At 36.3% G+C, this 288,358-nt stretch overlaps 5 protein-coding genes across 10 annotated transcripts; 2 read left to right on the plus strand and 3 right to left on the minus strand.

Annotated features, from left to right (window-relative positions):
• Positions 1-2,327: 2,327 nt before the first annotated feature.
• Positions 2,328-52,107, minus strand: UCHL5 (ubiquitin C-terminal hydrolase L5). Of its 4 annotated transcripts, none has more exons than XM_044266855.1 (11): positions 51,657-52,107; positions 43,485-43,548; positions 41,989-42,094; positions 27,343-27,468; positions 27,199-27,260; positions 26,981-27,111; positions 24,657-24,720; positions 19,666-19,768; positions 18,078-18,188; positions 8,001-8,099; positions 2,328-2,581 (listed from the first exon to the last, which is right to left on the minus strand). In XM_044266855.1, the coding sequence occupies exons 1-11, from the start codon at positions 51,985-51,987 to the stop codon at positions 2,537-2,539; spliced, it is 1,242 nt and encodes a 413-aa protein (XP_044122790.1). In that variant the 5' UTR covers positions 51,988-52,107; the 3' UTR covers positions 2,328-2,536. The 4 variants fall into 4 exon arrangements, with proteins under 4 accessions (XP_044122790.1, XP_044122789.1, XP_044122792.1 ...); XM_044266854.1 differs by having other exon boundaries at positions 18,078-18,191; XM_044266857.1 differs by lacking the exon at positions 51,657-52,107 and adding an exon at positions 51,215-51,397.
• On the plus strand, positions 51,713-80,834 carry RO60 (Ro60, Y RNA binding protein). The gene is made up of 9 exons (XM_044266853.1): positions 51,713-51,790; positions 61,605-62,200; positions 66,190-66,410; positions 67,102-67,248; positions 67,919-68,056; positions 71,056-71,172; positions 72,572-72,685; positions 72,953-73,099; positions 74,482-80,834. The coding sequence occupies exons 2-9, from the start codon at positions 61,621-61,623 to the stop codon at positions 74,632-74,634; spliced, it is 1,617 nt and encodes a 538-aa protein (XP_044122788.1). The 5' UTR covers positions 51,713-51,790; positions 61,605-61,620; the 3' UTR covers positions 74,635-80,834.
• A 3,479-nt stretch (positions 80,835-84,313) lies between these two features.
• GLRX2 (glutaredoxin 2) lies at positions 84,314-93,119 on the minus strand. Of its 3 annotated transcripts, none has more exons than XM_044266859.1 (4): positions 92,726-93,119; positions 88,746-88,809; positions 85,444-85,620; positions 84,314-84,595 (listed from the first exon to the last, which is right to left on the minus strand). In XM_044266859.1, the coding sequence occupies exons 2-4, from the start codon at positions 88,806-88,808 to the stop codon at positions 84,464-84,466; spliced, it is 372 nt and encodes a 123-aa protein (XP_044122794.1). In that variant the 5' UTR covers position 88,809; positions 92,726-93,119; the 3' UTR covers positions 84,314-84,463. The 3 variants fall into 3 exon arrangements, with proteins under 3 accessions (XP_044122794.1, XP_044122793.1, XP_044122795.1); XM_044266858.1 differs by lacking the exon at positions 92,726-93,119 and adding an exon at positions 92,336-92,495; XM_044266860.1 differs by lacking the exon at positions 92,726-93,119 and adding an exon at positions 92,359-92,375.
• Positions 93,120-118,298: 25,179 nt separating this feature from the next.
• Positions 118,299-235,678, plus strand: CDC73 (cell division cycle 73). The gene is made up of 17 exons (XM_044266861.1): positions 118,299-118,456; positions 121,111-121,216; positions 123,734-123,803; positions 128,281-128,343; positions 128,426-128,478; positions 131,450-131,538; positions 142,054-142,270; positions 145,026-145,124; positions 147,832-147,910; positions 150,029-150,093; positions 199,626-199,683; positions 206,591-206,626; positions 207,415-207,502; positions 219,772-219,933; positions 223,066-223,166; positions 228,639-228,780; positions 229,708-235,678. Exons 1-17 carry the CDS (start codon positions 118,326-118,328, stop codon positions 229,742-229,744), a joined length of 1,596 nt encoding a protein of 531 aa, XP_044122796.1. The 5' UTR covers positions 118,299-118,325; the 3' UTR covers positions 229,745-235,678.
• B3GALT2 (beta-1,3-galactosyltransferase 2) lies at positions 178,214-186,012 on the minus strand. The gene is made up of 2 exons (XM_044266863.1): positions 185,393-186,012; positions 178,214-180,869 (listed from the first exon to the last, which is right to left on the minus strand). Exon 2 carries the CDS (start codon positions 180,740-180,742, stop codon positions 179,474-179,476), a length of 1,269 nt encoding a protein of 422 aa, XP_044122798.1. The 5' UTR covers positions 180,743-180,869; positions 185,393-186,012; the 3' UTR covers positions 178,214-179,473.
• Positions 235,679-288,358: the final 52,680 nt, after the last annotated feature.

Here is a 288,358-nt window from a genome sequence, read left to right on the forward strand (position 1 = left end):
CACAAAACAGAATGGAAATGCCTTCACCTATCCAAGCATTAAATGAGATTTCAGAAAATAAAGGGCAAAAGTGAAAAGAACAAAGGAGACTTTCTTTTAAATACTCCTGTCAATACATCTTTTTTAAAAAAGAAAAAAACTTCCCACATAACTGACATTTATACATTTCTGGATTGCTCTTCATTCATCCATTTTCTCTACTCACCAGCTTCATGACTTAAGACCCAGACAAAGACAAATTGTATTTCTTTATTCACTGGCAGACATTATCATGAAGGATCACAATGCATTTACATTTATCAAAGAAGAAGCAGATAAAAGAAACCGTTATTAAGCTATGGAAATTCCTATCAAAGAATTCTATTAGAATTAGATTAGTAAGAAAATATCCTTACACCTATTAACAGTTTTATAAAGCTATTTTTTAATGTCATTTGATACTGGTTACTCTTGTTAAAAAGATCTTTCAACAACAAGTTTTTAATTTTTATAAAGAAATTTTGGATCTTTTATGGTTATTGCTTTCTGTGACCCAAGAAACCTTTGGCTACCCTCAAGTCACAAAGATCACCTACGTTTTCCTCTAAAAACCTTTGTACTTTAGCTATTAAAAAAAGGTCAATGATCCACCTCAAATTCTTTCTGTGAGGAAGGGGGTCTTGGTTCATTTTCTTTCCACATGGAGGGTTAGTTGTTCTGGCCTCATTGAAAAGACTTTCCTTCTCTGTTGGATTGCTTTGCAACCTTTGTCAAAAATCAGGTAACCATATAAAGGTGGATTTGTTTATAGGCTCTCTTCTGATTCCACTGATTGACTTTGTTGTTGATCCTTACGCTAGCATCACACTGTCTTGATGACTGGATACTATTGACTATAATATTCCTTGTACTGCTTTACAAAATCTAAGCCTCTATAAAATAGGGTATATAAGGGTACCTGGCTGGCTCATTCAGTAGAGCATGCAACTTTTGATCTCAGGATAGTGGTTCAAGCCCCATGCTGGCTGTAGAGATCACTCCAAACTAAAAAATCTTAACAAAAACAAAAACAGGGTATATAAATTAAGTTGAAAATAATTGGGATCAAGAGAAGCCTAAAATAATCCTTAATAAATCACTTTCTAAAATTTTATCATGGGTTTAAAAACACTCCATAATTACTATTGTATCCAGAGCAAAATATATTTACCCACAAACAAATGAAAAACTACAAATTCCTCTTTATTATTTTCAACTGAAATTATGTGTGAAAAATATTTTATTAATTTTTCTACTCAATTCCCACCAGATTTTTTCACATTAGTTACTTAGTAATACCACAGTGTAGTAAGTTTTAAAATAATCCTTAAAAAAAAATTCATGTGTTTGAAGCCAGAGGATGAATACACAGTCCCCCTTCATGTTTAAACTTTTCCATAATAAACTGTTAAAAGGTCATACATCAATTTCAGAAATTTATCTAGTTTAAAAAAAAAAAGTAGATAATTTCCTTTCTAAAGAGAAGTTCCATAAAATCCCCTTTAAAGTTTAACTATGAAAAGATTAAGAGCAAGAGTACAATTTTTCCATAAAATAAAAAAAAGCAAATCCAAAAAGTAATTTTTAAAAATCCATTGTGAGCAGACTGTACATGGTTCTTGAAACTATTGGGCTGTACCAATTTCATTCAAACTGGCAAAGAAGGATCTTCTACCACCATATCCTATTTTTTTTAAAAAGCAGATAGCCTAAACTGTCAAACCTCTGATTTTTTTATATACAGCTTAGCAGCCAGAAAATGCTGCCAGACTGAGAATAACACCAAAAATCTTTTAAGATTTATCATTTATTCTTAACCTGAAATTCTACTTTGAAGCATAATACTTATACCTTCCTAAAATTATTCTAATAATACATAAATAAATAACCCCAAACACTTAAAAATTCTGCTAAAATAAATTGAATTTTTATTACTTTTTCTTCTGGCAGCAATGAAAATCACTAGAATCTATACTTTTGTCTTTTCCAAATGATCTGCATTAAAACCATACTTTCTCAAGACAAAATTCAGTTTTAAAATCCTCAAAATGTTTAGATATAATAGACAAATACTGATTTTTTTCACTAATGATGAGAAACAAGAGATCTAATTTAATCAAGATCTGACATTCATAAATTTTAAACATGTAACTGAGCTAAAAGATCGAGATATTGATTATAATAATTACAGGTAGAGAATATCATTTATGCAATTTCTAGGTTCATCATGATAGTATATATCCAGAGAACTTCTCTTATATATAAGAGAAGGTCTTGAATCCAATGTCAAATAATGGAATTTGGGCAAGCACTCTTAATATCACTTTTATTTAATATGCACTACATGCACATGATGCAGGCTAGGAAGGAATCCATGCATTAAAGACAAGACAGACTGGTACTATTGCCAAACGTGCATTGAATCAATTAGAATGTTGCTCAAAGTTCTTTATACTTAATGGTTTCCATGAAAATAAGTGCAGAAGCAGAAATATGTATGCATCCCAAAGCGTCGTCTTCATTTGGTTTCCTGTGCTTTCTTTGCATTCTGTTTTTCTTTTGCCTAGAAGTTAAAGATAGTATTCTATAAAATCTTAAAAGTCCATTTTAGATCATGTTAAAATGTGTGGACATGGGCATACTTAAGCTGAAAGACTTGAAATTCATTGTTTTTAAGATTTCTAGAGCATTCACTTTCATAACTCAAGACTTGCAACATACCACTGCTGGACAAATTATAGTTATGCTCTGCCCCTCAGTAAAAAAGGATCATGTGTGGTTTACAGTTCTTTCTTATCTGCAACTGAAATGTATTATAATTGTAATCATTTCAATATACATAATTACTCATTCCACAAAGTCATACTCATTCATAAATGCTTCAAAACAATATATTTACCTACGTGCCCATTTCTCATTCAAACTGAGTATAAGAAAAATTACTAGTTTCTGCATAGTTGGGATTAACAGAATATCACTGAAGGATCACATATCTGTAGTATTAATAAAATTTACTTATAGAACCTAAGAAAAATGCTCTCATACCTTATTTCATTTGATCTTCATAACAATTATATAGCTTGAACCCAGTAACTCTATTTTATTTTTCAGCAGATGAAGACAGAGCTTATTGATTTCACACTTGAAAAAAGCCACACCGCTAGTATAAAATAAAACCGCAAGAGGTCAAAAGACACCTGTTCTATAGTGGTGCTTTTCAATGTGCATACCAAAGACCTGGGTACCCTGTTATAATCCTGTTCAATAAAATGCCTGAGATTCTAAATTTCTAATAAATTTTTAGGGGATACCAATTCTGCTGGTCTTCAGATGACACTTTGAGAAATAAGATTTTAGAGAACTACAATATAATGTTCTTTCCACTATTCCACTTGAATCAGTAGGAATAGAGTTTTGCTATTATGCAACTAAGAAAAAAAACTTCCTTGGACGGAAAAAAATAGGGTAATTAGAACTACAATATTTTTATAATGTATTAGGTAGTAAAATTATCATACAGCTATACAATAAAATAGTGTTATTCCTTAGAATATATTAAAAGGAAATATACGTACTATATCAAACTGCTTACATAAACATTTTTAGTTAACATAATTTATAATTTGATATGCATATAATTTTTATTTTTAAGATTTTATTTATTTATTTGACGGAGAGAGATCACAAGTAGGCAGAGAGGCAGAGAGAGAGAGAGGAAGAAGCAGGCTCCCTGCTGAGCAGAGAGCCCAATATGGGGCTCGATCCCCAAACCCTGAGATCACGACCTGAGCTGAAGGCAGAGGCTTAACCCACTGAGCCACCAAGGTGCCTTGATATGTATATAATTTTTAACAAAGAAGCTCTGTTTCTAAATAATAAAAATAAAATTTAATTTCAGATATAATTTGAAATAAAAATATGTATTTTTCCCATACTGATCTCTGAATATACTCTGAACATACAGAATGTTTAGTAGGATTAACAAAAATAAACTTACTGGTTTATAACGTAAACTTTACAACATAATTAAATGAGCAGACATATAATGCAGAATGTGCATACATTTATTAAACTATATAATTCAGATAAAAATAAGTGAAATAAGTTAAAAATAATTATTACCATTTATTGAGGACTTATTTATATACTTTATAGATCTGATCTCATTTAATCCTCAAGAATGTGAAGTAGGTATGATTCCTAATTTATAGATGAAGAAATGGAAACTATAATAACTTGCCTAAAAGCACCAGCTAATAACATATCTTCAATTTAAAACCCAAAGCCTATATACTAAACCGAAAGCTCAGACTGTTAAAAATAAAAAACAATATTACATTTCTAAATAGTATGAAAAAAAGGTACACTGTTATGTTCTATACAGTATGCCAATGAAATATCAAAATACACTGACCCAAGTGGGTAATTCTGTAACCGTAGATATCAATGCAGATATCACTGGGAATACCAACTGTTCTTCTATCTTATTTCTATTAAGGAATAGAAGAAGTAAGTTCTAAAGATTATTATCAATTGAATCGTAATGTTTTAGTAAAATGGGGACAAAATTCAACCTTGTGAAGGTGCTTTGAATCCCCCCAGGGCAATGGAATCTATGATTTTACATTATGGTAGGTTATGGGTGATTGTTAAAAACCTGGAATAGACAATGATCCAGAATTACTAGGTTAAGATAAAAATATTAAAAGAATTATAAGTATATCTGAACTCAGTAAAAGTTTCACAAATGAAATTTTCATTTCTGATTTTATATTTTAAGAAATAGATTTGGTATATGGCACAAGAAGTTTTATAACTATGTATTTTTAGGTTATTTCCTGAGCAGTTCTTATGTAATGCATATTTAATGCCTCAGAAGATTAGAAGCCTCATGTAACAAAAATACTTATAAGGCTAGACCTTAACCTAATTCATTATAGCCATATGGCTCCAGGAGAATCAAAGTCTTGATCTTTTCTTTATTATTCTATAAAATAAAAAGATTTTCAAACATAAATGATTTTCAAACGCAAGCACAGGCTCTAAGCAACTATCTCAGTTACTCAGGGATCTGATCTTGGACAGGTTTGGCCATTTACCTCACTACCAAGAGTAGCCAAATTTTTCCTCTTTGGTTCCCTCTCCCTCTTTTATGCTTTATTCTTTTATTATTTTCCCTTGGCATAGGGGCTGAGGGGTAGGGGAGGAACAGTTAAACTAACTAATTCTGAGTAATTTCAACTTACCCATTTCTGTATTCTGCATGTTATTTTTCTTAGAAGTAGTACTATTAAGCAATTACCACTGTTAAAGATTTTGTATTATATATAATTACAAAATCTCATCTTTTTTTTTATTTATAACATTTGTGTTTATCTGCAGAAAGTGATATTCAGTATGATACAATGATTTTTTTTTTTTCAAAATGAGATGAATGCATTTGTGGTTAAGGAAGCTGATTTATTGGTAGAGAATATTGATTCTAACCATGGATTTAAAATTTTGTGGCTGTGAAACTTCAAGTGGCATAAAGCTATTTAAGAGCTACTCTGTGCTCCCCCAGGATCTTCAGCATGAACTGATTCTGGCACCTACCAGAACAATCCTATTCAGCACAGTACTATAATTGTTTATTCCTTTCTTCAACTGTATCATGAACTGCTTAAGAGAGAAGAACCTGTCTTAATTATATGTACATCTACAGACTTTAAGAAGTTCTGGAATATAGTTAAAGCTAGATAAATGTTTGACGAATAACTTTAAAATTTCAAAAACTTTAATCAAATAATCCATCTGAATTTCTTTAGATTCCTTAGGAAACATTCCTTAGGGTATAACAGACTGATTCCTTTAAAGGAATTCCTTAGGGGCTAACAGATACTGCATATACACAAGGAATAAACATAATTTCAGTATTGCTTATCCAATATTATTAATCAAAGAATAGTCTGAAGAAATAGGCAAAACATAGATGAGTAACTATCCCTTCAAAAAAAGATGCAAACACAAGAACACATAGAGCTGGTGTCCCACTAACACAAGGCATTCATACACTGCCACCCTGTGTCCAAAATGTGAAGCAAGAAATTACGGTTCCAATGCTTGTTCTCCCTACTATGCTTTCAAAAAAATCTGGGGATATAGTCATTAAAAAACAAAAATGGTTGCTTTCCTAATTTGCATCAAAAAGTTTATCCACAGGCCAATTTTAAAGCAAAATACACACATTTTAAATTTCTCTAATAACATTTGTCTGGCCTTTAGTAATATTTTTTTTTCCTCCAATTTATTTATTTTCAGAAAAACAGTATTCAGAAAAACATATTTTTTCACCACACCCAGTGCTCCATGCAATCCGTGCCCTCCACAATACCCACCACCTGGTACCCCAACCTCCCACCCCCCCGCCACTTCAAACCCCCCAGATTGTTTTTCAGAGTCCATAGTCCCTCATGGTTCACCTCCCCTTCCAATTTACCCAAAAGCACATACCCTCCCCTTTAGTAATATTTATCTACAGTTAGAATCTGATGCAACAGATCATATGATTTAACACAATGCTATTTTATTATTATTTTAATATTTTTAATAGAGAAATATTTCATACTGTTTCCTACAAAGAACACAGTATCTAGGAACTTCTGAGAATCATAGAACCCTAATTGTTTAATTTAAAACTTTTAAAATCAGTTTCCCATCTTAGAATTTTATAACTTTAACACCCTGGGATACATGAACAGAAAATCCGTATGGAAAACAGTAGACTTAGCAGTTTTCTGCAATAATTTGTGCACTAAGTGCAAAAGCAGAACACACATGTTTCATGATTCAGGTAATAAGGTATACACAAAAAAACGGTCTCATTTCCTTTTGTTTATGATGATATTAAAAAAGCTGGGTTGAAATGTATCTTTGCTTCAGAAAGTTTAAAATGAATGAGAAACATACCAACCATGTACTCTGCTCTTAAGTTAATGGTCCAAAATTTTATTTGCCTAGTAGTGTCTTTTCAAAGTGTTTCTCAAAATGTAGTACACAAACCAGCTGCATTAGAGTCACTTGGGATAACTTACTAAAGATTCCTTCCCCTATCTGAGAAGAACTGAGGAGGGGCCAGGTAACATGTATTTTAAGAGTATCCAGCAATGGTCACTTTCGGAAACACTGACTTACAGTATAAACTTAAAAACAATTTAATTGCATCGCAACTATGCAATTATTTTATTTAAGAGCCTTATGCTAAGGAAAAAATCTTAGAAATCAGCATTTTTCACAAACGTATGTGAACTTTCTTTCGGGGGAAGAAATACTAGCTTAGGAACGAATTAAAAAAGAAAACATTTCTTAGTCTAAGCTATAGTTATTTTTCCCCCTTCAGTGTCCATTCTAGTTTTAAATTACATGATAATCCAAATTTTTCCTAATATAAATAACAAGAAATCTACTGTTTCAGTCCTTAACATTAAAAATTTGCTTTCCACTAACTTAAGGGCACCTGAGTGGCTCAGTCAGTTAAGTGTCCGACTCTTATTTTGGTTCAGGTCACAATCTCAGGGTCATGAGATCAAGCCCCATGCATCAGGCTCTACATTCCGGGTGGAGTCCGCCTGAGATTCTCTCTCCCTCTCCCTCTGCCCCTCCCCACTACTCCCTAATAAATAAATAAAATCTTTAAAAAATATTTTTTTGCTTTCAGCTTACAGACAGGAAAATTTTAAAATTTTATTCTAATATTAGGTACAACCTAAGTTCTTAACACTAAGGATTCAGGATGGCTAAAGCAGTGGGGCAATTCCTTATTTTTATTTTACAGTATCGGGTTGAACTAATTCTCATCTAGAATATAAAACAATAACTAAAAGCAAAAAAAAAAATTAAAATGGGAATGCTTCAACAAATTTCACCTCTACTCAAGCCAAGATGTTTATCTTGTTTTGGGGGAATCTAAATCTAATTTAAGTATTCATCAGTAAAATACTTACCTTTTCTACTAGTGGTATTAACTGTTGGTGTTCTGCTAAAGTCTTTAATAATTCCATAATGAAAGGCAGGTAATTATGCTTCCTTCTGATGTTTTCAATCTGAAAATAAAACAAATATCAAACCACACTAAGTTTCTGACATTTTGATCTTTGCATCCAACTCAAAACAGAAATGGGAGTAAATCTTCCATTCTCACAAGAAAAAATATTAGAAACAATGAGATTTCATCTCCATGAGAAAAAAGACTAATACAACAAAACATGTGACTTTCTTGGGTGTGGCTTCCTACTCTTGGCCTAACAAATAACACTTTTAAAAGTCTAAAATTATTTATGAAAACTTAAGAGGAAAGTAAATTTAAGAAGCCCACATGATAAATTAACACTCTTACTACTACAACTATACAAATAATCAGGCCATACCTAAAGAAACCAGCTTTACTTTGTGATCAAGAACAATCTTTTTTTCAATTACTTTTAATCAAGAAGACAGACTGTAGGGACAGACCTGTACTTCAAGTGAAAACCATGCATTGACTCCTGGGTATTTACCCCAAAGATACAGATGTAGTGAAAAGAAGGGCCATCTGTACCCCAATGTTTATAGCAGCAATGGCCACAGTCGCCAAACTATGGAAAGAACCAAGATGCCCTTCAACAGACGAATGGATAAGGAAGATGTGGTCCATATACACTATGGAGTATTATGCCTCCATCAGAAAGGATGAATACCCAACTTTTGTAGCAACATGGATGGGACTGGAAGAGATTAGGCTGAGTGAAATAAGTCAAGCAGAGAGAGTCAATTATCATATGGTTTCACTTCTTTGTGGAGCGTAACAAATAGCATGGTGGACATGGGGAGTTAGAGAGGAGAAGGGAGTTGGGGGAAATTGGAAGGGGAGGTGAATCATGAGAGACTATGGACTCTGAAAAACAATCTGAGGGGTTTGAAGTGGCAGGGGGGTGGCAGGTTGGGGTACCAGGTGGTGGGTATTATAGAGGGCACGGATGGCATGGAGCACTGGGTGTGGTGAAAAAATAATGAATACTGTTATGCTGAAAAGAAATAAATTTAGTTTAAAAAAAAAAAGAAAGAAAACCATGCATTGTCTAGAGCACCCCTCCCAAGTTATGTGATTCTAGTTTGTTACTGCCCTTTCAGCTATTAAATATTCTGTCTGGCAGAGGTTCAATTTACTTTCCTTTTCTCATAGGAAAAAAAGACAGTTTACATTTTTAGTAAATTCAACATTCCTTTACTTCATATAAATTTGAGCTGCTTTAACTTCTTATTTTAACTATTTGTGATATCTTACAGGTTCCTTCAATTAATTAATCAATTAAATAAAATCTTAACACATGTTCATATTATAGCAGTAAGAGAATCATTTTACCTTTCTGAAAGGACATTTTCAAGCAATGTAGCAGGTAAAGATTCTGAAGACTTAATCTGTATTTTATCTTAGGCTAATATTAAAACTTAGTGATGAAATAACCCTGCATTAAGAATATGTAAGTGTTGGGACGCCTGGGTGGCTCAGTTGGTTAAGCAGCTGCCTTCGGCTCAGGTCATGATCCCAGTGTCCTGGGATCGAGTCCCACATCGGGCTCCTTGCTCGGCGGGGAGCCTGCTTCTCCCTCTGCCTCTGCCTCTGCCTGCCACTCTGTCTGCCTGTGCTCGCTCTCTCCCTCTCTCTCTCTGATAAATAAATAAAATCTTAAAAAAAAAAATATGTAAGCGTTGGGTACTTATTTTTATATACCACATAAAATGGAAGATAAGTATCTAAACTTTCATCCCTTACTTTCCTATCTTCCATGAACTTGGAATTCTCTGGAACCAGCCCCTACTACTTTCAACTGAAGAAATCCTACAATCCAAGGTTCATTTATTTAATTTAACAGTCATTTATTGGCTGGTAAGTATGATGCGAAACACCATGCTAACGCTTTGGTGAGCAATAAAAAAGAATAAAGGACAATTCTTGCCTTCAACTGAGCTTCAAATGAGTAACAATGATTTTGATACACATGAGAAATAACATAACTACCATTTCCAAACTTATGCAAAATTCAAAGCTCCTTCTACTCTTCACTCTCTCTGAAAAAAGCTTACCAGATTGCAAGTGAACGAGAATGACAGTCTTAAAGGCAGACTTGCTTTAGACTTGACTCTGAATTATACAAATGTTTGCCATAATTAAAATTAAAAGTTTTTTAAAAACCCTAAATAACTGGAAAGGAAAATAAAACAAATGAATCCAATTATGCATTGGTGATATAACCACACCAAGAGAAAACTGGTGACAGAACCACATCAAGAAAAAATTTTTTCAAGTGAATTTAAAAATAGTAATTTAACTGTATAACCAAAATGGGGTATACCTTAAGGAAAAAAATAAACTTCAGAAAAAACTGTGTTGTTATTAACACTAGTATTGCTACTCTGAACCTTTCTATATATATCCATAGGTTTTATATATATATAAAATATATATATATTATATTATAAAGAAAACAAGTCATTACGTTAATATTGTTAGGAATCAAGACTTTCAGCTTAAAACAAGAAATGCAAATGGTTAATTTCAAGTATAAAGCCCTTTAACTCATTTTTTTTTCCTTTTAAAGTAGGCTCCACATCCAACATGGGATGGATCTTGAATTCAAGACTCTCATGCTCTAACAACTGAGCCAGTAAGGTGCCCTAAGCCCTTTATTTCTAAATTTATTTCTAAATTTTTACTCTAAATTGAAGAGTAAATTCACATTGTACAAATTCACATTGTTTTCTCTTCAAAACTAAAATAAGAAGCAAATAAAAATGTATTCCTTAGCTTTGAAAAGGCCTAGAAATAATGACTAATCAGGATCACTGAGTACCCAAATAGTGGTTTCTAAATAATATTTCCCACCAAAAGAACCCAAGGCTTCTTTAAAAAAATGGCTAATCCAAGTATGAAGTAGGAAATGTACAAGAGGAGTCTGAAACATCTTGTCATACTAGAAATCAAGGAAGCTATCAAAGATGAAGAGAATCATATCAAAAGGACTTAGGACTTGAATTGGATCCTAATAGCCAAAGATAAGACAATCTGATCATTTATTGCAGTGAACTGAAGCATCAAATAGGTTAAAAATTTGTTCATAACGATATTTCAAAAAAAAAAAAAAATCAAAAGAAAGAAACCTCACTAGTTACACCTTTGTGGGGTGCTAAGGAACCAAGGAACCAAGTCATTATTCTGAAAACTAGTAAATGATGGGTAAAACAATCACGTATTCAACATATCTTCATGTCAAAATATACTACTCTATATTAAAACAAAGGAACATTAAAAGTATATATTGCTCTAGGCAGTATAGACATTTTAACAATGTTTATTCTTCCGATCCAAGAGCATGGAATGGTCTTCCATCTTTTTGTGTCTTCTTCAATTTCTTCCATGAGTGTTCTGTAGTTCCACGAGTACAGATCCTTTACCTCTTTGGTTAGGTTTATTCCCAGGTATCTTATGGTTCTTGGAGCTATAGTAAATGGAATCGATTCTATAATTTCCCTTTCTGTATTTTCATTGTTAGTGTATAAGAAAGCCACTGATTTCTGCACATTGACTTTGTATCCTGCCACGTTGCTGAATTGCTGTATGAGTTCTAGTAGTTTGGGGGTGGAGTCTTTTGGGTTTTCCATATAAAGAATCACGTCATCTGCAAAGAGAGAGAGTTTGACTTCTTCATTACCAATTTGGATACCTTTTATTTCTCTTTGTTGTCTGATTGCTGTTGCTAGGACTTCTAATACTATGTTGAACAAGAGTGGTTAAAGTGGGCGTCCTTGTCTTGTTCCTGATCTCAACAGGAAGGCTGCAAGCTTTTTCTCATTGAGGATGATATTTGCTGTGGGTCTTTCATAGATAGATTTGATGAGGTTCAGGAATGTTCCCTCTGTCCCTATACTTTGAAGCGTTTTGATCAGGAACGGATGCTGGATTTTGTCAAATGCTTTTTCTGCATCAATTGAAATGACCATGTGGTTCTTCTCTCTTCTCATATTAATTTGTTGTATCATATTGATTGATTTGCGAATGTTGAACAATCCTTGTAGCCCAGGGATGAATCCCACCTGATCATGGTGGATAATCTTTTTAATGTGCTGTTGGATCCTGTTGGCTAGGATCTTGTTGAGAATCTTAGCATCCATATTCATCAGTGATATTGGTCTAAAATTCTCCTTTTTGGTAGGGTCTTTGCCTGGTTTGGGGATCAGGGTAATGCTGGCTTCATAGAAAGAGTCTGGAAGTTTTCCTTCTGCTTCAATTTTTTGAAACAGCTTCAGGAGAATAGGTGTTATTTCCTCTTTGAAGGTTTGGTAGAATTCCCCAGGGAATCCGTCAGGTCCTGAGCTCTTGTTTTTTGGGAGGTTTTTGATCACTGCTTCAATCTCATTATTAGATATCGGTCTATTCAGGTTGTCGATTTCTTCCTGGTTCAATTTTGGTAGTTTATATTTTTCCAGGAATGCATCCATTTCATCTAGGTTGCTTAGCTTATTGGCATATAACTGTTGATAATAACTTCTGATGATTGTTTATACTTCCTTGGTGTTAGTTGTGATCTCTCCCTTTTCATTCATAATTTTATGAACTTGGGCTTTCGCTCTTTTCTTTTGGATTAGTGTGGCCAATTCTTCAAAGAGCTGGAGCAAATAATCCTAAAATTTGTATGCAGTCAGAAGAGACCCCAAATCGCTAAGGAAATGTTGAAAAACAAAAATAAAGCTGGGGGCCAGGGTCTTTAACTTGGAACCTGCACTGCCAGCATCCAAGGGGGAATTTATTCAGCTTCTGCACCCAGACTGAGGCTTCTGAGACGGAGATCAGGAAGTGTTCCAGGGTGCACCTTGACTGCACCAGAGTTGATACATCCAGCTACATCTGTTCAGTCTTCTCCCACCAAAATGACTAGGAGGAGGAATGCCCAACAGAAGAAAAATACAGAGGATGGACCTTCCGCAACAGAGCTAACGGCTATCAACATAGACAATATGTCGGAAAGAGAATTCAGGCTAACAATTATCCAGGCAATAGCTAGGTTGGAGAAAGCCATGGATGACCAAACAGAATTGATTAGAGCCGAACTGAAAGCGACCAGACAGGATGTTCACAATGTTAGGGCGGAGCTTAAAGCTACCAGGGAGGAGGTCCACAATGCTCTCAATGAGTTCCAATCCAATCTAAACTCTCTCAAAGCTAGGGTAACTGAGACAGAAGATAGAATTAGTGATCTGGAAGACAAACAGATAGAGAGAAAGGATCAGGAGGAAGCCTGGAACAAACAGCTTAGATCCCACGAAAGCAGAATTAGGGAAATGAGTGATGCCATGAAGCGTTCCAACGTCAGAATTATTGGAATTCCTGAAGGGGAGGAGAAAGAAAGAAGTCTAGAAGATGTCGTGGAACAAGTCCTTCATGAAAACTTTCCGAATCTCGCGAATGAAACCAGCGTTCATGTACTAGAGGCTGAACGGTCTCCACCCAAGATTATACACTCCAAAAAAACATCACGACACCTGATAGTCAAATTGAGAAATTATAATTGTAGGTATAATCTCTTGAAAGCTGCCAGGGCAAAGAGGCTCCTTACTTACAGAGGGAAGCCCATCAGAATAACGTCAGACCTGTCCACAGAGACCTGGCAAGCCAGAAGAGGCTGGCAAGATATATTCAGGGCACTAAATGAGAAGAACATGCAGCCAAGAATACTTTATCCAGCAAGACTGACATTCAAAATGGATGGAGAGATAAAGAGTTTCCAAGACCGGCAAGACTTAAAAGACTATGCAACCACCAAGCCGATACTGCAGGAAATATTAAGGGGGGTTCTATAAAAGAGGAAAAATCCCAAGAATAGCATTGAACAGAAATATAGAGACAGTCTACAGAAAGAAAGACTTCAAAGGTAACTCGATGTCAATAAAAACGTATCTATCAATAATCACTCTCAATGTGAATGGCCTCAATGCACCCATAAAACGGCACAGGGTTGCAGATTGGATAAAACGACAGGACCCATCCATATGCTGTCTACAAGAGACCCATTTTGAACCTAAAGATACACGCAGACTGAAAGTGAAGGGGTGGAGAAGCATCTTTCATGCCAATGGGACTCAAAAGAAGGCTGGGGTAGCGATTCTCATATCAGATAAATTAGACTTCAAACTAAAGACTGTAGTCAGAGATACAGAAGGACACTACATAATCCTTAAAGGGACTATCCACCAAGATGATCTAACAATTGTAAATATCTATGCTCCCAATATGGGAGCAGCCAATTACTTAAGAAAACTGTTAATCAAGATAAAGAGTCATATTGATATGAATACACTAATCGTAGGTGATCTTAACACGCCTCTTTCAGAATTAGACAGATCATCGAAGCAGAAAATCAATAAAGAAACAAGAGCATTGAACGACACATTGGACCAGATGGACCTCATAGATATATACAGAACATTCCACCCTAAAACAGCAGAATACTCATTCTTCTCAAGTGCACACGGAACCTTCTCCAGAATAGACCACATACTGGGTCACAAATCAGGACTCAGCCGATACCAAAAGACTGAGATTATTCCCTGCATATTCTCAGATCACAATGCTTTGAAACTGGAGCTCAATCACAAGGAAAAGTTCCGAAGGAACTCAAACACCTGGAAGCTAAAGACCACCTTGCTTAAGAATGCTTGGATCAACCAGGAGATCAAAGAAGAACTGAAACAATTCATGGAAACCAATGAGAATGAAGACACTTCGGTCCAAAACCTATGGGATACAGCAAAGGCGGTCCTAAGGGGAAAATATATAGCCATCCAAGCCTTGCTCAAAAAAATTGAAAAATCCAGAACACACCAGCTGTCTCTACACCTTAAAGAACTGGAGGATCAACAACAAATCAAACCAACTCCACACATAAGAAGGGAAATCATCAAGATTAGAGCTGAGATCAATGAGGGAGAAACCAGAGATACAGTAGAACGTATCAATGAAACTAGAAGCTGGTTTTTTGAAAGAATCAATAAGATCGATAAGCCACTGGCTACACTAATCCAAAAGAAAAGAGAGAAATCCCAAATTCATAAAATTATGAATGAAAGGGGAGAGATCACAACTAACACCAAGGAAGTAGAAACAATCATCAGAAGTTACTACGAACAGTTATATGCCAATAAGCTTAGCAACCTTGATGAAATGGATGCATTCCTGGAAAAATATAAACTACCAAAATTGAACCAGGAAGAAATCGACAACCTGAATAGACCGATATCTAATAACGAGATTGAAGCAGTGATCAAAAATCTCCCAAAAAACAAGAGCCCAGGACCTGACGGATTCCCTGGGGAATTCTACCAAACCTTCCAAGAAGAAATAACACCTATTCTCCTGAAGCTGTTTCAAAAAATTGAAGCAGAAGGAAAACTTCCAGACTCTTTCTATGAAGCCAGCATTACCCTGATCCCCAAACCAGGCAAGGACCATACCAAAAAGGAGAATTTCAGACCAATATCACTGATGAATATGGATGCTAAGATTCTCAACAAGATCCTAGCCAACAGGATCCAACAACACATTAAAAAGATTATCCACCATGATCAGGTGGGATTCATCCCTGGGCTACAAGGATGGTTCAACATTCGTAAATCAATCAATGTGATACAACAAATTAATAGGAGAAGAGAGAAGAACCACATGGTCCTCTCAATTGATGCAGAAAAAGCATTTGACAAAATCCAACATCCGTTCCTGATTAAAACGCTTCAAAGTATAGGGATAGAGGGAACATTCCTGAACCTCATCAAATCTATCTATGAAAGACCCACAGCAAATATCATCCTCAATGGGAAAAAGCTTGCAGCCTTCCCGTTGAGATCAGGAACAAGACAAGGATGCCCACTTTCACCACTCTTGTTCAACATAGTATTAGAAGTCCTAGCAACAGCAATCAGACAACAGAGAGAAATAAAAGGTATCCAAATTGGTAATGAAGAAGTCAAACTCTCTCTCTTCGCAGATGACATGATTCTTTATATGGAAAACCCAAAAGACTCCACCCCCAAACTACTAGAACTCATACAGCAATTCAGCAGCGTGGCAGGATACAAAGTCAATGTGCAGAAATCAGTGGCTTTCTTATACACTAACAAGGAAAATACAGAAAGGGAAATTAGAGAATCGATTCCATTTACTATAGCACCAAGAACCATAAGATAGCTGGGAATAAACCTAACTAAAGAGGTAAAGGATCTATACTTGAGGAACTATAGAACACTCATGAAAGAAATTGAAGAAGACACAAAAAGATGGAAGACCATTCCATGCTCTTGGATCGGAAGAATAAACATCGTTAAAATGTCTATACTGCCTAGACCAATCTATACTTTTAATGCCATTCCGATCAAAATTCCACCGGCATTCTTCAAAGAGCTGGAGCAAATAATCCAAAAATTTGTATGGAATCAGAAGAGACCCCGAATCGCTAAGGAAACGTTGAAAAACAAAAATAAAGCTGGCGGCATCACCTTACCTGATTTCAAGCTTTATTACAAAGCTGTGATCACCAAGACAGCATGGTACTGGCATAAAAACAGACACATAGACCAGTGGAACAGAGTAGAGAGCCCTGATATGGACCCTCAACTCTATGGTCAATTAATCTTCGACAAAACAGGAAAAAATATACAGTGGAAAAAAGACAGTCTCTTCAATAAATGGTGCTGGGAAAACTGGACAGCTATATGTAGAAGAATGAAACTCGACCATTCTCTTACACCGTACACAAAGATCAACTCAAAATGGATAAAAGACCTCAACGTGAGACAGGAATCTATCAGAATCTTAGAGGAGAACATAGGCAGTAATCTCTTCGATATCAGCCACAGCAACTTCTTTCAAGATACGTCTCCAAAGGCAAAGGAAACAAAAGCGAAAATAGACTTCTGGGACTTCATCAAAATCAAAAGCTTCTGCACAGCAAAGGAAACAGTCAAAAAAACAAAGAGGCAACCCACGGAATGGGAGAAGATATTTGCAAATGACAGTACAGACAAAAGGTTGATATCCAGGATCTATAATGAACTCCTCAAACTCAACCCACACGAAACAGACAAACACATCAAAAAATGGGCAGAAGATATGAACAGACACTTCTCCAATCAAGAAATACAAATGGCTATCAGACACATGAAAAAATGCTCATCATCATTAGCCCTCAGGGAGATCCAAATTAAAACCACATTGAGATATCACCTTACACCAGTTAGAATGGCCAAAATTAACAAAACAGGAAACAACATGTGTTGGAGAGGATGTGGAGAAAGGGGAACCCTCTTACACTGTTGGTGGCAATGCAAGTTGGTACAGCCTCTTTGGAGAACAGTGTGGAGATTCCTCAAGAAATTAAAAATAGAACTTCCCTATGACCCTGCAATTGCACTCCTGGGTATTTATCCCAAAGATACAGATGTCGTGAAAAGAAGGGCCATCTGTACCCCAATGTTTATAGCAGCAATGGCCACGGTTGCCTAACTATGGAAAGAACCAAGATGCCCTTCAACGGACGAATGGATAAGGAAGATGTGGTCCATATACACTATGGAGTATTATGCCTCCATCAGAAAGGATGAATACCCAACTTTTGTAGCAACATGGACGGGACTGGAAGAGATTATGCTGAGTGAAATAAGTCAAGCAGATAGAGTCAATTATCATATGGTTTCACTTATTTGTGGAGCGTAACAAATATCATGGAGGACAAGGGGTGTTAGAGAGGAGAAGGGAGTTGGGATAAATTGGAAGGGGAGGTGAATCATGAGAGACTATGGACTCTGAAAAACAATCTGAGGGGACTGAAGTGGCGGGGGTGTGGGAGGTTGGGGTACCAGGTGGTGGGTATTATAAAGGGCACGGATTGCATGGAGCACTGGGTGTGGTGAAAAAATGAATACTGTTTTTCTGAAAATAAATAAATTGAAAAAAAAAATAAAATAAAACAAAGGAGCAAATAAAATAGAAAACATACCTTATATCTTTTTAGTTTCTGTACTTCTTCTTCAATAAGCATCTGGTTTTTGGCAACCTCTGACTGAATAGCACTTAACATATTACTACCCTGGTCTGTATCCATGGGTTCCTCCTTAGGGTAAAGAAAAAAAAAGAAAACAGCATACCCTAATGATTGAGGCTTGAATCCAAACTATTTTAAAATGATAACACAGTACAATTATTTTCAAATTTTACTTTTTTTCCTTCTTTCTCTATAAAGATTTTATTTATTTATTTGAGAGAGAGAGAGAGAGTAAGAGGAGACATGTTAGCGGAGAAGCAGATTCCCCACTGAGCAGGAAGCCCCACGGAGAGTAAGAGGAGACATGTTAGCGGAGAAGCAGATTCCCCACTGAGCAGGAAGCCCCACGCCGGACTTAATCGTGGGACCCCAGAATCACAACTCGAGCTGAAGGCAGACGTCCAACCAACTGAGCCACCCAGGCGCCCCTCAAATTTTACTCTTGATACTGGTGACAGAATACCAGTCTAATTGCAATGTTAAAGGACAAAAGCCCTAAGAAGTACTTCCCATATTTCTGTGTTCTATGATAACACATACGAATTTTTACCTAAAAAAAAATCTATACTGCAATATACTATAATGCTATAATCTTTTATTCAGCCACAAAATGCTTGAATATGCTATTAAGAAAATGTCACCTAAAGAATGTAATGAAGATATTATTACCAATTATCTTCTCCAATCGTAATTACAACAAAAAAACAATTACATAGACTAGTAAAGATTATACGTAAATCTAAATGTACCCAATTAATTCTGTGAGAAATATATTCTAACTTGCTCAATTTCATAATGAAATTAAATAGTTAATTACTAATACTTACTTAGCATGTAATGTTTGTCAGTCTGTTTTAGGTTGTTTACATGTATTATCTCAGTTAATCCTCACAAACAGCCTTCTAAGGTAAATACAATTCACTTCATTTTAATTTAAGAAATTGAAGCACAGGGGCTCCTGGGTGGTTCAGTCAGTTAAACCACTGACTCTTGATTTAGGCTCGGGTCATGATCTCAGGGTCATGAGATGAAGCCCTTCATGGGCTCCATGTAGGGCACGGAACTTAAGATTTTCTCTCCCTCTCCCTGGCCCCCTACCACTCATGTGCACGTGCTCTCAGTCTCTCTCAAAAAAGAAAGAGAGAGAGAGAGAGAGGGAGGGAAGGAGGGAGGAAGGGAGAAGGAAAGTGAAGCACAAAGAAGTATATTCCAATTCATACATCCACTAAGTGGCAAAGCCAGGAGCTAAATCAAGGCAGCCTGACTCGAGTGTGTTCTCTTCATCACCACTCAGGACGCTTGATTAAATCAAGAAGGAAGAGAGAGAAAGAGAAAGAAAGAAAGAAAGAAAGAAAGAAAGGAAGAAAGAAAGAAAGAAAGAAAGGAAGGAAGGAAGGAAGGAAGGAAGGGAAAAAGAAAGAACAGAGAAAGAAAAAAACAATGAGATTGGATAAAGAAAGAGAAAGAACAAAGAGAGAGAGAGAGAATACCTTTCCTGAGACAACTGAACTAGAACTTTGCACTTAAAAATGTGGTCACAAACCTCAGCAAGTTGTCTTTGTAACTCTGCTATCTTCTGTTCGTATATCATTTTTCTGTCAGACACAATGGCCATTAAGTTAAATCGAATTTCGCCTTCACTGTACCTAAAAAGAGTTAAAGTTTATAATGTAATAAAGAATCGTAACACAATTACAATTAAGATCTATTGTGACTACCCCATGGCTCTTTAGGATAAACACAAATACTATCAATTGGCTACAGTGAAAATTGACATTTAAAAAAAGCTTTCATATATGAAAGGCTATAACTGCAGGAAAAAAAACTAGCTAAATTTAATCACAAATATTTTTAAATGTTCTAAAATAAAATTATATCACTAAACATTTGAAATAAAAATATTTCGTTTTCCTACTTTTATAAGAAATATGACAACCATCATTTACTTCAGATCTCATAAAAAAATAACTAAACCAAAACCTCACAGTTGTTGGATTAATTATTATGGCATTTTGGTGGTAATTAACTGTATTCCTAACTACATACTTTTTTCCAAGTCATGATGTAGCTGCCATTTTTAGTCCATATATTTTTATATTTCACTTATACTTTACATTTAATTATAAACTATAAAATATTGTATAATATTTTACTAATATAATGTGGTTATATCCTGTTGCAAAACTTCTGAACGCTGTTTTATTTTCACTACTCTGATACCAGAGTATCACAATGAGACATCTCACAGTATAAGTTTATTTATGGTAACGATTGACATTAGAATTACTGGTAAGATGTGTAAGTGGTGCTTAATCAAGATGAAAATATATAGAAAATCTAAGCCTGTTTTTGCATTATATACTTAACGACAATTTCGCATAGTTCTATTCACTGAAAGAGTATAGAGCACTATAACTACAGTGCTTTAAACCATGTAAAAATGTTTTTAAAACTCTGCTGTGGATAATTATCATATGATCTCACTGATATGTGGAATTTAAGAAACAAGACGACAGAGGATCATAGGGGAAGAGAGGAGAAAATCAAACAAGACGAAACCAGAGAGAGAGATAGACCATGAGAGACTTAATCTCAGGGAACAAACTGAGGGTTGCTGGAGGGGAATGGGTTGGGAGGGATGGGGTGGTTGGGTGATGAACACTGGGGTGGGTTTGTATTGTAATGAGCACTAGATATGACATAAGATGGATGAATCACAGACCTGTACCCCTGAAACAATATATTATATGTTAATTAACTGAATTTAAATTTAAAAAATAAAACTCTGCTGTGGAACTTCCATTTCCTCATTTCTCTCACTAAGAAAATACCAAAATAAAAACACCAGACATAATATGCATTTTTAAAAAGAAAACGAAAGCATAAATTGAACATTCTGAAAGGTGGAGAGAAGGCAGAGAAGATAGGGAAGCAGGATCCAAAAATAACACAGTGATGAACTCTGTGAGTTATCTTATATGCCTTCAAATAGCCTAGACTTGGAGTTAAAGAAGCCAGCAGCTAAGAAATACCAACAGGCACAGACAAAAAATGGACGAGAAAAAGTCTATTCCTTCTATCCAAACAGGAAAGGAACAACTCACGAGACAGAAAACTTTTAGATAATAACCACTCTACCATAGCTAGACACAACCCAAAAAAAAAATGTACCCCAACTCTACCTACCAGTAAAGACCGAATAGGGATATAAGACCTTCATCCCTGTGGGCAATACTGACACCTATTTGCACCTATTTGCAGTTATCTAGAAGAAACTAAAAGGGAAGCCAAGTGGGAAGTCACTACCATACAGTGGTAAAGAAGTCTCTCCCACTCCAGTGACAGTGAAGCCATGTAGTAAGCAGTAACAAGGCATTCCTACTCCTTCCAGCAAGGGTAGTATCAAGTGGACACTCTTTTGGGGGCCAGAACTCCCCCCAGCCCAGTAATAACAAGGAACCTCTTCCCACCTCAGGTATCGGTGGAAGCAGAGTGGAAACCTGAACATCTACTCCCACCTGGCAGTAATGAGGTAATATCCTGATTTACTCGGCCAGAGCAGTGCCCATATAAACCAGCTTAACAGAAATTCCATTTAAAAAATCCAGAGTCTTGGGACACCTGGGTGGCTCAGTGGGTTAAGTGGCTGCCTTCGGCTCAGGTCCTTGGGATCGAGTCCCACATTGGGCTCCTTGCTTGGCGGGGAGCCTGCTTCTCCCTCTGCTTCTGCCTGCCACTCTGCCTGCCTGTGCTCTCTTTCTCTCTCTCTCTCTCTCTCTCTCTGACAAATATATAAAACATCTTAAAAAAAAAAATCCAGAATCTTTTTATATAAAATCACAAATGTCTAGGTCTCAACCTGTAATCATTTGTCATATTAAAAATGATGAAGATCTCAACTCAAATGAAAACACTAATCAAAAGAAAACAGGGCTGCCTATATCACTATGAAATAAAGTAAATTTCAAAACAAAGAAAATTTACTAGAGAGGGACATTACCTAATGATAAAAAGATCAATCCACTAAGAAGAAATAATGATAAATGTTTAGTTTACACACCAAACAACAGACCTGCAAAATACATAAAGTAAAAACTGATTAAAACTGAAATGAGAAGTAGACAAATCCAAAACTATCCCAATCTGCAAATGACATGATTATGAAGAAAATGCCAAGAAACTCACAAAGAACTTCTAAAGCTGGTGCATGAGTTCAACATCAAAGTATGCAAGAAAGAAAATAATCAGCTGTGTTTCTACATACTAACAATAATCAAAGAAATCAAATATGAAAATAAAGTATCATTTGTAATCACTCAAAAGACTCAAGTACTTGGGTACTTTATTATCTGACAAAACATGTACCGGACCTGTATGCTAAAAAGTACAAAATGCTGAAGAAAGAAATTAGAGAAGATCAAAGTAAATAGTGAGACAATACCATGTTCATGGACAGGAAGACTCATCATAGTAAAGATGCCAATTCTCCCCAAATGGATAGAAATGTTTCACACAATTCCTATCAAAATGCCAGCAAGAATTTTTGTAGATATGCACAAGATTATACTAAAACTTATCTGGGAAGACAGAGGAACTATAACAGCTAAAACAATTTTGAAGAAAAAGAATAAAGTTAAAAAAAAAAAAAAAAGAATAAAGTTGTAGGTATCAGTTTATCTGATTTCAAAACTTACAATACAGCTATAGTAATCAAGACTGTGTAGGACTGTCAGAGAGCAAACAGGTCAATACAACAGAGAAGTGAACCCAGAAGCAGACACATAAATACACCCAGCTGTTATTATAATTCTACCAAATTGTTAGAGGAAGGATAACAACAAATGGTGCTAGAGTAAACGGACAGGCACAGGCAACAAAATGAACTTTGACTAACTTCACAACATGTACAAAAATCAATTCAAAATGGATCACAGACTTAAATGTAAAATGTTAAAACATAAATTATTTAGGAAAAAAAAGACAAAATCTTCAGGATCTCAGGCTAGACAAAGAATTCTTAGATTTGACAACAAAAAAACAATTCATAGTAGAAGAGAGTGATAAATTAGACTTCATTGGGATTAAGAGGTTTTGCTATGTGACTGTATTGGGAGAATTAGGGGATAGGCTACAGACTGGGAGATAATATCTGCAGGCAACATGTCTGATGAAGAACTAGTACTATCTGTATAAAGAAACTCAAGGCTCAACAGTCAAAAATAATCTAATCACAAAATAGGCAAAAGGCATGAAAAGATTTTCAACATCATCAGTCATCAGGGAAATGCAGATTAAAACTATCATGAAATATCACTACCACCTACTATAATGGCTAAAATAAAAAATTTTGACAAAACCAAATGCTAGTAAGGATATGGAAAAACTGGATCACTCACCCACTGTTGGTAGGAATGAAAAATGATACACTCTGGAAGAGTCTGGCAGTTTCTTAGAAAATTAAACATGCATTTACAACTCAGCAATGGCACTTCTGGGCATTTATCTCAGAGAAATGAATACTTATGTTCACACAAAAAATGTGTACACAAATGTCTACTGCTGCTTTATTCATCATGGCCAAAAACTAGAAGCACTCCACATATCCTTCAATGGGTAAATGAGGGGGGGAAAGAAAAAAAAAGGTCCTACCCATACCATAGACTACAACCCACCATTAAGAAAAGAAGTAAAACTTATTTACTTAACAACCTGGATAAATCTCCAGAAAATTATTCTGAGTGAAAGAAGCCAATCCAAAAAGTTAAATATTGTATGATTCCATTTATATAACATTCTTTAACTGAAAAAAATGATAAAACTAGGGATTAAAGATGGGAGGGGAGAGTGGCAACAGAGGAAGTGGTTGTGGCTCTAAAACTGTGACATGAGAAATCCTTGTGCTCATGAAATCATTTTGTACTTTGACTGCATCAGTATCAACATCCTGGCTGTTGACACTGTACTCTAGTTTGATAAGATGTTACCACTGCTGGGTAAAAGGTACATGGGATCTCTCCATATTATTTCTGTAACTGAATGTGAATATATAATTATCTCAAAACAAGGGTTTTAATTTAAAAATATGCTTAAAAACAACTCCACAGGGCGCCTGGGTGGCTCAGTGGGTTAAAGCTGCTGCCTTCGGCTCAGGTCATGATCTCAGGGTCCTGGGATCAAGCCCCACATCGGGCTCTCTGCTCAGCAGGGATCCTGCTTCCCTTCCTCTCTCTCTGCCTGCCTCTCTGCCTACTTGTGATCTCTGCCTGTCAAATAAATAAATAAAATCTTTAAAAAAAAAAAACAACTCCACAAAACAACCATACAAAATATCTAATGGAGATCTGCATGTTTAACCTTTATAAAGAGGAAACATTACCATGTAGAATTTAAATATTTCTGAAATAGATTTCCTGAACATATTAATCCAATCAAAAGTAGATGTTCAAGCACTGCTAAAATAATAAAAAAATACAAGATGAAAGAAAATGTTTAAAAACTAGAATACTATGCCAGTGAGATTAGCTGAGCATTTACTTTTGTATCCTTTTTTCTATGACTGGCCTCACTGCGCTGATCCAGTCATCTTGATTGCATGCACCTAGAAAGAAATTTGAAAGCAATTAAAATCAAATAAAATCAACATTAAAATTATTTCAAAAGTTAGTCTAAAACATCTTTTTATAAATATTTTGGAAAATTCAGGATGGTAAAAATCCTTTTAGCATAACAATGTTAAGCTTCAATTTAAAGATAAAGGCAAAGAAAGCACAAGTATAATTTGCATTACTACATTATTACATCACTTAGCAGGTGCTCAACAAATGTATGGAAAAGTAATTCATTAAGGAGTTATCCCATTAAAATCCACAACTCTGTGAAATAAGAATACCATTTTACAGTAGTAAAACCGAGGGCTAAGAAAAATAGCACACACGTTAGTAGCAAATAAGGATTCAGTCCTTATCAGCCTGACTCCCCACCATAACTATAAAATAAAAAACTGAAATCTATACATAATGCAAAACTAATTCTACCCCGTTGTATTAATCCTCTTTTTCATCATAATTTTTAGCATAGCCACCAGATGTATAGCAAAACTGGCTGTTCTACTTTATCCTTTACTTCCTTTGTATTTGATGGTTCTAATAAATACAGAGTAAGTGACCAGATAGAAGCCAACAGAGAAAATACAGAGATCAGCTTAACCACCAAACAACAAAAAACTTCAAAAGAATTTTTAAAAATTCTATTTTTCTGTGACATAAAAAAATAAGTATTTTTAAATATAGAGGTAACATGTAAATCTGCATAGATGAATTACTGATTCTTGCAGGGGACATGGTCAAAAAGTATAAACAAAATGAACCTAGGTTCATTTTTTAATCTAATAGAACTACAAAGCTTTATGAACAGCAGATAACATTAGGTTTATTAAGAACAGGTTTTGTTGAAATTAAAATGAACCTAATTTTTTAAAAAAAGAACCTAATTTTTTAATAAGAACAGGTTTTGTTGAAATTAAAATGAACCTAATTTTTTAAAAAGGGAAACTTAATGAGCTAAAAATAAAGAGTTAAAATTCTTTGTGAGCATGTGATTTTATACAATATCAGAACTACCAATTTTACCCTTACCTTGCTAACCACTTATCATTTTTGCTTAAGGTTAGAGATGGGTAGAATTGGGACAGATCTACCCTCTGGTCCAAAGAACAGCATATTATTGCACTACTTAAACAGAAACTTCAGGGGCGCCTGGGTGGCTCAGTGGGTTAAAGCCTTTGCCTTTGGCTCAGGTCATGATCCCAGGGTCCTAGGATTGAGCCCTGCATGGGGCTCTCGCTCATCGGGGAGCCTGCTCCTCCTCTCTCTCTCTGCCTGCCTCTCTGTCTACTTGTGATCTCTGTCAAATAAATAAACAGAATCTTTTAAAAAATAAAAAATAAACAGAAACTTCAAAGAAAAACACTTTTGTAGATTGTTAAACCCTGAATTAAAGTGATTCTGAATGATCCAATTCTTTTTTTTTTTTTTTTAAGATTTTATTTACTTATCAGAGAGAGAGAGGGGGAGAGAGCAAGTGCAGGCAGACAGAATGGCAGGCAGAGGCAGAGGGAGAAGCAGGCTCCCTGCTGAGCAAGAAGCCCAATGTGGGACTCGATCCCAGGACGCTGGGATCATGACCTGAGCCGAAGGCAGCTGCTTAACCAACTGAGCCACCCAGGCGTCCCTGAATGATCCAATTCTAAGTGAAAATATTTTAATGCAAAATGGTAAGAAATGCTTACTATCTGTTATCAGTAGGTTAAAAATGACAAAAATAACTTAATGTTCACTAAAAGTTGCAGCTTTTTAAAGTTACCTGGAAAATTAAAAAAAATAAATTACATAATCTATCCATGGGTTAAAGAAATTTTCTCTTAGAAAAAAAAATAAAGATCCCAGGTGAACCATAGTATCAATATGTCCTTCCTGTTATTTAACCTCACAAAGAAATGAAAAGCTTATGACTTTCATGACATTATACTACCTTACAGTCACCTTCCCCTTAAAATCTAAGCAGAGGGGCGCTTGGGTGGCTCAGTCATTAAGCGTCTATCTTCTGCTCAGGTCATGATCCCAGAGTCTTGGAATCGAGCCCCGCATTGGGCTTCCTGCTCCAAGGGAAGCCTGCTTCTCCCTCTCCCACTCCCCCTGCTTGTGCTCCCTCTCTCGCTGTGTCTCTGTCAAATAAATAAATAAAATCTTTTAAACAAATAAACAAAATAAAATCTAAGCAGCATTGTGGCAAAAACAAAGGAGAATACCCTATTTTTTTCCTTGTCAAAAGTGCAATACTTAGAACAGGAACCAGATTACCTAAATCAATTGGTCCTTCTCTTAATCCATCTAATTCATACAATCTTCCATTTACAGGAACATAACTGACAAAATGAAAAGCATCTTCTTCTTTTGCTGATGTCTTTGCATCAAATTCAAACATTTGCTGTCTTCAGTGAAGAAGAAGGAAAAAAAAAATAGTGAGAGACAAACAAGCAAAAAAGAACAAGTGTTTATTTAATAAAAAGTCTCTTTACCTGGCAAAACTGTTGTGTACTTGTCGGATCACGTCTGAATTGCTCAGTGCCAAACCTTTCATCTAAAATAAATTGTTAAAATAGCCTATTAAAAGGAGAACTATTACAAATAGGACATTTTAGGAATAATAAGAGTATACTCACAGCTGCATCAAAACTTTGTGAAAATTCTTTAAATTCTGATAATGTCTCTCCCAAATGGACATCTTGATGGGTACAGTTCAATAACACACTTACTATAGCTTGGGTAGCACAAGCATTGTTAATTACCTATAAAACATAAAAGCAAAAATATTATCAATTTATTTTTTAAAAAGCAGCTTTTTTTTTAAAAAAAGCAGCTTTTAACTAATGACAATGCCCTCTAAAATATGAATAACGCTAATAGTTTTCAAAATGTATTTCATATAGTCTTAACATAAACATAATAAACATGTTTAATTCCATTCTATTTTTTTTAAAGATTTTTTTTATTCTATTCTATTCTAATGTATTTTCAGGAATTTGCTGCAATTCTGGAGTTGAGGATTCTAGGAAACCAAATAAATTAAATAAACTCCTAACATCAGTGAAACCAACCAGTTAGGGTAATAAGACAAATCTTTCCTAATCATAAACCCTGATTAAGCCAAAATAACTTGTCCTCCCTCCTATTCATACTTCTTCCTAAATTCGTTTCTGCCTCTCCAAATTTAACCCATATTTCCGTATTCAGCATAAGCTCCAACTCACCTAGGTGGCTTTTAGAGAAATTATCCAACAACAATTGCTATTAGTTTCTACCTTCGAGCTCCTAGAGAGGATACATTTTGTCCACACATTTTTGTCAGCTCAGGCCTATACAGTCTTTACAGAGCTGTCATCTAGTTGTTAACAATTTATTTAGCAGATTATGTGGACCTTACATTTTAGTAAGAGTGAAAAAACATGTAGATAGCACGTACTATGTGCCAGGTACTTTTCTAGGCACTTCATGTGTATTAATTCTTTTAATTCTCTCAACAATCTATGAAGACGTAGTAATATTATTATCCCCATTTTACATTAGTGGAAGCTAAGGCACAGAGAAGTTAAGTAACTTGCCCCAAGGGCACAAAGCTAAGTAAGAGGCAGATAGTCCCAGTTCTAGAATTTGTGCAGTCAGCCACTATGTTAGGCTGGCTCTGTACATTTATGTGGTCTCTCTAACGAGATTATAACCTACTGTGGTCAAGGGCTTCTTCCATATTTCCTGTAACCCCTACACAGTGTTGAGATTATAGAGCTAGAAAGACCCTCAGATGATCAGTGTGAATACCACCAAGGTTAATTACAAAGTTGAACTAAATTTGGTGAATGACCTTTAAAAATACAGTTTAGTACTATTGCTGTTTATTTTGTTACTACATCATAATTAAATACTATTTTCTAGAGTCTTTCCAAAATGCTAACTCACTTATGCGTTTACAATTTAGCAAGCGATTTATATCCTGCCATATTTCAGAAGAAAAACTTTCAATTATTTTCTGTATTTAATTCTCATAGTCCTCTACTTATTACGTTGCCAGAGGCTTTTGAGGTCTTGTGAAATCCACCAGTTCTTACATCATTTGCAGCAGATGTTTGAAAAATTCCTCAATGAGACTGCTTTCTCTACTAGGAAACATTCTCTTCTACCCAGTTCTCAAACAAATACAACAATACCACCACATTTCTGATATCCTCTCTGATAATATCTTGTACTCAGAACTATATTATAACTGAAAAATTAGAGAAAAGTAACAGGAAATCTAGAATCCAATTAATAGTGCTGATTTCTTTTAATATGTATTTTTCTCTGAATCACAATTCTTTAGTTAATTTGGAGAAGAAATTTCAATGAATAAAGGAGACTACATAAAGGTTTGGTTTACTAAAACTTAGTAAGACTCAGTGTCCCCTTACCTTGGACCAAATTTATCTGGGAATGGGTTGGTAGGAGCAAAGTTAAGAAGAAGTTAAAATTTATACTCATTCAAACATTCTTTCAAATTCTCACATTAAGGACTACTATGTACCCAGTGCCAGGTTAGATGCTGAGGCTATGGCAGAGAATACTCTCAAAAATTCCTATAATCTAAGGACTTCAAATCTGTAATCCATCACTTTAGAAAACTTTTTTAAAGAATTGGGGAAAGGGGCACCTGGGTGGCTCAGTGGGTTACGCTGCTGCCTTCGGCTCAGGTCGTGATCCCAGGCTCCTGGGATCGAGTCCCGCATCGGGCTCTCTGCTCAGCAGGGAGCCTGCTTCCTCCTCTCTCTCTCTGCCTGCCTCTCTGCCTGCTTGTGATCTCTCTCTGTCAAATAAATAAATAAAATCTTTAAAAAAAAAAAAAAAAAAGAATTGGGGAAAAAAGCTCCTTCCAAAGTAATCAAGTTACATATGTTAAACATGCATTTTTCTTATAATCAATTTCAATATATTTTTTAAAAATCCAGTGGTTAATACTTCCCCTTCAATATTAATAATGATACACACTGTCTATGATTTACTACAGCTTATTTTGTATATGAAGAATGGTAATCATGGTGTGCCTGGGTATAAAAATAGCTTTCCAGATTTAAAAATGAGTCTAGCGCCACCAAGTGGTTATGCTATATATAGCATAGAACTGCCAAAAGAAAGACCTTAGAAAGGGTACCTCCATACAGTCATTCATGTATTCACTAAGCACCTACAATGTAGGTGTGCCAGACATTGTGGTGTGTGGGATGCACAGTGAATGAGAGAGAGGTCTTTCACCCAATGAAACTCACATAAGAATCATCTTACATCCATCTATTTGGAAAGACTTTTAGTTCCTGTTACAAAAAATTCACTGCAGCATAAATTATTTTATAGTTCCCAACTTTTTAAATCTCTAATTTATCCTGAGTATTCTACTATATGCTCTGGCATGTAACACATTTTCAAACACAGTAGTACAGTTCAAAAGTAAAAAAAAAAAAAGGCTAGAGTAAGAGGTCACAAGTAGGGCTGGCCCAGAAAGAACCTTAAGAATTTGGCTTGAATTCCTTTGGGAGAACATATATTCTTTGGTTCATCCAGGCTCTCCCACTCCCTATTTCTTACAGACAGCTCAGTTCACGCATGCATGTTGCCAACCTGATACTACAGCCATTTGATTAGCAACCCCTGGACTACAGAATAACTTTTCTCATAGTTTATACAAAAGAATATAGTGGGTGCTCAGAAGAATGCTCCTAAAATAGTTTTAAGTACTGCATTATAAATCACAGTCAATTTTCACTAAGTTGTAGTTATAAAATAAAAAAGTTTTCAGTATTTGTTTATAGTCAAGGGGAAAAAAAGGTTAAGAATGAAATTGTGGGGTCCTAAAGGGAAGGTGACTCTAAAATAAACACAAAATCGAAAAAGTATATATGCCCTGCCTATGAAAAATTTAGAAAAAAGTCCATACATGAAAAAGAGATGAACAGAAAACCAAAATGATGAAGGAAGAAATCATCTTTAACTGAAGTATCATAGCTTTCTTAATGAATGTAAAATTTTAACAGAGCTTTGAAAGCTTGACAGGACCTAGAGAGAAGAGAAGGAAATTCATTTAGGGAAGCAAGAGGGTCTGAACAAAGGACAAATTCACGTGGTATGTTCAAGAGACAATAAGCGTATTGGTTTGTATTAGAATGGTTGTGGTCAGGGAATGGCATCATTTGTTACCTTGAAAATCACTGGCCTTGAGCGATTAGTAGTTTGCCCTAGGAGCAGACGATTTTTAATAGGAAAATAACATAACAAAAATAGGGTTTTTATTATGAAAGATTCAGATGACAATTTACAGCAAGGACTGAAGATGGCTGAGAACAGAAACAAGATCAGCTAGATTACCCTATGAAACAGATATGAAACAATAAAAGGTGAGATTAATGGCTTTTTAAAACCTGTATCACACAAATATGTTAAGTCAAAATTCTAAGAGTCAGGAATACAACAACAACAACAAATGCTGGGTGTCTGGGTGGCTAGTGGGTTAAGCATGTGCCTTTGCTCAGGTCAGGATCCTGGAATCCTAGGATGGAGCCCCGCATTGGCTCCCTGCTCCAAAGGGAGTCTGCTTCTAGAACCCTCTGTCCCTCTCCTTGCTCAAGCTTTCTCTCAAATAAATAAATAAAATCTTAAAAAATAAAATAAGGTTAAAAAGAGTAAGGGCATACTAATATCCATATGAAACAATTTTGCTTTATATGGATATTAGTATCCATATGAAAGATTTTTATAAAATGGAGAAATTTTTAAAAAATCTTAGCAAAACCAAATCAAGAAGAAAGAAGTGTCTTAAATGGTCTTTTTTTTTTTTTTTAAGATTTTATTTATTTGACAGAGAGAGAGAAATCACAAGTAGGCAGAGAGAGAGAAAGGAGAAAGCAGGTTCCCCGCGGAGCAGAGAGCCCGACGCGGGGCTCGATCCCAGAACCCTGGGATCATGACCTGAGCCGAAGGCAGAGGCTTTAACCCACTGAGCCACCCAGGCGCCCCTTTAAATGGTCTTTTAACTATTAAATTGAACCAACAGTTTAATATATATACTCACAAAGAAAATACCAGGCCCAGAATTGACTGTACAGGCCAATTCTAATAAAATCTGAAAAAAAGATAATCTGAACTTTATATAAATTCTTTGGAACAATAAAAGAAAGAGGAAATTCCAATTCATTCCATGAAGCTACCAAACCCGTAATACTAAAACTAATCAAAGCCATTAGGAGAAAAGAAAATTAAGGTCCATTTTATTTATAAATACAAATGCAAAACACTAAATAAATAATACTGAATTAAATCTGACAGTACATAAAGAGAGAATATATCATGACCAACTGGGCTTATCCCAAATATGAAGGATGATATAATATTTAGAAAAATCATTAACACAGCTGACTGCATTCATCTATTAAAAGAGAAAAATAAACACGACTATTACAGTATGTGCAGAAAAATCACTTGAAAAATTTTCACAATAAAGACATTCACTAAATTAATAACAGAATGCCCTTACTTAAAAAACAACATTTAGAAAAATAAAAATAAAAACCAGAGTAATCATCAACCAAAACAAGAAAATGGTAAAAGCATTCCCTTTAAAATCATGATTATTTTATTGAAGGTCTTGGGCACTAAGAAAAATAAATTAGGGGGCGCCTGGGTGGCTCCGTCATTAAGCGTCTGCCTTTGGCTCAGGTCGTGATCCCAGGGTCCTGGGATAGAGCCCCACATTGGGCTCTCTGCTTGGTGGGAAACCTGCTTCTCCCTCTCCCACTCCCCCTGCTTGTGTTCCCTCTCTAGCTGTGTTTCTGTCAACTAAATAAATAAAATCTTAAAAAAAAAATTTAAAAAAATCCTTAAAAAAAAAAAAGAAAGAAAAATGAATCAGAGGTGTAAGGATTTGAAAGGAGGAAATAGAGTAATTTAGATAGAACCCCCTCAAAAACACCAACAAACAAATATTAGAGATAAAAGAAGAGTTTAGCAAGATAGCTAAATATTCAAACATAAAAGTGAACTGCATTTTTTTGCCAGCATCGAACAACCTAGAAAATTGAAAAGAAGATAGGACTTATAATTATAACAGAAATATCAAGGAGTTAGGAGAAATCTAACAGAAGAGGAAATTACCTCTACAGAGAAAATTACACATGTTAAAGATAATAAAGATCTAGATACATACTATGTTCATGACTTAGTATGAAGATATAAATTCACCCCAAAGTGATACTTATAGTCAATGCTATTCCATTCAAAATTCCAACAAAATTTTTCATACAACTTGGTTAGATGACTCTGAAATTTAACTGAAGAGCATTGGGCCAAGAATAGAAGGATATTTCTAAAAAAGAGCAGGGATGGAAGACATGACCTATTAAATAGCAGACCTTATGAAGAAGTGAAAGCAATTAGGACAGTGATACTGGCACAGGGACAATCTGATGAGTGGAACAGAATCCAGAAAACACACAAACTCTGATATACAACAGAGGCAGAATGTTAGTTAAGTAAGGAAAACAACAGATGTTTAATAAATGAGGTTAAAAAAAAAAATGATGATCCATATGGAAAAAGATAAAACTGAACTCCTACTTCACATGCTATACCAAAACCCAACTCCTAAGGAATTACGGATATACATGTCGAAAATTAAAATTGAGGGGCACCTGGGTGGCCCAGTGGGTTAAGCCTCTGCCTTCAGCTCAGGTCATGATCTCAGGGTCCTGGGATTGAGCCCCGCACCGAGCTCTCTGCTCAGCAGGGATCCTGCTTCCCCCTCTCTCTCTCTGCCTGCCTCTCTGCCTACTTGTGATCTCTCTCTCTCTCTGTGTCAAATAAATAAATAAAATATTTTTTTTTTTTAAAAAAAGAAAATTAAAATCGAAATACACAGGTAAATATCTTTTACAACTTCAGATAGATAACAATTTCTTAAACAAGATACAGAAAGCACTGGCTCTAAAATATAAAATTCTACTCCTCAAAAGACACCCAGAAGGGGCACCTGGCTCAGCGGCTTAAGCCTCTGCCTTCAGCTCAGGTCATGATCCCAGGGTTCTGGGATCGAGCCTGCCTACTTGTGATCTCTCTCCTGTCAAATAAATAAATAGGGACGCCTGGGTGGCGCTGTTGGTTGGACAACTGCCTTCGGCTCAGGGCGTGATCCTGGAGTCCCGGGATCGAGTCCCACATCAGGCTCCCAGCTCCATGGGGAGTCTGCTTCGCTCTCTGACCTTCTCCTCGCTCATGCTCTCTCTCACTGTCTCTCTCAAATAAATAAATAAAAATCTTAAAAAAAAAATAAATAAATAAATAAATAAATAAATAAAATCTTAAAAAAAAAAAAAAAAGACACCCAGAAAATGTATGCCAACTTGGAGAAGCAGTATCAAGAACTCATAAACAACTCCTACAAATCAAGAAGAAAAGCACAGTTCACCCCATAGAAAAATAAAAACAAACAGAAATTTCACAGAAGAAACACATATGCCACTTTCAAAATGTAAAAGGAGATGTAAACCAAGACCATGATGAAGTACCATTTTGAAACAAGCTGGCTGGCAAAAATTTTAAAAGCCTGACAATACCACATTGGAGCATGCTGCTACATAGTTACTCAGATAATGCTAATGGGAGTGTTACAGGAGTATCTACTTCATAAAACATTTTGATACATTTATGTATCATATTAAGTAGTCAATTCTACTTCTAGGTATACACCAGAGAAATCTGCATATATACAGCAGCAGACATGTAGAAAAATGTTTCTAGTCACACAATTCATAGTAACTCAGATGCAAAACTCAAATGTCAATCTAGGAAGAGTAAGTAAACAAACCTATCATGTTCAGGCAATTGATCCTATACAGCATGCAAAATAAAGGAACTATGAAGATAAACAATTTATAGAAGAATCTTAATGATATATATTAAGACAAAAAGTAAGTCCCCCAAAATCACAAAGAGGATGTGAGAGAGGAAATGAAATGAAGCATTTATGTCAAGAAGTTTTAAAGAGGAGCCAGCCGGGACGCCTGGGTGGCTCGGTCGGTTAAGCATCTGCCTCCAACCCAGGCTCCTTGTTCTGCGGGGTACCTGCTTCTCCCTCTGCCTGCCACTCCCCTGCTTGTGCTCCCTCTCTCTCTCTCTCTGACAAATAAATAAAACCTTAAAATTAAAATAAAATAAAATGGAGCCAGGAAGCCAATAAGGAAATGGCCTTATGCACATCCTCACAGGACAAAAACCATGAACTCTGAATTGGGAAAAAGGGAAAAAATTCCAAGGACTCTGCCAACAACCTGCAACTTGCAGTAAGACTCTGCTTAGTGAATGCCGTAACAACCAAACTATATTCAGTCAAGACTAGTCTTTTCTGAGCCAACATCAATCAAAATTCTTTGTAAACAAAACACACAAACATTCCTTTTGTCTTAAGACCCTTGATTTTTACTACCTAGGGAACGTAATTTGGGTTGCTACCCAAATCTGTGCTCCCCAATTTAAATTTTGAGACCCCATATAAGTGCTTTTATTTCAGCACTGCCTGTTTTCTCAATTGGTAAGCATAATACTTTCTATCTAGTCAAAATTTTATATATACACCCCTTTTTAGGATTACAAAAAATATAAAAGAGAAAGCAAAAGGGGATGCCTGGGCTGGCTGATTCAGTAAAGCGGGTGACTCTTGGTTTTGGCTCAGGTCATGATCTCGAGAGGAGCCCAAAGCCCGGCTGTGTGCTCAGTGTTGAGTTTGCTTCAGATTCTCTCTCCTTCTCCCCTCCTGCTCAAGCTCTCTCTTTCTCAAACAAACTCTATTAAAAAAAAAATTAAAAAAAGAAAGAAAGAAAAAGAAAAGAAAGCAAGGAAATAATATACCAAATTCAACATGAGGATTACAAGGGATGGAGGGAGGGAGGATGAGAGTTATGCTGAACAATGGTGAGAGAGAAGCAAAAACAGATGAAGTTTACTTGCGTAGTGAGTTCTTAGGTGCTTACTGTATTACTTAAAATAACTAAATAAATAGGAGTCACGAGTATGTGTCATCAATCAAGGATTATCATAAGCCTATTTCATGTACCTAAAGATGAATTTTTTTAAAAAAGGAAAAATGAAGAACACAGGCATCATCACTGATTGCTATGTCTTCCTCCTTCATCCCCACATCCAATCCATTACCCATTAAGAGTGCTAAGTATTATTCAAATCTGTTCATAGTCATCTCTACCACCAGTCTTTCACCTATTTTTGCATGTACTTCTGCAAAAGCCTCCTGATAACTAGCCTTATATTCTATACCAGCATCTCCTCCTCACATGCATTCTCCACACTATAGCCAAAGAGATCTCTTCTAAATAAAAATCTGATCATGTCATACTACCTTAAATAAACACTTCAATAACCTTCTATTACTCTTAAGATACCAAAAAGGAAAAAAAAAAAAAAGTACGAAGTCTCAGTCATGGCCTAAAATACCATATATGATCTGACCTCTGACAACATGTTTGCCAGAAGGCTGATATTGTCTAATAACCATCTTCTTCTTCTTCCATATGAATAAAGTACCCAAATTTTATCAAGGTCCATGACCCTGGAAGGAAGACAACTTTCCCACTCCCCTTTGCTGCTAAGTACAGCAATATGACTAAGGTCTGGCCAGAAAGAAGTAAACATGTAACATAGGTAAATTCTAAAAAAATGTCCATAAAAGGAGAGAAGTGTGCTGTCCCCTTTCTGCTTTCTAGGAAGTCCAATTAAGACAGAATGGCTAAAACTCCAAAGTAATCTTTAGAATAGAATCCACACACAAAGGAACACAACAAAAGAGCCTGTAATTCTGACAGTTCTTGGAAGTGAAAGAGAAAAACTTCTATTTCTTATAAACCAGTGTGTCCCCACATCTAACTGTACCTAATTCTGATTCACACGCTGCCTGTTCATCTTGTGCCATCTTCCCCTCGCTCTCTATATGCCAGCTACACTGGCCCTCTTTCAGTACATTTTACTAGTCTTATTCCCTTTTACTATAAAGCTGCTATTAATCTGGATGATCCTCAACCTCTTTACCCCAGTTAATACCTACTTAACCTTTAGACTTCAGTTGAACTGTCGATTATTCAGAACTTTCTCAGATCTCCCTAAAGGGGTCAAGTCCCATTTTCATATACATAATAAAAAAATTAACCTTGTCCAAAAAGAGGACTTGCCCTTGCCCTTGGCTTCTGGGAGGTAAACTAGAAGCTCCTGAAAAGCCAGGCCTCATAAGAGCATCTTTGTTTACCTGGGGCATTTGGTCCACAAAAGTAGTCACTGTGACTTCGGGGAGAATTTGGTGACTAGAGACTGAGGTCAGCCATGGTGGGTGGTCAGCAAGGTCTATGAGACTGAAGCCAAGAATTCTTGGATACCAAGAATTGGTTGAGGGGCGCCTGGGTGGCTCAGTGGGTTAAAGCCTCTGCTTTCAGCTCAGGTCATGATCTCAGGGTTCTGGGATCGAGCCCCACATCGGGCTCTCTGCTCAGCAGGGAGCCTGCTTCCTCCTCTCTCTCTGCCTGCCTCTCTGCCTACTTGTGACCTCTGTCAAATAAATAAATAAATAATCTTTAAAAAAAAAAAAAAGAATTGGTTGAGATTCCCTGGATGACAATCCTCTGTATATACTGTCACATATGGTTGCCAGGAAAGTTAGTGCCATCTGTGACTCTTGGGAGAAGACAATGGGAAGCTCTGAGCAAGGAACCTTCCCATACTCTGTCCCATCCATCTCTTCCCTTGGCTGAATTTAATCTGTATCTTTCACTGTAATAAACCATAACCGTAACTCTAACAGCTTTCAATAAAGTCTGAGTTTTTCTAGCAAATTATAGAAACTGAGGGTGGTCTTGGGGACCGCCCCCAAACTTTCATTTGTCAGAAGTGAGGGCGGCTTGGTGACCATGAACTCTGTAGTTGGTATTCAAAGTGAGGACAGTCTCACAGATTGTTTTCAAACTTCCGCAGTATAATACAGTTGTCATTTCACTCCATGCAGTACTTTATCACCACCAAAAATTTTGCATTTTACTGATTAAAACTGATCACTCCCACTAAACTCTAAGCATCTTGTGGGCAGGGATTATGACTATTTATCATTCTCCAAGCACCTAGCACAGTATCTGGCACATTGTAGGCAATCATGCTTTCCTGGAAGACTGACTAGATAATCAGACAAACCCAGTACAATCTTACCAAGTATCATTCAAACAAATAAATTGGTGAAAAGTGAAAACAAGACAATGACATTTAACAGCGAAGTACTACCAAATGTCATTCTTTTTAAAGATTTTATTTATTTATTTGACAGAGCGAGAGACACAAGCAGGTAGAGCAGCAGAGGGAGAGGGAGAAGAAGGCTCCCTACTGAGCAGGGAGCCTGATGCGGGGCTCGGTCCCAGGACTCTGGGATCATGACCCGAGCTGAAGGCAGTCGCTTAACCAACAGGGCCACATAGGCACCCCCCAAATGTCATTTCTTACACACAAATTACTAGATTCTTTTCTCAGTACTTCTTAATCAGTGATCCACACACATGCAGTTCCACAATTAGGGTGTATGATCAGCTTAAGACAGCCAGTATTACTATTACCTCTCTAAACTGATGTAATTCCACCCATAAATACCAAAAATATTTAGTTAATATGTATAACCTTATCATAAATATAATTTAATTACATTAAATTATAAATATATAATATTTTAATTATATAAATATATAAATATTTTATATAAATATAATTTTAATTACATTTTTAAATTTTCTGAAAATAGGAGACTCCTGGATAAAATCATTATTAGTTACTGAAGCCTAGAATTAAGGATTATGTATTTATGTAATACAAAGTTTCTGGCATAGGCTCAAAGGAGGCATACATTAAAAAGACTAAAAGATATTATTGGGAAATACTGATTCAGTTCAATACGAACTGCTGGGATAATACAGTATAAAAAATACCCAGTATTATTGGAAAATCACAAATCCTTGACATTAATAAATATGGCAGGAATAATATAATGCAAATAAAACATTAAATTTTAGTTAAGACAGAAATACAGACCTAGAAAAGTATTACAAATTCAAACCCTAGAACATTTTTCTTTAGAGTACTTTCTTTTACCTTAAAAATACTTAGACCTCTATAAATCATTAATGTCATAGTGTTAGTTAATACTAGTGTTAACTGTAATATTGTTAGAGATAAAGATTTCAGTCTACATTTATTGGATATCTACTATGTGCTAGGGACTGTACATAAAAACAAAACCCCAGACTCTCAGGTTCACAATTTAGTGTGAAAGACATACAGTGTGGAAGAAATTAAATGCACACATACACACAGAGAAAATGTTCAAGAATATAAATAATTTCTGTGGTTATCTCTGAAGGAGGGATTATAAGGGACTTTTATAGTTACAATGCTTAAATTTTGTAAAATGAGCATATATATTTATGTACCTTAAAATATAAAAAAAATCTTTCTTTACAAGGAGAAAATTATCTGTCTCTGGGCTGCCTGGGTGGCTCAATGGGTTAAGCCTCTGCCTTTGGATCAGGTCATGATCTCAGGGTCCTGGGATAAAGCCCCCCATGTGGCTCTCTGCTCAGCAGGGAGCCTGCTTCTCTCTCTCTCTCTCTCTCTCTCTCTCTCTCCCTGTCTGCCTCTCTGCCTACTTGTAATCTCTCTCTCTGTCAAATAAATAAATAAAATCTTTTTTAAAAAAATTATCTGTCTCCTACTTTTTCTCTACTATCTAGATCCTGAAAATCACAGCCTGCAATTTTGAAATTAGAATTACTGTTGTAGGGGCATGGTGGCTCAGTGGGTTAAGGCTCTGCCTTCAGCTCAGGTCATGATCTCAGGGTGCTGGGATCGAGCCCCACATCAGGCTCTCCGATAAGCGGCGAGCCTACTTCTCCCTCTCTCTCTGCCTGCTGCTCTGTCTACTTCTGCCTACTTGCGATTTCTCTGTCAAATAAATAAATAAATCTTAAAAAAAAAAAAAAAAGAATCACTGTTGTACAATAATACATAAGTACAAGTATTATAATACATAAACAAATTACTTGCGTTAGAGAAATAAACAGAAACTCAAAATGTTGATCATTAAGAGATTAGTTAAATAAATTGTAGGACATTTACACCAATAAATTATAGGACATTGTCTTTTAAAAAGCCTATGTCGTGATGTGGTCAAGAGCATAAACTTCAGAGCTACAGTGCCTGAGTTTGCACCCCAGCTCTGTCAATGCCTAGCTGCATAACTTGGGCAAGTTGCATAACCTCTCTGGGATTCAGTTTCCACATCTGTGAAATAATAAGGAATGTATAAAACCACATAGTGTTGTTGTGAGTATTGGCTACTACAAATAAATTAATACATAAAAATAATACATATGGAAGTACCTAATGAACCTTCAGAAAATGTTAGCTAATACTGAAATGTGTATGGAAATGGAGCAAAGTCAAACTTTTATCATTAAGTGAAAAAAGATGTAAAATATTCTGCATAACAATCCAACTTTAGTAAGAAAATTATAATGAGAATATGTTAGCATAATAACTCAAAGATAGTTTTTGACTTCTACCCTGCTTTCACATTTGCACTGATAGTATAACAGAAATAGATATAGACATAGTATCTATAGCAGTATAGAATAGCAACAGATAACACTGCTGGTATTTTAAAACCAAATCTGGGCAATGGCATTAAACTGTTACATCTACATAGATAGCTTAAAAAAAAGAAAAAGAGAAAGAAAGAAAAAGAAAAAAAAACAGTTTTACTGAAGACTGTCTTTAATGAAGCAGTAAATTTTTACTAAAATCTGACTTTGAAGTACAAGTCTGTAATATTCTACCAAATGAAATAGCACAAATAAAGCACTTCTGCTGCAAACCAAAATATGCTAGTCATTTCAACAAAAGGCAGTAGTACGACTCTTTGAGTTGTGAGCTAAGTTGGCTACTTTTAACGAGGAACATCTTTTTCATTTGAAAACACAAATGGCAGACAAATACGGCTGTTCAACAGGGTTTGCGGCAGGTATTTTTCTTTGAACTGAGTGAAATGAGCCTGTTACTTGAAGGAAAATCCCTGACAGTATTTGGTTTTATTGATAAAATTTGAACTTTCAAGTGAAAATTAGAATTTGGTAAGATTAAGATATTCCACTACTAGTTTAAAAGTTTCATGATACTTAACGACTTCAGATGATACACATGTGACTTATTGATAATGTATGTAATCAAACGTGTCAACATTTAGAAGATCTGTTTAAGTCCGTGATCTTTCAAAATGACCAACACACAATGTTATCAAATGTTACACGAGTAAAAGACCCATTTGCACAGCAAGATAAACCAAAGTTTGTAATATAATAAGGAGTAAAGTTCAATGATAGGGTTTCAGATGTCCCTTGCAACTAACCTTTAAGAAAGCAACATTTTTGGAGTTTTGATATCAAAGAATATCCATAATTCTCTGAAAAAGACATTAAAATACTCCTCCCTTTCCAAGTACACATATGTGTGAAATCGAATTTTCTTCATATATTTCAACCAAAAACAAAACAAAACAAAAATACTGTAACAGATTGAATAAAGAAGCAGAAAGGAGAATCTAGCTGTGAGCTATTAAGCCAGACATTAGATCTGCAAAAATGTAAAACAATGTAAAATGTAAATGTAAAGCTTCTTGCTATTTTTTTTTGTTTGGTTAAGTGTGATTATATTTCACTAAAAAATGTGTTACTTATTTTAACATATAATGCATTTATTGTTTTTTAAAATCAATGAATGCTCTCAAAATGAGGGCACCTGGGTGGCTCAGTGGGTTAAGCCTCTGCCTTAGGCCCAGGTCATGATCTCAGGGTCCTGGGATAGAGTCCCGCATTGGGCGCTCTGCTCAGCAGGGAGCCTGCTTCTGCCTCTCTCTCCCTGCCTGCCTCTCTGCCTACTTGTGATCTCTCTCTTTCTCTCTCTCTCTGTCAAATAAATAAATAAAATCTTTAAAACTTATCTCAAAATGTCTGTCTTAATGTCTAATATAATAAATATTTAATAAATATAATCCATATAAACAGAAGAGCTCTTTGGTGATCTCAACAATTTTTAAGAATGTAAAGGGGTCTTAAGACAAAAAAGCTTGAGGACTGCAACACCGAAGACACAAAAGTGAAATAGACTTGTTTATAAAACTCTCAAGACTTCAGAGTACCCAAGAAGCATACCTGCTTTGCAAAAAATATTGTGTCAAGTCTGGAGTCCTGAACTACAGAGCCTGCTGGTTCTTCTCCTGGCTGCCACTTGAAAAGAAAAATTAACCCATGAACTGGCCTACAAAATAAAATACAAATTAGTGACACCAAAACCTGTTTCTTTTTTAACATGCTATCAATACATTACATTTTAATCAGCTACTTAACAAATACATTGCAAACAAAGTAAGTTTGGGAAAATTTTTTAAGATTTCTATTGTCATTGAATCACTAGAATGTTGCCTAGAACATGGTTAATAAACCTTAAAATTACATTAGATAAAACAGAATTAAAAGGTTTATTCTCAAATCTGGATTATGCACTTCTACCTTGTACCACTTCACTAAAACCTAAAAATAAGAACATCACAAGACTAAAAGAAGCTGTTAATCACAGACTGAATTTTAATCTATATGAATAAAATTCACATGGGATATTAAGAGATAAATGGCTGATAGCATATATATTATGAAATATATTAAGTCACCTTTATATAATTGTTGGATTCATGAAAAATTGTCAAACTGCAGTATGAATTGGATGCTATCTTATACATAATTAAGTCATCCACTTCCCTAAAGGAACCCTTGTTGCCCATGAAACATTAAATCACCACTTTAGGATTCTCTCCAGTCTCTTATAACTGTCTTCCATGCAACAAAACCCTTTCTTAGCCTTTAAAGACAGTTCAAATGACACATTTTTAATTAACCTTTCCTGACCACTCAGCCAGAATTGATCCCTTAATTCATCTCAAGTCCCTGTTCTTTCTATGGGGAAAGGGAAAGTAGGGAGAGAAGCAAATGATCTCTTTACTATTAAAAAGGGTAGCTATATCCCAACAGTCCCGTTTCCCCTCTAGAAGCCTACTCCTTGTCACATTCCAAGAATCCAAGAATTCTTCCCCCAATGAAAATTCCTCTAGCCCTCTATTCACAATACAGGGTCAATGCTTGCGGGCATGGAGATTGACCTTAGGGGAGTCTTAAAGAGGTGATTTGAGTCATAAAGATGGGGAAAAGGAAGGTACTTCCTGGAATCTGAACTGGAACCTCCCCAAAAAGCAATGTGATAATGTATAGACAAGTTCTGAATTACTATTAATATAGGTTATCTACTAAATATGCTTTTGTAGATTAACTTATTACTCACATTTTTAATGTTAAAATGTGTCCTGTGTTCTAACCCCATTGATCTACAAGTGAATATTGTAAAAAAATCAACCAGTCAACCAATTCTGACATGGAATTACAGAGGCTTACTTTTTAAAATCGCTTAAAAGTTACTTATATGAGTCTCAGGTCTGGATTATAAAATGAGAGTAAATAGTACCTATCTCACAAGATCAAAGAAAGACTTAAAGGAGATGATGTAATCATTCTAAAGCAAGCCAAGTAAAATAAACAGAAAACAGTCTGCTTAAAGTACGGACATATTATTTTTAACACAACTTTAAGATCATACTTACTTTAATTTTTCAAAATTCTCAGGCTCTAAACTCCATATTTCTTCTACTTGGGCTCCTCGGCAACCTAATATAAGAAATTATTTCTTTAGAAAACAAAGTAGCTCATTTTTTTTCCTTCATCATTAAATAAAATGCTAACTGGAAAAAAAATGCACAGTTAGGGACAATGAGATAAGATAAAATGAAACGGTAAAACTGATGAAGTTCACAGCCAAATCCTTTTACTTCTTTTACTACTTCCTAGTTATTTATCATGGGAGTATATTAATTTTATAATTTAAAGAATTTTCAGGAGTTTTTCACTGAAATGCCACCCCAGACTTCTCAGTCTCTCTCAATCTCTCCCTCTTCTGCATCTGCTCTTTTCATTCAACTGCCATTTGCCTAGTTCTTCCCTTGGCCCTCTTCTTTTTTTTCCTATATACTTTTTTTTTAAGTCATAATAAATAACTACCATTTAACACTGACTTTCACATCACATGTATAGTTCTGACCCTTTTCCTAAATTCCAATTCTATATTGTCTTTAATATAATTTTATTTTCAACTATCTCAGAATCCCCCAAACATACCTTTCCTTAGGATAGTATTTCTCAGTCAGGTGATGTTTTCTGTCCCCCACTCTCTGCCCCTCCTCCCCCCGCTGCCTGGGAAAGATTTTATAATGTCTGGAGATATTTTTATTGTTACTATTGTCATCAGTGGGAAGGCCTTGGCATCTAATGGATAGAGGCCAGAAATGCTAAACATCCTACAGTGCAAAGGACAGCTACCAACAGTAAAGAATCATTTGGCCCAAAAAGTCAACATTGCCAAGGTCGAGAAACGCTGTCCTAGTGGTATGTATCATAGTAACAGTGTACTGGTTAAGAGGCAGGCTTCAAAAATACCAGGGTTTGAATCCCGGGTCCTCCATTTACTAGCTATATGACCATTTAACCTCTCTGTCCCCCAAACTCATGGAGTTGTTATGAGGAATCAATGAGAAAATTTAGTATGCATGAGATACATTTAATACAGTGCCTAGCACACTGTAAGGATTTACTATTAACTAATATTACCTCAATACAAAAAACAGCCATATTTACAGTGTCTTCTATCTGTAAAGTGCTTTAAATGCATTTTCCCTAATCACTGCAAGGCAAGTATTATACAGAAGTTTAGGGATCTTAAGTGTCTTGCCTAAATTCATTACATTTAGTATATGCCAAGAAACTAATAAAACCGACATCTGGATCCAAAGTCTGGACATATTATTCCAGATTATTTTCAAGTAAAAGCTAGAGAAGCCTTTTATCTACCTGGAAAAAAAAAGTTGGGTCGACCAACTACATGACTTTGGGCATTCATACCATCTCAGACTCCATTTGTTCTATTCAGCAAATATCTATTAAGTATCCTCTCTCTTTTTTTTTTTTTTTTACTTGTCAGCGAGAAAGAGAGTGAGCACAAGGAACAGCAGTAGGAGGAGGTAGAACAGCAGGCAGAGGCAGAAGCAGGCTCCCTGCTGAGCAAGAAGCCCTATGTGGTACTCAATCCCAGAACCCTGGGATCCGTGACCTGAGGCAAAGGCAGACGCTTATTGCCTACTGAGCCACCCAGGCATCCCTAAGTACCTGCTCTGCATGAAAAGATATATGTACAAGGGAGAGTTACTAGATTGTAGTAGAAAACATTTTGCTAGACATTCACATATAGGAAGTTAGAGGAAAAAGGCTTTTAAGTGTGACCTGTATTTTTGAGTGTCAAAAAGGGCACGGAAGGACACTAAGGCAATTGCTAACACTGGTTACTGCTATTAGAAATCAACTATAAAAAGGCCAAACATCAAAACATTGTACATATCATGCTAAAACAACAAAAATACACCGAATAAAAGTGTCCCAAAATCCTCTGCACAGGGTGAATTTCAAGTGGTGACACCTGTTTAAACCTTAGGCTAAACACACAGTCTCTTTATATGAAGAAAACAGAATATTCAACTCTTAGTACCTATCGTCTTATACACATTCAATATCTAATAGCCCCCTTATATACACTCGATTTCAAATAATGTATGGTACAGGAAAGAGAAAGAAGCAGTGATTCAGGAGAGCTGGATTCCAATCCCAGCACTACCTTAAAATTCTTAACCTTGAGCAAGAACACAATGTCTTTGAGCCTCACTTTCCTTGTGTATAAAATAAGGTTACTCCTCTGCTTCATCCAATCCACACAGTTCTTGTAAGGTATACATTATTAAACACTAAATATAAAGAATCCCCTAATGCAGACTTCCTGACATATGTTAAGTAAAAAGATGGGGGCAGGGTGGGGAAAGCTTTAAAAAATTAACAAAATGCTGGTATTTCACAAATACCTTTTATGTACCAAGCATGGTACTACGTCTTAATACTATCACAACTAGGGGGGCCCCTAGGGGCTCGAGCAGTCAATAGATCCTCTGACTCTTTATGTCAGAGTCCTAAATTTCAGTCCCACACTGGGGGTAAATGAAAGAAAGGAAGACAGGCAGTAAAGAAGAGAGGGAGGAAAGGAGGAAGGATTTCATCACTAGTAAAAAACAAGTATATACAATTCAAAGACAATGCAGCGAATTTACATATGAAAGAATTTACATATCAAAGTTAAGAGGTAGGAGAGACCCCAGCTGTCTTTGCTGATCAGAGACACTTTCCATGGATAATTGAACTGGGTCGTAAACAGGCTGGCCATAGAATCTGTCATCCAAACCACAACACACTGCTCCAAAGTGAAAGGAAGTACTAAAATTAAAATATGTTTGAAATATTTATGTATTGACAAACACATTTGCATTATGATACTGGTGGCTTCATAAAACAGTTCTATTCAAAAACTAATTTCAAGAAATAGCTCTCTTAAAAATATCCTGGCACATTTCTCCCCAAGAAAAATATCATGGTAGGGTCCTCCCTCTCGCCAGTGCCTTAAATTTAAATTTAATGCTATCCTCCAACAGTTTTCACAATCTATCATACCCCCAACCTAACCAAGTCTACCAGAAGTAAAGGCATGGCCCCCGCTTCTGTACCTCCTACCAAAAAACAGCACCAGGTATCTTCACTAATCATGTTATTCCATGTTGTTTAATTAGTGATGTGACCAAATAGGAAAAACTGGATTGTGGGCACTCAAGCAAGCACTTCAAAAACAAGGACTAGACTCAACTATTTGGGAACCTCAAGTTGGAAAGCTGTTGACTTGTATTCCTAACGAGAGGGTTCTATTTTGGGGGGCCCAACAATTATAAGCAATACTTGTTTCTAGGGGTACCAGGTGCACTCTCATAAGTATACCTTTACTTTTTGTGTGAAACCAGTCATTAACTTGCCTCTCTCCTCAAAACAAGGTAACATGTACCTCAAGAGAAATCATAAAGACCTTGGCAAGGCAACTCTATATTGGCCCCCAAAGTCATTCAGATTTGTCTCAACTCCTGCGTCAGAGTTGCGAATGATGGAATTCTGCAAGACTTCTTCCTTGCAAGTCCAGGAGGAGTCCATGCAATCACTAAAATCACTATATACCTAAGTTCATGCCTTAAGACAAGACGAAAAGTCAATACAAAAATTTAAGGAGAAAGCCACCTGCTTTCTAATGTAAACACTACAAGAGATAAACAGACTTCGTATCTATGGGTCAGGTCCGATTAATCAGAGCAGCTGAGGGAAAGGCAAGTTTGATATAGAAAACAAGAATGGATTTTGTTGGGAGACAACTTTCAATGAGTTTCTCCTGTTTCTGCTTGTCTTCTGAAAGTCCTGGACTATCTTTTCAAGGATATTATTTTGATAAACAGACACAAGACAGAAACAGTATCTCCCCCTGCTGCAGAGATAAGACGTCTTTTCTGTCCATAGAATATTCCTAACGGTAAAGGTTGATTAGGTTTGTTAGCAACCTCTTTAATTGGAAGTCCCCTAAGCTCAGGGTTCCTTAACTATCACATAGATCCATGTGTGCAACATCCACCTGGATCCATCCTGACTCCCATGGACCTGTAGGACAAGGGAACCAATGCAACCATGAATCTCCAGCTGCTTACTGTGCCAACAGTAATACAATTCTTTTTTTTCTTTATCAATATACCAATACAATCTTTTATAAAACAGAGCCAGACTAACTCATTGGCTGGCAAATGATAAAATATAATAGCATATATTTCTTAACAGACATTAGATTTTATCAAATGCTTTTTGTGTCTACTGAGATAATCATATAGTTTTTATTTTAGCTTGTTAATATGGTAAATCACACTGAATCTCAAATGTTAAACCAACACTGAATTCCCAGGATAAATCCCAGTCAGGCATGATTTACTGTCCACTTAATATATTATTAGATTTAATTTCCTAATATTTTGTTCAGAATTTTTGCATTTATGTTGATGATGGAGTTAGGTCTATAGTTTACTTTCCTTATAATGTCTTTGGATTGGGAGTTAGGGTAATGATGGCCCTCAATGAATGAGATGGGAAATATTCCTCTCCGTTTTTTTGGGAAAAAGTTTGTGTAGAATTGGTATTACTTAATCCTGAAGTATTTGAAATAATTTATCAGCAAAGAAATTTTGGCTATAGTTTTCATTGTGGCAAGATTTTAAGTTACAATTTTAATTTATTTAGTAAATATAAGGCTATACTGGTTATTCTTGTTTGAGCTTTGGTAACTTTTGTCTTTAAAGAAATTTATACATTTCATCCAAGTTGTCAAATTATTGGCATAATGATGTTTAGAATACTCCATTATCTTTTTAATCTATAAAATCTATAGCAGTATCCTCTCTCTTACTCCTAATATTGGTCATTTGTGTCTCCTCTACTTTTTTTTTTCTTTTAAAGATTTTATTTCTAAACAGTCTCTATACCCCACACGAGGGTCAAACTTACAAAGCCAAGATCAAGAGTCACATGCTCTACCAACGGAGCCAGCCAAGAGCCCCCTGCTCTTCTTTTTCTGATCAGGCTGACTAGAGGTTTATCCATGTCATTGATCTTTGAGAAACCAGCTTTTAGTTTCATTGATTTCCTCCACCATTTTTCTTTTTTGTTTCACTAATTTCAACTCTGATCTGTATTATTTCCTTTCATCTGCTTACCTCAGGTTTCATTTGCTCTTCATTTTCTAGGTTCTTGAAATGGAAGTTGGGGTCATTAATTTGTTGTAGGAAAAGTAAATGCAGTCCCTGTTATTCCATTTTGGCTGGAAATGGAAGTTTACAGCTTCTGTTTTTAATCAGTAGACCATCACTACTATTCTGGTGCATTTATGAATTATGTATGTACTGCACCAATTAAAACTGTAAATTCTGCTTGTACTCCATCAGTTTCTTAATAAGAACTTTGTTTTTCGGAGTGATTGGGTGGCTCAGCTGGTTAAGTGGCTCACTCTTGGTTTTGGCTCAGGTCAGTATCTTGTGCTTGTGAGATTGAGCCCTGCATCTGTATGGGGTTCTGTGCTCAGTGAGGAGTCGGCTTGAGGATTCTTTCTCTCCTGCCCCTCCCTTCCCATACCTGCACACATGCTGGAGAACTCTCTCAAAGAAACAAATTAAAAAAAAAAAAAAGAAAGAAAGAAAGAAAGAAAAAAGAATATTGTTTTACCATGATGTTATATTCCACTAAAATTTGTATTTATATATTCACTGACTCCACAATTTTTCCAGTGAAGAAACTTTCAAAATAAACTGACAATAGCTTTCATAACACAGTAAGATTATCTTTTTAAAAAATAAACTTCAAAAAGCTTTTTAAATCTATGAGTTAGATAAGAGAAAAAAAAGGAAATGATTGGAATAAACTGATTTTCTCTGAGGTATCTGATGATGATATACAATTTGCATCATTTAATTTTTTGCAAACTTTTCCTGCTAATGTAGCCAATCTATTAATAGCAGTTTCTTCACTTTTCATATGTGCCAGTACAGAAGGTACATTTACATATCACTCTAATGCATGACTTTTAGTCATTTTCAATTGTAAGTTTTCTATACATACGGGACTGAAGCAATAGCTGTTAATGGAATGGATTTAAAAACAAACTTGCTTAGTACACTATTTCTTAAAGTTAACTTAAAATGTCGTAATAGTTAAGTTTTTGAAGGTAAACCTGCAGACATCTCAAACTCATTATTCAAAAATGAATTCATTTTCTTGTCCATTAAGCTTGTTCATCAAGCTTCATCAGCCACTCAAGCTAGAACCCATGGAGTCATTTTCACCCTTTCCTTTACATCCGGTCAGTAGTCCTGTTGATTTAAATGGAGCAAAATTACTGCAACTGCCTCCTCCTCTTGACCTGGTAACTTTAGGTCAAGCTGATCACCTGACTCCAACCATTTTATGAAACTGCTAGCTTCTCTCCCTTCATACCACTCCACCCTGCACACAACACCTAGTAAACCTTTTTTAATTACAAAAATGTCATTTCGGCATTCAAGTATCTTTGGCAGTTTAGTCCCCAGTGAGTACAGGGCAATCCAAACTATACAACTCAGCATACAATCTGGCCTCAGTTTACTTTTCAGCTTCAGATACAGTTCTCTTAACTGTTATATTATTTGTTTTGTTTTTTGTCGCTTTGCTAGCTGTTTCCTGTGGCATATACTTTAACATTACTACAGTTTATGTTTTTTCTTTGCTCTTCCATGACCTGTGTTCCCGTAACATTTTGTATATGCTCTAACATAGGAATTAAAAATATTAGTTTGAGGGTCAGATCTTTCTAAGAGCAGTCATGGTTTATTCACACTGAACATTCCCCAACCATACCAGTGTGCCTGAGATACAGTAGGTAAACAACACATCTGATGAATTATATTCGAAATATTCATCTATGTACAAGAGACAGTATCTATATCAAAGTTTAGTTTTCATCCCGAGTACAAGTTTTAACATAATAGCTAGAATTAATAATCTTGAAGAAATGTAGCAATTAAATAAAGCTACTGCCCAAAGAAAAGAATGGGAAGATGGACACAAAAGGGTAAAAAGTCAAATATGCTGACGATTTAGGATGTAAGACAAGAAACATGGTCAGGGGGGAAAAAAAAAAAAAAAAAGGCCCTGAGGAAAGCATGTGGCCTCTAGCCTAGAGCACTAGCTCAAGAAACCACACTTTACCGGAAGCCAAAAAACGAGCCGGGAGAAGAACTAGCCAAGTGGCTTGTCAGTCCCATGCAGTCGGCGTGTGTGAACGTCCGCGGAGCTACTCACACACTCAAGGTGTTCTGCTCTGAGTAACCAGAATCTCGGGCTCCTGCAAGGCTTGGGCCATACACACCCCACCGTCGAGGAGGTACACCCTAGCTTCTCCTGCAAGACTGATGGCCTGAGAACGTGCACCCAGGCACACCTTGCCGGGTCAAGGGAGCGCTCCCCGGGGCAGCGACCGTGGAGAGGGAAAGATACGTGCGTTAAGGGCGGGGGCGAGGAGCGCTCAAGTCAATTAACAAGTCATTGAGTGCCGAGTCCTGAGGATACGACAGTGCACAAGACAGACAGGATCCCTGCCCTCGTGATGAAGCTCTCAAATTTAGGGCGGAAACGCGACTGCCCAAGACTGAGGAGGGGACGAGAGACCTCCGCGATGCAGGCTTCTGGAGTCTCCTCCCTTCGGACGCAAGGCGGCGGTGGCCGCAGAGAACCACTCCATGCCCAGCTTGGGCCTCCTCCCGTGACCCCCGGCCCAGGACGGTCCCTTGTCTCTCACCGAATCCTTTAATGAGCTCGGTGAAGACCCCGGGGTCGCTTTCCATGAGGCACCACTCCCCAGCATTGCCCGTCATGGCCCCGGCCACACACCGCCCCGCTCCACCTCAGGATCCGGCCGCCCCCCGCACCAGCTGCAGTCAGCCACTGATCTCGGCAAACCCGCCGCTGAGCTCGTCAACCCCACGTCACCCCGCCTACTTCCCGACAGCCTCCGGGCTCCGTCACCTGCAGCGCGACAGAGCGCGGGAGGACGCTCTAGCCACCCAGGAGACAGCGAAACTCTTCCTAGGCCGTGCAGGACCCGTAGCGGATTCGGAAGGGGCCGGGGCTTAAGAAGACAGGGCGGGGATTCAGCGCGCCGTAGGAGGCCACATCCGGGATCCTCGCCAGTCGGGGGCGGGGCCAAAAGAGAGGGGCGGGGCTCTTCCCCGGAGCCTAACCTGGAGTCCCCGGCGGCGGTGGAGTTGGAGCAGTTAGCGCCCGTGGGGCTGTAGCATCTTCTTGTCGTCTCTCTTGAAGCGCAGGGCTTCTCCCGGTGGCGCTGTGGGTTCGGAGGGTCGGCCGCCAAGCACAGGTGAGGAAACTGCGGGAGGCCGGCTGGGGCCCTTTGTGCGGTCTGGGCAGAGCCGGGGACGCGCAGGGTTTGGCTGGTCCTCCATGTCCGTCATCCAGCATCCCAGAGGCTGAGGCCGGAGCCAACGCTTGGCAAAACCCTCGTTCTCCCCTGCCCTGCCTCTGAGTCCTGCCGTTGCTGGATAGCAGACCCAGCATCTCTGCGGGCACAACCTCGGTTGGCCCAGCTGGGACGCTTCCGAGGGTGGGCCCTTCCCAAACCCCGGAGCGCTCCGTCTTGTGCTTCCATAGCGCTCCACAGGCCAGCGTCCGGAGGGCCTGCTTTAGCTTTACTCCTCCTCTTCCTCCTCCTCCTCCTCCCGCGGCTTCTGCGCGGAGAGGCGTTGCCCGGGATGTGGGGCTTGGAAAGAGGGATCTTTGTGGGAAGGCAGAAGGCGAATTTATCCTCGAGGGAATGACAAGAGGAGAAATTCTGTAGTTCGTGGGGATGATGGACAAGCGTAAGGGGATGCGATGCCTCAAAGAAAAGGAGGTTGAAAAACCTCGTGTTTTATTCTAAAAGCATTTGTAATGTTTCTGAGATGAAATGAGTTAACCCAAAAATGCCTGTTTTCGCTAAACCGTGAAATTGCCCTCATTCAGCAGGCTTTCGCAGAATACTGGTTTTAAGATTAAAATCTTCAGGAGTACGTTTATTTATGCATCCCTCGTTAAAGCTCTGAATTCCAAGAGAGGCCTTTGGATTCCAGAGAAAAATACTTTAGCAGACAAAACTGATTCCTTGCTCCTCAAACAGGTGACCTGTACCTCGGAGTTAGCGAGCACTGTGTTGTGGACGCTGTGAAGCCACAAAATAAGCATGACAAATATTACTGAGAGAAACAACAGGACAGTTTGTATATTAAAACAAGCGTGGCTATGGGGCGGCTGCCTGGCTCAGTCGGTAAAGCATGCAACTCTTGATTTCTGAATTGTAGGTTTCAGCCCCACATTGGGCGAAGGGATTACTTTAAAAAGGAAAAAAAAAAAAAAAAGGCATGACTGTATTATGGAGTAGAAATGAAAGTTTGCATCAAGTGTTTGATTTTTTTTTTTTTTTAATTTATACTGTCTTGAAGTTTCGAAATAAAAAGAGGAGACTGGTTGGGGGGCATGGATTTCTGTTCATTATCTGTTCCATTAAGTATACTAAATAGAAAAGTTTGTGAGGCGCAAGAATCTAGCTTTGTTTCCTTAATAAACCATTCCTAGAATGAGTGTCACTGGAGCCCAAAGCTGTTTGTGATAATTTGTGGTATATTTTAACTTATAGTACTACTGTGAACTTGAAAGTGCTTTCTGTGTGGAATAAGTACTCCTAACTAACATTTGATACCCAGCTCAATATGGTGCCCGTTGTAGAAAGACCAAACTGAAAATTTAGCCCTTGACATAACCTAGAAGTAACCGGAAAGGAGGGTGAAAATTTCTTCAGTTGTGTTAACATTTAATCCCAACTTCACATGAAAATCCAGATTTCTGGGTCTTTGAGAAAAATGAGAAGATTAGGTAATAAAAGGTCCCTACTACATAGCAGCCAGTTGGCTGAAAGTGTGTGGCTTCAGAATGGCATGCTGTCAAGTTTGCCACAGTTCCTCACTTTTTATTGCATCATTTGACTTGATCAGCTCAGGTACACTACCAGTCTGAATAATGTATTTATTTTAATTTGTGGCCCCAGTTTTTGCAGGATGGCTTCTTTTAAATCTTCTTGCACACTCATAGATGTATATCAGTTTTGACTTCATTTAGAAAGGATTAAGCTGCAAAACCTGTTTGACCTCTTGGGATAAAAGCATTTTCCAAATAACAAATAACAAATGATCAAGAGACTTTGGAAAGATACTCAGATGTGTACATTCAAGAAAAACAGGAACCCGAAAAAGAGTGTTAGTACTCTTAAAAGATAACTATAAATGTTCTAATGAACACAAAGCAGAAAGAAGTGCTATTACATATTGTGTATTAATTACTGGCATTCACTGGTTTTTGCAATCAGTATTAAGAGAGAAGTGGGCATTGTATAAAATGGCCACAACCAATTTCACATCGTGGCCATACCTTTAAAAATTCTGTCATCTATTTAATTCTTCCCTAAATTTTAATTTACTGAAGTTTAAAACAACTTTAGCTCTATTAAAGTCTTTGGTGTATTGTGCTTTAAGAGCACTGGATAGGACAGGCCGACCCAAAGAATTAACTATCTTTTTTTGTAGTTGCTGTTAATCTGGATTTACAACACCTGATTATTCAGGAGTGGATTAATTGATGACCAGGCTCTGACCTCATTCACTGCCAAAACTGCCTTCTAAATCACTCATAGTGGAGCTTGAGCTTTGAAGAGGGAGATGATAGGAGCTGGGAAAAGGGGAAATTAAGGTCCTGTATGTGTCTGTGTGTATCTCAAGTTGCTTTCTAAAGATAAATATAAAAATACAGGGTTAAGGGGCACGGGTGGCTCAGTCGTTTGGGTGACTACCTTCAGCTCGGTCATGATCCTGAGGTCCTGGGATTGAGCCCGGCATCAGGCTCCCTGCTCAGTGGGAAACTTGCTTCTCCCTCTCCCACTCCCCTGCTTGTGTTTCCTCTCTCACGTCTCCCTCTGTCAATTAAATATATAAACTATTAAAAAAAAAAAAGTACAGGGTTAAATATCATTTGAATGTCTATTTATTTATGTAACTTCCCAGGTATATTTAATATAGTCAATTTTTAGTTTTCATTATTTTTAATGACAGATTTTTGAGATAGAATTCCTATGTCATGAAATTTGCTATTTTAAAGTATGCCCTGCAGTGACTTTTAGTACACTCAAGACTTGTGTTGATGTAGGCAGACTGGGTCCATGGATCTAGAAGGAGTCCTGCAGGACCAGCCAAGAGGGTCTTTGGCTTTAAAAAAGGATAGAAATCAAACACCACCTGAGAGGAAGTGAGAGTAGAGTTTATTGAAGATATATAGAGAGGACAGATAGAGACATAGTATCTGAGAGACTTCAAAAGGAAAGGAGAGTGAGTCCCTTTTGCTTGGACTGTGGGGTTTTTATTGAGGATTGCGATCTGGTGTGCATGTCGTCTTAGGCATCCAGAAACTGGTCAAAACAAGGACGAGGACTCAGGTGTCCTCCTTAAGTCACTTACGCCAGAAGGCTTGGTGTCAGGGTATCTACAGTCTGGTCTGCAAAATGTACATGACAAGCTTGCCCTGTCACTCCTATCAATTGTGCTGGAGTACTCCAAAGAAATCATTAACTCCTGGACCCTTACAAGAAGGGGAGTATAAGGCACACATGTGTAATGTCGAGGTACAGGTTCTGGCAAGATTAGAAGCCAGAAAAGGAACAAAAAAGCAGTCTTTCGTGGAGTCCCTTCAGTTTCCCTATCTCAGTGTAACCATCTCGGCTGTCTAATTTCAGAACATCTTCACCACCCCCAAAAAGAAACCCCTTACCACTTTGGAGAAGAGTCTAGTAGTTCTTCAAAAGGTCAAATGTAAAGTTACCATGTGATCCATCATTTTACATTACCACTAGCAATGTATGAGGGTTCTAATCTCTCTAGATCCTTACCTAACACTTAGTATTGTCATTTTCATTGTAGCCATCCTAGCGATTGTTAGGTGGTATCTTATTTCCGTTTTGATTTGCATTTCCCTGATGAGTGATGTGAACCTTTGGGGTTCAGGAGCAGTTAAGAAAAAATTCTTGAGATGTCTTCAATGCAGAAAGGGTAGTTTTATTAAACTATAGGAACAAGACCCGTTGGCTGAAAGGACTGCTCTAGAGTTTTGAGGAGTGGCTGATTATATACTTTCAAATTGGGAAGGTGTTAGGGATCGCTTAAGTCTCCAAGGAATTTGAAAGCAAAGGTTCCAGGACTTCGAGGGGCTAGCTGTTAGGAAAAGGTCATTTACTACTGTCTAATAAAACCTTAGTTATGAGACTCAGAAGTATATCAGGAGATCCTATGCTTGGGGATGATTGCTAACATATATTTGGGGGTAGAGGGATAGAGAAAGGAAATTTTCCAAAGGATTGTGATAGGATCCTGGAGGTTGGGCTAGGTATTAACATTGAGGCAGCTACCTATGCTCCTTGATAAAGTTCACTCTGCCTGTCTCAAGTACTTGTCAATGGGCTGCCAAGGAAATGTAGTTTTTTCTCTATTTCTTTCTCCTTTATTCTCCACCTCAGTGAGTACTGACTTTCAGCATCTTTTTATATATTTACTGGCCATTTGTATATCTTTGAAGAAGTGCCTGCTCAGATGCTTTGTCTATTTTTTAATTGGGTTATTATCTTATTATTAAGTTATGAGTTTTTTATATATTCTAGGTGTAAATTCCTTATGGTATGATTTGCAAGTATTTTCTCCCATTTCATGGGATCTCTTTTCACATTCTTGGTGGTATCCTTTGAAACACAAGCTTTAAATTTTGATGACGTTCAGTTTATCTTTTTTTTTTTTCTTTTGTCACTTTTGCCTTTGCTGTCTCTTTGAGATCAGTTCTGTGACCCAAACTCTGTCCTGAAGTTCGGTTCAGTTCCACAGTTAGCTTCAGATCCCACAAGTTAAAGGGCAAGATCTCCAACAAGACTACCCTTACCTCGGGCACCAGTACAAGTAGGTCTCCAGTCTCTGCAACCAACTACAAATTCAGGTCTTCCCGCAAGCCCTCAGGGTCAATAATTCACTGGAATGACTCACATAACTCACTAAAAGCAGTACCCTTATGATTATGGTTTTAATATAAAGGATATGACTTAGGAACAGCCAAACAAAGTCAAATATAGTGCAAAGTGTAGAGGCAGGAGAGGGAATACCCTTCGTGTGGAATCCTGGCAGTTCATACTCCCAGGACATCAATTTGTTAACCATTTAGGAAGTGCTACTGAACTTTGATGTTCAGAGTTTGTATAAGGGATTTTATTACGAGGCATGATTATGACTGGTTGACTTTGTGGTTGAGCCCAATCTTGGGCCCTAACACCCCTCCTGGGAGTTTGACCTGGCCCAAAATTTCAACTCTTTAATCAAATGAGGAGTCTTTCCGGTGACCAGCCCCCATCCTGGATCCCAGAGTGAATCACCATATTAGCATAACAAAGACTCCTATCAATCTGGAAATTCCAAGGATTTTTGAAGCCCTGCCAAGAAACCGGCACAAAAACTAGATACTCTTTTATTATAACACTGTCTTATCACCCAGCCAATTTTAAAGTTAATTTATATATCAGCACTGAGGGACAAGGAGAGTAGTTTAGAACAGCTGCCATTCTGCTTTTCATATTTCACTTTACAAATTTGAATCTGATAAATTTGCACAAACAAGTAAAGGGGCCATTCATGTGATCTGTCCCACTGTTTTAAGTTGCATCCTGGAAAGAATAGTCACAGAAGCATGTGAATAGCTGAGAATTTTTTTCCTGCAAAAATGCTGAAAGGGTAGGTCTTAGTGGTTGTCATTAACATATGCAAGGGTAAGTAAGATTCCTTTGATTAGGCGCTGAGTAAGTATCTACATTTCTTACAACAGAGATTACAAGGATTACCTTTAGGGATATCTCTTAAGCATCTACCCTTGATTTAAAAGTTCATTTTTCTTCTTGCTCAACAAAAGATAGCTTGAATACCTAATATTATATATATTAGAAAAACTTACAAAGAGATACTGTTCTGCTCAGAAGACGTTTTTACTCTGGACTCTAACTTTTTCATGTTTTATTTTTCTTGATTGTATATCCACTACCTGCATATAGTACATTTTTTCCTGATTACAGAATTTATCTTAAAGGCTTGAATTACATTATGAATTCCATACATTGAGCCTTATTTTTTCTTAATATTTTATTTATGTATTTGATAGAGATCACAAGTAGGCAGAGAGGCAGGCAGAGAGAGAGGAGGAAGCAGGCTCCCCGTGGAGCAGAGAGCCCAATGCGGGGGCTTGATCCAAGGACCCTGGGATCATGACCTGAGCTGAAGGCAGAGCTTTAACCCACTGAGCTATCCGGGCGCCCCGAGTCTTATTTTCAAAATAAATGTGTTACAAGGAAGAAAAACCAATCATACATGATTCTTAGATGGTTCAGAAAATCACTTTAATACTGCTTAGTTATCCTCAAGTATGTATTACTGATGTGGTGTGCTAGGTTAAGGATACAAAACTAAACCAGATACCTGCTCTTAAGGGAACTAATATTAGCTAGACATACTCACAAAAAATAAAAACATGGGAAAGAATTTGGAGGGGAGGGAATTTTGAGATTTGGATTGGGATATTTAAATCACACCTCTGGGGTTTTGGTCAGGAAAACTGTTGTATTAGCATAACCTGATAATTAAGTATCATTTCAGTATTATTCTTCTAACAAATATAACTAATAAGCAGGAATAGCCAGGTTAAAGTACCACCTAAGGGTATTTTTGTAAAAGCTTAGAGATGAAGCTAGCAATCCCAAATGCAGTAAAAAGGTCAAAATAATAGAAAATTTTCTACTGGAATTAGCAATTAAGTAGTCCGTTTTTGAGAAGCGTGTTGTTCTCAAAGGTTTTTTTTTTGTTTTGTTTTGTTTTTAATTAAAAGGCAGATAAAAAAACATATTGAAAAGGGTAAGAATAAATAGCGGAAGCATCATCTGTTGCACGAGGACTTTCTGCCTATACTGCACTGGGTAGCTATAAATCAGTCCCTAATGACTAATATAATATGATCATTACACTTTAACACCTGAGGTCTAGGCCAGCTCTAACATTGACTAATTTACACCAGAGCTTTATTTGAACTATGATGCTGATTATTTCCAACCCAATTCAAATCATCCCTCCCCTCCCCAGTCACATTCAAAATGTGAGGCTCTCCATTCTCCCATGCATTTATACCCACACCATTCTCATTCTGAGACCCAGCCTCATTGTTCCTTTGCATACCAGACTACCCACATTAGGAACTTCCTTAATTTCCTTACTCTTCTCTCTTTTCTCTAACCCCTCTTCACCCTTACTGAAGGAGGGATCTCTTTTGCTGTCAATAGGCCATTCTCAACCTGGATGCTCTAAAGCTCATTCTGTTCCACCTTTAGTGATCAGTTATATCCTTTCTCTGCTGCCTTCCACTCTCCAGTTTGAATCATTCCACCTCAGCCTCAGTGTCCTCTCATCTAGAAGGATAAAAAGATTTTTCTTTGTGTTCTCATCTTCTCTGTTGTCATCCCTTTCTGCAAAAGAGTAGTCCACCTGTGAAGTCTCCCTCATTGCATACTCCTAATCTCACCGTAATCAGGCTCTTTCTTGCAGAACTCTACTACAGTTGCCCTTCCTCATCACTCCTGTTTGCTAAATCCAGTGGTCATTTTCCCAAATTATTTTACTTAATTTCTGAGCATTTGACATTGCCAGCCCTGACTCCTTGAAATCCTCTTCCCTATGGTCCATGATACTGCTGTTCGGCTATGGACCCCTCTTTCTCTCTCTTCTTTGAAAGGCCAAGGGCCTCTTCTCTCTAGCTCTTTTTTTTTTTTTTTTTCCCTTAAGATTTTATTTCTTTATTTTTAAGAAAGAGGGAGAGAACAGGAGCAGCAGGGAAGGAGAAGCAGACTCTGCTGAGCAGGGAGCAGGATGTGGTGCTCCATCCCAGGACCCTGAGATCATGACCTGAGCTGAGGGCAGACATCAACCAACTGAGCCACCCAGGCACCCCTTTCCCTAACTCTTAATTATTAATATTCACCAGGATTCCATCTTAAGGCTTACCCACAATATATAAATATGTTCAAACTTGTATCATCCTCAAAACAAAATTTCTTTTACCTTGTGTTGCTCTTTAAGCTATTGCCTTATCTGTCATTTCTTTACAGCTATGCCAGTATACTTAGTTCTTTTTCTAAAATGTAAAGACAGCAAGATTTCAGAAATCCCTTTCTGGAACACATTCCCCCAAGGTTAATATACCAGTTTCTCAGTTTGCCTTCTCTGCACAAGTCTTCTTCTATTATTGAGACAGCATTTTATTCTCCTCTGCTGACTCACAGTACTTTTTCTTTCTTTCTTTCTTTCTTTTTTTTTTTTTTTTTTTAAGAATTTATTTATTTGACTGAGATCACAACCAGGCAGAGGCAGGGAGAGAGAGGAAGGGAAGCAGGCTCCCTACTGAGCAGAGAGCCCGCAGACCTGGGCTCAATTCTAGGACCCTGAGGTCATAATCATGACATCATGACCTGAGCCAAAGGCAGATGCTTTAACCCACTGAGCCATCTAAAACCATATTCTAGATGAAAAACCAGAATATGGTTTTTCTAAGGGCAAGAAGAAATGGGGGGGGTACTTTAAAAAAATCATTTTAATTGAACAGGAATCTCTTTAATGTTTTACACATAATATGCAGTAAATGCTGGTTAAGTTTTTGTTGTTGTTTGTATTGTTTTGTTTGTCATGGGGAGAAGCCTAGTGCAGTGCACTTTAATGGTATAGCCACTAGACTTGGGGCACCTAGATAAGCAGCTCTACTGTGGTAAGAGTAGCAGGGGGCTGATCAAGTAATGGACAGTTGTGGTTGCTCCATTAGGAGGATAAAAAGGGACATTGCTGTCATACAGCTAGTTCTAGTAGCTTTAGCAATAATGGAAGGAAGAAAGTACAGGTAATTACAAATCACATAAGCTATAAATGAGCATAGTTGATAGGATTTTAATCAGTTATGATGCTCTCAACCATGCTCTCAAAATTTATAAAAGGCTTAAACAATAATTAGGATACATTTGTGATACATTATGAAATTTGTAACTGAGGCACTGCCAGGTAGCAGAATCCTCCAGAATCTGGAGACCCAGATTCTTTTCTAAATTTTTTTTCATTTCTACCATCCTTATAAATTAGTGTGTTTTCTTAAACTGACTTTCCCATTGCTCTAGTCCACCACTCCAAGCATCACTTATAAATGAGTGTCTGAAGGTAGAAAGGGAGCATTCCTTTTTAAGAGCCTAAGCCCACTTTTAAGAGTAAAGAAAACCTCAGAAGTATTCTCTGTAGACTTGATCATGTCACAGTAGCCAGTTTTATGCCCTTACCTGTACGTGTCACATGGCCAGACACATTCATCCCTTAGGACTGGAGAAATGGCTAGCCTCCCCTGAAGGAGTTTATTGCCTGGGAAAAGGGGGAGGGAAGGAATGGATGTTGCATACATTAACCAACATTGTACACAATTATTTTGAGAGTAAAGGTAGAAAGATCTTTTTAGCCTCAGCTACCACAGCTGCCCTCCCTACCCCATTTATTCTCTTTCTAAGGCCTCCAGACCTCAAGCCGAGCTGCCTGCTTAGTCTTTGAAGCAAGGAACTATACCTCAAAAATGTAACCTAGTTGTTGCTTCTGGTTATCATGCTACCACTTAATGAGTTTAAAAAATACTCTTTAAGTTAAAGGGTTGTGTAACAGGGGCACCTGGGTGTTTCAGTCCATTAGGCATCTGACTTCAGCTCAGACTCTGAGTCCTGAGATCCAGCCCTGAGCAGCAGGCTCCCACTCAGTGGGAAGACTTCCTCTTCCTCTGTCCCTCTGCCCCTCTCCCCTGTGAGTGCAAGGGGGTGGGGAGGGCGCTAGTTCTCTTTCTCTCTCAATTACATAAATAAATAAAGGAATCTTTCTTAAAAATCAAAAGTTTTGTAGCAGATTTCAAAAAGCATAGATTAATGTTTTCAGAAATAAAAATATCTTCCTTTTTATAATTTTACTGTTCTTTCTAGCTATAATAACATTTTGCTTTTTTGCTTTCTATAGGTTTCCTAAAAGAAAAATGGAGGAATCAGTCAACCAAATGCAACCACTGAATGAGAAACAGATAACCAATTCTGAAGATGGATATGTATGGCAAGTTACTGATATGAATCGACTACACCGGTTCTTATGTTTTGGTTCTGAAGGTGGGACTTACTATATCAAAGAACAGAAGTTGGGCCTTGAAAATGCTGAAGCTTTAATTAGATTGATTGAAGATGGAAGAGGATGTGAAGTGATCCAGGAGATAAAGTCATTTAGTCAAGAAGGCAGAACCGCAAAGCAAGAGCCTATGCTCTTTGCACTTGCCATTTGTTCTCAGTGTTCCGACATAAGCACAAAACAAGCAGCATTTAAAGCTGTTTCTGAAGTTTGTCGCATTCCTACACATCTCTTTACTTTTATCCAGTTTAAGAAAGATCTGAAGGAAAGCATGAAATGTGGCATGTGGGGTCGTGCCCTCCGGAAGGCTATAGCAGACTGGTACAATGAAAAGGGGGGCATGGCCCTTGCTCTGGCAGTTACAAAGTATAAACAAAGAAATGGCTGGTCTCACAAAGATCTGTTAAGACTGTCACATCTTAAACCGTCCAGTGAAGGTAAGTAAGTATAAGATCTTTGGGTCGGGGGAGGTTGCAGATACCTGGTAAACAACAAATTTTTATTTGACATAAGATAATTGTGTAATATCTTCTAGAAATAGCCATTCAGTCTCAAAACACATTGGTTGACTAATTCAGATGCTTAATGCCAACCTGGAATTAAAACCCTACCACAGACAATCCAGAAATTACTATTCAAGAATCAAATGACAGATTTACAGATTTAATATTCTAAATCTCAAAATGTCACTGTGCTAACTAGAATGTTGACTCAAGTAAATATGGCTTATGAAAGCAGTATGGACATGGTTAAAGTGGTAGTAAGCAAAACAGCTCCTAGCCAGTAGGTGGCAGATAGACAGACAGGCTACAGTGTTGTAGTCCCTTACGATTTTTTTCCCTCCCTGTCTTCCTAGGATATATGTTCCATGGAACCTAAAGGCTACCTGAAATAGTGCTGAACTTAACAATTCAGGATGTTAATTGTCTCCAAGCAGTCAGCCAGGCCAGGGAACATGGTAACTTGGGGCAGTTTTTCTGTGTCTGCGGGAAGATTTCTGAGAAGTTAGTTGGATGTATGATAATTACTCAGTCCTTCTTAGAAGGGAAATAAGAAAAACATTTGGGCAAGAATAATGTAAAGTATGAACTTCCACAACATTTCCAAAATTTGCTCTTTTTTAATATCAGAAGTGAAACTTGAAAAGACAGCTCCTCATTAATTTCTAATTTATCCATTTTATTATGAATGGACTTTTTAAAATGAAATTTAAATAGTGAATTATTGCAAATATTTATATAAGCCCATTTGTATTTTGTTTTTTTTATTAGAAATTATGTTTGTTTTAAAATGGCTGGATAATACATAAAAATATAATGCAGAAAATAGGAGTCCTGCCCTTCAAAAGAAATCACTGTATGTGTTGTGTATTACTCCTAAACATACACTGTGTTGTTTTTGTTTTAAGATTTTATTTATTTGATAGAGACACAGGGAGAAAGGGAGTACAAGCAGAGGGAGTGGGAGAGGGAGAAGCACGCTCCCCACTGATCAGGGAGCCCAATGCAGGGCTCGATCCCAGGATGCTGGGATCATGACCTGAGCCAAAGGCAGATGCTTAACAACTGAGCCACCCAGGCGCCCCCATACACTGTTTTATTCACCATTGTATAAATATGCTATAATTTATTTAGCTAGTCTCTTACTGATGACAGTAAAATAGTTTCTGGTTTCTTAACCTATTATAAAAATATCACAGTGAAAAAACTTGCATAATATAAATATTTATCTAATGGGTAAACCCACAAACAGTATTTAGAAGTGGCTGGTTTCCCCACATTAAACAATGACCGTTACTAGTGGGTTTTTTTTTTTTTAAATCTCTGCCAATAGGATAGGTGAAAAATTATCTTACTGAGTTTGTGGGCAAAAGTTCATCTTCTCATATACTGCTGATTATTTTTAATTTTTTTGTGGTGTATATTATATCTTTGTCCTTTTTTCCATTGAGTTGCTATTCTTAATATTGATTGTCACCATTCATTCATTCAGCAAATATTTATTGAGCACCAAATAGATGGGCACTGTTCTAAGAACCTAGGACACATAGGAATTTATAGCTTCATATTATATAGATCTCATGCACATTCTCCCTTTTTTTCTTTTTCAGTTTTTTTGTGTTTTTTTTTTTTTTAAAGATTTTATTTATTTATTTGACAGACAGAGATCACATGTAGGCAGAGAGGCAGGCAGAGAGAGAGAGAGAGAGAGAGAGAGAGGAGGAAGCAGGCTCTCCGCTGAGCAGAGAGCCCGATGCGGGGCTCGATCCCAGGACCCTGAGATCATGACCTGAGCTGAAGGCAGAGGCCTTAACCCACCGAGCCACCCAGGTGCCCCTGTCTTTCAGTTTTTTTGATGGGAGTATTTTTCTGGCATATTGAAGTTTGGAATTCTAATGTAATAAAACTTGCCTGTTTTTCTTCATAGATTTTTGTTGTATGTTAGGTTTAGAATGGCCTTTGCCAACCTAAGGTCATAAAAATATTTACCTGTAGTTTTTTCCCTAACATATTCATGCTTTTAATTTTTTTTATTTTTAACCAACTGAGCCACCCAGGCGCCCTTTTAATTTTTTTTTAATTTTTAAATCTTTAATTCAGTATAAGAAGAATATAGGGATCCAGCTTTGTCTACTGAGATACCACATGGTGGTGTGTACCTAAGTGCTAGTTCTAGTTGGAAAAACTAGTTTCTGAATTTGTGCAAATAGTTCTGGGTTTTGAATTCTTGGTCTATAAAATAAATTAGTAGATGTTCCCTAAACTTACTCCCACAGACAGTATTGCTTAATTCTAAATTTTTTTGAGAGAAAAACTCCTATTTAACATCTTTTAATAATATCAAGTATGTTCAGGCATAAGAGATTCCTAGGCTTCTCAACATGAAAAGAATTCAGAAAAAACTCTGAGCTTCCAGAAATGTAATAATTTTTTTAGAGATTTTACTTTTTTGACAGAGGGAGACATAGCAAGAGAGGGAACACAAGCAGGGTAAGTAGAAGAGAAAGAAGCAGGCTTCCCGCTGAGCAGGGAGCTCAGTGTGATGCAGGACCCTGGGATCATGACAGGACCCTGGGATCATGACGGGAGCCTAAGGCAGACACTTAACAACTGAGCCACCCAGGCACCCCCAAATAAGTAATATTATTTTAATACCTTAACTGAAACATGTATTTGAAACAGATAAAACACATCAAAATGTAATTTAATTAATCAGGTATTTATTTTATACTTACTGTGTAGCCAACATAGAACTTGAGTAGAATAAAAATAATAATAAGCCTGCCTTTAAGGAAGTTATATTTTATTTGGGAAAGACAAAATAGAAGACATGCTCACATATGAAATATTTAGTAATTTAAAACAGTATAAGATTTTGTACTAAAATCTGGATGTCTACAAGAGTTACAGTACTTTAGAAGTCCCTACATACTAGTATTGACTTTCCATCAAATTATCCAGAGTCCAAAGATAACACATAGGCTCAGTCTGCCTTAAAGATGGATTTTATTGGCCTGCACAATATTTTAGGGGGAAAAAAATGAATTCTTTGCTAAAGTCATTTTAAAAAAATCAGAAGACATCAAATAAAAATACCTATTCTGGCTTCTTTCGAAAGTACTTTTTTTGGCACCACTTCATTAAAACATTAGTAGGTCATACTCTAGTTTGTTCTAGCATCTTAACCATTCTCTATTATATGACCTGTTCCATTTATTTATTTTACCAGCATTTACCCTATAGACCTTTTTAAGTTTGATAACTCAAAAACTTATTCCCCACTTAACAGAATTGCCTACATTGGTCACATAGCCATTGATTGGCAAAGTGTAGGCTATAACCTCATCCTCAGTGCCGTCCTCAGTTCCCCAATCCCAAACTCTTACAGTTATTAAAAGGAATTACAAAAGAAATGAACACCTTATTTTCCTTTTTTTAATTTGACCTGCAATACTTTCTCATTTATTTAAAAAAATATTTAAATTACTTACCTAACTGTCCACTTCCACTTATCTCTGCTACTTGTAAATGCATATTTACTTAGTAGCAGAAAGGGACAAGTGAATAGGAGATTATTTGAGACAGATCTGTACTTTGTGAATCGTTCTGAGATTGTGGACCTGAGAGATAGGTATTATCTACCAAAGTTCCTAATGCTGGTGTCTCAAAAAGGAAAAAAAGCTCTATAACAAAATGACTTAGAATATAGGAGGTTTTTCTCCAGAGCCTCATATTAATACAATTGTGATGGAATAAGCAAAATCATTTGACTCCATCGGCTTAAGTGTGTTTGTTATATCACAGAAGGCAGCCTCCCAGTATAAAGAGCTTAGCTCCTCTGTATCTAGTTATTTCATTCTCGGTAAACATGTTCTGTTTTTCACCTAGAAATTCTCATGCCATTTCATTTCTTTATTTTCTTAAAGGACTTGCTATTGTGACCAAATACATTACAAAGGGCTGGAAAGAAGTCCATGAATTGTATAAAGAAAAAGCACTTTCTGTGGAGACTGAAAAACTATTAAAGTATCTGGAGGCTGTAGAAAAAGTTAAACGCACAAAAGATGAACTGGAAGTCATTCATCTAATAGAAGAGCATAGATTAGTTAGGGAACATCTTCTAACAAATCATTTAAAGTCTAAAGAGGTAAGTAAAGTATATTATAGCTTGTGATTAAACAAGTAATTTGTGGCATATATTAAAATTTATGATGTGATACATATAAAAGTAATTTATAATATGTAATTTATAAGATGGGTAACAGTATATTCACTTTTTTAACAAAAAATGTAAAATATATCTTGGGCGCCTGGGTGGCGCAGTCGGTTAAGCGACTGCCTTCAGCTAAGGTCATGATCCCATACTTGTGGGATCGAGCTCCGCATCGGGCTCCCTGCTCAGCAGAGAGCCTGCTTCTCCTTCTCTCTTTGCCTACTTATACTCTCTGTGTCAAATAAATAAAACCTTTTTTAAAAAAAAATGTAAAATATGTCTTGAAAATAGTATTTATGTAAAATAGTTAATACAGTGCCCAGGTGTAGTTGGCATTCTGGTAAGTGTTATATCTGCTTCATAAAGGCTGCTTAATTTGCCTGCTAATTAAAAATAAATAAAATTCTTCTGTATAGTTCCTTCTTAAAATAGACTTTACTTTCTTACTCTAGTAAAGAGAAGTTAATTTGATAAGCCTTTGACCAGTGTGCAGATCTTCTTATTTAGGAAATACTTGGAACCCCAAAAGAAAGGCTTAAAGAATATGTTAGTAATATTGATACCATGATTATACTGATTCATGTGCCCTTAATCTTTTATATTTCTGCCTGTGTCACTTCAATAGGTATGGAAGGCTTTGTTACAAGAAATGTCTCTTACTGCATTACTAAGAAATCTAGGAAAGATGACTGCTAATTCAGTGCTTGAACCAGGAAATTCAGAAGTAGCTTTAGTATGTGAAAAACTGTGTAATGAAAAACTGTTAAAAAAGGTAAGCACTTGGGACACCTGTGTGGCTCAGTTGGTTGAGCAGCTGCCTTCCGCTCAGGTCATGATCCCAGCTCCTTGCTCAGCAGGGAGCCTGCTTCTCCCTCTGCCTCTGCCTGCCATTCTGTCTGCCTGTGCTTGCTCTCTCGCCCTCTCTCTCTGATAAATAAATAAAATCTTAAAAAAAAAAAAAAAAGGTAAGCACTTGGGCACCGAGGTAACTTGATTGAGCTTCTGCCTTTGGCTCAGGTCCATGATCCAGGGGTCCTCAGATTCCCCTGCTCAGAGGGGAGCCTGCTTCTCCCTCCCTCTGCCCCTACCCCCTGCTGTTAAACACACACACACACACACACACACACACACACGCGCGCGCGCGCTCCCTCTCTCTCAAATAAATAAATAATATCTTTAAAAAGAAAAGAAAAAGGAAAACCTTACCTTTGTTAGCTACTACTAATTGAAAAACTCAACTTCTAAATTTTGGAAACATAGCCAGTGCAGTTTCAGGTGTTCTGAGATTTTTATCATACCAGATTTTATTTAACTCTGAAATCGAAGATAGTAAGTCCTCGTTTTTATTTTTTCCTTAGCTATGGTAACAAAACCTAAGACACATAATGACTATCTTTCATTTGTATTTTGCATTTACTTTCTCTCTCTTGTCTTGTTTTTAGGCTCGTATACATCCATTTCATGTTTTAATTGCATCAGAAACTTATAAAACAGGTCATGGTCTCAGAGGAAAACTAAAGTGGCGCCCTGATGAGGAAATTTTGAAAGCTCTAGATGCCGCTTTTTACAAAACATTTAAGGTAATGGTTTGATTTCTGTTTTATAACAAATGATCCAGTTGGGACTTGATATATTTTATAAAAACCCATTTTAAAGATGGTACTAATAGGTAAACCATTTTTATTAGATACTCATTTATTTTTCCAGTTTGTGTAAATGTGGATATATAATTAACATTGTAAGTTTATGAATACAGATTTTCTCCTTACCTTTGGACAATATCCAGTCATCTTATAAAATCATTGTTAAGTTTTAAAATACCAAATTTAAGATTTTTTTATTCCTGTAGAGCCCTTTGACTTGGTCCCCTGTCATTCTGTTAATGAACAGTGGATCTCTATCTTTGTGAGAAGTGAATTTTTTTTTTTTTAAGACTGAAAATCCTACATCAGAGCTATAAGTTAAAGTTTTTGATTTTAAAATTTTCTTCTTACTCCGCAAAATAGTAGTAACTAAATTCATCAAATGAAAGGGATTATACAAATGAGATTTATCTTCAATATACAAAAATCAGTCAATGTAATATATCACGTTAATAGAATGAAAGGACAGTTACACAATTTCAGTGCAGTAAAAGTATTTAATAAAATTCAGTACCATATTATGATTTTTAAAAAAAGTAAACTAGGAATAGAAGTGAACTTCTTCAGCATGATAAAGGCCATATATGAAAAACCCACAGCTATCATTATACTCAAAGGTGAAAGGCTGAAATCTTTTCCACTAAGATCTAGAACAAGACAAAAATAACAACATTTCCACTTCAATTCTACAGTGTCCTGGAAGTTCTAGCAGTTAGGCAAGAAAAATAAATAAAAGATACCAGATTGGAAAGGAAGAAAAATTATCTCTGTTCTCAGATGACATGATCTTATAAGGAGAAAAGCCTACAGAATCCACAGAGAGCTTAGAGCCAACAAACAAATTTAGCCAAGTTGCAGGATATAAAACTAATGGGCAAAAATCATTAGTATTTCTGTATACTAGCGATGAACAATCCAAAGGCCTTAGCCTTTGTTTAGCCTTAAGAAAACATTTCCATTTACACTAATATAAAAAACAACAACAACAAAATAAGACTTGGGAATATACTGAAGGTACAAGATTCGTAAGCTAAAAGCTATAAAAAACATTGCTGCAAGAAATATAAGAAGACTTAAATGGAAAACATTAAATGGGAAACCTAGGAAGACTTGTTAAGATGACAGTACTACCCAAAGCAGTCTACACATTAAGTGCAGTGCCTGTAGCATGTTTTGCAGAAAAAGAAAAACCTACTGTAAAATTTATGTGGACTTTCAAGAGACACCCTCCCCACCCACCCCCCGCCACTGCCCAATAACACAGCTAATCTTGAAAAAGAACAAGGTTGGCAGATTCACACTTCCAAACTTAGTACAAAGGTACAGTAATCACAACCATGTGGTAGTGGCATAAAAGCAAATATATAAACCAGTGGAAGAGAATGCAGCAGCTAGAAATGAACTCTCATATGTATGATCAATTGATTTTTGACAAGAGTGTCAAAACTGTCCAATGCAGGAAAAGTTAGTCTTCAAAAAATGGTGCTAGGGAAACTGGATAACCACATGCAAAAGAACAAAGTTGCCCCTTTAAATTACACCACGTACAAAAATTAAAGTGGCTCAGTGACCTATATTTAAGAGCTGAAACTATGAAACTCTTAGAAGAAAACAAAGAATAAAAGTTTCATGACATTAGATTTGGCAGATTTGGCACATAGGACACCAGAGCACAGGCAATAAAAGGAAAAGTAAATGAATTGGACTTCATCAAAATTTAATAAACCTTTTGTGCATCAAAGGACTCTCATCAAGAGAGGGAAAAGATAACCTATAGAGTAGGAGAAAATATTTGTAGATCATATGTTTGATAACTTTTTAATGTTTAGAATATAAAGAAGTGCTACAATTCCACAATAAAAATTTTTAAGAACCCAATTCAAGAATGGGTAAAGGACTTGAATAAGACATTTCTCCAAAGAAGATAGCCAGATGGCCAATTAGCAGGTGAAAAAATGTTCAACATCATTAGTCATCAGGGAAATGCAAATCATTGGTTCTTATCAAAAAGGCAGAAATAACAAGGCTTCGGGAGGATAGGAAACTGCAGCCCTGGTACCTTGCTGATAAGAGTGCAAACTGGTGTAGGCCTATGGAAAACAGTTTGGTTTTCCTCAGAAAGTTAAACATACCATTACCATGCCATCCAGCATTTCCGCCACCTATGTATATACCCAAAATAATTGAAAACAGAATCAAAGGTACTAGGTGAGTGTTCATAAGAACACTCTTCACAATAGCTAAAAGGTAGAAACAACCCAAGTGTTCATCAGGAGATGAATGGATAAACAAAATACAGTATATACGTACAGGGGAATATTCGGTCTTTACAGCCTGTTACAAAGAAATGCATTTTGAAACATGCTACAACGTGAACCTTGAAAATATTATGCTAAGTGAAATAAGCCAGACGCTATAGGACAGGTATTATATGATCCCATTTATATGAGGTATCTGGAATGGGCAAATTCATAAAAAAGAAGTAAAACACATTATAAGGGGCTAAAGATGGATAGGAATAGAGAGTTACTAACGGGTACAAAGTTTCTGTTTGGGTTGATGAAAAGGTTCTGGAAATAGATAGTGGTGGTTACATACCATTGTAAATGTACTTCATGCCTGGAATTGTACCCTTAAAAATGATTTAAAAGCAATTTTATGTTATTTATGTTTTACCACAAAAAACTTTGCTAAAAATTCTCAGTTTACTTTCTGAGGAATGATTTCTTAAAAAAAAAAAAAAAAAACAGGAATATAGTAACTTCTTTAAATAAAATTACTAAGTAAAAGCTTAAGCATTTTCAAGTACTTGTCAATTAGTTGGTAAATCAAAAACCAGGTCTCTCAAGTGAAAGATGAGTAAATACGACTTTTAGAAATCTAATTGTAATTTCTGTGACTGCTTTTAATGATCATTTTGATTTTTTTTTTTTAAGACAGTGGAGCCAACTGGAAAGCGTTTCTTACTGGCTATTGACGTCAGTGCTTCTATGAACCAGAGAGTTTTGGGTAGTGTCCTCAATGCTAGCACAGTTGCTGCGACGATGTGCATGGTAAGAACACCTAAGACGATTTAGAATTTTTGCCACCCTAAGAAACATTTAATGTGGGGCAAAACTATAAAGTTAGATATGATCAAGGATTATGTTTTCACCTTTTTTTGTCATTTTACTATATAAGGAGAGTTTTAAGCCTGGGTAGCTCTGTTAAGTATTCAATTCTTGATTTTGGCTCAGGTAACTATCTCAGGGTTGAGAGATTGAGCCTGCCTTGGGGTCCACACTGGGCATAGAGCCTGCTTAAGATTGTCTCTTTCCCTCTCCTTCCCCACTCATGTGCATGCTCTTTCTCTCTCTGACAAAAAAGAAAGAGAGAAAGAAAGAAAGAGGGGCACCTGGGTGGCTCAGTGGGTTAAAGCCTCTGCCTTCGGCTCGGGTCGTGGTCTCAGGGTCTTGGGATCAAGCCCCAAGTTGGGCTCTCTGCTCAGCAGGGAGCCTGCTTCCTCCTCTCTCTCTGCCTGCTTCCTCCTCTCTCTCTGCCTGCTTCTCTGCCTACTTGTGATCTCCCTCTGTCAAATAAATTAACAAAATCTTTTAAAAAAAAAAAGAGAAAAAGCAAAGTTTTAAATATATTGTAAGTATATTTATAGAAGCATGTCTAAAGAATAACAAATTTTTAATTTTACTGAATATTAAATATTAACGTATTAGTGAAAAAGTAGATAATGCTTTGAGAACTTATTAATAAATACAGAAGTTAAAAGATCAGGAACTAATAATAATAGTCAGACTTTGGTTCTGGTCTGTCACTTCTCTTCTGTGACTTTATTCTATATTTATTAAAATGAGAAGCACATATGCACATATTACGAGAGCCATTTGCTTTGTAATAGTTTGTGAAAGTACTTTGAAAGCTATACTGTTACTATGTAGTTCCAAAACAAAAATAAGTTTAGAAATAAAATAAATATCTTTTAAAGATTTTATTTATTTGAGGGGCGCCTGGGTGACTCACTGGGTTAGGCCTCTGCCTTCGGCTCAGATCATGGTCTCAGGGTCCTGGGATTGAGCCCCACATCAGGCTCTCTGCTCCGAGGAGAGCCTGTTTCCTCCTCTCTCCCTGCCTGCCTCTCTGCCTACTTGTGTTCTCTGTCAAATAAATAAATAAAATCTTTTTAAAAAAAAAATATTTTATTTATTTGAAAGAGAGAAAGAGCATATGAGTAGGAGGGAGAGGGAGAGGGAGAAGCAGACTTCCCACTGAGCAGGGAGCCCAATCAGGGCTCCAACCCAGGATCCCCGGATCATGGCATGAGCCAAAGGCAGATGCTTAACTAATTGAGCCACCCAGGAACTCCCAAATTAAATATCTTCTAAAGATGAAGTTTTATGAACTTCAAGATACTGTATTTATTTCACTCATATGCTGAAAATTACCACTTGAATTTTTCAGGTTGTCACACGAACAGAAAAAGAGTGTTATGTAGTTGCTTTTTCAGATGAAATGGTACCATGTCCAGTGACTACAGATATGACATTACAACAGGTTTTAATGACCATGAATCAGGTAAGGAACTGTTTTATTAAGTTTACTTAACGTGTTAGTAATCTTATATTGCTGTTATGTCTGATATTAATGTTTATGAGAATAAATAGTTTTATCTCAATTTTCCCATGAGCACAAAATAATAAATATATACACGTGCTTTGAGAAGGTCTATGTTTTAGCCATAAGCAAAATGATAATGTAAAAAAAAATTTTAAGTATTATTTCAAACATCTGAGTATGGAAACTAGGACACTTATTACCAATCATGTTTTTGTTCTGAGTTAGATCCCAGCAGGTGGAACTGATTGCTCTCTTCCAATGATCTGGGCTCAAAAGACAAACACAGCTGCTGATGTCTTCATTGTCTTCACTGATAATGAGACTTTTGCTGGAAGTGTCCATCCTGCTGTTGCTCTCAGAGAGTATCGAAAGGTAAAATTCTAATATTGTTTCTCACCCCAAATAAGACTCCGTACTAAAATATACACTGTATTTTTCCACAAAATACTGAAGATCATTCTGTACCTTTGTATAGGGATACAAAGCCAGTTCAACGGTACTTGAAATAAAAAATACTGGCTATCCATATATAATTTATTTCAGCTAGTCCCAAATTCTATACATTACTAAAATATCCTCCGCAAACTGTTTTTGGCAACAATAAAAATATTTACCTTAACTATACATTCTTAATAATTCATTGTGCTCCTTGAAAAATTAAAGTATCATTTATGAATTTTGTTAAAGGACTACATAAAATTAAAGCAAACGTATAATCTGTGTTTTAAGTTTCATGGCTACTTCTGTGTTCTAATCAGTGCTCTCCAATTGAGCTCTCAAATTGTGGAAATGTTCTTTAGCTACAGTATCGTGGTAACCACTAGTCACATATGGCTGTCAAGCACTTGAATTGTGTCTAGTGTGATGAGAAGAACTAGAACTTGATGAGGAGGGCTGTTTCTCAAATTGGGGTTTTCCTATCTGCAGCCTTAGCCTGGGACCTTGCTAGAAATGCAAATTCCTAGACCCCATGGGAGACCTGCTGACTCAGAAACTGGAGAGAGGGATTGTGTTTTAACAAACCCTCCTGGGGATTCTAATGTATGTTTAAGTTTGAGAGAAAGAGAGAGAATAGATTTGTAGTCAAGGCAGGCTGGGTTCTGAGTCCTGGGTCTTTCCCTTTTACTGACTGCAGACCTAAGCAAGTTATTTAACTGATGTATGTCATAGTATTTAATAGCACTTCTTACCTTTTTGAGTTATTATAACAGTTACATTAGATAAGTTAAAGAGTTCATTATGGTATCTGACATATTGTATACTCAATGATTATTGGTTTTTCTCCAAAACTCAGTTATTTTAACCCTAAGTCATAGCTGTAAAGCAAGTTCTGACATGTGACATGCATATATCATATATAACAAAACCATAGACCAAAAGTTGAGAATTGCAGGGAAATATTTCTTTATATATACCCACACACACACTGCCCCAGTATTTGATATATTGGTAAAAATATCTGATGTCCCCAAATGTCCTGACAGGTTTCATAAGTTGAAAGCCTCTTGGCTGCCTAAGAATGTACTCTATGGCCCATAAACAGAAAAGCGGGAATTTCAGGCAGGCTGTTAACACAATTTTGTTTTCTGTTCTAAAGATCAGAGACTGACCTTGATAGATTAACGATTTTATGGAGAGAAGAGAAAAATTGACTTCAGAATGAAAAATTGTGGTAGCCTTATAAGTGTTTTTGGAGGTTATTTGTTTTTGCTTACATAAATTTTTTAAATATGTATTTTGATCTTTTCCTACAGAAAATGGACATTCCAGCTAAATTGATTGTTTGTGGAATGACATCAAATGGTTTTACCATTGCAGACCCAGATGATAGAGGCATGTTGGATATGTGTGGCTTTGATACTGGAGCCTTAGACGTAATTCGGAATTTCACATTAGATGTGATTTAACCATAAGCACCAGCATGATATCAGAGGTCCATTGCCATCAGTGATCTCACTAAAAATATGTAGCTACTTCCCAGCTAATCTTAATCCAATGAAAGATGATGATAGTATAGTATGTGCATAACGGAAAATTTACCTTGCCAAAAAAGAAAAGAAAAGAAAAAAAGATGAGCCCAAAGTTCTTTCTGTCTACTAAACTAGCTCTTGGGAAATAGCTTCAGAATACACTATAGTTCCCTCTTTCTAACAGAGAACTCCTTGTTAATAGACACTGTAAAATAACCAGTTTTGCTATGGTGAATAATCTCATTTGTACTTAAGAGAAGTGAGAGCCAAAAGTAAGTAGTTCTATATCATGTCACTTGTTTGAAAAGTGCTTAAAGTTTTCTTAACTGCATTGGGAAAGGACAGCTGTGACAATGTCCAAATACTCTGAAATGCACTGGACCCATGTAACTGTGATGGAATATCTAATTCATCTGTAAATTTTTATACCAAGGGGTTTTTAAAAAATTGATTAAATTATGAACACATTTTTACAAATTCCTTGGAGTTTTCTAAGATCACATAAATAGCAGCTTTCTTACTCAATGAAAAAGATACTTTAAATCTGATATTTTATTTACACTTGTAGGATTGTTACATTAACCAGAAAAAGAGTGGAAAACCCCTGAGAAAAGACACTAAACTTTGTGTCAGCTGAGGAAGTCTGTTTGGTTTGCTTTTTGTTTGTTTTGGTGCATTTTATTGCGGTGAGTGGGGGCATGACTTGACAGTTTGTGCTGAAATACAACAACATAGCCATGTGTAGCCACACTTTTTCTCTTTTTTTTCATAGTCTTAACAAACGTAAACAACAAACTGTTTTAAGCATTTAACTCCCCCACTCATAAATATGAAAAGTATGATAATTAAAATCTCAGCTGTAACCAGATTAGCTTTTTCCTTATTTTAAATATTCTAATTACCTTTAACTATTTTTTTAATCAGTTGTAAGTGGGTTTTAGATATTTACTAATTGTAAACATGTCAGTGACATATCTCTGTCCATTATTCATTTGTGGCAAGACATTCTTTTTTGATATTTTAAAAAATAATAAAGCAAGCTAGGTCTTTCATATTTGAAAGGCAGCTTTTGAGTAACATTACCACTAACCAGTCTGTAAGAAAATTTTTTTTCTATTTTACTTGTTGTGTATATTAAACTTCCTTTTCATTACACTAAAGTGCATTATTTTCTTGAGCAAATGTCCTTCTTTCTGGGGAGGTTTAACATATTGAAATCCCAATATTTTTGCTCATAATTATATTATGGTTATTTAAGATAACATAAAATTTCAATTTTTTTGTATTCTTTTCCTAATAACTAACGATTTACTGAAGGATTTATAAAGCCCTTCTCATTATCATATGAAAAGTGAAACTAGTAAATGTAAATTAAAACCTTCTGTGTGGTTAGGAGTCAGAGGTTTTGTTTTGAGGGCAAAAGAGGACTTGAGTAACGTTCGAATTTGTGAAGATATTTTCTGTTTCATAAGAAATTTGGGTCTGGAAGTGACAAGAAAATGCCCCTTTCAGACTCATTAACAATGCTGGCTCCCTATGAGCCATTCCTTCAAGGCAACTAGTAGCAATTTGTAAATGTTATGATATTTACCTGAGATTTTTTTTGTCAACAAGGTAGTGTGTGGGTACCACCACCCTTTTGCATTGCTTCTGACATCATTCTGTTTTTTGGCCCTCTGTCAAGCATTGGATATAAGGTATTAGCTACTTTTGATAACATTAAAATATGTTCAGATTGAATTTCAAGTTTAAAGAGCCTAGTAAAATCGTGTAATAGTTTTTGAAGTTTCTAAATAAACCCAAGATCTTAAAAATTATAACACGATCTTTTTATTCCTAATAGAAATGTTAATTGGAATATAGCATAAAAGTATATTTCCTTCAGTTATATACTTCTCCTATAGTGCTTTTAGATGGTCACAAGCCAACCAGTCCATCAGAGAAGATTAGATGTGATCGTTTTGAAGATTTACGTACATCTAATTAAATGGATTAGGGTAAGATTTTAAGGAAGAAAAAATCTGAAATTTAAAAGGTGATTTTTAATGTAGGTTAGGGACCCAGGGCCTAAAAGAGTATGGCTTTGGAGTACTGGATCTACCAATCTTGGGCTCTTCATTCCCATTCCAGAATTCATCTCCCCACAGAATGGGAAGACATGGACTCACAAGAGTAGGTGGTGAAATAAAATTATTCAAAACCTTTATCTTTTTAGGTATTAGGAAATAATGTATCTACATGATTGCTTTAGGAGTAGCAAACAGATTTGTGAACATGTATGCTTTTCTGGTTCATAGTAATCCTCAATTACAATTAATATCTTAACAACCTATGTTGCTATATATAATATAGCCCTATAGAAAAAATTTTAAAACTTTACCTCATTATGTTAAAGTGATAAAGAAGTTTTTATTTTCTGAATTTTAGGATTATTACTACATTAATATTTAGGGAGATACTGCTTTAAAAACAATTCTAAGAAAAATAAACTTTATTTCCTAGAAAATATGTAAATATTTTCAGGATATAGTTAAAATTAGTGAAACAAAGCTAATCTTACACTCTTCCTTATTTGTTGAAACTTCTTGAAAATGCAATTTATTAACAGTTAACATATTACTTAGTTTAGTCACTGTTTTATGGAAACATTAGTGAGGAAGATACTAGTGAATGGAATTTAGTATTACCCCTCTAGAACCTCTTGCTTATCTTACTTTGGGGGATTGTAGACAACCAGTTTAACCTTCAATTTTGTTATCTTTGAAATGTAACCTATCATGATGCTGGGCTCTTAGAAGAATCAGTGATTTAATATCTGTATAAAAGTTTAAATTAGGAGGAGGGCTTACAATACAAATTAGAATTTTTTAAATTAGAAACATTGTTAATAGACGATACATGTTTCAAATGATAAAATGTTTTCAAATAGCCAGTAGGCTCAGTAATTAATTAAAACATTCCTATTCTGAGTGGGAAAGTATGGAAGAAAAATGTTTACAGTGAAGGGGAGTATTTTTGACTAAAGTCACTATTGTGTGATCAAGAGAAAGTAACACATTCCAAGTTTTAACATCCATTTGGATATACCTAGAAAATCTTATACTTATCTAAATGAAGAAACACTATTAATAAGCATTTGATTAACCTTTTAAAATAACAGGTAAATCTACAAATGATTATCATCGTATCAGGATTTGCCCTCATTTTTGGAGATTTTGCAAAAAACATATAAAATTATTTTGGAAATTTAAGGCAAAATTCCTGAATAAATTGGAGCATCTGACAATTAAGTGAAAAAAATTTTAAAAGCACATCTAAACAATAATTTAAAAGAAATCATTGTGATCACTTATTGGACTTACCATAATTTAACCTAAAGATTATATACCCACGGATAAAAAGTTCTTAAAAAGTGGTGCCCTTAGAGTAAGTTATCAAAAAGGAAAAATTCTAGACTTACATTTCATATGTTTGGGGTGATTTGTTAAGGCAGTATCCCCTCTAGAGAAATGTTCTATAGCCTCAATATAAACATGCACAAGGAAGAATTAGGGAAAAAGCTATGTATTTAGTTATATATACTGTACAGATTTTATTAAGTATTTCCCTATTATTTGCTTCCTAATCTTCCTTGTTGGAAGATTATACCTCGTTTTTTTGTTTGTTCATTTTCTTAAAATTACTTTATTCTGACATTTTTGTCTTCTGTTTCTAACCTTACCTCAGTAATAAAATGAATGACAGGAAAATCACCCATATTCAAAGTTGGGATGAATCTCTTTACAGATTTCAGATCATATTTTTCAAATCAATAATAGGCAGATCTCTTGAAACAATAATTGGATTAATTTATTTTCTCCCCAATCAAATTATACACCTTTTGCATTAGATGGTTGCAAAAATTTTGTGGCCTTTAAGTAAGTTTATTCAGTCTTTGTTTGCAATTCTAGATCTACTTTGCTCTTAGAAAAATCATTAACTGAATACTCAGAGTAGCATATCTCATGTTCATATTTCCATATAAAAACCACTTTCAAATCTTTCCATCTACTAAGTACTTAACTGAGCTTATATATACATCATTTGTGGTGTACAAGAGCCTGTCAATAACTTGTATTCACATTTAATATTTTTTAATTGGTAAGTTTTTTGCTTTTGAAAAATTAAAAAGTTAATTTAAAAATTCTATGGCAATATTTTTTCATGTAGAAATCTAATATAGATAGTTAAGGATATGTTTGAATAAAGTTATAATAAATAACACATTTTCCTAAACCGTGATAGTTTCAAATTATATTGGAAATGGGTAGAAATACAAACTAGAGAAGTTGCATTGCAAAATTCTATTACTGAAACTAAGGTGATTATTTTCAATGATTATAAATTACATAAATACAATGAAAATACACAAAAGCTGTTTCTGAGCCTACAGAGATTTTTCCCTTTGCTTTTTAATTTAGCACCACCATGTGTCATATTAATTTTATGAACACAAGTGATACTAAATTTTAAAATATTTTTAAGACTTCTGTACTTTTAGAAGTTATCAGAAAACTGAACAAAAGAACTAGTAAGTTAGCTGTATTTCTGCTGGTTTCACTTAATGAACACTTGGATTGTTAAGAGTAGTAAATAAGGTAAAGCCTTGCTATTTTATGTATCATTACCACATATAATTGATAGAATATTGGAACTTTTGTTTAAATACTAGTTTTTATTTGCAGTGTAAACTTTAGAATCCATATACACCCAAATGAAGTTTAAATTATTAAACAACTAATGAATTGTAATCAAATGTGTTTGTTGCACTGTTATTTTAAACATGGACTATATATAATGAGATATGAGTAGATGACATTTTTGTAATGCATATGAGTTATATTTTCTTCCTTTATTGCCACCTTCTGATAATGAAATTCTCCAGAGGGATGAAATCATCTTTTTTAAAAAGTTCTTTAGGGGAGAGGTATTACAGTACTAAACTGTCCATTTGTTTTATATAAAGGCTTTGATATCTGTAATTTACCACTTACTGAATACTTAAATTACACAGAATAATGCCTGCATAGAATAAAATTTAAGTATGCAAGAGCCTTAAAGTGAAAAAAATGAATCTTCTGACTGCCTTAAAATATGACTAGCTCTCCACAGGCATACTAGTTACTTTCCATAGGGTCTTGTTCATTAAGTAATGCCTTAATAGTGTTAGTGTTTCTGAAGTACAGAACTCAAAGGGTCTTACAGAGCTTTCGTTTTTACATAATGGAAATTAAACTGTTAAGTTTTAAAACCTGATAGTACATTAGTAGTTTTAAGTACCTATTAATAGGATAATCTGTACATACACGACTGTTACCATCAGTACTATTTTGTGGTTGTTTAAGGTTTTTTTTATTGTTTGGTATAACAAATTATCCAAGAAGCTGGACTTTGTGTAACAATCTCCAAGGACCAAGCTGCATATTTAAACACTATGAATGAAAAACAGAGTTGTACAGTTTCAAAAACGGTTACTTTTTTGAGGGAATTTTTCAAAACAAAAAGCAAATACTTTGTTTCAAGCCTATAGGCAAATTCACTGAAAGATGTGAATATAGTTGTAAAACATTGCAATTGTTGCAATAAAAAGTATCCAGGCCAGTCATTTGTTTAATTACATTCACATTTTTATATTCACTTTGCCTTTCAAAGCAGGAGTATTTTATAAAATTGAAAGAAAACTTAAAATTGTCAAGCTGGTGCTTAAGGATACAAAGTTTCACTTATACAAGTTTCATTTCAAAGGAAGGGACCCTAAAAAGAGGGGTGTGGGGGGTTTCTTAGGTGTGTTGATAAACTTATTGATGCGTTGTTGAGTCTTCCATATTTTCTGTAAATAATATACCTATACCTTACAATGTAATTTTGCTGTTTTCTGATAGAAAATTGATGAAATACTAATGTATTAAATTTATTTCATGATAAAAGTTTTCACCAATACTGTGAAATCTTTCCTTTTCTCGTCTTGAAAAATACCATACTGAGTACATCATTGTAGACATGGAGTGAGTGCAGATGCACATTACGGGAACTGCTTCTGGTCAGTTGTATTATGTAGAAACCAATAGATACACCAAATAAACTCTATGCACATCAAATAATGGTTTTCACTTTTTTTTTCCCCCCAAAGATTTTATTTGAGAGAGAGGGAAAGAAGCAAGATCCCCCCGCACTGAGCAGGGAGCCCAATGCGGGGCTTGCTCCCAGGACTCCAGGATTATGAACTGAGCCTCCCAGGCACCCCGGTTTTCATTTCTTTAAAGAAATAAGAATTTTAAGGTTATAATATGCCTTATAAAATCTAAGGCTATCAGTAATCTGTTATAATATTTCAATAAGATGAAATTAATTTGATAATTAACATTAGCCTTATAATGCCTCTAACTATATCTTTAAAATATATGTGGTTGAGGACTCTTCGCAGTGAATTTCTGGATTTAACCAAAATGTGCATTCTTAAAGAGTTTCAACAGGTTTCTTTGGTGAAGAAATTACTCAGTTACCCTTGGGAAAAGTGACGTTAACACCAAAAATCAACTATGTAAACAAAAAAAGTTTTAGTGCCAATGCAGACATTTCTTTTCTCTCTGAATTCCCATAACTTCTGAAAACTAAGATCTGAGCATATAGGTTATACATAAGAGTAGAAGCAAGTTACATCAGAATATACCTACCAAAACTTTGAACATTTGGTTGATCTTATAGTTCTCTATTTTAAAGATGGCAGCAGTTATATGGAGGAAGTAAGATCACAAATTACGCATTTCTTCACGGATAAAGAAAACTAGGCTTAAAAAATACTTAATAGGGGGTGGCAGGTCGGTCAGTTCATTAAGTAACCCACTCTTTTTTTTTTTTAAAGATTTTATTTATTTATTTGACAGAGAGAAATCACAAGTAGATGGAGAGGCAGGCAGAGAGAGAGAAGCAGGCTTCCCGCTGAGCAGAGAGAGCCCGATGCGGGCCTCGATCCCAGGACCCTGAGATCATGACCTGAGCCGAAGGCAGCGGCTTAACCCACTGAGCCACCCAGGCGCCCAAGTAACCCACTCTTGATTTCAGCTCAGGTCATGATCTCAGAGTCCCCTAGGATCAAACCCCATGTTAAGCTCCCTGCTCCATAGAGTCTGCTTCAGGAGTCTCTCCCCTGCCCCCCACCTCCACTTCTCCCTGTCTTAATTTTTTTTTTAAGTTTAAAAAAATATTAAACAATAAACCTTATCAAGAAGCCATGACTTCAAAACTATTTTCAAATGGTATTTTTTAATAATATTAGTAAACAATCCAGATGCACTTAGACAAAAGACCAATTTTTTTCTCAACAGTTTTTTTTAGCTTCCCTATTAGATATTTGGGCAATTCAAGGATAAATTGATTAATGATAAAATGAGAAGCGGTCAATTTTTTCATATTAGCTGTCTACAGTAAACAGTTTATTTTCTAAATCTTAACATTAAAGTTAAAAAGACTGAAAAAAAAAGATAACATCACCTTTTCTTAAACTGATCACCATTCTCTTCTAGCCTTTGGTTCTGGAAAAATAGCTGCTGAGACAACTTATACCTAGTTTTGCCTTAGATTTGTATTACACTTTGTTATCAAACTGTAAGAATGGTATTACGGAGTAAATGTCTCCCCAAATTTTGTATGTTAAACCGTGATTTCTAGTGTGATGGTATTTGATGATGGGGCCCCTTTAGGAAGGTCATTAGTGCTTTGAAGGTGAAGCCCTCATAGTTTAGTGCCTTTGCAAGAAGAGACAAGAGAGCTTGCTTTTTTCTCTCTGTGCTGCCGCACAGACACAGAAGATGACCATCTGCAAATCAAAAAGCGTGCCTACACCAAAATCAAATTAGCGGGCTCCCTGATACTGGCCTTCCCAGCCTCCAGAAATCTGAGAAATATTTCTTGTCTAAACTTGCTATACCAGCCCAAGCTAAGACATGGGAAAAGAGAAGAAATGGAAATCCCCCTCCCTAAAATCTTAACTAGGACATTGGAAAATCCTGATGGGTCCACAAGATAATCATATTTCTGAGCCACTGTGATTATAATAACCATTACGTATTGAGAAGTCTATTTATACTAAGCACTGTGTGATGTGATTTGCATTATTTCCATTTCCCAAAATAAATACTACGGAAAACGGTATTATCCGTATTATATAAAAAGGAATTTATTGTTCAAAGAGATTCACCTGCCTACTGGCCATACCCAGAAAATGTGATTTGTGTTTTGAACACTTCTCTGTCTTGATCTAATAGTTATTAATCACTGTTTAAGTACTAGGAATGATTTTCTTTCACTGAGGATTTAGTGGTTTCTTGTAGTCTCTATCTAAATCCCTCCCCTATAACCCTAGGTTTTGTAACTAGCTCCTTTCAGTTAAAACTAAGTATTGGTTATCTGGAATGGGCATGGCAGGGCAGCTGCTCAGTCCTACAGGACTGCCCCTCAAACACTGCTTCAGGCATGAATCTGAAATCCAGGTTGTCACCTGTTATCCTGACTGACCAGCCTAGATTAAGGGTTCCAAGGACCCTGGATCGAATCATTTGCTAGAATGGCTCACAGAACTCAGAGAAACATTTTACTAGATTAGTTGTTTATTATAAGAGTTCTTGAAGGTGAAGATAACATAGCAAGCATCTAAAATTTCTCATTGGCACAATGCAAAATAAAGGACTAAAGGACATGGTATTCTCTTTTCCATTCCAGTGTTCTAATTTACCACACGAGAATGAAATAATTCAAAATCATGCTTTCCCAAGGTCTCCTAATGGCAGTTTAATAAATTCATGTATGAAGCATCATTGATGGCATATGCAGGAGACAGATGTCTCCTGCAGAACTGTCCTAGATTCCTTGGTCCATCTTGATCAGAAAGCAGAAGCACTTCACCGAAAATGCGCTGTCCTCCCACCTCTGAGCAAGTTTTTTCTCTTCCCAGAATTTGCAATCTGTTCTATTGACTCTGTGGGATCAGCTAGGAAAATGCTTCCCAGGAAGTGCACTTCAAAAAGTCTTGTTGACAGGCACCTGGTGGGCTCAGTTGATTAAGCATCTGCCTTTGCCTAAGGCCATGATCCCAGGGTCCTGGGATTGAGCCCCGCATCGCATCAGGCTTCCTGCTCAGCGGGAAGCCTGCTTCTCCCTCTCCCACTCCCCCTGCTTGTGTTCCCTCTCTCACCATCCTCTCTCTGTCAAATAAATACATAAACTCTTTTTAAAAAATAAGATTAAATTAAAAAATAAATAAAATTCTTGTTGATAAGTTTGATATAGGGATTGGATTAATCAAGTATCCAAAATTTTTTTATTCTATTTTTTAGATAACAAGTGAGAGAGCACAAGTGGGAGCAGCAGAGGAAAAGGGAGAAGCAGGTCCCCCCACTGAGCAGGGAGCCTGATGCGATGCGGGGCTCAATCCCAGGACCCTGGGATCATGACCTGAGCTGAAGGCAGACCCTTAATGACTGAGCCACCCAGGCGCCCCTTTCATTATCTTTTGACACAAATTCACCCCTGTAGTTTTAAATATCATCCCCTTTGCTCAAGAATTGGCAAGTAGGAAGAAGAGATTTCCACAGCAATTTATTGTTTTACAACTTTTTCAGGAAGACAATTTACATATATAAAACATCCTCAAACATTTAAAAGGCATTATCAGGCATTATCACTTTAAATCACTGACATTTTACTAGCAACATTATGAGTGCCTACATAACTAAAATTCTTTCCTCTTACTTTTTTTTAAATAACACTGATGAACTAGTGGAAGCAATTTCCCTTCTTTGTGAAGCCTGTGAGTGTCAGTTGCACCGCCAATAAAAGTTCCATTGATAAATATTCTTGGTACCTGTTGGATAAACAAAAGATCAGGTATCACTCTACCGTCAGAAGTATAAGACCTTTCATATAATAATAATGGATGCTCATACTCTGGGTACTTTCATGGGCCAGGCAGTAGACTAAGCTCTTTCACAAAGTACTTTAATCTTTACAACCCTTGAGGTAGGTACTAATTTTAGCCTTATTTTGGAGGGAAATGAGGCACAGGAACTTGCCCCAAATCACGATAGCGAATGACAGAGCTAGGATTTAAATCCAGGGCAATCTGACACTCAAGCCTTTCCTTCTAACTGCTATGCCACATAAAAGGTAAAATAACAGTAATTATTGTTTATAAACACCTTCCATGCATATACAAACAAGAAGGCAATATTGTGTATTTTCCCGGCAATGCATTTCACTGAAAAAATGCATATGGTTGGACAAATTTCAGAAATCCAAAATCGAAGAACTAAAGCACTCCTATTAGCACAGCAGCTGAAGACTGACCCATGGTCTGTACTGTTTAAGTAAGGGGAGAAAGGATTTCATCTTGAGAAAAGCTCCCGGAGGATCTTCAAGTTTCACAGGCAAGCACTCACGACAACCCCACCCTCCTAGTCAAAACATACACACACACACACACACACACACACACACACACAAATATGGCAAGAATAAACATAAAATAATGAATTCTGCTGTTTCTCGGTCTCTGAATCTTATTCCCAGATCTGCCATTTCTTTATCCAAAAAAGATTCTCAGAGGATGAGACAGAGAATGCTTGGCTCACTTTACATAACACAAGGGCCTAGGCTGTAGGTGACCCAGGTACCATTTATTTGGAGGAAAAACACAACAGAGGATACACTCACAGTTCTTTCACCGGTCATTTTGTAGAGAGCATCTTGAAACTGACTTCCATATTCAAGCATGTCCAATTCCACCACTTTATACTTAACATTCATGTCATGGAAAAGTTTTTTTGCCATTGTACAGTAAGAACAAGATGTTTTTGAGAAAATCACCACACAGTTATCAGAAATTGTTTCCTGAAGTCAAACAAACAAACAAAAGTTTTAATTCTAGACGTTACCTTCTGGGAAGAAACCGTTATAGTGGAAAGGGGATGGATTTGGAGACTCATGATTCAGTGCTCAAATTAAGTCTCCATCGTCTATTTTCTCATTTGCAGATTGAGAATATTATTTATTTATTATTTATTTAAAATATTATTTATTTAAAAGGGATGTTTTTATGGAAAAAAATGGGTTATAACAGAGGCAAAGTTAGCATGGAGTGATGACAACAATAATCATAGCCAATTCATATACAGCAAACATCTCTGTATGCCAGACACAATTCTTAATATCTAATCTTCACCAGCTCAAGTAAACCTCACTATAATCCTGAGACAGGTCATATTATTATATCTACTTTACAGATGGGGAAAGTGAGGCATAGATGGGGAAAGTGAAGAAGGTAAATGACTTAGTCATAGTCCTCACCTAATAAGACCTGGAAAGCTTGAGATTTGAGCCCAGACAAGTCTGATTCTACAGACCAGGCACTTAACTCTGTTACATTGCCTCTTAAATACTCAGTAGGTGTTCAGGAGCTAACTCCTTACCTTCCTTTACTTTTAATGGTGAGGACTGATATACGAGTTCCATTTAAAATGTAAAGCTTTCACTGATCCAGATATAAAAACAATTTACCCCCTCAACTTTCACTCCTTCCTTTGTATCTTTATAGTTTTTAAAAAACTGTCATTATCATTACAGTATTGATAAGGCATTCTTATATTCTTGTTCCTGGAAAAGCTACTACCAGAAATGCTGATTCAAAGGGTTTCAGGCAGAAGTCAAAAGCTTTTTTTTTTTTTTTTTTTTTAACTTCCCAGAGGATTCTAATATCAGCCTGGTTTGGAAACTACTCTCCAGGCCTTTATCACAAACACCATGAGATTTTCCTATGCATCTGCATTGCCTGTGAAGTTTGTTTTCTTTTTTGTTTCTAAATACATGAATGTCCAGGTCCTTCAAGGAATTCTGAATAGATAAGTCTAGCACCCAGGCATCTCTGTTGTTCTTATATGGGTCATAAGCAACATGTTCAAGATGAAAGCCAAAAATCAGAAAGTAGAGTACCAAGGCAAAGTAGTTCTAAAGTTACATCCAGGGCACCGGGGTGGCTCAGTAGGTTAAAGCCTCTGTCTTCCGCTCAGGTCATGATCTCAGGGTCCTGGGATCAAGCCCTGCATCGGGCTCTCTGCTCAGCAGGGAGCATGCTTCCCTTCGTCTCTCTCTGCCTGTCTCTCTGCCTACTTGTGATCTCTCTCTGTCAAATAAATAAATAAAATCTTTAAATTAAAAAAAAATAATAATAAAATAAAGTTACATCCATCCTTGGGTGTCAGAAGGGGCTTAAAGCACAGTCTAGCTCTCTGCAAGTGGGTCTATTTTTATGCTTTCTCTTCTGATTACTCCTAATATTCAGTACAGAAGTCTGCTTTGGAGAAAGCCAGCCATACCAAAGATGTATGAATGAATCCATTTTATAGATGAGAAAATTGAGGCTGAGAAGTTCACAACACTAGGATTTAACCCAACCTGTCCCACCACCGAAGCCAGTGCTCTTTCCTCCACCATGCCCGCTCAGGTTATAGGCACATTAAGGCCATCATGTATAGAGAGCTGAGCATCCAGGGTGCTGACATGCAGTAAAAACACCGATGGGGGCGCCTGGGTGGCTCAGTGGGCTAAGCCGCTGCCTTCGGCTCAGGTCATGATCTCAGGGTCCTGGGATCGAGCCCCGCATCGGGCTCTCTGCTCAGCAGGGAGCCTGCTTCCCTCTCTCTCTCTGCCTGCCTCTCTACTTGTGATCTCTATCTGTCAAATAAATAAATAAAATCTTTTTAAAAAATTAAAAAAAAAAAAAAAAACACCGATGAAGGGGCGCCTGGGTGGCTCAGTGGGTTAAAGCCTCTGCCTTCAGCTCAGGTCATGATCCCAGGACCCTGAGATCGAGCCCCTCATCGGGCTCTCTGCTCAGCGAGGAGCCTGCTTCCCTTCCTCTCTCTCTGCCTACTTGTGATCTCTGTCAAATAAATAAACAGAATCTTAAAAAAAAACAAAAACAAAAAAAACCACCGATGAAGAGATTCCAAAGTGAGTTGAAACTCAGGATATCAGGCCAGAGTGTCTCAAACAACCCTTCTTATCTCCCTCAGGCTCAACCTAGCTAAATTTTCATCATTTTGTATTCTCGCTTTAAGAAGGAACCCTCACAACAGGTTTCTAGCATTGCTGTTACATTCATCAGCTGTGAGTGAATACTTTTTTAGCCAAATAAATTAAAGGCAGATACGTTATCTATGTTGTCGTGGCTGGTGATGAGGAACAAAGAAAGAAAAACATGAGTGTGTCTTCTGGACCTCGAGAGAAGAAATACATAGAAGGTTTTCTGAGGCAGAATTAACTGCGTTTTGCAGTGAAAGAGAGGAAAACAGCACACAGCAGCGAATGGTGTCGCTAAGAGGATCATTTATAAAGTAACTACAGCACGCTCAGTTCTGTGTTGGGGGAGAAAGCTGTGAAGCAGCTTCCCAGGCCAAAATCAAACAGTGCCCTGGCGAAGGGCAGCCTGACTGGTATCAACAGGAGACGGAGGTAGGTCTGAGGGAAAGGAGAAGCTAACCTCACAGACCCCACTTAGAGGGAGTAAAGACTCCATTAATAATAAACCTCATAGGGGCGCCTGGGTGGCTCAGTGGGTTAAGCCGCTGCCTTCGGCTCGGGTCATGATCTCAGGGTCCTGCGATCGGGTCCTGCGATCGAGTCCCGCATCGGGCTCTCTGCTCGGCAGGGAGCCTGCTTCCTCCTCTCTCTCTGCCTGCCTCTCTGCCTGCTTGTGATCTCGCTCTGTCAAATAAATAAATAAAATCAGAAAAAATAATAATAATAATAATAATAAACCTCATAAATTTTGGCTACCAATATGATCTAGAACTTTTCTGTCACATGGATTATTTTGATAGCACATTTTAAAGTATACATTTAGTAATTCATTTGCCAAACTATGTCAGGTTGGATACTGAATATGCATATTAAATGTGTAAAACACAATTCTTTTTCTACAGAGGAAAGTTTTTTCCTATGTCTCCCACATCACTCACTTGAATCTGATTCACAGGAGCAGTTGCTGAGTTCCCCAAAGATGATGATGTGCTGTTCCCCATCCTAAAAAGAATTTTAAAAGGCAGTGCAGCTTTAAACATTAAAGATAATCATTAATGATAATATAGCAAATGAGATCCACTTAATGAAAACCTGATATGCAAATATATACCCAAATCTATGAAACAGAAAAAAAGAGTTTTACTTATCACTAGTACAACAAGCCAGTTTAGGAGCGCCTGGTTGGCTCAGTGGGCTAAGCCTCTGCCTTCAGCTCAGGTCATGATCTCAGGGGCCTGGGACTGAGCTCTGTGTCTGGCTCTCCGCTCAGCAGGAAGCCTACTTCCCCCTTTCTCTCTCCCTCTCTGCCTGCCTCTCTGTGATCTCTGTCAAATAAATAAATAAATAAAATCTTTAAAAAAAAAAAAATGCCAGTTTACAAAGTACTTGTTTACAAAAACCAAAAGGGACTGTGTGCTTCTCTAGCCTACCAATGTCCTTAATTATTTGGTGAAACCATATTAACCTAGTGTAAAGCCTGGTACACCTTATTTCTGAATACCAAATTTCAAACAGACTGTCCTAATGACTGACCTTGACCTGACCATTAGTTTTTTTTTTTTAAGTTTTCATTTTTATATTAAAATATGCCAAATCTCCATGAACACTTTGACACAGAGAACCTACAAAATTTCAAAAATTTTAAGGAAACTAAGGTATGTCAACCACAACACTCATAGATCCAGGTTTCCCAATCCATAAAGTAGGACTAACAGTCACTCCCACCTCAAAGGGTTTTATGAAGATTAAATGAATTGATAGAAAAATAATAATAATAAAAAATAAAAATAAATAAATGAATTGATAGAAAGCAGAACAGTGCCTTGAGCACAGTAAATGTTCAATAACATTTAACACTATTACTATCATTTCCTGATTACATGGACCCTCTAGGTATGTATTATTTAAAACCCAGCTGTTGGGAGCTTGTAAAAGGAGGCATTCATTGTAACAGGAATATATTCACTAAAATACTGACCAGTTTCATATCATCAAATCTCTCTCCCTACTCCTAGAAACTTTTCCCCATCCACTTTATCTTTCTTGATCACCAGGACCTATTGCCTTGTCCAAACCATATACAACATCCTGATATAAACTAGTTAGAGAAAAATTACAAATCTTCAAAAAGAATCATAGAATATGGGCTTCAAAAGGGAATTTCTCAAATATCTAAAGATTAAGAGAATAAGATAAAGAACTGAAGTTTCGGGCGCCTGGGTGGCTCAGTGGGTTAAGCCACTGCCTTCCGCTCGGGTCATGATCTCAAGGTTCTAGAATCAAGTCCCGAATCGGGCTCTCTGCTCAGCAGGGAGCCTGCTTCCTCCTCTCTCTCTCTGCCTGCCTCTCTGCCTACTTGTAATCTCTCTCTGTCAAATAAATAAAATCTTTAAAAAAAAAAAAAAGAACTGAAGTTTCAAATATTATCAAAAATAGTCTCCTCATGATTATGTTCCAAATTCAAGTTTTTTTTTTTTTAAAGATTTTATTTATTTATTTGACAGAGATCACAAGTAGGCAGAGAGGCAGGCAGAGAGAGAGAGGAGGAGGAAGCAGGCTCCCTGCTGAGCAGAGAGCCCAACGCGGGACTCGATCCCAGGACCCTGAGATCATGACCTGAGCCGAAGGCAGCGGCTTAACCCACTGAGCCACCCAGGTGCCCCCAAATTCAAGTTTTGACAGAAAAACTTCTCCTTCCAAACACCTCATTCATTCGAGAGCATTTAAAATTTAAATGTTGGGGGCTGCTAGCTGGCATAGTTGGTATAGCATGTGATTCTTGATCTCAGGACTATGAATTTGAGCACCACAGTGGGGCTTACTTTAAAAAAATAATAATTAAATGGATTTTTTACATTTTATCCTTGGATGATGAGTGGTTGATCTACATAGCCATGCCCACACACTTAGAATAAGGCTGCCTGTAACAAACATGACCTTCAGTAATTACCAAGAGAAGAGGGAACTACGACCAATGGAACATTATAACATTAGAACTCCCCAATGTTTACAATCTATTATTCCTTGCTTCCCAACTGTTAGCAAGGAAATCTTTAAAACAAAAAGGGCCTGGGTACTTATCTCAAGAAGAGATTAGGAATAGCAATAGCATGCTAGGGAGATTGCAACCAACTTAGATGGAGGGCAGATGATCTGTGTTAAGAAAAAAGTAGGCTGAGTTCCTGGAGCATAAACCAAAAAAAAAAAAAAAAAAAGTTAATCAATGGGCATGGCCTGGACCTAAGAAGGTGCTTTGGTGTAATAAATCAGCAGCCTATCTGGTTTATCAACTAAGAATACAAGTCCTGTTCATCTCTGGTCCAGCATCAAACCGTCATCCCCAAACTGCCTACCACAGTATTTGGTATTGCAGCGGGAGTTCCAGTAAAACCTTCATACCCAAGTTATCTTGGGGAGTGAGAGGAGGTCAGAGGTGGATCTGAAATATCACCCCCTACCCTCCCAAATAAAAGTTTCTGGGAAGCACCTTTCTCCTTCAATTCTGGCTGAGCTTGGCAAAAGTTACTACCTAGTAAGGAAAGAGACGTCAACAGAGAAACGCACAAGAACCGTTTCACTTCAACACTGATGCACCCATTAGCCATGCCACATTCATGGAGCGCTTCCTATATACTAGGTAGGCGAAAGGCTAAATGTCCCAGGGATGCACATCATTGGAAAAACACATCAGGGGCTCAAGGACAGTCAGTCAAAGAGTTAACACCACGTAGTCAGCACCTTCATGGACTGGGTCACCAGCTAATAGATAGGTAATCAACAGTTCCTACAGTCTGGCAGAACTGATCAGAGTTACCAAACCAAGCAGGAAGGAAGAGATTCCAACACAGAGGGGTGGATGCGCAGCGGCAGGCAAAGACACTGGAACTGTCAGAACCACCATGGAGCAGCGGCTCGGGCCCAAGGGCCGCGCAGCCATCAGCCCAGGCCGGGGGTCCTCCACCGCAGGCCTGGTACTGGAGGCCGGGAAGCACAGGGAAAGCAATCCTCGGTCTAGCCAGAGGCGACATCTACATGAGTTAAGTCACAGTCCCCATCCTCAAAGACTGGGCCCTTTAGTAGGAAGCTCCCCCTTTACTTCCTGCAGGAGGGTTGCCAGGTTTAGCAAATAAAAATGCAGAACGATCGATCACATTAGAACTTTATGTAAAAAGCGAGTAACTTCCGAGTCTAAATATAATCCGCGCAATATTTCGGATAAACTAAGAGTAAAAATTAATCGCTGTTTATCTGAAATCCGAATTTATTAGACGGGGCGGGGGGAGGGGAGGTTCCAAGCTCCACCAACACCACAACTCGGGTGTTTTCGAGGGTAGAGTCACCCGATCCGTAAGAAGGCACTACGGCTTAGGGCATCATTCACCGCCCACCCTCCCCCGGCTCCCGCCGCCCTCCGAGGGCCCACCCCGCGCCGGGGAAAGAGGCGCCCGCGCCCACGGCTCGGTCCGGACCCCTGCGAGGCCTCCGCGCCACGCCGAACCCCCCGTGCCCTGCCCGCCGCGCCCCGTACCCAGAGGCCGCCGCTCCTACTACCCCGCCGAGCCGGCCCGCCGAGCCGCTCCCGCTCCCGCTCCGAACCAGCCTCGTCCCCTGCAGCGCAGCGCGGCGCCAAGACATGGTCCGAGCTCCCGGACGCAGCGAGCCGAGAGGGTGCGACCGCGGCTGGAGAAAGCCCGCCCCCGCCGGCCGGCTCTGCCTCCGCACGCCCGGCCCCTGCGCGGCCGGTCCCGCCTCTCCCCGCCCCGCCGGGCTGCCCGAGCCGCAGCCGGGCTCCCCGGCGCGATCGCGTGAGTCCTCCCGACGCGGGCGGCCGGCGGCCGGAGCGCGCAGAGCAGGGGTGCGGGGGGAATGCGGCCCGCGAGGGGTGAAACTGCCGCCCCTGCCTACGGGGACGCCTCACCCGCGGGCTTCCAGGGCTCGGCCCAGCCCCGCTCCTGTCTTTAGGGGTTAGGGACGCTCATCAAGGCCCAGGGGCCCGTGGAAACGACGCGTGGGGACGGTGGCCGACATTCTAGCGAAACGGAGAAAAAAAAAAAAAAATGACTGTCCGAAAGAAAGACTCGAAATGCCTGGGATGTTTACAGGAGGGTGGCAGCGTCATCACAACTTCCGGTCAGACAGGTGTTTCTGCGGGTGAATAAGAGCCTAACTGTGTCATCTTAAAATGAGGCTGCTGATCCACAGCCCGTATAAATCGTGGGATTGTTAGAGTTTACATCCAGAATTAAAAGAAAAAATGTAATCCAACGCAGAACATTCCTTCCAAAGAAAACAAAATTTGTGTTTATAAATGAAAATGAAATTAGGAAATAAAACTTGAACCGGCCCGGAGGTGTTTTGTCATGGCTGTGAAAATAGCTGAGTGCTAAGGACAACATTGTGCCACTCGTGGTAATGACAGGCCTTTGGGCGTCACTATATGAGAAGTGGGGGGGTAGGTCTTATTTATTTACTGAAGACACTGAAATCTATTTGTTAAGGTCAGAGGGCAAATATGGTATTTTTAAAATTCTAAACAATTATTAGAACAATCCAGACCTTTTTTGATCCTTCATATTCAACTAGCTAAGTTTAAGATTCGCGTTACCAGGTTACAAAATTAGAAAGTTTGTTTCTGACGGGGGTTTTCCCCCTATTTTCAAGTGAGTTGTTTCATTACTTCATAAAAGGATGAAAATTAGTTACAAAAACAAATACCCCAAAAGGTGTGAAGTCACACTTCATAAATCCAAAATTAAAAATTTAAGATATGTAATCTATAGTGTTGTGGGGTTTGGTTTTGCTTTGATTCAAAGATAGCTATTTAGGAAATTTACTGTGGGGTTTTTGTTTTTGTTTTTTAAGATTTTATTTATTTATTTATCTGACAGAGATTACAAGTAGACAGAAAGGCAGGCAGAGAGGGAGAAGCCGACTTACTGCCGAGCAGAGAGCCCAATGCAAGACTCGACCCAGGACCCTGAGATCATGACCTGACCCGAAGGCAGAGGCTTAACCCTCTGAGTCACCCAGGCGCCCCTATTTTTGTTTTGAAGTAAAATTTTTACCTTATTGTTGTAAACTGTCTTACAAAATAGAGGCCACTATGAAGTGAAACAGTCATGTCACAATTTAATTTCCATATAGTACAGCCTATGTTAAGTACAGAATTCACTGGACAGATTTTGAAAAAGGGATTCCCAAATGAAAATACTTTAAACAAAAGTGTTATGTCTGAATTAAGCATAATGTATTTATAACCTTCAATTTCTTTGTGCTTCATTGATTGGGTAGCTACAGAACTGATGATTCTTGGTCATGATTGTGAGGTCTATGATAGTGCTTTTACAAGTATGCCTGCTGGCTATTTGCTTAAATGTATGGTGTGAACACAAGGGGGGATAGCCAGTATAGGTGGATAAAGAATAAATGATTAAATACAGTCTTATGAGTTCTATACTTTTTTTTCATGACTGAACAATGAAAAGAATTGACATATCTTGGGCGCCTGGGTGACTCAGACAGTTGGGCCTCTGGCTTCGGCCAGATCATGGTCCCAGAGTCCTGGGGTGAAGCCACAAGTTAGACTCTCTGCTCAGTGGGGAGCCTGCTTCTTTTCCTTCTCCCTCTGCCTGCTGCTCCCCCTGCTTGCGCTCTCTCTCTGTCAAATAAGTATATAAAATCTCTTTTTTTTAAGATTGTGTGTATTTATTTGACAGAGAGAGACACAGAAGAGAGGGAACACAAGCAGGAGGAGTAGGAGAGGGAGAAGCAGGCTTCCGCTGAGCAGGGGGCCTGATGAGGGGCTTGATCCCAACACCCTGGGATCATGACCTGAACCAAAGGCAGACACTTAATGACTGAGCCACCCAGGGGCCCCAAATGCATAAAATCTTTATTAAAAAAAAAAGAAGAAGAAGAATTAACATATCTTCAGATATGCTTTCAACTTGTTTTTTATTGCTTAAATTGTCAAGAAAAGCTCATACCTTTTTTTTTTTTTTTTTTAAACCTCAGAACAGGTTTATCTCCTGCCTAAGATTGAAGGCTACTGTTAAAACAAAATTCAGCTGAGTAAATTTGAAACTAACTGGCTTTATTCAATGATTCATAAATTGGGCAGCATCTCATATAGCAAACACAAAGGAGCTCTAAGATGCTATACAAAATGGAAGACTTGAAAAGGCAGCGAGAAGGTAGGACAGGAAGTCGTAACGAAATGAAAGGAATATTTCAGGTATTATCACCTATCTTTGGGGAAGAAAAGGTCTATCAAGCAGATAACCTGACTGGTTCTCACCAGGAAACTTCCAACCAGTGGGACACCTAAGTGGCTCAGCCAGTTAGCGGCTGCCTTCAGCTCAGGCCATGATCCCAGAGTCCTGGAATCAAGTCCCACGTTGGGCTCCATGCTCAATGGGAATCCTGCTTTTCCCCCTCTCCCTCTGCATGCTGCTCCCTCTACTTGTGCTCTCTGTCAAATAAATAAATATCTTTAAATAAATAAATAAGTAGGAAATTCCCAACTAACCTATTAATAAATTCCTGGGAAAGGCTAAAACTGCAATTAGGTTAGGTATTAAGTATTCTCAGTTTGTTGACAACAGCTTAGCAAAAGTGACTCCATTTTGGACCTGTGGTTTTTTTTGTTGTGTGTGTGTGTGTGTGTGTGTGTGTGTGTGTTTAACACTGCTAAGATTAATAAATTAAGAAATCTTTTCACTTGAAAGGGCACTTATGGGAGGTCCTCTATACTGGGTCCAACCTGTGGACCTTAGCCACCTGGGAACCTTTATAAATTCTCCTTCCAAAGAAACTTTTCTAAAAAGAGCATGACTGTGAGCCCTCAGAGGTCAGCTATTATCTTTGTATCCTAAGGCTGCTGTAACAAATTATCACAGATTTGAAAGAACAGAAATTTATTTTCTCACAGTTCTGGAAACTAGAAATCCAAAATCTGGCAGGGTCGTGTTCCTTCTAGAGGCTACTATACAGGAGAATTCATTGTCTTCCTCTTCCACCTTCTGGTGGCCCCAGGTGCTCCTTGGCTTCTTTGACTTATGGCCACATCACTTCACTCTCTGCCCGTATCTTCCCTTTGCCTTCTCTGTCTCTGAGGATGAGATTTAGTCCACATCTGAATAATCCAGGATGCTCTCATCTCAAGGTCCTTCACTAAATTGTATCTGCAAAGAGTCAGTTTTCCACACAAGGTAACATCCACAAGTTCCAGGGATTTGACCTGTATATTTTGGGGTAAGGACCATGTTTTAGCCTATTACAATGACAATACTTAAATCAGCCTGGAGAAATCCTGATATTCATTAAAGTCTTGGGTATTTTGTTAAATTCTGTGAATGTTGTGTTATAGTCATTTTCTGTTTTTGTTTTACCGTATTACTTCATTCATCCTTTACTATTGTCAGTCACTGGTCAGGTATAGGATACAGACTAGGTCACTGCCTATAAGAGATAAAACTCCAACTTTTCTCCAATTTTTTGAACATGGTGTAAAATCCATGGTTCATAAAGATGGGTCATATTTTGGGGACCCTGGATAGCTCATTCGTTAAGTGTCTGCCTTCCGTTCAGGTCATGATCCCAGGGTCCTGGGATCAAGTCCCACATCAGGCTCCCTGCTTAGCAGGAAGCTTGCTTCTCCCTCTCCCACTCCCCCTGCTTGTGTTCCATCTCTTTCTGTCAAATAAATAAATAAATAATCTTTAAAAAAAAGATGTGTCATATTTTTAGTTTGACATCACTGTTCAATACCCCCATCTGAAAAGATAAAAAAAAAATTTATGTGTGCCCATGCATTGTTTTAGACTAAACAATGTCTCTCCTTTTTGTCTGGTTCCCAAATACACTGCAGCTAAAATTAAAATCACATTAGTTTAAAACCATTACTGAAGGGACACCTGGGTGGCTCAGGCAATTGGGCACCTGATTCTTGGTTTCTGCTCAGGTCATGATCTCATGAGTTGTGGTATCCAGCCCCGAACTGGGCTCCATGTTCATGGGGGAGTCTGCCCCTCCTGCCTAAAATAAAGAAATAAATCTTTAAAATATAATTACTGTAATTTATTATACGCCTTTTATCACTATAAAGTTTCTCATTCAACAAGTACAAAAGTACAAAAATTAAAACACATGATTTCATAGGAAGACGTAAGAAGGACTGTTTTCTTTTCAAAACAACAGCCAATTTTCCAATGCTCTCATATCAACTGCGTGTTCTACAGTTCAATTCCATTCTAACACAAACTACCCGGAGTTAGTATAGACCCCACAGGTTAAGGGCTCAGTTCTACAAGACTGCCTCTACTTCAAACCAGCCACAAATGGGATGTACTAACTACCTGCATTTCTGCCTGGTCAACTACAAATTGGGGTGTTATCATGACCTTCCCTCAGGTTCAATAATTTGCAAGAAAAACTCCTTAAACTCGGGAAAATACTACACTTATAATCACAGCTTTGTTATGAAGGATACAACTCAGAAACAGGCAAATGCAAGAGATGCATGGGGCAAGGTTGAACAAGGGCAGGTACAGAACTTCCATACTCTCCTCAGGTGCACCACCCTCCCAGGAAATCAATGTTTACCAACTCAGAAGCTTCCCCCAAACTTTGTCACTCAGGAGTTTTCATCAGTATCATTGCTAGGCAAGACTGATGAAATCATTTGCCCTTCGTGCATGAACCCAATCACCAGTACCTTCCCCTCCCCTGAAGGGTAAAGGGTAGAGGATGTGGGGAGAATTGGAAGTTCCTTAAGAATAGCCAGCTCTTCTCTTCAAACTAAGGGACATCAAGAACCAATCACCATAAACACAGGTACAAGGGAAAGAGACTTGCTATGAATAATAAGACTCCTCAATCCTTAAGGAAATTCCAAAGATTTTAGGAGCCAGGGACAGAAAAACCAAGTATAGTGGTGCCTGGCTGGCTCAGTTCATGGAGGGTGCAGCTCTGGAATTGGGGGTTGTGAGTTCAAGCTCCACACTGGGTGTAGAGATTACTTAAAAATTAAATCTTAAAAACAAAAACAACTTTAAAAAAATTAAAACCCAAATATACATTTTTATTATACTATAAGGACCTCTCTGGTGTTTTTATGGAAACAAAGGTAGTAGTAACAAATGGAGGTGTCCAATATTATTTGAAGTTCTTATATTCAGAAGGCATATAGTTCAGGGTCCTGATTCAAGAATGAAAGGAATAAAAAATACTTTGGTGGGTAGAATATCTGTCAAAATAGTAGGAATGGAAAGGATTAGCTAAGGATTTCTTCAGAATTTTTAAGTGTCAAATTGAAATATACTTAAATGCTCCAAGCCCAGTTAACAGGGGAAGGAAAACTAGATAGTATTATATATCTATACGGAAGAATTGGGAGCAGGATATTCCTGAACTAAGAATGTTCTGTATATATTTATGAAGGAAATGAAAGATGTATCATAGATTAGGGGAATTTCTGTTTAAAAATGTGGTAAGTTTACTAGCTCAATTCACTGAAGAAATAGAATCCAGTATATTCTACTGAAAATATTTATCTATCAAGTTTTTTATTTTTTACCAAGCATATTTCCTTCCTTTTTTTTTTTTTAAGATTTTTATTTATTTACTTGACAGAGGGAGAGAGATCACAAGCAGGAAGAGAAGCAGGCAGAGAAAGGAGGAAGCAGGCTCCCCGCTGAGAGAGCCCGATGTGGGGCTCGATCCTTGGAGCTTGATCCCAGGACCCTGAGATCATGACCTGGGCCGAAGGCAGAGGCTTAACCCACTGAGCCACCCAGGCACCCCTATTTCCTTCCTTCTATATCGTTCCTATATCCATAAAATGTATGTTCTTAAGTCTTTGGGTCAATAGACTTGGAATAATAAGACCAGAACATATGTTTTCTTTTGAAGTGTGAGCAAATTACTTTTTTAAAGATCTCGGGTCTGTAAGGTCTGTAAGCCTTGCACCAGACAAATTTATGACTAACTCAGAGTGCCACCTGGTGTTGAACAAATAGCATTTTGCGATAGATGTTTCTTAACCTTCGCATTCTGAAATTTTGTCTTTTCGATCTCTATGGAGAGGTCAGTGTTGCTTTGTCCAGTCTTATTTTCTTTTTGTCAAAGGGAGGCTGAAGTTGTGTTTTTATTCTTACTCTTCTTACAAATTCAAAGAGAGAGAATGAGTGGGGGAACTATGTTTTCAGCTTTACTGGTGAATATAATCATAATCATATTTGAGTCTAAAAATTTACCTAATATTATGGAGAGTTTTAACTATTGATGCAGATGAATAAAAGATATGTCTTGCAAAATCTAATACAGACACATAGTAAGTAAATTCATGTTCATAATTTAGTAACATTATTTCGTTCAGACTATAGATTGAGAAATTTCAGTGGTGTTTCAAAAAAAGAAAAAAAGCTATACTGGTAGTTGGGTCCCACCAAGTCTCTTTTTGGAATTGATACAAAAGTATTAGGGAACAATGCAACAGAAGTGCATCTAATCAAATTCCCTTAAACCTAATCTAATTCCCCTTAATTTTAGAGGACTTTCCCGATAAACTTATCTAAAATAATACTTTTACTCCGCTTAATTTTTCTCTGAGACATTTATCACTAAGTGGCTTTGTACATGGTATATATGTATTTATTGTCTCCTTCTCTGTGCGAATGAAGGCAAGATAGGGCAGAAAATCTGCTTTGTTTAATGCTAAATTTATTTAAGAAACTGTTGTTTTGGGGGCTCCTGGCTGGCTCAGTCAGAAGAGCATGCAACTTTTGATCTCGGGGTCATGAGTTTGAGCCCCATGTTTGGTGTAGAGATTACTGAAAAAAAAAAAAAATTAAAAAAAGAAACCTGTTGAGTTTTCACTATATTTGCAGGAATAAACAAAAATGTGTACATTTAAAACTTCGTATGATTTAAAATTTAAAATAGTAAAATTAATAAATGTCACAATATACAGTATAATTACATTGGAAATGTAATAATATTTGCTCAGAACAGTAGGTTGATAGTTTTCAGAGAAGAAAATTATGATGATCTTATTACTCATCTGAATTAGCTAATTTAAAGTTTAATGGTTTCTACAACAATATGATATGGGAGAAAAGAGTCCAATCACTTAGGAAGACATCTAATCAAATATAAATAAAATTTAAATCAATCCATTCCAACTCTTTTTTGAATATAATGAAGCAGCTTATCAGAAAGGTCTTCCCCGATAATACTATATGAAATAGCTAACACATCTTGCACTCCCTCTAGTTCTTACTGCTTTATTTTCCTTCAGAGCATTTATCATTTCCTGACATGTTATATCTGTTTATATTTATTATCTGTGTTCCCCCAAAGAAGGTAAGCTCCATGAGGCAGGGGCCTCAACTATTTGGATTACACCAGATTCCCAGGTATGCTAGAACAGGATCTAGCATGCTGAGGATAGTCAATAAATAAATGATAAATGCATGAATTGTTTCATTATATTTGAATGCAGAATATAAAATTTTAATTTAGTGGTCATTAAAACAAATTCATAGCAGTCTTTTGAAAAATAATATACTTTTAATGATACTAGTTCATATGGTATAGTTATCTCATTATAATTAATCTAATATTTCTACTGTTCCTAATTTACAAGTCATAGAAAAGAAAGTATTTGACTCTAGCATTTCAGAAAAGAAAATCCTCTTATTTTCTCCTCTAAACTAGATCCTCTGACAATTCCCATTTCAGAATGTGAAAAGTGTTTTAGAGCCATTAGTAGCTGTCTGATCTCCTTTTAAATTGCAAAAAAAGTTAAGAACATACAGTTGCAATATATACATATATCATATGATCGTATTATACAACTTAAAATGAATATAATATTATTTGTCAATTATATCTCAAATACAAATGCGCACATTGCTTATTACTCTTTGTCATTCTTATCATTTAAAATTGGAATAAAAATGTGATGCTTTAGAAAGAGATTATGATTTTGTTATGAACCTGAAGTTATACTCAAGTGAAAAGATGTTAAGCATCTGTGAGGTGGGCTCCAGAAGTAAGCAACTGCGTAATTCTCAAACTAAAATCTGCTAGTATGAATAAAATTTCAAGATACAAATTCTTTAGTGATAATAGCAAAAACATTTCATTTGGTGTTTTCCTTTCTTTTTATAATTCTTATCATCACATATATTTGATATGTTTGTGCATATTTGCCTTCATATAAAGTAAATTAATTTTAGTATGGGTTCTTTATGTATTTCATTGCATTTCCTATGTTTCCCCGCAAACCATTTTTCTTTGTTTTCCCAAATAATCTAATTTTTAAAAAGTAACCCAGGGGCGCCTTGCTAGCTCAGTCAGAAGAGCATGCGACTCTTACTTTTGGGGTCATGAGTCTGAACCCACACAGATTAGAGAGATTACTAAAATATAAATAACTTTAAAAGTAACCCAAAAGATGGGCGCCTGGGTGGCTCAGTGGGTTAAGCCGCTGCCTTCGGCTCAGGTCATGATCTCAGGGTCCTGGGATCGAGTCCCGCATCAGGCTCTCTGCTCAGCGGGGAGCCTGCTTCCTCCTCTCTCTCTCTCTCTGCCTGCCTCTCTGCCTACTTGTGATCTCTCTCTGTCAAAATAAATAAATAAAATCTTTAAAAAAAAAAAAAAGTAACCCAAAAGATAGAATAGAATGAAAACAGTATTTTTTTAAAAGATACAATTATAACTGAAAAACACTCTGCATTCAGAAAATAATTTCCCACTGTAAAAGTAAATGAAGACTATCCAAATGAGAACAAACAGAGGCTATTTATTAACAGTTTGCTATAGTAAGGGAGTCAGCACTTACCACATGGGAGTGGGAAGCTTTGTTAAGGTAAAAAAAAAAAGAGGCTTCAGGTGTGCTCTGATTAGAGGTTGTTGCCATAGGGAAGCTGGAGGCAGGCTAAATGGAAGCAAGACATGGGATTAGGGAGCATATCTGGCTTTTCCTGGTTAATCCTAAAGCACAAGTGTGGGCAAAAATTGAGAAGCTGGCAGTATTAACCAAGTCCTGATTGTTTTGGCTGTTTGCTGCGGTTACAGTTTGACTTCCTGGATTTGGTGTTGCAGAGGTTGTGAGTCAGAGTTCTATTGTCACATATAGCCTGGTCATTGTCCATTTGTATATTCAGTCTCTCATCACTAAATGATGGGAGTTAAACTCTTGTTTTCCTGCACTCAGTACATTTTATGTGCTCATGATATCCAGGCACTGCAATAAATAATATAGAAATGGTACCAGCATTCACAAAATCTAGGAGTTCACATAAGAGGGCAAACTAGGTTGAATTTGAGTAATAGGGAAGGTATACCAAAAGGTAAACCTTCTAATTCAAGGTTTCTTTTAAAAAAAAAATTATTTATTCATTTGACAGAGATCACAAGTAGACAGAGAAGCAGGCAGAGAGAGGAGGAAGCAGGCTCCCTGCTGAGCAGAGAGCCCTATGCGGGGGCTCAATCCCAGGACTCTGGGATTATGGACTGAGCTGAAGGTAGAGGCTTAAGCACTGAGCCACCCAGGCGCCCCTAAATCAAGGTTTCAACAAGAGTTAAGAATTATCTGGACAGGGGTGTCTGGATGGCTCAGTGGGTTAAGCGCTGCCTTCGGCTCGGGTCATGGTCTCGGGGTCCTGGGATCGAGCCCCGCGTCGGGCTCTTTGCTCAGCTGGGAGCCTGCTTCCTCCTCTCTCTCTGCCTGCCTCTCTCCCTACTTGTGATCTCTCTGTCTGTCAAATAAATAAATAAATCTAAAAAAAAAAAAAAGAATTATCTGGACAAGGGGGAGGTGGAAGGGAAATGAAGAAGAGGAAGAGGCTCTAGGCAGTGGAGAAGACAAAAGATATCACATGCTTTCTACTAAAATACTTTTGATATAATCAGATTTGGAATTTAGCCATTGTTCTTTATTTTAAAGTGCTGATTAAAAAAACAAGCATGAGTAGTTTTTCTGTTTGTATAATTCAAACTCTGCATTGAAAGAGCATTCAAACCAACAAATCCAGTTTTGTCATGTGCCTTACTTTTTCTCCCTCCTTTCTTTTCTTTGTTTGGCAAACACTAGTCATTAAATATTCTTGCTGGTGTGAAAGTTCTGACTGAATTGGACTTTGCAGCTTCCTCCTGTTGGAAATCCAATATTTCATTCTTTTTAGAAAAATTCATTCTTGTGTTGCACTAGTAACCAACCAGATAGAGATGAGACCATCATCTTCCCTCACCCTCACTTCCAACAGATCTCTGATATTTCTTGGGGCACCCTGAAACAATTATCAATAATTGTTTTGTGCTAGGAGACACACATTGTGTGCATTTTCATAGCTCAACTAAATTCTGGAAAAAAAATTGTGATGGTTAATTTTATGTGTCAATTTGAGCTAGGGCATGAGATGCCAGATATTTGCTAAAAAATTATTCTGGGTGTTTCTGTGAGGGTATTTCTGAATGAGAACAACATTTATATTGGTAGACTGAGTAGAGCACATTGCTCTCCATAATGAGGGTGGCCTTGTCCAATCAGTTGAAGGCCTGAATAGAGCAAAAAACTGACTGTCCCCAAAGGAAGAGAATTCTCCTGCCTGGTGGCTTTCTTACTGGAACACTGGATCTTCCTGCATGACAGCATTTGAGCTGGGACATCAGCAGTATATATTTTGGACTCGTCAGCCTCCATAATCCCATGAGCTGATTCCTTATAAGAAAACATACATATATTGTTTCTCTGGAAAACCCTACTATTACAATATCCAACTGTTTTAGCAAAGATAAGAACATTGTTCTGTTGGGGTCGATTCCACATTAAAACATGTTAACCCCCTAGGGCCTGCCTGGGTCTACTTAGCCATAGTAACTCCATGTTGCCTAGGTAAACATTTTGTTGTTTAATAAATGCCTCAACAGTTATTGATATCAGTTCCAGGTAACTGTTACTAAAACACACACCTGAAACAACGCCATTTTGTTTATATCGATTCCAGGTAACTATTACTAAAACACATACCTAAAACAAGGCCATTTTGTTATTTTTTTTTTTTTAAAGATTTTATTTATTTATTTGACAGACAGAGATCACAAGTAGGCAGAGAGGCAGACAGAGAGAGAGGAGGAAGCAGGCTCCCCGCTGAGCAGAGAGCCCGATGCGGGGCTTGATCCCAGGACCCTGAGATCATGACCTGAGCCGAAGGCAGCGGCTTAACCCACTGAGCCACCCAGGCACCCCGGCCATTTTGTTATTTAATAAACGCCTCAACAGTTACTAGTATCGGTTCCAGGTAACCGTTACTAAAACACACAGGTAGGAGACATCCAATCAGCCAAAGCCACATAGGCAAGATGTCTGCGATTGTGCCCTATAAAAACTAGCCTGTAAGACCAAGGGGCATCGCTCTCTTCAGAGGCAGCCCTGGCCGGTCAGTCTGACTTCTAATGCTTGGCACAGAATAAAGCTTTACATAACTTTTACTTTGTCTCAGCCTCGTTTCCCTGGCCGGTCAGTCTAACTTCTAATGCTTGGCATAGAATAAGGCTTTGTGTAACTTTGTCTCAGTCTCGTTCCTTTGATAACAGACCCAACAGTTCAACAACTCTTTATTAGTTGTTTGTTCAAAATTACTTATATCTTTATGGTTCCCCAAAACCAAAAGTTTAAATTCAATGAACCTCATATTCCTTTTCTCTATAAAATTCCTGAACCTTGCCAATCACTAACTATACAAATCAATGAATCATATTAGAATCCGTTCTGCAGGGAATTTTTACAGCACTCAGTCATTTCATTTTAAAATTTTATTTATTTTTTTTAAAGATTTTATTTATTTATTTGACAGATAGAGATCACAAGTAGGCAGAGAGGCAGGCAGAAAGAGAGGAGGAAGCAGACTTCCTGCTAAGCAGAGAGCCCGACAAGGGGCTTTATCCCAGGACCCTGGGATCAGGAGTTGAGCTGAAGGCAGAGGCTTTAACCCACTGAGCCACCCAGGCACCCCTCATTTTAAATATTTTTAAAGATTTATGTATTTAAAGAGAGAGGGAGCGGGAGGGGCAGAAAGAGGAAGAGAGAATCTGAAGCAGACACCACACGGAGCACAGAGCCCAATGCAGGGGTCAATCCCATCCATAATCTTGAGATCTTGACCTGAGCCAAAACCAAAGAGTCAGATGCTTAACTAACTAACTGTACCACCCAGGCACCTAGTCCTTTCATTTTAAAAGATAAGAACAGTGTGGCTTAGAGAAGTTGTCTGACCTACTAATGATCACACACTATCTGAAGGCAGCAAGCAGACTAAAACATCCATGTTCTAATTTCAAGAGCTAGTGTTTCAACAGTATTCTTGAAACTCCTTTGTTTTCCTTTGATATATATCTTTTTCGTTTCTGGGAATCCTCACAAGAGAATACAGGTAGATTTATGGAAGGAAAAGTTTTTCTAAAAAAAAGGGCAGTGTCAGAACACCTGCTTGGCTTTGTTGGTTGAGCTTCTGACTCTTGGTTTTGGCTCTGGCCATGATCTACCTGATTGCGGGATAAGGCCCTTGAGCTCCGAGCTCAATAGGGAGTCTGCTTCAGATTCTCCCTCCTGGGGCGCCTGGGTGGCTCGGTGGGTTAAGCCTCTGCCTTCGGCTCAGGTCATGATCCTGGGGTCCTGGGATCGAGTTCCACATCAGGCTCTCTGCTCAGCAGGGAGCCTGCTTCCCTTCCTCTCTCTCTCTGCCTGCCTCTCGGCCCACTTGTGATCTCTCTCTCTGTCAAATAAATAAATAAAAATCTTAAAAAAAAAAAAAAAGATTCTCTCTCCCTCTCCTTTCCCCTCTGCCTCACCCCACTCCATTCTCTCTCTCAAATGACTAAACAGTATCTTTAAAACAAACAAAAAAGGGTAAAGTCAGTATCAAGAGAGGACATATGTGAGCGAATAGGAACTCATACAGATTCTTAGATTCACAAGAAGGAAATTGTTAACTTTCAAGGGATCAAATTCTCATGAATGGTCATGGAAGTAGTAGAATTCAGATCAGAAGAGCCTGACAAAGGGATTGATTGTGAAGGTGTGGATGTAGCAGGCCCAACTAACTTAGGAGAAAGAAAAGAAAAATGAAAAAAGGTAAAGGAGAAAGTTCCAAGATCACTAAGAATTTCACAGTGCTGTATGTCTGACTTAGGATGAAGGCAACTGGAGCCTAAAAAAAGACATCCTTTTCTTCCTTTCTCTCCATTAAAGAACAATGAGATCAATAGGCCTAACACTCGGGGCGCCTGGGTGGCTCAGTGGGTTAGGCCTAACACTCTGCCAGGTCCCAAGGAGATTATCAAAAAGCACTTTGGAAGAGGAGGAAAGAACTCCTATTTATTGACTTGTCAGATACTACATTTGAGTGATTCACATATAAAAATTCATTTAGCAAACAACAGCTTTCTTGGGAATACTCTAGATATTTTTTTATTGAACTTCCTTACCATCCATACGAAGCAGGTATGTTCTTATCTCCATTTTACATATAAAGAATCTAGAGCACCAAAAGATTAAGTAGCTTGCCTAAAGTTATACAGTTGATAGATGGGGCTTTTAATCCAAGGAAGTCTGATTCCAGAGCCCAGGTTCTCAATATATTGCTTTTGCCACAAAATATTTCTATCTCTAATTAGTGACGAAATGGAAAGGCAAAAAAAAAAAATTAAAAATAATAAAGAGCAAATGACACAAACAAGGCTACACTTATTAGTTGGTGACACTGGAATCAGACTTGTCAAATTCCAATGTCACCAACTTTTCATTGTGCTATGAGGGGTAAACACAGAACAAAGACCTGTTTAACTCTTTGCTCTATCCTTTTTTTTTTTTTTTAAAAAAAAGATTTCATTTATTTGTTTCAGAGACGGGGGGAGAGAGCAAACACGAGTGGGGGGATGGGGAAAGGAAGAAGCAGACTCCCCACCAAGCAGAGAGCACGACTCCAGGCTAGATCCCATGATGCCAGGATCATGACCCAAGCCAAAGGCAGATGTTGAACTGACCAAGCAACCCAGGCACCCTGTAAAGTGCATATCTAGTAGGGCATCTGAGAGAGGCAATCAGGACAATAGTGGTGAGAGAAGTCAGTACGGCCTTCTACCTATTCATAAAGAGAAAAAGCTCTCTCTCTCTCTCTCTTTTTCTTTTTTTTTTTTTTTGAAGATTATTTATTTATTTGGGAAAGGGTGCATGAGCAGGGGGAGGAGCAGAAGGAGAGGGGAGTAGACTCCGTGCTGAGCTGGGAGCCCAATGTGGGCCTTGATCCCAGGACCCTGAGTTCATGACCTGAGCCAAAGGCAGACACTTAACCGACTGAGCGCCCCAGGTGCCTCGAGAAAAACTGTCCTTGATATCCAAGATCTGGATTGGCACCAACAGCTGGGCTGATATGTTCTATCAAATATAAATAGTTTGACAAAACATCAACATCAAATGCATCTGACTGTGATGAGTTAAGACAAAACAAGACCACTCAGTCATCATGTTGAACACATACGCCAAATGACCACTACGAGTGACTGCTGCTCCTTTGCCAATTGTAGCTTTAACTTCCCTTTGTTTTCCCACCTACTAGATAAGACAAACTATAGACTTCTGGCCAAACTGGGCCTTGGCTGTTCTTGTACAGATTTTCAGCTAAGAATGGCTTTAACATTAAAAAAAAAATTTTTTTTTAAGGAAAACGAAAAAGAATATGTGAGAGAGACCAGATGTAGCCCGCAACGCCAAAATATTTTCCATCTGGTCATTTACAGAAAAAGTTTGTCAACCTCTATTCTAAAGAAAATTGGGATACCCAATGATAAAATTACCTTTGCTTTCTGATAGGGTCCAATAGAAAGCAAAGATCCACATCCTTGAATGCTCCCCAAAATTACCTAACATGAACCCAAAATCCTACACTAAGTCCTATTTAGTACACTGTGACAGACAGAGATATTTCCAGATACAAATAAGGTATGGTCTTTTTTTTTTTTTTTAATTTTTAAAAGATTTTTTTTTATTTATCTGACAGAGAGAGGGAGAGAGAGAGAGATCACAAGTAGGCAGAGAGGTGGAGGAAGCAGGCTCCCCACTGAGCAGAAAGCCCAACTCGGAGCTCAGTCCCAGGACCCTATCATTACCCAAGCCGAAGGCAGAGGCTTAATCCACTGAGCCACCCAGGCACGCTTTAGGTATGGTCTTTCTTATAGCAAACGGTCAATAAGTCCAACTTTGTTTGACTAATAAATATTATCAAGAACAATAGTCAGCAAACCCAGAGTCAGCCAAATCCCATATATCACCTGGTTTTGTATGACAGTAAGAATGGTTTTTATAAATTAAAGGGTTGTTTCAAAACAAACAAATGAAGAAAAATATGTGACAGAGACCACGTGTGGCCCACAGACCTTAATGTATTTACTCTTTCAGTCCTTTACAGAAGAATTTGCCCAGTCTTGGTCAAGAACTGTGAAGAGTCATATTCTACTGTACTGGCAAACTGACGAGTTAATTGGGGACAGTTTCGTGGATGATGACAAACTTATACATGAAATTTCTGGATCAGAGATGAAGGGCTTTATTACTGGAAGCAGTAGCCAGAGTATCAGCATATTTGCTCCAGTTCTCTGAGCCTCAGTGCCAAAGGGAGATGTGGAGGGCCAGATGATACCAGCATCTTCAATGAGTGGCTTTACAAGAGAAGAACCCAGGGCTGAGGGACCAGCACTTTTTGAGTAAGCAGCAAACATTATAGGATGATGCAATTACACCAGCTCCCCTCACCTGGGGACTGAGCAGTGGTCATGTTGCAGTTACCTTGACATAGTTAGTTGCCTATAGGACTTTCTACAGCAACTGTTCAGGACCAGGAGATGGGCAGGTAAAACTTATAGTCTGACATCCTTAGTAAAAAACACTCAGGGATGCTCAGGACCCATATGGACTGCTTCTTCCCCACACTGGGCTCGAGAGGACTCTGTTTGAAAGTCATGATGGAAGTGATGTTTCCACCAAGATTCCGTGGATTCACTGCCACGGACTGGCACCCTTGCCTCTCTAGTGTGGACATCTGAAATCTCTCGTATCTCCCTCTGGTGAAGGTCCTCATGCCTTGATTGGGTGGGTAAATTTATGTTTAATTGAGCTCTGACATTTTATTGAAGTCCTTCACATTGGGTTTTCTTTTGTTTTTGTTTTATTTTGTTTCTTTGCTTAGGAAAAAAGTCTCCTGGGATCTTTCTGTTATCTGAAGATTGCTATTGTTCCTTAGTGAAACTGTTCTCCCTAGCCTTTTAACATTTTCTCCTGTGGTCCGTGTGCTTGTCTAGTTGTTTATTAGAGGACAAGTCTATAGGAAGAGGACAGGCAAAGATCTGTTTATCCTTGAGCTGGCCCCAGGGGCACAGAAATTCAGGTCTTTAAATCAACTTTACTTTGAGTCTCCATTTTTAAAATTATATAAACCCTTCTTCCTTAGTATTGCCTTTGTGCCCTGTTTTAATGTCATCTGCTTGGAAGCAGGAGGTTTGTCCAACCTATGTTTGGTGACATTTAGTCTTTGTCCAACCTGTACAAGTACCATCTTTAGAGAACACTGAAGTCCTCATAAGGTCTTCTTAATTGAAAATTGCTGTTTCCATGCCAAACACTGCTTCCTTAATGCATTCACACTGTCACATTAACTCATATGCTTTTCTCTCTAATTGGCATAATTGTACCAGAAACATTTGGAATTGTACTAGCCACTTTAGCTACTTTTGACAACAAGATTGTTCATTTAGGAGGTGCTTTGGAACAGAAAAAGGAAGAAACCTTGATGAGGAAATTGTCTTGTGTATATAAAAAAAAGAACTTCTTTATTTCAGGTAGGAAACACCCTCTCCTTCAGATGCATACTTTGAAGATTAATAAAGACTCTATGGCTAAATATAATTGTCAAGAAGCCAAATTATCCTTTAAATTAACTATAATAGGGGCGCCTGGGTGGCTCAGTGGGTTAAAGCCTCTGCCTTCAGCTCAGGTCATGATCTCAGGGTCCTGGGATCGAGCCCCGCATCGGGCTCTCTGCTCAGTAGAGAGCCTGCTTCCTCCTCTCTCTCTGCCTGCCTCTCTGCTTACTTGTGATCTGTCTGTCAAATAAAAAAATAAAATCTTAAAAAAAATAAATTAACTATAATAGAACTTGTGTGTATGTGTTAAAATGTTATTTCTTTTTTTTTTTTTTAAAGATTTTATTATTTATTTGACAGAGAGAGATCACAAATAGGCAGAGAGGCAGGCAGAGAGAGAGAGGAGGAGGAAGCAGGCTCCCTGCTGAGCAGAGAGCCTGATGCGGGACTTGATCCCAGGACCCTGAGATCATGACCTGAGCCGAAGGCAGCGGCTTAACCCACTGAGCCACCCAGGCGCCCTAAAATGTTATTTCTATATCAAATTCTTCTTCTTTCTTTGCATGGAAAATATAAATTAGCATTTTACAGTAGTAATTCAAGATTTGTCTGAAACTGGCTCCTTAACATTTTGTTCTGTTTTTCTCTCTCTTGGCAAATGTAAAGATTAACTGATGGATCAAACAAAAACATTTAGTTATAATGTGCTCATTCTAGAAATGTCTAGCCCAGATTAAGTAAAAAATCTAAAAGAAAAAACAGTTGTCAAATTCTTACTGCTTATTTTGTGAACCCTGAAAAACATATTTATTGAATAGCCCTTGTTACATAGTTACAAGACAAAATGACAAAGCTTTAGTTAGTTCCAAAATAAAGGAAGAGCTTTTGATATGATTCAGTTTTTATATTTTAATTTCCTATAAAAATTATTTCAATACAGTATTTTGTTTGTACAGGACTAAGGTTACATTTTTTATGATTTAAACTTTCTAAATTTCCTATGTTGGTTTTATAAGTTATGTAATTTATCATTTTTCTATAACATGACTAAAATTACATATATGTATGTGCTATACATATATGTAAATACATGAAAATATAAATCTATATAATGTATATAACTAAATGAAATAATATCTTTTCAAAGGTTAAATTTTATGAAATTTTTATAATACTATAAATAATGATTTAATGTGTTAGCTAAAACTATAAATTCCAGATCCTTAACTAATTTTAAGACTTTAAACGAATAGTTAACTAACTAATCTTTTGATGTCTGGGTGGCTCAGTCAGTTAAGCTGCCAATCTTGATTTTGGCTCAGGTCATGATCTCAGGCTCCTGGGATGGAGCCCCACATCACATCGGGCTCCCTACTCAGCGGGGAGTCTACTTCAAGATACTCTCTCCCTCTGTCCCTACCCATTTGCTCACATACACACACACAAACACACACTCTCTCTCTAACAAATTAAATAAATCTTTAAAAAAGAGAGGTATTGCTGCTTATCAAGATGTTAAATTTAATATGATGTATAGATCTTGTTCTCAGTCAGGGTAGTGTACTTACATGGTGAAGATGGAAACTTCAAGGCCTCTTGAGGTCTGAACTTCATAACCTGCACAGCACTACTTCAGCCACAATCTGCTGGTCAGACCGTTTGGGAGAGAAGAGGTTCTGCCGGAACAAGCTGATGCATCTGAATGACCTTAAACCTCAAAGTCATAGCAGGATCCTTCCAAAGAGGCCACACGCAGATGTTGCTGGTCACTGGATTTTGCCCACCATAGGTGCTAGTGTCTTAGTTTTCCTGTCTTGTTTCTACACATCAGAGTGCAAATCCTCCTGAGACTGTGTGGAGTCAAAAAGCATATCCACTGGAAATGCAAGCTAGAGAAGCTTCTCAAGGCCCTTTTCTTGAACCCTGCCAGGTGTGTGCTTCCCCCTTGGAGCCCAGATAATTGGCCAGACATCCACTCCAGAACTGGGGCCAGGGTCCTTCTCTCTCCATTGGCTTCCATCAGCCCCTCTATGTTTCCAAACTTTGTTTTATAATTACAATCCATATGTCCTGGTGACATTGTCCTTTGGTATAAATGCCTGCTTTCCAATACATCAAATGAGTATTAGACATTCTTAACAGGGAAACATACTCTGTTTTTGAAACTTTTCTTTTTCAATTTTTATTTGAGGGAAATATATATGTATATAGATGTATATATTATATATATGTACGTATGTATATATATGTATATATTATGCATATATGCATATACATATGCATATATGTATGATATATATATACACACATACTATAAATAATAATATACATATTTTAAGGCTATTGTTAACAACTTCAAATATTGGGGTGCTTGGGTGGTTCAGTGGGTTAAGCCTCTGTCCTCGGCTTGGGTCAGGATCTCAGGGTCCTGGGATAGAGCCCCACGTTGGGCTCTCTGCTCAGCGGGGAGCCTGCTTTTTCCTTTCTTTCTGCCTGCCTCTCTGCCTACTTGTGATATCTCTCTCTCTCTCTGTGTCAAATAAATAAATAAAATCTTAAAAAAAAAAAAAAAAAACTTCAAATATTAAGGCACCTGGGTGGCTCAGTCGGTTAAGCGTCCAACTCTTGATTTCAGCTCAGGTCATGATCTCTGGGTCATGGGATCAAGTCCCCCATCAGGCTCTGTCCCTTCTCCTCTGCTCCCCCCACTGGCTCTCTTTCTCTCTCTCTGAAATTAATAAAATCTTTAAAAAATACTTGAACTATGTTAATTATTTATATGTTCATTTGTGCCTAAATACACACATATATAAAGGCATACCTACACATTTTACATTGACAATAGTCATGCAAATAATGTACAAAAAAAGTAATATTAGAATATGGGTGTTTTTTTCTGTAAGAAGATTCAGTTCTTCTGTGCCCAAATTAGTAGATGTTCCTTTTTGTCACCAAAACATTTGTTAATTCTTAGTGCTTTATCACATGTTCTTAAACCATTTAGAAGAAACTCCTCTTTACTTTTGAAAAAATTCAGCTCCTAATACCATTGCTGTCTATTGGTATGTTTTTACAATGTTGCCTATAAATATTCCTTGTATTTAGATACTGAGAAAATTCTTGTTTGCTCTAATAACTATTCTTAATTTTTATTTTTCTCAATTTAGTCCCCAGATTCAGAATAATACCTCATCTCTCATCAGGTCTCCCAAAATGGCCATTAGGAAACAGAAAGAATTGCTACTTTACCCTACACATGAAAGGACAATAAATATAATTAGGTTTTTCCAGAATTCTTCAAGTTTTAAAAAATTATTATGAGAAATTGTTCTTTGTAAAAGTTAGGGAAAGGCTGATAATACAAAACAAGGTTCATCTTCTTAAGCTAATTATACATAAACAGAATGTATTAATAAAAATATTTTTGGGGATGCCTGGGTGGCTGAGTCATTAAGCGTCTGCCTTTGGCTCTGGTAATGATCCTAGGGTCCTGGGATTGAGTCCTACATTGGGTTCCTTCCTCAGCGGGGATCCTGCTACTCCCTCTGCCTGGTGCTCCCCTGGTTGTACTTGCTCGCTCTCCATAAAAAAAAAAAAAAAAAAAAAAAAAAAAAAACCTTAAAGAAAAAGAAGTACTTTTGTATGACTGTATACTTTTCAAGTTAAAGAAGATTATCAAAAGATTTTGCTTCCAGGATCCTAGATCAAAAGTCCCTTTTATCTTTTTGTTCATGAGAAGTCTGAATAAGCACTAATCACTGACTCTTTGGAAATTTATTACTTATTTCAGCCTTTCATTATATTCAGTAGGCAAAGTTAACCTGTCTTGGTGGAGAGCTATAACAAAACAGTAGTAAAACACAGGAAAGCGTCGGTTAATTGCTCTAGGGTCTCCACTAAACCGAATTGTTCCCTAAGCCACTCAAGACTCTCTCATTGACAAAAATCACTCAGCACTTCTCAGGTAGTTGCCTACGCTCTCCTATAAAATACTCATTTCCCTCATACCACACTATCCATGACTACAACACTAAATCCAGTTACCCTCTTTCCTTTACCAAAAGAAGGAGAATCTAATCATTGCTTGTGTCTGTTAGGAAACTATCCATAATACAACCCCTGAAACTCTCTTGGATGTGCCTGATTTAATTTTGTTTACGATGTTTCCTGAATAAAAAGAATGATTAAAAACTTCCAATAAGGCTAGGCTATCAAATACCCAAATTTACCCTTAAAATATCAGGCTCTCCCAGAATTAAATTACTTCAGATACCTAATTTTTCTTACCTAAATCTATCAGCTGAGAAAAGTTAAGAGTATACACACACACACACATAAGTTAACATATGTATATATAGAGTGTTATATATTTCAAAAATGATAAGCTTAAATAATATGTGCCCTTCATCATCATAAAATCCTAATCTTCAAGCATGAAAGGTATATACATATATATACATAATTGTGTATACATTATATATATATATAATTGTGTATACATAGTTCTTCAAGCATGAATGTATATATATGTGTTTATATGTGTGGTGTATGTATGTGTGTGTGTGATAATACATATATCATCCCATGACCTTGGAATGCTTTGAAAACAGAATCCTTAACCTCTACAGTAGCCTCTCAAAATGAAAAAATTACAACCGTTTGGATGCTTTGCTATTATCTAAGGAAAAGATGATTTTAAAAGTGAATTATCATAATGCTTCATGATTAAACAATATAGCAGGGATAAACTGACAATGATGTGGAACTAACATTAGTGGAGGTAATTGTAGAGATATTACTGAGCATGTTTTCAATGTGCATCTTATCAGCCCAAGACATAATCTAGCAAGCAGTAAATGTAGAAAATGGACAGAAGCCAAAGTCTTGATGACCCTTTGAACACCGCCAAATGGATTTTACACAAATTCCTGTAGTAATAAACTACGAACATGTTCAGGATGTTTGTTTATTCTCAGGATTGGGCAGAGGTTTGTCCTTGTTGGGAAGCCATGGCTCCACATCCTTATCTTCCACAAACTTTAGGAAAATGAAACAGAATTAATGGAATCTTAAATTTAAAATTAACAAAGCTCTCAGAAAATTTTGAACTTTCTTGGCCTTAATTTTGACATTGGCCTTGGTGGCAATAAGATTTACTCTCACTGAAACCTATAGATTATCTCCTCATGAGTTAACAACCCCCACCCCTTGCACTTGAAACATTTACTTCTAATCCTAGATTCTATCCATTACAGACTAACATGAATAAATACTATTACTGATTTATGGTGCCTCCAAAATGATCATTAGAAAGTTCAAGGTGGGGCGCCTGGGTGGCTCAGTGGGTTGAGCCGCTGCCTTCGGCTCAGGTCATGATCTCAGGGTCCTGGGATCAAGTCCCGCATCAGGCTCTCTGCTCAGCGGGGAGCCTGCTTCCCTCTCTCTCTCTGCCTGCCTCTCCGTCTACTTGTGATTTCTCTCTGTCAAATAAATAAATAATAAAATCTTTAAAAAAAAAATAGTTCCCATTTCCATTTAAAAAAAAAAAAAAGAAAGAAAGTTCAAGGTGCATTTCCAAAAACCTATCAAACATACCCTTCTTAATTTAAAATCTGGATATTAAGTCACCTGCCAAAGTTATCAGAGTACAACTATCCTTGGAATTGATGGAAAGGATCTAATCAGGCAGTTATTGTTAACAATGGACATAGTGGCAAAACTCTAAGGTAATGATCTTTCATCCATGGTTTTCAACTAAAAAGATGTACCACTGGGGCACCTGAGTGGCTCAGTCTGTCAAGCCTCTACTTTCAGCTCAGGTTATGATCCCTGGATCCTGGGGTGGGGCCCTGTACTGGGTTCCCTGCCCAGGAGGGAGCCTACTTCTCCATCTCCCTTTGCCCCTCCCCCCACTTATTCTCTCTCTCTCTCTCTCTCTCAAATAAATAAATAAAATCTTAAAAAAGAATAAAAAGATGTATGTACCACTTTCTCCTGGTTGCTGGACATTTATCCTATCAGGATAATTCAAACTGAGAATTGCTAGGAACTCTTTGGAAACTGATGACTGAAGAAGTGGACAGCTTTCACCCAAGACAAAGAAACAAGACTAAATTTTCCAATTTTTTTCTAGTTAACTTCCTACATTCGGCTCTAGTACTAACCTTGCCTTTTATTGTATTTCGGAAAGAACATCACTGAACTAATACTAGTAGGGTGACTGCACGGGATTTAAATAAAAACAAAATGATCTACATATTTCTTTAACTGTTAACAAGCAACAAATTACGAATGTCGTAACTCCTTATGTTGAGTTTACGAATCACTACCCTCAAACCCACAATTTATCCTAAAAGAGACTAACTTCATTGCTATAGACAGACTGTTTGTGGTCACTCCCTTTTTCTCCCACCATGTGAGCATGCAATATGAAGACTGAGGTCTATGAACCAGAAAGCTGCTTCTTAAAAGACAATGAATCTGCTGGGAACCTGATCTTGGATTTCCTCGCCTCTAGAATTATGAGAAAGAAATTTATGTTATTTATAAGTGCCCCCCACCCCCCGCCAGTCTATGGTATTCTCTTACAGCAGTCTGAATGGACTAAGAAAGTCATTGTGTATGAAATAAAATTAAGTATCATTTAAAGGAACTATGGCTAACTCTCCTACCCATCAAATCTTGAGTTTGTTGAACTCATCTATCCATTTATTAATTTAACATTTTCCAGGAGCCAATAATGTGCCAAATAATGTGTTAGACACTAGGATATGATGACACAGGTCTATTGCCCTTCGGTTTTGCAGGAAGAGGCCTGCAAGCAAATAAGGACTGTCAAGTAATACTCGGTGCTCTGATACAAGCATGATTAGAGAGTGCGGGAGATTAGAGAGCAGTTAAGTTCTTTATACTATCTGTTTTTGCAGTGAGGTCCAGGAAAATACTACAGGGTATTTTCTCAATAGACAAAATAGACAAAATTTCTCAAATTCATTTGCAAAATGGCTATAGATAGTATAGGACCTGAACTACACACTTATATCCCTCTGTAATGCACATAATAAAAATGGATTCCTTTCAAAACAGGTCAAGATATTTGGTTATGTCAGTAAAGAAGATGCCTCCCCACCCCCTCCTTTCTGCTATAGTACAAAGAATAAAAAAATTATGGGCCTCACCAGATATTTGTTTTATGGTATACAGGCCACAGTATATTGAATTTATTTCATTGTTTCCAGCAAGGACAGCCTTTAGACTTCTGGTACCAATTAAAAAAAAAAAAAGTAATCAAAGTGTTCTAATTTTGACAGTTTGGAGTTTGTGTTTTCTAACGTTTTCTTTTCTTTTCTTTTTTAAGATTTTATTTATTTATTTGACAGAGAGAGAGATCACCTGTAGGCAGAGAGAGAGGCAGAGAGAGAGGGGGAAGCAGGCTCCCCGGTGAGGGGAGAGCCCCATATGGGGCTCAATCCTAGAACCCCGATATCATGAGTCAGAGGCAGAGGCTTAAGCCACTGAGCCACCCAGGCGCCCCATTTTTCTAACATTTTCATTAGCATCTTTGAACAGAGTCATTTAAACACACCTCTTTGGGGCTGGCACGGAGAAGGGGCCAGGTTGGAAAAAGTCATCATCTAAAGAACTGAAGTGCAAGATCCAACATTAACGGTACTTTGAGGATTTGCTAGATATTTTCTTTCATCTTATTCTCATCCCAACTCCTTTTCTCCAGTAACCAATGAATGCTGTGAGAAGGTAAGTGTCTTAGCCAAGGTCAAACAACAGGTAACAAATGTAGGTGCCCGACATTGATCTTTTCCGGATTAGGTCTGAAACACTATGCGAATACACTAAAAACAAAACAAAACAAAACACCCCAAACTACCCCCCACCAAACCTCACCCTTCTAAAGGGGCTTCATTAGATCACTAAGACTTAGAGGCCATTTAGTGGGTCCCATTTAGTTGGTACGATAATCCCAGCATTCCGCAGCTCTTCTGCCAAGCTCCATTCCCTTCCAGGGAACGTGCCTTAAGCCTTCGGCCGCAGAGTGTCGGCGATCACTCAGTGCATGCTCGAGGGACGCAAACACGCCGCTTCCTCGCAGGTGCGCGCGCACCTGTCGCTAGCCGCGTGCGCGCTGCGAGGGACGAGGTACGTGTCCGTGCGCGTGCGCCCGGCAGTATTCCCCGTACACGCGCCGTACGTGGGCGCCGTATCCCTGCGCTCGGAGTTTCGGGCCGCGATTCGGTCCCGTGCCGAGTGGCAGTCTGGGAGGGGCGTGTTCCTGGGCGGTCGCGGCTCCCCCTGGTGGCGGCGGCGCAGCGCTGGAGGCGCGCAGTCAGGCGTTCTCCACGGGCAGCCGGCGGCGGGGCCTTGCCTCATAGCGCGGGGTCCTCGGCAGCCTGGGTGTCTACTGCCCCAGCTGCTGTCGTAGGCGAGGACGGCTGCTAGTGCGGCTGCTGTTGGTTCGCGGCGGCGGCGGCGGCGGCGGAGGAGGAGGAGGAGGAAGAGGGCGAGGCAACAGGGGAAGAAGGAGGCAGGCGCGGCGGCGGCGGCTTCGCCCGGGGCCGGCGGCGGCGGCGAGGGGGGGGAAGATGGCGGACGTGCTCAGCGTCCTGCGACAGTACAACATCCAGAAGAAGGAGATTGTGGTGAAGGGAGACGAAGTGATCTTCGGCGAGTTCTCCTGGCCCAAGAATGTGAAAACCAACTATGTAGTTTGGGGGTAAGTCCGGCGTGGCTGTGGCCTGGGGATGGCCGGGCAGAGTTGGGCGCCCCCAGGCGACCTCTTTCCTAACCCCTCCCCCCGATTCCCTTTGGGGATGGAGGAAAAAACGGGTCCCTGGGTAAAAGTTTCTCCTCTAGAGAAGAAGTTACACTTTGAGGTGAGGAGGGAGTCGGAGGAGGTGCGTCCTGAGTAGTCCATTTTCTTTAAGTCTTTGGGACGCCAAAGGGAGAGGGACCAAGGGAGTTTCTGACTTCTCTAGTTCATTGCTGCGGGTGCGTGTCGAGTGTTAGCTGTGTGTGAGGCTGCAGAAAAGGGCACACCGTCCGGCCCTGGAGACGTCTTTCTGTGTTCTTTAGTGTTTTTGTTTTTGTTTTTCCCTTTCTCTACCAGGCTACCATGTGTTTAACTATCCCTCCTGCCCCTTGCAGCTCCTGGTCTGTTTCTTTTTCTTTCGTAAAATTCCCTCACGGAGAGAGAAAGCGACCGACTACGTGAAGTTAGAACGGGAGAAAGATTGGGTCACTTTGGAAGAGCCCTCCAACCCCGTGTTAGTGAGGGGTGAAGGCAGGAGTTTGCTCCTGTAACCAGGAGTTACGGGTGAAATGGGGGTGAGCTAAGGAAGGTACGGATGGTGGTGTGTGGTTTTTAGGAAATGTGCTTTAAAGAGAACTGTCTTGGAACGTTGGTCCACGCGGGGTTTTCTGAATTGAAGTCATTAAGAAAAATCTCTAGAACTAGGTCTCATCGTCGTGTGGGGCCTTTGTCGTGATGTTTCTGTCATTGGTCTTTCATTTGGGTAATGGGAAGCTTGGGCCAGAACTTCCATACTCATCTCAATTGATTGAATGGGAGCACAGGGCTTTATGAAGAGTTGATGAAAAGCTAGGGGAAATTTAGTTTGTTCGTTTCTAGTTTTTTGGCCTTGAGGGCTTATGATTCGATTAGCTTTATGAAATGTTGGTGCAGTGACATCATTGGGTTTCTTGCGTTTTGTCCTTACAGAAGAATTTGCACAGATAGTTACATTGATGGGAATTTTAACTTTTTTTTTTTTTTTTCTTTAGAAAATGGTTGAGGAATAGTCACGATGTAGGGTGGTTCAATCTGAAGAATAGAAAAATTCCGTAACACCATGGTTCCTGACTCAAAGGAGGTGAACTTAATCAGAGTAGATCAGATAAAACAGATTATTTGGTAAGAATTGCATGCTGGCCTTTAAGAGAGTAATCACTTCTAGGTTGGGGTATTAGAATAGGTTTCACAGAAGTGTGTTTGGGATGTAGATGTGCTACAAATTTTTCTTGAACAAATGAATGAACAAATGAGTAAGCTTTAAAGAATGGGTGAAGAACTTGAGGGTGACATGATGGGTTAGGTCTTAAAGGACATGCTTAATGGCATGAGAACTGGAAGGGAAATGTTTTGATAGTTCATTGAAGCTGGTAGTGGAAAAAGGACTGCTTAGAATAGATTTCAAACTGTAGCAACAGTGAATCACACCAATAAATAGATTTTTAGTTCATTTATTCATCTCTGTATGCATGTGTACATAGGTCCATAACTGTAAATAATAGCTGTCCTTATTACGTGCTGTACATTATGTTACTTTGCTTTTCTATATCATCATCATCAAAAAAAGTTACCTATGGGGCGCCTGGGTGGCTCAGTGGGTTAAGCCGCTGCCTTCGGCTTAGGTCATAATCTCAGGGTCCTGGGATCGAGTCCCGCATCCAGCTCTCTGCTCAGCAGGGAGCCTGCTTCCTCCTCTCTCTCTGCCTGCCTCTCTGCCTACTTGTAATCTCTCTCTGTCAAATAAATAAATAAAATCTTTAAAAAAAAAAAAGTTACCTATATATTACGTTTCATAGTACAATATTTGGTAATGATGTGTGATCTGAAATATATCAGTTTAGAGGAAAAGTGGAAATGCAGGCTAGAGAGGTGTAGGTTGGGGCTGATTACTTTGGGCTGTATTCAGATGAATTTAAATAATACATTGACATTTTCGGGTGAGGAGTATGTAGTAGGAAGGGTGAGACTGAACACTGATACTGTTGAACAAATAGTATTATGTGCTTTCATTAAAGAGCCTGCTCCTCTAAACTGCATTGTTTTATCACACTTAGAATTCATTATGTTTTATATCATTAGTTTAATTTGAGGGATGTCGTAAGAATTATACCTCTGAAATTCATTATTGTGTTTACTGTAAGAATGTCGTTAAGGATGCTGTTTAGCAGTATCTCACTTTAGGAGACATAGGATAAATTTCTTCTAAGTTGAGCCCTGGCAGTAGTTGTATTTCTCCTAATCAGTTTGTTTTCTCTTGTGGATCCTCTTTAACTGATTAGATTCCTCTCTCTATTGACGAAGACCAGAAGCAAATTTGGGCTAGTTCTAAAAAGTGTATATAGTACCTTAGAGTATGAGTAGGGTGTGCTTTCCTTCTGGCTTTTTGTCATTACCTACCTTTGTGTTCTTTTGCTTAAATGACAGTTCCACTTATTAAATTTCATACTTTATGGATATTTTTGTTAGTCATGTTAAGTTCATTGTTGGGTAGCAAAGTAAGTATAGATAAATTCAAACGTATAATTAAGTCCAAGGAGTTGAATTAAAATTGAGTATAAATCTTGTTTTAATTATTTCAGGACTGGAAAAGAAGGCCAACCCAGAGAGTACTACACATTGGATTCTATCTTGTTTCTACTTAATAATGTGCACCTTTCTCATCCTGTTTATGTCCGACGGGCAGCCGTAAGTAAAATTCATTTTAAAACTTTTTTTTATTTTTATTTTTTTTTCCTTTTTTGATGGAGGAATTGTTATGTCATTGTGCACTAAGATTGGTGTCTGAGAACTTTATTTCAGTGTGCAACAACATTTGGCGCCCAAACAGGGACCTCTTCAGGACTCCACAGAGTCCTTGTAACCAGTGTGGGACGACATCATTTGGCGTGAATCACTTCCCTCATGGGTTTCAGATCAAAAGAATAAAAGGTTTGTTTGTATGAGAGTCTACTCGAGGGTCAAAATTAGATCACTGTGATTTATGTGGATTTTTAAATCTGTGACTTTCATGTAAAACGTGGGCACTGTTTACAAGAACAGAAGTTTTGAAGGCATTTATAGGAATGTTTTAAGAAATTCATAAGCCTATGGAAGGACCCTGATATGCAGAACTTTAGTTTAATCTCAAGAAAACTTTTTTGGAAGCATCAAAAAGAATCAAGATTAACAGACAACTTTAAAATTAAATTTTTAATCAATTTAATAAACCTTTTTAATACTTCATTGACAAACTATTTATTTTCAGTTTTGCCTGCCTTCAGCATCTCAGTATTTGAACACCTTGTTTCTGAATAGGATATAAATATTCACAATCTACTACATATTGAAGAAGTGATACATATGGTAAAACTACTTGAGATGTGGGAAATAGTGGGATAAAAATAACAATGTTTCTATAAACTTACATTACTCATCTTAAATCTTTAAAAACTGAATTAGGCAGTAATTAGGATATTTTGTTGACTGTGTCCATTCATTTTGTGGTAATAAAGATGATCCAGGTACTTGCTTTAGATTTAGAAATTATATTATTGAAAAATGGTTGTAGCTGTAATTGTTACCTTTCTTCCCATGTGTTTTTCTTAAATACTTCACAGAAGTAAAATACTTCTATAATTTTAGGGTTCTGCAGATTTTATTCTTTCCTCTTTTGTGTTGTTTGCTCTTTCTTGTGAGCAGACCATTTCTGAAATAAGTTTTCCTAAGCCATGGCTCCTTTTTTAATGTGTATAGACTTGTATCTTTCTCAGTTTCTTGTATTATGTCCATAATTTGTTAGTAACCAAATGATGAAATATGTTATCAGACTTAGAAACAGTAATTTAAAGAAAATTAAGTCTTTTAACTATTTATGATATATCCCATGTAGGCTGGTTTTTAAAAATAAGCACACAAAAATCTGTAGGCTCTTAAATATTTATACTCATAGCAGAAATTAAAATTTAGCCTGCTCTTAAAAAAAAAGTTAATTTTAAGTGATTCAGTATAGTTTATTTCTGTCTTCAAGGAGTATGTGCAGAATGGTGCAGTAGTTAGTATAAGATAATTAGCCAAAGGATTCTTGTTACTTCATTTTTGCTTATATAAAGTGACAAAGTGATTTTAATTTAAAATCTTGCAGCCACCTGTCATTCCTGTACTCCGTTGTTGATATTATAAAAATGATATGGAAAATTGTGGTAATTACAGGATTTATTGAATTCATGGCCCAAAGATGACTTGGTGACTAAAGTATGCAGTTTTATTTGTTTTGCATACCTCTTTACAAACTGCTAATACAGAAGCTTAAAAGGAAATTATCCATTTTACCAAAATAGATACATTTTCCAGGTTTAATTTTTTAAATCTTTTTTCCCCTTTCTTACAGAATTTTGTATACACTTGAGGATAAAAAAGAAATGTGTGATATGGAAAGTAGTAAACAACTGCCTTTAATGTTTTCTTGTATAATTTCCTCTTAAGTTTTTTTCTCCATGCTTAAATAGCACATACCTATTGTTATTATGAAAACTTAGGTTAATGGCTAAGATAGTGTATTTTGGAGTTCAAGTAGAATGTTTTGAAGAAGTCTGTTTTGTGTTTGAAGCAAGAAGGCACTTGGAAATTTGTAAAGTGAGCAGGCAGTAGGACTAAAAAGATAATTGCCTAGGGGCGCCTGGGTGGCTCAGTGGATTAAGCCGCTGCCTTCGGCTCGGGTCATGATCTCAGGGTCTTGGGATCAAGTCCCGCATCGGGCTCTCTGCTCAGCGGGGAGCCTGCTTCCCTCTCTCTCTCTGCCTGCCTCTCTATCTACTTGTGATTTCTCTCTGTCAAATAAATAAATAATAAAATCTTAAAAAAAAAAAAAAGATAATTGCCTAAAGCATGCAGAGTATCATGAATAAAATAAATACTTAAGGTAAGCCAAGAGAACAAAAAAGATTGCAATTGATATTTTGAAGAAGGATGGGTCATTGTTTTATTTTTACTGATTATTTTTTATATATCTTACTTGAATTTCAAGAATGAAGTTATTTAAAGTTAATATTCATAAAAATTTTCAAGACTTTTATTGGTTCTTTTAGCCTAACTCCCTAAAGATAAAATCGTAAATAAATATTATCAAGATATGTTGGAATGAAATTCATACATTACACAATGTTTGTCTTTATTGTTCCTTATAATTGTGTTGTTTTGATAACTAATTTAAAATTTTCACTTCAGACTGAAAATATACCTGTGGTTAGAAGACCTGACCGAAAAGATCTGCTTGGATATCTCAATGGTGAAGCATGTGAGTAATTTTGAACTTTCTCTCACTTTTATTTATTTATTTATTTTTAAAGATTTTATTTATTTACTTGACAGACAGAGATCACAAGTAGGCAGAGAGAGAGAGGAGGAAGTAGGCTCCCCACAGAACAGAGAGCCCCGTGTGGGGCTCGATCCCAGGACCCCGGGATCACGACCTGACCGAAGGTAGAGTCTTTAACCCACTGAGCCATCCAGGCGCCCCTTGCTCTCACTTTTAAATAGCCATTTTTTCTTTCCTTCCCCTGTGAAATAAAAAAGCAATGGGATGAGAATTTGTATTTCCACTAAAAAATTAACTTTCAGCAGCATATGTTTGCATATGCTCTCCATTCTTTTCTTTTATGGGGAATGCACTATTTTTGCTTCTAAGGCCAGTCACACTTCTCTGTAGACTCCATTTCCTTTCATACTCTGAAAGACTTTGCCTTTAAGAATTGTTACTTCTCTTGCATCATCAGCTTTCTAGTTTTCTCTGCATCATTCCCTTTACTGTAAGATCTCTCATTGAAAAAGAGTTTTTTGACCCCACATTCCTAGTATCTATTGAATTTGTCTTGAATTCTTTGTTAACAATTGTGTGATCTCACTGCTTCCCTCCTGACTCCACTTCAGTCTGACTTTCCTACTCAACATCTCTAAAATCACTGTTAAAAGTCCGCACTGATTTAGGGGTTTTCAGTTCCTTTCATCTCATATCCATATCTTGGCCTCTCAACAGCATTTGACACTGTTGATTACTCTTTTTTGGAAAGCCTTTCTTCACTTGGCATTTGGGGCACCAGACTCCTTTGATTTTCTTTCTATTCATTGTCCATCTCTCATTTTATTTTGCTTACCAATCTTCAGCACTGATCTATTCCTAAGCTCAAGTTATAAATCCACTGTTCACATCTTTCCTTGGATATTTAATAGGTATGTGAAATTCAACATATCTGAAATAGAATGCTGATTTCCTCCTTCCTTTCTCCCCTCAAACAAAACTAAAATAGCAGGTCTGGTCTCCCGGTGTTTCCATCTCAATAAATTCTTTTTTATTCATGTAGTTGTTAAGGAAAAACCCTAGAAGAATCTTTGATTACTTTGATCAATTTCATGAGCAAAGTCATTTTTTTTTAACTTTTAAAGTAAGACACTTTTTAAAACATTCTATTCTATCCTGTTCCATTCTCCCCCTTTAGACTTGCATAGCCCTCTTACAGGCCCCCACTCCGTATTTTCTGGTATAGTCTTTGGCCTACGCATTAGAGTGACCTGTTTGTGAAAATGCATATAAACTTAATTGAGTCACTTACCTGGTCAGACCCATCCTGTGGCTTCCCATCGTACTTAGAATAAAGCTTACACTTCTTGTTCTTTTCTGACGTATGTGATCTTGCTTCTGCCTAAATCTCTGTGGCCTCATCTTCTTCCAACCCTCCTCTGCTTGCGGCAGTCCTGTCTTATTGATTCTTTTAACTATCCTAACTTTTCAAGTCTTTGTACTTGCTGTTTTCTCTGTGTTCTTGTTTCTCTGCATTGTCATATGTCTTACTTCTTACTATCTCATTCACATCTGTGCTTATTAAGTCTTCTGTCAGGACTTACCAGGGGCGCCTGGGTGGCTCAGTTGGTTAAGTGGCTGCCTTCAGCTCAGGTCATAATTCCAGGGTTCTGGGATTGAGCCCTGCACTGGGCTCCCTGCTCAGCAGAGAGCCTGCTTCTCTCTGTCCCTCTTTCTGCTGCTCTGCTTATTTGTGCTCTCTTTCTGTCAAATAAGTAAATAAAATCTTTAGAAAAATAAGGACTTAACCATTCTAAAATATAAAATAGTGTTTTGCCACATGTGTGCATCTATGTATAGTATCTTCCTGATTTATTTATCAAATTCCTTACATTGATTTGAAATTACATATTTGTTTATTTATATATTGTCTCCCCCACAAAAGGGTAAACTCTAAGAGGGCAAACACTTGTTAAATACCCAGCATTTAGAACAGTGGTAAATAGTGGGTGCTTACCTATATAAATGAGTTATCATTAATTTGCTGTCTTAAAAAAATGAATAAATAGGTATAATAAATTGTTACATAATATAAATTGATGAGTATGGATAAATTTATATAATCTTATAATAGTATGAATAAGTCAATATAGTTCTGATTGGCCCTAACAGAAAGAGAGCACAAATAAGCAGAGCAGCAGAAAGAGGGAGAGAGAGAAGCAGGCTCCCTGCTGAGCAGAGAGCCCGATGCGGGACTTGATCCCAGGACCCTGAGATCATGACCTGAGCCGAAGGCAGCGGCTTAACCCACTGAGCCACCCAGGCGCCCCATGGACTTTTTTTTTTTTTTTTTTGCTTCGGAAGATCTGGTATAGATTTAGGATTCTCCATTTTTAAGTATCTCAGGTGAGCTTGATAAATAGACTGTTAGTGGGGGAGAGTACTTTAGGGGAAGTAAATGGTTTTTCTTTTCAGAGTCCAGAAAAAAGTTACCCTTTAATCGTCCATGTCATTTCCTGTAGTTTCTATAGGACAAATACATTTAGTCATCAAGTATATTCCTTTGGTATTTTTTTTTTTTTTTTAAAGATTTTATTTATTTATTTGAGAGAGAGAGACAGTGAGAGAGAGCATGAGCGAGGAGAAGGTCAGAGAGCAAAGCAGACTCCCCATGGAGCTGGGAGCCTGATGTGGGACTCGATCCCGGGACTCCAGGATCACGCCCTGAGCCGGAGGCAGTCGTCCAACCAACTGAGCCACCCAGGCGTCCCTTCCTTTGGTATTTTTAAAACAAATTGTTGAATTAATGGTTTAATGAGCAAGTTGAGGAAATCCTAAAGACATTCCATGTTCTTAGACAAGGAGACAGAACAGCTTAAAGAAATCAGTTCATAATATAGATTACATATTTAACATGATTCCAATAAAAATCTTTAGTTTTTCTTGAGGGGAGGGGTGGAACTAGACGTGATGATGTTAAAATCCATTTGGTAAAAGTAGCTATCATTAAAGTTTGAAGAAGAGAATTGAGAAAATACTGTTTTGGAGTGTAGAACTAATTATAGAGCCCTAGTAATTTATGTGAATAAACTGATAGAACAGTTTTTTATCTGTTAAATGTTAAATTATGTGAATTTGACACAATTAAAGAAGGATGTCAAATCCGTGGGGGAAAGATAGGATTATTCAAGTAATAGGTTGGTAAAAATTCGAAAGTTCTGTATTATTAAAGACCTGACAAGTTGGAAAAAAATATTTCAACTCCTATCACAGTGAATTGACCGGTCTTACTGATTATATGAGGTGGTTCTATAAATACATGCATAAATGACCAAAAACCCAATAGATTATAGTCATAAAATTCAAAGAAAAAGTGATGAAATCATATGAAAAATGTTTATTTCACTCATAATTATAAATTTAAAGGATATATAGTATATTTTTTAACCTCATTGATAACAGTTTTTCAGTTTAATCATACAGTTAGGAGTCCCTGAGGAAACAGATATCCTAATGTATTTTTAGTTGTAATGTCACTTGATGAAATTCCCACTGAAAACACTACATCTGAGACTTTATCCTAGAGGTATGATTGAAAATACGTGAACAATGTGTCATTGTTTGTAGTGACAAAAACTGGTTAGAACTGAACTGCCCGTGGATAGATAGGGTACTAGTTAAATAAATTATAATTAATCCATACAAGAAATACTATGTAGATTTAAAAAGAAAGTTAAAGAATGCTGCACATACTGATATGTTAAAGCTCTGTTATTAGGTTAAAAAAAAAAGGTTCATGACAGTGTGTATAGTGTGCTGCTTTATATGTTAAAAGAGGAGAAGAATAAAAGTGTATCTTTGTATTTCTTGTAACTACAGAGAGAGACTAGAAAGATCCACAAGAGACTGACAGTAATGGAGGGTGGTGAGAACTAGATGGATAGGGACTGGTACATTCTTTTGTTAGTTTCATTATTTTGAACCATTCAAAAATTAAATGATTTAATTTAAAAAGTAATTATTATTATTTTTTTTTACCGATTGTAACTAAAAATTGCATTTTTAAGGCGAATGCTAATTTAAAGAGTTTTTCTTTATACGTGTATGTTTATGTATTTATGTTTAGATAACATTTTGTGTGTATGTGTGGTAATTAACATTAGAGTATATGTTCTATGAAGTGACCAGTTGATTTTTCAGTCAGAGTATTACAATAATTTGTGAACTAAATTATTAAAAATATTTTGTTCTTTTACAGACTTTTAAATACAGATTAATCTTTTATAATTTTTTAGAAAACTGCTTTAAAACTTATTTTTTTCCTTAGGGAAATCACTGTATTATATATAGTAAGAATTATAATTATAAGAATTATTATATGCAGTAAGAAATAACAAATATTGGGCATTTCTTGTAATAATGTCAAGTGTATGTGTTCAAATATTGATTTTCTTACATAATTCTTTTAAATCTCTAGCAACATCCGCAAGCATAGACAGAAGTGCCCCTCTAGAAATAGGTCTTCAGAGATCTACCCAAGGTATGTTTTGTCACATATTTATATTGAACTTTGAAAAACTTATTTCAGAACTATGTACTTACTTACTTTTTTTTTCTTAAAGTAAAACGAGCTGCAGATGAGGTTTTAGCAGAAGCAAAGAAACCACGCATTGAGGTAATGGGACTTTATTTTAAATGTGAATTGTAGTATTACTACATTGGGTTTGTATATGAATAAGAATTCTTTTTCATAGTAGTCCCACGAGCTTTTTTTTTATATGTTGGACAGATCACTTCTCTTTTATATCCTTATGAAAGTATTGGGCTAGGTCAGGAGTTGGAAAACTACTTCTGTTAGGAATCATTTTAGTAAGTATTTGGGGCTTTTTGGGTATTTAGTGTCTGTTCAACTACTCCACCCTGCAATTATAGTGCAAAAGCAAGAAGAGGCAATACTTACATGAATTGGCAAGGCTGTATTCCAGTAAAATTTTATAAACTGGATGGTGAGCCTACTTTTGGGTTGTAGTTTGCCTACCCCTGGAATAAGATGGTCTGAGGAATTTGCTTCACTCTTAGGAAATGTGAACATGAAGTACTTATTACAGTTATTTCTTAAAATACTGGTGTGTATTAATATAGCCACCTGAGTGGCTCAGTCAGTTGAGCATCCTGCTCCTGGTTTCAGCTCAGGTCATGATCTCAGGGTCTCGTACTCAGCTGGTGTCTGCTTGAGATTTTCTCCCTCTGCCCCTCTGCCCTCCTCTTTGCATGCACCCCCTTCTCTCTAAAATAAATATTAAAAAAAAAATACTGGTGTATTAGGTTACATTTTTTTTTTGTGGTGTTTTATAGCCAGCAAGTGGAATACTAATATTGGTAAATAAGGATAGGTCACATGAAATAGAAGCTGTATAAGAAATGCAATTACCTTTAAATAGAAAAGTCATTGAACAGCGAGGGTGCTGCATAAGAAAGTTAAGCCTTAGAAATTCTGATTTTATGATTATGAGGTTATTTATTTACATTTTTAACAAATCCCAGATCAGTTACATATAAAACTCCCTGACTATGGAAGATTATGTACTAGAAGTAGCCTTAAAATCTGAGAAATGACTGAACTGGTCAATATATCAATTAATAATATAGAAATAGTAGTCATCACTAATGTTAACATTACTAGAAACCATAATCTTTTCCTTTCACACTTGTATAAAAATCAAATAGTTGTACCTTTTGCCTTCTACATAAACAGCAAAGCATCCATAGTTAAGGATAAAATGGTAACTTTTAAAGGGACAGGGTTGTTGGTAAGTATGTTTTATATAATCAATGACAGAATTTGATGCTAAAACAGTACAATTTTGTTCTAATTAATTTTAAGACCGTTTTAATTTAGCATACTCTGAGACATGGACTTGTTTCTTAGTTAATCATAGTGATAATTAGCTCATTGTTTTTCCTCTGTTCTTGGTGACTTTTGTATACTTTATATATATTAACTCATGTAATCCTCAGCCACAACCTCCTGAAGTTGGCAGTACTATGCATGTCATCAATGAGCAAACAAACCCCTCAGAGAGAGTAAGTTACTTGCTGAGGTTCACAGAACCAGAATTAGAGCCCAGACTATCTGGCTTCTAGCCATTCTATATATACTGACTACAGCTTTGGCAGCAGTAATACAGAAGTTTTCTCCAGCTCTCTCTGTATGAAAGAAGGTTATGACCCACTGTGAACAGTGAGTGAATGTAGAAACACTCTTTATTTGGAAAAACCTGAATTTACAGTTAAATTATTTTAAATAAATAGAACATGTCGAAAGTACTAATTTGCTAGGCTACCATTAACTTGGAACATTAGCAAGAAATAGCACAATATAGTTCTTTACAGAGTATTTATAAAGTTACAATGATTTACATAAACAACTATGTTACATAAACAGTTTTCAGTTTAGTGCATATACGCTGGGAAACTGCAAGGCACTGGGCTAGGAGAGAAACCTTGAGAGCAGAGATTCTGATCTAATCTGATTAATTTCTAGGCTGCAGTTGTCTTTAAAATCAGTAGTTTCCTAAGGAACTTGAGTAATTTGTATTATTACTTTCATTATAAATGGCTAAAATTTAATGCAGCTTGCTAAAATACCATCTTTGCATTCATGTCAGCATAGTGTTTTAAATGATACGTTAGTATTAGAGCATGGATTGGATGGAGCACAACATCGAATATACTGACGCTTTTTATACAGTACCATATTTTGTTAGCCACAGACACTGACCGTGATCCTTAGTTTTCTCATTTGTTGAATGTGGACTTTGAACTAGATCAAGTTTTGTTTGTTTTTAAAGATTTTGTTTATTTGACAGAGAGAGACATAGCAAGAGAGGGAATACAAACGGGAGTGGGGGAAGCAGGCTTTCCACCAAGCAGGGAGCTTGATGCTGGGCTTCATCTCAGGACCCTGGGATCATGACCTGAGCCGAAGGCAGATGCTTAAAGACTGAGCCACCTTGGTGCCCCTCAAGTTTTGCTTTTAACCGAACACTTTCCAGACTGAATTTTCCCTGAATTTCTGACATGCAGGTTAGAGAAAAGCTGAGCTACCAAAGGTTGAACTCAGAGAAGTGACCATGGGGCACTTTGTAGGTTATGCCTAATGTTCTAAGGAACATGCTTTGAAAACACTCAAGTTTTACTTCTGATCCTCAGAAATCCTGATGGATTTAGGACCTCGGGCAACAGGTGCAAAAACCCATCTCCAAAATGAAATTTTTGACTATGGTGAAGGCGTTTCATAAAATTTAGTGATAAATTTTCCTGAAGAGAAGGAATTTATTTGTGGTATAATACCTTATGAATAAAAGTAGATATGATACATTATGGGAAGAATGTTTAATCATGGAAAAAAGTTGCTGAAGTTCTTTGGTAAGTTTTTAATCAGTTCTACTCTTATGTGATCCAACATGTATTTATTATTGTCTTTTTGTAACTAGAAGTAATCTTACAGTCGAGCTGACTTAAGGCCGGCAATGCTTGGAATGTTATAGGCAGGAATTTATGTAAGGAAAAGTTACATGTTTTTGTTGTTGCTCTACAAGTTAGGTAAAAATGTAAAATAGTCACTAACCAGTGATTATTTTCAGGATGAAGAGTGTGTGCGCCTTGATAAAGAGAGATTGGCTGCTCGTTTGGAGGGTCACAAAGAAGGGATTGTACAGACTGAACAGATTAGGTAAGATTTTCTGTAGTAGAAAGTGTTAAGTGTATATGGAAAAGGAGATGTTAATACGTTATCTACATTTACCTTCACCTCTTGCATTCATTATATGCTACTGTGACCTAAGTTCAGAAGATGTGTGGGCATGTTTTAGGGTAGAGGAGATTGAAAGTTAATTATGCTTTCTGGAAAGCCTTCTTCTTGGTTCTGTTACGGTATTGATCTTTCCTTTTTAAAATTACTCTGTAACCAGGCCACTCATTTATTTTGTGATCTCTTTTTGATTTATAGCAGAGGTCCGCAAACTTTTTTTGTGTAGTGACACATATTAAATAGTTTTCAGCTGGAAAGGTCACATTTGGGTTTGTATTTTTTGTTTTCTTTTGTTGTTTGGTAACTGTTTAATGCTTGTGGTAGGGGAAAGCAGTCTGTGATTGGTTCATTCATAAGTGAATTGGCATGGCTGGATTTGGCCCGTGGTATTATTTGGTGATCCCTGATTTTTACTGTAATTAGAATCACTTTATGATTTTTTCTTGGCACAATATAATGCTTTGGAGTTCTATCCAAACTTAAAAATTCAGTGCCTATTTTTAAAAGCTTTATTCAAGGTGACTGACATAACAATAAGCTGCACATATTTAATATAAGTTGAAAGCTTTCACATACGTATACATCTGTGAAACCATCCTCGTAATCAAGATAATGAATACAGCATCACCCCTATAAATTTCTTATATATCTTTATGATTCCACACTTCTACCTATCCCCATATCCTAACCTTTCTAGGTAACCATTGATCTGCTGTTAACATAGTTTCTTCCAGAGTTAAGTATAAATGGAATTACGTAATATGTACTTTTTGGGGGGGTCTGGCCCCTTACTTAGCATAATCATTTTTGACATACATCCATATTATTGGATGTATCAGTAGTTTGTTCTTTATTATTGCTGGGTAGTTCATTCTGTTCCATTGTATGGGCGTAAAACAGTTTGGCACCTGTTTATAGATATTTAGCTTGTTGCTATTTTTTGGCAGTTGCAGCTAAAGCTATGTTCATTTTGTACAAGTATTTTATGGACATATGTATTCATTTCCACTGAGTAAATACCTAGGAGAGGAGTGATTGAATTGTGTACTGTTCTAGATCTGCCTTTTTAAAGAAATTATCAAACTTTTCAGAGTGATTGTACCATTTCACTTTTCTACCATTCCAATGTAAGAGTTCTAGTTTCTTCACAGCCTTGCAAACACTTGGTGTGGTCAGGCTTTTTAATTTTAGCTGTGCTTATAGGTATAGGGTGGTATCTCATTGTGATTCTATCTTGCACTTACCTCATGATTTCTTGCACTTAACCTCATGATACTATGAGTATCTTGTTGTGTGCTTATTGCTGTCTTACATCATGTTTGGTGAAGTGTGTTCATATTTTTGTCCATTTTTTCTTACTGGATTATTTTCTTATTACTGAGTTTTGAAAATTTGTTGTATGTTTTGATTAAAAATCCTTTTTCAGACATAGGCTTTGCGGGTATTTCTCCCAGTCTGTGACTTGTCTTTACATTCTCCTAGCTCCTTTTTGAAAAGGAGCTTGTTTTGTTTACATTTTTATAACATATCATTTATCAACATATTCTTTTTTGAATTGTGTTTTGGTGTTATATCTAAGTTATCTTTGCCTGAACAAAGCCAACAAAGATTGTCTCCTATTCTTTTGTAGAAAGTTTTTTAGTTCTAGGTTTTATATTATAAGTCTGGGATGTTAATATGTTAATATTTTGTTTGGGTTATACAGCATGGATCAAAATCTATTTTTTTTTTATGATCTAGATCAGTTTAGGGTATGTGGATAACCCACTTATTTCAGCACTATTGGTTTCCGTTGAGTTGTCTTTGCACTTTCATAAAAAATCAGTTGTTCATGTGTAGGTCTGTTTCTGGACCCATTCTGTGCTGTTGATCTAGTAGTCTTTGTGCCTATCCCAGACCATTTTAATGACTTTATAAGTTTTGAAATCAGATCATGTTAGCTTTCCAACTTTGTACTTCTGTTTCAAGGATGTTTTTCTCTGTTTTAGGTTGTTTACACTTTCACATGAGTTTTGGAATTAACATGTCATTTCCTATAAAAAAGCTCACTGGGGGCGCCTGGGTGGCTCAGTGGGTTAAGCCGCTGCCTTCGGCTCAGGTCATGATCTCAGGGTCCTGGGATCGAGTCCCGCATCGGGCTCTCTGCTCAGCAGGGAGCCTGCTTCCTCCTCTCTCTCTCTGCCTGCCTCTCTGCCTACTTGTGATCTCTCTCTGTCAAATAAATAAATAAAATCTTTAAAAAAAAAAAAAAGCTCACTGGGATTTTGACTGGGATTAAATTGAATCAGTAGACCGGTTTGGGGAGAATTGGCATCTTAAAAATATTGTGTCTTCTGACTATGAATAAGATGTATTTATTTCCCTGTCTATTAATGGAAAGATATTTAGATCTTCTGTAATTTAACATTTCATAATTTTCAGTGTGTAGGCCATATACATCTTTTTGTTGTATTTCATACTTTTTGATACTATTGTAAGTGATAGTTTAAAAAAATAATTCCAATTCTTGATTTATTGCTAGTATGGAGATACAATTGATTTTTGGGTGTGGGTCTTATATCCTGCAATCATGTTAAATTCATTGATTAGTTCTTGTAATTTTTTTTTTTGTAGATGTCTTTAGCTTTTCTACATAGATAATTATGTTGTGTACACATAAAATAAATTTTTTCTCTTTTTTCCCTCTTTTTTTCTTTCTAAACTGGATTCTTTTTATTTCTTTCCTTACTGCACTGGCTAGACTTGCTGAATCCCCACTAATCCAATGTTGAAGAAGCAGTGAGATCAGACATTCTTGTTTTGTTCCTCATTTTAGAGGAAAGCATTCTTTCACCATTAAGCATGTTAGCTTAGGGTTTTTTTTGTTAGATACCCTTCAACAGGTTGAGGAAATATCTTTTTCCTTGTTTGCTGAGAGTTTATTAGAAAGGAATATTGCTCTTATCACTTTTTTTTCTGATTCTACTGAGATAACGGTATAGTTTTCTTGTTGATAATGATGAAATAATTTAATTTTTTGATTGCATTTCATGGATAAACACTACTTCATTATTTTATTAGTTATCTTGCCTCATAACAAATTTTTTTAAAATTTATTTCTTTTCAGCATAACAGAATTCATTGTTTATGCACCACACCCAGTGCTCCATGCAATACTTGCCCTCCATAATACCCACCACCTGGCTCCCCCAACTTCCTATCCCCCGCCCCTTCAAAACCCTCAAATTGTTTTTCAGAGTCCATAGTCTCTCATGGTTCATCTCCCTTTCCAATTTCCCTCAACTCCCTTCTCCTCTCCATCTCCCTATGTCCTCCATATTACTTGTTATACTCCACAAATAAGTGAAACCATATGATAATTGACTCTCTCTGCTTGACTTATTTCACTCAGCATAATCTCTTCCAGTCCTGTCCATGTTGATACAAAAGTTGGGTATTCATTCTTTCTGATGGAGGCATAATACTCCGTAGTATATTTGGACCACATCTTCCTTATCCATTCATGTTTTCTTATTTTTTATTTTTATTTATTTATTTTTTTAAAAGTTTTTTTATTTATTTGACAGAGAGAGATCACAAGCAGGCAGAGAGGCAGGCAGAGAGAGAGGAGGAAGCAGGCTCCCCGCCAAGCAGAGAGCCCAATGCGGGGCTTGATCCCAGGACCCTGAGATCATGACCTGAGCCGAAGGCAGCGGCTTAACCACTGAGCCACCCAGGTGCCCCGCCATTCATCTTTTGAAGTTGCCACATAACAAATTACCCTGAAACATACTCGCTTAAAATACACATATTTATTATCTCATGGTTTCTGTGGGTCAGGAGTCTTGGGGTGATTTGCGTATCTTCTTTGCTTTAGGGCCTCTCACAGTGTTGCAGTTAAGTTGTTGGCCAGGGCTGTGTTCTCATATGTAGGCTTGGTGGGAGAAGGATCTGCTTATAAGCTCACCCATGTGGTTGTTGGTAGAATTTAGTTCTTGACAGGTTGTTAGACTAATACAATAGTTCCTCAGGTGTTACCTAGAGGGCTCCCTTAGTCCTTTGCCGCCACATTTGGTCTCTCCATGGATTATTTCACAGAAATAATCTTGAAATAATCTCATCAAAGTGAGCAAGCAAGAGTGCCAAGAGAGCTGTGAAGCAAGATTGAGATTTCTTTCTTTTTTTAAAAAATATTTTATGTATTTATTTGACAGAGAGAGAGAGAGAGAGGGAGAGAGGGAACACAAAGGGGGAGTGGGGGAGGGAGGAGCAGGCTTCCCACCAAGCAGGGAGCTTGATGTGGGATTTGATCTCAGGACCCTCGGATCATGACCTGAGCCGAAGGGAGACGCTTAATGGCTGAGTCACCCAGGCGCCTGAAATTGTTTTCTTATAGCCAAATCTTCAGAGCGACACCCTATCATTTGTACATCATTCTATTTGTTAGAAGCAAGTTAGAAGCAAGATTTAGCCTCCCCACTCCCACAGGAACTGGATTATACATGGGCGTGAATGCCAAGAGGTGAATATTGTTAATTATTTCAGTGGCTGCCTACCACAATCATACTGTATTGTTGAATTAGAGTTTTTAAAATTTATACAGAATTTTGTACCCATGTTATTGAGGTCTGTCGTTTCTTTATAATGTCTTTGTGTTGTTTCCTATCAAGATAATTCTGGTCTCAGAATGAGTTGAAAAGTAGTTCCTTTTCTTCATTTTCTGGAGAAGTTTGTTTGGAATTGGTATTTCCTCCTGCATTTGGGAAAATTTGATGAAGCCATCTGTACTATCGTTTTACTTATTTTCATGTATTTCAGGTAAAGTTTTTAACTGCATATTCAACTTGTTTAATAGTAATAGGTCTATTCTGGTTCTCTCTCTTTGAATGGTTCTTTGAAGGAAGTTGCCCATTTCCTCTACATTGTCAAATTTATTTGCATAATGTTGTTCATAATGTCCTTTTAAGATGTCTATAATCTGTAGCAATGACCCCTTTTTCATTCTTTGATATTAGTTAGCAGTTGATGTTTTCTGTTAATTTCCTTATTGCCTGGCCAAAATTGACCAGTTTTATTGATTTTCTCAAAGAACTAGATTGGGGTTTTTCTCTTCAGTTTTTGTTGTTTTTGTTTGTTTGTTTTGTTTTTTCCTTTTTCTTTTTGACACTTCAATTTCTGCTCCAATGATAACTACTTCTGCTTAATCTGGATTAATATGCTGTCTTTTTTTATGGTTTCTTAGAGGGAAATTAATAATCTCAGCTTTCATTCTAAGAACTACTTAATGACATCTCATATTGCTGTGTTGTGTTTTCATTTTCATTCAGTTCAAAATTATTGTCTAATTTTCCTTTTGATTTCTTCTTTTACTCATGGATTATGTTCAGTTGAGTTATTTAATGTCCAGGCATTTAGGATTTTCTAGAGATTTTTGTTACTGATTTCCAGTGTGTTCCAAAGTATGGTTGTGTATTATATGACCTTGAATCCTTTGATAAGTATTGACACTTGGTTTTTGGCCCCAAATAAGGTCTGTTCTGTAGGCACTTGAATGTGTATTCTGCTGTTACTTTGGAGTGTCTTAGTATAGTCAACATGGTTGATAGTGTCAGTAGAGTCTTCTATATCCTTACTTGTTTTTTGTCTTGTATTATCGATTATTGGGATGGAATTACTGAAATCTCTGGATTTGTCTATTTTTCTTTGCATTTCTATCAGATTTTGTTCTCTTACTTTGAATCTCTGTTATTAGGTGTAAATGTTTAAGGTTATGTTGTCATGATGAGTGGATCTTTTTATCATTATGGAATGACCTTTACCTCTGGCAGTATTTTGGCTTATGTTATCATAGTAAATGTTTTTATCCTTTTACTTTAAAAAACAAAATATGGTAAAAAAACACATATAATATTTATCATTGTAGTAGTTTTAAATGTGTAGTTCATAGCCCTAAGCTCTTTCATATTGTGTAACTGAAAACTGGAATCCTTTTTCTTTTAATCTATGTGTCTTTATAGTTTAAGTCCTTTAATTGTATGTGTGGATCTTTTATACTTAATGTGATTATTGATATGGCTAGTTTTAGTCCATTTTGCCTTTTTTTTTTTAAGATTTTATTTATTTATTTCACAGAGACAGCGAGACAGGGAGTACAAGCAGAGGGAGTGGGAGAAGGAGAAGCAGGGAAGCAGGCTTCCCGCTGAGCAGGGAGCCCGATGCAGGGCTGGATCCTGGCAGACACTTAATGATTGAGCCACCCAGGCACCCCTTGCTTATTGTTTTTTATTTGTCTTTTCTTTGTCCTGTTTTTGGGCTTTGTATTTGGAATAAGCAAATATTGGTTATAATTCTGTTTTTTCTTATTGGCTTATTGGTTATAACTGTTTAGCAGGTTTAGCCTGCTTTCTCCTTTGTCTCTGCCTGTCTCTCTGCCTACTTGTGATCTCTGTCTGTCAAAAATAAAATAATAAAAAATCTTAAAAAAAAATAAAGTGTTATCCTTTAAAGAGCTGTAAATAAGAAAAAAAATCTTTTTTTAAAAAAAATTTATTTATTTATTTGAGAGAGAGATCACAAGTAGGCAGAGAGGCAGGCGGGACAGCGGGGGTGGGTGGGGGGGTGGGGTGCAGGCTCCCTGCTGTGCAGAGAGCCCTATGCGGGGCTCAATCCCAGGACCCTGAGACCATGACCTGGGCCAAAGGCAGAGGCTTAACCCACTGAGCCACCCAGGCACCCCAAGAAAAAATCTTATGTATTTGCAGATACCATTTCCATTGTTCATTTCTTTGTTCAGATCTATTTACCTAATTTTGTCCTTATTCCTGAAAGATTTCTTTCAACATTTCTTTTTGTGCAAACCTGTTGGTGATTAATTCTTTGAACTTCTGTGGCCTTTATTTTGCCTTTTTTTAAAAAGGAATTTTTTCTAGATATTAAATTTTAAGTTCCTTTTTTTTTTTTTTTTAAGATTTTATTTATTTGAGAGAAATAGAGAGAAAGTGAGCATGATTGGGGGGAGGGGAGAGAGAGCAAGAGAAGCATGCTCACTGCTGAGCAAGGAGCCCAACCTGGGCCCCAATCCCAGGACCGTGGATTCATGTTCTTTCCTAAAGGCAGATGCTTAACCCACTAAGCCACCTAGGTGCCTCTTAAGTTACATCTTTTTAAGTACAAGTCTTCCTTCTTTTAAATTTTTTTAATTTTTAAAGATTTTATTTTTTGTCAGAGAGAGAGCATAAGCACAGGGGCAGTGGCAGGCAGAACAGGCAGAGGAAGAAGCAGGCTCCCTGCTAAACAAGGAGCCTGATGTGGGACTTGATCCCAGGACCCTGAGTTCATGACCTGAGCCAAAGGCAGACATTTAACCTGCTGAGCTGCCCAGGCATCCCAAGTCCATCTTTGACTTAAGATGAGTTACATACTGATAAACCCATCCTAAGTTGAATATATTGTAAACCAAAAATGTATTTAATATACCTAACCTTCTAAACATCATAACTTAGCCTAGGCTACTTTAAATATGCTTAGAATGCTTTCATTAGCCTATAGTTGGGCAAAGTTATCTAACACAAAGCCTCTTTTGTAATAAAGTATTGAATATCTCATGTAATATATTGAATGCCATACCAAAAATGTAACACAGAATGGTTGTATGGGTACAGAATTATTTTAAGTGTATTAATTATTTATTCTGGTGATTGCGTGACTCACTGAGGGCTGTAGCTTGCTGTCACTGCCAGGCATAATGAGAGAGCATTGTACTACATACCACTAGCCTGAGAAAAGATCACAATTTCAAGTATGGTTTCTTTGGAGTGCATATCACTTTCATACCATTATAAAGTTGAAAAATTATAAATCAAACCATTGTTAAGTCAGGACCATCTGTACTTATTAAATATTATACTTTCTTAATTTCTCAATTGCATTGTTGCTGGGAAGTCTGCTGTCATCATTTTCTTAAGTTTTTAAATTTTTTTATGGAATGTATCCTTTTTTTCTTTCTGGGTACTTTAAAAGTTTTCTCTATTACAGGTTTTGAGCTGTTTATCACATAACTTGGCCTTTTCTTCATGGTTCTTATGTTTGAAGTCCATTGAGCTTTTGGAAGGAATTTTTGTGTTCATAATTTTTATTGAATTCAGAAAGTTTTTGGCCTTGTTTCTTAAAATATTTGGGTTCTTTTTTTTCTATTCACTGGATAGTTTCTGTAGTTGTGTCATTCACTAATATTTTTTTCTTTAATTATATCTGTGATGTATTTATAGTCTCCATCATGATTTTTTTTTAATCTCTGCAGGTTCGTTAAATATATAGTCCATATCTCATTTAATTTGTTGAGTATATGGAATAGTGTTACAATAATTATTTTAATGTCTTTGCTAATCTTGTATCTGTGTCAATTTATAATTGATTTTGATTTTGATTTTTCCTCATTCCATCTTACCTTTTCCTGCTTCTTTACATGCTTTGTGATCTTTGGATACTAGACATTTTGCATTTTACCATATTGAGTGCTAGGTATTTTTGTATTTTACAAAACTGTTTTGGGATATAGTTAAATCACTTGGAAACAGTTTGTTCCTTTTATGTCTTGATTTAAGATTTGTTATTTGAGCAGGGTTCAGTTAGGTTAGGGTAATTATTCCCCACCATTGCTTACAGAAAACCATTCTGAATACTCTACCTAATGCCCAGTCGATGTGAGGTTTTCAGTTTGGCTAGTAGGAACAAGAACTTTTCCTTGCCCTCTGTGAGCTCTGGACATTGTTCCCCTCTAATCCTGTTGGATGGTTTCTGTACCCAACTTTTGTTTTCTCATAGTCCTGTGCTAATCAGTATTCTCCCAGAATACTTGATGGGCATCTTCATTGCAGCTCTTTCTTCTCAGGTACTTAGGCCTATGAATTCCAGCCACCTTGGTTTTGCTGGACTCTCAGCACCATTTCTCAAATCAGGTAATCCACTCAGTTTTGCCTCGATTCTCCTCCCTTTGCCATTTTGAAGACTTAAAAGGCGGCAAACTGCAGCATTTATAGGGCTCACTTCATCTTGTTTCCGTTTGTCAGAGATCATAGATGTTCATAGCTTGATACCAGGTATTTCGTAAGCTACTCTTTTATGTATTTTGACTGGCTCTTTGGAAGCAGGAGAGGTTAATCCAATCCTTGCTACTTCATTTTTTAGCTGGAAGTAAAACTCCCAATGATTTGAAGGTTCAGTTCACATTTGACTATGATTTAGAGAAGTATTTTAGTTCGATTTAAGTTATGCCGGTTTGCTTTAGAGTTTAAGGAGAAATGGCATAGCATTATATAAAAATGAGTCAAATACTAGATGTGTATTGAGCACTGCTATAAAGTTCCTTCATACCTTATATAAATAAACTAGTATACTATATAATACTACCATATTTAAACCTGCAGGAATTTCCTGTCCTTTTTCCAGATGTTGTTTAAACATATTTCAAGATTGTCACCTTGTGATTAAAGTAATAATTTTGTCAACTCTTAAGGTACCCAAACCCTTTTTATTTTTATTTTTTAAATATTTTATTTATTTGAGAAGAATGGTCAGAGAGAGAGGTAGAGGGAGAGGGAAAAGCAGACTCCCTGCTGAGCAGGGAGCCCAACATGGGGCTCAACTGCAGGACCCTAGGATCATGACCTGAGCTGAAGGCAGATGCTTAACTGACTGAGCCACCCGGGTGCCCCTTCCCAAACCCTTTTTAACTCTTGTTCTCATTTTGTGAAAAACAACACTAAACTTACCTTAATGAAGTTTACATTTTGTGTTAAGTCTTCTTTTTATAGTTCTCAAAGTATACCCCATGTTTGCTATTTTGCCTGTTATTTGAAAATCAGGTAAAGAAAAGAAAAACTGCAAAATATGGTTTTATCTTACAGATAGTAAAAGGAATATATGTTGATATGGCATATAAAAGCCTCCTTCACGTATAAAATGGGTATGTTACATGTATTATGAAGGTGTGACACCTTGAAATAAAATTTCAAGGAAAAGCTAAGCTTTGAATTCTTTACAGAATGAGTTTTTCCACACGCAGCCCCCCTAGGTGGGGTGTGTTTTTGTGTGTTTGTATGTACAGTTTGTGTGGATAGAGAGGCATTGGTAAATAAAAGTCTGAGAAAACGTTAAGGAAAGCAGCTATATTAATGGATTCTGCCTTTGGGGAAGGGGGCAGATAAACACAAGTGCAGGGATTTTTGTTGCATTGATCCTGCTAAGAAGTTACTGATTTGCTTATAGAGTAATATTTCTACCTGGGCTCTTGATCTTACATGATTATTAAATATCAAGTATGTAAGTTTTAGATAAGAAAATCTTAATTATTGCCACTTAAGGTTATTTTTACCAAGAACTTATAAGTGTAACAAAATACGTTTATGATGTGCTTGAGATCTTTGCTATAAAAATTTTAAAAAAGGAAATTGCTTTCAGGTCTTTGTCTGAAGCTATGTCAGTGGAAAAAATTGCTGCAATCAAAGCCAAAATTATGGCTAAGAAAAGATCTACTATCAAGACTGACTTAGATGATGACATAACTGCCCTTAAACAGAGAAGTTTCGTGGATGCTGAGGTAGATGTGACACGAGACATTGTCAGCAGAGAGAGAGTATGGAGGACACGAACAACTATCTTACAGAGCACAGGAAAGGTAATTAAAGTTTTTCACTCCTTCATTAGAGTATGTATAACTTGTCTGTGAGTGGTTATAGAATTGGCTGAATTTGCTATTACTAGCAATTTTCAAGTTTTATCTCCAAAAGATCAGTAATAATGTAGATTTCTAAGTAGCCGTATTTACCATTTAGTGGTTGTTGGTCACCAAAGAAACTGATGAAAATGTCTGAATCACAGTGCAAACCTCTTGATTTGCACCTCATTTTTAAATCCAGTGAATAGCCCAGTTTTCTTGTTGATGAGATTTTTGCTTCAACCTAATGAGGAGGGGAATGTTGATGGCCAGCTATGTGGTTATTAATATTGTTATTCATTTTTTTCCCCACAAAGTAGGAGCTTATGAAAATCAATATTTATTTATGTATTTTATACATTATATTCTGTTGTGTGGATGTAGCAATATTTATTTATTCTTTATTAATGGCATTGAGTGGTTTATTTGTTTTTATAGTTATAAGATTGTGGAATTTTTTTCCTCTCCCTTTTCGTCCTTTCCTTCCTCTCTGACTCCTTCCCTCTCTATTCACAATTATAAGTAATGCATTAAAAAATCCTTATACATGTACCTTTGTGCATTTATGTGCATACAACCAAAGGATTAATTCCTAGAAGCAAATTTTGGGTTAAAGATGTACACTTTAAATTTTGAAAGTTTAAAAATTTGGAAGATTCTGGATATGTGGTATCCTAATGCATCTCCAGAAGATTGCTTTGGTTCTCTTTCACTGGCACATTTTCATCTGTCTTTCCCTCACCTCCCAATTTTCTCTGAAAGAGTGTTGAAGTATGTGAGGTTACCAATGAGAGCTTGTTTGGAGGTTCTAGCAGGGGAGCGCAGCTACTCGTATACCCTTGACCGGAGAATGGTCCTCTCCTCTATCGGGGATGGTCGTCCTCTTCGACCGAGCGCGCAGCTTCGGGAGGGACGCACATGGAGCGGTGAGGGAGGAAGGGGACACCCGCCTAGCCAGCCAGATCAGCCGAATCAACCCTGGCGATCAATGGGGTGACAGATGTCGCAGCCAGATCGCCCTCACATCCGTGAGGTTACCAATGAAAGTGAACTTAAACTTTGGTCAAGACAGACTGGTTTTATTTGTAGATCTGGATTCTGGTCTTAAATTTACTGTGCCATGTTAGTAGGATTCAGGTTACTTAAAAAGAGTAATATGAGGGAAATAACTTTCTTCCTTTTGTACTTTGTCCTATTTTACAAAGTACTTGAGGTTAAGTTTAGGAATTATTCCTCAGAGCTTAGAACTAGAGAAACCTGAGGATATAAACTTCAGTTTTTGTATTTACAGTAAAATGATCTGTTTCTCATTTTCACTGCATAATGTGGCTAATAGTTGAATATTACAACCTGCTTATGTTCTACCAGTGTTCATTGTAATAGCCCCCAAATTTGAATCTTATAGTAAAGGAATAAAACGTACCTTCTGTGCTCCATCTTACTTTTAGACCAAACATTAAATTTTCAAAATCTGAGATGAACAATTTTCTTTGAGCTCTAGGTGGCAGGGTTTTACCATCATTTTAAAACCTAGTGCTCTAATTTAAGTTAGTGTTGTTGCTATCACAGTATAATTTAAGAAATAACTTATAGTTTAAGAACTGTTTGGTAGCTGTTTGGTTTACTTCTGTGAGCATTAACATTTTTAAAAACCAGAAACAACTGTTTTGACTGATAGTCTTTCTGTATATGGCTTTCATCTCCTGAACACTAAAAATCCTTTTAGGTACTCAGTCCTAATAGACCCTATGATTTTAGATAGATCTTATTATTACTGGGGATTAGGGTAAATTTCTGGAATTTCTGGAATAAAAAGTTGATGAGAAAAATAAGTATGTTCCTTTATAATTATATTATTATTGTAAGCAACCCATATAAAGCAACCCAGTTTTATAAAGTCATTAAGAATATACTTATAAACTTAAATAAGGTAATGTTCGTTATTGAAAAGTTGATTTAAAAGAGATCATTAAAAGGAAGATTATAATCACCTGTAATTCTAGGACATAAAAATAGCTGATAACATGGATTCTTCTAGAGTTAGTGTCTCTTACACAGTTCTTTATTATTTTTAAAGTTTGGGATTTGATTTTCATGCATTTTTAGTGATTTTCATAGTAGGATTAAGACTTTGTTTGCATTTTACTGTGTTGACTTTTGTCCTGCTGGTGCAAAAGCAGTGGTTGGTTAACTCCTGGTATTTTGCCATGAATCAAGTTTTTAAAAATACTTCCCAATTTGAAAATCTCTTAAAAGCATGCAATAACTCCTAACAAAGAGTATTTTAAAACCTTCCACATCTCATATAAATTGTAGCAATCTGAGATTAGCACTAGAGTTTATTATACCTAGAAGAAGATAGAATTGATTTCTTTAAAAATTAAGAAGCCTCTTGTGACAGCAAATCTCATTCTTACTTCAATAGCTTGTTTCTTAGCTACAAATTTGAATAGATGCAGAATATGAATAAATTTATAGCCAATTAAACAGTTTAAGTATAATAAAAATAAAAGGGTAACAGTGTGTTTATCATATTTGGTTTGGGGATCAATTTTTAGTGGTAGTTCGATTTTTATTGTGTGTAGAGTAAAGAACACCTCAGTGATGTAGTAGAGAAGAACTAAAGGAAGAAAAGTCTGAAATTATTTATTAAATAAACTTACTGCTTTGAATACTTAATTTTAAGTGGACTGATTAAGATCCATTTATATTTTAGAATTTTTCCAAGAATATTTTTGCAATTCTTCAGTCTGTGAAAGCTAGAGAAGAAGGGCGGGCGCCTGAGCAGCGACCGGCCCCAAATGCAGCACCTGTGGTATGTTTTACTGCTTATATATTATTTTTAATTAAAATGACTCTTGTTTTTCAGTATTGTAATTTTGAAAACATCTCATCTTAAAGTTCTTAAATCAGTACTTTTAAACCTTTTCTTGCTTCAGTATTCTTGAAATATGTGAAAATTTTTCCCGCCATTAAAGCTTACACAGTGAGATCTCACCTCACAGAAGTTATATTGGCCATTATCAAAAAGATAGGAAGTAAGTGTTGGCAAATATATGGAGCAAAAGGAACCCTCGTGTACTCGTGGTGGGAATGTTAATTGGCATAGCCACTAGGAAAAGCAGCATGGAGGTTGCTCAGAAAATTAAAGAACTGCTGTATGAACCAGCAGTTCTCCTTCTGGATATTTATTTGAAGAAAATGAAAACACTAACTTGAAAACTAACTTGAACATCTTAATGTTCACTGCAGCATTATTTACAGTAGTTAAGATATGGAAACAAGTGTCCATGGATGGATACATGGATAAAGAAATTGTGATATATACATACAATAGAATATTATTCAGCCATAAAATATAATGTAATTTTGGCCTTTTTTTTTTTTTTTAAGATTTTATTTATCTATTTGACAGAGAGAGAGAGAGCACAACTAAGCAGAGTGGCAGGTAGAGGGAGAAGGAGAAACAGGCTCTTTATTGAGCAGGGAACCAGATGCAGGGTCAATCCCAGGACCCTGGAATTATGACCTGAGCCCAGGGCAGACGGTTAACTGACTGAGCCACTCAGGCACCCCTAATTTTGACTTTTGTGACAACATGGATGGACCTTGAGGACATTATGCTAAGTGAGATAAGTTAGAGAAAGACAAATTACCTTGCTATCTCCTTTATATGTGGAACCTAAAAGCAAAGCAAACTTATAGATACAGAGTACAGATTGGTGGTTACTAGAGGTGGGGGTGGGTAAGAAATGTGAGAAGTAGGTAAAGGGAGTCAGAAGATAAACCAACAACAACAGTAACAAAAAAAAAAAAAAGAAAAAAACAACCAAGCCACCAAAACAGGAAAAAAAAAGTTACTTAAGCAATAGTTCTTAGAGATGTACTTGAATTAGAATCTGAAAGAGGTAAGTTAGGAAAAGCCCTCTGAGAGTTGTATAAAGTAAGTAACAGACCTATTACTCATTGTTGCTTGGGAGAATCATTACCATTGTTAGAGATATGAATGTTACAGTCCATTTTGGAGCTTTTTCTGAAATCATTGGTATCTGTGACTTCCTGGTAAATGTGTTTCTCCTCATCTCATAGATCATTGGTTCTTTCATGGTACTTTAGTTTCAGCCATTTGGAGAGTTGACTGCCTCACTCATTGAGTTGCCACTTAGGACCCCTCCAAAGTAAATTTCATGTATGACATATAGCCTGTATTTAAACTCAAACATGTCCTCCAGTTTTGTTGAAAATCCTTCCAGCTAGTTTCATAGGATCCAACAAAGGTAATAAATATAAATATTTTTATGTTATATAGTGTTCTTTTTAAAGTATATTAAAATTTGGAAGAGTGCTAATACACTCTTTGCAAGATCTAGTAGTTTTGCTTGTTCCTAAAATCATTGGTATTTAATTAAGAGGTAGGGGACTTTTATTCGTATTTAGGTTAATACTTTGAGTTGACTTCCCAGCAAGGACTTAAGTAACTACTATTGTCAGTCATTGTGCTGACACAAATACAAGAGATACCTGTCCTCTTTGAGCTTAAAGTCTAGTAGGACATAGAGATGAGTAAAAAAAAAAAAAAGTAGCGAAACATATACTGTGATGGTAAAACATAGGGTGCTTATGATTATGAATTGGTTGATTTGAATAGCATTGGTAGGAAACTTATGTCAGATCTTAGAACAGTTAAACCATTGTCCCTGTGATTGAATTTTTTCTGTCTTTCTGTAATCATTAAGATACATAAAAATTTTGGGCACCTGTGTGGCTCAGTGGGTCAAGCCTCTTGCCTGCGGCTCGGGTCATGATCTTGGGGTCCTGGGATCAAGGATTGCATCGGGCTCTCAGCTCAGCAGGCAGCCTGCTTCCCTGTGGAGCTCAGTCCCAGGACCCTGAAATCTTGATCTGAGCGTAAGGTAGATGCTTAACTAACTGAGCCACCTGGGCACCCCAGGCTGAATTTAGGTAAAGTATTTGTGAATTAAGTTGACATCATTAGGTTGACAACTTATTCTAAGTATTTTAACAAGTAACATCTTTATTAGCTTCAGTCTTATCTTGTGCATTTATAGTGGGTTTATTGTCATAGTTGTCATATTTATTTAAGTATTAATAACAGTTTGGAGAGTAATTTTGTTAAAACACTCTAAAATATCAGTTCAGTAAGCTTTGAATTAAGTTTTTTATTGTTAAAAATAATTCATAATTGGGGATTTATTATTTCATGAAGAAGTTTAGGTAGTAAGAATGAAATTATTAAGCACACCTACTTTATTTCTGCAGTTTTGTGTTTTGCCATGATACAAGTTTATTTGGAGTCCTTTGCTCTTGTCCCTTATGCAATGATAATTTTCTACCAGTAAATAATATCTTGAAAATAAACATCAAATTATTCTCCACTTTTGTCTTACTGCCTAGTGTAAGGAAAAAGCTTAGAAAATAATACACTTATTGTGGTTCTTCTTCTGAGTTTTAAGTAACAATTTAAAATATTAACATGTAACTCATAATTAATTTTTCTGTAGGATCCTACATTGCGTACCAAACAGCCTATCCCAGCTGCCTACAACAGATATGACCAGGAAAGATTCAAAGGAAAAGAAGGCAAGTTACTTAGTTTTATATTTCCCTTACTGTGGTGGTGATGAATGTGAGAGGTGGTATAGCTTGATGTTTACTATGAGCAGGTGTTGGCAACCATCTGCAGGCCAAGTCTGGCCCACCACATATTATAAATAAACTTTTGCTAGAATACAGTGGTATTCATTTATGTATTATCTGTGGTTCCTTGGTGCTGTGACAGCAGTGTTGAGTTGTGACAGAGATTGCGTGGCCTGCAGAGCCATTAAAATACTATCTGGTCTTTTTTTTTTTTTTTTTTTTTAATAAAGATTTTATTTATTTATTTGACAGAGAGAGATCACAAGCAGGCAGAGAGAGAGGAGGAAGCAGGCTCCCTGCTGAGCAGAGAGCCCGATGTGCAGCTCGATGCGCGGCTCGATCCCAGGACTCAGATCATGACCTGAGCTGAAGGCAGCGGCTTAACCCACTGAGCCACCCAGGCGCCCCCTATCTGGTCTTTTACAGAATAAATTTGCCAACTCTTGGGGTGCCTGGGTGGCTCAGTTAGTTAAGTGTCTGACTCTTGATTTCATCTCAGGGCATGATCTCAGGGTTCTGAGATTGAGCCCCATGTTGGGCTCCACAATGGGTGTGAAGCCTGCTTGGGATTCTTCTCCCTCTCTCATCTCCCCCCACCCCCACCCATACTTGATTGTGCTCTTTATCTCTCTCTCTCTCAAAAAAAAAATGCCAACCCCTGGTTCAACTTCATGGATTCTGGATCCAGGTTGCCTGTATCACAGTTACTTTTTGCGTGAATTTAAATAAATTAACTGTGTTCTGTTTTAATTTCTTCGTTGTTTCATTGCAATACAATAGTAGTGGTAGTATCTATCTTTTAATTTCATTGTGGGGATTAGACTAGTTAATAATGTGTCTAGAATAGTGACTGGTATATAATAAGCTATCTATAAATATTTCCCGTTATTTAGTATTCTGCTTCTCAGAAGTTCAGACTGGAGATTCTATATATCAAATCATGTTTCTGAAGTTGCACATGTATACATTAAGAAATTGGGAAGTATTGAATTTAGTAACTATGTGAGGGCTTATTTTGGGGTAGCCTACATGGTATACTGGCTAATGCAGTAGTGAACCATTTCCATGTTATTGTGGTGGTTAGTGAAGTGGTACTAATGTCATTGTAATTTCTCTTGGGATCTTCATTTATTTTGATTTGTGGGAAAAAATGAGGTAGAAGCAACTGGAAGTTTAACTTCTCCATTTAAATTTCACTAAAGGATATATTGCTTCTGTACTTTGTGTGCTGACTTCATTTACTGGTTAAAGGCATGTCCTGTGAAGACATGCTGTAGAAATACAGTGGTTCATTCTTTTATTCACTGTAGTTTTTCTTGTGGAATGAATTATGTAAAGTAGGTTTGGCAAATTACAATCCTCTGTGGGTCAAATCAGGCCATGCCCATTTATTTACATATTTTGTTTATCTTACTTTTCCACCGATGTGTAAAATCAGCCGTTGTGCAGTCAAATGCTCTACCACTGAGCTATACCCCCAAAATCAGCCGTTGTGATAGAGGCATATAGCTTGCAATGTGTAAAATACTTAATATATTTGTACTGATATAATATGCCTTTACAGAAAGGCATTTTTAGACTCTGTCTTGGAACCTTTATCATTATTTGCAGCATTGCTTTTATACAAATTATATATCATATACTTAGGATTGTAGTTTTAAAACAGAACTTTTCATAATTTAAGACCTTCTCATGATACTAGAAGCTTTTAGTGCTACTGTGAACGAGTATTAGAAGTAAATAATTTAAGGTTATAAAGTACTTTATTCAGTCTAATTTTTGATATTCCCAAAATATCAAAACTTTTGAACACAATTGTAGAAATAGTCTTAACCAACTTCTACAAAAGGCCTCACTGGCATGTATTGAATATATTTTTGGGACTAGTACTGCTTTTAAGGTTTTTCTCTTCATAGGCATGTAATTTAATTTTCTATGAATAGTACATTTGATGCTTTGTTACATTATTAAACTGTCAGATTATAACACAGATTATTACTTTAGTTTTGTTGTTGATCATGGAATGCATAAAATCTAATAGCAAGTCCCCTTTCTTTGTAGAAACGGAAGGCTTCAAAATCGACACTATGGGCACCTATCACGGTATGACACTGAAATCTGTAACGGTAAGTCACTTTAACTGCAGAGGTTCTTTTGTTCCGGGCATTTTATGTGAGTAGCAGATGTTGAAGAAAGTCTTTGTTCTCCATTATTTTCTGTTTCAGACGTTTATCTTTAATGAATAATTGTGCTGATAATCTGTAGGTTGGGTTGGTTGATTTGTGGATATCCTTCTTTTGGTTTAACTGAGTTGATTGTGTTTAAATAAAAGCTGTTTTGGTTAACTTGCAAGTAGGATGGGTGCTCCCTGGTTAGAGTATTTAATGCGAGGGAGTAGTTGCAAAGTCTGGTTTGGACTTTCCATAGTCTCTTATGTTTTTTAAAATGTAATGCCTTGTGCTCTTTAAGGAAACCGATTGTAATGGTTAATGTAATATTTACAAAGTGCGTACTTAACCAGAACCAGGTACTTAGAGGACTGCACTTAAAAGCCTTTGGCTCACTTTTGGCAGACTTTCTTTTATATATATTTTTTAACACACTGAAAATGATTATTTCCGGATGTTCTGTTTAGGCTGTGTTTAACACAATTTTTATTTAGTCAGTGATAGATAGGACTTGGTAATGTAGAACAGGAATTCTATTAACCTTATTTTGAGTATTTATATTACAGATTATTATTATACTTGAAAATACTGTGTATATGTATTAGAGTACCACTAAATTTTAAAGCTAATACCAGACTTATTTTGTCTTTGTTTACTAATCATCAGATCTTTGAGGACTCAATATGACATGGAATCTTCATATATTTGGTGTGATTTCTCAGAATTAAGTTATATCTTGCCATACCTTCCAGAGCAGATAGCAAATAAACGTCGAGAATCTGATATTAAAAGTTGACCTTTTTTTTTTTCCTGGACTTCAAATTGGAATTGAGTATTAGATATTTTGCTAATACACTTGTTTTTTAAGTTGTCGTCAGATTTGTTTTTGTGTGACTGAAATTGTATGTGAGCTCATTAATTCATTTAACAAGTTCTTACTGAGCACTTGTGTCAGACTCTTCTTCTTTTTTTTTTTAATTAATTTATTTTTTGTCAGACTCTTCTAATTGCTGGGATTATAGCTGTAAATAAGACAGACAAGGGTTCTGTAGAGAGAGTAGTCAGAGAGGCCTCTCTGAGTAGGTGACACTTGAGCACAGCAGACCTTGCAGAAGCGCATTCGGTGAAAGATTGGTTATGATTGAGGCCCAGTAGAGCATAAATGAAGGCCAATATCTCCAGTGTGTAGTTAATGAGGGGAAGGTGGTAAAAGATTAGACAGACTCATCTTATGAGATCTGCCTAGTTCTTCTGACTTCAAAATGTAGCTCATGGGTGTAAGATTAAATTTTTGGAAGATTCATTTATTGACAGTTTCTTGGGAATAAAACTTGCCTACTGGCCATTCCCTAAGTGAATTATCATGGAACTGCATTTGTTATCCTTAGGTAACCATCAGGGGGACTTTTTTGTGGTTGTGGTCATTGTTTTAACTTTTGTCTCATCTGAAATGCCATGAAACTGGTTTCATTACTGAGCTTCTGTGCAAATAGTAAGACCAGTGATAGTTTTTATAGTGATGCTTTTTACAGAACAGTTTTTCTAGAATCCAAGGACAGCTTCTTAATTAAACAGAGTGATACGGCTCTGCTTCCTCATTAGACTTTGCTTCTAAATATACTTAAAATAGAGGTGAATTTAAACAAATTTATGGCGTTTATTTTTACAGCAATAATCACATATAGACATTGTGTGGGAACGCATCAGAAAGACTAAAAATGGTCAAATTGTTGGTACTTCCCATATTTTAATACCCTGTTTGAATCTCTGTACTCTTTGTTGTTGGAGCATGCATGCAGAGGTTAACCTTAAAAGCTTTGAAGTTGTTCTGATAATTATTTCTTTTTACTTGAATCTCAAGCTTAAGCTTCCAGTGTAATGTTTTTTCCTTGTCTTTTTTCTTTTGAAATTACTAGTTTCACCGACTTTGTCTTATTCTCCAAGGAGGATTTCTCTTGTGATATCCACCCAGACACACAAAAGCAGTTAAATGTATGTTAAAGGCTTTGTTGCACTGATGTGACTTCCTTTCTAGTTTACATATGAGCTCCTTTTAGGTACCACTGTTTTTCAGGGTTTTGACATGTGTAGGTGATCTACATAGTTACTAAAATTGTACCAGTCTGTATTAGGATTGGTCTGTATATCTTTTAAGTTCAAGACACCAGAGTCCTGTTAGATATAAGATTAAGTTAATCAGGTTGTGCAGATGTCTAGAAAATTTTTATGTAATTGATTTTTTGTCTTCATTTGTTATAGAGAAAAGGAGTATGTGATTTGACAGTATTTCTTAAGAGTCATGTTATTGAAATTTATGTTTATGAAGGCAGTAATTTATAGAAGTTCAATATATGAATAGAAGCCCAGGTATTTTTAAAGTTACAAGTTTATATAGTTGAATCTGGTTAGCTTTTGACATAGGCCAAGAAATACAGTAGTATAAGACATGGATGTTGGAGTTGCTAAAGGGCATGGCGAAGTTGGTAGACTTTCCCCAAAATGTGTTAGTTGGGTTATATAATGTTTAAGAAATAATAGATTAAATGGATTTTTATGGTACAGGAATTTCGTCATTTCTAATATATGTATATCTAAATCGAAAAACAAGAGTATGCACTCTTTCCCAGGATTGTTTGTCCCTTTTCTTCCTCCTTTTGAGAACACTGGAAAGAACTAGAATTGTGTAGTGAACTATCTTAGTCCTTATGGGTTGGGACCAGAAACCATTTAGTATAGGGAATACCAGAATGTATTTGCGAAGATTCTTTTTGTGAAAGGAGCCATCTTTAGACTAAGAAAGTGCTACTTGACAGTGCTTTTCATTGTATAGAAAAGAGGAGATGATGAAGACTTTTCTGTGTTGGCAGAGAACTTATCTGTTGTTCCACTAGAGTAGGAATAAAAAGATACAGTCACAGTGCATTCTTGTTATTTGTGAGGATTTGATAATTGAATTGAGGACTACTTCATTTTAACCTCCTAATCTAGCTTATTAATGTTCAGATAGGAAAGTAATATACTCTAGCCCCCATTTATTCTTTTCTTAGTTCTTACTGAATATCACTGACTCAGTTACTTTGCTGTCTTCATTTTTGAGGAATATTTTACACTCTGAAATTGTGCAGATCAGAAGCTTTCCCTTAAGATTGTTCTTTGATTTGACTCTAGTAGAATTGTAGTTTATATAATAAGCCTTTTCTTGGGAACCATTTTCCCAGTAGTAAGTACAGTTGGGTGGATATTCAGTATTTACAGTAGAGGTGTAGTCATCATCAACTTTCACTATTAAATAATATCCAGAATCTCAATCTCTCAGTATAAAGTTATATTCTTAATCAGGAGTGAATTTATTAGTAACTTTCCAGTTCCCATTTTATAAAGTTTCCTTCATTCTCATTTGGTTTTTGATTAATTTGTTCATCTTTGCTTGGAGTGTTAGGGGAGTGCTCTAGTAGTAGTAATGCTCTAGAGTTGTATCTTAAGAGTCCAGGCTAGCAGGAGATGGAGATGGTTGATTAAGACTTTATTACTAAACACTCTTCTTTCCTTCCCTTCTTTTCCTTTAGCAAATATTTTTTTGAGTGCTTATTATAATAGTTGTGTAGATTTTAAGGGTGCCTGTGGGAAAATTTCTTCTCAGAGTTAGATGCAGCATGTTTGTTTATAAATGCTAGTGCATTGACATCATATGCCTCTCTTAGCATACTTCTGGGATTATTCATTGTGCCAATCTAAATGTGGTCCCACATATGTTTTATTAGGCATCTGCTATCATTTAAAATTTTATTTTACGCAGTAAGATTTAAAAATAAAAATATGTCACAAAAAGAGTCTGGATTTTCACCTTCTTTTGAAAAGCTATCTGGCTTTTGGTAGCATAGTTAAGTCCTGGGTAGTCTAGTGTAGTAAGAGTCACACGGATCCAATGACTGCCTTTAGATGGGATGTTTTCTTTAGGTAGTCCGCAGACCTCACTGCTCTGTTGTCGTTGATAGTCTTTACTTATACAGTTGACCCTTAAACAACACTGAGGTTAGGGGTACTGACACCCCCTACCCCCTGCAGGCAGCTGAGATTCTGCATATAACTTTTGACTTGCCTAAACTTAACTACTAATAGCCTGTTGGTGAATGGAAGCCTTATAGGTAACATACAGCCTATTAACACATATTTTGTATGTTATATATATTATATACTATATCTTACAATAGAATAAACTAGGGAAAAGAAAACATTTAGAAATAAGAGGAATACATTTATGATACTGTACTACTAAAAAATCCACATATGAGTGCATTTGTGCAGCTCAAACCCATGTTGTTCAAGGATCAACAGTACTATCCTCTTAGACCCTACTGGCCTTTTATTTTTTTATTTTTTTATTTTCCTACTGGCCTTTTAGTTTGAAATCCCTGATCTGAATAAAGGCAGTGTTATCTTATTAAAGAGAAGGTAATCAGTTGAAAGCAGTATGTATTTAAGTGTTCAAAGTCAGTTCTGGCTTTGAATCCCAACTCTTCCATTCATTATGCCACTTAATGAAGGTGAGATTATTTAACCTTTCAGTGACGGATTTTGTTTTTATTTTGTAATAAAGAACTCACATCATAGTCTTATTGAGGACTGAAAGACACTATGTAAAATGCTTATTAGCACAGGAAAGACATCAAATAAATAATGTTTACTTTTATTAATGAATTTATGAATTTATATATAATTTCACCTTAATTGTACATGTAGGCAGCTTTAGCGTCACAGGTGTATTTAATATTACATGTTTAACGATGCCTTGTTCATTCAAAGTTATGAAGAGTTTATTTAAATATTATGAAAACTTGGGGCACCTGGGTGGCTCAGTGGGTTAAAGCCTCTGCCTTCGGCTCAGGTCATGATCCCAGGGTCCTGGGATCGAGCCCCACATCGGGCTCTCTGCTCAGCGCGGAGCTTGCTTCCCTTCCTTTCTGCCTGCCTCTCTGCCTACTTGTGATCTCTGTCTATCAAAAAAAAAAAAAATTACGAAAACTCTTTTCTTCTATAGTAATGGGAGTATTTTTACTGTGGCTGTGTATGTTTATCTTAGTGTTTTTTATCCTGTGAGAGAAAATTGCTGCAAAGAAGTTATATGGTGGGTAAGAACTTAGCTAGGTTAGGCTTTTCTGTCTACTTGTAGAGACCCATATATAAAAGGAAATGAGGGACACCTGGCTGCTCAGTTGGTGGAGCATGTGACTCTTGATCGCAGGGTCTTGAGTTTGAGCTCCACATCTCTGGCATAGATTTTACTTAAAAAAATTCTTTTAATGACATTTATTTAGATTTAAGTTATTTAATTTTATCATAAAAGTGTATGGGGAGGATGGGTGAAATTGGTAAAGGAGGTTAAGAGGTACAAACTCAGTTATAAAATAAGCCACATGGGATGAAAACCATAGCATAGGAATACATTCAGTATTGTAATACATATATCATGGTGAAGTATTTCATTGTATATATAATTATCAAATCACTATTTTTTATATTGAGAGTATATGAGCTATACTTCCAATAAAATTTTTTAAAAAATCAAAGCGTAATAAGTATTGGGACATTAGTATAAGGTAATAATTGTAAATAAGAATATTATTTTTATAATTCATAATTGTCTGCATTCTGTACTTATATTGGTATATTATTCTGCTTAAATATTATATTGCCCTTGAAATAATTTTCAAAACTTGCTGGCTATCTTGGTATTTCAGGGAACAGTGTGGTTCTGTCCTGTGTCAGCCTGAGCAGTATAAAGGTGCATCCCCTAAACAAAACAAAACATTATTTGGTTCTGTCAGTTACTTGTTCTGTGTCTTAAGTTTTTGAAGTTAATTTTATGTTTATTGCCTGTTGCATGATGTAATACTTAAGCATTAACATATTAATATTTTTTACAGTTTATTTCTAATATTTGCATTTTTATAGACTTTTCTAAAAGTTCATCATTTAATTAGACAATATTTTTTCTCGGTACTCAAAATGCCTCTCATGTTCTTTTTATAGTAGTTTTGTCCTAGTGATTTTTCCAGGTTTTTTTCTTTCTTTTTTTTTTTTTTTAATGTGTTCTTTATAGATTTGGACTCTGTCTATTTACAGGGAAGATGAGGTACAAGAGTAAGCTTTTCTTAAAATTTTTTTTTTCTTTTTAAAGATTTTGTTTATTTGGCAGAGAGAGATCACAAGTAGGCAGAGAGGCAGGCCCAGAGAGAGAGAGGAGGAAGCAGGCTCCCTGCCAAGCAGAGAGCCCGATGTGGGACTCGATCCTGCGACTCTGAAATCATGACCTGAGCTGAAGGCAGAGGCTTAAACCACTGAGCCACCCAGGCGCCCAAGAGTGAGTTCCACTGAGCCACCCAGGCGCCCAAGAGTGAGCTTTTTGTTTTTGTTGTTTTGGTTTTTTTGAGCTGTTCCTTGCAACAAATTACGAGACCGACACCTTACCACTTGGCTACCGCGCCTGCCCTTGCAACAAATTAGACATCAGTTTTGTTCATCTGAAAAATGGTATTACAATAACTTCTCTGGCTATTTGTTTTGAGGTTTACATGTGTATAGGCATACCTTGTTTACATTGTTCTTTACAGTGCTGTTCGCCTGTAGCATTGAGTTATTGAGGAATATTTTTATATTAAACATAGGTAATATTTTGTGAACTTTTCATACTGAATAATACAGAAAATACCCTCCTCTCTTTTATAAAGGTAGGTAGTATTTAGACGGAACACTTATTTAGATGGGTGTATATCAGGCTTCTTGCAGTGATACTCCTTGTGGTGAGAGATATTAAAATCTAATTTTTACTTATTATTTTGTCAACATAACCAATATAGGATTCTAATCTAATTCAAGAAAAATGAATTATAAAAAATCAATAGGTGGGGCGCCTGGGTGGCTCAGTGGTTTGAGCCGCTGCCTTCGGCTCTGGTCATGATCTCAGGGTCCTGGGATCGAGTTCCGCATCGGGCTCTCTGTTCAGCGGGGAGCCTGCTTCCTCCTCTCTCTCTGCCTGCCTCTCTGCCAACTTGTGACCTCTCTCTGTCAAATTAAATAAATAAAATCTAAAAAAAAAAAATCAATAGGTGTCAGGAAATTTTAATGCATATGAAGTACATATTTATAATACTACTTTTTTGTTTCTTTTAGTTTATGTATTTTATTGAGCTTTATTGAAAATCTTTTGCACAGTGGATGGTACTTTTGGTGTAAGCCTATACAGTTAAACTCTATTAATTTAGCTTTGCATTTCTTTAAAGAGTGATTATTGGCTTATCCAAAGTGTCTTAGAGATTTTAATAGTATCTATAAGATTTCTTTAAAATTAATCTACTCACGACCATGTAGTTAATATCATAGTCGTAGAACTTCTGAGACTTATTTTTGAAAGAAACAAAGTTTATGTTGGCACATATGTCGGAAGTAGTCTAGAAACTCTTTTCTAGACTAGAAGTAGTCTAGAAACCTTTTTACTAGAAACTTTTAAACTAGAAGTAGTCTAGAAACTTTTTTACTTTTTACTAGAAGTAGTCTAGAAACTTTTTAATAACAATGTTAATGTCACCTTTTTTCCAGTGTCTGAATATTGATCAGTGTAAGAACTGGGGAAAATAGAAACCAGTTTGGAAATATAATAATGTTTGCTAACAGCATGATAAAAATTTATACTATAAGATTTCATTTTGATCATATAAAATCTTTCCGTTGTAATTCCATATGCAATGCTGTAGTTATTCATGATCCAGATGTGCACAACAACAAACTTCTTTTTAAAAAAATCTCTCTTGGACCTACTATAGTACAGCATTTTATTCAAGTTTCTATTTACCTTCATCAGTGCAACTTCAATATCTTGAACATACTTTATCACTTGCAAATTATAACTCCTCTCAAGTATATTTTTAGACTACTGTTGTTTAATATAGGCATGGCTGTATTTTATATATTATGTATTTCTCTTCATTATTTTGAGGGAAAAGTGCCAGTATTTAATATTTCCTTTATTTCATGACATGATTTAAATTAGTTTGTTCATATGAAAAAACCTAGTATATTTAATAACATTCTGTAATTAGATGTTTAGGTAATTCCTTGATAGGTACTTTTCTATTGGTGGTTGTTGACTGAGTTTTAGACTGCTGTATCAATTTCTAGGTCTTCATAATTTGATTTAAATGTTCAGTGAATTTCAATCTTTTGTATAAACCTTACATTCAATCTTTATTTTCTTTGTTGTCTTCATTATATTTGTCTTAATATTCATTGCATTTCTAGTTAGTTCATCCCCTTCCCTTCCCTCTCCCCAACCCTGCCAAACCTCATTTGATCTTTAATTCTGAGTTTTGGTTTCTTTTCCAGGTCTTTTTCTTGGTGGATGTTTCTTTTAGTGTTGTTCTTCTTGTCTTTCCTGCTTCTCATGTTCCTCTGTGAGTGACTGTTCCCACATTCATTTTAAGTATCTGTTTTTTAAAATCTTACTTACTTCTGGTCTGGACAGATCTTAGTATTTAGAAACTAAGTTCTTATTTGAAATTTCAGAATGTACTTTGCTGTGAATAAGTTGAAGACATTCATTTGAAATGCTAAGGAATTAAAGTTTTTTTTTTTAAGATTTTTATTTTTGACTTCATTGGAGATAAAAGGCATACCATAGAACTCAGGTAATTATTTCACTATTGAAGTTGTCATATTTTATGTTGTCATTAAAAAACATTCGCTTTTTGTATTTAGATTTAATAGTTATTTTGAAATCAAGTCAATTTAGTATTTTACAAAATTTTAAGTCAGAAATAACTGATTTAGTATTATCTACAAACAGTGAATTCTGGACACTATCCATCTAATGATTTACCATCCTAAATTCAATAGATGCTTCAGTCTTTCAGTGTCTTTTTGTCTTATACATGTGTTGCTGTAAACATTCTGGAATTGAATTCTTCATATATTTTAATATATCAAAATTGAGAACTAAAATTAAGCAATTCTTTGACCTTTCAGAAGAATTTGAACTCTGTTATATAGAAGGCTTTTGTTTTTTTAAATATTTTTTATTAAAGATTTTTTTATGCACATATGCATGAGTTGGGGGAGAGGCAGAGGAATAGAGAGAAGCAGGGAGCCCGATGTGCTTGATCCCAGGACTCTGGGATAGTGACCCTAGCTGAAGGCAAACGCTTAACCAGCTGAGCCTTCCAGGTGCCCTATAGAAGGCTTTTAGTTTTCTTTATTAAAAAGAACAAATTCAGCTTCTGATATGATTAAAATACAATTTTATCTTAAAACGTTATACAAAATATTTAAGTGTCCTTAGGAATTGAGTTTTAACATAGAACTACATATTTTTTTTAAATATTTTTATTTATTTCACAGAGAGAGAGCACAAGTAGAGGGAGCAGTAGGCAGAGAGAGAGAGAAGCAGGCCCCCTGCTCAACAGGGAACCGGATGTGGGGCTTGATCGCATGACCCTGAGTTCATGACCTGAGCAGAAGGCAGATGCCTAACGGACTGAGCCACCCAGGCACCCCTAGAACTACATCTTAATAACCAGCAATTCTGATAGTAAATTTGTGGGTACATTGTAATTCATCAAGAACTTGGGTATATTTTGTCACATTTTTTTCCCCTATAAAAGTTAGTTTAACAGGAAAAATAAACATTGAAAGCTCAATTATTTAAATTTATATTGGTAACATTTTTTTCTTTATCTTAACTAAATGTAATAGATATAATTGATCTAATATCTTCCAATAAATTGGTAAATACCAAATTAGGGGAGACCCATAGTACACATTTGATTTCTAAACATTCAGAGTCATCATTAGTTTTTTTGAAGTTTGTATAAATATACTTTTTAAAGCTTTATAAACATTAGCATGCTGATGCAGCGTGCATCATTATGGAATACTGGTCAGATTACATTTATATTTTATATTGGAACCCTCCTGTGGATTACTGAATCCAGTCCATGGTCATACAACCTGGTTCTAATTGCATTCAGAATTTTCACCATCAATTTTCTTATGTAACAGATTAAAGCATAAATAACTGCTGCTGATGAACAGCGAAACAGAAGGGGAAGATTAGTTGCGTGGATCCCAGGTTGCGTAATAGGGTGGCATTTCCTTATTAATATGCTGTGGCCCAGAGAAAGGCTGAAAAACTGGGTAATAATACCATGAGAGATTTGTTACTCCAGCTTATGAGAGTAGCTTTTGAAATGCTAAATGCTGATTTATTTATTTACACTGAGAAATGTAATTGCCAAGAATGCTGGATAGTTTCTAGCACATATGCGTTCTCTGTGTAAAGAAGCTCATGGGAGATCATGGTATAATGGTAAGTTTGCACAGTGACATTAAATTATATCCTTCAAACGTTTAATGGTATTAAAGTAAGATTGCTTGATATTTGCATCTCTTCCATAAAGACCTATTTGCAAGGCCAGGGAACCTTTCTCCTTGATCACTGCTTAGAGGGGCTTTGTCATAATTCGCCATTGTGACTTCTGTTCTTACTGGTGTGTCTGACTAATTTCAAGTGAATATGATGTATTTCTTTAGATGTATAGATTACCAGTTCAGATTTATGACTAATATCTCATTCTCTTGTATTTGATTTATTAAAAAATGTTGATTTGGGACTAGGTCTTTTGAATTTAAAATTCATGATGTTGATATCCAAAGGTTCTTATTTGTCACAACAGAGTAGACAATCATAGATGACCTGGCTAGAAGTCTGAGCTGTAAATCTTGAATTAGTCCTATTTAGTTTTGTTGATTTGGAAGGGGGCACAAGGAGCAAGAATTCCCTACAGGATTCTGGAAAATCACCTATTTCTGTCTTCCCCTATTCTTAGAGTGATAAATTAATGAGTTTACTTAAATCCTACTCTACTAATTAATCAATAATTTTAGTGCTACAAAGACATTACAATTTAAGTGTTTCTTGCATTCTGTTTAAGTATTAAGTATTTAAGATTTAGAACGCAATCAGAATGAATACAAAAGCAAATATAATTAAAGTTCAAATGGAGAAGTACTAATATGAGGACCATTGTAGAAGCCTGTAAGTAGATACGTAATTGTGCTGTCTTGGGATGAATCTTTTACCCATCTTAATGATTCTTTGGCATATTTATTTGAAAGATGTACATATATACATCAGGTAATACTAAGTACTAAGAATTTTTTTAATAAGGATAACTGGTCCTATAGAAAATTTTCCTTATTTTAGTTCATGATTTATTTAGTTATACTTCTTATATACAATTCAGTTAGATAAATTACAGAACTATTTTCTTTTTCTTTTTTTTTTTAAATTTTATTTATTTACTTGACAGACAGAGATCACAAGCAGGCAGAGAGGCAGGCGGTGGGTGGGGGGGGGAAGCAGGCTCCCTGCTGAGCAGAGAGCTCCATACGGGACTCCATCTCAGGACCCTAGGATCATGACCTGAGCCACAGGCAGAGGCTTTAACTCCCTGAGCCACCCAGGTGCCCCCAGAACTATTTTCAGTAATAGGAGAGTGAAAATAGTTTTCTCTTACACACATAAATGACTATCCCCCCCAATATAATCTGCCCCCTCATAAATGCATAAATAATTATGATAAAAATGTGCTTGAAGTCTTCATTGATATGCTTAAACTAAGTATGCTAACATTTGTGTTTGGTCTACAGTGAAAAACTGCTATTTTTATTTAGGCTATTATTATTATTTTTTAATGCTGTATTGATTTTTGGTGCTTACCTATAAAAAGTAAGCAAGTCATCTTTTACCCTGCAATAGAAGTTTCTCATATAAGCTCTGTTTTGCTTTGTAATTTTAGGTTAAATTCATTGAACAATTATCAAGTCTATAGGGAAAGCTAATTTCAAAAACCACTCTGCTATCTGAGCTGAATTCTTAGAAACTATTGTGAAATTGTTTTTAATGAGTGTAGAGAAATGTAGAGTTAGATATGAACAAAAGTAATTAATGTAAGGGAATTTGTATGGTTTAAGAGTGTTTTCATTATTGCCTTACATTTTCTAGTTTGTAATGATTTAAAAGGCTTAAATGTAATGATTAAAATCAAGGGTTGGCAGACATTTTCTACAAAGGGCCAGATAGTATATATTTCAAACTTAAGGGTGATGGGCAAAATCAGAGATTATAGGTAGGTGCTTACATAACAGGAGATAAATACAATCTTCACAAATTTTCAGTGACAAATATAATAATAATAAATGAGTAAAATTTTGTATAATACTGATCTGATGAGAAGGATGGAATTTATTTTGGTGACAGAATAACATTTTGTGGTTCAAAGTTGGTGTTCTGTATCACCAAAATTGATTGTAAATGTTCTGTAAATCTGTAAGCCTGGTCTAATGAAATTTTATGTATTTTGTCTCTGATACGTATTTCGTCTATGAAAAACTGTGTTTTCATACAGATAGATACTGGCAAGTGCTTATATCAGCACATGAGCATGTGATACTAATTGAGCATATCTGTCACTTGGAATGTGTTTCTGGAATTTTGTTAGATTATTTTCTTTATATTTGCCTTTTTATCATCTCATTTTGGATTTATTGTTATCAGTTGAAGGGTAGGTGGAAGTTCCAAACTTGTAGTTAAAATTTTAATGTTGCTGTATGGACAAATATGGGACACAAACTTCTGTCTTTTGCATTCGTGCCATCAGTATTTACTGTTTGCCTGCCATGTGCTGGGTAGTAGTATAGGTTATGGGGATGCAATGCAGTGATAAATGGAGGAGGAACGAACACATAAAAGAGCAGTGATACATGCTTTTTAGAAAATTAAAATAGGATGAAATGATAAAACTTCATTCTTGCTGTGTGCCACTCACCGTTGCTAAATTATGAGAGGTCTTTCTCTCAAGTATGTAACTGCAATGGTACAGAGGCAAAGTTACAGTATATAACGAGTGAATATGGTTACATTCCAATAACTGTAAAACTTCCTTTATGGATACTGAAATTTGAATTTTGTGATTTTTACGTGTCGAGAAATAGTATTATTGGGGTGCCTGGGTGGCTTAGTGGGTTAATAAGCCTCTGCTTTCGGCTCAGGTCATGATCTCAGGGTGCTAGGATTGAGCCCTGCATAGGGCTCTCTGCTCAGCAGCGAGCCTGCTCCCCCCCCGCCCCCGCCTGCCTCTCTGCCTACTTGTGATCTGTCTGTCGAATAAATGTACAAAATCTTAAAAAAATATATATATATATATTATTTTGATTTTTTTTTTCTCTCCATCTTAAAAAAATGTAAAAACCAGTTATGGCCCATGGGACATACAAAAATAGAGAAGGGTCTGGATTTGACCCACTAAGCTATAGATTGTTAACTTTAGGCTTAATTTTTTTTTTTTCCTTTTGCTTGTAATTTATTGTCCCAGTTCTGGAGGCCAGAAATCTGAAATCAAGGTGTCAGCAGGGCCACGCTCCCTCAGAACCCTTTGAGGGAATCCATCCTTGCCTTAAGTTAAATTTTTATGAACTGATGTAGAAGGTAGGAATGAATTTTATACTGAATCCAGCAGTCAGTACTTGAGTTGAATTTTATGGGTTGAGGAATTGGTATTTAAATGAATTTTAGGAAGTATGCTATTTTAAACACACACATAACTAGTATAGTCATTAAGTAAGAACACTAACTTTTAACGTTAAATGTGTAAGAGAGGATGCATTTGCATAGTGGCTATTGCTTGTGTAGTGTAGTTAAAACTATTATTTCTTTTTGTCTTAGGATATGAAAGAATATTAAATGAAAATTGTTAATGATAGACTTGGGTTTTAGACTAAGAGCAATGAGAAAATTATAAATTTCCTATTACTGAAGAAATTAAAATTTTATCAGTCTTTTATAAGGAATTTTTTATTGCTTAAAGCCAAATAAAATGGATTTTTGGTTTGTTTGGTTTTTTTTTTTTGTTGTTGTTGTTGTTTTTTAAGAAAACTCATAATAAAAGAATGTATCGAATTTTGTTAACACATTCTCCTGGTGTGTGAGAATGTGATATTTGGGGAACAAAGATAATCCTTTTTGATCTGACAGCCAGACTGAGAAAACACTTCTGCAGAAACAGAAGAGCAGTTGATGAGTCTGTTAAGTGAGGAGAGCAGAACAGAGTAAATGGCATGGATAAGAAGAGAGGATTAGCAAGCTCACCTTCCTGCAGACTGCAGAGCCCCCTTAGTGTTCCTCTGTTAAATATACTAAGCTGAAGAGCTGTGTGTAGCCTATTCCAATTACAAAAACGGAACAGGTTCCTTTTCATTTAGTCATTATTTGGCATCCTGGGAACCATTTTGTATAGTCCAGGTGCCTAATTACAGCATTCTCCTACCCCCATCCAGATTTTTTGCTTTCTAGCAGTCATGAAGATTCCAGTGATCTGGCACTGCATTGGTAGTTAGTAAAGAAGCACAAATTACCTAGTTACCCTCATTCTTCTCCTACCCCATTCTTTCAAATGTCAGGTTCTCCTAAGTGTGAAGCCTCAATGTCATTAGGACTTGTTAGCTTAAGACTGTAACTTACTATTTTTTTTTAAACCAGCACTATTTCCAATGCTAAGATGTGCTGGTTTGATCAGAGACTAATTTTCTAGGACCAGGCAGCTGATATAATAATGGCAAGTTTGTTTTTTTCTTTGAAATGAGCACTGTTAGACAAAGGAGTGCATACTCCTAAAGATACGAATGGTGCCAAAGCTGTTGTTAATAATGCTGCTATCTTGCCTGAACATCGTGGGGGAAAATCCTAGTTAGCTCGCACCCTCAAGTCAGATGACCTAGGTAGTCTGGGATATTAGTCTGATAGACTGAAGAAAAGGGCATCTTTCTTTATTTGTTCTTCAGATAACAGTGCTTCTTTGTAAATTTTTTTTCACTCTGGGGACTTCTTTTTGTAAAGCAATCAGTGAATCCCCCCCTCTTAATTGTAAAAAAATTATAACCATAAATATAATTAGAGAAAATAGAATATTTTTTTTCTATCTGCCCATCACACAGATTTCTGTAATTATTTTTAAACCACTCTTCATATGTTCCACATCTCCTTTTTCCTGAAGTATTATAAGGCAAAACCCAGACACTGTTCCTGCATACTTTGTACTTCTAAAAAAATACTAAATTCTTTTTACTTAGACACAGAGGCATTATTGTACATTACCAAAGAAAAAAAACTTATCCTCTTTCACCCATTTCATTTTCCATTTTCTTTTTTTTTTTTTAAAGATTTTATTTATTTATTTGACAGAGATTACAAGTAGGCAGAGAGGCAGGCAGAGAGAGGAGGAAGCAGGCTCCCTGCTGAGCAGAGAGCCCGATGCGGGACTCGATCCCAGGACCCTGAGATCATGACCTGAGCCGAAGGCAGCGGCTTAACCCACTGAGCCACCCAGGCACCCTCATTTTCCATTTTCTTTGAAAAAATTTTTTTTGTAGATGATTCATTGGAAATAGGGCCCAAACAAGTACCAAAAGTTGCATTTGGTTGTAAGGAATAGTAGGTGTTTTTGTTTTCCTGTACATTAGAGGTAATAGTCTTTTTTTTGGTGCATGGACCCATTTGTTGGACTGGTGAATCCTGGGAGCCTGTATGAGTCTTTTCTCTGGGTAACAGATATTTTTTAATATTTTATTTATTTATTTGAGACATAGTGAAACACTAGTAGGGGGAGGAGAAGGGGGAGAGGGATAAGACTTTGCACTGAGCACGGGGCCCTGTGTGGGGTTTGAGCTCACCACCTTGAAATCATGACCTGAGCTGAAATCACGAGTTGGAAGCTTAACCAACTGAGCCATTCAGGTGCCCCTGAATAATATTTTAATGCATAAAATACATAAAATAAAGATGTCCAATTGTATTGAAAGAAAATTATCAAGAGAATTTAAAAATACAAATTTATGGCATGGTAATTTGGGCTTCTCTACTAATGCATTATATAAAAAGATCTAGTGACAAATCTAATAAATGCCAGAATTTTGAAGTATGAGGAGTGTACACAATATTTCAAGATGTCTGTAACAGTTGTAATGTGATATCAAATCACCTGATTTCTTTTGGTGACAAAGTCATGCCAGTGTTAATAGTACTGTGGTTTAAGGGTATGTTAATTTCTGTTAGAGGTTGGTGAAAATAAAATTGTAATTTTATTTTTGTCCCTTTCAGATTAAGGACCCACAACCCCCTGCCCTACAGTAAAAATTTTAAGAAAGGTCCTGGCTGCAATTCTGTTTTTTTGTTTATTTTCTGTTTTTCTGCAAAATTGTCATCTTTTTTGGCCTTTGTCTTTGCAGTTCTGTTTTTCTCAATCATTCTTCCTCTTCTCTTTATAAGACTGGATCCTCATAATTCAGATCTTAGTGCAAAGGTCACTTTCTCAGGAAGACTTCCAGGTTTTTTCTGGTAATCCTGTTTTATTTGTTTATCTCGAGAATTTTCTTTGAATACGAGGATTTAAAGGTGGGAACCACATCTTTCTTGCTGTCTAGTGTAGTTCTGAGATCAGAGTATCTGGCAGAGTTGTTGCTTGAAAAGCATTTATTAAACTAATGAATGTTTCCTAAGCTCATATTATACACTGTATTTTTAGTTAACTTTCCATTCTTTCATATGTGTACAGAGTAGTAGTTAAAATTCATTATTGTCATTAATGATTTTGTAATATGTTGGCCCTCAGTTCCACTTCACAGTCCTTTTATATATTTCTTGATGGCCCTTCACTGTGTCTTCCTTGGTCAGTCAGGATCTCATACAGTGTTTTTTTCTCTCTGTAAACATGGCATCATTATCTCCTCTGTGCCCAGGTGAGAATTTTAGGCATCATTCTTGCCACCTGTTTCCCTCCCCCCTCCAATATCTAGACATCGTGCAGGCCTGTTGACTTACTTCCTAACATCTCTGGAATTCTTTTTCTCCTTATCATTGCCATGCTGTGCTCCAAATTATTTTTACATCTTCCTAGGATTGTGCAATAGTCTCACAGTTGTTCTGCTGTCACATATATGTCTCTTCAGTATTTTCTTCACATCGTAGCCAGTGTGCTTCAGAAACGGTTAAGATAGAGGCCATTAGGAGCACCTTGGTGGCTCAGTGGGTTAAAGCCTCTGCCTTCGGCTCAGGTCAAGATCTCAGGGTCCTGGGATTGAGACCTGCATCGGGCTCTCTGCTCAGCAGGGAGCCTGCTTCCTCCTCTCTCTCTCTCTGCGCCTGCCTCTCTCCCTACTTGTGATCTCTGTCTGTCAAATTAAATAAATAAAATCTTAAAAAAAAAAAAGAGGCCATTAGACATGAAGTAGCCTCAACTTTTCTTCTTTTTTCTAAATACTGCTGTATTTTCAATGGAATTTTTTTTTTTTACTCTTAGGATGAAAAAACCGTAATTATTCTTTTTTTTTCTAATTGACATAAAATGTATTATTAGCGCCAGGGGTACAGGTCTGTGAATCGCCAGGTTTACACACTTCAGAGCACTCACCATAGCACATACCCTCCCCAATGTCCATAACCCAACCCCCCCTCTCAAACCCCCTCTCAGCAACCCTCGGTTTGTTTTGTGAGATTAAGAGTCTCTTACAGTTTGTCTCCCTCCTGATCCCATCTTGTTAAAAACCTTACTTCTTAATATGTGCTATGTCTTAATGCGGTTTTACCTGTTTCCTCCGCCCCCAACCCCTGCTCCTCCTTTTTTAACCTTTCTAGCATCAACTCTTAATCTTTCTCTTTTTGTCTTTGTTATTTCGGTCCTTAGAGCCGTTGTACCTGTTGTTCCTCCTTCTGTGAATTGTTCCCTCTTTGCCTGATTAACATCTAATATTTCTTAGACATTAGCTTTAACATTTCCTCACAGAAGGCTCTTTGACCCTACATAGCACATATTAAGTCAGATTCCCTGTTATATACTTGTGAAGCATTATGCATTTTTCCTGAATGACAGGTACACAGTTGTTCTTTTTTTTTTTCTTTTAAGATTATATTTATTTATTTGAGAGAGAGAGACAGTGAGAGAGAGCATGAGAGACTAGAAGGTCAGAGGGAGAAGCAGATTCCTCATGGAGCTGGGAGCCCGATGCGGGACGCAATCCTGGTACTCCGGGATCATGACCTGAGGCCAAGGCAGTTGCTTAACCAACTGAGCCACTCGGGTGCCCTGTCCTTTCATTTTTATGAAGATTTGTTAAATGGATATTTTTCTGTCAAAGGAGTATTACCTCAACAACTTAATGATTATTTTTGTCCATTGTTGTATCTATAGCTTATGAGTCAATGCCTAGGCTATCAAATAAGTAAACAGACTTACACATGTTTTTTCAACCCTAAAGAGGACTGGACTTGAGAATTTTATTAGCCTAATGTTGGAATTCTAGAATATAACATGGTTAGACTGGTCTGTTTGGGAAATAATGCCCAGCAGTTTCATTTGTTTTGAATTTATTATTGAGAAAAGTTAAACCTTACTTTTGATCTTCTTAGGCATCATAATCCCTGGTTAGAAATGCAGTGATATGAAGTCCTTTAAAACATGTGGCTTTTGATAAGCTTGATCATCAGCACTTTCAGCATGGCGTCTCTGTTTATGATTAAGTTTTGATAGGCAGTTTGTAAATCCATTCTGTATAATCTAAGATGATTGCGAGGGATTTAAAGTTTGTATAACTGACCATAGTTGTTATTTCTAGGATACTCATACTTTCTTTTTGTATCAGTTTGTATTGAAATCAGTGAATGAATCTTACCACTATAGAGAAAAATTGATCTGATACCTTAAAAAGTTTTCCTTTCTAATAAAATAAAAATTCTATAAGCTGATAGGGTGGTTGGGTTATGGACATTGGGGAGGGTATGGGCTGTGGTGAGTGCGGTGAAATATGTAAGCCTGATGATTCACTTACCTGTATCCCTGGGGCAAATAATATATGTTAATAAAAATAATTTTTAAAAATGCTATAAGCCAAAAAGGTGAGGTTGTTTCATTGAGTCAGATTTCAGCTCAGTGTTTCTAGTCTAGGATTTGATGCTGTTGTTGTTTATTGCCTTAAAATTAATCTTGAGGAAGAAGGAGGTAATTTATAGAATAAAGTAGAATGCACAAATTGGACCAGACGATTGGTCATAGAGATTATTAGCAAGGAGGAGACCCATTTATGGATCTTGTGGCTGGCCAAGGATTTCAGGGATTTTGGTCTTTTTCCTAAGAACATTGGGAAGCCTTTGAAGCACTGGAATGATGTGAATAGCTCTTTGTTTTGAAAGTACTATTCTGGCTGTAGAATGGGAAATATTGCATGAATATGAGGAAACCCAATTGTGAAGGTATTGCAGGGTCAAGTGAGAGATACTCATTTGAAGTACTAGAGGAGTAAGATGAAAAGGGGTGGGTTCCATTAGGAATCCAGGTTAGGGATAGATAGGTATGGTGATAACAAGAGAAGGCAAGGGTGACTCTTGGTATTCTCATGTGGCCTCTGACTGGGGAGGGCCACCAACCAGAACATGAAATGATGAAAAGGTATTAAATTTAAAGATGAGAGAAGATAACTTCAATTTAAACATACTGTAAATTAACAGTAGGTGTACCTATAGACACTCAGACCATATAAATAGTTTAAATTTGGGGTTAATGCTTATGAAGTTTGATTTAAAGATTCATTTTATTTTTGTAAAAATTATCTTAATTTTTCTCAGCTATTAGTTTTCTCTCTTCAGAGTAGAGGAGTCATTTATTCTCTTCTGAATAAACCTACCAGGAAGAAGGTTGCAGCTGTTTTTAGTTTGTTTTTTGCTTTTGTTTGTTTTTTACCTTGTCAGGAGACAGATTTTTTTAATAAAGAAATACAGCTTTAAATAGCAAATGTGAAACGGTGTAGGCCTGTCCTCCCTGTTCATTAGTTTCTAAGGTCAGACAACATTTTACAGTTTATCAGGCTCAGGCATTCAGTTTTTGTGGTTACTTTCCAGAAGTGTTGGCTCTCCTTCATGGTGGTATGACTTTAGGAAACCAAGTCCCAAACCCTGTTTCCCTGACCTCTCCTCAGTAATAAGGTATTTATAGCAATATAGTCTCAGTTGGATTTTTTAGAGAGGGGAGGATGGGCAGAGGTAGAGGTGTTGAGAATTCTCAAGCGGATTCACCACTGAGAGCAGAGCCCTATATGGGGCTCAGTCCCAGGACCCTGAGATCATGACTTGAGCTGAAACCAGGGGTGGGACACTTAACTGTTAACTGACTGAGCTCCCCAGCTTGCCTTAACAGAGAAGTTGTTCTTGTACCCCTTTGCATTCCTGATTTGTTCAGATGGCAGAATACATAGAGGGCATGGTCTTATGGAACATTATGGAATCATCATAGGAGCTATTTTATTACTTCAAAATTTGCTGGTAGTAGGATTTCTCTCAGTTACAATTCTTTGGTTACAAGCAAAAGTGGAGTCTTAACTATAGCAAAGAAAAAAAGTATTGGAAATTATGGGCAAGCTCATAAAATCAGAGAACCAGTTGGTAGAAGAAATAGGAACCACAGCAGCTTTAGGGATCTGGATAACAAGAATTAATGGATAATTTCTTCACAGTACTGAAGTTTAAGTGAGTTAGCTACATTTTCTATGTATGTGGGTGTACATTATTTTCTCTCAGATTCAAATTACTAGAAGAGAGGGTCTTTGATATCTTAGCTTGACCAGTGCAAGGCAGGCTACCTTGTCTGAAAGTCTTCTAGAACTTTCTAAATTGAGGGTGGAAGATTTCCACAGGAAGTCTTTCACTCCTGGGAATTTTCTGGAATTTTTTTAAAATCATGATTCTTTTTTAGGAGTATAGCATTTTCAATGGATGGAACTCGAGTTTTCTGTAGGAGTAGAGTTTAAGAATAACTATACACAGTAGTAACTCAAATCTGATACTCTCAGTTATAACCTTTTTCTTTTTAATGCTTAAAAAGCAGCTCCTCTTCAGTCTATACTCTGTGCTTTTACATACATCTTAAACCAGAGCTTTTGTAAATTTGGTACTTCTAATGATGGTTCTCTGTTTTCCCCTTCTTGAGGCTTAATGGCTATCCAGATCTGAGTATGATGTTTTTTTTCTTTTCTAATGCTCAGAGTTCCCCATGATTCTCTCACTCATCCTTTTTTTCTTTCTCCACCTACCAAATGTATGTTTGTGTGTGTGTGTGTGTGTGTAAACAACCTGTATTCATTATTTACTTTTATCCTTCTTATGGTGCTATCCTTGAGAATAAATAATCTTTATTCTTTTTCAATAAACTTGCTTTTCCACACCTGTTCTAGTGTAGATGTGCATAAACATGGGTATATCTGGATAATCAGTAGAAAGAAGAAAGTTTCTTAAATAGTTCAGTTCATAGCGTTTCCTGAACACTTTAGCATAGTTTGTTTGCTCTATCTGGTATTTCAATAAAAATTTCAGAGTAACAATACTAATCTTACTGTTTACTATAAAGTATTTGGATGCAATTTTTTTTCCTTAATAGACTCTATTCCACTAGAGATACATAGTCCCAATATGTTGTAGTGTACCTTGGTTTATTTAACCAGGTCCATATGGATGGACATTTAGGCTGTTTTCTGTCCTCTGCTATTACAAATCATGCCTCGGTAATTAGTTTCATGCTTCCTTTATCTCATATTGTTATCACTGTGTTTTGGGAAGAAATTCCTAGATGTATAGAATCAATAAGTAAGGAGTAAATGGTTCTGTACTTTTGCAGGATGTTAATCAAATTCTTCTCTCAATCCCCCACCATTAGAAGTTGTACCATTTATGTTTCCACTGGTATGTATGAATGGTTCTATTGCCCTACAGGTCTATCAACAGAATATAATGTCAGGCTTAACTTGTTAATTTGATAGGTGAGTAATGATTTCTTAGCGGTTTTTGTGTGCATTCCTAGTAAGTGGTTTTTGTATGCATTCCCAATAATATGGTGACGATTAAGGGCGATTAAGGGTCATATCATTTCTTTCTCTGTTAACTAATATTTTCCCCCATTTTTCTATCAGAATGTTGGTCTTTTCCACCTTCTTTTCGATCTCTTTATCTTTTCAGTATATTGAGGATAATAAGTTTTTATAGGTTGCAACTATCTTTACTCAGATTGTCAGTTGTCTTCCCATTTTGCTGATGTTTTTATTGCCATGCAAGAGTTTCTTTCAGAATCTTTTGTAATCATATTTATAAATCTCTTACTGCTTCTGGGTTTTGTCATATTTAGGAAAGTTAAGTCTTCTCCCAAATTACAAAGGTATTCACTCCCCCCCCATAGAACTGGTATCTTTGTGTTTAGATCTTTGATCCGGTTGGAAATTGTTCTAATATATGATTGAAGAACAGATCTGATTCTTTTTATTATAATTGGTCAAGTAACCAAACATCATTTATTAAAGTTAGACCATATCTTACAGGTTATTGTCATAGTGTCTCAGATTGTAAACTCTCAAAAAATGTTTGAATAATTGAAAAAAGTATCTCAGAGATCTTCTAGTCTGGTCATTTTATTAAAATTTTGATTGTGATCTCTACTTCTAAAAAGTTCTTTAAAAATGTTTAAAATTTATTAGAGTTAACTTCAGTGAAAATGTGCTAATAATGCAAGATAAAGTACAAACTTTGATACTATGCTCATTAGCTTCTTAATGACTATTTTTCATTCATTTTAAACCTGGAAAGATTAAAAAATACAGAAATATAGAAGAAGAAAATACCCATTTTTCCATTTTCCAGAAATGACATTTATTTTTTAACATTTTCTGGGGTTCTCTTTTGGCTGGGGGGAAAATGTGTATTGTTGTGGAATATGAACCATATATATTGTTCTGTTTTGTTTTTGCTTCATAAAGCATGTGATTGTTTTTCTGTTATTAGTCTCTGAATTCAGGTTTTGAATGACTATAATATTCCATTATATAACTAGCACAGTTTGTTTAACATCTATTTTGAAAATTTAAAGTTTTTTTCCATGATCAGTTTAGCCTTATAATAGATTTGGACTAATGGCTCAAAAGGTCTGAGTTTTGTTTGTTTGTTTTGGGGGGGGTTAAATTTTTTTTTTTTTATGATTTTATTTAGTTATTTGATAGAGAGACAGCATGGACAGGGGTAGGAGCAGTGGGAGAAGCAGACTCCCTGTTGAGCATGAACCCCCACCCCTGACTCCCTCCCTGATGCAGGGGCTAGATCCCAGGACGCTGGGATTATGACCTGAGCCAAAAGCAGACACTTAACCTGCTGATCCACCCAGGCACCCCTGGTTAAAAATTTTTAAGTTGCTTTTCAGAAAGTCTGTACCAATTTATACTGCCTCTGTGGGGCACTTTCTCATTTTCACTACCTGCATAAACAATTATTTTAAAAAATATCTTCCAGTTTAATAAAGATGGGACCTAGTTTCTAAGTGTGTTTATGTGACTACTGATGAGTCCGAATGTGTTTTACTTAATGGATGATTTCTTTGTTGTTTGTGATTTATTTATGGTTTATGGTCTGAAATCTTTTGGAATATTGATATTTTCTTACTTGTAAGATTTCTTTGTATATCAAAATTATTTTCTTACTTGTAAGAGTTCTTTTTATATTAGGACACATGTCCTACCATCAGTTATTGTAAATATTTCCTCAATTTATAGATTGCCTTTGTCTTTTAGTTTTGTTTATGGCAAAAGCTAATTTTATGTAGAGGTTAGTATTATTTATCTTTTTCTGCCTTGATTTCTTTCTCTGTGTTTGATTTCTTTTTTAGTCTTTGATCAATAAAATTGTCCCCATAATCCCTCATTAAAATGCTTAACAATATCTGGCATGTGGTAAGTTTGATAAGTATTAGAAGAGTTTATATTAGTACTTTGCTGCACCTGAAGTTTGTTTTTGTAATAGTATAGGACTTGACCTGAATCTTAAGCATTAAGTCCTGACATCAACCAGTTTCTGTTTAACAGTAGGGGAATAATAAATTCTAACATGCTCATCATGTCAAGTTACTAAATGTTAGGATCTCTTTCAGGTCTCATTATTTTTTTCTTTTTTTAAAAAAAGATTTTATTTATTTATTTGACAGAGAGATCACAAGTAGGCAGAGAGGCAGGAAGAGGGAGGGGGAAGCAGGCTCCCCGCCAAGCAGAGAACCCCATTCGGGGCTCAATCCCAGATCCCTGAGATCATGACCTGAGCCGAAGGCAGAGAGGCTTAACCCACTGAGCAACCCAGGCTCCCCTCATTATTTTTTCTTGATTTAACTACCTAATTATTATGTTAGTATAAACCAAAATCATTGTTGCTTTATAGTAAATTCTTTATGATTATTTTGAATATTTTCTTAGCTACTGATACCTTTTTTCCATATTAACTTTATGTTCATATCATGATTTCCATCCACACACTAAAAACTTCAAAAAATATTCATTAAGATTTGATTGGGCTTATACTGACCCTTTATATTACAACAGTTTTTCTCCTAGAATATTTAGAAAATGTAGCTGAAGAAAACTGTTAATTGGGGAAGAATAGCCATTTTTATTAAAAGTAAAAAGAAAACGGTCTGTTCTGTCAGAATTTTTATACCTCTCAGTAAAAGTCTGATATTCTTCATAAAATTCATTACTTGTGATCATTCTTTATTTTTAAATTGTTGCCTTTGTGAGTTAATTTTTTACCATTTGTATTGTATTATGTATATATTATATATATTATATATGTATTATGTGTAAAACTCTCGGATTACCATTTTAATCTTGCTTTTGACTGATTATCTGCATTCCTTTTGTTCTTTGAGTTGATCTATTGAGCAGATATATGTATTTTTCTATTTTCTGTAGTTATAGTTCAGTTTAAGAATCACTGAGGTGAGTTCTCAATGAAAAAAACAAAAACATTGGCCCTCTTTTTAGATGAACTTTGTCTTGGAATCTTTTCATATAAAACATGAAAGAGCAGTTGTATTAAAGTGAGGCAGGACTCTAGAACACTGCTTTCCTGGTTTTACTAATTATTACTGAGACACCTGAGGAAACTAGTTTGAAAACTATTATTGAACTATAAAACAATGTCTAGTCATGGATTCATTGAACATTTTTATTTCTGTTCTTAATTTTGCCTGAAAATAAGTAGATTTTGGCTATGGCTTACAGTAATTTCTTCTAGTTTTAATTTTCTTGGTAGTATCTATTTTTTAACTCATAAGTGGAAACAGTTTTATTAAATTCCTTTAAATAAACTTATTATGTTTATAGTGTGTTTTCATTAACTTGTTTTAAACCTTGAGTGTGTTAGAAAACACACACTGTCTTGATTCATCAGAATGTCATGTTAATTCTGTTATCTACATTCTAATGTGTTTTTAGTAGCATTTTAGTTATGACAGATACCCTTAATTAGTTTTATTCTTTTGTATAAATTCGTATTTTACTTAAAAACTCAAAAGCATGAATTCAAGATTTTGCATATAACCTTAGTTTTCTGTTGTTTAGTATTTTTTTTATAATGCTCTTATCCTGTTTTTTTAGGATGAAAGTGAGATATTCACATTTAGATCTGTAGAATTCAGCTGGAAATTGAAATAATTACATTAATAAACAGACTGAGGCAATTGCTTTAGCTCCAGTTGTTCTTTAGCTCAGACATTTGCTCTGGTAAAGTGAGAGAAAACAATTCCTATAGGTACAGAAGGGTTTTGTTTTTGTTTTTGTTTTTGTTTTCCTTCTGATATATTGTATCTTGAAAGTAGTAAGATTTATATAGTCATATCATGCTTAGAGGAGAGTGTGTTTTCATGTATTGATGAACTGCAGGACAGGTTTCTTCCTAAAACTCAAAATGTCACTTTGCTTTAGTATTTGTGTGCATTACCTGTCTTCTGAGAATAATGTTTAAGTGATAAGTTGATTTATTTGAGGTATATTAAAAATGTATGCTAAGTAGCAATATTCTTTTTATCTTTTTAAACATATGCTAATTTAATAGTTAAATTTTGTAGTTGAGCAGTAGAAAATGGAAAGACAAACAAACCCAAAACTTACAATCAGCTAGGTAAAAGGTTTTTACCACCTCATCCCAAAACAGTAGGGAACTAACCAGTAGAGTGAGTAAATACAGTGTCACTTTTGTTTGTTAGAAGTGATCCAGTTGTGCTGCAGATAGCCATCTTTTTATAATTTCTAACTGCAACATTGCCTGTTGTTTACAGATGTAAATACAATGATTTCAGTGTCCGAAGAAGCAAGAGAGAAGCTGTAATGCTTAGAGTTTTCTAAGGTTTTGCCCAACAGATACAAATAATTGAAATGGAAAAGAAAATAACAAAGGGAACAGATTTCCTCTCTTTACCCTTCACTTTATTTGCACCTAACATCAGGTGCTCCTCCAGTGTAAGAAAATGGTTATGAAGTTCCTTGGCAAAAGATGAAGATTAATCAGAGAATAGTAGAATAGAGGACAGGCTGTTTTTGCTTAGCTCTTTAGACTTTATAACAGGTGTCATGTGTGCAATATACAGCAGAATAACATAGTGGTTGAGAACATGGTTGAGAACACGCTCCCTTTTACTAGCTGTGTGATCTTAGCTATTTAACTTTTTGAATGAGTCTTCCTTTCCCATCTCTTAGTGTTATTTGTAAGGATTCTATAAGATCATGTATGTAAAGTGGTTTAACACAGAACCAGGCATACAGTGTATGCTTTATCAGTAAATAGTTTCCTGCTGCCATTGTTGTTATTATTTTTATAGGGGTTTTTGGTTAATAGATGTCAGTAAGATTCCAGTTGAGATTATATGATTCTGCTGCATACTAAGAGGTGAGAAATTTAAATTATTTGCTTGAATTAGAATTTCATCACCTATAATCTTGATCAAAAAAACTAGTAAACTATTGAAAGTTTTGGTATTTTTATCACTTTGTTCATAAAGATTACATAGTTGTTCCTGAGTTTTTTTTCTTTGACCAAATGCAATGCAAATATAATTTTAAATTCTAATTTCATGGATAATAAAAAAATCATATAGTACTGGGCGTGAATAACACACAGTTAATACTTGGTGAGATGTTGATATTATAAAGTAAAAATTTATATTTTCTGAAGAATTAATCTTGCATATTGAGAGTGGAGGGACAAAAATAAATTATAGAATATTTATTTTAAAATAAAGATTTTCAGCAGTATTAGGAAACTATATTATTTGATCCAGTGTTCTTTGAGAACAGAGTGTTACCAGCTTACTGTCAGTTCTTAAGATCGTATTCTCAGGGATCTTAAAATGATTTGAAACTGATATCTGAGCTGGGAGAAATTTAGTTATTTGTTAAGAATTCTGTTTTTCATAAGTCATCTTTTTAAACTTGAATTTTTCCAGAAGGAATATGCTATCTTTTAAAGATTCTAGTCTGTAATAATAATTTAGGCAAGAAGTGCTTGGGTTCTGTACATACACATATACTTTCCCCCCCTTTTTCTAACTTCTGAAATAGAAATGAATTACTCTACATTGAAGGAAGAGTTATTTTTGTCTCTCATCAGATTTACTTATTTGATTTGGAATTACCCTCTTATGTGTGACTTTTATTTAGTAACTTTGGCATTTAGTAATTTTAGTCTTTTTATAGTCTTATAGATTCACTTGTAAATTAAGTGAAAAATGAACTTAAACAAGAGCTGGGGGTATTATATAGCTTAGCTTTCAAAATTATTCTATGCAGAATAGAATACTTATATTACTAAATTGAAAATGGGAGATAAATTCAGTATAAATAGAATTCAACATATCAAACGGTAAGTACTTAAATAGTTTATGTGGGTCCGAACTTTAACAATTATAAAAATTCTGTTTAGGTACAATATCACTTTAAAATAGAATCAAGGATAAAAATGGTTGTCATTGGAATTAGGATGAGTAATATCTTCATTAGATTAAGATTAAGTTTTATGTACTTTTATGAAATAAGAACACTTTTAAACTTAGTAGGTTACTATTTCTTGGTTTTAAAATTTGTAATGGAGCCAAACAAAATTATTTGTACTGTAACACTCAGTAAAGATTTCTTCGTTTACCTTTTTTTTTTTTTTATTAAAAACTTGGTAAAAGTGCATTGTATACATTATCATCCTAGCATCAAGTGTTCATTAAACATTTGTAGTTTTCCCCCATCCCTCCGAAAAAAGGTTTGAAATTGGTGACGCAGAATCATTGTCATCTACCAAATTAAAAACTGCAGGTTTGTAAACTTGGCACTCTGAGAAAGAAGTAGGTGCCATAAAATGATTAAGTATTGGCATGTGTACACCTGCTGTCAGGAAATAAACTTCCCATATGTTGCAGTTTGGCAGACATGCATCTTAAAAATGTATCGAATGAAACTGCTGCTGCACTCTACCTGTATCTTTTTTCAACAGTACATTCTCTTTTTGCCTGTAATTACTTTTGCTTCCGTTAGAGGAACATGATATATTTTTACAGATATCCTTGAAGTTAAGTGGTAGTACTCCTTAAGAGTGCAGTAACTGATCTAATACAATAACTCATTGAAGTGCTAGCTTGGCCCTTAACACCAACCAGGAAACAAACTATTTTGAAACATTTACCTTTTTTTTTTTTTTTTCTTATAAAAACTTGAGCCTGAGACACATTGATTTTTCACATTTTATCACATCATGTCAAAATAATTTCCCCCAATATATGTATTAATAAAAGAAAATGAATGTGTCAGTTGTTTTTAAAAGGTAAATACTTAGATGAAAATTGCATTGACAAAACATCTGAATTTCATAAATGTGTTTTATGGACTAATGCAACTAAATCTTATTGCGTAGAATATAGTTTTAGAACCCTAGAATAGTCAGGTCAGAAAATTTGTCCTTTGCACAATTACGAAGTTTCCTTAAGATTGACAGTAATGTTTTATTTACATTTAATTATATGTTAAAATGAAAAACTAATTCTAAAATGAAGGGTCTTTTGACTATCTCCATTTCTTAAAATTTGTGTGAAAAATATATGCAAATACATCTTACTGGCCCTTAACATAAGCCTCGAACCATTGATGTATGCATGCTTGTTATTGCATGTTAATACACAGAATCCCTTTATACAGTTTTTTTTTAATAGATTCTTTTGGGATACCTTTCTGTTATATAATGTTGTATTTTTAAGAATTACCTTCAGAAATTAAAAAAATAATTTTTGAATTCCTTTATGTGATGAGTTTTAACTAAAACTTGTCCTATGGATGTAATCAGTTTTAACTATACATGCTTTTAGCAATATTTTACAGATTGCACATTTGAAAAAAAAAATTGTCTTCTCTAGTGTAATTTACGGTGGCGATACCTGCCTGCCTTTTCTTTTGCTGCGTTGGCACAAGCGTTGTGCTTATTTTGTTGTAAGTGGTTCCAGTATTTTATCAGTTCACTAGGCTGGAACTGATGAGAGGTAATTAGGTGGCTGTATTTACAGCTTGAATAAGAAACTCGCCAGTGATTGAACACAAACTCATTGGGAGGGGGTACAGGATCAATTCTCAACTTGGCAAGACAGATCCCTACATAAACATCTTCTAAGTGCAAACGACGGATACTTAAAGAAACTTTAAATATCTTCTCTGCCAGATCTCCAGAAAAAACATAACCAGTCCCAGAACAAAAGACAGGGTAGCGTTCACTTGGGTAGAGGTCTGGTGGCATGTACCACTTGCTATCTTTGTTCCGATTGGGTGCATATCCTCTCATTAGGTAACCAGTAAAATAGTTATGTCTGGGAGGCAGGTCTGGCTTCAATAACTTATGTATTAAATATTCAGTGTTGACAAACATGTCACTGTCAGTTTTCATAACATATGGAATATGTGGACAGTAGGTTGCAACCCAATTCATGCCCATAAGTGTTTTAATTGTCAAATTGTAGTATGTATCTAAATATTCCTGTTGAATTATATCATGATATTGTCTGCTTTCTTCCAGTATTGCACGTTGAAGGTAGCCATTTAACTTAATACTTACGCCCAACAAAAAAATTCGTGTGATTTGGATACCAGGTGCTAGACTTTCATTGCCCCACGTTTGCCGAATAGCTCTTCTAGCTTCTATTTGTCCAGGTTCTGCAGCTATTAGCAGTATTAAAAAAGGGCTTTTCTCCTGGCATTTTTCAGGTTCATTGATAATATATTTGAAATGGTAAGAATTTGGATGTCCAATACCTTTTTCATTGTAAATACTTCCATTGGCACTAAGTGTATTCTCCAGCCCTGTAACTCCTTGTGGCGACAGGTCTGTGTTATTGGAGTTAGTTGCTGTTTGAGGCCTCAGAGTGTGAGGGACTGTTTCTTTCCAAATGTTCCGGAGAGAGCTGTGGTTTGTCTCACTTTTTGTAGAACGAAATCCTCGGAAAGTATATGTCACAGGGTTTTCTTTAAATCCAGCTCTGCCTGGCAGCCAGTCATGATGATTGAAAAATAAAAACACAGCAAAAAGGAACACTAGAGAAAGTACACCAATAAGATGGGTACGGAACAGAGACCTCTTGGCATTCCAGCTCATCTTTGCAAAGCAGCAGTGTCTTCTCCTCCACTGAAGCATGTTGTAAATATCCAGTAATGGGATATGAGATACTACCGGTGGCGGAAAGTGTTTCCTTCTCCTGAATCAGTACTATTCTTTGGTAATCATTTTTAAATTCAGCCACGTTGTCTCCCATATAGTCATTCTGTAAAGATGAAACATAAAAATTTACAAAATGCTAAATATTTACAGAACTGCCTGAAAAGAGACTTCAGATGTTAATAGTATTAGGGCAACTAGGAATTTATTAAGTTGTGAAAATACGATAACCCAGGATGAAGTTTATAATTTGCTTACCCTTGGTAACATCACTGAGGACAGGACGAGCACTTCAAAGAGAGAAGTGATGGATTAATTTTCTTCAGTTATTTCATTGTCTGAGTAACTCTGTCATTTGTACTTTTGACCTGAGTTAAAGATTTAAAAGTTGTATGTCGGGGAAAAAAAAAAAAGTTGTATGCCAGTAGAAGAGAAGGATGTTACTAGATTCCTGAGAGAGGCCATGTAAGAAGGCCTGAGAGCAGATGGAAAATTTATTGGCATTAATTAAAATTGATTTGACATACCATTGGTGGTATGGTGCACAGTCAGTGGCCTTTTTTGTAAAATGGTCATGTATCAGTTGTGGGACAGACGGTGCAAGGTTGATTATGGCAGAGTTCCGTTAGTCACAGTACACTGCTTGGCATGTTTCCACTGGCCCCTACTGTGTTGAGAAAGTCAATGAGAAGATGCACCTGTCAAAATTAATTTTCAGGGTCCAGTAACTTCAGTAGAGGATTTTAAGACAGTGATAAATGATGAACATTTTCAAATACTCTTTCTGATTTTAACCTTCCACTTCAAAGATGAGGTATTCAGATCATTGTCCTTTCTTAGACTTAAGATTAATTTTTAAAATATAGCAATTATCCTTTAATTATCTTTGGCCTTGGCAGAACACTATCACATACCTCAGTTGAGTCTCCATGTTAGAATTAAACAAAGAACTACTTTGAACAGTCCTTTCAGATTTCTTACAAAATATAGGCACTAGGTACTATCATAGCCAGCTGTTTAAAATCTGAAATTTTACAAAGTGCCTTTTAAAAGATTCTTGAATTTTACTGTGTTCTACATTTGTGTGCAGAGAATTTGTACATTTTTAGGACTTCTGGCAGCATGATACTTAAAACCCTAGATTTTAAAAAAGATTATGAGATGTCAGTATAGGAGGTTCATGATGCTACCTATTAAAAACTGGTGGTGTTATCTTTGAACAAGATTTTTCAGTACATAGCACAAATTTGTTCATGTTTTTTGGTTTTTAGTTTTTCTGGATCAAGATACGAGGGTAGAGGTGGGTAAAAGGAGCTGTAGCTTGATTTCTGTTTAAAGAGGAAAAAAACTTGTTGAGAAGGGGGCTGATAACTAATTTTAATTTTTTTGATGAAAATTATTTCTTACACAAAAGAAAACTAGTTCGTTAAATTTAATGTAGTAACGTTTATTTAAAATTCTGTGCCTGTGTATCTGTTTGTGTGGCCTATGGTTATTAAGAGATTCAAGCTTAATGCCAAATTTGCTTAATCTTGACATGAAACTTAATTATCTTGGGGAAATGGCATTTACATGGAAGTCCTCATATAACAATAATTACAGGAAAATTCACGTGTATAGTATGAAGTATTTGGAAAATATTGATTGAAAGGGTTAGACATGTATGAATGAAAGTACTATTCTAGCAGCAGCCACTAGGAGGAGCAAGTAGGTGGGAATTGGAGCAAATTTCCAAAGTACAATAGTAAAGGGCGCCAGCTTTTGATAATTTCTAGTATCTGAAATTATGTAGTACTTTTAGAAGTTATGGTTCTCAAATGTAAAATATTGTTCAGTCATTGTCTATGATACAAACTTTTTTTTTTAAAGTTTGGTGTTTTAAAAACATAGAACCTAGTTTGCTATTTATTAGAGTTAATTTACATGAATTTTAATTTCACATTACTATAATAAAGACCAAGGATCTTTACTATACCAGCCAAACATAGTTCTGCTGTGAACTAACCTGAAAATAAGTGAGTGTTCTGATTTAGACATTCAGTTTTTTTTTTTTCCTTCCAGTACTTGCAAATAGTTGGCCATTCTATTTAGTCCGGAAAACTCTTTCTAAGCTTTTATTTTCACATGAAATATTTGATAAGTAGTAATGATTCTTTTTCCACTCCATAAAGAAGCCACTAGATATAAGGGTTATGTATATAAATTTAAAGGAAAAGTTTTTAAAAATTTATTTGGTAATCTATTTCAAATATTCCAAAACTAAGTTAATGTGTCACCTTTTTTGTTGCTATATGCTTGGTATCTATCTGGTTGAAGTCCCATCATTTATGTCTTTTAAAAGTGTAAATTCGATGGTTTAAGAAGCAGTAAATATAAGGTCAGACTTCTGAATAAATGACTGAAGAAATGAATGAAGGCAAATATCATAATAATAAATTGTAATATTTTTTGAAAGAAGTATACCTGAAATGATATCTCTAGTATTTCTATGTTATAGAAAACAGCATATTATTATATATTGTGATCTAGCATAAATATATAGTTTATGGTCCTATATGATTTTGTAGCAATAGGTGATGGAGGTGCATCTTAATTTAAATTCATTATAATATTTGTATGTTTTATAAATATTAAGCTCACCAGGCTTTAAATTCATATATACTCAGTTGGTAATCTCCCATTGATAAATGAAGTGCATATGTCTAGCTTTAAACATTTCTTTATTAAGTTTCTCAGGTATTCATAATTTTTCTGTTAAAAAGAAAGTAAAATTAAAGTAACTGTTCTTTCTCTTATTAAGTGTTAAAATTATTATCCAGTTACTGTCTGTTGTGTTTTAATTCTTAAAAAGTGGGAACATGAAAGGAAAGTTAAAATATTGTAGGAGTCTAAATAATTTGCACTTCTGCATTTTCAGCATAGAATTATGTTTGATTTAGCTTAGGGTTTTTTTGATGATTTTTTCCAAGTGATTAATGTGTATTTACATCTTATGAATTGAAGTTCGTGGAGAGATTGTTAACTGAAATGTTCAGTTACTTCTCACAGACTCATTCTCTCTCTCTCTCTCTCTCTTTCTCTCTCTCTCTCACACACACACACATACAGTTTTTTATCATTTGGCTTTTAAAAGTGTTGTTATTTTGTGTTGGCACAGTCCTAGATTTTATTCGTGCTTGAATAAAAAAAAATTCTGTGCTTTTGAGATATTTAGCTTATAAAAATGTTTAATTGGTGCTGTTAACATTGAGAGAAAAGGCTCTAAAAGAGATTTGAGATTTTTCAGAACTCTATTTTTTTTACTTAATGTCATCTGATTTCCTTCCATAGTGGAATAAAAATTCATGGTATGGCAGTGAGATGTGATAGTAATAGGGCCTGATAAACTTGTATAATTTTAATTTTAAAATGTAATGCTTCTATGTCTTTTACAATGTTTGCCTTTTGTGATTATTATTTAATAGCTTATTGAGTTGTGTTGTGAGGTTGAACAATATCAGGATCTGTGATAGAGCTGTACAGAATTTTTGAATTTGAGTTCCTGAGCCATGAGTTGCTATTCTGTGATTGTTGTTTAGTTTATTAAATTTATTTCTGCCCAGCACATGCATACCATTGATGGTAGTTCGTTAGTACATGTTAATATAGCCTTGAAGCACAGTAGGTATGTTTAGATTTAATTTTTGTCCTTTTATTGCTGTTCATGAATATTTTTATATCATTATTTTCATATTCTCTTTTGAATTTCACTTTAAAAATTATCATCAAGAATAATCTTACATTTGATTATTTAGAATCTGTCAGTTGCTTAAAATGAAAGGTCACTTTTTCAAGTGGAATTTTTACCAACTATTGATATTTCTTTGTTTAAAGTTGCATTCATGGACACTGTAATAACATGCAAATCTACTGTGGTGGTGTGCTGTGCATAAAACTCACACTGCCTTATGTGATCCTATGCAAATGCTTTCCTTTTAGTATTCTTATAGCTCTATAATAGTATTTGTTGATACTCTCTTAAATTGTTTGTTATCTTTATTTGGGGAGATGAATCTCGGAGGGAAGATTTTTGTTAGTAAAAGCTGTTATATATTAATAACGTGTTTTTAAAAGGACTTTGAAAAAAAGCTCTTAATATTAAGACCATCTTTAATACTATTTAATATAATTTCACTGCATTGTCTCTTTTGATAGCTGCTTTTAAGAGATCACTTTAAGTTACTAGATAAGAATTCATTTTGACCTAATTTGATAGAGGCTTGCTGTGTTTTCTTTAGAGGGCTACAGTTTTTTTTCTTTTTAAGTTTTTTTTTCTTTTTAAGTTTAATTTCTCCGAGAATCCTTCAACGTCTTGTTACTACTATTTGCCTTTTCTCTCTTTTATACGTTCTTTTCCTTTTCTCTCTTTTGTACATTTGTAATCCAAAATTAGTTCAAACTACATATTTACTTGAGTAAAGCAATGACAGCTTTCACAATGACAGATTTTAAAATCATATATCTAGAAACCCTTTCATAGTTTCAAGGACGGTGAACTGGAGGAACTTGTTTATCAGATATCAGTGCCTCCCCAGCTATGAAAAGGTAACAGACATTTAAATGAATATTACACACAAGATATCGACATACCTTCCTTGGTCAGGCCATTTATGTGGAGAGGATTATGCCCACTGAAAATACTTTTGGCACGCCATCACTTCAGCAAAAAAGATGCTATCGAACATGCGCACATCCCCCAATAGTCTGCCTCCTGCGATTGCTTTTCACAGTATCCAAAGTGTCCATCTGTCTGCTTGTCTTCGAGTTACCCTCCTTGTTCATATGGGTCCTAATCGTCTGAGATTTTTCCTTTCTTTCATTTTCTTTCTCGTTCTTTAAACAAAAGAGCTCTAGTTGTCCGCTGTATTCGGAGCACTGTTGACTCTTGCCGACAGTTGATGCATTGAAGCTTTTTACATCTGCTGTTTTCCTGGCCGGACAATGCAGTGCTGTATTCTCTTCTCAGTATCCATATTTCTAGTAATAACACTGAGCTGCAATGTAAAGCAGCCAGAGCTAGAATGTAGTGCTTCGATTGTATTGGAATAGAATAGGATTTAACTCTCTTTCGCTGTTGCCTGGCAGCTGCAGGAAGGATTTTGAGCAGTTCTACTGAGGTTTTAGTCTGTAATATGAAATCCACGGTTCCTCAGCTGCTGCACAGGCAGGCAGCAGTTTAAATGTGGGCTTGACAGATGCTCTCTCTGACAGAGCAGAATTTAACGTCACTGCTTGGCTGAATCCCACGTGATTGTTTGCATTCATTTTGACTAAAAACCTAAGGTAGGGAGAAGCTTAGAGATTTTGCTTCTGTCTGATAAATTATATATATTCTGTGTTAAGTGTAGTGATGAGTGCCTCATATGAAAATGGGATGATTATTAAATGGTTATAATTTTATTTTTTCCTTTTTTTTTTAATGCTTAAGCACAGGCTTTCTAAATGTTTTAGTGTTAGATGTTGGTTTTCATGTTTCTTACATGATTTTATAGGACCTAAGCAATATAAGCTTTTATATGTAACTTGGTGCAATTTAACCCCTTCAGTGCACTCCCTTCCTTTGAAGTTTATTTTCTCAAATTGCTCCAGTTTTACTGGTCTCTAGATAAGACTCCGATTATCTTTTTTTATTTATAACTTAAATACTCCCACACCCAATTTTCTAGAGTTTTATAAATCAGCTGGAGTGCGTCACTTAATGGCATGTAATGGGATGTAGCTCACTTCTTTTTTGTACTTAACGTTGCTTTCTAGTGTTCTTGAAAGCAGCAGAACTTTTTATTCTTCATCACCTTTTAATGTCAGCATTTATTTTCTATTTCTCCTTCTCTTTAAAATTAACATGTATGATAGAATTCAACAAAATGATATAGTGGATATAACACACTTGTACAGGATCTTCTTGGTGAAAAATAAGGTTTTATTAATTATATGTGCTTCTCCTAATATTTCAGGATTGTTTATTAAGTTGCCTCTAAGCACATTTTTTCAGTAAGCACTAGATACACTGAAATATTTCTTTGTATGGTTATTCTCCTGGGCACCTTTTTTTTTTTTTCTGCAGAATACCGGGGCATTGTCTTCCGCCCCCCCCCCCCCGCCCCCTGCCTTAATAGCCTGAATTATCAGTTTTTCCTGTGAGACTTCAGGGACATTAACTCCTAAAAATTTATGGTTTTATAACTTAAGCTGTGTATTTGTAGTGATGTGTATACTTTATCCCACCTGTCTTCCCCAGTTAAATCTGTTAGTTCAAATACAGATTTATACTTTCTCTAATACTTTAAAATTTTTTGCCCTCATGTTTTTAGTGTAGCTAATAAAATTTTTCTGTAGTTGGAGGAATCCTATGATCTTTTCTTTTCTTTTTTTTAAGGAGTATATGCAACTTTCCAAGAAATGTTAGAAGGAATATTAAGAGTTTTATAATTGGGAAACCCAAGGTCTAGAGCTTTGGCTTTTCCTGGTTAAGTGTGAAGAGAAAATTGAAAGTCAGTTTTTATTTAGTCCCTATGTCTACTCATACTTCATGCTCATTACTTTTTTTAATATTACATGTAGGTAGCAGAGTAATGCTGAAGTGCCTACTAAAAATAATGTATTTTACGAAAGTAGAGGTGGATTTTAGGATAAATCAGTATTTATCAGTATTTATACTATAAATAAATCAGTATTTATAAATAAATAAATATAAATAAATCAGTATTTATCAGTAATTCCTTATGTAGATTTGACTATCCAGCTAGCAGCAGAGACTATTACGTACCCAAAATCAGACTGGATGCTAAGCTTACTAAGTTGTTAGTTAAATGACTCTTTTCCCTCATAATGATAGTTTATTATGCTACCCATTTTAAAGATAGGGAACCAATGCATAGAGTTGTAAATAATTATCCCAGATATCAGCTAACTGGTGGCAAGAGAAGCCAGTTGGGAATTAAAGCAAGATTATCTAAGTCTTTATGCTCAGTTCTTAACCATTTTACTAGGTAACACTGCTGGGGAAATTGTGGGAATTCTTTTGTAGGACTGGCACAGCATACCCAGAAATCATTCAATTACAAATGGATGTTTATATTTTCACCTTATTCGCTTGTCAAACAAATACATATTGATCATTTACTGTGTGCCAGTATTTTTAGGTAGGCACAGTTTATTGAATGTTAGGGAGACAGAAATGGTTTAGATACCTTCCCTTCCCTTTCTCTAGGAAGGATAAAACTATTATTTTTGCTAGTCCTTTGATTTGACTCTTTTGGGGTCCCACTGGATTTATTATAGATCTTTATTAAGAGAACTCCATCTCATAACCTGGTTAATGGTTCCCCTAGTATTGGTTTGAGCCCCTGAATTCCCAGTGGACTGTTGTTTCAACTGTGCTTGCTATGGAGCAAGGGTTAATACAGCAAAAGAGACTCCTAGAAACTAATAAAAAGGTGCCTGTCTACTTAATCAGAATTCACTTTAAACTTTTAGATACACTTACCATCAGTTTCTTAAATTTAAATTAAGCTGCCTCAGAACTTTACATAAAGTACAGAAAAACAGAGCAGACACCAGATAAAAGTTACTTTAGTGACTTTTTCTAACAATCTGCATGTTTCCAGCCAAGAGAAACTGTAAAAATCTTATGACAGGCAAGCTTGTAGAAGTTCTTCCTTTAGTTTCTTATAACATCTGAATTCTATGGTTAAATTTTCTCAGTAAATGTGACAGCTTTCTTTGTCAGACTCAGGAAACTGGCAGCTATTTTGTTACGTTTTATAGTTATAAATGTCTTGTAATTTTTACTTGCAGAGGTCTACTTTTTAACCTTACATAAAACATGTCTCATGGGAAAAATAGGCTTTTAACTCTATATTTTGGCCAGAACTGTCCAGGTTGGTTTTGGGATTTTCCTGGGCATGTCTACAGTAACCCTCAAGGAGGCAGAATTTAAAGACAGGATTTGCATAGCCACATAACTCTTAGTTTCTATTGAGTACAGAAGTAATTATTACTTTATTCATTTGGCTAGTAGTTTCTGAGTCACTATAACATGATGAATCAGATATAGATTTTCTCACTAATAATAAAGGTAAGTAATTTCTGGGAATTTACTGCCTATATAAATTCAACTAAATGCCCTTGGTAAAAAGAATAAGGGAGAAAAATATGTGGGGGATAACACTTCAACCATGGCAGGCGATTTACTGAGAATGAGCAAATATCCTTGAGTAATTTGAGAAGGGGAGACATGAATCTGGTTTTTCCTACATTGGTCTTCATTCCTGTTGGTGCTTTATTATGAATAATTGGCCTCTAAATGCAAGCCATTTTTTCAGTGCTGGAGAAAAATCTTAATATTTTGGGTCACATGTCATTTCCACCATAATACTCTGAAAAATGCCATTTGATATAGTTATTTAGAGACCAGCTTTAGTTTTAATTGAGATCAGTCAGCAATTTAGCATAGAATAATGTTTGCTTAGAGTTTGTATCTTTTGACTTAAAATCATGAAATCTTTTTCATCTTATAAATATGTGGACAAATAGCACATTTTTGGCTATTTAATGTTAGTAAGTTTTCTCTTTTTAAAGAAAATGACTGTGTTCATTAAGAGTTTACAGTTTTTCTTTGAAGTCAGTAGATGATTTATGAACCAGTTTTACTTTTCCTTGAACTTACTGCAAACCAGGAATTAGCCTGATTTCAAATTAGCAATCTCAGAATGACCACAAGTGTCAGTGTTGGCCTGCCTTATTTTTCTTCTTCAGTTTTCACCAACTTGTACAGCAGACACTCATACTATTTAAGAGTTTCTTTTGACTTGAAAGTAGAGCTAAATTTAAGTGTCTCTTTCAGAACTAATTTTCAACACCCTCATCAGTTTTAATTTATACAAACTATTAATGATCCTAAGGGAAAATATAAGCATTAAGATCAGCAGTAGTTTTTATTATGCTTGTATGTTCTTCAGTTTCTTAGTATTGTAGCTGCTTCAGTGTAGCATAAATCACCTATACTCTTTCATTTGTTTTTTGGCACACAGGGAATATTCTTCTGAAGAGCTTTGGTTCTTAGTGGGAGAAATGCTATTTTCTAGGAGGTGTTCTAGAAGTTTATGAGGGTATTTTTAATTGACAGAATAATTGAAGGGCATTTAGTGAGGCCAGGGAAGGAGGTCTATAGTAGGTGGGACAATGTTAAATGAACCTAAAATTTAATTAGAATACAAAGTGTATTTTGTGAAATTTTAACATACACTGAATTTTTCTAGGTATATAGTCATAGTGTCCAATAAAGAGGGTCGTACCCAACTTTGTTCTTAACTTGGCAAGTAGTTCACCATTTAAAAAAATCCTATTGCCTGTGGCAGTCATGTTTGTAGTAGATGACTTATCAGTAGAGTACACCAGTCTGTGGACATTTGTAATCGTTAACATTCACTGTGATTTTATGAATAGGTACTAGCATCGGATTACTTCATTATGTCTTCTGGTGTAATTGTTTCTGAGAGTAATACTGAAATACTTGTGTTTATCATAAATTTCTTTTAAAATTTCATTTTTGTATATGTTAGGATATTGATTTCCTTTAAAAACAATTACATACATAGGTTGTTTATATTACCTGTGCATTTCATTTTAGATTGTTAAAAGGAGTCAGTATAAAATATTTCCTACACGCGGGAGACAATACTGATTTTGATAAGGGTGTGAAGCCCACTAAAGTCAGCCTCTTTAAGTTCTCAGGCACTTTACTCCCTACTCCTCAACACACTGATAATATTTAAAAATGTAAACACTGTTAATTCATTACAAAGTGTATCAAAACAATTTGTAGATTCAGGTAGATGTCATGTGTTGAAACTTAAAACTCTGCTAAAACTTCACAGAAGTGAATATAAATTCCCATAGAATTTATTAGTATTAGAAAATGCTTTTTATTTAATAGCTTTAGTAGATAAGGAAAGAAAGGAAAAAGTCAGAAGGAAATAGAATGTTTTCCCCAAAGGGCTTTTTTGAGAAGAGCTGGAAGCATAAATATGCTTGATTCTAAATTCAAGGAATTCTCTTCAGAATGATTATTTATGATCTGATTGGAAATAGAAACTTAAGTATAAAGAAACTTTGCAAAGCAAGAAAGAAGCAGGCAAAGGTTATAGGATTAGGAATGGGTAATATTTGACTTCAGGGTTTGGTTTTCTTCCCCTTCCCCAACTCCTTAGAGGATACCTAAGGGATTCACTTATATTCAACAAATACATTGAACATTTTTTACATGCAAACTGCAGAGGGGTATGAGCTTTATCATTAGGTTTCTTTTATTCAAGAAATTGATAGACAGGATACATAGATCATTCTATAGATAGCAAAGTAACTGGAAGAAAATTTAATTTTTTTTCTATTTATTTAAGTTTTTTCCCTTCAGTTTCAAAATGTTTTCTATAATTCATTATTGTGTCACTCAGTTTCACTCTTTTGATACTTTTGATCTTCCTAATTGCAGTTGGTTTGCATTACATTTTTATCATCTTAATTTTTCATGCTTTTTGAATATTTTTATTCCCTTTAAATAACACAGTGTCTCAAGAATAATGCAATTGCTGAGTTTTAGTGAACCAAAATTTTAAAAATCAAAATATTTATCTTTTTATTATACTCTCCATTTTCTTTTATCATCTCCCTGATTACTTACTAACATATTGAGTCTGTTTCTTTTCTGTATCCTCATAGTTGACTTTGAATTTTTTCTGTACTTCCTCTGTAACTTTTCACAGATGTTATACTTATTAATATCTCTGGCATTTATAATCCAGAATATTTCATTTGACTCTGTGTTTGTTGGGGGCAAGGGAGTCAAATAGTTAAATATATACAGGTCTGTGTTTATTTTAGCTTCCTCATTTCATTTATTGAGTTATATTAAATGGTAAAACATTGAATGTTTTCTTTTAAAGCTTACAATTTGTTATTTTCCTTTCTACCTCTGTTGTCAGTACCTATAATTGTGTGATTCTCTAAATAGTCAAATTTATCTAATTCCAAACATATACCCTTTGATAGAGGGAGATGGGCAGAAGAATATTATGTTTTTATTCAGTGGAACAGAAGAAGAGCAAATTTATATGCCCATACCATCTTTGAAGAAACCTATATTGAATTATATCTTTAAACTCAGTCAATTGGACATTTGAGGTCGTACTGCAGTGGCATTGTTCCTAGTGACAAGCTATTACTTACATTTAAGTAATGGACTTTCTGGGGGAGAATTAGACCTTTCTAATCATCTAAAAATCTAGTTGTCTCATTTTGGTGGCAAGATAATCAAGACCCTGAGAGGTTGTGATTTTTTTCAGAGCTCCTCTTTTTAATATGTCAGAGTCAAAGCTAGAACCTCTGGGGTTCAAGACTTTTAAGTGAAGTTTTTTGCACTGATTTACACTGCCTCTGGTTACATCAGTATATTTGTTTTTAGTCCATGGACCCATAAGGTACACAAATTATCACTTAACCCTCACCTTCTGCCACTATAAAAAATCCTGCCAGTTTTAAATAAGAAAGATTGTGCTTTTATTAAACCTCAGTGACACATATAAAAGAATTGCTCATTTGTGCCAGAAACTTATGTGGCCATTATAGACTTTGGTATTAAAGGAGATCAATTTCTATGCTTTGGTTTGAGTCTAATGTAGTTTTACAATTAAACATTTCATCTACATTTATGTGGATGTAATTTTTAAATCTGTAGATAAATAAACGAAAAATTTTTTTGTATTTTCCCATTATGCAAGAATACCCTGTTAAAGGTTTTTGTATTCTGTCTCACTCTCTTTTCCTCTCTTTTGATCCAAATTTCACTTGCTATACTAGTATTAGTCTGGATTCTCCAGAGAAAAAATCCTAATGGGTGGATGGATGAATGGATGGATGGATGGATGGATGGGGAGGAATTGGCAGATGTGATTATGGAAAAGGAAAAGTCCAGGATTTTCAGTCAACAAGCTGGAGACCCAGGAGAGTTGATGGTATAGCTCAAGTCTAAGGCGGGGTCCAAAGGCAAGAGAATACGGATGTCCCAACTTGACAGCAGCCAGGCAGAGTGAAATCTTTCTCACTCTGCCTTTTTGTTCTGCTCATTTCTTCAGTGGATTCAATGAGGCCCACCCACAATGGGGAGAGCAATCTGCTTTACTCAGTCTGTTGATTCAAATGTTAATCTTACCCAGCAACATTCTCAGGGACACATCCAGAATGATGTTTTAACAAAACTATCTGGGTGCTCCATTGCCCAGTTAACACATAAAATTAACCCTTAGAGTTACATTCTGAAAACATCTTAGAGAATGATGAATGGAAAACTGGTATTTAGTTTTTTAATCAGTGAGTATCTTCTGATGTTATTCACAAGCACTTGTATTCCATTTTTGTCTGGGACTGTAAAGTTTTAATTCTGTTAGTGGATTTGGGTAGGAATAGATTTTTGTTTTATCTCCTCTGAGATTAAAATATTACTTTAGTCTCTGCTTCTTTGGTTTCAAGTAGCAGAAACTTGCTCAAGTCAGCATAAGGAACAAAAGGAAATACGTTATAATGGTATAGGAATATTCTGCAGAATCCAGGACTGAGAAATAAATTGGTCTTAAAAGAACACAGTGAGACATTGGAAAACTGTCAGGAATCAAGGAAGCTTTTCTGTTTCTGTCTGATGCCATATGATTACTTGAAACTTTTTCTGCATCTGTACACCAGCTTTCTGGTCCTTTGTTAGTCCTCCTTAAAGCCAGCCCGCTACAGATAACTGTAGCTCCCATTGCTAGGCATATCTCTTAGTATGGATTTTGAAATCCAAAGGAGAGAAGATGTGATTGGGTCAGCTTGTTCACAAGTTTATCCTTTGTGGGTCTAGTCCAGCTCTGAAAAGGGGAAAGAGGATGTTCTCTGAGTAGACATCCTTTGAAAAGTCTGCCATCATTTGTAATTAGACTGTATTTATTCTTTTATGCATATTTTGCGTTTTTTAGAAAAGATTTTTTATTATTTATATATGTGAATTATTTTAAGGGTATAATTCAGTGGCATTAAGTATATCCATAATGTTGTGCAGCCATCACCACTCTGTATCTCCAGAACTTTCTCATCATTCCAAACTGAAACTCCGTACACATTAAACAGTTCCCTGTTGCCCTCTCTCCAGCCCCTGGTAACAACTACACTGCTTTCTGTTTTTATGAATTTGACTCTTCCAGGTACTTCATAAAAGTACAGTCATGCAGTATTGGTCTTTTTATGTCTGTCCTACTTCATTTAGCATAATGTTTTCAAGATTCATCCATGTTATGGATATATATATATATCAGAATTTATATATATATAAATATTTATATTTATATATAATTTTTATATATATATCAGAATTCTTTTTTTAAAGACTGAATGATATTCCATTGTATGTATAAACTGTAATTTGTGTATCCATTCATTTGTCAGTGGACATTGGGTTGTTTTTACCTTTTGGCTATTGCGAATAATGTTATGCACATCAGCATACAAATACCTGGTCAAGTCCTTGCTTTCAGTTCTTAGGTTATATACCAAAAGTTGGAATTGCTAGATCATATGTAATTCTGTGTTTAGTTTTTTGAGGTACAACCATACTGTTTTTCAAGTACTTAACAAATCTTACATTCCCACCAGCGATGCACCAAGATTTTAACATCTCCACATCCTTGTCACTACTTGTTAATTTCTGTTTTTTTGTGTGTGTATTTGATAATAGCTGTCCTAATAGGTATGAAGTGTTTTCTCACTGTGGTTTGTAGTGATGTTTGAGCATATTTTCATGTGCTTGTGGACCAGCTGGAGAATGGTCAGTTTCTCAGGAGAAATGTCTATTCAAGTTTTTAGCCCATTTTTGAATTGGGATGTTTCTTTTTCAGTTTTGAGTTGAAGGAGGTGTTTTGTTGGTTTTTTTTTTCTTCCCTGAGATTATTTGAGAGAGAGTGAGAGAAGGTTCACTTGCAAGAGCAGGGGGAGGAATAGAGGGAGGGACCATCAGACTCAGTGCTAAGTGTAGAGTCCACTGTGGGGCTCAGTATCATGAGCGGGAGATCATGACCTGAGCTGAAACCAAGAGTTGGACACTTAACCACCAAGGTACCCTTTTAACCCCCTCCTAATTTCCCTGGCTAGAATTTCAGATGCTATGTTGAATCAAAGTAGTGAAAGTGGACATACTGTTCCTGATCTTAAGGGGAAAGGTTTCAGTCTTTCCCATTGTGCATGTTAGCTGTTTTGCATTTTTTTATATTTAGTTTTAATTATGTTAAAGAAGTTTCCTTTCATTCCTAGTTTGTTAAGATGTGTTTGATGTTGTTTTTATTCATGAAAGGATGTTAAATTGTCAGATCCTTTTTATGTGTCAGTTGAAATTATCATCTATTTGCCCTTCATTCTGTTAATGTGGTGTATTTCATCTATTGATTTTCCTATATTGAAACATCCTTGCATTCCAGGAATAAATGACACTTGGTCATGGTGTATTCTATGAACTTGGTTTGTCAGAGACTGTTTTCTTATGGAAAGAAGTTAGTTTAATAAATACTAGTTCCTCTTTATTTTGGACACTAAGTTGAACGTACACATACTTACAGAAAGTACTTATGTGCACAGTAATAAATAACTAAATAAATATGTAATTCTCTATAATTCTTAAACTTTCATTTACTTATCCTCCATTAAATTACACAACTTGATTAAGGCAGGGATCCCTTTGCTCTTGTTTATACTGATGCTTTCCCAGTTTTTTTATACTGATGCTTTCCCAGTTTTTTTATACTTCGTGCTTTGATGAATATGTATAGAATGAATAAATTAATGTTTAAGTCTCTCAACAATTCTTTATGGTATTTTTACCATTTTTATTTAGCAGATTGAAACAGTTTAACAGTAGTGAATCAGTAATATTAAGGGAAATGTCTTTGTTTTAATTAGTTAATGTATATTTTTTAAGGATCTTCAGCACATTAGGCACCATGTAACAGGCATGGAGACATAGTGGACAGTCCCTGACCTAAGTTAGCTTACTGGTTGAGAGAAGCAGACAAATAAATAGAGAATTCTGTAGCAAATGAGGGATTTGATAGAGGTATCAAATCTATATATTTTATAAATACAGTATATTTTAGGAATGTGTTAACTATTTCCTTTGTTGGCTGACATCGTATGCATATGCCCCTGGGTTATGGCAAATGTAAAAAAATAAGTTGTGCTTATAATTTGTGTTTTGCTCTTAAAATCTTCTATGTTTTCAGCTTCATTGTCGTTTGTCTACAGAGTTGAAATTTTCTTTTTCTTTCTTTTTTTTTTTTAATATTCTATTTATTTATTTGACAGAGATCACAAGTAGGCAGAGAGGGAGGCAGAGAGAGAGGGGGAAACAGGCCCCCCATTGAGCAGAGAGCCAGATGCAGGGTTTTATTTCAGGACCTTGAGATCATGACCTGAGCCAAAGGCAGAGGCTTTAACCCACTGAGCCACCCAGGCGCCCTGCAGTTTTCTTTTTCTACATAGTTTTTCAAAATTTTTTTATTTTTAAAAAGACTGAATGTACTTAAAATTCAGATGCTTTTTAAAAAAGCATCCTGGTAGTTGGGGATTCTAAATATCAAATCCACATTTCATGGGAGTGTGTTACTATAGAAAGACAAAAGCATATAAGGGTACACTTAGTATTTCATTTTTAAAACATATTATTTTTGCTGTCATAAGTACAGTAGTCAAAATGATAGATTATAAACTGCATATGTATTGTGTGTTTTCTTCATTTAGAATTTTCCATATTTTATGAAGTTACATACAAGCAGCATTTTTCCAAATTAAGTAAATATAATGTATTCTTTTTCATACTGACACTTGTTACAAATATTTTTTTCTTACGATATTACACATCATGGTATTATTTCCTGCTTGTTTAAAGCAGCAAATAACCAATATTATCTCTCCCAGTACCAGAAGATTTTTAGATTTTCTCATTTGCTGAAATAAGGCAAGTAAGGATTATAAACAGCATAGTTTGTTTTGCCTTGTTATGTTTTACAAAAACGATTCTATCACTTCTGCCATTCTTATCAGTTATTTCTTTTCTAGAATGCCTCAAGTCTTGGTGGAAATTGTAATTGTTCTGACTTTTCAAGAGAAAGCAAGTTTTCCTCTTCAGTTAGCACAGCTTGTCAGCTCTTTCAGTTGTTGGGGTTTTTTTTTTTGTTTGTTTTGTTTTGTTTCTTTGCTGATACTTTATTTTCCCAGATAGGTATTATTTTTCTTCCCCCAATCCAAATATCTCTAAAAATATAGAACTGTCAGTCTCATCCCCATATTACTGCCAAATTATTGTTCCTTTTTCTTAACGTATGCCAGATACACCATTTTGTAGCCTTTGAAAAACTTCACCTTTGTTTCTTTATGTGAGGTTAATTATATGGTTTCTGAGGTTCTTTATGCAAGGACTTCTATAATTTTATTTCAAAATAGTACAGATTGGAGTGGAATGAACTTTTAGCTCTTAGTATTGGCTAGGGAGTCCTGAACGGGCTATTCACTGACATAATCAGCAACATCTCCCCAGTTTTTTTTTCCAAGGAGTCCACAGCCTCCACTTTAATAGCTGTATAGCTTTGTTTGTGTGTGAGAGTGTGTGAATGCGTGCTTGTGCTTAACACTTATTTGTGTTTGTTTACTAACTCCAAAATTAAACAAAGTTATACTGTATTGACTCAGATTTTCAGTATATCTGAGGAGACAAAGTTAGAACTCTTCCAGTTGCAACCAACAGTAACTCTGCTCAAGTAATTAATTAGATAAAAATGTGTGTGGGAGTGCATAGTAGTGAGGTGAGGGATTTTAAAGGCTCATATAATCAAGAAGAGGTAGGGGGAGAAGAGGCCTTGCAGGCTATTATAACTAGATAGGTGTTATAAAGGATGCTGTATTCTGCCTCTTCATTTTGTGCATATTAGTGTCATTCTGTCCTCCTCCAGATGGGCTTTCCCCAGGAGTCAAGAGATACATGGTCTTCTCTAATTTTTGGTTTACCACCTTGCAGCCATGTAACATGCTAGTTCCAATTTATAAAACATATAGGGGAGAACTCTTGATTGACCTAACCTAAGACATATGCCTCTTCCAGTGACCAAGGGCTAAGGCTTATTCCCAAAAAGGGATAATTTGTAGTAGGAGAAGGTCATCAAGTAATGATAGCTTACTTTGTAAACAGAAAATACCCAGTTTTGAGTTTACTCAGAAGTATAGAAAAACACTTAAGGGTTAGAATTTGTAATGGAAAAGATTTTTTTTGCATATTACTTCTGTGTGCTTGTACCTTTTGCTGACCTGTGTTATAAGAGCCATAATCTCTTCATATGGTATAGGTATAATTTAGTAGTCACATGAATCAGTTTTGGTTCTGATAGTTCTCAGTATGCACATAGTGCTGTTTTGTTCTTGTGATTTTGAACTTCATCTACTCTTTTGAAAAGAAGGGGCTTTGATTTGGATCCAGCCAACCTTACAGTCAAAATGTAGACAGGAAGATATCTGCATGTGTGTGTGCTCATTGTTCTTCTTCTCTCTCATTTTTTAAATTTTTTTCTGTTTCAGTGTGTACTTAAGTCACATTCCATGACTCAGTATTTACATATAAGGATTTCTTAAGTAATATGGGTAACATTTATTTTATTTTCATGTTTATTGTATAATACCTTAGTTGATTCTCTTTCTGGACTAACATGAGATGGAAAGCTAAAATGTCTTTGGTTAAGTTATTTATTTAAAAAACAACTGTGGTATAGCCTACCATTCCAAATTATTTTACTATGAAGAGTCTCAAGTTTTGAAGACAATGTAATATGGTTAAAATTAACATTATTTAGCAGTATTTCTTTAGAAATGTTTCTGTGATTCTAATACCAATTTTTATTATTATGGATTTATGTAGTTTCCCTGATAGTTACCAAATTTCATTCAGTTGAGTACGACTAGAGTCATCGTACCAGTTGTTTTGAAATTTACATTTGTAGCTTTTTTTTGTTTGTAGTTTTCTATTAAGTGTGAATATGATTAAAACTGTTAAACTAAAGACAGCTTTTTGAGTATCTTAAGCATTTCAGAAGCATCTACTCCTGAATATGTAATTGATATATTTCAGTACTTAGCATATTTTCTTCTATATATTACATGCTTAGTAATTAGTTGAGATTGTTATTTAGTTAAAATTTTCAACCACTCTTAAATGTAGCAAATCTTGTCTTTATAAATGTGATTATTTCCCTGAATATTTTAAAGGCATTTAATTTGAAATGTTTGTGGGATTTTTTAATGCACTGCAAAGTAACATCATTTACATCTTTCTAATGTGAGATTATGTATCATTTATTCATTTTGAATCTATTTGATGGAAAAAAGGTTGACTTGATTTTAAAATGGGTAATAACATTTATGCAGATATTAAAATTGTCAACAATTAAGCGTATCAAATATTTGGAAAATGTTATAGTCTTAGAATAAACTATATGATAACAGTTTAAATTTATTTTCTACTAAAGAATCCTTTTATTACCTCATGATCAGTAGCATAAAAGATAAGGGAGGTGTTTTTGTTTTCTGTGGGGTTTTTTGTTTTGTTTTGCTTTTTGTTTTAATGCTTAGTATCATAACATGTTCAGTGGAGGGATTGATTGAATGAAAGACAAGGAGATACAAAATTTCTTTGCAGTAATTAAATGGAAGTGTTTATTATATAAAGGAATTCTAATATTATTTGTCAATTTTTATTCTTTTAAAGGAAGGTGCATCGGCCCGTAAGACTCAGACTCCTGCAGCACAGCCAGTACCAAGACCAGGTGAAATACAAAACTTCAGAATTTTTTTGGTTGTTTGTTTTTTAATTGTCACAAATTTTTTTGATACTACAATGCTTTGAAGGAATTGAAATTTTACTTTAATATAAAGTAATAATAGGAACATTTACTTAAATAGGTAGAGTTGAAGAGTTAAATTTTTTTAAGAAAGTGTTTGTAAGATCTTAGAAAAATGTTTTAAAAAACTATGTATATGTACACATCCCCTCACCAGTTTCTTGTTCGAGGTACATATGGATGTGATTTTTCCTCCTCTGTCGGAAGCACAGCATTATAATTTTAATAGACTGTTCAGCAGCTTTGATGCTTAGAATTTCAGATGTCTATGTTCTTGAACATAGAAGATTCTGTAATCAGTTCTGTAAAATGTGTGGTAAGCATAAGCATTACTGAAGCTATTTTGGAAATATTTTTCTTCCCTCTTCCTAGTTTCTAAAAAGGTTGATCTTTATAAATGCATGTAGAGACCACAGTATATTCATTTTAGGTGTTTTGGGTTTGATTTTGGTGTTTTTACATTTAGTGTACTTAAAGTGTTAGGCTGTACCTTTTCTTCTTTTACCTCATCAGTGGTTTTGAAAATGGCTATGAAGAAAATGAATAGGATTGGAAATGCACAGGCCAGAATTTAATTGAGTGCTCTTCCTCTTAAATTTGGCAGTATCAATAGTGCAGAATTGGTTGTCTTTTTATTCATAGTATGTTTACAAGCTAACTCTAAAATTATGTAAATTATACATACTAAATACTTCTGGAAGCACTTTAGAAGTACAGTATTATGAATATATGTGGCTTATAGTGGGATTATTTTTATATCAGAATGTGTCCTGGATCCATGTATCTGGATTTTGACATGAGTAGTATTTACTTTTTCTTTTTCTTTGATTCTTCCTTTCTTTCTTCTTCCTTCCTTTCTTTCTTTCTTTTATTTTTTTTTATGACAGTGGATTTGTTTGGAAACTTTATCATTCCTGTTTTTGCAGATGAGTGGAGAAGAGAAGGACTTCATTAGCCATTTGTTAACTTTGGAGCACACTGGATAAATTTATTTCAGATAACAGGACTATGGCACTGTTTTTTAAGTACAGAGGACCTTAATCAAAAGTCATATTAAGAGTATAAGGAAGAGCAATTAAATTCAATAAATGTTAGTTGAATGCCTTCCATGTATGTACTCAGGGCCAGAAACTAGAAAAAGCTAAAAAGGAGTTCTTTTCAGGAAGGAAGAAAAAGTAAAGGCAATAGGAATTGCCGTACTCAGTTGGGCCCAAACAATACAAACTGTGAAGTAGAGGGGTATTGTAGAGGCAAATGATTGATATAGAACTGTGTTTCTTTGGGAGGGTGGGATGGGAGGCTATAGTTGGTCAGTCTACAGAGGATCACATTAGAAATTCAGAATTGGTGTAATAGGGGAGAAATCACCACTGGAGATCTCTAATGCACTTTTGTGTTGTATAATGTTAAAATTGTCATTTCACGTTTTCTCAAAATCATTTGGTAGACAAGGAAAGGGGTAGGGGAGGCACTGATATCTAAATAAATCAGGTTGTTCAAATGTACCATGTGATAAAATGAAGTTAAGGGAGCTGGATTCTATCAGTCAGTTTTGTGACCTTGGGGAAGATCATATGTAAGCTATGGAGTTCTGAGTCTTTTCAACTCTTAATATTTTATCATTCTTTTTCAACTGTTCTATCAAGGTACCCTGGTGATTAAACTGATTGAAATTAATGTGAATTAATATCTCAGAACAAATATTCTGATGCCCTTCCATGTGAGATCTCCTCTTCCTTTTCCACAAGTTTTTAGCACTCATCTATGAATAAAAACTCATTTTAGTGGATGTTCAGCAGTTTGTCACCTTTATCTTGATTAGTGAATTTTTCTTTTGCTGTAGAAATGTTTTTTGTATTTGCCTATGGGATGCTGCCCAGTTTTGAAGAGATACTGTGTAATATATGACATGTTCACTTATGCTGTCTTTTCAAAATTAAAAAATATATGAATGCTCAAAACCTATTTGGCAGTATAATATGTTATAGATGAGAAATTAGCCATTCATAACTTTTATTTGTAGGTAGAGTTCGAATCATTCGAAAATGGAGGACTGAACCACCGTTTTGTTTACCTCTCCAGTGGGGCGACTCAAATACTGAGTTCCATTATTGATTACTTTTTTCCTTTTTATTATTATTATTATTATTTAAATATTTTATTTATTTATTTGACAGAGAGATCACAAGTGGGCAGAGAGCCAGGCAGAGAGAGAGAGAGGAAAGCAGGCTCCCCGCTGAGCAGGGAGCCTGGTGCGGGGCTCCATCCCAGGACCCTGAGATCATGACCTGAGCTGAAGGCAGAGGCTTAACCCACTGAGTCACCCAGGCGCCCTCCTTTTTATTATTCTTTCACCACATGTTTATCTAGCACTAATTGTGCCAGGCAAGTCCCTGGGTAAATTTGATACTTGAAAGTATCAACAATTATTCTCAACTTCTAAATATTTATTTGGAGAAGGTAACTAACAAAAAGCACATGTTTTTCAGTGGATTAGGAAGGATAAGCCTTTGATAAGCCATAGTCCTGTACCTTACTGTCATTTTCTTTCTAGGTTAAATCTCTTACCCATATCCTTGCTTCCTGCCTCTTTCTTATGCATGTACAGTGCATATTTCATTTCTCCAGCTTTAATTTTTTACTATTTCATAGATTGCCTGAAATGGGTAGGTGAACTATAACTCGTTTGTCTGCTTTACATATAAGATTGATAGAATTAGCCATTTGTATATTTTATTTATTTATCTATTACTTATTTAATTTTTAAAATATTTACTTGAGAGAGAGGGAGTGTGAAAGAGAGATCAATAGCAGGTGGAAGGGTAGGGGGAGAAGCATCTCCCTGCTGAGCAGGGAGCCTGATGCAGGGCTCGATCCCAGGATCCTGGGATCATGACCTGAGTTGAAGGCAGAGGCTTAACTGACTAAGCTACCCAGGTGCCCCACCCCTTGTTATTTTAAAAAAATTGTGCTGGTTCTGGTATCTCATTCCATAGTATTACGTCTGTGCTGATGATTTTCAAATTTGTATCTCCAAATCAGACATCTCTTCTTATCTCTGGTATCTCGTATAAACTGTCTAACATTTGGATATGCCATAGGCATCTTAAACCTGATGTAAAACCTCTGTTGCCTGAATTTTTCTCCCAAGTGTCTTCTTCATGAATAAACGGCACCACTATCAACTCTGTTTCTTGAGCAAAAAAATTCAGGCGTTACTCTTCATTATTCACTTTCCACATTTGCTTATTGCTCTCATCTAATAGGTCAGTGACTTCTGTCAAATTTACCTTTTCTGTGTTTCAGATTTGTCTCTTTATCTCTACTACAAGAATTTAAGTCTAAACCATTATCATTTCTCTAGACCAGTGCTTCTTGAAGTGTTAGTCCATGACCTATTTCTGGCTTCCAACAAGATGCATATAGAAATTGAGAGTACAGTACTGTCACAACATCCAAGTCCATGATCATTTTCTAGTAATTCATTGTTACTGCATTTTATTCACTTGACCTTGGAAATTTCAAATATATATAAAAAAAACCCTCTTATCTTTACACTTAATTTGAGTAGCACCACTGTGTGTACTGTTGTTAATAATCCTGAGCTTTCTGCTTTCATGTTTGTTCCCTTTTGATCCTTTATCTAAATTTTTTGTTTTTCTTTTCCAGAAGATGTGAAATGAAAATCAAATTATGTCGCTTTGTGGCTTAAAAATTACAGGGTTTTCCAGTGGCATTTATTTTTTTTTTTTCCAGTGGCATTTACATACAAACCTAATGTTGCCTGGAAAATGTGTATGTGTGTATGTATGTGTGTGTGTGTGTGTGTGTGTGTGTGTGTGTGTGTGTATTTTTCCGTTTGAAAGCATATATTTTTAACCTCATTTCCTGCCACTCTTTCTTTTGTCCCTGTAGTCTATACATTTGCAGTTCCTTAAGCATAGCAGTTTCTTCCTGTCTTTGGCATTTGCTCACATTTCTACCCCTCAGTGGGCTGTTCTTCACTTATTCCTTGCACATTGACTCCTTTTCATCCTTGAAATCTGAGCTTAAAAGCCACTTCTTTGAGAGGCTTTCTCTACGCCTCTCTACGCGTTCTTTCCAAAGGACACTTTTCTGTCAATTGTACGTGCTTTTTGTTTCTTAATAATTGAATGTTCAAACTTGTTTAAATATGTTTGTATGCTTGCTTATTTATGGTCTGACTCCCCTACTTTACTGAAGGGTTTTTGAGGGCAGTGACTATTTCTGTTTTATTTACAATAATAAGAGGGCCTTGTGCATAAGGCTCTGAATATTTAAGTGAAGACTAATTATATTAGAAATCATACATAGCAATCAATAATAATTACTTATTCTCAGCTTGTAAATTTTCAGTCATGGAATTTGCTGAAGGTAGTGGTAGTATTAGTGGTTCTAGAAGCAGTAGCGTTTAGGATGAGCTGCTATAACCACGGGGTTCGCTAAATACTAAATATGACCCAAGATCTGATTAAGGACTTAACCAGCATTGTTGTTTTTAAGATTCTTATAGCAGTTTCAAGATGTAGAAACTATTATTACTGATTTATAGTTGAGGACAACTGAGACTGAATGAATGGTCTATCAATTCAGCTTACAACGGTAATTTGCCCAGGAAGTGGCAAAATGTAGATAGGAATTGAGATAATCTGAGTACAGATTTTTCCTCTTAATCACTGTGCCTTATGAACTGTGTTATTCTGCCCTTTTTCCCCCCTCTCCCACTTTAAATCAAGCTTAATATAGTGTGTTTGTCATTGTGTCTGGACCTTGGTCCTTATTTAACCAGGGAACTTATTTATATTCTTATGTAATTATTTTTTTTTGCTATGTCTCTAAATTTTAATATGTGTGCTTTCATATTTTATCTTTTTCTTACATGGGGTCTTTTCACCCTTGAATTTAGTGAATCTTTTTCTAAATTCCTCAGTCCAGTGTGGGCTTCTTTAACCAAACCAGTGGTGTTTCAGGCAAATACTTCTTTTTTGTTGTTTCCCTTACTCATTTTTTTTTTTTTTTTTTTAGCAAGTGCTGTCTCCTGTTTATCCATGTATCTAGCCATCCTGTCATTACTTTATCCCTCCAACAAATACCAAATATTTACTGAGAATATATTATATTCCAAATGATGCTATCTAGCTAATCAGCTAATCAGGTGTTTTCCTTGAGTCCTATTTTTTTTTTTCCATTTTGTTTTTTTATTTTTATTTCTTTTTTTTTTTTTTTCAATTTATTTATTTTCAGAAAAACAGTATTCATTATTTTTTCACCACACCCAGTGCTCCATGCAAGCTGTGCCCTCTATAATACCCACCCTTGAGTCCTATTTTTAAAAATGTTTGAGAAAGCTTTAGTATTTTTTTCTTAGCAAGTAGAAAGAAATGAGAACACTAATAAATATGTATATGCATGAACTTGTATTTAATATATATTTCTCTCCTTTAGGGACTGGAAAAATCTTACTACTGGACTCCATAAAATTTTATCACAGTAAATAGCTGTAGAAAGGATTACAAAGTATTAGGTTAAAATGTAGCATTTTACTGCCTTAAAAAAGAACATATTCCAAAAATGAGTGTATCCCCTTTAAAAATGGTAATCTGTTTTTAACAACTGATGTTGAGTGAGAATTTTAAATCTCCTAAATTTTTATTTTTGTGATTTAAGGAAGTGGAAATTTTAATATAGTACATGACAGAAAGCCATCAGTAAATTTTTTTGTATGTGTAAATTCTGAAAATTGAATGTACAGCATTTTTAGATTCTAAAAATATTAATCTTGAACCAGGCTGATGTTGCTGTTATTATGCCAAAACCTATTTCCATTATATAGTCTATTATATAGACAAATAATGAAAAAAAATTTATATTTTTTAACATAACATTCACAGTTTTTTAATTCAAATTCAGTTAGCTAGCATATAGTAAGTACATCATTAGTTTCAGATGTAGATTTCAATAATTCATCATTTGCATGTTACACCCAGCGCTCACCACATCGTGTGTCTTCAATGCCCATCACCCAATTACTCCCATCTCCCCATCCACATTTCCTACATTCACAATTATTAATAATATGGGAAACTGGAGGCACCTGGGTGGCTTACTTAGTTGAGTGTTCGACTCCTGGTTTTAGCTCAGGTCATGATCTTGTGGTCATGGGGTTGAGCCCCACATCAGGCTCTATGCTCAGCACTGACTCTGCTTCAGTTTCTCTCTCCTTCTGCCTCCTACTCTCGCTCGATTTCTCCTCTCCCCAAATAAATAAATAAAATCTTTAAAAAAAAAAGGGCAATTTAAGATAATATAGACCTGCACATGACTCATTGCCTATAATCTTCTTCTAATGAAAAAACAAATATTAAAAGAGAGAGAAATGGTAAGAAGTATTTTAGGTCTTAGTTCCCAATAATGCCTTTCTTTTCCTTCCCAGATAGTTAAACACATTTCCTCCTTCCAGCCTATCCCCCAGTGTTACATGTTTTTGCATTTACTGCATTGGCTATCATTTAATTAAGAAACTATTTACTGCTTTTGCTAGACTATAATATCTGTTAATGTAGATACTCAAGAGTTTAGCAGTGTAGTATATCCACTTTGTTACAATATATTGCTATATAATGGTAAGGCATTTTAATGTTTTTGTGAAACAGAAATTGAGAAGATTGGTATTATTTGGAAAGATAGCAATATGTTTTAAAACTTTATAACTAGTCATATGTAATTTAAATTTTTAGGCCTTAGTTGCTTTGTAACTTTGGAAATAAGAATGTTATTTTGTAACTCTCATTTTTTTCCCCTCTCTCAACAGTTTCTCAAGCAAGACCTCCCCCAAATCAGAAGAAAGGTGAGGTTATGCATAGAAGTTTAAACTTATTTTATATTTTATTTTTTTCTTTTTAAAGATTTTATTTATTTATTTGACATAGATAGATAGCAAGAGAGGGAATACAAGCTGGGGGAGTGGGAAAGGGAGAAGCAGACTCCCTGCTGAGCAGGGAGCCCAATGCAGGGCTCAATTGCCGGACCCTGGGATCATGACCTAAGCTGAAGGCAGACCCTTAACATACTGAGCCACCCAGGTGTGCCTGATTTTAAAATTATTTTATTTTTAAGATTTTATTTATTTATTTGACAGAGAGATCATAAGCAGGCAGAGAGAGAGAGGGAAGCAGGCTCCCCTCTGAGCAGAGAGACCAATGAGGGGCTCGATCCCAGGTCCCTGAGACCATGACCTGAGCCGAAGGCAGAGGCTTAACCCTCTGAGCCACCCAGGCGCCCCAGCATTTGACTCTTAATCATCATGAATTTGAGCCCCATGTTAGATATAGAGATTACTAAAATAAAGATAAAACTTAAAAATTTTTAAAATAGAAAGTAAAAGTGAGTAAGCCAGATTACAAAACGAAGGTTGATACTATGCTTGTGCAGTTATATCAGATGTTTGTGCATGGTATCCATTCTGATTAGTCTGTACTCAGGTCATACTGATTACTAAATATTTTGAATATTATTGTTGACTTAAATATTTCTTTAGCTCAAAGGAGTTAAGATTATAAATTTATTAATTACAAAAGTAACTATATTTCTTTTAATAATAACATATTTGCTACCTTTATAATTTTGTCTTTATAGGATCTCGAACACCCATTATCATAATTCCTGCAGCTACCACCTCTTTAATAACCATGCTTAATGCAAAGGACCTTCTACAGGACCTGAAGTAAGTAATTTGTTAAAGTGTCGTTTTCATTGGATATGGAGATGTCTTTGAGAATTAGTAGTTAAGAATCTGGTATTCCTTATTTGGAGAAAACGATTTCAGCTTCTGTGCTATAGGCTTTATAGATAGTCTGAAGTATAATTTTCAGAGCAGAGTACAGAGTACTTGAACAGTGCAGGGGTTTGCGGTACTGATCCCCCACACAATCAAAAATTTACATCGAACTTTTGACTCCTGCAGAAACTTAACTCATAATAGCCTATTGTTGATGGATGCCTTAATGATAACATAAGTAATATGTAATATAACAGTCTATTAACACATATTTTGTATGTTATATGTATTATATAATGTTTTGTACAATAAAGTAAGCTAGAAAGAAATGTTAAAAAAAATCACAAGGAAGAGAAAATACATTATTGTATTTTTTTAAGAGATTTTGCTTGTTTATTTGAGAGAGAGCAAGCATGAGCCATGTGGGATGGAGGGCAGAGAGGGAGGGAGAAGCACCCAATATGGGGCTCAGTCCTAGGACCCTGCGACCATGACCTGAGCTTAAGGCAGATGCTAATGAGCTGAGCCACCAGGTGCCTGAGTACTGTGTTGCATTTATGTAGCAGGTGGAGGGGGCGGTAGCTGAAATCCTGTGTGTAAGTGGACCCATGCACTTTAAACCAGTGTTGTTTAGAGGTCCACTGTATAGTCTTTTCTCTCTGGATCCTTTAGGGAAAATAGGGAAAGTTTTGGCAAAAGTTCTAATGAAAAGGATACTATTATGTTAATTTTTAATATGAATTGTTTTGACTTTTTTCTGAAGAGCTTGAGGAAGTTCTAAAACAAATTCCAGTTCTCTCCCTCTCCCCTCTCCAAGTTGTAGTAAAGAATGGGAAAAGTGGGGCACCTAGATGGCTCAGTCGTTAAGTGGGTGCCCTAGGGTCAGGTCATGATCAGTGTCCTGGGATTGAGCCCCGCATCTGGCTCCCTGCTCAGAGGGAAGCCTGCTTCTCCCTCACCCACTGCTGCTGCTTCTGTTTCCTTTCTTGCTGTGTCTCTGTCAAATAAATAAGTAAAATCTTTAAAAAAAAAAAAAAGAGATTGGGAAAAGTGATAAAAACTTCTGTATATATTGTTTACCCTGGGTGTAGGGGATGGTGGAGGTTGGGAATATAGTTTTTTTACCCTAGAAATTAGTAAGATTTAATTGAAGTTAAAATGAAACCTATATCCTATGTTAAAATTCTTAGATACTTAGCTTCCAGAAATTTTTTTTATTGAGATATAGTTTATTTGACATTATTATTAATTCTGGGTATATAGTGTAAGAATTCAATATTTGTATATATCGCAGAGTGATCACCACAGAAGTCCAGTTAACATCCATCACCATACATAGTTGCAAAATGTTTTTCTTGTGCTGACAACTTTAAAATTCCATTCTCCTGACTACTTTCAAATATGCAATGCAGTATTATTAACTGTAATCAATGTGTTGTACTTTACATCCCTAGGATGTATTTATTTGGTAACTAGAAATGTGTACCATTTTCATTTGTAACTGGAATTTTGTACCTGAAATTTTTAGTCTTTCTCTTCCTTCCTCATTTCCTGTTTAAAATGAATATAATCACAGTTACACTCAAACTGCTCTAATAAACACACATCATGGTGTGTACATAATCTCTCCCCTACCCAACCAGCTTCAGACTTTAAGTATTTTCTAGAAGTATTTATTTTTTAGTTAGTATGAATAGGTGTGCCACTTTCAGAGATCATGATGAGTTTTTTAAAATCTTTATACTTCTTGCATTAGCTGTCATTTACAGAGGAAAAATGGCAGTGTTAAAATTGTTTTAAATAACTTTCAATTATATATATATTTGCAAGGCTCAAAACGAGCCATGGTTAAGTGATTTTCAGAATGCTGTCAAGTTTATGAGCATTATTACTAGCATGGCAGATAATCCGTGGTTTCGCTAGTAATTTCTGGATGTCAGCTTTTGCCCATGACAAGGATATCCACCTTGCTTGCCTCTCATTGTAAATGTCATATGCTAGATTCTCATGACGATTATTTGTGCTATTGGTGTTGTTTTTTTGTTTGCATCTGTGAATTGTGGGTGGACCTTGTTCTAAGTTATTACAATTTTATATAGTATACATTATCTTGAATTAACAGTCTTTCATTTAAAACTGAAAAATGTGTGTGGGCAAGGCACTGTGTGCATGTATGTCTGCATGGTGGGGTGACGGCGGCACAGGTGTTTCAGCCGCCTTCCTCAGCTAAGCTATGTTTGTCTCCTTTTTAACAAGTTCATTTTCTCTTTGCCTGTGTGATACTAGACTTAATAAATTAAATACAATCATTTTATTATTATTTTTTTAACGATTTTTTTGTCCGAGAGAGTGAGTGAGAGAACACAAGCAGGGAAGCAGCAGGCAGAGGGAGAAGCCAGGTGTCCCACTGAGCAAGGAGCCCAGTGTGGGTCTTGATCCCAGGACCATTAGATCATGACCCAAACCAAAGGCAGATGTTTAACTGGCTGAGCCACCCAGGCATCACAAAATACAGTCATTTTAATAAAATACTTTCAAGGGGAAAATTTGTTTTCCCTCTTCCCACATACAGACCCATGAGTTAATACAAGAGAATAATTTCTAAACATTTATTGCGGAATTCATATAGTTCAAATATAGTAAAGTGTATTTGAAGAAAAAGCGGTAACCCTATCCTGTAGTGTTGTTTTGATTTTTGTCAGTCATGCTGATTATTAAAATGGGTAAATTGTTTACAGACTCACTTAAACACTGCTGGATATTTAGCATTTTAAGATAGTTCATTCTCCTTTTCATCAGGTAGGTGAAAGAAAAAGGAAAACCCAACATTATATATTCTACATAATGTTTTAGAGGATAAGAGTGGTGTGTGTTATGGTCATTAGTTGGAGAGAACGGGCTTAAAGGTCTTCTGTTACAACCTTTTCCTAGTGTTTGGTACTCTCTAGTGTTGCTTATTAAATAGGAATCGTCAGATTGTCCAATTACCTTATGTAATTAGTGATTAAGTCTTGGCATTTGTTATATATTTAGAGTTTTGCTCACTAAGTTTTAATTATTTGAAGAAATTCTGGATTGAAGACATTCCTTACTTACAGAATGATTTTTATAAATTTGCTTTTGTTGGGTGCCACAGGGAATATGACAAGTCTAAAGTTGATTTTTGGTTTTTTTATTTTTTATTAATTTTTTTGGACAATTTTATCTATTTGAGAGAGAGAGCATGAGCGGGGGTGGGGTGGAGAGGGCAAAAGCAGGGATCCCAAAGCGGGGCTGGATCCCAGGACCCCAGGATCATGACCTGAATTGAAGGCAGACTCTTAACCTAGTGAACCGCCAAGCACCCCGTAAAGTTGATTTTTATGTTAAATTCTCAATTCGAGGATTTCTAGTCCACCAGCATAGCATAAATTCAAATGCAGAGTAGACCAGAGTGACATTGGGGTAGGCTCTTGGCTGACAAATTATTGAGGACTCCATTTTCCCTCCCCTACACTATAGCCAGATCAAGATGGATACACGTCCTTAAAACTTACTTGGAATTTTTTCCCCCTAGTTTATCCTTTTGTTGATTGTTTACCTCATGTAAGGTTCCATTTCTAGTTCTTTGTGTCCATCCTTTGTGTGGGTGGTAAAAACCAAGTCTCAAGAAAGTGTTCCTGTCTTCCGTTTTCATCCACTGCAGCACCAGTGATTTCTGGCCCATGATTATTTTCTTTCCAGCTCAGGTATACATTTCAGGTATTTGTTATATTTTATCTGACATTTCTTGGAAGGGTTTTTATAATTATTGGAACTGGAATTTTATAAGGTGTATTTAATCTGTCTGTACTTTGTTCATTCAACACTACAGAGCAATAACTAAAAATCAAAGTGTTATGTAGATAAATACACTGCAAGCTCAACCTTCTTGGAGCTCACATGATTGTGTTAGGAATCATTTGTTGTAACTGATGAGAAATAAAATATGTTCCAGCAGTTAGTATAAAACCCAATTTTAATGTCTTATTATTGAGAGTACAGTGAAAAGTATAATTTTCTTTGACATTAACTTATAAACAAATCACATCTTGAAGAAAAGTTCAGAATCAAATTAGACTCAGCAATAATATACCACCCTTTAACTTCATCTAGCTCTTCTCACAAATAATGTGGTGTTAGTGAGACCATACGTAACCATAGTGATTTTTTTTTAATAATCTAAGGAAATACTTGACATTTACTATTTTCTAGATTTTGAGACCCAGAAAGGATCGTCAGAATACACTCTTACCTTAGATGAAAATGCTGAGAGATCAGCGTAAAGACTACTCTGGTTGTTGTTTGCAGAGCAGGAAATACAACCAGGTCTCCCAAGGACCAGTTTAGTTATTTTAACCTTTGATAATGGAGGTTCTTAACAGACATTCAGATTAAGTAATCGGGTTTTAGGGGCACCTGGGTGGCTCATTCAGTTAAGCACCTCTTTTTTTTTTTTCTTTGCAAGTGTTTTTGTTTTTTTAAGATTTTATGTATTCATTTGACTCAGAGAGAGAGAGAGTACAAGCAGGGAGAGTGGCAGGGAGAAGCAGGCTCCCGCAATAGCAGGAATCCTGACGTGGGGCTTGATCCCAGGACTCTGGGATCATGACCTGAGCCAAAGACAGATGCTTAAACCAACTGAGTCACTCAGGCGCCCTAAGCACCTGACTTGATTTCCACTCAGGTTGTGAGATGAGGGAGGTGGAGCCCAGCATCGGGCTCTGTGCTCTGTTGGAGTCCGCTTGAGGACCACCCTCCTCTACATGCGTGCTTGCACTCTCTCTAAAATAAATAAATTTTAGAAAAAGAAATTGGGTTTTATTCTGGAACAGAATACTCTTCTGCAATATTCAGGGCCTTATATTCACTGTTAAGTACAATAACAATATTTTGTAGTTTGATCTAACATTGAAAATTCTTGTTAAATATTTTTGGTGGTAATTAGGAAAATATTTTCAGTCAATAACATAATTAGTATCCAGGAAAAGAATGTGAATGCTCTGCCTTCTTTCTCAGTAAAATAACAATGACAATTCTTGACGAAAACAAAAGCAACCTGACCTCCAAAAAGAAAATCATAACTGCTTCTACAATAACTTATGACTAATTAGAAATGGGATACAAAATAAGTTACAAAACTTGATTTCAGGTTTTAACAAATGCAGAATTGAATTTAAGTACCTTATGAATTAAATAGCTTTATAAAAAATATAGGTAATGAGGCACAAATATATCTATACAGTATTTTTACTTTAGTACTTGAATGAAATTTTTGCTGAACTTTTTTTTCCATTAACAGTAGGGAAAGAAGGACTTCTGTTTTATACTTTAGACTTTTTTCATTTAGTGTTCTTACAGTGTTATGAATTACATGAATTCCTTCCTCAAGTCACCTACAATTGGGTGAATAAGAAATACAATCATTTTGGCCCTCCTTGAAATTTGATAATGTAGCTGAAACTGTGTCAGACCCACACAAAAATGGATTTCATTAACTGCTTTAAAAAGGTTTTTTTGAGCATTCTTGTGTCTTCTTTCCACCTTCTAATGAATATACAAGTGCAGTTTTTTCATTGTTTATATTCTGTGAAGTATGATATGCATCTATATTTTTGTTTTTGTTTTGTGATGCTTTGTGTGTTTTACAATCTGGCACCCAGTTGGAATTCACAGTTCCAACTAACTTGTGACTCATTAGAGAAAAGGGCTTGTTGTTACTTTGTTGTTATTTGGACCTCTGTCTTTGAGAACAGTGTTTGTCCAATGGTGAATATTAAATAAATGTCTAAGAAACAGAAAAGGAGGGAGAAACAATTGGTAATTTGGAAAATGGCAGACTTACGTACTTGAAATTCAGGTTTTGTTTTTTTGTGTGTGTTTGTGCATTTCATTTAGTGTATGTCTAATTTCAGATTCCTTCTTTAATAGTTTATCTGTATCTGGGATTTGATTTTAGTTCCTATGAAGTGTTATTATACTTGGCATTGTATTTTTTGCACTTAATTGTATTTGGATCAGGTAATTTTTAAAGCCCTTTGTAATTCTTTGATTTTTATGATTTGTAAATTCAGTATTTCCAACTCTCACAATTTTTAGTAATTGACAGCTATTTATATATATTTTTTATAAATATACCTTAATGGTTATAGAAAATTCACAGTAAGTTTTTGGAATATTAAACAACAAATTTTGCCTTTAGTTTTTCATTCTTCAGAAACTTACGGTGCTCATCTGAGGGTATTACAAATTTAAATCTTAAGTATTGTTTATAATGGAAGATAGTAAACAGTGCAAAGAAATCACAAAGAAAATTTTAGTGGTTTTCTCCTTAGACTCAAAACAGAGAAACCAAACAATTAAATAGACTACATTCTTAGGATAGACTGAGCCTATTTTTTCTTCTAAGTATAAAACACTCCCTTCATTGTTTAACACCTCATTGCAACTGACATCTCCCCTACAGTTTGAGTCAGCTGGAGGCTTTGCTATGTAATTAATGCATAATTGAAACCTCCTCCACACAATTATAGTACTGGCTGTACCCCATAGCTCATATTGGCATAGATTTTATTTGGTTTCATTTAAAATTAAGGATTTTTCAATTTTTTAGCCCTTCATAGGTAATTGAAACAAAACACGACCCACCTTAACTTTAAACATCCCTAAGTAACAAAGTTAAGGTTATATTATGAAAGTATTAAAAAGTACATTTTACATAAAATTATAAATGTGATCTTGAGAGGAGTTTTAGTAGGACTGTAAGTTTATTTAAATAAAGTGATTGGATGACATGATTCTAGCCATGATGATAGCATCCCAGGACAGAGGTCCAAAGAAGAGAGATTACACATAGAGAGTGCTTCAAAAATATCTAGAGGGTTCCCCTCACATTAGTCAGATACTGTTGAGCACATTCATATGAGAAAACTACTTGAGGCCTTGGGAAGAAGCAGGCAGAACAATTACTGGAGTTTACTCAGGACCATGAGCAATTTATGTCCCCAGCAGCCACAGGTAATGCAAAAGGATTCAACCACTTTGGAAAACAAATAAAGGAATTTCCTCCCCCCCCCCCCCAATTACATTGAGGATACTGTTGGGCTACATTCTAGCTTCCTGTGTTGGTTCCATTAAGTCACCTACTAGTGTGATAACCAATCCTATGAGGAAATCTGCTTTACCTGGTTATTTTAAGGACCATTTCAAATTTGTTCATCTGTTCTACCTAGATGTAGATCTCTTGTATACCCGCCTTGAGGATTCATTATAATTAAGTGTATGGATTTGTGGGGCACTTGGGTGGCTCAGTCGGTTAAATGTCTACCTTCAAGTCAGGTCAGGTCATGATCCCAGGGTCCTGGGATTGAGCCTTGCATTGGGTTCCCTGCTCAGTGGAGAGCCTGTTTCTTCCTCTGTCTACCAGTTTTCTTGTGCTCTCTCTCTCTCTCTGTGTCTCTGTCTCTGTCTAAATAAATAAATAAACAAACAAACATCTTTTTTTTTTTTTTTTTAAGGTATATGGATTTGGGGGGGGGTGGTTGTCAGTTCTGAGTCCTGGCCCTTTACGTGTCTATTCATACCTACTCCCATCCCCCTTCTCTTCTCTTTCGGGGACTTTAAATTTTAGTGGTTCTGTTTAGTACTTTTTCAAATCTTTGGTCTTTTTATTTATTTGTTTATTTTTTAAGATTTTATTTATTTGACAGAGATCACAGGTAGGCAGAGAGGCAGAGAGAGAGAGAGAAAGAGAAAGAGAAGGAGGCAGACTCCCCACTGAGCAGAGAGCCTGATGCAGGGCTCGATCCCAGGACTCTGGGATCATGACCTGAGCCGAAGGCAGAGGCTTTAACCCACTGAGCCACCCAGGTGGCTTTAAAAAGACCCCTCTTTGGAGCACCTGGGTGGCTCAGTGGGTTAAGCCGCTGCCTTCGGCTCAGGTCATGATCTCAGGGTCCTGGGATCGAGTCCCACATCGGGCTCTCTGCTCAGCAGGGAGCCTGCTTCCCTCTCTCTCTCTCTCTCTCTCTCTGCCAGCCTCTCTGCTTACCTGTGATCTCTCTCTGTCAAATAAATAAATAAAATATTAAAAAAAAAAAAGACCCCTCTTTGGTCTTTTTAAAAGTATTTTTTTCCCTTTTGTACGTATCTGCAGTTGTGTTTTATAAGCTTTGATCTTTGATAATGGCATTATTAGAAGTCCTTAGTTACCTTTTTCTTTTGACGGTTGTTTCTTTCATGATACCTCTCATTGCCTTGTGTGTTTAGTTTTTTTTAGTACATTTAATGTTTTTCATTGTCTTCATTTACTGTTCACTTTCCTTAGAATTTTTTCTGTGGAAACTCTTTGAGTTCCAAAATGAAGATGGGGAGGGGGAGGGGTAATCCAGAAAAAATTTTATATTTTTTATAAAATTGCATTGCCATCACTTTAAATTAAATTCTCTTTTTGAGGTTTTTAAACATCCAGACATTGTTGCTTTTTCTTTTCTCTACTTTTCAAATTCCCACTTCTTTTATTAGGAAAAAGGAAAACTATATTTTTAACCTGGGAAATAATTCATAAATTTGCTGTTTTTTAAATAATATAAAGTCTGTAATTTATTTAGCTATATCATTTATTTGAATTTTATTCTTTGACAAAACTAATAGAATTATTTCAGTGGAACTGTACTTATTTAAATAGTAATAACTTTAGTTGTATCATCACCCACACTCCTTTATTCATGGAATGTAGAGTAGAATAAATAATTGCAAATACTGGATAAGTAAATGGACATAATAATATTTCTCCAAATCACATACATTCATCCATCACATCCATTGTACAATTCCGGTTATATTTGTTAGAACATTTTTAGTTGTAAATGATAAATACCAACTCAGAGTAGCTTTATCAAAAAAAAAAAAAAAAACTTTATTGACTCAGTGTGACTGAACAATCCTGACTTCTGACACTTCATTTACTGTTGAAATGATATAATCAGGACTTGGTCTCCATCTCTCTGATTCTCCCCTTTCAGAGTCAAAGAGAACTATCAAAAACTCCAGGTTACTGATCACCGTAGAAAGATAGTGCCTATTTCCCAATAACTCTAGCAAAAATTCAGATTTAAAGTCTCATTGGCTGGCTTGGATAATGTGTTTATTTCTCATCATTGTGGTCAGGGTGCTTAATTCTTGCCTTAAATTCAGGTGAGGGCCAATTTACAGTTCTGAGATTTGATTTTCCTTGCAGTTTCCAGGATGTTGATAACGGCTAGAGGTGGGGGTACAGGAAAAAGATTGGGTACTGGGTTTATTTCAAGCTTTATGGTAAATTTAATCCCTGAGAGTCCTGACTTTTTAAAAGAAGTAAACTTCTGTTAGATTCCCTCCCTTGAGCAGAATTTGGGCTTTATTTCTTAACTCCAGGATCCTAGTGAAATACAGTTTAAAAAAATAACAAAGAAAAAGAAAAAAGCTTGAGTTTAGTTCACTTGCTAGTGCCTTCCATGGATAGAGAAGTCTACATTGTTTTTGGGGTTGTTTTTTGGAGGAGGTCGTCTTTTTGTTTTTTTGTTTTTGTTTTTTTGCTTTTGGTTGTTGTTTTGGTTGGATGGTGGTGGTGGTGGTTGTTTTTTTCCTCCATTTTATTTTATTTTATTTTATTTCTTTTCAGTGTTCCAGCATTCATTGTTTATGTACCACACCCAGTGCTCCATGCGATATGTGCCCTCCATAATACCCACTACCAGGCTCACCTAACCCCCTTACTCCCCTCCCCTCCAAAACCCTCAGTTTGTTTCTCAGAGTCCACAGTCTCTCATGGTTTGTCTCCCCCTCCAATTTCCCCCAACTCCCTTTTCCTCTCCATCTGCCAATGTCCTCCGCAGTTACTCCTTATGTTCCACAAGTAAGTGAAACCATCTGATGATTGACTGTATCTGCTTGAGGAAGTCTGTATTGTTACTCTAACTTTAAGTTTAGGAGAATAGGATAGAAGATCTCTCCTTATGTTACCACATGAACTCAAGGCTGAAAAACCTTTTGGAAAACAACTACATTTTACTACAGTGAAGGTTTCCATTCTAAAGACCTAGATATATTCAGAAATTAAAATACTAGAACATCTAAAAATTGTAAGATGATAGTTAAAGAATCATGTTAATTACTCAGAACTTTGTTGAAACTTCTGTCAACAAATATGTGAACATGCAAATGCTATGTAACTCATTTTTTAATGCATTAGAAGTTGAATAGATGTTTTTAGACTTTTTAAATTTGGATATTATAGATCACTCATTTGTATGTATATTATGATTCATTAAAGATTATAAGTAATTTTGTATAAGTAATTTTTTATTTTTACATTTAAAATTTCAAAAGCTGCAAGAGTGAGATGCAATATTATATTTAAGAATATAAACATTTCAATCCCATCTAGAAATAGACTGAGATAAAGCATCTTTCTCTTGGCAGTGAGACCACTTTGTTTTGGAATGTAAGCTTCAAGAGGACAGTGACTGTGTGTTTTGTACAACTGTGTATATTATGTAACTAGCACAATATATTACTGTTAAGTTGATACATTTTTGTTGTAGTTATATATGAAAACTGTTTCCAACAGTGCACGTCAATTTTAAAGTGTTTAATTATTCAGTGTTAGTATTATATTTGGCATTTTCTAAGTGGGCTTGATTAATAAATAACCAAAATCCATAGGGAGTAAAATGATTATCTGGAGGAGGTTTTTAAGTGATAAGCAAATCTTAACTCTTCTATCAGATTCTGATATGGATATGAAAACGGCTGGGAAATGAAGTTCCAGGGCGCCAGGGTGGCTCAGTGGGTTAAGCCTTTGCCTTCAGCTCAGGTCACGGTTGGTCTCAGGGTCGGGTCCTGGGACTGAGGCCCACATCTGGCTCTCTGCTCAGCAGGGAGCCTGCTGCTTCTTTTCTCTCTGCCTGCCTTTCTGCCTACTTGGTGATCTTTCTTTGTCAAATAAATAAATTTGTTTAAAAAAAAATGAAGTTCCATTTATCACAATCACATCTATTAAAAACTTTCATGAGTATAAGAGCAGTATTACTAATGATGAATTTAGCATGTGATATTGAAAGTTTTCAAAGGACTCTACCAAGTGAAAGTGCTTGTGCATCCCCTCCACCCCCATTTATTAGAAGGGGAATGAGTCTCAATGTAACGATTGCATTGCCCCTATTTAATTGGCAGTGCCAGACCATAGCTAATAAAATAGGCTAATAGAGTGTGTATCTGGAGTACGCGTGTTTTTAAAAGAAGACCCATTTGGAAATGCTTTGTGAACTCCAACAATCTAGAGCTGGGAACAGCCCTGCACATTGCTAAATTATTTTTGAGAATATCTGTTGTTTATAAAGTAGAGAATTGAATCCCATGGTAGAGTTGGTAATTTACAAAATTACTAGCAGTATTTATACTAAGACAATTGGCATACACTTATTTAATTCCTCCTTGAAAATTTGCAAAGCAACCCTGAAATTAGATAACATTTTTCTAATTTTGCTAAGTCATAATCCATGAAAAGGGGTGTCTTGTGAAGCTTTTGGGCTAAGTCACCTATCCGTGAAGAGGCGATATCATCATTTCAGGTGATGTTTTTTGCTTGTTTGTTTGTTTTTTAAAGATTTTATTTATTTATTTGTTAGAGAGAGCGCGCGCGAACACAGGCAGACAGAGTGGTAGGCAGAGGCAGAGGGAGAAGCAGGCTCCCCGCCGAGCAAGGAGCCCGATGTGGGACTCGATCCTAGGACGCTGGGATCATGATCTGAGCCTAAGGCAGCCGCTTAACCAGCTGAGCCACCCAGGCGTCCCTCAAGTGATGTTTTGATTTATAATAAAATTTCTTTCTACTAGCATTTGAAAAATCAAGGGTTAGTATGGTCTTTTATGTAACTTTGGAAAATGCTAAGTGCTAGATGAATGAATATAAATTGTGTGTGACTGTGTGTGAGAGACACAGATACAGACATATACATTGATTTATGGCCTATGTGAGCTGAGTACGCTCGTGGAAAGGAAAGATTATACTCTCCATACATTGTGATCTGTACATGCAGAGCAGGTTCATTTAAAAAAAAAAAAAAAAGTTTGGTTTAAAATTTTCAATATAATGTATTTTCCTTTTTGCATCACGTTGCAACATTTGACCTTTTCTCATCTCTGTTTTTTCAAAGATTTGTTCCATCAGATGAAAAGAAGAAACAAGGCTGCCAACGAGAAAATGAAACTTTAATACAGAGAAGAAAAGATCAGATGCAACCAGGGGGCACTGCAATTAGTGTCACAGTTCCTTATAGAGTAGTAGACCAGCCCCTTAAACTTATGCCTCAAGACTGGTAAGATGGTCTATACTTTTATTATAGTCCTTAATCTTTTTTGTATAATTAAAAAGTACCAAATTTTGTCATGAGTTCTAAATAGAAACTATCCCTAAAAACCGCGTTAATGTCTAAGTTGGTCATTAATAATGTTCACATTTTAGTAATACCTAAATAAAAATGTATTTGGATAGCTAAACTTTATTTTTTACTTATAAGAAACACTAACTTCAGGGGTCCTGGGTGGCTCAGTTGGTGTTAAGCATGTGACTTTGGCTGAGGTTATGATCTCAGGGTCCTGGGATTGGGTCCTTGTCAGGCTCCCCACTCAGTGAGGAGTCTCCTTGTCCCTTTGCTTCTTCCCTACCACTCGTGTGCCCACACTAACTTCTGGAAATTTTAGTAAAAATTCTTTTTACTGTTTATTTTTTCTGAGTCAGTCTTTAGAGCAAAATTTCCGAATAGACTGATGTTGTTTCAAGAGCTATAGTTTCAGATTTTTGTTTTGGAGAATTCACACTTTTGGGTAAGAAATAATAAATGAAAGAATTGTTACTTTTATTGTAGGGAATAATTTAATGAAAAGAATAACATGATTACTCTGGTTTAGCTCTTTGATTGCGTTAAATTGTCCTTTAAAGAATATTAAACTATTTATAACAGAGTGCCTATAAACTCAGATAATGTGAATTATCTTAAATTATTTTATTAATCTAAGCTGGAATAAAAATACAGAGTTTGAGAGTGCATCTCTCTGACATAGAGAATACAACACATTGATGAATTATCTGGCTTACCTTTGAAGTACTCATTAGTCTCCACACATTAGGAAGTCAGGGCACTCAGAGTATAAATATGTTAAAAATTTAAAAATTTATGTTAAAAATTTAGCTACCTGGGGGGCTCAGTTGGTTAAGCAACTGCCTGCGGCTCAGGTCATGATCCTGGAGTCCTGGGATCAAGTCCCTCATCAGGCTCTCAGCTCCACGGGGAGTCTGCTTCTCCCTCTGACCTTCTCTCCTCTCATGCTCTCTCTCTCTCAAATAAATAAAATCTTTAAAACAATTTTATTATGTGAAGTAAGATGAGAATTTCAGATACCAACTTTAAAAATTGTAGGAAGAAGAAAAGTTACACCATTTGTATTATATGTTTGCAGTTATTTGCAGAAAAAATAGTGTGTACAGCTGCTGTCACCGTGTCACATTGCTCTTAAATATTAGCTAGGTCCCTAATCATTAATTTCATAACTTAGGAATAATATTTTCCTTACCTTCTTTATTTCTCTGATAATTGTCTTTTCAAGAACTCACTGAGAGTAGTATTTTTATTATCCTGCTTACCTCTTAACCCTGTGAAACCCAGTAGGATCTAGGTGATGTCTCTCCAGCAAATTTCCTTTAGTTTGGCAGGTGCCTTGGGGTTTCAGCTATTATATGGCACAAGCTATGTCATGAAATTAAGAGGCCATTTAATAGTGTGCTCTATTACCAAAGATAGTTTTTGCACTATAGACCTTATGTCCTAAGCAGGGAGGAAATTTTTTAAGATTTAATGTTAGCCTTAGAGATTTTGCGTAGGTTAAGAATTTTAAGCTGTGGTTTTTCATAGTAACTTGAATTGTTGCTATAGGTCTTTTACTTGAATAGAAGATAACCCTGGTTTAATGCTTTGTTGGTTCTTTCTTCTAATGCACTGGTTATCAGAGTATCATCTGCTAACCTCTGGGCATTCCTAAGACCATTTTAGGGAATTGTGAGGTTAAAACTATTTCCATTATGGTACTGAGATGGCTGTTCTCATGATTTCTCAGTCCTCACACAGGAACAGTATAGCATAACCAGTGCACAAGAGTAATCATTCCGTCTTTCTCCTCACTCCTCTTCTTCCCTACATTTCTCTTCTGACTAATGGACTGTCTATACACTTCTATTTCCTCATCTGTAAAATGGGGGTAATAATAGTACTTACCTCATTGGACTGTTTGGAAGATTCAGTGTTATTAACATATGTACTGTGTAAGGTGCTTAGAACAGCACTGGCACATAGTGAATGCTCATAGTACATCTTAATTAATGTTAACTGTTATTGTTTATATTATAGTTTTACTCTCACTTTAGTTCTAGGCTTAAACCGTCTATGGTTTTTATACATATAATTTTTCAATTTAAATAAATATTTTCTGAGCTAATGAAATATGAGGGCCTAGAGAAGGATTTGTTCTTTTTAGGAAAACAGTTGAATGGTTGAGAAGATAAGTTACTTTAAAAAATGCTAATAGGGGTACCTGAGTGGCTCCGTCTCTTGATCTCTGCTCAGGTCTTGATAACAGAGTTGTGAGTTCAAGTACCGTGTTGGGCTTCACACTGGGCATGGGGCCTACTTAAAAAAAAAAAGGAAAAGAAAATGACAATAGAATTTAGGTGAGTGAAATGTAAACAATTGGAAAAATTAAAGTCTGATGGCTTTTATACTCAAGATTACTTTCCAAATAATCAGAACTCAAAAATAAGGCCTTGGGGGCTTTATAAAATGGTTGGTGAGTTACTGTAACTTATAATGTTTTTAAATTAAAGTATTTAAAACGTATTTGTATTTTAGATGATTTTTTTGGGGGGGGGTAATTTATTTATTTGACAGACAATGAGAGAAGGAAAGAGCATGAGCAGGGGAAGCTCCCTGCTGAGCGGGAGCTCAGGACTAGATCCGACCCTGAGATCATGACCTGAGCCAAAGGCAGAGGCTTAACCCACTGAGCCTCCCAGGTTCCCCTAGATGATTTCCTTTTAAAACCAACTTTTTCAATTAATATATCAACTCTTGTTTCCCATTGCATTGGAAAAGTGGACCTTTATTCTAGTAGAATAGCAGGTCAAAAGGTTAAGATTACTTATAAGGATTGTGTATGTAATTATGTTTGAAAGACTTTGGTGCAAAAACAGATGCATGGGAAGTGTAGCAGTCATTAGTGTGCTCTAATGATAGCATTATAACAAAGAGTTATCTAATTTGCCTCACAGATTTGTTGACAGTAGATTATATCACATGAGTAATTGAATCCTTTCCTTAAGGATTTATAGTAATCAGAGTTCATGTTTGAGGTATTGTCTCAACCCTAGAGCTCTAATCCTGCCCCTTTTGTATTTATAGGGATCGGGTTGTAGCAGTTTTTGTGCAGGGTCCTGCATGGCAGTTCAAAGGTTGGCCATGGCTTTTGCCTGATGGATCACCAGTTGACATATTTGCTAAAAGTAAGATTCTCTTTATTTTTACTGCTTATCCAATATAGAAATGGTCTTGCTTTTATATAAGAGAAAGCCATCTATGGCTATGCATATATGATGTGTATATCAAATGATTCCATTAACATATGCTAATTTTTAAGCACCAGTGAAATATTTTTAAAGTCTTTTTTTGAACATTAATATTTTTGTGTGTACTTATATTTAAAAGTGAATTCTCTCCCATTCCCTATATTAGGTTACTTTAAAAGCATTAACATTTTTGCACATCCACATTATTAAAATTGATGACCAGTTTTAAATGGGTTGACTTTTGCTGAACATGTATAGCTAGAACTTAAAATACCATATGACTTTTACCAGCTTTTTCCATTGTCTGGAATGATTGTAGTAGCATGTTTGACTTTTTCTTTTCATTCAAGTCTAAGTTCAAGTATTTTCTTCTGAGAATCCTTCTCTGACCAACCTGGAAACAGCCATTACTTTCTTCCAGTTACTCTTCAAGCTCTTCTGTTTTCATGATAGTACTTACTGTTGTTTGATATTATCTTATTTATATCTTTATTGTAAGTCTTCCCTGGCTGTAAGGCCAAGTTCCTTGGTGGGAGGAGCCTTTTCTGCCTTGTTTACCCTTGAATTGTTATCACAGAAGAGTGCCTGACACAGGGGAAGCATTCAGTAGCTATCTGTTAAATGAATGTTTCGTGTGGCTTTTATCTGTTGGTGTATTGGTATAGTTAGGTACACTAAACATAGATTAATTTAATCTGGTTTTTACAGTAGAGATATTCCAATTATTATTTAATTCGAGTACCCAGTTAAGTTAGTACTGTAGTAAAATTGTTTTTTAAAAAGCATTCTTACAAAACAAGTATGTTTATTAGAAATGACAACTTCAGTTATTATGAATATAGACTGTACTACTGTAAAATCCAGCCTTTTTTTTTTTTTTTTTTTTTTTTTTAAAAGCAACTTCAGCATATTTAGTGGTTACCACCATTCTTCCAAGATGGAAACTCCCTAAGCTTGGAAGTTTTAATCATTTATTCTTTTCTATTTTCATTCATTTTAGAAAGTGATTCTAATATAACTAATATTGTGATAGATTTTTATTTTATTCCTGAAACTTGAATAATGCACAGTGTTGATAAATAGAAAGTTAAAGATAGAGAAAATGGGAATTTTAATAAAAGTAAAATGTCCATGAACACGAATATCTTACCTACTTGCTTGCCTTTTTGAAAATGTTGTAACAAGAAAAAAAAATTACACTGTTTTCAAGATGTAAATGCTGCCTAAATTTTATTCAGAATGTAATGATATTGTAATTGTTTTGTCCAGATTGGTAGTCTTAACGAAATTTAGATGATACTTTTTTATACAGTTACGAATTATGATTTTCTTCCATAAATTATTCTTTGTTTTCAGTCTTCCTTCCTTGATGAATACTTTGTATTAGCATTTAAAATGAAAGTACTCTTGCCACTTCCATCTGAAAACCCTTTCCCGTGACCTCAACTCTAGCTCCTCTCTTTCCTTTTATGAAACTTTTGAATTGTCTATACTAATTTTTTATTCAGTTCATAGTTTGCTGTTTGGCTCTCTTACTCTTTACTAAACTATTCTCACCAAATTTACCAGGGACCCAAATATTAGATACTTTTGACCTCCTTATCAGAATTTGATTCTTTTCACTCATTTCTTCTTTTTTAAAATGTTCTTTTCTAGGGATTTGTTACTCTTTCTCAGATTCTCCAGCTATTTGTCCTCTGGCTTTCAGCTACCTATTTATGTCTTGTTTCTCTTCTCCTTTACTATAAATAACTCTCTCAAGGAAGTCTGATAGCTTTCAATTACCATTTATAACCCTCCCCTTATTCTAAGTTAAGTCTCTAGCCTTATATTCTGGGTCTGTATATCTCACTAATTATGAGATAACTCCTCTGTGAGGTCCTGTTGGTACATCACACTCAACCTGTTTCAAAGGAATTGTCTTATACTCTTCCTCATTCCCAGATTTTCTTTTTCTCAATTAGTTTTCTTTTGTAACTTACCATAGCCAGAAATTTAGGAATATATTGTCTCTTTGCTCTTAGTTTGTCTCCTTTTTAAAACTCTGCCTTTTCTAGGTTTTCACCCTTTCCCCCATAACACACATAGAAAATAGTAGCATCTATATAACAAGGGGGAAAACGGAAGGTATTTGGGAGCATCTGTATGGGCCCTGATTAAAAAAAAAACAAACAAAAAAACCTTCTGTTTTCTTCACACTGCACAATAGAATACAAAATTTTAGAAAAGATAATAAGTATTGATTTGTATAAAAATGCTAGTATCCATTGAGTTTTTTTTCATGAGTAATCTATTGATGTAATCTATAAGTAATGTATAATTATGTTGTTCCTCTGTTATCTGACATGCCATCATTGTACTACTAAATATTATTCAGGAGCATTGTCTATTTTTTTTACTTCCTTGTTTCTGTAAAATCATGTCAACGAGATTCATGCAGTTTGCCAAAAATAAACAATTCTGAATTGTGTGAAGCATTTTGCTTTATTATTCATTGTGCCACCAGATAGATGACTGGCTCCTTATAAAAGAAATTCATTTGTTCTATTTTTTGCTGAGTATTAAAAACTAAAAGTCTTTCTCTGAATAAGAAAGATGTTTTATAGTGATGTCGTAGTGTAAGTTTGCTTGCCACCCCATTCCTTCATACTAATAAAATATCTTGTATGATTAGAGAAACCTTATGCTTTCTCATTTGTGATTTACACTTTTTGGACTCTCATGTTTCACCTTAAATTTTAAAAGTTGTCTATTCTAGTGGAAAAATACATACTATATAAATTAAATCTATTCAAATTAAGGAGTGGGGGATGGTAGGCTTTTATAACTTCAGATAAATCATTTTTTAAAAAAATATAACTAATATATTTTTACGAATGATGGGCATCTGTGTGGTTCAGTCAGTTAACGGTCTGCCTTTGGCTCTTGTCATTTTCCTGGAGTTCTGGAACTGAGTCCCGCATTGAGCTCCTTCCTAAGCGGGAAGTCTATACTTGTCCCTCTCCCTCTGCCTCCTCCCTGGCTTGTGCACTTGTATTCTCTCTCTCAGCTAAATAAATAAAATCTTCAAAAAAGGAATGATATAGGGGCTCATTTGGTTGGTTGACCTTCTAACTCTTGATTTCGGCCCAGTTCATCTCAGGGTCATGAGATTGAGCCCTGCCTCAGGCTCCTCACTCACCTGGGAGTCTGCTTGAGATTTTCTCTCTTCTTCTGCCCTGCTACCTCCCATCTCTAAATAAATAGATAGAAAGATGAATATTTTTTGAAGGAAAGATTTAAAATATATCCTATTGAGAAAATTAAAGTGAAACATGTAGTGGGGAAAATAGGAAGTATTGAAATGTTGACTTTATTTAATTTAAAAATTTTAAAAATTAAGATTTTTTTATACTTGTAAATATTTTGAAAATGGGTTTTCTGAAGCTATAATTTATAGCCCTTTTAATGATTCAGTTTAAATCCATTACATTGAATTACATTACATTACATTACATTGAATTAAATTCAAAATGAATAATGTATCTGTTGAGGGACCTTTAATTATATAAAAGCATAATAATTCAGAAGTAATGTTTATATGTTTCTTTTTGTGTGCACAAATGATTCATCTTGGATTTCCATCAAGAATTATACTTTGGGGGCACCTGAGTGGCTCAGTTGGTTAAGCATCTATCTGTCTTCAGCTCAGGTCATGATTCCAGGGTCCTGGGATCAAGCCCTGCATTGACCTGTCTGCTCAGCCGGGAGTCTGCTTCTCCTTCTCCCTCTGCCTGTCCCTCTGCCTACTTGTGATCTCTCTCACTCTCACTCTCTGTCAAATAAATAAATCAAATCTTTTTTTTTTTAATAAAATCTTAAACAAACAAAAAAAGAATTTGATTCATTGATAACATTGAAAGCTAGTAGGCCAACAAGCAGTGTGGAACAAATAATCCATAAAGTAGCTATCAAAAAAATTGTAACAAAGCCTATCATTTTTATCTTTAGAGACCTCTAATGTTAGATGTTGATGATAGTAACAATTATATCTTACATGTTAGAAAAAAGGTAAATTGAAAGGAAAGCTAAACTTCTTACATGTGTATGTGTAAAACAAAAACTTCACTGCTGGTAAACTGATTGCACAGTAACCTAGCCAGGATGATTCAACTGGATGATCAGGGAGAGAGAAAGATTGAAAGTAATACTTTATGGTCCATTTGTTAACCCTTCTGCATTATACACTACTTGGGAGGTTTTGCCCTAGAGTCTTTTGTTTGCCCAACACCCAGAATTAACTATTAAAAATGAAAACCATATAATTTCATCTTCTAACTGTAAACTTTCTGGTGGCTTACTATTATATATGGAATAAATTCATATTTTTTAACCATAGCCATATTCTACGTATAGGACATTGCCTGCAAAAGAAGTTATACTTGTTTATAGAGTATGCCAAGCTTGCTTTCATTGTAGAATCTCTTTACCAGCTGTTCTGTAAGCCTGAAATCCTCTTACGGGCCTTTGCTAGACTCACTCTTTATATCCTTTAATTATCTACTTCTAGGTAACGTTCTCACAAGGCTTTCCAAATTTTTCTTTTTCCCTTTTCATCATTTCTTATCAAGTTTCATTAGTTCTTATTCCTTAATTATTTCTTGAATCTTTTTCTTGCCAGACATATATCTTCTCCCAAGTTGAGCAAATGTCTTCTCTAGATTACTAAATTATATCAGTAGTTGCTGCTAAACACTTGGAAGTGATTCTCCCTATCTCTTAGATAAAAGTCCATGCCGCTTAATATGACCTACATGGCCAAAATTGTTCTGAATCTGTGGTCTTACCTTTTACATACATTACTTTGTATGATGCAGTTCCGTTAAATTTCTTTAGTTCCTAACTGAAACCATTTTCTCTGTGAGCATGTTCTTGGCTACCTGGGTCACTTTTGTTATGTGTTTGCCTAATCTTACTCAACCTATAGATCTTAGATCAGAAATCATTACCTGTGTAAGCCTTCTCTGAATTCCGTGGTCTGGGCAAGGTACTCTTTTATGATGCTGTGATATTCTACACCTTTATCATACTGTATTTGAATAGGTGCTGCTGCTTCTTCTTAACTTTCATCAGACCATATGCATTTTATCCTGCCATATTCCTCATTTCAGTCCCAGTGGCTGGCATGTATAAACCTTCAATAGGTAGCTGTTGAATTGACTGTTTTTGAGGATGTCACAGTGCTTATTAGCATCTATTTCAAAGATCACTTTGGTTATAATGTAGCTTCATTTGGTTGAAGAAAGAAAAGATTTTTGTTTTGTTTAGTTTTTTGGTTAATGTCTGTATTGGCTATTTTTATTCTTTTGTAAAATATTTTTATAATTTTGATTGCAGTTTGAATAAAAAATATTATTTCCCCCCATATAGTTAAAGCCTTCCATCTCAAATATGATGAAGTTCGTCTAGACCCAAACGTTCAGAAATGGGATGTAACAGTATTAGAACTCAGCTATCACAAACGTCATTTGGATAGACCAGTTTTCTTACGGTTCTGGGAAACATTGGATAGGTAATTCTGATCCTAAAATGCACTTACTTCTGCTTTATTTTAGTAATTTTCCTTTCTCCTCAGTTAGATTTTAAGTTCATTAAAGTATGTGAACATATCCCTCAATTCCCCCTTTCAAACATTGTCTGATTTGATGCCGATCTCCAGTAGATAATAAACAAATATCTTTGTTACATTGATTTTAGAAACAGATGGAGAAAGGGTATATACCTGGATAGAAAGAACAGTAGACTCTGAGTCAGAAGACCTAGATTTTAGTTCTGATTTTGTGATCTGGCTCTAATGAACTGTGACCTTTCTGAACCTTGTTTTCTGTCTGTCCAAGGGGCTTAGATGAAGTGATCCCTATAGTTTTGTTTTTGTTTTTGTTTTGCATCAAAAGGTCACTGACTGGATTTATTATGGGTAGCTTGTGAAAGGAATTCAGTTTAGAATTTATTTTAATTACTATTATACATAGAATTCTTAAAACCCTTTTACAGAAACACCAGTTTTACAATCGGAAAATTTAAGAATAGCATATGATCACAATACCATTGAATTTATTCTCATTGAGGTGCTCTTTAAAATCTTCCTCTTTCTTGGTATAAGTCTCTTGACGAATATTAAGGGTTTTCCAAAGTCAGAGATGACTGAGGTAACCCAGTGATTATAATTGATAATATATTGAAGAGGAACACTTGTTATTCTAGCCAGAAGCTCTGAGATTATAGAATTTAATGAGAAGAATGTTTTTTCTGGCTTCAGAAGTTCTTACTCTGTATTTCCAAAGTGTAGTATCAGGTTTCCAGTTTTTTAGAAAACAAAACATCCTGTTCACTTTTGAATTTTAAGTTTAAAAAAATGTTAACTTATTTTTACATGTAATATTCTAAAAATTCTACCATTCTTGTAATCATTATAACCTATTATAATATTATTTTTCAGGTACATGGTAAAGCATAAATCCCACTTGAGATTCTGAATTTTACTTGGTTTCTCTTTTTCTGGAGATCTGGATTAAGAAGCATGGATATACCTTGACCTAAAGACTGAGACTCAAGCTTTATGAATTTATCAAGAATTTACGAATGAAGAAGGTCACAGATCAATCTTTTTATAAGACCTTATTTGATGCTTTATGCTTCAAGGGGATGATGCTTGTCATCCATATAAGCAAACTTTTTGGCTTACAACTATTTTTTTAATATTAGCCTTCTAGTCTGTAATGGAAATTGTATATTTTGATAGAAGTTTTTTCTCCATTGGTTAAATTAGCATTACTTAAAATTTGTTTCTTTAGAAAATAAATACAGGTTATAAAATGTGTGTATATTTAGAGGTTATAAGGCTCTCTAGGCCATCTTGCTTCTGATTTTTCATTGCTCTATAATTCCTTTTACTGAAAATACTGTGTTATGAATGGTATTAAATTTTAGTCTCTGAAACTTCGAAAACTAGCAAAGGGATGTGACTATTTTGAATGAATCAGAATGTCAACTGTATGTATACTATACCTATACTTATTCTTTATTTAAAAAAGAATAATGAAAAATCAAGAACAATTCTTCAGCTGGTTGAACTGTTCAGCCTTTTCAAGACTTCTTCACTTTTAAAATGAATACGTTTAATGAATGTACATTCTTCTCACTGACTTTGGTGATTTTAAAACTTAGAATGATATATTTCTATCTGTGCTATCTTTCCACTTGAAAAATCTCAAAACACAGATTAAAATCTGATAGGCTATAGTACTTTTTATTTTGGAAGACAGAGTATGTTTGGGGGAAGGAAATGTATTAGTTCTACTGCAATGTAACTTTAACCTTCTTATCTTTTCTCATAAGTTCACCTTTGATTCTTACTTTATATGTATGACATAGGATTTTGAGTCTTCTATTTCTAGGCATGTTGATCTTGGAGTTCTTATCTTCCATTATCCCTAAATATTGATAAACTCCCCCAGACACCAAAGAACACATTTGCTTAATTGTCTGAACAGAAACAAGATAAAAACACTGGTATTTTTATGTGTGTGTTCAATATCGTATAAAATATAAAACCTATATTTTAACTTAGTAAAATATTTTACTACTTCTCTACTTTAGAGTATTGCATCCAAGATACAAATGAATGAGCATTTTCCTTGAGTCTTGATTTCACTGTTTATTACCTAAAATCAACTGGGTTTTTGCCATTAGAATCCTTGCTGATCATTCATCTTGTGTCATTTTTTTCCTCCATTCCCCACCCCCCCATTGATCTCTCTTAGTTGTGTGTATGTGTGTGTGTATATATATATATATATGACAAAATATATATATATATTTTTGGTAAACATTTAGCTCCTTCTTATGTTATGCTGACATTACCTAGCCTCGTTTTGAAATTCAATGCTATCATATAAATGAGAAGCACTTATTATTTATTTTTAAAGTAGTCACCAAAGTCCATACCAATAGTAAATAGAAAAAGTATTTATTCATGTGGAATAAATGGTTCTTAAGAAAAGCAGTCAGCATTTTAAATTATTAGATTATAGAATATTTATAAGGTTTGAACAGATTCTACCCCCTTCCTTCCTTTCTTTGCATCCTCTCTTCAAAACAAAAGAGAACTCAAATTTGTTCACTTTAGAATTTCTCAGCATATAAACTGTTTTCAAAATAAATTATGTATTGTATAAACTTTCTCCATGATGAAATCGTTGAGGACTAGAATCTGTGATATTTTAATGTAAGATTACTTAAGACTACTACAAGTGGACAAGAACTACCTTTCTATAAAGATTTTTAGTATTTATACTTATGTCATATATGAAACTTACTTGATACAGAGTGTGGTTAAAATTGGGAACATCTACTTTGAACAGGGTTTATTTTTCTATCTTGAATTTGCCTTATGTATATTCAAAGGCTTCTGGAAATACTATAAAGAAACATTAGGGAAAGTACAAATATGCTACGCTATTATGTATTTTAAAATCAGACTCTTAGTATGTGCTTATTTTCTTTTTCTTTTTTTTCAGTAGTTCAGTCCCTTATTTAGGTCCATGTAATTGATTTAATAGCCATTAATTCCAAAAACAATTTTTTTTCAGCCAATCATTATCTCCTGATTCCCAAGTCCTACAGCAGCACCTATAACTGTGCCTTGCACATAGTAGGCATTCAGTAAATAATTTATATGCATGAATTAATGACCTTTTCCGTGTAACTGATTTATTACAAAAAGTACTTCGACTAGATGTTAGAATTTGAAAGTATAGAATTACAGGGAATGAAGAAATACACACAGGTATTTTCATGGAAATGAGGTATGCATTAGTAAACCTGACATCCATAAGTTACTGTTAACTGGAGACACCCTGGTCTTGTCCCCCGGTAAAAGAAAATTTCATTTCTTTATTCATAGGATCCTCTTCTGAGTCAGATAACATTAAGAAGCTTCTAGGTTTCAGTCAGTAACTCTCAACCCTGACAAACCATTAGAATCATTTGGGGGACTATTTAAATACACTATTGCCTGATTACTGATTCTGATTTAATCTGGGCTAAGACCTGATCATCAGTATTTTTAAGAAGTTCTCAAGGTAATTTCATGTTCAGAAAGGATTGAGAATCACTGATTTAATTTGTTACTAAAAACAATACCAGTATTAAAATGTGTTTCCTCCTCACCTCTCCTCTCTTTTTTTTTTTCCTTTCCTGCTTTTTTTTCTTTTGATGACCAACCTTTACACTAGACCATCCCCCTTATTGGGTACTGGCCTATAGTTCCACGTGACAAATTCAAGTCTTATTTATTTAATATAGGAGTATTTTGCTGTTTAATATTTAAACAATGTTTAATATATTTCATTATAAACTAGTATTACAGTTTATGATTTGTTTCCCATGTGTCCATATCTTTTACTAACTTTTTAAAAATATCAGCATAACAACAATCCATATAGAAATAACTAGTTCATAATGAGGAAAATTTCATAATTAATTTTTAAGGTAGAAGACAGTAAAGTATTAATTTCTTATCTGCCATGCAGAATTAGAGTTTGCTTATGAAAGGAAAGAGGCATACTTTTTAATTGGTCTGCATAGAAAAGTAAAAGTAAATTATTCATTTAAATAAAATTCATTATCAAACATCGAAGGAAATTTTTTCCTAAATAAAAATTTTTGTGACTCCTAACAAAATTAAAGTGATACATTCTTTTTTGGAGGGTGGGGAGGGGGTATTTAGTTGCCATATTTCTTACTGTATAACAATTCCATTTTATTGATAATAACAATAGAAATGATGATACGATACACATATGTGGCCAGAAATAAAGTGCCACTTTGTCAGATAGTGATTATCTGAGTCTTAGTTGTTGAACTAATTAGTTTATGAAACTTTTGAGACCAGTGCATTTTATAAATATTGGAAAAGCTAATCAAAATTAAAACATGAAAAATAAATTTAATTACATGAGCCTTAGTATTACTTGACTGAATTTTTATTCACTTGGATTTGATATGCAACTGGTTACCCTAACCAAAGTAAATTAACTTTATAAAAGGACAAATGACTGAATTTGACTTAACTTAGAATTGGATTAGGAATTTGAACTGCCATGTCCAATATATTCTGGCTTGTCCATTGCCACATTTGGCTGTATAGTGGTGCCATCATGGTTTCTATATTAATATGTTGGAAATATAATTAGGGAAAAATTGAAAATGTATAATATGTGTATAAAGAATTATATTTAGTAAATGCATAATAGGCAATAATACATTCAGGCCATTGATATGTTTGGGCTTATATGTATTATTTTAGGTAGTGTTTATTAGAGTATCTTGGGAGTTATAAATGTATGCCATTTAAATGAGTAAAGGTAATGAAATTTTATTGCCAAAATTCAAAAAGTGGGGTGATACTATGTCACATTTAAGTGAATGATGTACTGAGAATTTTGTTTGCTACTGAATTCCCTTTCTATCCAGTTTTAAGTTTACTAAAATTTACTTAACCTCCAAGTTTGATTATAGTGGTTTATATATAATGTAGTTCATTTACATGGTGTAGGCATTATAAATGATTGTTTAGCCACCAATTTGTATTATTTCTCAAGCACAGTGTTTCTTGAATGGAGCTTTAATTTGGGCCATGTGACCTGATAAAATGTTCTAGTCATTCTCATGCCATTTCAGTCAGTTTTTAAATTTCAAGTTTAATTGTAAATAAAACATTTTATAAGACTTTACTTCAGCAGTCTTGGGGACGTTCCCACTCCCAGTTCTACTCGGCTTTTTGTCCCTCCAACCAAAAAATCACATCCAACCAAGAACACAGAAACTGTATTTTGGGGTAGGATATGGATGATGACTGTCTTTCCATGAAAGGATTATGAGATTTTTCAGGCGTAGTATTTCTCTGTTTTGAAAATAAATGCAGTGTGAGTTTTCACTTTGAAAACTAGTGAGTTAAGTACATTTATAGTTTTCTGTTAATGCGTTAAATAATGTAGGGAATCATAGTTCTTCCTAAAAGTAACAAGCCACATGATCTGTTGAACTTGGTTTGCTTATGGTCCAATTTACTATGTCCTTAATTGTTTTAATAGAATTAAGAATGTATCTGGTAAATTACATTGTTTTTATAGTTTGAGTACTCTGATTTTAACATTTTATAATTTGAAAACAAACTGTACTCTGCATATAATCAGATCATTAACAGCATCAACATATTGGTTGTGCCAGTGATAACATGTGACTCTTTTGCAACAAAATTTCTTTAATGAAGAGTTTAATGGGCCCTATTCAAACTTAATTTCCATTCAGTTCATAAGTGCCCACTTAATATGTGTTTTATCTTGCTCTTCTATTCATTTGATCATCGGCTCTTAGTCAAATGAGCAGTCACATAACTAAAATAGATACAGCACGAGTTGTAAATGCTGTTGGATTTTTTTTAAGGCTCAAAGGTGCTAGTATATGTATAACAGCACATTGCCAAATAAGCTTTTTTCTCCTCATTTTCTAAAACACTTCCCATTTTTGTTTAATCATGTAATGATCAGGTATTTATGGTAGCTTGGAAGACTTCCTCTTAATTTTCTTCAGTGACCATAAAAAAACATAAAAGTAGCTCTGGAGAAGCCTGTGTTGAGTCTGTCATAATTATTTGTAGATACTTTATCCCAGAATTATAGTTCATAATTCATCATCCAAAGAATGTTGATTTATATTACATAACTAATGTAAATAGGAATCAGTATAAGAAAGAAGAAATTAGAGATTTGATTAATCACACTTGAATATTTTTTTGGACTGTACTTCATTTACCAAAAATTTCCAAATGGAAACACATTGGGTGGTTATACAACATTCACTGTGATAAAATGTGGTAATTTACACTCACAGAAGAACTACATTCATGGAGTTTACCATATTAAAAATGTAAATATGGTAATGGCATCAATTTCTCTTTTTAAAATTATTAAATAATATAAATATGTTTTTCTTTAAAATGAAATAGTTTGAAATTTTATCAAGTTGGTGTGTGTAATGGTTGGGGAAGATCAAATGAGCTTGCTCGTGGCTTATTCAATTATTTTACCCCAGTTGGGCATCACTAAAGTTTATGGTCATTTTGACTGTAAGACAGTTTGGAAGTATTATATTCTTAGTACAAAAAAGGAAGAAAGGGTTACTGATGATGAAATAAACTGGGGGGCATTCATGGTAGTTGATGTAGGAATTGGAGGAGAAAGAAGAAATTATATGGGCAATCTAACTCATTGGGAAAAAAAGTAGTAGGATTTAGGCAGTGATGTATCTTTTGGGGGTTTAGACATAAACGTAAGTGAAGCTAGGCAAACCTGTGGTATGATTTTTCTCCAGCAGCATGTAGTGGCTTGATTGCAGGTATAGAAAAAGCAAATAAATTTTCAACTTTTGCTGGAAGTAGAAGCAAGCCAGGGAGGTGAAGTTAAGTAACAAGTGATGATTATAGTACCAGGACATGGAATCTCAGCTCTTCAAGGAATAAACAATATAAAGGAGGTCATGGAGTATATGAAAGTGGGGCTGACTCATGAACCGAAAACTTCAGTGAAATGAAGCTAAAAGTAAGTCTGAAAGAGAAAAGAGGGTGGGAATATGAGATCAGGAGTTCAGAGGTGATACGATATTCATAAGGAAAAGTCAAGACCTTGGAAGTGACTGAGATAGGAGAAGAGCTTTTTGGAGTCAGAGATCTGAGACCACAGTTACTCATGGGAATGTTGAAATAACAGAACGACAAGAATAGGGGTGACAGAAGATAGCCACAGGCTGGTGACTTAGATCAATGGCAACAAGAACATTGTAACTGAATAGCATGAGCTTTAAAGCATCCATGCTCAAAATCATTGACTTTGTATCAAGAGATCAGTGAATGTACATTTAGATATTTTTAGAATTTTTTTAAAGGTATAGATCATTTCATTGCCTCTCTCTAACTTTTTTTTTTTTAATTGTGTGCTTGTTCCATTAGCACAGATTATGAGGGCTTTTACTGAACTAAGTAAATCCTGACAGCCTTTCTACCTTCTCTGAGTCCATTTTGCTGCCACATCAGGCTAGATCTTGTATTGTCTCTTCTGTAGTTCAATGATAATTGGAAGTGGATAAAATTCTTTGTTGGAAGGCCTGAGCACCACTCTGTTCTGAGGTTTCATAACGTGCCCAAACTGAGGTCACTCCTAGTTGTATATACATCTCATTTCGGAGAACACCATGAATGGTTCCCAAAGTGGCTCCGGGGTGCTGGAAAAAAGGAATACCTGAAAGTATTAGAGGTTGGAAAGGGTTTTTCATTAGCTTTTCTATGGGCATCTTCCTACTTCCTCAAGTTTGTTTTGTTCTAGATTTTGGATGAGAATTCTTGGAATGTTGTCAGCTTGCTTTTCTTACGGTGAAGTAGGTTAGATGTTACTTTGAGCCTAATTTAAACCTTACCAGAATCTGTTCCTTTCTTTTCCTTATCAACATGAGATGGTGTGTATCCTTTTCTTCTTTGGTGGCTGGTTTTCTGTTTCTCCTTTTTTTCTCTCTCCTACCAATTTTTTAGTTGTTAAAGTGTGGTGGAGCTATGCTCTCACTTCATTGTCTTCACCCAGAAGTGACCTTACTATTCTTGATGGAGGAAACAAGCCATGGAATTCTTAGTACTATATCTCAGAAACATGCATTTAATAATCTTTCCTCCTATTACAATTTTTTATATGTCCTGTCACCCATCAAGGACTTGTCTGTTCATGTGTGTTCTCCTACATCTCCCTCCACTGTCATGAGTTTTGCCCTATTACCGTTCCCTCTCTAGCTTGTGTCTTCATCCTGTCACCACCCTGTATTTGCCCCTTCCACCCACATTTAAACTGGGTTGCACCTTTCATCTTAAACCGGGTTCTAGGGGGATGGCTTGAATATGAGCACCTCTCAAAGACTCATGGAGTTAGAGGAAAACTGTGCAGTCCACATGTGTGGTGCTAGGAAAACCAGCTTCAGAGTACCCGCTAGGCTACTGCATGGTGGGCTCTCCATTCCTGTGTGTAAGGGTCCTGGCAGCTTGCTGGTTAACACATCGTCGGTACACAGAAGCAGAGGTATTTGGCTTGCTTGTATTGCCCATAGGTTTATTGCCACTCAGACTTTCCCACAGTTGGATTTATGCCAAAGGGTGAATGAGTAGACAAAGGAAAAGAGTCCAGAGAAGCCTAAAGAAAAATAGAATTAGAGAACATTCAGAAGTGATTGGTGTTGAAAACGAACTGCTGGTGAAGATGGCTGACAACTTTAATTTTGAAAACGCAGATGAGGAACTTCACAGCGTGAAGTAAGCTTTCTATAAATTAAAAGCCCAACACATTAAAATGTAGTAAAAGCAGCAAATGGCCGCTCTTGAGGACCAAATTAGTGGCCTAGAATTTGTGCAGTAGTAATTCTCTCTAGAAAATCAAAACCCAAAGACCTGAAGATCGTAGTAAAAAGGAGAACAACTTAAGAGCTTAGGATATTTAATGTGAATAAGTGAAGAACCACAAGGAAAAAAAGGAAGCAGACTTCTGAAAATAATTCGTAAATAGTATAGGAACAATTCACTTGTTTTAAAGTGTTCTTGCTATATAGGTTCCATGTAACATCAAGGAAAATAAAAGACACTAGGCAGACATTTTATTCAAATATTTATTGTCTGCTTCATGGCAGTGATAAGCACTTAGTCACGGGAATTTAGAGTGAACAAAGCATGAGCCATGCCATCATTGAGTAGGAAGAGGTAGACAATAAAATGAATAAATATGTCAGATGTGAGTAACTGATAGAAAAAAAAATAGAGTGATTAACAGTGTTGGGATAAGGTAGAGGCAAGATACACTGTTTTATATTGGTGGTCAGAGACCGTTACGGTGACATTTGAGTGGAAATGAGGGAAGCAACCTCATAAATACCTGGAGAGAAAGTACTCCAGAGGGTGAACAGGAAGTTTAAAAACCCTAAGGTAATATCATAGCTGTGACTCCCAAGACTGGCAAGGAAGCCCCTTTGGTAGGGCTGAGGGAGCAAGAACAGTAAGACGTGAGTGCAGAGTGGCAGCAAGAAACAAAATTTTATGTGGGGCTTTGTAGACTGTTGTAAAGCCTTTGGCTTTTATTCATTGGTACATATGGGAAGCCGTTGGAGAGTTTTTGGGCAAAGGAGTGACCTCCTGTGACCCTGGTTGCAAAAGTCACAATGCTGTTGGAAAAGAGACTATTTGAGGAGTAACGGCAGGAGCTGGGAGGCCAGTCATTAGCTACTTCAGTCATTGAGGTAAGAAATCACTAGGGGTGGGACCAGGGTTACTGGTAGAGGAGTGATAAGTAGATTCTGGAAATATTTTGAAAGGTCGGGTGTGGTGTGTGATAGTAGAGTCAACAGTCAGGTCTTTTGGTTTGGGGCTTTTGCCTAATAACTGGAGGGATGGGATTTCTGCTTACTATGCTAGGAAGAAATTGGATAAGGGTCGGATTTGGGGATGGTAGGTAGCAGCAGAGGGAATTGGGAGTTTTGGGAATGTTGAGATTAAGATGCTTATTAGACATGCAGGAGGAGATACTCAGATTATTTCAGGGTAAAGAGAGGAATTTATAAAGGAAGAAGAAAAATCGCCAAGCTTTAGAGAATGACTACAACTAAATCTGTTTCCCAGGTGAGACCATTTATCTTGAGGCTATGCAAGGATCCAAAGAATGTATCTCCCAAGTACCCTCAGTTGAAGAAAATGCACATTAGAACTTTGAAGAACTTCAAATAAAGACGTGTTCTGTGGTAGAGTGGCTGGAAATTTGTAATGTTAAGTGATAAGTAAGTACTCTTCAAGTGGGAGAGACCTACTACTGGAAAATCTCACATCATTAACCTCAAGTACTAAGTTATCTCAACAAAACCAGAAGTGAGGCCTGAGCAAGAAGTAAAGAGAGAAAGCATTCTAAATTTCTCATCCCTGGTGAGAAAAATGATTTTATGGAAGATGAACAACACTTGTTCTCGCAACTAATCAGAAATTCTGTATTGTTGACTTTTTTTTTTTAAAAAAAGATTTATTTATTTATTTGACATGAAGAGAGCACAAGCAGGGGGGAATGGCAGGCAGAGGATGAGGGAGTAGCAGGCTTCCCACCAAGCAAGGAGCCTAATGCTGGGCTCAATCCCGGGACCCTGGGACCATGACCTGAGCTGAAAGCGCAGACCCTCAATGGACTGAGCCACCTAGGTGCCCAGACAAATAACTTTCTAAAACCCTCTAAAGCACTTTGGGATACTTAGAAAAAAACAAACAAAATATTGCATTAAGATTTTGGAGATTTTTAAATAGGTCATTTTAGATTTTAAATAGATTTTAAATAGGTCAGGAAATTATTTCCAAGTTGTTAAGTTGTGAGGATGTGGACACTTTGATAGGTATTATATTTTTAGCTGTAAAAGCACAAAATAAAGAATTTTTCCGATAACCATTTTTAAAGTGTTCTTTCCATAGCACAATTTTTTCCTAGCAGTAATTTTTCTTCATTCACAGACTTCTGATCATCTGACTTCATAGTAATTTCTAACCTTGTTATTAGGCAAAGAGCTAATTTAGGTTTAAGAGAAAGGTCAACTCTGTCATTTTCTTGTTCCCACTTGGTTCCATTATTATTTTTATCTTTAAGGTGTTTTGTTTGTTTTTGTTTTGTTTTTCTTAGAGATCTCTTTATGCCACTTTTCCATTTTGTAAAGTATAAAGTGATGTCTGTCACCCTATGCTGGAGGAGGGAATGAGAATTTCACTGTCAGGTCTTCCCTCAATTCACCGTGTACTGTATACAGATCAAGTGAAGGCATCTGTGTCAATTCATATACTAACTCTTAATAAAGCTTAATTTAACTGCAAATATATATTTTACTGTCTTCTTCCCGCACCTGACTAAATCATCTTGCATGCTCCCTGGAGTGGTTATGCCCTACTTCAGAGACCAATAGCATTCATTAAGTAAAAATGTTTTCATACAGTATTTATCAAATAGTGGTGTATGGACCAAGAGTGTTAGCTTTCCACAGTGGGGGTGAATTGTGTGATTGTTCAAGTACAGATACCATGACCTTTATTTCAAATTTACTGAATGGGTTTTTGTGGGATAAAGCCAAAGAATCCACATATTTAACAAGATTCTCAAATGACTCATGGGATGCACCATCTTGAGTGTCACTGACTTTGAAAACCTGAAGCCAGATTATATTTTCAACCTCATTCAATGCTTCCCTCCCAAAAATTTAGATCCAGATATACTGCTTTGCACCCTTTCAACATGCCATCCTTTTTCATAGCTCCATGCCTTAGTAAGTACTTCTCTCCCTGCCTAGATGTGTTCTTACCTTTCAAGACCGTTCAAATCACACCTGTGAAATTCACATCTATGCTTATCAAATTACACATTTTTGTTTTTGTGATTTCTGCCCATTTGTCAATGTTAGCCTTGTCCCATGTGAGGAAAAAAATCAGACCATACTCATTGCTCTTAAAACCAATTGAAGAGAGAGAGATGTGTTTGCATCAATGTCATCTCTGTTGATTGATTTGAGAATGGACAGCCAACTCTTCATTTCCCACATATATGATATCTAACTTACTTTAAAATATTAAAGAACTCTACCTATGTAAGGATTATCACAGAGATTGTCTTGGAAGAAATGAAACAATAAAATGAAATATATATGAAAGGCTAAGCAAAGATATATCAATACCTAATAAAGTGTACATATTCCCATTTTTCTTCTGTTTGTTTATAGCACCACTGCACTGTAATTAACCGTATTTCAAGATGGTAAGGTAGACCAGTTATCGAGTTGCTGTCTCTCAGCTCCAAATCCACCCTCTTTGCCCTATTTTGTAATGTTGATACTGGACCCTGTATAGGTTTCTCCTGCACAGGCTTGATGTTAGGCTGTCACTGGATGAACAACATAAGGCGGTAATAGAGGAGTTTCTTTTCCTATTTCTTGTGTGCTGTGTTTGACTTTGTTGCCACCAGCAGCAGATCAGCATGCAGAAGTTCTGGGAGCACCCATTCAACAGCCTTCATAGATCATCTGCAGCCTCCTCCTCCTCCCTGAAAGTTACTTTGCTCAAGGGAACAGTTCTAGAGACCAACTGTGACCTACCCACAACCTCCAGGGACTCTACTACCTGGTGAGGTGCTCTAACTGGGCTAACTCCACCTTCGCACAGCTAATAGTCTATGTTCCTCTGTGAGCCGTGCCCTCTCCAACAAGTTCTGACTCACTGGGGTAAGGATGGGCAGAGGGGTGGTTCTAGTTCTTACTTTCTTTTTTATTCTCCCCCTACTGTAGAAGGAGTAACTTTTTTTTTTTTTAAGATTTTATTTATTTGACAGAGATCACAAGTAGGCAGAGAGGCAGGCAGAGAGAGAGAGAGAGAGGAGGAAGCAGTCTCCCTGCTGAGCAGAGAGCCCGATGCGGGGCTCGATCCCAGGACCCTGAGATCATGACCTGAGCCGAAGGCAGAGGCTTAACCCACTGAGCCACCCAGGCGCCCAAGTAACTTCTTTCTAATCTCTGTATCTATTAGAATCTTCTTCAACCACCTTTAATTAATTCTTCTTTATATTTAATTTTCTCTATCAAGATTAGTGATGTGGTTCCTGTCTCCTGATTGGATTCTGACTGATATATAAGGGTGGGCTACTCAGGGGAGGTTTCTTTGAGAGTGAGGTATAAACTACTTCCTAGAAGCTGTGTTGCATCAGGAAGGACCATATGCTAGAATTATGGTTTATATAAATATTTGAAGTTTCAGAAAGAGCAAATGAGAAAAGCAATACTGGGGTGAATGTGTGGAAATGAGAGAGAGAATGATTTGATAGAGTTTTGGTGGCTGACCTGATTGAAACCATGGTGGTGGTTGTGAGAATCTCTAGATCAATAAATATTAGTTTATTCACATGCTACCAAAAAATAAAAAAGGAGGTGATCACTGTGTCCAGATTCCTGGGAAACTTCCAGAGCTATTTTGCAGATAAATGGTCCAATATATAAGCATCTCTCTCTCTCTCTGTTCACTTAATAGTATGTCTTGGAAATCACTATATGTTCAGTTTTTTTCTGTCTTGCTCATATTTTTTTTTAATTGAAGTAAACATCATATAGGAAATATCTTTTTCTTTTGAACTCGCTGTGTATTGTTTCACACTAGGGCTATCCCAGCACTGTGGAGGATCTCTGTGTTGAGTCCAGTTCTGTACCATTATAAACAGTGTTGCAGTTAACATCTATGTACATATATATTTGTACATGTGTAAGAGTATCTTAGATAAATTACTAAGAATGGCATCACTGACTCAGAGATCATGTATTTTTTTAAACTTTTTATCTTGAAATAATTACAGATTCATAGAAAGCTGCAAAACTACTACAGGGGTCCCAGGTGTCCCTTACCCAATTTCTCTCAATGACATCATCTTATATAACTGTAGGACAATATTAAAACTAGGACATTGATATAACCTACACTCATTTCGATTTCACCAGTTTTACATGTCCTCATTTTTGAGTGTGTGTGTGTATGGTTTTATGCAATTTTATCACAAGTAGTTTTGTGTAACCACCACTAAAGACAAGATGCAAAACTGTTCCATCAGTGCAAAGATCTTTTGTGCTACATCTTTGTAGGCACCTCCTTCTCCATTCCCCAGTTCCTGCTCCTGGTAAACAACTAATCTGCTCTAGAGTCCTATAATTTTGTCATTTTGAGAATACAGTAGACCCTTCTTAACTGTGGTTTCACTTTCTGAAGGTTACAGTTACTCATGGTCAACAGCTATCTGGAGGGAGATGACCCTCCTCCTGACCATGTTGTCCAGAGATCAGTAGTAGCCTAATGCTATGTCACAGTGCCTGTGTTGTCACCTCACTTCATCTCATCGTGTAGGCATTTTATCATCTCATATCATCACAAGAATAAGAAAGGTGAGTACATTATTATAAGATAGTTTGAGAGACTACATTCACATAACTTTTATTATAGTATGTTATAATGTTTCTCTTTTAATTGTAACTAAATAGTGTTATCTTTCTTTAGTTGTTAATCTTTTACTGTGCCTAGTTTATAAATTAAATTTGATCATAGGTATGTATATATAGGAAAAAACATTATATATGGGGTTTGCTACTGTCTCTGGTTTCAGGCATCCACCAGGGGTCTTGAGACATATTCTCTGCAGATAAGGGGAAACTGCTCTTTTATAAACGGAATCATACAACATCTAACCTTTGAGATTTGCTTTTTTTCATGCAGCATAATGCCCTTGAGATCCATCCAACAGTTGCATGTGTCAATAGTTCTTCCTTTTTATTTCTGAGAAGTGGTCATTGATATGGATATATCACCATATGGTTAGCCATTCACCAGGTGAAGGGTGTTAGGTTATTTCCATCATTTGGCTATTATAAATAAATCTGCGAACGTTCATATACACATTTTTGTATGTTTCTTTTCTGGGATTAATGTCTAAGAATATGGTTGCTGGATTGTATGGTAAGTATATTTTAGTTTTTTTTTTTTTTAAGATTTTATTTATTTATTTGACAGAGAGAGATCACAAGTAGGCAGAGAGGCAGGCAGAGAGAGAGGAAGGGAAGCAGGCCCCCCGCTGAGCAGAGAGCCCGATGCGGGACTCGATCCCAGGACCCTGAGACCATGACCTGAGCCGAAGGCAGCGGCTTAACCCACTGAGCCACCCAGGCGCCCGTATTTTAGTTTTTTTAAAGAAAATGTCAAATTATTTTCCAGAATGATGGTACCATTGTACATTCTCACTAGCTGTGTATAAGAGATCCAGTTTTTCCACATCCTTGCCTGCATTTTATATTGTCATGATTTTTTAGGAGTTTAGTTGTTTCAATAGACGTGTAGTGATATATCTTAATGGTTTTAATTAGAATGTTCCCAGTGGCTAATGATGTTGAACATACCTTCAGATCCTAATTTGCTATTTGTATATTCTCTTTGGTGAAATGTATGTTCATATCTTGCCCATTTTCTTTCTTTATTTTTTTAAGATTTTATTTATTTTTTTGAGAGAGATCACAAGTAGGCAGAGAGGCAGGCAGAGAGAGAGAGAGAGAGGGTGAAGCAGGCTCCCTGCTGAGCAGAGAGCCCTCTTGTCCATTTTCTATTTTGATATTGTTTTTGTTTTTTTGTGTGTGTGTGTGTTTTTACTCTTGCATTCTTGATATAGGCAGTTCTCACTTTTCATAGTTCTAATATGCAAGACTTTCTTTTTCTTCTAGGTTGGAGCAGTTCTTTTTTTCTCTATTAGCTTTACTGAAATATAATTGACATGTAACATTGGGTAAGTCTAAGATATACAGTGTGATAATTTGATACATGCATATATTGCAAAATGTTCACTACAATGATATTAGCTAACACATCCTTCACCTCACAGAATTCCTTTTTTTGTTGTTGTTATGGTGACATTTAAGATCTGCAGTCCAAGCAACTTTCAAATATGCAATACACTATCCTAATACACTATCATTATCCTACTATATATTAAATCCCAGAACTTACTTCTTTGGGAGCTTTTATGTTTTGACCAACATCTCATAATTTCTCTCACTGCCCCGCCCCTGGCAACCACCACTCTGCTTCTATGAATTTGGCTTCTTTAGATTCCTCATTTAAGTGAGATCGGACAGTTATTTGTCTCTCTCTGACTTCTTTCACTTAGCATAATGCCCTCAAGGTCTAGCTATGTCACAAATGATAGGGTTTCCTTTTGTTTTATGGATAAATAATACTCATAAGCCACATTTTTCTTTATTCATCCATTGGTGGACATTTTAGTTGTTTCTATGTCTTGACTATTGTGAGTAATAGTGCAGTGGACATAAGAGTATAGGTGTCTCTCAGGGTTGGTGACTTAATATCCTTTGGATATATACCCAGAAGTAGAGTTCCTGGATCATATGGTAGCTCTATTTTTAAGTTTTTGAGGAATCTCCATACTGCCTTCTATAGTAGCTGCACCAATTTATCCTATTCCCACCAACGGTGCACAAGGTTCCCTTTTCTCCACATTCATAGGACACTTACTATCTCTTTTCAATAAAAAATTGCCATCTTAACAAGTGTGAGGTGATATCTTATTGTGGTTTTGTTTGCATTTTCCATATGATGAGTAATGTTGAGTACCTGTTTCTGTTTCTGTTGCCCACTGGTACATTTTCTTTGGAAAAAAAGTTATTCCGGTCTTTTGCCCATTTTTGAATTGGATTATTTTATATTTTGATAATGGGTTGTATGAGTTCCTTATATATTTTGGATATTTTTACCCCTTAACAGATACTTGGCTTGGGTATGTTTTCTCCCATTTGATAGGTTGCCTTTTCATTTTCTTGTATGTTTTATTTGCTCTGCAGAAGGGCTTTTGGTTTAATATAGTCCCATTTGTTGATTTTTGCTTTTGTTGCTTGTGCTTTCGATGTCATATCTAAGTAAACATTTCTAAAATCAGTGTCAGAGAGCTTTTGTTCTGTTTTCATCTAGGAATGAAATAACATTTTGTTCATTGTTAGTGTATAGAATAACAACTTATTTTTTAAAAATTCTAGTTAACATGCAGTATAATATTAGTTGCAGGTGTACAATACAGTGGTTCAACACTTCCATGCATCACCCAGTGCCCATCACAACAAGTGCACTCCTTAAGCCCCATCATGTATTTCCCCCATCTCCCTACTGACCTCCCCTCTGCTAACCATCCATTTGTTCTCTGTAGTTAGGATTCTGTTCCTTGGTTTGCTTCTTTTTCCCTTTGCTCATTTGTTTTGTTTCTTAAGTTCCACATATAAATGAAATCATATGATATTTGTTTTTCTCAGACACATTTTGTTTAGCACATTACTCTGTAGCTCCATCCATGTCATTGCAAATGGCAAGACTTTATTCTTTTTTATGGCTAAGTAATATTCCTCTCTCTCTCTTTCTCTCTCTCTCTCTCTCTCTCTCTGTGTGTGTGTGTGTGTGTGTGTGTGTGTGTGTATGTGTACATCATATCCTATATATACTGTATCTTCTTTATCCAATTCATCAGTGGACAGACACTTGGGCTGTTTCCATAATTTGGCGACTGTAGATAATGCTGCTATAAACATTAGGGTGCATGTAACACTTTGAATTAGTATTTTTGTATTCTTTGGGTAAATACCTAGTCATGTGATTGCTGGATTGTAGGATAGTTCTATTTTTAACTTTTTGAGGAACCTCCATACTGTTTTCCAGAGTGGCTGCCCAGTTTGCATTTATGCATCTATATTCATTGGGGATATTTGTCTGGAGTTTTCTTTCCTTGTAATATCCTTAACTGTTTTGGTATCTGGATAATGCTGGCCTCATAAAATGAGTTTGGCAGTGTTCTGTCCTCCTAAACTTTTTTGGAAGAGTTTGAGAAGAATTGCCATTCGATTATTCTTTAAATGTTTTGTGGAATTCATGAACAAAGCCACCTGGTCCTGGGCTTTTCTTCTTTGGGAGATTATTGATTACTGGTTCAATGTGCTTACTTGTAATTGGTCTGTTCAGGCTTTCTATTTTTTAAATAATTCAGTCCAGCTGATTTATCCCTTTCTTGTAGGTTGTACAATTATTAGCATACAATTGTTAATAATGGTCTGATGATTTTTTGTATAGGGGTGGAAAGAAAGGGAGAGAAAGAATCTTCATCAGGCTCCACACTCAGTGCTGAGCCTTATGCAGGGCTCAACATCATGACCTGAGCCAAAATCAAGACTTACACATTTAGCCAACTGAACCACTCAGGCTCCCCTGTGGTGTCCATTTTAGTAACTTATTTTTCATTTATAATTTTATTTATTTGAGTCTTCTCTTTTTTTTTTTGGTAAGTATAGCTAAAGGTTTATTAATTTTACCTTTTAAAGAAAACAACTCTTAATTTTGTTGGAGTCTTCTTTTGTTTTTCTATTCCTTATTTCCTGTATTTCTGCTCTGATCTTTGTTATTCCCTTCCATCTACTAACTTTGGGCTTAGTTTGTTCTTTTTAGAATAATTCATTGTAGTATAAGGTTAGTTGTTTAGCTGAGATCTTTATTGTTTTTTAAATACGGTTGCCTATTTGCTATAAACTTCCCTCTTAGAATTGCTTTTGCTGATTACCATAAGGTCTGGTATATTGCATGGCCACTTTCATTGTTTTAAAAAATTTGTTTATTTCCCTCTGACCAATTGATTGTTCAGGTGTATGTTGTTTAATCTCCACGTAGTTTTTAATTTGCCACTTTTCTTTCTTTTATTGACTTTTAGTTTCATTCCATTGTGAATTTTTCACAGTATCAGAAAAGATACTTAGTATGGTTTCAGTATTTTTAAATTTGCTGAGAATTGTGACCTAACACATCCTGGAGTGTGTCCTATATGCTGATGGAAAGAATATATATTCTTCTGAGGTGGATGGAATGTTCTGTATATGTTTGGTTCATTTGGTCTGAAGTACAGTTTAAGTCCAATGTTTCCTTATTGATTTTCTGTCTGAATGATCTATCCATTGTTGAACATGTTGTTTGGAATTCCTCTACTATTATTGTTTTGTCTGTTTTTCCTTCAGATATGTAATTATTTACTGTATATATTTAGGTGCTCCAATGATGGGTATATAAATATTTACAGTTGCTATACCCTTTTGATGAATTAACCCTTTCTTTCTTGTATAATGGTTTATATAATCTTTCTTTGTCTACATTGCAATTTTTGTCTTAAAGTCTGTAAGTATGAGTACCTTTGCTTTTTTGAAGTTCCTCGTAACATGGAATATCTTTTTCCATCCCCTCACTTTGAGCCTATGTATGTGCCTAGAGCTGACATGAATCTCTTATAGGCAGTGTAAACTCAGGTCTCTTTTTTATTTTAATTTTTTATTCTTTCAACCACTCTATGTCTTTGATTAGAGAATTGTTCCATTTACATTTAAAGTAATTATTGATAGGTAAGGACTTCCTAATGCCATATTATTCATTATTTTCTGCCTATTTTACAGTTTCTTTGTCCCTTTTTTCCTCTTTTGCTGTCTTCCTTTGTGAACTGATGATTTTCTGTAGTGATATACTTTAATTCCCTTCTCATTGTCTTGTGTCCATTCACTGTAGGTTTTTGCTTTGTAGGTACCTTGAGGCTTACATGAAACATCTTTTAGATACAACAATCAATTTTGAGCTAATAACAACTTAACTTCGATTGCGTTAAAAAACTCTACCCTTTTTACACACATGCCCATACTTTGCTTTTGATGTCACAATTCAAATCTCTTTTTATTGTTTACCCATTAACAAGTTATTGTAGCTATATTTATGTATTTATTTTTGCACTTCTGTTAGAGTTAAGTGATTAACACATGAACGTGTTACAGTATTGGAGTTTCCAGAATTTGACTCTGTACTTACCTTTACCAGTGTGTTTTATATTTTCATATTACTAGCTAGCATCCTTTCATTTTGGCTTGAAGAATTCCTTTTAGCATCTTTTGTAAGACAGGCCTAATGGTGATTAACTCAGTCAGTTTTGTTTCTCTGGGAAAGTCTTCATCTCTTTTTCATTTTTTAAAATCTCTTTTTCATTTCTGAAGGATAATTGTCAAATAGAAATTATTGGCAGTGTTTTTCTCTTAGCACTTTGAATATATCATCTCACCTTCAGTTGGCAACAGATGTTACATTGGTTAGCTATTCATGTAAATGTATCACCCCTAAACCGTTTATTATTGCATTTATTCTTAGTCTATGGGTCATTCGGTCTCTTCTGGCTTTGGTCTTAATCTTAGTTTTAACACCCATTGGGCTGTTCTTGGCTGGGCTTGCACAGGCATCTACATTCAGTTGGCAGATTGACTGTAGTATGGCTTTAGTCTGGGATGGACTGGTTCTTATGTGTAGAGTTGTTTGGATGACAACTAGAGCAGCAAAGAGTTAGTGGGCTCTCTGCCTTTCATTATTCAGTGTAAGATTGAAGGCATGTTCTCTTGCTAAAGACTTAGGAACCAGAGAGAACAGAAGCATCCAAGACCTCTTGAGGCCGAGCTCAGAATTATCACACTTTCACATCCATCACTTTCTGTTGGCCAGTAATAGGTCACAAGTCAAGCCTGGATTGAAAGGGTGAGAAAACAGTTTCTGCCTCTTAATAGTAAAAGCTTAGGGTTAGAGATTATTGCTTATTTTTTTCATCTTCTTTTCTGGCAAAATGCCCTGTATATAGTAGAATGTAGTTATTTGTATGTGTATGCTTCCAGTTCACTTTTCTGAATTGTTTGTTGAAACACTAGAAACAAGTAGAAGATGGATTACAAATTATAATGCATCTTAACCTTGTATGATATCAAGCAATTCTTCTGCTAACAGGTAGGAATGAAATGTCCAATCTGGACCTAACAGTGTGTATTTATATTGATTCCAAGGAAGCCCCGTCTGTATCTACACATGATTGATTAGTACAGATGGTTCCTCCTTAGAGAATCAAAGGGTGATGATGGAAAGTTGATAAAAGCTCCAAAGAGCCTTCAATATTTTCTCAGAGCAAAGCATACTACAGCAGTGATGGATACTAAGATTTATGTCCTTGAGTATATATTTGATACTTGAAAGGGAAAGACAGAAATTATAGTTGGTCAAGGGAAAATTTCAAAAATGCAAGTGAACCTTATACACATTTTCTGCAAATTACTAAATCCTTCTCTCCCTATTTATGGAAAGTATTATTATAAGTTTTATAGGGTTTTATAGGGTTACCTTGACAAAATACTCAAGACTTGGTGACTTAAAGAACAGAAATTGATTTTTCAGAATTTTTGAGGCTAAGATCAGGGTGTCATCAGTGTTGATTTCTTCTGAGTCCTTTCTCCTTCACTTGTAGATGGCTGTCTTCTCCCTGTGTCTTCGTGTGGTTTTCCCTGTCTGGGTGTCTGTGTTCTAACGTTCTTTTCTTCTAAGAACACTAGTCATGTTGGATTAGGACACTTTCTAATGACCCCATTTTAACTTAATGACTTTTTAAAATCCTGTCTCTAAATATAGTCACATTATAATTTTTTTGTGTGTAATCTTTTCATTTTCCTCAAGGTAAAATTTTCAGCAAGCCCTTTACTTTTCTGCTCCCTCTTATATGACAGTATTATAGTTACTTAAGTCATAAACACAGGCATAATTTAATTCAAATATTAAAATGTATAGTTAATCAAAGCTCAAATTTGATTTAATGCCACATTCTCACACCCTTCCTGGCTGGTTGGAGGCACTGAGTGGGGAGGGATCAGGGTGTGGCAGCTTCCCTTTTTCCTCCATTTCCTCCTCCCTAAAGTTGACCTGTTCTTCTACCCCTACTTCAGCTCCCAACACTGGAGCTAGGAGGGAGGAATGGTTAGACATGGAAAATTCCTATAGGGACTGGTATCCTTGGAAGCTGACTTCATACTCTTTGAGCCCAGCATATGTTCAAAGCAGACTTTGGCTCTTGTGGGTGTATTTTGTGGATTGGCAGAGGTTTTGTGCTGGGTGCCTCTCTTCTGCAGTTCAGAGGACCTGGGAAAATTCCTGTCTTTTTCCCTGGGAGCGTCTTGATACAACTTCCTCCTTACCTCCAGCTTTTTGTAAGATCAATCTGCTTCTCCAGCAGACAGCCCCTGCCAACTCCCTCCTCCTTATGGCCCACATCTAGCCCATGGAGAACATCTGCCAGCTGTAGCGCAAGCCACCATCTGTGTTAGCTCTCTCTGACACGAGTTAGCACAAATTCTCTAAGACCTCCAACTGCAAGAAATATTGTTCCAGTTCTCCTTGGGGTCCTGTGAGAAACCTCTTCATTATCCTTGAAGCAAGATGTAGTGCCTTCAATACACCTCCAACCTCTCTTATCCTCTCACTCTGTCCCCCAGCCACAACATGGCCACCAACTCTCTCTAAAGGTGATCATCTCAAAAATATTTCTCCTCTCTGCAGGTCTTTTTACTGGATGAGGCATTTCAAAACTCCAAGAATAATTTCTCCCTTTGTGAATTATGTAGATGATGATTGGGTTTTAGAATTTCAAATCTGTTGTATCTTCTATCTCAGTCAAAACTTTAATCTTAACATCCTGTTACATTTCTTTATTACCTGTCTTCTTCAGATGAAAGTCTTAGGATTTCTAAAGTTACCAGTGTGGAAAGTAGGAGCTTATTTGAAGTCTCCTAGGCTATGATAAGAGAGGCATATGATACAATCTCTTCTGGGTTATAAATGAGAGAAGAATGTTCTTTTACTGAAAAGCCCAGCAAGTATTATGAGTGGCTTATATTAGCTTATGTTCTACATGGTCACACTCTTACTTCATATTGAAACATTGGAAAATTACTTTAAACTTATTATTTAGCCTGCCAGATAGGGTGATGGAAAAAATTTAGTCCTTTGCTTAATCATGCCACTCTTTTAGAACCATTTATAAGAGAAGAATCTGATCTCTTAATTACTTGACAAAACAAATTCTGCTTATTATTACAAAGCCATATCAGTTTAAAAATATGGAAGTTGTCAATCAGCTTAGTGAAATTATGAATAACATTGGTCTTTTATATGCAACAGTAGTTAATCATTTTTTTAAAAAGGATATTTTGATTAGTCCCTTGAAGAAATCAAAGCCCTTGAATTTAAAATTAAAAGAGTCATCTTATAAAACCCTTCAATTTATTACTATACTTTTCCAGTTATTTTATTTATAACTTCATCTTAAAAGATTTTTCACTGCCTCAGTATTGATGACAATTTTAGCTGTTAGTGTCAATAGCCACTAAGCTCTCTTATTGTCAATAACTACAATTTCAGAAGAAAAGTAGCTTTAGTATACAACAAACCACAGAAAAATTAATGGTAAAAACAATTAACATTTATTATTTTTCATGATTCTGTTAGTTGGCTGGACAGCTCTGGTTTTGGCTGGCTTAGCCAGTGCTGAGTAATCTGTGAAGTCATCACTCTCATGGCTGGCCATTGTTTGACTAGTTAGTCTTGGTTAAAAGCTTTCATAGGAGCTTTGTTGGTTGGAGGCTTGGTCTGAATGGGGCTCGGCTGGGACAATTTATCTCTGTTCCACACAGTGTCTCATCCATAGGCTGTCAGAGGCTTGCTTCTTCACGTGGTAGTCTTAGGGTCAAAAAAACCCCATGTAAACCAGTGAACCTGATGTGGGGCTCAATCCCAGGACCCTGAAATGATGACCTGAGCTGAAGTTAGACACTTAACCAACTGAGCCATCCAGGGACCTCTAGAAATATGGGAGGAACTGTGAAGTCATAGTGCTAAGGATATGTGTATGGGAATAAAAGAATGTGTAGCTATTCTTACAATCTAACACAAACGTTTTAGCTTTGTTTTCTCTTCTAGTTTTATCAAGAGGCTCTCACTAAAAAAAAACAACAAACAGAAGCAAACTCTTGGTAAAGTAAATATACTCAACTTTAGATTTTTGTTTTGTTATTTTTTGCTTTCTGAATAAAGTCATATAATCTCATTACCTAATCTGTGCTTTCCTTTATATCTGCTCTTAATCAGCATATCTCCATAATCTTTTAGGTCTAAGAGCCTACATTCCTTTAGTAATTATGGTACTACAAGAAAGCTGTTTATTTTTTTCCCTCCAAATAATATAGGTTGGCAAGAATAAAATTTTGATTTATGATTGAGTTAGAAAATGAAAATAAAAATTGTAATAGTTGGTAAATTTACTTAAAAATGACTGTTTTTAAAAACTGGATGCTTAATTTATCCAATTAAGTCAATTGAACAAATATTTATGATGGTTCTCTGTATGACAGACAGTGTTCTAAGTGCTGAAAATACAGTGAACAAAATGGACAACGACCTGTTTTCACTAAGCTTACCTCTAGTGGGGAAGGCAAATAATAATAAACTAAACAAATAAGTGCAATAATTTTGTATTTCTATTGGTTTTATAAGATAAAGTATAAAAATAATGATGGAGAAAATACAAATATTAGGTATCACTACTATGAATATATCAGAGGCTCATTAACTTTGCCAGTTAAATTGCTAATTTTATAAAACATTGAAATGTGCAAAAGCCCAATTTTGAATTTAAAAAAGTCAAATAAAACCCAACAAATAGAGGCTCACAGTTCTGAAAATAATAGTTTCTTACTCCTGTTTTAAGAAATTTATAGAAATAAAAGATGGCAATTGCATATAACAAGCATATTTATATTGAATTTCAAGAAAGGTTACACTAGTATTCTTTTTTTAAAAAATTATTTTTATTAACATGTATTATTTGCCCCCGGGGTACAGGTCTGTGAATCGTCAGGCTTACTCATTTCATAGCACTCACCGTATCACATACCCTCCCCAGTGTCCATAACCCATCCACCCTATCCCTCCCCCCAACCCCCCAGCAACCCTCAGTTTTTTTGTGAGATTAAGAGTCTCTTATGGTTTGTCTCCCTCCTGATCCCATCTTGTTTCATTTTTCCTTCCCTATCCCCCACATATCCCTCTGCCCTGCCTCTCAAATTCCTCGCATCAGAGATATCATATGATAATTGTCTTTCTCTGATTGACCTATTTCACTCAGCATAATACCCTCTAGTTCCATCCACATCATTGCAAATGGCAAGATTTCATTTCTTTTGATGGCTGCATAGTATTCCACTGTAGGTATATACCACATCTTTATCCATTTATCTGTTGATGGACACCTAGGTTCTTTCCATAGTTTGGCTATTGTGGACATTGCTGCTATAAACATTTGGGTGCACGTGCCCCTTCGATCACTACATTTATATCTTTAGGGTAAATATCAGTAGTACGATTGCTGGGTCATAGGGTAGCTCTATTTTCATCTTTTTGAGGAACCTCCATGTTGTTTTCCAGAGTGGCTGCACCAGGTTGCACCTCACCAACAGTGAAGGAGGGTTCCCCTTTCTCTGCATCCTCACCAACATCTGTTGTTTCCTAACTTATTCATTTTAGCCATTCTGACTGGTGTGAGGTGGTATCTCATTGTGGTTTTGATTTGTATTTCCCTGATGCTGAGTGATGTTGAGTACTTTTCCATGTGTCTCCTGGCCATCTGGATGTCTTCTTTGCAGAAATGTCTGTTCATGTCCTCTGCCCATTTCTTGATTGGATTATTTGTTCTTTGGGTGTTGAGTTTGAGAAGTTCTTTATAGATTTTGTCATTTGTTAATATCTTCTCCCATTCTGTCAGTTGTCTTTAGGTTTTGTTGACTGTTTCCTTTGCTATGCAAAAGCTTTTGATCTTGAAGAAGTCCCAGTAGTTCATTTTTGCCCTTGCTTCCCTTGCCTTTTGTGATGTTTCTAGGAAGAGTTGCGGCCTGTCTCCTCCTCAAGGATTTTGATGGATTCCTGTCTCACATTGAGGTCTTTCATCCATTTGGAGTATATTTTTGTGTGTGGTATAAGGAAATGGTTGTTTCATTTTTCTGCATGTGACTGTCCAATTTTCCCAATATCATTTGTTGAAGAAACTTTTTTCCATTGGACATTGTTTCCTGCTTTGTTGAAGATTAATTGACCATAGAGTTAAGGGTCTGTTTCTGGACTCTCTATTCTGTTCCATTGATCTATGTGTCTGTTTTTGTGCCAGTACCATACTGTCTTGATGATGACAGCTTTGTAATAGAGCTTAAAGTCTGGAATTACGATACCACCAACTTTGGCTTTCATTTTCAACATTCCTCTGGGTATTCGGGGTCATTTCTGGTTCCATATAAGTTTTAGGATTATTTGTTCCATTTCTTTGAAAAAAAATGGTTGGTATTTTGATAGGGATTGCATTAAATGTATAGATTGCTTTAGGTAGCATAGACATTTTCACAATATTTGTTCTTCCAACCCATGAGCATGGAATGTGTTTCCATTTCTTTGTGTCTTCCTCAATTTCTTTCGTGAGTACTGTATAGTTTTCTGAGTACAGGTTCTTTGCCTCTTTGGTTAGGTTTATTCCTAGGTATCTTATGGTTTTGGGTGCAATTGTAAATGGGGTCGACTCCTTAATTTCTCTTTCTTCTGTCTTGCTGTGGGTGTAAAGAAATGCAACTGATTTCTTAGCATTGATTTTATATTTATATTGATTTATATTGATTTTATATCCTGCTACTTTACTTTTTTTTTTTAGTTTCAGAGTTGAGTCTTTTGGGTTTTCCACATAAAGTATCATGTCATCTGCAAAGAGTGAGAGCTTGACGACTTCTTTACTGATTAGGATGCCTTTTATTTCATTTTGTTGTCTGATTGCCGAGGCTAGGACTACTAGTACTATGTTGAATAGCAGTGGTGATAATGGATATTCCTGCTGTGTTCCTGACCTTAGGGGAAAAGCTCTTAGTTTTCCGTCTTTGGGGATGATATTCACAGTGGGTTTTTCATAGATGGCTTTGATGATATTGAGGTATGTACCCTCTATCCCTACACTTTGAAGAGCTTTGTTTGAGAAAGGATGCTGTACTTTGTCAAATGCTTTTTCAGCATCTATTGAGAGTATCATATGGTTCTTGTTCTTTCTTTCATTAATGTATTGTATCACATTGATTGAGTTGTGGGTGTTGAACCGTCCTTGTAGCCCAGGAATAAATCCTACTTGGTCATGATGAATAATCCTTTTAATGTACTGTTGGATCCTATTGGCTAGTATTTTGATGAGAATTTTTGCATCTCTGTTCATCAAGGATATTGTTCATCAAGGATATTTTTGATGGGGTCTTTGTCTGGTTTTGGGATCAAGGTAGTGCTGGCCTCATAAAATGAGTTTGGCAGTTTTCCTTTCATTTCTATTTTTTAGAACAGTTTCAGAAGAATAGGTATTAATTCTTCTTTAAATGTTTGGTAGAATTCCCCTGGAAGGTATCTGGCCCTGGGCTCTTGTTTGTTGGGAGATTTTTGATGACTGCTTCAATCTCCTTACTGGTTATGGGTCTGTTCAGGTTTTCCGTGTCTTCCTAGTTCAGTTTTAGTAGTTTATACATTTTTAGGAGTGCATCCATTTCTTCCAGGTTGTCAAATTTGCTGGTGTATAGTTGCTCATAATATGTTCTTATGATTGTTTCTATTTCTTTGGTGTTGGTTATGATCTCTCCTCTTTCATTCATGATTTTATTATTTTGTGTCCTTTCTCTTTTCTTTTTGATAAGTCTGGCCAGGGGTTTATCAATCTTATTAATTCTTTTCTTTTTCTTTTTTTTTCATTTTATTTTATTTTATTTCTTTTCTGCAATGTCCATCTGGTGTACTGTGTCATTTAAAGCTTTTATTTCCTTGTTGAAGGGGGGAACTAAATAAATAAATTTATAAATATATTATAGATATTATATATTTATATATATATAAGTGTGTGTATATATATATATATATATTTATATTTATATTTTAGACTGGTGAATAGAACAGAGCCACCCACTTGATTTTGGTTGTATTCTGGTCTCTTGGGAGAAACTACCTCCCAACATTTTAAGGAAAGAAAAACTTATATATTTAAAAGTAAAAAGGGTAAACACGATGAAAGGGGTGGAATATGACTGTAAAGATGAAAATTTAAAAAGATTCAAAGAAAGGAATTGATAAGTTGGTTGGGAAAAAAAAAGAGGAGAGAATATGATCAGGCTGGAGCTAGATTTAAGGTATATTTTGATCTATTAGAAGAAATTATATCCCAAAATTATAAAAGAAAAAAACCTATATGCATACAAAAAATAAAGTTAAATACAATGAGGGATAAAATATGACTTTAACAGTGAAAATTTTAAAAGATTTTTTAAAAAAGGTAATGATAAGATAAAATAGTTTAAAAATGTTGAAAGAGGAGAGAGGAAAAATATGGAATAAGAAAAAAATAAAATTAAAAAGTTTTTTTGAAGACTAAAGGATAATGGAAAAAAAGCCATGAATCTATGGGTTGCTTTCCCCTAGCCCTGGAGTTCCATAGTTCTCCTTGATAGTGAATTTGGTCTTGGCTGGATGTTCTTGCTGATCTTCTAGAGGAGGGGCCTGTTGCAGTGATTCGCAAATGTCTTTGTCTGAGGGGGAATTGCACCGCCCTTGCCAGGAACCAGGCTAAGTAATCTGCTTGAGTTCCTTCTCACAGCTTTTGTTCCCTGAAGGTTTTCCATAGAGCTCTGGAGGATGAAAATAAAAATGCTGCCCTCCTAGTCTCTGGCCCCAGAGGAGTCAAGAGCTTGGGTCCCACTCCTCGGTGTGCCCTCAGAGAAAAGCAGTCAATCCCTCCCTTCTCCCTGGTCTCTGGCCACGCTCTGTGCTCGTCATCCTGTGACGGAGCGTTTCTATCCCTGGCGCACGGCCCCCGATTGGAGTCTCCAAACTCAGATTCCTGCCATGCCACTCCTCCCAGAGGAAGAAGGTGAATCTCCCCGAATCTGCCACTTGTGGGGTTCCTCCTTGAAGAGCAGTGTCCCAACTATGCCTTGGATTACAGTTTAAGGTAACCCTGAGCTGAGAGCCCCCCCCTTGGCTCTGTCTTTGTAGCCGGCTTCTCCGCTCTGATACCGGGCAGCTCTGCCACACTCAGACACCCCCGGTCTTTCTGTGACCTCATGGGTCCTGAGACCACACTGTCCCTGGAGGACTCCACCTCCGCTTAGCCTCTGGAGTAAGTCCCTCAGTGGAAGAGACTTCTAAAAGTTCTGTTTTTGTCCTCTGCTGCTCCACTGCTTGCCAATAGCCGGCCTCTCCCGCCGCGGCTCATCTTCCCGTTGCTTTGGATTCACTTCTCCGCGTGTCCCACCTTCCCCAAAGTGGTTGATTTTCTGCTCCTAGAAATGCTGCTCTTCTCTTCTATCTCCTGTTGAGTTTGTAGGTGTTCAGAATGGTTTGATAACATCACTTTGCAATATTCTTCCACTATGAATGTGGCTTTTTGCCCTACTCCTTGACTCTGAGCTCAGTTTTGGGACTTGCTTCAGTCAATGGGATGTTAGTAAATGTGATATAAGCAGACACTTGAAAAATGTTTGCACGATAATGTTTGTTTGCTCTTACTACTCTCTCATTACCACAAGAACATGCCAGGCACTCATGCTGGGAATGAGTGTCACACAGCCCAGTGTCCCATCCTCACACTCAACAACAGGCTCCCTGCCAGACAGGTGGAAGAGCTCAGCCATAACATGAAGAACCACTTAATCGCTGCCTGGAAGATATATGAGCCATGTAGTGCTCATTCTTTTAAGGAACTGGATTTTAGAGTTAGTTGGTTACATAATATTTTGGTGACAAAAACCTGATATGATGAGGATCTCAGAAGAGTAGCTGATGGATGCCATTTTAGGCGCAGCTATTGTTAGGTCTTTTGTCATTCTGCTCAGCATTCAAATTCTGTGAATAAAAACATAAATTGACCTAGCTTGAGTCATGTGTGCACACCTTGGCCAGAAAAGAGCAGATCACCCTGTCATTTCCACCAGTCTTTAGTCCATTGGAGGATGTGCTGAATCTCCTTTAAAAAGGCAGAATGAATATTGATTTCACAAAAATACCTACAGGGCATTTATTTACTGATTAACACTGAGTGTTTAAAAATTGTTTTATGTGGTTGACAAATATTTGACCCTTAGGGTGTTTACAAAGAAAAAAGATTTTTTTTAAGGGTCAGTTTGATTAGGAATTCATTTATTCTTTCAACAAGCACTTACTGATCTGCTATCATGAGGCACTATGCAAGGGCTAAAGAGACAGACATAACAAATCCATGTTTTGTTTTGTTTTTTTCTATTCTTAAGATCATCCGCACTTGGAGAGATAGGCAACGAATCCCATGTTTGGGATGAGATGAGAGAAGGGGTGGGTGGGTCCTACCTCCATCTAGGGGTCTCAGAGAGGAATAGAAGAGGTAAGTGATGCTTTAACTAATCTTGAAGGTGGATGAGAATAGAGAAGATTGTTCCAGACAGTTTATGTGTAAAGACAAGAAGGAATGCAAGAAAATGGCGAATTGAGGAAATTACTTATATTTGGTATAACTGAGTGGTTTGAACTGACAGTGGCCAGATCATGCAAGATGATGCTTGAAATGTTAAAGGGCTTTAGACATTGTCCAAAGGTAATAGAAAACTATGAGGGATTTTAAATAAAAGAGTGGCATGCTCATTTTTTTTAATTGGTGTTAAAAACCATATAACATAAAATTTACCATCTCAACCATTTTTGAAGTATACAGTTCAGTAGTACTAAGTATATTTACATTGTAGTGAAACAGAACTCTAGAACTTTTTAACCCTATAAATTTGAAACTATATCCATTAAGCAGCATTTCCCCTTCCCTCTCCCCACCCAGCCTTCGGTAATTACTATTTTACTTGCTGTTTCTACAAGTTTGACTACTTTTGTTACTTCGTATAAATAGAATCATACAGTATTTTTCTTTCTATAACTGGCATATTTCACTTAACATAATGGCCTAAAGACTCAACTACATAGTATGTATGTGACAGTATTTCCTTCCTTTTTAAGGATGAATCATATTCTCTTGTATGTATTTTCTTTATTCATCTGTCTGTGGACATTTGGGTTGCTTCCACCTCTTGGCTATTATAGTGCTGCTGTGAACATGAATGTGCAGAGATCAGTACGTTCATTTAAAGGAGCATAGCAGCAACAGTCTAGTTGGAAGATGGACAGGAGTGGTTTGCCCCCGGAAGCGGGAAGGTGAGATCACAGGTTCTGAACTCAGATAGTGGTAGTGGTAGAGATAGGCAGGGCAGGTCTGAAAAAGATTCAGACTGACAGAATTGAAAATACTTCCAGACTGAAAAGTTAGATGCCATGTCGGAGGAGTGAATGAGAAAAAAAGGTGTGATTGCAGTTGGTTTACAGGTAGAGTATGAATGAAGCCATTGGGTTTTGAAGCTAATGTCAACTTAAGGACAGATTTGTGAGGAGAGGCTGTGCCTGACTAAACAGGAAGAGTAAAACACCGGAAAGAAAAATGGAGACCCACAGGTTCCTCAATGTCCAGATCTAATTTATATGCAGGATAAATATAGTCACAGGAACAGAAGGGGTTAGTTGTGGCCACATTCTTTTTGTGAACTGGCAGCATGAAAAGAGCACTTAGAGAAGACACAACAAGGGAGGCATCTGCATTTGTGTGATGCCACTTTAGGTAGTTTGGGGTTAAGCACTATTATTATAGGATCAAAGGCTATATGTAATGCCAGAATACTCAAGCTCATACCGAGTTTTGAAGCTTGTGAACCTTGAATGTCTGCACAGTATTGGAATAATCCTGGAGATCATAAAACAAAGAGGCTACACATACCAAAATTATTGTTGCTGAAATCATACTTGAAGGCTGGTGTTCCCAGGACTGACTTTATATTAACACCAGTTGTGCATGGGGCTTAGAGAAGTTTGCATCCTACAAATGTGCATTTTTTAATATTTAAATTTTTGCTACATGAATCCCCTTTTCTCCATATTTAGATTTTGAATAAAGATTTGATGTTCTAAAATTTTTATCTGGAAGTAATTTCAAATTTACAGAAAGGTGTAACAAGAAACAGTAAGAAACCCCAGACATCCTCTACCCAGTTTCACATAATCTTAAAATAGTTTAACATTGTTAACATTTAAATGCTATAACATTTGCTCTTTCTCTGTCCCTATCTCTCTCTCTTGTCTGTCAACACACACACACACACACACACACACACAATTTCCCTGTCAATTGAGAGTAAATAATTGAGAGCATGTATCATTGTCCTCATATTTAGTGTGTATTGGTTAAGAAGGGGGATATTTTCTTATATAAACACAATACAGTTATCAGTGTAAATAAATTTAATATTGATGCTATACTTTTATCTACTCTGCCATCTGTGTTCCACTTTTGTTGATTGACCCAGTGATGTCCCTTTTATAACATTTCCTCCTTCCAGTACAGGATCCAGTCTAGGATTACATATCAGTTTAATTGGCATGACTCTTTACTCTTCTCCAATCTGGAGGCATTCCCTGGTCTTTCTTGACACTGCCATATTTAAAGAATACTGTCACCTTCTTTTAAATAAGATGCTTCTCGAGGCACCTGGGTGGCTCAGTGGGTTAGGCCTCTGCCTCAGCTCGGGTCATGATCTCAGGGTCCTGGGATGGAGCCCCGAGTCGGGCTCTCTGCTCAGCAGGGAGCCTGCTTCCTCCCCAATCCTCTGCCTACTTGTGATTAAATTAAAAAATTAAATAAATAAATAAATAAATAAATAATGACTTAAGTGCTGCTGAGACCTGCTGAAGACACCATATCTAGAGGCACACAATATGCTTTTGCACCTTTTTGGCGGTGATATCTGATCACCTGGTCAAGGTGCCATCGAATTTCTTCACTTTATATTTACAGTCTTTTCCTTGCATACTTAATGAGCAACTTGTGGGGAGATGCATTAAGATTTGTGCAAATAGGGGCGCCTGGGTGGCTCAGTGGGTTAAGGCCTCTGCCTTCGGCTCGGGCCTCTGCCTTCGGCTCGGGGTCCTGGGATCGAGCCCTGCATCGGGCTCTCTGCACAGCAGGGAGCCTGCTTCCTCCTCTCTGCCTGCCTCTCTGCCTACTTGTGATCTCTATCTGTCAAATAAATAAATAAAAAATTAAAAAAAAAAAAGATTGGTGCAAATATACTGCTTCTCATCCAAAATTTCCTCCTTGATTCAGCTTCCATTGACATTTCTTGCCTGAACTAGTCTTTCCCGCTTTCCAGGGATGATTGTGAAATGGTGGCTCTGCCCCATGAGTCCTCTCTTCTCCCGGCGACCAGCTGGTGCGTAGCCAACTGAGTGCTGAAAAGCGTTCTCCCATTTATCCATTTGTATTTTAATCCGCTTGCTGTCAGTTCAGACTCACGGATTCCTATTTTATTTTAATGGCTTACAAATACATTACTGTCCCACATTTGTCCTGTGGGATTCCCTTCAAGCTATCTCCTACATCCTTGTGTCACCCTCTCCCCAAGCCTACTTTTTTTTTTTTTTAAGATTTTATTTATTTATTTATTTTATTTATTTTTTTTCCAATTTATTTATTTTCAGAAAAACAGTATTCATTATTTTTTCACCACACCCAGTGCTCCATGCAAGCTGTGCCCTCTATAATACCCACCACCTGGTACCCCAACCTCCCACCCCCCCGCCACTTCAAACCCCTCAGATTGTTTTTCAGAGTCCATAGTCTCTCATGGTTCATCTCCCCTTCCAATTTACCCAAAAGCACATACCCTCCCCAATGTCCATAACCCTACCCCCCTTCTCCCAACCCCCCTCCCCCCAGCAACCCACAGTTTGTTTTGTGAGATTAAGAGTCACTTATGGTTTGTCTCCCTCCCTATCCCATCTTGTTTCATGGATTCTTCTCCTACCCACTTAAGCCCCCATGTTGCATCACCACTCCCTCATATCAGGGAGATCATATGATAGCGGAGAAAGACCCAAGCCTACTTTTGAACATTTTCTAACTTTATGGCATAATAAGACTCATCAGATTTAGATTTAATCATCTGAATCAGGCAATGTCGTAAGTCTAATGTAAAACTGAGTCATCTTGTTCACATATGGAATCTTCATCTCATGATGAAAATTATTAAAGAGATGTCTACCTTTAGGACCCAAAGACAGAAAGTCGTCTGACAAATCTATCATTTGGTAATTGACAGAGAAATCAGCTGTATATCATAGGATATTGAAGAATTTTAATAAATCTTTGCTTTGTGACTGTTAAAAGTTTTTACTTGGTGACCTAATTTAAATGGCACATTACCTATTTTAAAAAAATCTTCATAGGAATATTGAAAAACGCTTCGAAGATAGGAATCTCTTTGGAAAAGCATCCTTAGTTAGTGGGTCTCAATACAGAAAAAATTTTTGTTTTGTTTATTATTCATTTGTGTTAAGATACTTTAAGCAAGGTATTTGAAATTTCTTGAGGAATTTTGCTCTAGATATTTCTTTTTATATTTCTATATACTTCAACATCATATCACTATTTCATGTTAATTGTCAAATTCTTTCATCTGTGCTTTTTTATTTCATGCTCTTGCTTCTCCTCTCCTAACACGTTTCCCTGTCAACTTTGGCTACAAGAACGAGAAGTCAAAGTTACAGAGATCAGAGATCCTTGTCAGAGATCTTATTTCATGAAAATGTCCCTTGTGTCAAATTATTTGAGTGGTGTTCAGAATCACTCTCTCAGAAAGAAGTATATTCTTTGTGTGTTTTATTATTTGTAACTTAATTCATAGTAGCTTGAGTAATTTTCTAACAGCATTTAAGTGAATAAATATGCAATAATATGCTTTATTGAAACATCCTTTAAAAAATTAATTCAGCAACTATTATATATTTATTTAGTTGCTTTGATTACTTACCGTGCACTTGGCATTGTGCTGTTTTAGAGGCATCCAAAACATTCTATAATATTCATTCTTTGAAAAGCTTAAGACTTTTGGAAAATATAAAAAAAAATTACAAGAAATATTAGATGGTAGTACCAGTGAGAATTACTGGGTTAGATATTAGCATAAATCTACTACTTTAATAGAGCTGTGCTTGAAATTCTTTCTCTGAGTGTACTATTTATCTAGCAGTGTGTCACAACCTATCCCGAACCTTGGCAGCTTAACACAACACACAATTACTATTTGACAGGGTTCATGAAGTCCAGAAATCCAGGCGTGGCCTGGCTGGGGGGCTCTGGTTCAGCATCTCTTTCGAGGTTCCTGACAAATTGTCGGTAGGGGCTGCTGACATCTCAAGGCTTAACTGGGGCTTGAGAATCTGCTTCCAATCTGACTCATCTCAAGATCAACAAATCTGTTCTTTTATAGCTGTCGGGGGAGGCTCTAGTTCCTCACCACGTAAACCTCCCCATCGGACTGCTCTACAGTATGGCAACCTGCTTCCCCCAGAGTAAGCAATCTGAGAGGGAAAGAGAGTGGGTGCCCAAAGTGGAAGTCACAGCTTTTGATAACCTAACCTGGAGAGTGACCTGTACTGTTGGTCACACAGACTAATTCTGGTAAAATGTATGGAGGGTGACTCAGAAAGGTGGGGATCAGGAGGCAGCGTTTATTGGGAGCTGTCCTGGGGGCTGTCTGCCGTGCAGAGGCAGGTCAGCCGAGCAGAGAAAGAACGGCTAGTCCTCTAAGGCAGCTGATGGAGTCTAGTGTGTACCCACTAAAGGCCTCCAAGCCCATACCTGCTGGCAGCTGGCCCATTTATAATGGTTGCTTGGGACCCAGATGGCTGCTTGGCTGAGAGAGCCTTAATTTCAAGAATCTTGAGGAGGTGTGGACAGCGGATAGTATAGGACGTCAGAAATATAAGATTTGAGACATCCCTTTGATCTTGCCTCTGTCTGGCCCCTGCATAGCCTTTAATAAGCCTATTTCATTCCAGCATATTTACTGAACCCTGGAGATACAGTGGTGAACAAATAGAAATGATTTTGACCCTTACAAAACTTTCAGTGTGATAGGCGAAATATGTATTAAACAACTAATTTCACAGATAACCGTTTAATTACAGTTTTGACAACGGCAACAGTTTTGTTTTAAAGTCCATGGGAAGTGTCAGTGCCTCTTCTAGGCAAGGACACAAAGTCAGCTTTGAGCTGATTTTCAGAGACCTAATAGTTATGTAAGTGTAAAATGAATGGGCAACCTGTACCTTTGGTTTAGAATAAGGCCTTTTTTTTTTCCCCCCGTAGAGGAGGCAGATTGCTTGCAAACTGCTCCCTTTGTTGATGTGATGAGTTCAGAGAAGCCACACAGAGGAGTTCTGAGAATAGAACACACATCGTCTCCGACAGCCTGATCTTTAGGTTCTCGCTCTATCTTCCGCATGTTGAACAGCAGTGTTTCTGGGAAGACTTACAATTACAGAAAGTTGTTTCCCTTCAGAATACATGATCTCTGCTGTAGTCCTTAGGCACGTTAAAAAAAATAAATTAATAATCCACTGAAGGTATTGATGCCTTGGCAATTAGTTTAGTTAATATTTGATGTGCCTCATATCTTCTAGCTTATATATTTATTTTTTCTAGTTTATTTATATTAAAAAAAACAAATTCAGTTGAAATTTTAATCTTCTTTTACGTGCTTTGACTTTTCATCAAGCGTTTTAGGTCAATTGGTCATAGTGCTTGCTTTGTTTCTGAGATTATATCATGATGCTATCTTAAGTTGTCTTCCTTTGATAGAGACACATTTTTTATATTATATGTAGGAATATTTTCACAGGTTGAAATAAATAGGTTTTCCCCATTTTTCTAGAAACACAAAAAATTCCCATTTTCTTGGTCTACCTTTCATTCCCCCACAGTTGAAGCAAACATATATAAAAATATAGTTCAGTTTTCTCTAAACTCTTCAAAAGAAAAAAAAAACAGTGCATCCACACTGATAAATGCCAACTGATATTTGGCCTCAAGTTAGGGAGGCAGCAGGGAATAGCAGGGACTGTGGTATACAGGAGGATGAATGCCATGTTAACAGGAACAGCTACTGCTTGGGTTCAGCCCAGGTTGCCATTGTGGAATGTGGGCCCATTATTGGTAGATTTTCCAGATTTTCAAAAGAAGCTGTCACTCCAAATTTTCATGTGAAATGTCCTGGCATTCAAAGATCAACCTTATCGGATAGGTCATTTGCAAATATCTTCTCACGTTCTATAGGATGCCTTTTAGTTTTGTTGGTTGTTTTCTTTGCTGTGCAGAAGCTTTTTATTTTGATGAAGTCCCCATAGATTATTTTTGCTTGTGTTTCCCTTGCTTCAGGAGACATATCTAGGAAGAAATTGCTCTGACTAATGTCAAAGAGTGACCACCTGTGCTCTCTTCTAGGAATTTTATGGTTGCTGGTCTCAATTTAGGTCTTTAATCCATTTTGAATTTATTTTTGTGTGTGGTGTAAGAAAGTGGTCCAGTTTTATCCTTCTGCATGTTGCTGCCAGGTTTCCCAACACAATTTGTTAAAGAGACCATTCTTTTCCTGTTGGATATTCTTTCCTGCTTTGCCAAAGATTAATTGGCCATATAGTTCTGGGTTTATTTCTGGGTTTTCTATTCTATTGATCAATGTGTCTGTTTTTGTGCCAGTACCATACTGTCTTGGTCACTATAGCTTTTTAATATAACTTGAAGTCTGGAACTGTGATGTCTCTGTCTTTCCTTCTTTTTCAAGGTTACTTTGGCTCTTTGGGGTCTTTCGTGGTTCCATATGAATTTTAGAATTGTTTGTTCTAGTTCTGTGAAAAATGCTTTTTGTATTAAAATAAAAACTTTTTGTTGTTGTTGTTTTGTTTTTAAGTGCCCTGTTAAAAAAAAAAAAAAGGAAAAGAAAAAGAGTGCCTTCTCTAATAAATAAATAAAGGTCAGTCTCAAATAGACAAACAGAAAATCACCATTTGGGCCAAACAGAATGTATCTGCAGGCTGAGCTGGAACTGTGAGGGGTTTAATGGAGTGTGGGGAACACAGGCTCAGGCACCTGAGGCTGGAGAATGAGAGCTGTGCTGGGAAAGCAGAAGCACGCCCGGGACCTCACTGCCACCCGCCAGACACCAGAACCACATGGTGAGGCATCCGACTGCTTGGGCCCCGTCTTCTGTTGAGTCTGAGGGGAAAATGACGCCGTGATGGGCCGCACAGACTCCAGTGTGTCCTGAACTTGGAAGTAAATGTCTTTAGGACTGGATTCCAGAGTCCTGGACCATATAGGGGAAACCTCAAGAAGAAGATGGTAGACTTCCTTCTTTATAGCGCTGGAGGGTTCTTAGGCAGCTAATTGGCGAGAGAGAGAGAGAGCGAGAGAGCGAGCGCTGTGTTTAGATCTGAGATTGATGAAGTGTGTTACGAATGTTACAAATGCTGTGTTACAAATGCTGAGAAGAAGAGGTGAGAAGGCAAGAGAAGGAAGTGACCTAGTCTAGGGGTCAGGGAAGCCTCCCTGAGAAAGTCAGTTTAAGCTGAGATCTGAAAGGTAGGTAATAGCTAACTAGGCAAAGTGCAGGTCGAAAGACCTCCAGGTAGAGGAGCTAGCATGTGAACTGGCCCTGAGGTGGGAAGGCTCACTGTGCATTTGAGGAAATTGAAAATATGCCGAAAAGGAGAGCGGTTCTTGTGAAGGTGGAGCCGCGCTGTCAGGGTAAAGTTGTAACATTGTAGCATGGCAGAGGGGCTGACCTTTAGTCCTAAGATTGATATTAAATAGGAGGACAGCATGATCAGATTAGTGTGTTTTTTAAAGGAGTCTTTGAAGTATCATATGTAGAGAAAAGAATGGAAATCGTAACCATGTAGTTTAATGAGTTTTTACAAAGTGAACTCTCTCATGAAATTAGTACCCAGATCTGTAAACAGACATCCTAGCACCCTAGAATTCTCTCTTCTAGTCATTATTTACCCCCAGGCTTACCAGTGTCTGGATTTCCAACATCAAAAATTGGTTTTGCTTCAACGACCTAAATAGGCACTTTTTTTTTTTTTTTTTCCAAAGAAGACATGGAGATGGCCGAAAGGTACATGAAAATGTGCTCAACATCACTCATTATCAGGGAAATGCAACTCCTAAAGTACAATGAACCCCCACCTCTCACCTGTTCGGATGGCTTTTACCAAAAAGATAAGGGATTACAAGGGTTGGCGAGGATGTGGATTAAGGAAACACTGTGTACTACTTACAGGAATGCAAACTGGTTTAGTCACTATGGACAACAGTATAGAGATTCCTCAGAAAATTAAAAATAGAACTACCCTGTGATCCAGCAATTTCACTCTTGGATATAGACCCAAAGGAAATGAAAACAGGATATTGAAGAGATACATGCACTTCCATGCTTATTGAGGCATTATTCAAAATTGCCAAGATGTGGAAACAACCCAAGTACTTGTGAACAGATGAATGGGTAAAGAAAATGTGATATATATGGAAATCCTGCCATTTGTGACAACGTGGATGGCCCTTGAGGGCATTATGCTAAGTGAAATAAATGAGAGAAAGATGAATGCTGTATGATCTAACTTACATGTGGAACCTCAAAAAAAAAAAAAGTCAAGCTCATGGAAACCTAGAGTAGAATGGTGGTTTCCAGGGACTTGGGGGTGGGAGAGTTGGGGGGATGCTGGTCAAAGAGTACAAGCCTTCAATTCTAAGGTGAGTAAGTTCTGGGAATCTAAATCACGGCATGGCGACTACAGTTAACAATACTGTATTGTATACTTGATATTTGCTAAGAGAGTAGAACTTATGCATTATATTACATACACACATCACACACACACACACACACACACATGCTAACTCTGTGAGATAGAAAGTGTATTAATTGACCTGATCATGATAATCATTTCACAAAGTATATGTATATCAGATAGCCCTATTATATACCTTAAATATATATAATTTTATTTGTCAGTTATACTTCAATAAAGCTGGAGAAAAATAACAAATTAGTTTTGCCTAATTTTGAACTTTATGCATGTGGAATTATATGTGCTTCTTTGTGTCTGATTTACTTACTTCAACATCATGTTTCTGAGATTCCTCCATATTGCTATGCCTAGATATAGCTCATTCTACTTTCTTTGCCATGTAGAATTCTCGGGTACCCTTCCTACCGATTATGGACATTTGGGTTGTATATGGTTTGATGCTATTACAAATAATACTGCAAGGAATAATTTGTGCATGTCTCTTGGTGAACATACTATATACATGAATTTCTGTTGATTAGTTTTAAAAAGAACATCGTGGCTTCTGTGGTAGAATGAAGTGGAGGAAATGCAAGAGTAAATGTGGAGAGAAATGGCAAATCTACTGCAGTCAGTCGTCCAAGTCCTGAGGTGGTGGTAGCTTGAACTAAGGTATTAGCAGTGAAGATGACAAGTTGATGGATCCTTAAGCTTTTAGAAGCACTGTCACAACGTAGTTACTGATCGGATGTAGAGATGAAAGAAGGGCACGTGTTAGTCGTACCTCCAATATTACTGAGGCATTAATGCGGAAATTGGTATTTAATTCAACATTTAGGCACTCTGGTTTTACTAATTTGGAAGTCATTTGTGGAAGTGCTTGAGTTATCATGGCTTGAGTTCAGTACATTGAATTTTAAAAAGTAATGATTTTAGAAAGTCATCTAAAACAAAGTATAATGATTTGCATGCAATTTTTACAAAAAACTGATTACTGTAATCTTAAGCTTGCAGAATACATACTTATATATCCTCCCTAAAGTGGTTTTAAATGTGTTCGTTTGCAATATTCCAATTAAAAAATGTTCACATTTAAAAATATGTAAACGGGTAAGGAGTAGATTTCTATTCCTAAAGGAATTCAAGCATTTTCCCTTCTGTCATGGCTTGATAGAGATTGAATTATATCACTTGATGGCGGGATATTGTATAAAATGAATTGTTCTCAATTCCATTTCTTATAGGCCAGTGCTTTCATCCCTAAATTGCTACTGCAATAGCTACTTTATTGGCAGTCTTAGCATCAGGGGCTAAAGTAGAAGGAGTCGAACCTCAGCCATTGATTTATCCCTGAGCGTGGATTTGGATACCAGCTGAGAAGCTTAAGTAAGAAGTGATGTGGGAACTTCCACTTACCTCGGCTGTTGAAACAAGGATTTTGTTTTTACAGGATCAAACTACATCTTGTGCCTCACTAAAGTCAGGTTAATAAGAAATGATACATGTTACAAAGATTCTTTGAGTCTCATTTAATTGTGATAAATATTTTCTCTTTCTCATTTTAAATTATAGTACATTGTATGTAGACAAAGAGAGTAGTTAAATTTAAGGACAGCTGTAACCTTTGTTTAAGGTATTGGTGATTTTATTCCTTTAGCATAGCACAGTCATGGAACAGAATTCCAATTTTCCTCATCTTTAAAGTTCTGCTGCTGTTTGTGGCTTAATTTCATGGCGCGTGTTGTATTTATTCTTTTTCATTCATCGTGCTTTTTAAAAAAATCTGTGACACATCACTTCTGGTCTTTACCCTGGCCCTGAGATCTCCCTCTACTATTTCCTGTGTTTCCTTTCACTGATAGGACCCATTGAGCAGAGTACTGGATGCCAAGGAAGATATGAGTTATGGAAAACATGATCTTTGCCCTCATGTTCTCCAGTCTTAAATATGATTCATATAGAAAGTCAAACATCATTGTTTTCATTTACAGAAGGCCTGATCAAGTGTGAAATCTGCTGATACCATGCGTGTGATCTAGGGTTCACTCCAAGGCTTCACTGTAGGGCAGCCCAGTGGAAAGAGCATTACGGTATGAGTCTGAAACCTAAGCAGTCGTTCCAGGTGTGTGGCTCTCTAGCCATCTAATCTTTTGAGAGCTCTCAAAGACTCTCTAAGCCTTGGTTTCCCCATCTATAAGATCAGAATAGTAATATTTATTTTAGCAACTGGATGAAGTTGTGAACATCAAATGAGACACAGAGAAATTGTTGAAAAATTGAACTATGCTCTATGAATGTACCATGAAATTGATATTTTATAATGATCAGTTGTATTTGTGAAATTGTCATTTTTACTGCCTGAAACAGAGACCCAAATTAACAGTGCCTTGAAAAAGATGGAATTTTATGTCTCACTCATGATGTGCATAGTCATCAGGGAATCAATCTTTTTTATCTGGTTATTCTGCCATCTGTAGACTTTTGTTCTCATTTGCAAGGTCCAAGGTGGTTCATCACTTTGTCTAAATTCCAGTGAGTAGTGGGAATGAGACAAAAGGAATGGAAGACGATATCCTTTCTCTTTAAAAGCCACGCATCACCTCCTTTCATCCTTTCATATACCATTCACCGTGCAAAGCCAGGGGACTGCTCTTCAGCTCTGCCCCACCCCCGCACCCCGCCAGCCCCACGCTGGATGGGAGGCTGACAGCTGTGGTCTTCGTTCTGGCAATCACCTACCCAGCTGAAAATTACAGGCACTATCGCCAAAAAAGAAGGCGAGGTAAAAAGATACTGGGATACGTGTCTAAATCCGTGCCACATGAATTGAGGAGAATAATAGTGGCCTGAACTTTAAAAGGTATATTACAGAAGCCCTGTCATGTATGTAATTTCTAAATCCCTAGTAGCCACATGAAAAGGTAGGAGAGAAACAGGTGAAGTTAATTTCAATAATATGCTATATTATATATATTTTCCAGTCCACTTCCTACCAGAAGTAGCTCTTAGACCAAGAATATGAGAAGAGTAAATATGAGAATACAGACAGATTCACAGAATCATGGAAGAGCTTTGTATTCACACACGAAGTCAAGTAAATCAGGCGAAGGTTATTTGGGAAAGAGGCAATGAGATGTAGATCCAAAAAGGAGACAGGATGGGTGTGTGCGTGCCCCTTATTTAAAGGTTGAGAGCATTGGTCCAGTCATTGGGTATTGTCCATCCAAACAGCAGATAAAGGTCTATATTGGCAGGTGCTTGGTTTCATGGCATTCAGCTGGTTGTTCTAAGAGTTAGAAAGTCCAGCTGCAGGGAGTGCTGGGCTATTTGCCCTCAGGACGCATTTAGAAGGGAACAAAACAGAAGCCCGGTCACTAAGTCTCATAATTGAGGGTGGGGACCTAGGAACCAGGGCCAGACCTCAACCAGACACATGACAAGTTCCACTTGCCATGTGATGTTTCCCACCATAAGGATAGCAATAGCATCAGGATTTGTAGTGGGGCAGAAATCTGTTGGTATGGATTTAGGAGCTTCATTTGGTCAAGTGTGAGGGCATACAAGGGCAAAGACCTATAATTCTTACACAAACCTTCAATGTAAATAATAAGGATGGAGCGGTAATATTAGAGAGCAAGTAGCACTAACTCATTACTAAAATGCAAAGAACAGTTTCCTCATAAAGTTCTCCTACCCCAAATGCCCAGATCAACACAGGCATCAGGGATCTTCAAGATGCAATGTGCAATTAGGTGGAGGTCCCGGATTCTTCTTAAGGATTTGATTGAGATAAACAGGCCCAATATACATGAAGCATGATCTAGCACAGTGGTTCTCAACTCTGGCTATGCATGAGAATCCCCTGAGGAGCTTTTAAAATTCCTGATGTACCAGCCTCATCAGGGCCTAATTGACACCAAAATCTTTGGGGAGTTGGTCCTAGCAGCATTTGGTTTTTAAGCTCCCAGGTGATTCCAGATGTTCAGCTGAAGTTGTAAACCACTCTCCTAGGAGAATTCGGCAATTAAGACAAGGGCTATTGGGAGAAATGGCCAAATGAAGTTAGAGCTAGAATAAAGGATAAGGTGGTAGCTGATTAAGAATTTGTTAGATGACTAAAAGCGAATAGTTCATATTAAGGTAGGGGGATATTACATAATTAGAAAATCAATTTTTAGCCAAAAATAGGTAGATGCCATGCTTTCCTATTATTCTGCCTTATTGGAATTTTTTTTTTTAAGATTGTATTTATTTATTTGACACACAGAGAGAGACAGGCAGAGGGAGAGGGAGAAGCTTCCTGCTGAGCAGAGATCCTGACATGGGGCTCAATCCTGGACCCTGGGATCATAACCAGAGCCAAAGGCAGATGCTTAACCGACTGAGCCACCCAGGCACCAGCTTCCTGGTATTTCTTAATGAAATTTCTAGGTGCATTTCCTGTGATATTTGTTTCCTGTAATGTTTGCCAATAAGACCAATATATTTGTTGCCACATTGGAGAAAAGCTATTTGTAATTTATAAAGTACTCTTCTTTGAGAAAAAGAAGATTTCAGTGGAATTTAAAGATAAGTAAAATGAGGCAGTTTGAACTAATTTGTTGCTGATCAGACACAATTCCTTGAATTCTAAATGCTCTCTCAGTGATTTTAAAACATTTTCAAGTGAGATATGCAATGTATGTGAAATGAGACCAATATGGTGAGAAATTGTTGATATTTTTGCCTTGATATAACCTTGGTTTGCTTCATTTACTCATTCAGTTAGTTCCTTGATTAACCCATCCTATATCATTTATCCCATCTTAGAGTGCTGTACTGAGCATTATAAGAATTATTAAGAAGACAAAGATGAATAAAGCTCTCCTTGCTCTTAGGAAGCTGAGAAATGTAGAGAATTATTAAACAATATAGAAGAATAGTCATAGAGATACACATTAAAGGTAGGAAAGAGAATCTATGAAGGCTTCTTAGGAGATATGTCAGCTTTAGTCTAAAAGGATGGTTAAGATTAACCTTGAAGCTCCAAAAGAGAAGGCTATTTCAGGGACAGAGGCAGAATTACCTTTTGAGTCATTCTATTTTAGATTCAGGAAAAAATTGCTGAGCATTGGGTATATGCACAGAGGAGTAATTTATGACTTCTATCACTATTGGAATCACAGATGAATTTATAATACCATAAGAGAAGATGGAGTCGGAGAATTGCTATTTCAGAGGTTATATGTTCTGAGATGGGCTTTTTATTTGTATATTTTATATATTTTTTAAAGCTTTATGTACATAATAGAGCTTTCTTGGCAGTTCCAGATACATTTTAATAATAGTAATAATAATAATAATAATAATAACAAGCATTTTTTGAGTGTTTACTATACAGGCTCTATTCTGAGTACTTCTTAAGCATTAATTAATTTAATCCTCACACCCAGCCTGGGATGTACAGGAAACCCTAAGAACAGAGAGCAGTAGTATAGCTTGTTCAAGGTCATTTATTAATGAGAAAATCCAGAATTTGAACCAAGGCAGAATTTTACTGCTGACTCTCATTGACAGTCTTAAAGCTTCCATGAACAATAATAGAACATGAATCAGAAAATATTAAAACATTGAGTTTATTATTCCTCTGGGTGATAATATTGCCATTCATCTTTCCTGACAATGATAAATGCATGGATAAGGCTTGATTGGGAAGGAAATCTTTTATTGGAAGAAAAACTGAAGAGAAAGTACATTCAAACCAATTTTAAAGTAGCATTTGAGGAGCTGAGAGGAGAAACTGTCTCTTAACACAATACTCCTCAAACTGCCTGTCACAGGAAACCTCCAGAAGGAATGTGTGGGGGAGGGGCCGAGGGGACACATAAAACCTGTGGTCACGCTAACTCCTTCACCAAATAAAAAATGGATTTTGAGAGCTCTAGCATATTAGACGCTTGTCAAAATATCAGCCCAGGAGGGAGCTTGCCAAGAAGGAACTTGACAGACCGCGACCTTGGGGGAGCACAGGAACCAGACGTTGTCACGCGCGAGCATGCGGACAATTACAACAGAGACTAAAACAAAGTACTTCACTTGAAGAAAGTCTAATAATAAAAAAATCCAGTGTGTATCGATATACCACATTATCTCCCAACGGGAATGATGCTATCAAGTATTAGACACATTCACCAACCACAATAAATTTTGAGGGAAAAGTTGTTCTAAGTCTGTCTTGATTTTTGTTTTTTTTTTTTAAGATTTTATTTATTTATTTGACAGTGATTACAAGTAGGCAGAGAAGCAGGCAGAGAGAGAGGAGAAGCAGGCTCCCCGCTGAGCGAGAGCCCGATGTGGGGCTCGATCCCAGGATCCATGACCTAAGCTGAAGGCAGAGGCTTTAACCCACTGAGCCACCCAGGCGCCCCTAAGTCTGTCTTGTTATAAGTAAGTTATTAGGCGTAACAGTTCTCATACGCAATTCTGAATTCTAAAATTCTCTGTAAAATGAAAGTTTTAAAAATAAGTTTGGCACCAAAATGCATTTGGATATAAAACCTGACCTGAACTGACATAAGCTTATGTGTGTTTTTATTTGCCACACTTTATGTGAATATTCAGATAATTTGCAGTAAAATGAATTTCGTTCTGTGATTCTTTTCTAGACTCTATTGTGGATGTTATAAATAGTGTATATGCGGTATTAAAATTCTGACTTCCTGAATGCATCTGGCCCTGTGGCTTGGCTTGGCTCTTCTTTTCTTTTCTCTTCCTTTCTTTCTCTTTTATTTCTTTACTTCTTTCTTTAAGATTTAATTTATTTATTTGAGAGAGAGAGAGAGAGATTGATAGAGAGCAAAGCAGGGGGAAGAGAGAGATGCAGACGACTCCCCACTGAACAGAGAGCCTGACATAGGGCTCAATCCCAGACCCCGGGATCATGACCTGAGCTGAGGATACATGCTTAACTGACTGAGCCACGCACGTGCCCCTTGGCCCTGTGTCTTTTCAAGGAAGTATTATAGATACGCGCTGGCAAACTGAATGAACTGTGGACTTCCTGTCTTTAATTTAGATTATGTTCATATTATTGTCCTAGTTAAATCTTTATGGAGCAGTCAATATATAACCTTTATGAGTCATTCATATTAACAAAGCCAGGGTAAGGCAGTAAAATTTTCTGAAATGTTTCAAAGAAAAATTGAGTTTCTCTTTCTCTTCTGAAGGCAGTTAATACCAAGGTAGGTTTCAAATCATTGGTGGAATAGATATGAAAAGATTAGATACTTGTTAAAACAAACTTCTCAAACACGTAGTTTTGCTACTGTACGCCAAAGGTTAATTTAACTTTTAAAAAGGAAACCAGTAGAAAGACAAAAAGAGCTATTAGAAAGGGTTAAGTATTGACAGATATACAGTGTCCTGGAAGGAGAGTCTAGATAAAACTCCTAAGTTACGTACATGCCTGGTTACTATTTAATAGATCCGTTAGGCTATAATACTTTATTTTTTTTCAAGACTTAGTTTTTTTTGAGAGAGAGAAAGAGGGAGAACATGAGCAGGGGGTAGGGACAGAGGGAGAGAGAGAGAGAGAAAAAGAGAGAGAGAGAGAAACAGACTTCCCACTCAACAGGGAGCCTGCTGTGGGGGTTCGATCCCAGGACCCTGGGATCATGACCTAAGTCAAAGGCAGACACTCAACTGACTGAACCCCACAGGTGCCCCTAGGCTATAATACTTTAAAAGTTTATTTTCTTACCAGGTGGTGGGTATTATAGAGGGCACGGCTTGCATGGAGCACTGGGTGTGGCGAAAAAATAATGAATAATGTTTTTCTGAAAATAAATAAATTGAAAAAAAAAGTTTATTTTCTTGAGGCTTACAAAGTTTTATTGAATGAGCCAGTTAAACAGCTATAAAGTCATTGCATACTTAATAATTTTAGAGTTTTGGTCAAATATATAAAAGAAGGGACAACTGGTGTGAACTATGAACCTTCCACGGCAAAAAGGACTTGCCCCAACACTGTATTAAGAGATTTGACCAAATTTTAGCCTGGCTTCCACCTGCTCTAGACTATGTTCTCATGGTGACCCCGGCTCCCATGCTGAGTTTTGTTCAAAAAAAAGCAATGCTGCCAAACCACCAAGTGTTTGTTGTCCAAACCCACTTCGCCAAACCATTTTCAGTAATTCTCCCTTTCCCCTCCTTCTCTAATTTTCCATTTACCCCTTGTCCCTCAAGCCCTCTTTTGCTCCCTGCTTTTCATTTCTGTACAGTCAGTCCCTTTCTTATTCCCTTAGTCACCTTTGCCAAAGAGCTGAGCTCAGTTTCTACCAGAGTCTTCTCTACTGAAATAGTCTGAATACAATCTCTGTGGCTTCCTTGAGCAAGTGTCCAGCACTGTTTTCTTCTCACACTGGTTTCTAGTCTGCTGTGTAAGGTTTTGGAAGTCATCCCTCTATCCTTCCAAGTGAGAGTCTGAATAAACTCACTTCTTATATCTGTCAGAGAATTAAGGTCACAGGGCAAACCACTGCCCCCCAAATTGGAGAGGCAGACAGGTAGACAAAGAGAGTCACAGTCATTGAAGGATAAACCCATGAGCAGTAACTTCCGGGGGAACCAGTGCTGGAATAGGAAAACCTGAACTGGGATGAATCCTGGAGGCTCAGTGTGGACAAGTCCGAGAATTAAAAACTCCAGTCTTAGAAAGGCCCCACATTTTTGAAAATTGGATTTCCTGGAGCCCAACCAGGTTCTCTCAGTAATGACTGGAGAAAAAAATCCCATTCTGCTTCAGAGGGAGGGGGGGAAAGTAATCATTTTGAAACATGCATTCTTTTCTTCTTAATAAATCTTGCCATCAAGAGGGACTGTTTTTCTGGAGCCTAACATACTGGTGGGGAGGCAAAAATAGTACAGCCACTTTGGAAAAGAGTTTGATGGTTTCTTACAAAACTAAGCATACCCTTATCAACGGTCCAGCTGTCATGCTCCTTGTTATTTACCCAGAGAAGTCAAAAGCATTTTCACATGAAAATCTGCGCATGGATGTTTATAGCAGCTTTATTCATTAGTAATTGCTCAAACTAAAAGCAATCTTCACTTATTCCTTCTCTAAAACACTTCCTTTCTTTATGTAGATTTGAGTTTCTGACCTATATCCTTTACTTTTCCTCTGAAGAATTTCTTTTAATATTTCTTTAATAGGTCCACTGGCAACAAGTCCAGTTTTTGTCTTTCTGATACAGTCTAATTATCTTTCACTTTTTTTTTTCCTGAGCTAACATCCTCACCATACTTGGTTATCAGATTATTTTTTCCTAATGATGAAAACATTTTTTGTTATGAAAAAATTTGAGATTTTAGTCTCTCAGAAACTTTTAAATATGCAATGTCCTATTAACTATAGTTGCCATGCTGTACATTGCATCCCTATTACTTACTCATTGTATAAATGGAAGTTTGACCTTTTGATCACCTTCATCCAGATTGTACACTCCTCACCTCCCACTTCAGCGAGCACCAGTCTGTCCTCTGTATCTATAAACTTGTTTTTTTTAATCCACATATAAGTATGATCATATGGTATTTGTCTTTCTCTCTCTGACTTATTTCACTTAACATAATGCCCTCAAGCTCCATCCATGCAGTTGCAAATGGTAAGATTTCTTTCTTCTTCTTTTTTTTTATGGTTGAATAATAGACCATTGTATGTATCTTGGCTATTGTAAATAATGCTGCAGTGAACATGGGAATACATGTATCTTTTTGAGTTAGTGTTTTTGTTTTCTTTAGAAAGTGGAATTGCTAGATCATATTCTAGTTGTATTTTTATTTTTGGAGGAAACTCCACACTGACTGCCACAAAGGCTGTACCAATTTACATTTCCACCAGCAGTGCGTGAATGTTCTCTTCTCTCTACCTCCTCCCCAACACTTATTTCTTGTCTTTTTGGTGCTAGCCATTCTAACTTTTGTGATGTGATACCTCATTGTGGTTTTGATTTATATTATCATTCACTTTTCCTGATAAAATTCTAGTTTGGTGGTTTTCTTCTTTTACCACTTTGAGTATTTCATTCTGTTTATTTCTGGCTTGCATGATTTCTAGGGAGAAGTCTGATGTAGTTCCCATTTGTATACTTTCATAGATAAGGAGTTTTGTTTTACTGGCTTCTTTCAAGATTTTCTCTTTGTGTTGGTTTTCTGCAGTTGGAATAGTATATGCTTACATGTAGAATTCTTGTCTTTTATCCTGCTTGCTATTCTCAAAACTTCCTGGTTCTGTGTTTTAGTGTCTCTCATTAATTTTGGAAAAATATCAGCCCTTATTACTTTAAATATTTCTTCCAATCCATTTTCTTTTTCTTTTCCTTCTGGTGTTCTCATTATATATATGTTATACTTTTCTAATTGTCCCACACTATTTGAATATTCTTTTCTTTTAAAAAATACTTTCTCTTTGTGTTTCAGTTCTACTGTAACTGAATAAGAAGTTTCTATTAAATTTCAGAACAGAAGTTTTTATAAACATATCTTCAAGTTCACTTATTCTTTCCTTGGCCATGTCCAGTTTACTGATAAGCCCATCAAAGATATTCTTCATTTCTGGTACAGTGTCTGTGACTGCCAGCATTTGCTTTGGATTCTTTCTTAGAGTTTCCATCTCTCAGCTACATTCCCCATCTGTTTTTCATGTTGTTTACTTTTTTCCACTGGATACTTAACATATTAATCATGGGAAGTTACACTGCTGATTATTCTAAAATATGTGCCATATTTGAATCTTGTTCTGATGCTTGTTTTGTCTCTTCAGATTGTTTATTTTTTCTAGACTTTTAACATGTCTTGTAATTTTTGATGAAAGCCAGACTTGGTGTGTCAGGTAGCAGAAACTGAGGTAAGCAGGACTCACACATGGAGTTCTATGTCAATCTGGCTAGGAGCTGGAGTATGTTTAAGGTTTTCTATAGCTGTAGTTTCTAGTAGTGTCCTGTAGTTTTCCCTCTCTCTTGTCTTTGGGTTTCCCTAAGAAATTTTTTTCAGATAGTCTGTGTTGTAGCCCAATCAGTTGAAATTCACTGTTACTATACTGGAGACCTGCTGATGTAGTGATAAAGTGGGTAGGAGGAGGAATGTTTCATAATCCTGTAATTAAATCACAGTCTTTTAGTGCACCTGAGTCCTTGGGCTCTGGCCATTATAGGGGTTCTTTGCCTTCCCCCCGCCCCACCTTAGGTAAAAAGAAAATAAGACTCCCAGATAGACAAGGCTCTGATAAAGTAGTTTCTCTTGAACAGCAAGCCTTTGCTATGTAAAATATTCTGGATTTATTAAAAATGGTTACTCTCCCCCTTCCTCTGCCTGAAATAATATGTCATTTCCCCCTCAGATTTTCACTGTGAGAAACTGTGGCATTCCTGGAAGTAAAACCCACAAAACACTGGGCCCCCAGAAGTTCATCACTTGTAAAGCTAATCCACACTCTGCCTCAAGCAGTTGGTCTAAATTACCTATCAGGAGTTCTTATCAGCCTATGGCTCCAGTGGCTTTTGCTCCAGGTAAGCTGATGGTGACTGTTATTCTCTATATTTGCCTGTCTCATCAAATTTCAGGATGATTATTTCCCTGTGACCTCATTTCTGCAGTTGATTTAAGAGAAGTCATTGATCTGCGTTTTGCTTTTTTCTTGTTGTGAAGACAGAAGTGATGGTCTCCATGTTGGAGCTGAAATTGGAAGTCCTTCATTGCATTTAAAAATATACTATGGAACACTTCTTCTCCCTGGTAGAGCCATTTTAGTTAAGATGTAGAGTAATGGGAATTGTTAGAAGATCAAATGAGGTGAAGTGATCTTTGAGGAATTTGTTGAGTTAAAAGAGTTTACTTAAAAATAAAACAGGAATTCTTTATTTTCATGAAAAATATTTTTTGTCCTTAGCTATATAGCTGTATTTTTGAATAAAATAGTGTCAATGAAGATAAAAATGTCAATATAGACAGCTTATAACTGTTATATTCCTTGTAAATTACCAAGGAGATATAGATATATTTATAATACAGTTCTATATATTTTTTCAATCTACTGACCCAAAGTTTTGAAGTTTGTTTGGTTGGCACTGATTGAAGCACTGTGGGGGTACCTGCCCTCAAGTATATTACAATCCAGTTGGGAAGCTAAAACTAATATGAAACAGGGAGCCACTAAATACAACTAGCTGAACTGAAAAAATGACTGTGACCGATTAGAGGTAGGAGTTGAATATTCAAACATGGCTCCAATTTGGAGAGGTATGTTGTTCTGAGATGTACTTTGTTGGCACCATTGCCCATTGACAGCTCAAAATAATCATATTTGCAAGTAATATGCAGTTGGCATACACTTATAGTGAAATTCTAGTAAACAGCTGCTCCCCTAAATCCCATGCATGTCCGCACCCCTTGCCCCACAAACCCTGTCCATTCCCAACACTGCCCCAGGGTCTCCTGGACCTCCACATGATCAGGCAACCAAAGAGCTAATGGCTGATACAACAGGAAGACTCTAGGACTCTTCTCTGACACCCGAGGCATTTTGGTTGATTGTTGTTAAATATTTTGAGTAGAATCGCGTGTGTGTGTGTGTGTGTGTGTGTGTGTGTATAAAACATATATATTTTTCACTTATCTAGAACGTGGTGATATACTCATACAAAAAATGAAATATTGTATTTATCATTTAGATGCTGAAGAAATCCAATCAGGTGGTTGGAAGTTTCCAACAGAGTCTTAAACTAAGTGATGGTGAACTGCCAACTTCTCCTTGGAAAGGCAGGTCACAGAACTTGCTTTGTGTTAGGATTTTAGAATGACCTGGGGTGGTGATAAAAAGGATCATATAAAATAATCTCTCTCAAATGATGTTTCTTTGGACCTTGTTCATCATTAAGAAGTTATACCATGGTGAGGTGAAGAGAATTTGTTTTAAACTGTAGATGAAAAAACCTATTGGATTTTACTTTTCTTGTATTGTGTAAATCAGGGGTCAGGAAACTATAGACCATAGACCAAATCAACCTGCTGCCTGTTTTTTTAAGTTGAGTTTTAGGGACACATAGCTATGTCCACTTGCTTGCATATCTTTTGTGGCTTAGTCGCTGGTCCTTTACAGAATAAGGTTGGAAACCCCTGGTTTGAATGCTGAAAACAAACTTTTTAAAGCATCAGATCAAGCACACACCTGCTCTAGGCAACCTTAAGTAAACAAGTCTTTTCAATTTTTTAAGAAATTATTTTTGTGAAAAAATTTACAAAGGTTTAGTTGTCTATGTTTTGCATCTGTCTCTTATCAAAAAAAGTTGCTATGTATTGCTTATTTAAAAATTTCTATTTTTCCCTTTTTCTACCCTTGCTACTTGAAAATTCTTCTCCTAGACTAGTTAAATAAAATATTGGAATTCAATGTCATGTCCACAGTTCCCTTCAAATTTCCACTGACAATAAAATGCATTTTGTGTTATGACATTTCTCGTAAGAGCTAAGTGTTGGAATAGAAGATAAAATATCAGAAGATATCTAATAACCAGCTTTATCGAGCAGAATTCTGAAGTATCCTCCTGAGTTCAGGAGGTGAATGGATATTCTAGATAAAGCAGCAACATTTCAGAGATTTTATTTTTTTCTTCTTCCTTCTAAAATAAGTACTGACTTTATGAGTTTAAATAACCCTATAAGATTCTCTTGAAAGATATATTTATTTTAAAAGCTAGAAGCTTTAACTCAATTATACATTAATTTTATTGTTGTCATTTAATACAATGCCTGGCAATTTAAAATTAAGAACATTAATACAACTATATCCTCAGAAATAATTGAGTTGTAATACAACAGCCTTCTCAAAAAATTAAATTTCCTATCAAATGAGGATCATTTGGAACAACCAAATACTTAAATGCCCTTGATTAATATTTAAGAATCTTTATGAATACATTTGCATTCATATGTATTATGAAAGCACTATGTGAAATTAGTTCCAATTTGAAATAAAGATTTGGGGAAGAGCATTTATATGCTTTCCACTTTCACCTTGTATCACAACAAAAGGTAGATTTTCAAACAAATGAGAAACTCAGATTATTAGAACCATGTGATAAAATTTAAATCCACTGGGGCGCCTGGGTGGTTCAGGGGGTGAAAGGTCTGTCTTCGGCTCAGGTCATGATCGCAGGGTCCTGGGATCGAGACCTACATCTCATCGGGCTCTCTGCTCAGTAGGGAGCCTGCTTCCCTTCCTCTCTCTCTGTGGGTCTCTCTCCCTACTTGTGATCTCTGTCAAAGAAATAAATAAAATCTTTAAAAAAAATTAAATCCACTGATTATTTGTGTATCTGCTAAGTCTAATTTCATTATAATTTCCTTGTATTTTTGACAAATTTTTATAAACATGTATCAGATACTTATTCAATTATCTTAGTGCAGGAAATTCTGGGTATTATAGAAACTGCCATCAAGGAGTTTATATCTTAGAAAAAAGATAAAAAATAGATTAAAATAATCATTTATTCATTTAACAAATCTTTAGTCTGTACTTGCTGTATGATTAGCATTGTCTATGAGCGAGGCCCGAGGGCAACAGTGTACAGTGTAATCTTGCTTTCATAAGATGTAATATAGAAAAAGCTGAGTAAAAAAAGGCCCCAGGAGAAGAAACAAAGCATGCTAAGAGAGATTCGAGCAAAGAAAAATGAATTTGGGCTGTTGAGAATAAGAGCTGAAGTAGAAATCTTCATGGAAGGTGAGGCCAGTGAATTGTACCCAACAGGCTGGTGGGATTCATCACACGAGTGCGGAAAGAGCATTCCAGGAATTGAGAGGAGGATGCCTCAGGATGCAGAACTGGGAAAGTCAGGAGAGGAAGGGCAAGACGGCAGAGGAGTAGGGGACCCTCTTTCAACCGGTTCCCTGATTTAAGCTGCATATCTACCAGAGCATTCTGAACACCCATGAAATCAGCCTGGAAGGTAAGATGATACAATTCTGGATCTCTGTGTGGGGAGAGGGTCATCAGTAGAGAGGTCCAGAGGGGTCGAGAGTGCCGGACAGATATCAGAGGATAACACAGAAGGGGGAGGGAGCCGCCAGAAGCGACCCATTGGCAAGTAATAGCGCCCCAGTGTAAAAGTGCGCTGCGCTGGGGGCCAGCAGTAGCTTGGAGACAGGTGGCTGTGAGATGGGAAGGGACTGGTAACAGCAGTCAAACAGAAGAAATGGACTTAAGGGATGATTGTTGGGACCGGGTGGCTGCAGGTGCAGACCTAAGCCCACCATCCCAGGACCCACTGCAGCCACTGCCCGCCCACGCCTGAGGGCCCAGTGCAGCTGCCGCCGCCACCCACAGCCAACTCTGCCGCCTCCGCTGCCCCTGGGGCTGAGGGGACCCGGCACAGACTCAAGCCTGTGGTCCCCTGAGCAACAGCTGTTGGGACCGGGCTCGCGGGACCAGTATTGCTTGCGATTATAGTGACACGGGGTGCACAGGTACAGAGAGAAGCAGGGCCTCCGGTGACCACTGAGACAGTGGCTGTGGGTGTGCGCCACTTGTGGGAGGCCACAGCGTTCAAAGGGTTTTGCAGACAAGGGTCTGTGTGCTCTTGAGCATTCAGAGAGGAGCAGACTGTGGCTTCGCTCTGGGGAGAAGGTCTGCATGCAGACAGTTTATTCTGTTCTGAGCCTCTGAAAAGTCGAAAAGCCACCAGAAAACAAAAGCCAGAAAAACCGGTTTCCACAGAGCCCAGCCCCAGGACAGCAGGCAGGGCAACTCCACCCAAGCAGGACTGACTGCCCCTCCCTCAGAAGACAAGCTGAAGGAACAAGAGGACAACAACCACGGGGTCCCCTTAAAACTATAAAACCCCAACACCAGGGGAAAACAGTATATTCAGCTTCTGGTATTGCCTCACAGCCTGTATATTTCTTAGATACAACTTTCCTCTCTCTCCTTTTGTCTTTTTGTTTTTTTAATTCTTCCTCATGATTCTTATTTTTATTTTTTTTAATCTACTTACCATTTCAACTAGATGTTTAATACAGCATATTCCATAGTAACTTTTTAACTTGAAACTTTTCATACACATACTTTTTTCCTATTCTTTATATATATATAGATAGATAGATAGATAGATAGATAGATATAAGCTTCAATGTAGTCCTTTTTTCCCTATTCAATAATACACACACACAAGTTTTAATTTCCCTGTATCTCTAGAAAGTTGAGTCCTCCAACAAAGATAACAAGATAAACCCAGGAAGAACTGAAATACCCTTCCTTGCCTACATGGAGGGATTATAACCACCTTCCTGTCACCTCCCCACCCCTTTTATTTTGTGTGTGTGTGTGTGTGTTTTTCTTTTGTCAGTCTTTCTGTTTGTTTTTGTTTTTGTACTTTATAAATCTTACTCTTTGGGTTCATTCTGGCTGTTTTTTCTTTCTTTCTTTCATTTTTGGTGCTAACTTGTGATTGCTTCACAACTTCCCAGGGTGGATCTTGCCTGGATAGTGGTTGATGTTTTCAGCTATATAACCCTTCAACGACAACTCAACAGAATGACAAGGAAGAGGAATTCCCAACAAAGAAAAGACCCAGAGACAATGGCCTCTCCAGCAGGTCTAATGAATACAGATCTAAGCAAGATGTCAGAGATAGACTTCAGGGTAACAGTTATGAAGACAGTAGTCAGCCTGGAGAAAACTATTAATGGCAACAAAGATTTGTTAAGGGCAGAAGTGAGAGCAGATCTGGCATAACTTAAAAATGCTATCGATGAGATCCAATCTAATCTAGATAATCTGACAGGGTAAATAAGGGAGAAGATAGAAGAATTAGTGATCTAGAAGACAAACTGATAGAAGGATCAGGAGGAGGACTGGAACAAACAGCTTAGAATCCATGAAAACAGAATTAGAGAAACAAATGATACCATGAAACGTTCCAATGTCAGGGATACCAAGAGGGGGTGGAGAGAGAGAGAGAACTAGAAGATATAGCTGACCAAATCCTAGTTGAGAATTTCCCTAATCTGGGGAATGAAACAAGTAATTGTGTTCTAGAGACAGAGAGGACATTCCTCCTGCCCCAAGATCAATGAGGGTAGACAGACCCCTTGGCATGTGATAGTGAAACTCGTGAATCTTAGAACCAAGGAAACCATTTTCAGGGCAGCTAAGGGGAAAAGATTCCTCACATACAGATGGAGGAACATCAGAATAACGTCAGCCCTGTCCACAGAGATCTGGCAAGCCAGAAAGTGCTGGCAAGACATATTCAGGGTACTAAATGAGAAGAACATGCAGCTAAGAATTCTTTATCTGGCAAGGCTGTCATTCAGAATAGATGTAGAAATAAGAAGCTTTCAGGACTGGCAGAGACTGAAAGAATATGTGACCATTAAGTAGACCTTGCAAGAAATATTAAGGGGGTTCTATAAAAGGAGAAGGACCCCAAGAGTGATATAGAACAGAGATATACAGAGACAATCCATAGAAACAAGGACATCACAGGCAACATGATGACAGTAGAATCTTATCTGTCAATAATCATTCTCAATGGCCTAAATTGAATGGCCTAAATTCTCCTGTAAAATGGCACAGGGTTGCAGACTGGATAAAAAGACAGGTCTTTTGCTTTCTGCAAGAGACTCATTTTTAACCAAAAGATACATCCAGACTGAAAGTGAAGGGATGGGGAACCATCTTTCATGGCAACGGACGTCAAAAGAAAGCTGGGGTAGCAATCCTCGTATCAGATCATTTACATTTTAAGCTAAAGACTGTAGTTAAAGATACAGAAGGACACATACTGTTCTTAAAGTGTCTATCCAGCAAGAAGATCTAACAATTGTAAATATGTATGCCTCCAACATGGGAGTAGCCAACTACGTAAGCCTACTGTTAACCAAAATAAAGAGACATATTGATAATAATACATGAATTATAGTAGACCTTAACATTCCACTCACAGCAACAGACAGATCAACTAAGCAGAAAATCAACAAAGAAACAAGGGCCTTGAATGAACCAATACCAAAAGACTGAGATTATTCCCTGAATATTCTCAGACCACAATGCTCTGAAATTGGAACTCAATCACAAGCAGAAGTTTGGAAGAAATTCAAACACTTGGAAGCTAAGGACCATCCTGCTCAAGAATGTTTGGATCTACCAGGAAATCAAAGAACTTAAACAATTCATGGAAACCAATGAGAATGAAGATACATTGGTCCAAAATCTATAGGATAAGGCAAAGGCAGTCCTAAGGGGGAAATACATAGCCATCCAAGCTTCACTCAAAAAGATAGAAAAATCCCAAATACACAAACTCTCTTTACACCTTAAAGAACAGCAAATTAAGCCTACTCCACGCACAAGAAGGGAAATACTTATTAGAGCAAAGATCAATAGAGACCATCGATACAGTAGAACACATCAATGAAACTAAGCTGGTTCTTTGAAAGAATTAACAAGATAAATAAACTACTGGCCAGACTAATCCAAATGAAAAGAGAAATGACCCAAATTAATAAAATTATGAATGAAAGGGGAGAGATCATGACTAACACCAAGGAAATAGAAACAATCATCAGAAATTATTATCAATAGCTATATGCCAATAAGTTAAGAACTGAGAAAGTTGGATGTGATATGTTTAAAGAATAGCAATTATATGAATCACTTTGGCAACCATTTTCTAATAAAGTTAAACAAATACCTCCTTCCTCACCCAACAATCCCACTTCTAGGTATTTACCCAAGAAAAAATGAATGCATATGTTCACAAAAAACCCACAGGAATATTCATGTTAACTTTATTAATAAGCCAAATTCTCACAAAAGGAGAATGGATAAACAATTTATATTTTATCTTTATAATAAAAATAAATGAGCTGCTGATACATGCAGCATGAACACGTGAACTGTTTATGGATGAACCTCATTAACACATTGAGCTAAATAAGCCAGACAAAAGAGTACACTCTGAATGATCTTGTTCTAGTGAAGTTCTAGCAGACAAAATGAATCTATGATGGTAGAAATTAGAGTCATTTTGCCTCAAGGCATGGGAGTAAATTGCCTGAAAAGGGGGCATGAGAGAACATCCTAGTGTGATGGAATTATTCTAGATCTTTATCTGGATGATGATTACATGAGTGTACATATTCGTCAAAATTCATGGAACATTTGTACATTTCACTACATATAAACTTTACTTCAGTAAAATACTGCTAGTATAAAAAACAGAAGAGCAGCAAGTGGCTATTAGACTAGGGTAGTGAACACATGTCAAGCTAGTGATTTTCATATAATAATAACAATTTTAATACAGACCACGAAAACAGTTGTTTTTTCCAGCTGGTCTTGTTTTATACAAAGCAAAGTAAGAGGCAAGATCATCTGCTGAAATCACCAAAAACTGAGGGTTTAAGGAGAGAGAAAAGTTAGGAAGAGCTGAATATGGAAGTGAATTATGACAAACTGATAAGATCAGTGGGTTTATTTCTTGTGGTGTTTTAATGTTATTCCTGACAGCCTAAACAAACTGTATAGACTGGAGAACTCAGTTGATCAGATCATGGGGAAAATGAGCCCCATCTCTGCAAAGACTTAGCTTGAAGAAAAACAAATTGAGCAGATGAACAGATAAATAAATCATGGACTATTTGATAACAAGTTCTTGTGTCCACTTTTAATGTTCTAGCTAGACATAAATTCAGTTTCATTGCATTTAGTGTATTTTATAATTAATTATGGTGTGGAGTTGTGTCTTAT

This window comes from Neovison vison, chromosome 10 (assembly GCF_020171115.1).
Source record: "Neovison vison isolate M4711 chromosome 10, ASM_NN_V1, whole genome shotgun sequence".
Taxonomy (NCBI): Eukaryota; Metazoa; Chordata; class Mammalia; order Carnivora; family Mustelidae; genus Neogale; species Neogale vison.

Coding starts and splice junctions, on each gene's coding strand:
- GLRX2 (XM_044266858.1), bottom strand. CDS start 92,442: ATGTCTTGGCGCCGCGCTGCGCTGCAGGGGACGAGGCTGGTTCGGAGC. Junction 85,621..88,745: donor CTCCTGTGAATCAGATTCAA/GTGAGTGATGTG, acceptor GTTTGACTTCAG/GAAACAATTTCTGATAACTG. Junction 84,596..85,443: donor AAATGACCGGTGAAAGAACT/GTGAGTGTATCC, acceptor TTTATCCAACAG/GTACCAAGAATATTTATCAA.
- B3GALT2 (XM_044266863.1), bottom strand. CDS start 180,742: ATGCTTCAGTGGAGGAGAAGACACTGCTGCTTTGCAAAGATGAGCTGG.
- CDC73 (XM_044266861.1), top strand. CDS start 118,326: ATGGCGGACGTGCTCAGCGTCCTGCGACAGTACAACATCCAGAAGAAG. Junction 142,271..145,025: donor TCTTACAGAGCACAGGAAAG/GTAATTAAAGTT, acceptor TTTATATTTTAG/AATTTTTCCAAGAATATTTT. Junction 219,934..223,065: donor AAACTTATGCCTCAAGACTG/GTAAGATGGTCT, acceptor TTGTATTTATAG/GGATCGGGTTGTAGCAGTTT.
- UCHL5 (XM_044266854.1), bottom strand. CDS start 51,987: ATGCTGGGTCTGCTATCCAGCAACGGCAGGACTCAGAGGCAGGGCAGG. Junction 42,095..43,484: donor GAGAATTTTGAAAAATTAAA/GTAAGTATGATC, acceptor TTTATTTTGTAG/GCCAGTTCATGGGTTAATTT. Junction 24,721..26,980: donor AGAAGGACCAATTGATTTAG/GTAATCTGGTTC, acceptor ATTTCTTTCTAG/GTGCATGCAATCAAGATGAC.
- RO60 (XM_044266853.1), top strand. CDS start 61,621: ATGGAGGAATCAGTCAACCAAATGCAACCACTGAATGAGAAACAGATA. Junction 67,249..67,918: donor ATGAAAAACTGTTAAAAAAG/GTAAGCACTTGG, acceptor TCTTGTTTTTAG/GCTCGTATACATCCATTTCA. Junction 72,686..72,952: donor TTTTAATGACCATGAATCAG/GTAAGGAACTGT, acceptor GTTCTGAGTTAG/ATCCCAGCAGGTGGAACTGA.